This window comes from Dermacentor albipictus, chromosome 3, assembly GCF_038994185.2.
Source record: "Dermacentor albipictus isolate Rhodes 1998 colony chromosome 3, USDA_Dalb.pri_finalv2, whole genome shotgun sequence".
Classification (NCBI taxonomy): domain Eukaryota; kingdom Metazoa; phylum Arthropoda; class Arachnida; order Ixodida; family Ixodidae; genus Dermacentor; species Dermacentor albipictus.
The window spans coordinates 12,609,646-12,898,003 of NC_091823.1; the positions used below are offsets into that span (position 1 = coordinate 12,609,646).

A 288,358-nucleotide genomic window follows, 5' to 3' on the forward strand; every position below is an offset into this window, starting at 1 on the left:
CAGCTCTAGGGCTCCAAAGTGCGGAAATGTGCCCGTTCACACGGATCCAAAGCAGAAGAAGTCATCTGGGCATCATTGCGTCGTGTTTGGATGCCAAAACAACCAGCGGAAAAGGAGCAGGTTGCTTAGCGCTGTTTGCGAAGAGCACAACACACGTAGGGAATCGTGCCGGTGCGGTGTTTTCATCCTGCGCCGATTTCCATCCGCAACGAAGAATGCCAAGCTGCGCCACCGGTGGATAGCTGCAGTGAATAGGAAGAACTACCAACCCAGTGAAAATGCACGAGTGAGTATTCGATCTGTGTATATTTTGGTGCCACGTTCAACTTTGCGCCCTACAAACGTAATACGTGTAACACGCAGGTTTGCTCCGAGCACTTTCTGGGCAACAAGCCACTAGAGCAGAATCCCGCGCCGGTGCTTCGCCTTGGCTATAACAAAAAGGCAAGCCTTTTCGTGTTTTCATTCAGGCAGAGCTCCCGACGGTTAAGCGGAACAGTTGAGTTTGCGGTTAGCGATACTTGCAGCTGGTGCACGGAATGACCATTAAGCGTGAACGACAAGTTGTAGGCCTTGCTGGTGAGCGTTATTGCTAATGAAAGTAAACCGAAGTCTGCTCGTCACGTAGCATGCGTCCACAAAAACGTAAACGACGACTACTCGTCGCCGAAGGTGTTCTTGCAGCGCACTTACCTTTACGAGCTGGTGTTGCAGGTGTCATTCGTAACGAATTCATTTGAGCCTCCTGAGCTCTAAACTGCGTGCGGGCTGTTATGCGGGGCAAAGCGCAAAATATTTCCGTTCATATGGCGAGGAAAATAAGGTGCTTAATTATTCTTGTATTTTGTAACAAAATTTTGATCGTTCTCACTAGTTTTTTTTTTACTGTTTTCTTTTCTAAGGGAGCGCCAACAATCCGATGGCCTCGCACAAGCGAAACATGTCTGGTACCAGGTAGCTGCAGTTGGTGGGGCTAATTTCTTGGAATGCAGGTGCGGTTGTTGTCTTGTACCAAAGGGGTCCTGATGATGCAGCTTTAAGTAGGGATGGTAATTTTACGTGCCCTGTCATAATTTGTGCAACTGTACAACACCTGCATCTGTCATGCTCGCCCTGTTATACGGGCTTTGACTGCACATGTAGTTGAACATTATAGCTACTGTAGTACCTCATTTTCCAATGAGTGCAGGTTTAGCATCACATGCTGCTTGTTCGAGTGCTGTAGGCTTTTGTTCTGAATGTTGTACTCTTAAGTGGTTGCACGATACAATTGGCCTGGTGTATTTTCTCTTTCACTTTGAGAGGACTTTATATCTTCGCAACAGTGATGGCATGGGAAAGAACTACAGCCCTTCTTACTATAACATCTATTTTGTTTTCAATGTGCAGGTGGTGAAGGACAGGCGTCTGCTAACCAGGCAGTCAAACGACCTCGCCAGTTGGTTGCCAAACGCGGCCAACCCAGTAGAGACCATGACAAACAAGACCAAACTGAAAGTGCAGATGACAGTGTTCTGCGTGCTTTAATAATATATGGCACCACCACAGTGCTGTAAATTCCTTCACAGGTTACGTGCCAAAAAGCTCACACGTGTTCTAGCATATAGCGCGCGGTTTGTACAAACGTAATAGCGTACCTACCCGATGTATTCGCTTCTGCAGTCTGCACACCACTCAGTGTGGCCATTGCGGACTTGCATGAGGTCTTGAAGTTTGATTGAATCCAGACAGCGAAAATGACAGGTTAGAAAAGACGCGAAACACGCCTTCCGCCCAGCTAAAAAGCCCAAGTTTCGCTTTCGCGCCGGGTCGCATCTCCCGGCGTGGCAGCCCAGGCCTGCTACTTCGCGGCGCTTGGGATAGATGGCGCGACCGGCGCTCATCAATATGGCGGCGCCCTTTGAATTCACGGTGTTCTGGTGTATAGGGAGGTTCAAAGAACAGTAGTTAAACGCTTCGACGACGTCTGTGATTCCTTGTAGCTTCGTAACAGTCAACTGCGGTTTCATAGCTACTAGTACCACATGCAATAACGTTTTTATATTGTATAACGGCAATTATCAGTTTTACGATTCTTTGTGACAGGTACTGGCATAGGTAGGCGCAAGCAGCTTTTTCTCTGCGCTAAACCCATTGCTGCTTTATTAATTATGGGTATTTTCCCGAAGCAAGAGAAGGTATGTTCGCACACATTAGGTGCTGACAACTTTGCCCTCTGAGCAAGTTAGCTGACGCGGGATTAAACCTTAACAAAAATAAAAGCAATAAACGAGTATCCTCAGAAGAAACCTCACCATATGGCCTGTAACACGGGACGTCTCACGAGCCAAGACCTCAGTCCGCACGCAAGAGTCAAGAAAACGATTTCAATATCTTCGCCTAATGGCGAGTGTATGAAGCCGGAAACACAGAAAAGGGAGTGATCAGTATAAATTCAGGACTCAATGGAAAACTGAAAGGTTGTGTCAGCCGTTCTTTGCAACTCGAAGACACCAGCATAACTGAAAGCGTCATATTTTATGGAGAAAGTAAGGCGACAATCAAAATTATTGTTATCACTAACAGCGCTGCAAAAGTGACGCTTTCGATGAAAGACTCCAACTATCGAAAGTTCTGAGTACCTCCAGCGATCGTCCTAACAAGGACGTGTATGTGGCATAGAACGGCTACCTTTGCAACGATTGCGTCCTAGCAAAGGTCAAAGTATCGGATAGCGCAGCCAAGGATTCAGAAGTACCTTAGTTAGGAGACGAGAACTACACCGAGAGGAAATCAGTGAAGATTGAAAGTGCAGCGCAGAGAAAGAAACACGTGGAAAACATGAAGCACAAGGCAGGCCACCATAAAAAATTGGACACCAAGAATATGACTGTTTCAAAAAATTTCCAGAGGGAATCTGTAAACGACATAGCGCAGTGGAATTTACCCATGAGAAACACCAACTCGATGCCCGTATGGTATGCAACTCCTAGAAGAAGCAAGAACGAAACGCTTATTCCAACTAATGGTTCGAGCCACCCCAAGTCACTGGTCTAGAGCTATGGAAAAGAAACACCCTGATTCTATAAAACTGACGGGTCCTAGTCGGGTAGGAGCATGGCGTTGCGTAAACCGAAGCGGCGCGCGATCTGCGCAGGGCGCAAGCAACAGGGCGGCCGGTCTGCTGATTAGAACCGCATGGACGAGGCCTTGCTGGGTCGACCGGGCCCAATGGCTCCGACGTCGTACGGCATCGGGATCAGAGGGTACCTGGATGGACACAACATGGCGACCAGAGTGCAGCCACCGCCACCGCCAGGAGCCACCTCCGACCGCTGTAGGTTTCCTTGCATTTCCTGCACGGCGCCTTCGACGGCAGTGTAACCATGACAAGGAGAGTCGGAAACCAAGCTGTAGTTTGTTCCAGTACGCTCTTTAAAGACAAGGGTGTGCTAGCAGATCGTTTGCGCGAAAGTTAGTGCTTCTACGTTTAGCTCCGCTTTTGGAGCTCTCGTATTCTCCGGTGAGCTGTACATTTACTCCGCTTCCGCACAATCACAGCGAACGTGATTCAGTGGGTCGCACGAAAGCTTTAACAAATGGAATAAATATGAGACAATCAGTTAAGCCCGCAGAAGGGGTCACCATCACTTCCTTATTTTTCTTTTTCGTGTAAAAGAAATATTTGGGCAAGTGGTTTACAGTACAGTTGTGGGGCGGCTGAATAACAAATCTAAAGGGAAACACTTTTCTGACACATCCAAGAGAAGCACCTTACTTTTCAAAGCTATACAGCGCGGCATTTATTTATTTATTTATTTATTTATTTATTTATTTATTTATTTATTTATTTATTTATTTATTTATTTATTTATTTATTTGTTTGTTTGTTTGTTTGTTTGTTTGTTTGTTTGTTTGTTTGTTTATTTATTTATTTATTTATTTATTTATTTATTTGTTTGTTTATTTATTTATTTATTTGTTTGTTTAAATATACCTTACAGGCCCCTAGAGGCATCGTGTAAGGGGGGAGCGTACACTCAAAGGTTATACAATTACTAGAATACATATGTGAATACATATACAAAAAATACAATGTAAGAAATGCGCTAACATGCAGTAATGTAGTGTTAAAAATTGTGTAAAAGACAAACCGAATGCTTTAGAACCCTAGAGGTAAGTGAACAAGAAATTTTCACAAAGTAAAATATAAACAATAGAATTACAGAGCGAGCGAGAAAATATCTGGCTATAATAAACAGTATTTAAGGGGTAGTAGCACAATAATAACAGGAAACTAAAAAAAAAATAACACGTTAGGTTATGTAGAGTTTGAAAAATGCGTTTCTAGAAGATGCCGGACTATTTCCTGGTCGCTTTCATGAGCGATGGCATTAGGAAGATTGTTTCAAAGGCGAATGGCTCTTGATAAAGGAAATTATGGCAAAATTTAGAAATGCTGACTTTTTTTCTGCTGCATTCAAGGCAGCGCAGACGTAAATATTTTTGTTTTTCCTAGCTCATAACAGAAGAACTTTCAGTCCCATATAGAAGAACAAAGCATGTAAACATGTAGAGGCTTGGCTTTCGAGAACACGCAGGAGTAAAAATATGCGGATCTCACACACTATATATGGCAATCGATGTAAGCGAAGCTTTCTATGCTGTTTGTTTTGATTGGCGATAATTAGCGGTGATGTTGACGGCGAATGTTTAACTTCTTCAATGTTTAGTCCAGCACGAGAATGGTGAGTTGATGTTAAACGTTACCGCGCGTGCACCGCTGCTTGTCTGCGTAGTATGCACAGGGAGAGGCGTTTGCTTGCGGCGTTGATGTGCGTCATACTTCATAACCTTCGCTAGGGTTGAACATATTCGTTGCCTTCTACATGACACACCGCATCGTGGCCAGACGCATTAAAGATTAATTAAATTCTGGATCTGTACATGCCAAAACCACAACCGAATTATGAGGTACGCCGTAGTGGCGGACTCCGGATTAATTTTGACGGCGTTGCTTCCTTTACCGCGTCCCTAAATGTAAGTGCACGAACGTGCTTTTACTTCGCCCCCGTCGAAATGCGGCTGCCGAGGTCGGGACCGAACCCGCGACCTCGAGCAATGCCATCCCCAATGCTACCACGGCGGGCACAGAAAGGTCAATTGATTTGACGTGTGACCACTTACGTAGCGCAAAACGAGAAGACAAGTCCACTCGTCGAAATGTTCGCTCCTCCTATCACCGTGTTCTCGTTTTGCTCATCGTCTTGAATTTCCATCTCCCGCCTTCCCCTTGTTTTCCCTCGTTTACGTAGCGTCGCCTACACCCTGCGGTGCGCTTTAATGCGGCTCTGCTTCTGCACGCCCTGCGTAAGTTGTCCGCTCGACCAATTTTCATGGTGTTTATTTTTCACAAATAGCAGAAACGTACCGTACCGTGCATTGAACTTAAATTGAACATGTTTGCCCGTAACCGCTGTCGTGTCCTCACGCCACCTTTTCCTTAGCCAACCCCCCTGTATAGGAATTGCGAGTGAAGAGTGGCAAAGCTGTTATGGACTCGTTTCGCGAGTGCGTCGGTTCTACCCATTCTCTGTCTCCTCTCTCCCATTATATCTTCTTTCTGGACTTGCACGTTAGTAGATAGGTAAGCGCTTCAATTTCCGCAATGCTTTTGCGGGTGGTCACGGATAATTACAGCTGTCAAAAGGCTGATGTGGCGATGCCAGGGAGCTCCACAGGGCTTTATGCACATTCTACGTGGTGCAAAAGTCCAAACGAGTTTCTCGCGTCGCCTTTCCTCTTTGCCGCGCTCCTGTCATGTATACACACGCTCTGAACCACCCCCGACGCGGTGTGCCAGATAGCAACAGCTGCAGCAGCAGTGGGAAAGCTGAAGCAAGAGGGAAACAAAATTTCGCTTTAATATTGGAAAGCAGAAACGATTAAGAAAAGACTAGAGGGACGGTGGCGGAGGATGCGAAATATTAGTTGGTGGACAATAAAGTAGCCTGGGGATTCGACGAAGATGATGAGCTCGCTTGATAGCCGACAGCCGCCGACGACATACTTGAATACGCAATCCGTTATCAGCCATCTGTTCATCCATGAACCTTTTAATTTAAAGCAAAATCACACACGCTTTATATTGTTGGCTCACCCGCAGCTCAGCGAAGTTCAGACACATCTCCGTCATATTCTCCATGGTGCACAGATTGATTTTACATAAACGAAGATTCATTTCCCATCTTTGGACATGGCCAACGAGCAACGCCATGACGCTATAATTGAGGACCCTCATTGACCGAATAGAATCTGCTCCTACTGATCCATCGTTACAGTGGTTCGTTCTCAACGACGGGACATTGTACCGACGCAGCTTTCATCCTGATGGTCCTGCCCTTCTCCTTTTCGTTCCTTAACACCTCCACTCAACCATCCGTCAGGAACTTCATGACGGCCCAACTGCCGGACACTTTGGGTTTGCTCGCACTTAAGACCGCGTGCGCCACCGCTTCTACTGGTCCGGCCTCGCACACTCCGTGCGGCGCCATGTAGCTGCTTGCAAGCCCTGTCAAAATCGCAATAAGCCTGCAACGCTTCCTGCCGGGTACACACAGCCGATCGACATTCCACCTGACCCATTCTTTCGCGTGGGTTTGGGCCTCCTTGGCCCTTTCCCCGAGTCCAGCTCCGACAACAGCTGGATCGCTGTCGCTACTGATTACGCGACGCGTTATGCCATCACTCTGGCACTTCCCACGAGCTGCGCAACCGACATCGCAGATTTCCTACTCCGGGATATCATTTTAGTACATGGCGCCCCGCTACAGCTCCTTACTGACCGCGGCCGGCCACACTTTCCTCTCCCAAGTCATCGTCGATATCCTAGGCTCATGTTCTACCAAGCACAAACTGGCTACCTTCTATAAGCCCCGGACCAACGGCCTCACTGAGCGACTTAATCCGACCGTTACTGACATGATATCGATATACGTTTCACCCGACCACAAGGACTGGGATGTGGCGCTCCCTTATGTCACGTTCGCCTATAATTCATCACGCCGCAATACTGCTGGGTATTCCCCCTTTTACTTATACCCTAGTTACACGGGCAGCGTAACCGCGTTTAAACTTAACCGGTTTTAACTCGCTCAAGCATGGTTAACGCGAACCGTAGTCCGCCAGAGTTACACGGGCTATCCCGATCACGGTTAATGGTCTGATGACGTGTCACGTGATCTGAAGTTGAAGTTCAAGTTTCATGCTTCATTTTGAATAATTTTTCTTCGACATTTGATTACAGTGGCATAAATATATTATTTTTCAGCACAACAATTGTCACAACAGAGTTTTAACGTGTAATGCAGCGTTTTGCACGTGTAGGTTATTTGTTTTCGATACTCCTGCTTTCAGTTCTGAGCATGCCTGGTGGGCATACAACTATATAAAAAGCCATAATTAAGGTCAACAGACGGGTAAATATGAAATAAAATTAAGTCCACTGAACGAAAAGGTAAAAACACTTCTTAATGAACAAATGAATGCTTCAACTAACAAACATTAGTTACATAATTAAAGGAAGTACAACATTACGCGAATGCACTTTGAAACAATACGCTTGCATTTACAAAAAAAAGAAGAATAAAAAAAGAAGAAAAGGCAGTGCTTTCAGGTGTTAATGTATGTACACTGCGAGTTCACATTGCGCAAATTATCACAAAAGCCACATGTTAAAAATACTGAAGTTATAAGTTTAAAAGCAGCGCCATCAAACTGGACAAGAAAGAGAGACGCACACAAACATTTTGTGTGTCTCACTTGTCCAGTTTCATTGCGCTGTTCTCAAATTTTGAAATCTGTGCGTAGCCATCATGTCTGTGTAGAGGCGCACGTTTCGACTTCTTGAGCGCGGAGTGGCCAGATTATCTTCCCAAATGCGCATCAGTGCCTCAGTTGTCGCGTCAGGCCAAATGATACGCTTTTTGGAAGATATCTGGGAAGCGCCAGCGTTGCACTCGGGAGAAGTAGCGTCCGCCATTCTGCCCGTTTCCGAAACGTCGCTTACACTAAACCGAGGTCGCCAAGCTCAAGTGGCGGTCAACCGCGGTTAGCGGCCTAACCGCAGTTTCGCCTGCCATGTAACCGCGCTAACCGCGTTTAGCGATAACCGCGGCTACGTTCGCGGTTAAGGTCACCCGTGTAACAGCGATATTACTCTTCGGTCATGACTCTGTGTTATCATTCGACACTTCACTCCCCTTGATACAGGATTCGGGGACCGAATATGCCCGCGACGCCATCGCCAACGCTGACCATGCGCGTCACCTTGCCCGTACTCGTCTGTTGGCATCGCAAGAATCTCAACGGCACCGCTTACAATCGCCGCCATAGTGACACATATTTTTCACCAGGCTCTCTCGTGCTATTTTGGTCCTCTTGCCGCCAAGTGGGGCTCTCCGAGAAACTCCTTCCGTGCTACAAAGACCCTTACCGTGTTCTACGTCAAGTGACCATTGTCACTTACGAGATAATCCTCGAGACCTCCATCATGCCACCCGGTTCTTCATCACCTGACGTCGTACACGTCTCTCGGCTTAAGCCTTACTGTGCCCTTACCGACAGCCCCGTCTGAAGTTGCTTTCTTCTGCCGGGGGTCGTGTTACGGTGGGAAAAGAGAACAAGGTCGTCGACGGTGAAGACGACGAAGTGGCAACAGCCTATCGGGATTCACGGCTCCTGTTTATATAGGCCTTGTAAATACACCGTGTAAATAGTTTAATACCCGTGACAATATATGTTGCTGCCGAAGAAAGAACACAAGGTGACAACGGCATCCCAACCATATCTCCAAAGGGGTTTGAGATGAGCAGTGTGTGTCAGTGGGAGTTTGACCAACGGCAGTCAGCAGCTGAAGTGTTAACTCCTTTGCAGTGAGGTACGCTCACAATAACAATGAATTATTTAAGCCTTAGACGGCTCAGGGGACGGAAATTCGACCATCCGACATTATGGCACCAAAGTTCATTGGCACCAAAATTGGCGTTCGAACCCTACCTTTGGTGGGAGTCGGACCCACGACCTCTGATGTTAATTACGGCAAAGTGAATTAAGGCACAGTTCGTTAAGATGGAGTTAATTAAGGGACTCGAACCCGTGACCTATGGTGGGCGTAGAAACCACGATCTCTTGTGGTAATTAACGCGAACTTAGTAAGGGAAAGTAAATTGAGAGAGAGTTAATATAGGCGCTCGTACCTACGACCTTTAATGGGAGTCGAACCCACTTGGAGATATGGGCGAGCCGGCCATATCTCAAAGCTGGATTCGAATTGACATCGTGGAGGTCGAGAGTCGAACCCACTACCTTTCGCATTAATTGAGGCGAAGTGAATGAAGGCACGGTGGATTAATATAGAGCTAATTAAGGCACCCGAACCAGAGACCTATGGTGGGAGTCAAAACCACGACCTTTCGTGGGAGTCGAACCCACTTGGAGATATGAGCTAACTGCACATATATATGAGCGAACTGCACATATATCTAAGTTGGATTTGAATTTACATCCTGAAGGTTGGGAGTCGAACTCACCACCTTTCGTATTAATTGAGGCGAAGTGAATTAAGGCGCGGTTGATATATATAGAGTTAATTAAGGCACTCGCACCTACGACCTTTAGCTTGAGTCGCACCCGCGACCTTCGGTGTTAACTAGGGTGAACTTAATTAAGGTACAATTAAGGCATATTTAATTAATGCACTCGAGCCAACGACATTTGGTGGGAAAAAAGAAGCAATAGAAAGTAACAACACATTAAAATGAACATGTAACGTAATGATTGTCTCGTGAGCGGGCACGCTTCCACCTTCATCCACTTTAGCTATGCTAAAGTTCCTGTCATTTTTACGTTATTTATTTATTTATTTATTTATTTATTTATTTATTTATTTATTTATTTATTTATTTGAATACCTTCAGAGCCCGTAGGGCGTTACAGAAGTAAGTGGTAACAATAAATAGATAAAAATACGCAAAGCAAATGTTAGGTAACACATTCAAGCGCATTTTTAATATCACCGGGGTCCGTAATAGATACGATGGAGGTGGCCAAGTAGTTCCAGTCATTAAAAGTTTGAGGAATTAAAGAATGAGTGTTGAGGTTAGTGTGAGAATGCCGAACGAACACTTTATAACGATGGTCATTACGAGATTATATTAATGAAGGGTGGGAAAGTAATTCTTGCTTAAGACGAGGGTTATGGTAGTAAATCTTATGAAATAAGAAGAGACATGCTATTTTCCTGCGTTAGGAAAGGGACGGAAGCCGTAACGCTGTTTTCGTAGTTGAAACACTGGAAAAGCGGCAGTAGTTTGTAAAAACGAAGCGTTCGCTACGATTCTGTACAGCTTCAAGGTGACTAATAAAGCTTTTAGTAAATGTATCCCACACAGCTGATACATATTCTAGTTTGGAGCGAACAAACGTGTTATAAAGAAAAATTTTAAGAGAAGAAGCGGCCTTTTAAAAATTACGGCGCAGGTACCCAAGCATGCGGTTAGCATGACTGACAGTTAACGTGTGGTTGCCAAGACAGGTTAGAATTAATGTGGACCCCTAAGTATTTGAATGTGGTTATTTCTTCAAGGGGGGAACCATTTATGTTATATTTACAAGCGTTAGTGGAATGTTTTCGAGAAATTGTCATTAGTTTGCATTTCGTCGCGTTGAGTTTCATTTTCCAAGTGTGTATCAATCAGAAATATTGTCGAGGTCAGTCTGTAGTGGTGATGTGTCATTATCAGAGGAAATCAGGCGATATACAACACAGTCGTTTGCAAAAAGCATAATAGAAGAGTTAATACAATCAGGTAAATCGTTTATGTGAATTAGAAAAAGAAGGGGCCTAAGGACAGAACCTTGGGCACTTCTGAAAGGACAGGACAAAGAGAAGAATCGTAACCATTAGCAGTCACAAATTGCTGTCGGTTCAACAAAAAGATTTTTATCCAAGCAAGAATGTTAGGGTCAAGATTTTGTTTACTGAGCTTAAGATAAAGTAGTTCAAGGCAGACAAGCTCAAAAGCTTTAGGGAAATCTAAAAATACACGATCAATAAAACATCCCAAGTCTACAACTACTAATAATTCATTAGTAAATGAAATTAACTGCGTTTCACAGGAGAATGTCTTCCTGAAACCATGCTGACGAAATGTGAAAAAAAGAATTAGCTTCAAGAAAGTTAACCAGGAATAAATGAAATGTTAAAAGATCTTACGAGGGACACTGGTCAATGATAGTGGCCTATAATTTAACGCAGAATGAGTGTCACCAGATTTAAACAACGGCACCACTTTGCCCTCCCTCCAGTCACAAGGCAGCACACCAGAATTTAAAGTCTGAGCGAAAAGTTCCTGCAAAAAATAGACGAGTAAACAACCGCACCTTTCTAAAATTTTGCGTTTACAATTCCGACGCCGCATGATGACGAAACCTTTAAATTGTTAATAAGGCCAACGATACGATCCTAATCAATTACTACAGGAACCTTGTAGCAAACTTCGCGTCACACAATTCCGGCAGGCACTCAGCACGCTCATCTAAAAATGCTTTTGAAAATACTTCGTTCAATATGGAACAACATTGCGAACGAGCAACGGTAACGCCATTGTCATCAGTTATTGACAATACGTTTTCGCGTGCACCCTTAACACATCAGAACTTTTCGCGGTGGTCTTTTAACAAAGCAGGTAAAGTAGCGCCAAAGAAAGTGTGCTTGGCGTCCTTAATCGCATTTTTATATTTCTGGGCGATCTGTTGATATGCGGTTTAGTCACCGTGGCCATTCCTGAAGTTTATTTTAGGGAAAAAACTTTTTTTTTCTGATTCTGATGGAGATTTAAGGACACATTAAACTAAAGTGACATTTGCCAGCGACGCATGACCCACAGAGGTACATATTTGCTTGTTAAACAGTTAACTTTCTTTTCAAACATTGACCAAATTTTCTCAACAGTGCGCCCACAAAAGCTGGGCATGCAGCCTTCCAAGAAGGCTGCTAGTTCACTATAATTAACTGAAAAATCAGGGTTCTTATTATCTCTGGTGGATTTTGGTTCACTGATGTGGCGTCTAACAGTTGCTTTAATTGAAAAGTTAATAACACCATGGGGGCTCAGTCCTGGCAAAAAAGAACAAGTGAATGCACGAGATCATAAGCTGTTGTTAGAATAAGATCAAGTACGTTAGCGCTGGAGGAAGTAGTTCTCGTTAGAGTAGGGACGAAATGAGTGAAGTTGAAATCACAGCATGACTTCACGAAGGCGGCAATTTCCCTTGAGGACTCTTTGAGAACAAGAAAAGGACCGGACCAACCAGTATTCGGGAAATTAAAGTCGCTTAAGAATGAGTGCACGAGGGAACCTAACAATTAGACATTTCGAAGCATAATCTAAATCAGAAGAAAAATTATGCCCAGCGTTAGGTGGCCGATAGCAAAATCAAAAAATTATATCGCAGTGGTTAATGCGCATGTATGCGTAAACAATTTCTAAAGGTGACTCAGTTGGAACACGATAAGAGACTATGTGATCGGAAACAGCTATCAGAACGCCTCCTCCTGATCTAGAGCCACGATCAGAGCATTAAAACTTGAACACCTTTTTACACTCAAGTATTTCGCTATCACGCACTTTGGAGGATAACAATGTCTCCATGAGTACGACGACGTCACTACTACACTTGTCAATTAGATCAGAGAGGTCATCACGCTTGTTAACAACACCGTGAGCATTGGAAAAAAAGGAAAATTAATATCACTGGATGAAACTATTTGGCCTAGGTGATAGCTATGACAAACGAGTGTTATTTGAAGCAAGTGTGAAAATGTCACTGCTCTGCGTCACAGGTGAACCACCATTCGAGGATATCTCACACACGCTATCGGTTGACGCAACATACACATACAGCCCTCGTTCTTCAAAAAACAACCTATTGCGGCGAATTGAACACGGTTCTCCGGCATTTTTTCCAAATTCCAACACCCTTTTGCGGGATTCGCGTGTAGCAAGGTAGAAATCTTCATTAATACTAATACCGGTTTGTTTTAATTTCTTGCGTGATTAAAAAAATGGCCTCTTTGATCTTAACGCTTAAAAACTTCACAGTGATCGAGCCTCATTTATTTGGCATGTATTTACCCAACCTATGTGAACGAACAATTGCTTCATCAGACAGCTGAAAGTTAAGGGTGGACCATAGGAGCTCACGTACGCTTTTTTCTGCATCTGGCCATGACTCGGACGGTTTGTGAGAAAAAACGTGAATTTTAGCAAGTACTGACCGATATAGCGCAGCTTTCACACAGGATGTTCACACCTTAAATGTTCGCCTGACTGTACATGCACGTTGGTGCTCACGCCGCTGGAGATGCCACACATATGACGAATCGGCTTATACGTATGCATGACCACCTACACTACCGCTACAGATGGGCTAGATAACGGCTCTGTCGTCTACATAATTATGGAATGAAGCGACAAACGGTGACAAAATATCCTCGCTGTAACAAATATGCGCCTTCAGGTGCGTCATTCCTTTATTAAAGCGAATAAGTTTCCAGAGTCGTTCGGCTATTCGCTTACATTAACAATCATCGCCGATGGTTTCTGCACAATTACTTTCTTCTTGTTATATGCGAAACATTTTTTAGTATTTAGGCCCTGCCGTTTTTGGCAGATAGGCCATTACGTGGGCAAGTGTACATTAGCTGCAAAAAAAAATATCGAAGGATAATTAAGCCTTCTCAATCGGCTGCACTTGTCAGTGCAAAATTAAAACCGAGGAGTAGTGTAGTCACGCTTAGCATAGATCATAAAACTAGCAAAATTTCAGAGACATCCGTCCCCAAAATCTGCTTAAGAATTGCTCGACGTTTCCCTAAACCGGTGTTGGTGGCGCTGGGTTGCAGCAACAGGTGGACTTAGCCTGGCGATCGAGGCCAGCCATTGCTCCACCTGACCGTTTCCTGCAGTGTAACTGCGGGGAAATTGTCCCTGTCGTTCCTAGACGCAAGCTTTTGGGATATTGTTGACGGCAACGTCAATTTATTCCATGCCACATTTTAGGGCAGCACATCTCAAAAGTTGTGCTTGTCTTTGGATTTCTGCTAAGCAGAAATCACTTCACTAAGCTGTCCTTCAATATCTAAATTGCAACTTGCAGCGTAAAGTTAGTAAATAAAAAATAATTAGCCCATTTCGGTAACTGGCGAACTTAATGTTAATTTTTTTCTTGCTTTTAATGTCCTCCTAGCCACATAGCCTACTGCAAGGATGGAAGGAGCTAGATATGGCAGTGTTCTTGATTTTAAGTATACCACATAAAAAACAAGAACACATGGTGTATAAATGATGCATAATTGGTAGGCGCAATCAGTAGATTATGGGGTCATGAGGAGCAGGTAAGCAGTGTCAGTATGTCGAGATCTTACGGGGTTAGTAGGGGAACACCAATACGATACTGTCGTAATACTTACCGAATTACCACGGAAAGGGGGGGGGGGGAGAAAGGTCGTATAGGTGTACATAGATCAGACTGGCACGTAACTAATTACACGTACTCAGTTACTTGTATTTAATTACGTCTTTTGACAGTTTAGTAATTTATCGATTGCTTTTGATGCTCGGTAATGCTCACTGCAATTCAGTTACATTCTTCAGTGACTAATTACACGCAACCAATTACTTTCCTGGCGAAATAATGTGCAACGTAACAGGCGACGCAGCTTCGAGCAATTGAATATGGCGGGAAATAAAGTAGGACAGCCCCGACCGTTCCACACAACATACTCACGCATGCGCATGGATGGGCAAACCCGCGTACTGAGTTGGCTCATCTTAAAGCTTAGCAAACACTGGTCGACGAATTGAACCGGCCCCTGCTATGACTCAGTAGTGATGTCTACTTCAGACGTTGAAGTCAGGAAATCACTTACCGGCCGACTTTTTCAGCTTTTCATTATCCCTACCGAGAGCGCCTCCTCCAAGCCCAAGCAACAGTGAAGCGCTGGTCTTCATAGAGAACCCAGGCAAACGAACATCACGGCATTGGGAAGCCACAATCTCGCGCGCAAGATGTACGTAAGTTACAGCACCACTACTTCCTCAAGCGTGCACATAGAACGAGTTTTCAATGTCAGTGCCGACGTCTTCACAGGAAAACGGGGAAACGTGACTGACGAAAACTTTCAAAAGCAAGGATTTGTGAAGAAAAGCAACCTGTGAAGGGCTGCAGAGGACGCACAGAAAGCGCCAGGCCAGCTTGTACTATTTACTGTATTTGTGCGATGTTAACAAAACTTGGGAGGAAAGCAACGCCGAAGTACGTGATTATTTTCTTGGCAATTCCTCAATTGCATTCGCAGGACAGTAAATGGTCACTGTAATCAATCGAAATTTGGAATTAACTACTTTTAAGCAATTACTTTCTTTTTCCGTAATGTGTACAAGTCTGCCTCGGTATAGCCATCACATAATGGGATGCCCTAATGATATCGAATGCTCTAGCATAAAGACCTTCTTCGATCAACTTAAATTAACTATAGCGTCCGGAGCTGACAAGCCTTACAGTCTTCCACGGGCTAACAAGAGGAAGTGTGCAAGCATACGATTCCGAATTGCGTCTGCCTATACCCGAAGCAATAAGATGTTTACGTGCTCACATCGACGCGCACGTTATATGGGGTTCCAGAAAATGAAAATTTATGTAATCGCTTGTGAATATGCCAGCGCGCAATGTAATTTCAGTTCGTTCTTAAGCTGGCAAACGAACACCGCCGAATATTTCGCCGCGATAGCTTCCCTCGTTAGCCACTGGACCGAAAATCATTAGACAAATGTCTGGTTACCTCAACGACTGACAAACGACTAGTCATAATATAGGCATATATATCTTAAAGGCGCTTGACCTCCGGCGCACAGACGAGAACTGTTGTTGCGATTGCGACCATGACTCTAATACGCGGTCGCGATGCGAACTTTTAATGTCCTGCGTCATATAAGATCGGATCGAATGCCGCGGTGCGACGTAGGCGAAAGAATGCGGTATTGGCTTACCCGCGAAGACTTTCAAAATAGCGTTTGTAATAAAACCTCCGTTTGAAATCAACACTCGAAAGAACCAAACAAAACGCTCTTCATCTGAAATTTATACAATCGGAACCGAATATTCGCTGTTAAACAATGTTTGAAAACAGAAGATAAAATACAAAGACAACTGCAAAAGCAAACAAAGCTATGCGTTTTTTCCAAGACACGTGAGGATATGCGGTAGTGATGGTCGTTATTTTACTTTCTAAAAATCTTTGAAAATTGACACCATAGACCTGAAATTTAGCTTAAACTTCCGCCTTTGTTCCCTGACATGGCGAGACGCTTGTGTTATAGAAGCATGGATCGTTATACAATTGTCCAAGTTAAGACGAAGCTTGGCTTGAGATTGTTATGGCTTGTAACGTAAACTGTTCTTTAGTAAAGTGTTGTTTATAGCTCAAAGTTGCAAAGTAAGTTAGCGTGTAGCGTAGCGCTTGTGCACCAAGGAGGAAGCAAACAGCCAGCGCGGTCGTCAGCCACGGCTAACTCCAACACAAACCTGAGTGCCGCTAGTAGCCGTCCATGCACAATAGGTTCCTTTTTTAGAACTCTTGTCACTCCCAAAGCTCAACAGACAAGGCGCAACAAGCAATTGACAAGAGCTTCAGCGAAGTCGAGGTAAAAGCCACAAGTGTTAAGGACTTTGAGCACTTCTGCAAGGTACACAACCGTATATTCGATTGGCAAGCAGTATTAGTAAATGTTCTGTAACCATCTTGCAAGTATTCTTTACAGCTGAAACCCACAAAAAGAACGTTCCCTTCCATTCTGTTATGAGCGAGAATAGCACGTAGCAGCACTGCGTTGGTATGTTTTATTAAAACATGTGACACAATTTTTTTGAATATGGGGTTTTACGTGCCAAAACCACGATCTGGTTATGAGGCATGCCATAGTGGGGGACTCAGGAAATTTGGACCACCTGGGGTTCTTTAACGTGCACCTTAATCTAAGTGCCACCGGTTTTTTCTCATTTCGGCCCCATCGGAATGCGGCCGCCGTGGCCGGAATTCGATCCCGCGACATCGTGCTCAGCAACCCGACACCGTAGCCTCAGCAACCACGGCGTGTTTTATGAAATAATTGAAAGTTTTATATCCCTTTAGTGTGCGCAAATCTCATAGGCTGGTCCAATTTTTCAAAGGAAAACCGGATCTCGGGTACGCCTTTTCCTTTGATGCCGAAGACTGGTTTTATGCTTTACCCCAGCATGAGTTGTTAGCCTCTTTAAAAGCATGTATTGTTGAGAATATGGAGGTGTCCTTCCAGAACTCAGCGGTAATTAGTTCAACTAACATTTCAACTTTCATCGTCATTATCGGCCTACTTTTATGTCCACTGCAGGACGAAGACGTCTCCCTGTGATCTTCAATCGCCCCTGTCTTGCACTAGCTGGTTCCAACTTGCGCTTGCAAATTTCCTGTTTTCATAGCCCCACCTAGTTTCCTGACGTCCTCGACTGCACTTCCTTTCCCTTGACAGGCATTCTGTAACCCTAAGGATTCACCGGTTATATCTACCCTGTGCATCAAATTATCTGCCCAACTCCATTTTTTTCCTCTTAATGTCAACTAGAATATCAGCGAACTCCGTTTGCTATCCACACCGCTCTCTTTCTGTCTCCTAACGTTACGCCTAACATTCTTCGTTCCATTGCTATTTACGCGGTCCTTAACTTGTTCTCGAGTTTCTTTGTTAACCGTCAAGTATCTGCCTCATACGTTGGCACCAATTGAACGCAATGATTGTAGAATTTTCTTTCCAACTCTTTAAGTTTGTTAGAGACTGACCTATACTCTACATTTATATCTTTTCAAGAGAACCTTTTCTTTTTTTGCAGAAAGAGGGGATTTGCATTGGCTTTTATGTAGCGCTAATTTAATGATATTTTGCTTTCCGAAGTTGACCGCAAAGTAGACCGTATATTTAAAGAGGTTGGAAAGGTTTTACACGTTTTCATATATGTTGATTATTGTTTGGTACTATTTAAAGCCACAGGCAGGGGGCCTTTACCGTGGCTGGGCTGATGCGATAATAGACCTTCTTAGCCTGCATGGGAAGGGACTGTCCTTAACACGTGAACCAAGGTACATATATTTGGTAACGAAGCTTTCATAGTAGCCCATAGGTTCAAAACATGGCGGTTCATCGGTGGTTCATGGATCATAGCATCATCTATGCGACGAAGAAAAACTTCCGACGGAAGAAAAAGTAGAAAAAGTAATGTGACGCCACATCCGTTAAAAAGCAAGAGTGGCGCCATTTTTGTTCTCAAATTTGTTTTCGTGACCAGCCATTAGATATGTACTTTCAAGTGTCACGCAATTTGTCTAGATGGGCATTTCGCGCTTTCAGCGCAGAAAGCAATACAGCAAGAACGTCAGTCGTACAGGTGTTGAAATCTCACGCCTGTACGAACATCATTTCTTTGCAGGCGGACGAATGCTTTGGGTGTACAGTGCTCGTCGCGTTGTCGGACGCCAAGCCCGTCGGCCAGCGCAGCCGCACGAAAACAGCTATTAGCTAAGAAACAATTATCTGGCTGTCACAGCTCACTACTTCTGACTGAACAGGTTACAAGCGATGAAACTATCCGTGCCTCCAGAATTCAGGCAAACGTTGAGAAGCAAAGCATAACAACGTGTGTAGGGGGGGGGGGGGGGGGGGTATAGTTGCAGATGAACTTTACTTCACTCCAGTTCTTAGATATTATTTTAGCGTTTCTGAGGAACATGTGTGCTGGTCCCATAGACCTAGAAGAAAATAAGACGATATTACCTTTTGATTCGCCTCATTCAAAGACAGTAAAAAAAGCCACTGCGCCTCTTTGCCTCGAGTCTACGTTGACGAAATCGTACCACCACAAGATGGAAAAGAGCTTTGATGTGCCCGTTTCAAAGCTGTTGGCGGCAGGCTTCACGCCCATAGCGATCTCGGCAGTTGCAAAAACCCTCCTGCGAAGGATTAAGCAAGGGCCCAGCACGGACGGTGACAGATTCCACGAGAAAGAAGCTAGGCTCTAAGTCGATCTTGCCTCGTAAGCACAAAGTCTCGCACAATCTCAGAAAGGTGGCTAGTAGGCACGACACAAATGCACAGGTTATGTACCGCTTTCAATTAACTGTTTTCACGCCAATGCTTGAGCGAGCTCCGCGGTGAATACACTGAATACATGGCATCAACCTTTCGCCCACTTGGGACACTAAGTATGCGCCACTGAATGTGCGGTAAGCAAGGAAACATTTCTCAGCGTTCGCAGGCACCGGCGCGCCACGCCTTTCTTCTCGAACGCCACGCGCCCAGTTCTCGGCAGTGCCACCAGATGGCGCAGCGTGTCAAGAAAGGAGCCCGGATGCCGCGTGACGCGTTTCTCAGCATTCACACGCAAGCAAAGATAAATGGTGAAAGTGAACGTTGGTTGTCAGAAATACGTGAGAAAAAGAAGGCCGCACCCAGAATATTCTGTAACCAGATAAAATTATTAGGCGGGAAACCTGGAACAATACAACGTATCCTCGACGAAGGTGGAAACAAACTGTAAGAGGCCGCGGCATAAATTGCATCCGAAAGATAACAGCCGAGTCTTGCCAAGTCAATGACGTGGTTGTAGTTGAAGAAAAAAGGGGCGTAACAGAGAACCAGATGAAAAAGGAGCTGGTGCTGATAAATTTCAACTGAAAGAAAGCTGAAGAGAAAATTCCGAGTCGCACAGCCACAGGGCTAGACGAGGTTTCCATTAGGCTGATTAATGAACTAGGAACAAAAAGTAAGGAAGCTCTGTTGAAATCTGTAGAAAAAAGTTTTAAAAATATAGGGATACCAGGCAGTTGGCGGTAAAGTAGAATGAATTTAATTTATAAAGGTAAGGGGGAGGAAGAAATAACTCGATCGCTCGTCGACCATTACATCGGTAATATACAGGTTAGTAATGCAGGCAATTAAGTTAAAGCTGCAAGCATGGACAGTGAATAATGACATCTTGGGAGACCTTCAGAATGGCTTCAGGATAGCTAGGCGTTGGAATGATAGCTTATTTGTCCTTACTCATTGTATTGAAATATCAAAAGTAGGAAGGAGACCGTTAGATGTGGCATATTTAGATATTATAGCAGCGTATGACAACGTAGACCGCAACATTTTGTGGGATATCTTGGAAAGGGAAATCTTAGGCGACGATTGTTTACAGCTTTTGAGAGAGATTTACGTGGCAAACACCATTTGCGTTTAATGGGAAGGGATGAGGAGCGATGAGAAAGTTGTTATCAACAAGGGAATGAGGCGTGGGTGTCTGCCTCATAATCAGATCGTGATTATGCGTGGCACGTAAAACCCCAGAGTTTAACCGGCGTCTTTCTCTGTCGGATTGAGCAAGACAGCGACAAGGGATCTCATTAGCGGAAACTGAACAAGATTGCATGACTGAAAAACTGGCATGCTACTCCAGGTGTAAAAGATTCAAGGACGCAAAAAACAACCACAAAACACAGCCATCATTAACATAACCATATTAAAATTTATTCACCAGGCCTCAAAAGACCGGATTCTTGCTAAAAGAATCAAACGCGCTTTCGACGCTACTAGCGACGCACAAGCGGCACTTTTTGACGGACCGATAATTTGGACTCGTACATCGAGGTCTCATACAATTATATGTATCGGGAGCTTTGTTGAAAGCGAAGCTTTCTTGGGGAGCCCTCCCGGAATTTGCTCACTAAGGCTGTTGCTCTTCTGCCGTACAGCTAGCTCACACACAGGACAGCATTCATATAACGAATCAGCTTACATTCTTACTACACTTAAATATGTACCAGTGGCCGGCTCTGTTCTCTAAGGAATTGCGCAATGAAAAGATAACTAAATGCCGTCAGCGTGACAAATATTCTTCTTCAAGCCTATGATTCCATTATCACCTTTATCTGCCTTTTTTTCCCGGGTCTGGGACGTCTGCCTGGTCTGTTTGGTTTTGGCTTGGTTTGGTGCCTGTAGTTATAGCACAACCCACTACGGGGGATTGGCCATTATTCGGGTGGCAGTGGGTTGAAAAAGAATAAATAGGTTTCTCGCCAAGTATAGATAACGAAGACGAAGTAGCTCCTGTGTGGAACCCAGAGTGCGCTCCACAGGGTTTTCATGAAATTCACGGAAATTCGCAAGGCACCACTGAAACTTCTACCACAATGAACATTGGAAGCTCCCAGGACCACGTGGCGCCAACATTTGGCAAGTGGACCTGTATTCTTACCAACAATTTGCAATCTTATCTGCGGCGTACACGTCTATGTCTATTTAGGCTTAGCACGACCTCTGACCCCGTCGCCGGAATCTGCGATCGCGGAGACCATCGAGGCGAGCCCCGGTGAGGCTACCCTCCCGTGCCCCAACGGCAGCTCGATATGGATTTCGTAGTGGTGGAGGGCGAGGAAACTGCCCCCGAAGTAATGCAAGATCCGGGCTGGATCGTGGCCCACGAGAAGAGACGCAGGAGCGGGGAGGCGAACAATGACCAAGGCGAGACACAAGCGGAAACATCGGCCATTGCGGCGCGAAACAACAAGAGCGATATGCACATACGCCGATCACCTACTACGCCGAAGCAACCGCAGCTGCCGCGCGACGACTCAAGATTGTCATCCGCCCGCGCGGCGGCTTCAATGCGGCGCTACTGCACGCCGTCCTCGTGAAGGACGGTGTGCTCCGCGTAGCCGGCTTGACTCACGAAGCAGCGAGAGACGATACGCACAGAATCAACGCTCTACAGAATACACTCACGATGAGCACCCCAGTCAAGCAGAACGCCATCATGTACAGTAAACTACAAGCGTGGGTCCAAAACCAGACCTACGCCGCAGCAGCGTACATGACGGCTCCAGAGGATACCTCGAAAGCAGTTATTCGCGGAGCAAACGAGAATGAAACCCAAGAAGTTATCGAGGAGAGCTTGGTCACCTAACGAAGCCCCACGATACTCCACGCGAGGAGAATGGGCCGTACAAACTCCATCGTTATAGTATTCGAAGGCGCACACGTCTCACACTGCATGTACTACCGAGGCGCTGAATACCGCTGCCTACTGCACAAGAAGAAACACTAAGTGTGCCAACAATGCGTACGCATCTGCCACAGGGGGGACGTGTGCCCCAATCCCAACAACAAGAAATGCGGCGGATGGGGAGAACACCGACGTGCACCAAGCTGCCAATTATGCGGCAAGTTACATATCACGGGAGGCAAAATGTGCACGGAGATCTTCAGGACCCCACACATGCTAAAGAAACCACAGTAGGAGAAAACGTGGCAACAAGGACTCAGCGCCGAGGGCAGGACGAGCCGCCCGAGAGAGTGGTCGAACAACAACAATACCGACGCCCGGGCGGCTACAACAACCAAGGAGGCAACCAAGCGTACTGCGGAGGCGGCGGCGGCGGCGGCGGCAAGAGCCGCTCCCGCTCCTACCCGAGGCTGCCCTAGGGTGGCGGAGGCGGCGGTAAGCGATCGAGATCCAGGACCCGATCCAAGTCGGGGCCTAGTCAGGGTGTTCGGCGGCAACGCCACCGCGGAGGCAGCAGCAAGGACCTGGCCAGCAGCATCAAGACCAAAGCAAGGTTAGCTGGGCAGACAGGGTCTCCCCGCCCGCCCAACAACAACTGTGGCAGATCCACCCTAGAGCAACAATTAGCTAAAATTCAGGCAACTCTAGCTCAGGTACTGCAGAAAAATATAAGCCTCAGAGCCAAAATAGCACAGCTAGAAGCAGCAAAGACACGAGATCGTAGCCGCACTCTATCCTTCTAGGGTAGAGCAGTAACGCCCAACCCCACACTTATGCAGGTCAGTGCACCGGCGCCGGCGCCACCGCAGTAGCGGAAGGCGGAGGAAAGCTACAGAGTAAGGAGGAACCAAACTCGATCCTAGCAGATCTAATGCAGAAGCAATTTGAAATGTTCAATACGCAGATCGAAAGACTAGGGCAACGCATGAAAGCAATCAAAAACAGAATGGAAAGATTCGAAACCAGAACTACTGCAATAAAGAACACCCTTGCAGATAATTAACCCGCGCCGGTGGGACCTATAAAGAATATGAAACCATATCAGACCCACCGTAGCGGAAAGCATCATGGCCACCGTGGATCATCAATTAGCAACAAACGTGGTCCGGAATAACAATAGCACTGAATATCTGATCTGGCAATGGAACTGCCGAGGGTTTCGACGGAAACGAGGAAACCTGCAGCAGTTCCTCCTAGGAAAAGGAGCCCCGGATGTCATAGCCCTGCAGGTGACTATGGGACCGGCAAAATTATTGGAGTACAAATCCTATGGAGCCTCTGACGAGAAAGCACTAGTTGTAACACTATAGTCAAAAGAAACCTGGCAGTGCTGCAGCACGAGACCGCGGTAGCAAACGTAGAGCATGTCCTCTTATAAATCATGTCGACATGCAAGAACGACGGCAGCCTCTTTGTCCTAAATATCTGCAGTTCTCCAAGACACAAGAGTAGGTTCGGACCCCTGTTCCGCAATACCCTAAACATAGCCAAGCGAAACACGGTAGTGGTAGTTGCGGACTTTAACCCACCCGCACCCCGCGTGGGGCTATCGCAGAGGAACTGTCAAAGGACGGCATCTCTTGATAGACGCGCAAAAGGAGGGGCTCACACTCATTACGCATCCTCGACAACCTACGCGCACACGTAACAGCGTGAGTGTGGACATCACAGCCTACCTCACGTGTGCAAAGAATACACAGGACCCCAAGTGGGCGAACACACAAGACGATCTGGGCAGCGACCGTTTCATTATACTCACAAAATGAAAGGTAGTAAATTGACGATGGTTGATTGGGATATATTCAGACAGGCTAAGGTACACAACAATACATTGTCGGAGATTGATAGCCTAGAAATTATCACAGACACTGGTAAATCTACACAACAGATACACAAGGCAGCAAAGCAAGCTACACGAGAAATTCCCGTAGAAGCAGGGCTCGAAGCAACCGACAGCAAGCTCCTCCACCTTTGGGAGGCGCGTAGCAGCCTACAGCGACGTTGGAGGTGTCAGAGCCTGAATTGGGCCTTGCAGCGGCGAATAGCACGCTTAGACAGGGAGGTTGGGGGTCACGCTAACCGCTTAGCCCGACAGCAATGGTAGTCCACATGTAACAGCATGGAGAGCCAGCTAGAGCTGGGCAAAACGTGGAACAGACTCCGATGTTTCTTAGACCCCAAGGGCAGCAAAACGACACAGAGGCAGAACCTCAACAAGATCACCCACACTTACGCGGGATTCGATGACGAGCTTATTCGCGACATACAGAACAAATACATAGGAAGCATTACGCTAGAACCGCAGAACGCGTACATCCATGGGCAGGGAAAACCCCGCGTTGGACTATGAAATCACGGAGGCCAAGGTGAGGCCCGAGATACTCAGACTACGCACAAAGTCGGCGCCAGGCCCGGATGGAATCACGAATAAAATTATCCGAAACCTATAAGTGACGAATCCATCGCGGTAATCACAAACTACATGAACGAGCGCTGGGAGCTGGGCGCATTACCGCGGCAGTGGAAAACTGCACACGTGGGGATGATCCCTAAACCCGGCAAGAAATTACTGATTGAGAACATCAGGCCCATCTCCCAGACCTCGTGCTTGGGGAAGCTGATAGAGCACGTCGTTCTTACTAGATTAAGCAACTACATGGAGGACAGAGGCCTGTATCCACTCACGATGATTGGGTTCAGGCTGAAACTGTCCGCGCAGGGCGTCCTACTCCAAATCAAACATCAAACCCTCGACGTGCGGGGCAGAGGAGCGGGATTAAAAGCCAGCTTAGGGCTGGACCTCACCAAGGCATTTGATAATATTACGCAGAAGGCGGTCCTAGGGAAGCTCCGGTACATGGGGTAGGTCGCAAGGCCTACAACTACGTCCGGGATTTTCTCTCGAACTACACGGCTCAAATCATGATAGGAGAAATCAAGTCGTACGACATAGAACTAGGTAGTAGGGGAACGCCGCAGGGTTCGGTATTGTCGCCCTTTCTCTTCAACGTGGCCATGATCGGTGTGCCGAAAATCTTGAGCAAGATACGTGGCCTCAACCACGGCCTGTACGCCGACGACATAACGTTGTGGGTGACAGGCGGCAGCGAGGGCCAAATCGAGGAAACCCACCAGCAGGTCACGGGGGCCGTCGAACGCTAAGTGGCAGAGATGGGGCTCAGTATCTCCTCGCAAAAGTCTGAACCCCTGCTGGTGTACCCTGCAACCAGGAAACAATACAGAGGAACAAACGGAGGCCCAATACCTATCGTAAATCAGATCGAAGTCTTAGGACTCCGGCTGCATGCGGAAGGCAGAAACCGCGATAAAATCAATGCGCTAGAGAACAACACACAGCAAACACTAAGACTAATAGACACTACGACATGAGGGAGGCCGACCTAATTCATTTAGTGCGGGCCTTCGTTATCAGCCGCGATGTCTAAGTGACACCGTACCTAACATTTGGCGCGGCAGAAAAAAACAAGATGGAATGCATCATCAGACGAGCGTTCAACCAGGCGATTGGCATCCCAGTCACAACACCCAACGACAAACTCTTAGAATTGGGGCTACATAACACGCTTGACGAACTAATCGAGGCGCACACCACCACCCAATGCAAAAGACTCACACAGAGCCCACGGGGCGACACATTCTGCGTAAACTAAACATTCGCTACGAAGCACAACACGGTATGAAACTCAGCATTCCTTTACAGACGAGGAGGAACTAAAATTATTCCACCGCCAAAGAACATGCACCCGGAGCACCACAAGGAGCGACGAGAGACAATGGCGCGCCACATTGAGCGCAAATACTATGATGCAGCGGGCGTGGCCTACGTAGACGTCACGGAATATAGAGAACACAAAGGTATGGCCGTCGTAGCGATAGACGTGGACGAAGAACCCCTAGCGAGCGGAACCCTGAAAACGGACAACCCCGAAGTAGCGCAGGAATCAGCAATAGCATTTGCGGTGGCCTCGGCCAAAGCTAGAATTATCATAAGCGACCCAAAGATCACAGTTCATGATTTCGCAAAAGGACGCATCTCGCCAGAGGTGCTCAAAATTCTAAATAACAACAGCGACCATCATCGCATGACGATCCAAATTATTTGGGTGCCCGCGTACACCTCTCTCCCCGGCAACAAGGCTGCTCAAGACGCACAGCTCGAGGACTCACTTGCCGAGCAAGTGAGCCAGCCCAACCGGGAACGAGAGGAGACCGCATGTCAGCTACAAAGAAATCACCGATTACTATCGGCTGGAAAAGACCCGGTAGCCACCACCTCATCCAGAGCTAACCAAGAAACAAGCGGTAGCCTGGCGCCTCCTGCAAACAAACATGTATCCTAACCCGGTGGCCTGCAGCAGGTTTTATCCAGGGCACTATAATGATCAATGTAAAATTATGTATGGGTAGGGCGGATCTGCCACACATTCTGTGGGCATGCTCGAAGGCGGCTCCTTTCGAGAGCTGCAAAATTCAAAATCGGCAGCAGTGGGAGACCCTACTGCTCAGCTCATACCAGCGAGACCAGGTCTGGGCCGCCCAGCTAGCCGAAGCAGCCGCTGAGGCCCAGGGGATCTCGGCCGTCTGCCAGGCGAAGGGAGGCTGCGTCCGCCCTCGTGATTGCTGACAATAATAAATGTTGACTCTCTTTCCCTCTCGCCAAGTCTATGCGTTGTTACGGTTCACTTTGTGCGGTCATGAATGGAACGGATGGCAAATGCTTGAGACATGACGTGCCTAATCGTCACGCTCGTCAACATGAAGACTTGTGCGTCGGATGTTTGCGACGGAATTGTGCACCAGTGCAAATCCTACTCTCCTCTGTCCTATGTACACCACCTCTACGCCAGGGAGTGGTTTCTCTCCGGATTTCTCTGTGTGGGCTTAGCCGACGTGACCTACGTTCACGCCGTCTACGCCAGGGAGTGGTTTCTCTTCGTATTCCTCTTTGTGGATTGACACGACGTGTCCTTACAGGGCTCGCTACCCAAGAGAGAATGAGGTTTCCCGGATGGTGGACAGTATAAGAAGGCCAGCGAGACGCCACGGAGACACATCTTCTCTGCCATTGCGTGCAGGTGCACGCACGCTGAACGTTTCTGTATTTTTTTGTCCTGGAGCACATCGCTCACCCATAATGATGCACTAAACTTCTGTTATTTGTTTTTACATCACTTCGTCTTCCCTGTCGAACCATCTCCGATGGTCAACCTGGTTAGAGCTCCAAGCAAACGCTGTTGAAGGTCGCCGAAACCCCATCCCGTAATAATTGGCGGCAGCCTATCCTCGTATTGGGCAACGTGTATATAGTAGCTCATTCTACCATAACCTAACCACCAGCCACCTACCTTTCCCTGTATTTCCCACTTCCCGTTTCCCCAGTAGGAGTAGCAGGCTAGAGACACGCTCTCAAGGCCAACCTCTCCTCCTTTCTCTTCATTAAAATATCCTCCTCCTTATCAGTGTATCAGGCTGATCTTACAGATTGTTCAACATTCAATCGTGCAGATCCCGGAGACAGTGTAATCCCCGGTGCGTTTGTCACTTGGTAGTGGTCCGTGCGTCTTGCTGGGCAGGCACTTAATCGCTATGCTGCAAAAGGTTAACAGTGTTCTAGCATTTAGTTAACTGCTCCACGAAAGCGTCATGCCACATAGATTCCAACATGTGCTTTGGATCTCTGCAAAGTGTTCCAATGTGAGGTCTTGCAGGGAACTCCGCCGACAGGAAGGAGAAGCTCGACTCCAAAGATCCGACGGCGTACGACACCGGCGCGGCTGCGGCCGGCTCTGGTGGCGGAGCCATGTTGTGGGACCGCACGCTGAGCGAGCTCAAGCTCGAATACATGGACCTGGACGAATTCCTAAGCGAGAACGGCGTGGCCGGCAAGGGCAGCGCCGCGCTGTCACCGCGCCGCAACCCATTCCGGCATTCTACGGGCTCTCTGGTGGACCCAAATCGGCTCGCCCAGGATCCCGGAGGCCTGCAACAGCAGTCCGACGAGCCGGCCCTTGCGGGACCACCGCCACTACCCAACGGAGAGCCTCCAGGGTGCCCGCAGCAGAGGCTGGCCCACAACGCCTGTAAGTGCACTTCTTGCGCAGTTTTTCGTGCACTGCTGTCCCTGTTCTGTTCATCCCCCTCTTTAAAGGTTCCATCGCTTGCGATTCATTCGGCTTCCATGTATTGGCTGGCCTTTGATGACCTGACCAATTTTTGAATCCTTCATTTCTTTACTTTTATGTGCCTCCATACGGCGGTCATATAGGTTTTGATTTTTCATTCTCAATTTATTTAAGCTTTATTGGATATCTGACCTTTCACGAGTGCTCAAGGACGTTTTGATGCCCTCGTTGTTAATCCATTCATATCCGTCGAACTCCTAATTTATGACGTAAGCCTCAGTGCTCTTGATGCCACTGCCGTCTTCTCTCATTATTTATTTATTTATTTATTTATTGTGTCCGTGCACTTCTTACGTCTTGTGTAAAATATCCATGCAAGATCAAACCAGCATTATTTAGGGTAACCTCAGCGGGAGAAAGAGTATAAGAGAGAGAAAAACTAATCACTTCTCGCCGCAAATACGAAAACGCGACCGATGATAGGTTCGCCATCGTATTGTTGCCAGCCTTTTCGAGTTTTTGAACTTGCAGCTACTGTCATTGCGGGGTAATATTTTTAGCTCTTTTCTATTGCTTTTCTTGATAAAGCACATGGCGTGCGTACTCTTTCGCGTCCGGCGTTGATCTCCTGTTTCAAGACGGCCACTTTCCGATCTTCATGTGTTTCTGTAGTGAGTTTTCTACGCATCCGCACCAACTGCTACGCATACCCTGTTCTTGCCTCCCCCTATCACCGCTCCTTTCACCGTCCTTCACACACATCTGCCTTGGGATCAAGTGCAACATGTGAACGCGGAATGTCGGAAATTTGTACCTATTGTTGTTTATTTATCTGCCGCGCCATATTGGAAATGTTTATACTTCATGCTATACTGTGTATCCTTTTTTTAAATTGTGTTTGTTTTATGTCTTCGCCAAAGAAAGCCGCTACTAAGCCCGTGAGTGTGCTTCAGATGGCTATCAACAGCGAAACGAATCAAACCGATGCGAATCGGTGCCTTTGCACCCCGGCTCGCTAGCTTTGCTGCATCTCAACTGTACGTTTAGGGTATCAAATTGGACTCAGTCTGGTTAACCTCCCTGCCTTCCCTTCTCTCTCTCTCTCTCTCTCTCTCTCTCTCTCTCTCTCTCTCTCTCTCTCTCTCCACTGTACGTTGCGTTGAAACTAATAATGTGCCGGCGCTGCAGACAGATGCGTAAGTGTCACCACCGTCTTTCCCGTATATATTTGTAAAGCACGGGTCCAGTGGAGATTCACGGTGATAATGTGGTTACTGGACTCATGTGCTTGACTGCGTAACTATGGAAAGAGAGAGAGAGAGAGATTATATGATATTTCAGAGCGATACGTCGTAGTAGAATATGCTGCAAGGTGTTGCAAACCGTAGTCGTCAGAAATTTTGAGGCAGACATGCAAAGATACAAGGCATATGTTCACGTGTTGCAAAAGCTGTTAACGGGCCGGAGTTCGAAGCCAAACGACGCCGAGAGCTCACGACACCAGGGTCCGTTACGCCGAGGTTCTAAGACAAGACAGTTATACACCACTTATATTCGATATTAGTATACAAGGGACCTCATCTGCTGTTTTATTTATGTGTTTTTTTTTCGGAAGGCCGCGTGATCTCGGCACCGCAGCCATTGAGTCGCAATGCTAGCTGTCCTTTGGCCTTTCCTCGTCATCGTCGTGACCGTTCTTTTTGCCGGCCTCGACGCAGCGGAAGGCGCCTGCTACTCCATGCAGTCGCTGGCCGAGCACTTCCGAGGCGACGAGGCGACCGCCAGGAGGCCCGCTCGCGACACCATGGCGACTGGGCGGCGGTCGGGCTCGCCCACCGCCACCGTGGTGCCGATCGACTGCGCCTTCACCAAGACCGACCTGGCGCTGGCCAACCTGCCTGGCCACGACGATTTCGACCCGAGCCACCACCCGTTCTCCGAGGACGAGCTCAAGCCGCAGCCAATCGTCAAGAAGTCACGCAAGCAGTTCGTACCCAACGAGCTGAAGGACGACAAGTACTGGGCGCGCCGCCAGAAGAACAACATCGCGGCCAAGCGGTCGCGCGAGGTTCGCCGCGTCAAGGAGAACCAGATCGTGCTGAGGGCCTCGTACCTCGAGAAGGAGAACATCGCGCTGCGCGAGGAGGTGCACAAGCTGCAGCAGGAGAACGACATGCTCAGGAAGCGCCTGCACGAGTACGAGCCCTGACTTCCGGCGCTGCCGGCCGCTCGGAGCCAACAGACGCTGCTGTGGGCTCAGCGCGGCGACGTCACCGCGGCTGCGTGGGTCCACTGGCAGCAGCAGCCTGCGGCGCTGCTGCCTGCCTACGGATCTCGGCTGTCACCCGTGGCACCTTCGGGGGGCCGATGCGCCCCCGGCTGCGCCTGAAGTGATCGCGCTTCGCCCCGCCGACCACGGAAGCTAATTGCAGTGCGTTTATCTAATGAACAGCAGCGCGTGCGTCCGAGCTTTACATGTCGCACCGAATGTTCCCTGCGCACGCACAGCGGAATACCAGCGCTGCATCGAAACTTGCATTGAACAAATGAAACGTACTTACAGGCAACCCAGTCGGTTTATAGCCGCGTTTTAGAAGCGCGTATCAATCGTCGAGGTGACATTGCCGTGCTCACATTGTTGCAGCGTAGGTGTTCAACGTGCTCCGTTCATGTCGTTTGCACCGTAGGTTCTATAACGGACGTCTACATGAAAGGAAAGGTACTCGCGAATTACTTAACAAACGCTTCGGGGCGTCACAGGTGAAGCGCCCCCAACAGGTGCACAGTAGAGTCTTCTGTGGCGGCAACGACGGCGAAATGTAAGTAGGCAGATAGCAATCTTGAGGAAATTATTTGTGGGTGCTGCATGCAACCGTCTCCGCTCTCCACCTCGTCCCTAATTTTGCTTATGCCTTTATAGTGATACTGTGAGTAAGCGTACATAAACCCAACCTAGTCTCGCTTGTGGCGCGCGAAAAAATCTTCCACGAGTAGTTTCTACCGACGCCTTCCTGCATTCTGGCTTCCTCCCTTTTTGCATTCTTGGATCAGTATTAAACAACCTGGGGTTTTAGGTACGAAATCCATGACGTGATTAAGAGGCACACCGTAGTGGGGGGATACGGATTCATTTTGACCACCTGATGTTCCTTAACGTGCACCTAAGCGTTCTTGCATTTCGTCCCCATACCAATGTGGCCGACGCGGCCCGGATCGAACTCGCGACCTCGAGCTTAGCAGCGAAACGTTGTAGCTATACCAAGCTACTGTGGCGGGTTGACCGATATTTGTTCCGAAGTTTTCTCAGCGGTAATGACCATGACATTAACAATCTTCGTACACATTATGCCTCAGAGGTTTGCAAAATCACTTGTCTAAGCTAGCTTTCAGTCGGCGTTGAAAAACCTAAGGTGCTCAAAATTAATCCGAAGCCTTTTACCATACGGCGTCTCTCGTAGCCTCTGTGTTCCATGGAACGTCAAGGCCAGTCAGTCAAACCACGCCGCGGTATCTACCGCAGCATACCGCAGTATATAATTTCTAAGTTCTAAAGGATTTTTTCTTCAATCGCCTCTGGCAGATAGTTTAATTCTAGTCCTTGAGCTTGGTTATTCAAAGAGGCGAACATTACTTGCATGAGAAATCGTAATACATAAGCAGTTATAGACAAAATATCACTAATTAGCTTCTTAATTAATCACTTCACGGCACATATGGCATTTTACGCATTATAGCCGCTGAGCTCGCACGGCATATCCACTTAAAGGACGTTTTGAGGATGGCAAGGGTTTCGAGATATGCGCCATCAAACTAGCGGTGAGAATGCACAATTGTTGAACATATTTTTTCAAGAGAACACTCTTATATGTATCGATGCACAAAAGTAACTGAAACGCTCATGCATTTCATTTCACACGTTGGCAATGAATATCTCGAAACTCGTGTCATCCTGAAACTTAATTGCAAGCGAATATGTCTTGCAAACTCTACAGCAACAATTCGTAAATCGCAAAATGTGCCGCAACGTTATTAATTAGATGTTCATTAGTGCACCGAATATGTGCTTCGATTTCTCGTGGAAGTAATGTCCGCCTCATTGAATAATCCAGCTCAAGGACTAGCTTTATGCTATCTGCCACAGGCGATATTTTTAAAATTCTGTAATGCTTAAACAAGATCACTTCGTATAGCAGCATTGTTCCTATGCTTGCGCGTTCAGCCCATCCTGAAGGTCATGTAACCGCACTATAACAAAAATCACGCGTTCTACGTAACCCACAAATCTGATAATTTCGTACCGTCTCACATAAATTTGCATATGGTATTACATGATCACACGAGATCATTGAATTCTTAGGCACAGAGAACACAGGAAGGCAAGAAAAAAACGGTGTCAGGCTGCTTGAACCAAATGAAGGTGCAGTGGTTTATTGAATGACGACCTTCGCGGTGTTTTAGGACAGGTGCAGAAAAAAAAGAAATGACTTACTGATAGCAGTTTATGACGGAACAATGTATATATACTCAAAGGAATCACCGTAGTTCTGTCTCCGCTGTATATATGTACTACACCGCTGGAACTTGAAACTGCAACAACACAATCACGCTTCGCTTCATCTTCGTTACAACGATGTTTTATTGTACATTAGCAGCGGGTGTTACCATCTGCAGCGTTTCTCTCTTTCTCCCGTCACCGTCATCGGTAAATATGTACGGGAGCCACAACCATCAACAGTGAAATAGTGCCAACGTAAGATTTGCGCCGACATGCATTTTCTTCGACCAAGACAACCGGCGAACACCTCATTCCCATCTAACGCAATCCAATGCGGTGTCGCACACAATCATGATATGTAGTAGGTGGCATTTGACGTGTGCAGTACTGTTACGTAGAGAAATGCTGTGCCAAAGGGTCGATGTGATTTATATAGAGCGAGAAACTTGGCGGTATAAAGAAAAAAAAATACATTAATGGAAAATGACGACGCGGGAAGGGAGGAGGAGGAGGAGGAGGGGGATTTTCTTTTTGCGGACGATGTATCATTTAAATCAGACATAGGGGCCAGTTGCACGAAAAATCTTATACCTGTGCTAATCAACCCGTTATTAAAGAGCTCCGCGCAAGGGACGTAATTAGGCGCAAAGTAAGCTATATCCCAGGGGACGACGCAGTGACTCATTCTCAAAACTTTCTTCTTCTTCTTTCTTGCTTTAGTGACTTGCCAACTCACTTTCGGCAACTTATTGTTACGTGTGCAGAGCATTTTTGCAGTGAAATAATTTATACACGAAATTGCTTCGTACACTAAGCGGCTCCCTAACCATTCAGCAGCAGAATGGAATCATCCGGCGTGCCCATGTAGTCAACCCTCCCTCCCTCCTTCACCTTCACCTACCCACCCGATATTGACCAAGCCAAAAGCTGCTTAAAGGGTCACGCGACAACATTAAAGCAGTTTAAAATGGCAAATTTTCCTTTCGAGGCTAAATCGTCATTCTTTTGGCGGAAAAATGTTGATTATCCATGCAGGAAACGAAAGCCAACTATAGCCTCTTTTTTTTCTGTTTCTGCGTCAGTTTCTGCATGAGTACGTCATGACGTCAGTAAGGTGTCACGGATTTCAAAGTGTTTTCTCGCATAGGGCTAGTTTTAGTGGAGGAAAGGTTCTCGAAACTTTTTGGGTGGAGCCTGGTTCCTCTAGAATGCAAACTAATCCTTGTTAATCGATAGTCTCGAGTTCGAGCTGTTAAAAGATGTGAAGTCATGACGAGCTGGTTTGGGAACTTCCGGGTGAATTCTCCACCTCCGTCCTTCAAGTGCAAGCTTTCTTGTTTATCAAGCCACCTCTCGTGGCAAAAGAGACCGCTCATATATGCTGCAAAAACTCAACACTCTGCCGTCCGGCTGGTTTAGCGCGGCACCAAAGATTGTCTTTCATTTTTAAAAGAAGGGCAGTAGATAAAAATATGTACTACGGTCTCGTCGCAGTCACAATATACTCTCAGCCGCAAGTGACGAAGCTGCGTCGCATCGCTGTAGGCAGCATTCGAAGGCGCAGTGAAAGGTCAGTGGAGTGCGGTCGCGAGTTGGCACGTTCCGCTGAATTTCAACGTCCCACTGTATTGCGACGAACAAGTAGGCGAAATTTCCGCCTTGCCTCGGGCCTTGACAACGGCACAGGCACCTGCTCTGCTTGGTGGCTGCCGCACACGCTGCTTCGTCGGCACTATCGTTGCCGATTATGTTGCACTGGCCTGATAGCCAATGAAATTTGAATTTTTATTTATTTATTTATTTATTTATTTATTTATTTATTTATTTATTTACAGAATACTGTAGGCCAACTTGTGACCCAGGCAGGAGGGAATACGTTCATACAGTAATGTAATTAAATGCGTTCAAAGAAAAGAAGTGCATATGAAATATGAAATACATTGAATCATATGAGGTACATTGAAGGATGATATAAATACATAAAAACACTTTCTACAAGCATACAATGCAAGGGATTGAATTGAAAGGAAAGAAATATTTACAGTAACAGTTTACACAGTTTACACAGGTTGTTGTTTTTTTCATGCTAACACGCATGAAAGTACTCATGCGGTCACACATTTATTTGAAATGCAGTTTTTCAATGGCATGTAATATGTTATTGGACAGGAATACATCGGTCGGCAGAGAGTTCCAATCATTTATTGTTCTAGGAAAGAAAGAATATTTAAAGCAATTTGTACGCGCGAAAATAGGGGTTATCTTGTCAGGGTGATAATTTCTGGTAGCTCTAGCTTGTAGCGGCTGGAGACAGGGTGTATGACCATCTGTGTTTATTACCAACAGCGCGGTGGTAAGATTATCTGATTTGGGATAATATAACCAACATTTTTCCACAAAATAAGCGCAAGTAGTGTCTCGCAAAAACGCTTCACCAACCTGAACTCGCTTAGTGTTTTTAGTTAGTTGTCCTTTTTATGTTGAACCCCCACGTTGGAACGAGCACCGATTCATTCCGCGGGGTGGGTCACGTCAAACCCTGTCAGCAGAATGAATCAGCATTTCCTGCAAAAGAATTGAGAGCTCGGCAAGTTGTATCATGAACAGCTTTTCCTGCTCGTCTTGTGAATCTACCTTAGGCTTTGCTGATGAGGGTAGAGCCGGCGCGTTCAGCACTTCACGTGTCAATGGACAAACGAGGGTTGGGAAGCTTTTAGCCCTCCTTGGCACGAGCACAAATGTAGCGTGATCGGCCTAGGGGGAACGTTGAAATACATAAGTATTTTTACCCTCAGTGCTACATGTTCTCTACGGAAAAGTCCTGCACAAGTTCGATAGGTGCAATATGCCACTCCTCGTGCAGTACTATTGCGGGGTGCTGTAAAGCGTAACATCCAACTACTACTAGGCCCCATTAATGCCTTAGCAAGCATCTACAGTACACCATATGGCCTAACTGAAGGTGAACAATCTTGGTAAAGTTTAGTGCAAGCCAGGGCTATTGACCGTTACCGTGGCAAGCGCATGCGCCACTGACCAGTTTGTCGTTTCATACCAAGTAATCCAGTGCTTTTAGCTACCACCATATATCCACGCGGAGCGCGGAGCGTGCTGTTGGTGATATCACGATCCCTCTGTTTTCATCATGTTGATGACATCACGATCTGTCCATAAAATGAATCAGGCAATTCCGTACACAGGGTGATAATTCTTTAATGTTACGGAATTTTAAAAATCGCCTGTTGCATATAACATAATTTCACTCCATGAGATGGATGGAGAATTCATAGAGACTGGTATTACTTGCATTAGAAATCACAACACATTTTCAACTAATTAACAAAAGTTCCCTAATTAACTTCCTCGGTAATTACTTTATGGCACATATGCAATTTACGTATTGTAGCCGGTTAGTTTGCAAGGCGCATCTACTTGGAATGAATTTCCAGAATGATACCAATTTGGAGATATGTGCCATCAAACTCGCCTTAAAATTACACTGTTGTTCCAGTTACTTTTTTAACAAAATGCTCTTTTGCACTGAAGCACAAAAGTAACTGGAATGTCCATGTATTTCGTTCCACACTTTGGGAAATAATACCTCGACACTGACGCAATGCTGGAAATTCATTTCAAGTAGGTACGTCTTGCAAGCTCAACGGCTACAATTCGTAAATTGCAATGTGTGCCGTAACGTAATTAAGAAGTTACTTGATGAATTTTCGTTAATTAGTTGACTGTGTGTTCAGGTTTCTTGTGCTAGTAATGTCCGCCTCTTTGAATAATACAGCCCAAGGACAAGAATTATGCTATTTGCCACAGGCGATATTGATTTCCGTAAAACTTGAAAATTATCACCCCGTATAGTGTGAATAAAGCACAGCGCCAGCGTCTTTTATGCGTAGGTTTGTTGCAGTTGAATGCTGGTCTCACATTATCAAGTCAACGTTATTCCACACATGAAGACGCATTGTACCAGTGTACCATGTGGACTTGTGAATACGTGTTCAAAAGTGAAAAAGGCATTACGCGAGGTGCAGCGCCATCCGGGCACACAATACGTCGGATTGTCCAGACTTGCTTTTCTTGCGAGGCCAGGGGATACAATGAAACATTATCTGCGGTATGCTGCACCTCACGTAATGCAATATCAACCAGCCCAACAGCAGTATGGGCCGAGGTGCAAGAAAGGCAAACGCACCTCCATTCTTCCTCGAGACAGTCCTATCTGCCCACCTAATTTCTTGCCAGGCAAAGAAAAGTAAATGGATCATCAAGCGTGAAGTGACCCAGGGTGGTGTTCTCACATTCGGGCAAACTTATACCTTCGCGAGATTTCGCGTGACCGTAGCACCGTACAAGGCGGCGTCAACGGACAAGGGCTTTTTTCCTGGCACAGTGATAAGACAGTGTGCTTGGCACTCTGCGAGGAATCCTGCCACCCGTAGACGCCCGTGCATTCGCTGCTATTCGCCGGAAATCTCGCGAAAGTGAAAGTATGCCTGAAAGTGGTCGTTCAGTAGTACGGCCCCAGTTCTTACAGAAACATCGTAGTTGCGCCGAACGCACAGAAAACGTCGCCTACCTCATGAGCACCGCAGCTGAAGTGCATGGACGCCTTCCTCCTTGCCGTTATCAAGAAGTTTACCGGTTCCTCCAGATTACTTGTTATGCTGTCTAAGTGCGTGTCAATTCGGTGTCTTGTAAATTGAAGCGAAACTTACTGTGCCTATCGTGTATAGTACGTGCACCGGTAAGAGTATGTGTTCATATAAAAAGGTATTACATACCGGAATGCCTCCTTTGTCATATGATGCAACTGTGTTACCGCGGACGCTTGTTTGCTGTCCGGATTCGCCGATTGTTCTATTAAACTGTATTAAACAGATTTGAGTCGTCATCACTCTGTGGGACTGAAGGGGCAAGATGTTCGCATGAACCGGACTGCAAGGACCCCAAGTTTAGGTTTGGTCCAGAGACGCCTTTAAGGATGGCGGCACACGCCAGTCAAAAAGTGTGACAGCTTGTTAAACTATGCACTATAGTTGACGATCGAACAACATAGAAAGCAAAACGGACGCAGCTTGAAGCAGGAAATTGCGCTCAAATTCACTTTACTTCACTTAAAGTCATTCCTGTCGCTTGGCAGCGAAAATAGAAGCACCTGTTCCGGCTACGCAGTCGTGCGCTTCCATGAACCGCTATGTATTTTCCATGCTTCCTATGAACCGCCAGAGAGAGAGGGGGGGGGCAAATTATTTCAATTGACCATCACAAAAACTAAACTGCTGCGGTCAAACATACTAATCAGGTGCACTTCGCCCAGTGGGGACATCGACGGCGGACGACAGCCGGGATTAGCATATTTTGAAACTCCATAAGCTGGGTGCAAATTATTTTGGACACATGTAAATATAGGTGCAAGCATCCAGGCCGGGCTGGTTCTGGTGAAAGTATTTCGCTCATCGGCTCATCACACGGGAACCTGTCCGACAACGATCGGCAGTCTCTTCAGTGGCGTCGTCGTCGGCACTGAGGCTGTCAAACTGCGACTCCTTCCTCTAGTCGGGAATGTCGGCCTCGTTGGAGCACGAGAAACAGGTATTTCTGACGAGTTCGACGATCGTTCGCACAAGCGTCGTGTAGATCCGGCATTCGCCCCACGCACTCGTTGGTGCAGCCGAGAAAATTTAATTATGCTACTGATGGCAGTTTAGGTACCGTGTCAGTAGCTCATCGTAACCTGGAATTCCATACGACACACCGGTGAGCCACGGTTTGTTACGTCATGATACAGTATAGCGATCGCTGTCGGTGGGGGAGCATGAAAGGGTTCCAATAGCGATCAGAGTCACTGACTTCAATCACACCGCCGCAAAGCACCGAAACTTCTGTAATATGGTATAAGTTCACTGCAACGTACAATTCTAATAAGTCGGCCAAACATGCCATCCATGAAAGGTTCGTGTGGATAACACTCCGAAGTAATTCTCCTCGGTTGTCATTTTCCCATCGAGTACATTGGCTGATACGTTCACTGATATCAAAACGTTTTCGTTTTAATGCAATCACACGAAGACATTGCTACAGATAAAGTATCTCATGATCAGCATCTCAGAAAAAGAAAAGTGGGAGGGGAGGATAAATGTGAAAAACATCTTTTATGCGAAGCATATTACGAGGGCTCAACCCAGCTCCTCAGGCGCGGCGGTGACCATGAAATCACGTGACACCGTGACGTCACGACAGAGGAGAAGTGGCTTTGGCTCAACTCTTGCAAGACGGGCTGGGTGGGAATCGAACCAGGGTCTCCGGAGTGTGGGACGGAGACGCTACCACTGAGCCACGAGTACAACGCTTCAAAGCGGTACAAAAGCGCCTCTAGTGAATGCGGTGTTGCCTTAGAAACGCGCTGTTTCTAAGGCGTGCGTCTCTTGCTCAGGCGCACATTTCGTTGCCGCGCCGAACGCTGCTTTGCTCGACGCTCACCGCGTCCAATGCGGGGCGCGTAGTCGCTGCCCTGTAGCCCATTGTCTTACACCCCTTGGCGGGTCGACGGGAACGCTGTCGCGTTCCACTCTTGAAGGCGAAGAAGTAATGCATGAGTTGTTTCTTCGTCTAGCCGAACCAAATATAGCCAAGCAACAGCAGTTCACCAGGCTAAACAGTGGTTCAACAACTAAAATAAAGGCTAGTATGCTTCGCATCCTGGGCTTAACCTTACCTAAGCCACAGCCATTTTTTTGTTCCTGCTTCCTGCCTTGCGGTAAATCCTCCCTAATATAAAAAAAAGGGTAAGTCTACATTTTATTTAACCTAATGAGGCGCGCTAGGTACATCATAAGAAACTGGCATTGACACCATTATTTGAGTATAAACATGCATGCCACTTGCCATTTCATTCAGTTTGAGTGATTTTTTTGGCGTGACGTGGCGCGTAATATTTCCAAAGTTGGTCTGATCAAAAAGCTTAATATGTCTAACTCAATACATATATGACACAGCATTTTACAAAAAATGCAGGAAGGACACTCTTCGCAATGCTCCCACAAGCTAGCCACACAAAAGCAGATGCGGGGAATCGTGGGAAATGAGCACATCACGCTTTGAATCCTAGGAACATCACGCCGTACTTGGTTCGGTTCGTGGCAAGTCTGAGTGCCGCGCTTTTTCTAGCCTGTTCCGCTCGCTTTGCAATACTCGCCGTATTTGATGCCATTGTGGGAAGGCTGGGTTTGGTCGTCCGGGTCACCAAATCTTGGGACGCGACGCGAAGAGGTAGCCGCCGTATAGCCACGGTTTATTTAGGCCGGCCCGCCATGGTGCAGCGGAATCTCGCAAGAGATTCAAGGCAACATCTGTTATTTTTGTAATATGTTGCATCGACAGACGAATTAGCGTTTAGAGAAATAATAAAACGCACAAACCAAATGTCTGCGTGCATTTGTTTTACTTCGCACCGCATCGAGAAATGTACTTCCGTTTCGTCTGCTTGTTCCCACGTCGTGCAGTCGCGCGCGCCGACGCCGAAACTACGCCATTTTCTACCGTGTTCCAGCGCGCGACAATGCTCTGTGATCCGCTTGTGTCTGCATCAGTGTTCGTGTAGCACCGACTTATATCGCTAGTCAGGTATTGTCGTGCACAGCGTAAACAAACGTGCGCTGCGCGAAACGAGACAAACACAAAAGCTCGCGCGCGACGCCGTCAGCGGAAGTGCGCCGTGCAGCAAGAAAGCAGCAAAAAAGCGAGGGGAAAAAAATGAAGACGGGGCTCGTGGCGTATGAGTCACGCAATCGTCGAGGTCCGCTATGGGAGAACGCAGGGAAGGAATTTCGCTTGCGGAGGCGAGACGGGGCAAGCGGAGCGAGTCTCTCTTGGCGGTGGCGCTCGCCTCCCGAGATCACGGGTTCGCGGCACTGAAATATTTCTATCTCGGCTATTAATGAGCCAATTAGAAAAATTCTTGCGGCTGAACGCTCCTTAGAGGGCACGTAGCAACTTCCCGCGCATAACCAAAATTTGCTAGGGGCCTGGTGAGGGGCTGGTTGCAATCGCTTATACCCGAAAAAAGCAGCGCTACCTGGTCTAGCCCAGTGAGTCAAAGAACACCCTCATCAGGAATGGCTCATACTCGCGCAAGAAAGCGAAGATGCAATTTCTGAATATGAACGAAGAAATAGCGCATTTAAATAGCACATTAGGTGCTCGCATGCGTAGTTGGAGAGGTCGACCTGCAGCGCCATACGTTTACTGCGCACTGTGGCTCGTTACGTCTTGCAGGAAGTCTGACCCTTCCGATCATGCATTACATGTGCAGCAGGCTTTCGCCTTCACGTGTTACGGGAGTGTAACATGCTGCAGAACCTTCTTGTGAATAGCAACTAGTGGGTTTTCCTCACCACACATGTATCCAAGATTATCTACGACAAAGTCCACACTTACCAACCTGCGGACTTCAAACTTCATAAAATACCGGCAGTAAGACACCGAGCTGAGCGGGACAACATGCATTTTTTTTAAAGCTTGCCCCGAGCACACACCTTTTCCAAGGATATACCAGGTGTTTATTCCAACATTAACTGAATTTTTATAAATCGCCTATAGAATTTAGCACAAATATACTTATTGAGCAGGAATACTCGAAAAGGTATGCACTACTTGCACTGGAAACCAATATGCATAATTTTAGGAACCACCAAATTCTCACTAACTTTTTAGCTAATTATCTTAGTGCACATATTGCAATACACAAACTGAAGCCAGTGATTTCAGAAGGCACTCCCACTTGGAAAGAATTTTGAAACTAGCACTAGTTTCCAGCTCAAAATTACTGTAAAAATGCATTTCTACTTACATTTCTGACAAAACGCTTATTTATGCACAGTTCAAAATTTACTGGAACACTAATGCATTTTGTTGCCAACTTTCACAATGCATATATTGAAACTGGTGTCATCCTCAGAATTAGTTCCAAGTGGAAGTTACTGGCTACAATTAGTAAATTGTAGCCAGTAACTTACAGTAAATTACTTAGGTAAAAGTTAATCAAAGCCTTTAGTCAAATATTCACTTTTGCTGCAAATAATGTAGTTGAATTGTACACATTACGAGCGATTTCTAAAAATTCTGTTAATAAACCCCCCCGTACGATTTACTTTATACAAGTATATTTATACCATTTGCATTTTAAAATGGCACACAAGCAGCAATATACTAAATGCAACACAGTTTTGAGAGCACAGTGACCTTTTTCAATGAACGAGAAGGGGCACCATCGGGCCCGTTTTCAGTTATGTCGGCCGTCTTTTGGCTTCGTATAGTAGCGAGTTTGATTCAGACTGGCGTTGCCGATATTGCCCACTTCGGGAACTTATCGGCATAAATTTGCTTGAAGCAAATACCCATCTTTCACCATCAAAACTTCTAAGGAACCTTCGGGCATAGACGCGGCAAACTTTTTCGCAAACAATATATTTTTCATACATCTTGACACTACACTCGCAAAACGAGTCTAAATCTGTTAAGGTTAAGAAAAATTCAGGAGCTGGCATGTATGCAAGTACTACAGTTCATTACTAATGAGCTATATTCAAAGAACATTGTGAATATCAAGTATTTATAGAACATATGCACGCTGCCAAGATTTGTATTAACACACAAAAAACGCTCTCCGTCAAAATTTTTTTTAAAGCCCATTCTGTCACAACCAAGTGTAAAGCCAAACATCACGCACATTTCCGTTAGATGCTTCGAAGCTATTAAGCAGAGCTGCACTTGTTGCATCATCTTTTTTCCTTTGGACTTCAAGAACAGTCCGAAAGAAAACCAGGACACAGGTAAGCTTTTATCAATTATAGTACGTGCTTCCACAAGACCCCACTGTAACAAACCAGATGCTTGTCTACCTCCCTGCCTTACCTCTCTGCGATCTCTCTTCCACGACACAAATGACTTAGCGGGCAACAACCACCGAAGAATGCGTGCTAGACACCGTCAAAGTACATTTACTGGCCCACCTTTGACCATTACCTGTCAGACATTGTTAACTAAAGTCATTTATGAACATTACTTCCTGGTGGCCAACTTAGAATACTTGTCAAGAAAACATTTACAGAAGCGGTCATTGAAAGGAATTAAACTCCATGCATCTCTATGTTACACGCTAGCTACGGCAACGCCATGTACTGGCCATAAACACATGTCCATCACATTACATTCAGTGAATTTCTGAAATTCAGGCTTTCGCCCCTTATCTAACAGTATGCCTCCTGAAAGGTAGCCATTCAAATTACAGCAATATCCAGCATTTCGCAGACAGCCTAATAGTTAATGTCTTAGTTAAAGAACCAAGTTCGAATTTATGCAGTTTGCATAAAGCAATCACAACCTTACAATGCTACATTTCCTTTCCAAAGAAAAGCTGCCGAAAATGTTTATTAATTCTTTGCCTATCGTTGGGAAAATGGCCGTTCTTCGTAGGTTACACAATCTTTTTCCATAAAAAAAGCTATTGCACTCATAATTTTGCATAACACATGAAGCTTTTCAGGCATACGACTTTTATTACTGAAACTGAAGTTGCAAAAAAATAGACATGAATTGTCAAAAACAATATTGTAAAATAAAACTGAACTTATGCTTGTACCTAAAAACAATAAATGCTAAGAATTTTCTGGAATGTATAAAATGTTCTACTACTTCATACCCACTCTGCAAGGAAGTCATAACTTCCCTTGAAAACTACTTACACTACGAAATGTTCACTGGAAGCCCTACAATTGGGCGTACCATGCAGCTCCTCAATGTGAGACATTGAGACATAAAGAGGTACTTGGCAAGTTTTGCAGAAAACTCCTGTTTTCTGCTGCACTTTGCTGTCATAACATTTCTTGCAGTTTCAGTACACCTCCCCGTTAGCTGGATAGAGTTGAACGACTTCAGTTAGTGGAGCAGCACGAATTAGCAGTGTATCCTCAAGTTCCAGGTTGACTTCTGTCGTCATCGCTCTCATAATCAAGGTCAGATGAAAAGGCAGCATGAAAGGACTCTGCTATTCAAGCCATCAATAAATTTAGCTGCAGATGCAGCGCAATCACGAGATCTGCAATGTTTCGGAAGGCACATGCTGCTTCTGGAGGCGACTTGTCACTTTGAACAGCAGCACGCATCTTTAGAGCCCATTCAAAAATCACCGCCAAGTAGGAAAAAGACAATCTCCATAAGAAACGAAACTTCAGTTTTTTCTACTATACTTTAAGTAGCACAGTGTGTCCACGAGCGGTGCAAAAGGCCTCAAAGCCATTGTTAGTGGGCTAACAATGCTTAACCGGTGTGGTAGGGAAATAAGATATATGCTTAGTGAAGCATATATAAGTCACTTTACTACAGTTGCGCTATCACCAAAAAAATTATGCCCAATTTTCTTACTAATGTCTCATACACATACAGTGCAGAGGAATGTAAGGTCAGCAGTCTTATTTTCTAGGTCGCTTGCCTCGACTTGCCCTAAACAAAGTTCATGTTAAAGGGACACTCAAATTATTTCTTCTGCATCAGTAAATTACTTTTCTACAACACCAAAAACACCACTCTTACCACGATAAGATGCTTGGTAAGCCAAAAAAAGAGCACAAACGAAAGACAGGTGGCAACGCCTCCAAGTTTCCGCACCTGGTTGCTGTGACGTCATGGATTATGATGGCATCTTCTAGGGCCCACTAATTATATAGCAGTACAGTCTACATTGTGTTCTCAAGGAACCAAATATTCAACATGACAAGTTTTGGGAACCTTTACTCAGCCAACACGGCCCAAATGCAAAAGCATACCTTGAAATCCTTGATGTCACACTGACATACCGGTGTCGGGGTTTCGGCACGAAATTCAAATACTGATGCTTCGACCTTCATTTCCTCATCTAATTACCAAACTATTATTTTGATATGATTGCCTGCAGGTTTCTCTAATGCTTTATTAGTTTAAACTGATTTATTATTTTACTTTAGTGTCCCTTCAAGTTTCAGTAAACCAGTGGCCATTATAGTGACGGGATGTTTTTTTATTCGCTGGCAGAGGAGCCGATGCTTAGGCAGGGGCTGACAGGGCAGCGGCCTTTTCCCCAGCTGCCTTTTCAGCATAGTCAAGGCCCGAGGCGTCCTTCTTGGGCTCCTTCTTGGGCTCCATAATGGAGACGTGGTCAGGCAGTGGCTTCTTGGGGCCAAGTTTGCCATTGGGATCGCATGGCAGCATGATTTTCACCTTGATTCCCAACACACCTGCACAATGAATAAACAATGTTAGCATAACCTCAGACCTTTCTATATTTATTTATATGATGTTTTCTATGATGAATCTCAAATTTAATTCCAATCCTCAGTTGCCCTAATATGCTATGCAAGAAAGCAAAAACAGTGCCAGCATCCAGCCAGAAAATAGGAGCGGAGCCTATATTAATCAGCATATTAATACCATATTAATCAGCAAGGACGCCAGAACACGAACATGATAGGGCAGGAACACTTCATGCTTTGAGTCTACTCGTCTACTCTTGCATTTACCACCGGGCAATGCACAATTTTGGCTGTGCTGTTAGAACTACAGGGACACCATTCGTGATGGCATCAATAGCAGCCACAAATACCTCAGCAATGGTTGCAGCAAGCAGTAGTTCCTTTTTGATTTGGTGCAAGGCACATGTGATTCACAAACACGGCGCAAGCCGTCAAGGAAGGAGAGTGATTCTAACACAACCCACATGCTGGTGTCAAGCCTGCAGGCTACATCGCCTACGGACGTTCAGTTGCTAATAAGCTCATTGGCAAATAAATAATTGAGAGCACATAGTAGTTTTTCAAAAGCCTGTCCACTCAGATGAAGATGTGGCTCTCCTGCTGCAAAAGACCCTATCATTGCGAGCATTTATCAGTCACAAAATGAAAATTGCAGCTTTCACAATGACATTGTGCAGATTAAAAATGGCAGTTGCAGATTTCTTTAGTAAATAAAGGAGTCTTGATGTAAGCATCTGTTTATTTTCTTAGTCCATTTGATATACAACATGCCTATTTTATTCTATATAAGGCTAGGTTTTTTAATATTCTTTGCCTAAAAGTAACCCCTTTCTTACACTCAACATTAATCAACTCAGTTACTGTTTAACTAAGGCAGCAGAAGTGCCATATTTCTGGCGATCCACTTTTTAGATGGCAACACAAATTGTGGCAACTAATAAACATTAGCACGTGCAACATTATTTGCCATCACACCAATTCAAATGGAATGCCTTCGATCATCGACATCAAGATAATATAGCAATGCCTTAATACCTTATGGCAAGCAGTTGCGAACATACTAGGCTTATTGTCATGCCTTTATTTTATGAAGTGCTTCTTTTTCTAAGTTCCAAGTCAGTTGCAACTGATTTCTCTGACATAAAAAATTAAGACATGCTCAATCACTCAGCATCACTGCATGACCGCCTACTAGCCCCCACAAACGTTCAACACCCCAAAGACACTGCAATGTGCACCATTCAGTGTTTCGAACTATTTGTACATGGTGGCATTATGGTCTCTAGAACATTTGGCCAGTCTGCAGTATTCATGTGTTTCTCCAGCAAAGCAGTGTCCACATTGTTCATTCCTGAGCAGGGAATGCTTTGAGCTATCAGAGCATCCATCGTCCACAATGTTACAGCCTAGATAAACTGCAAATATATTTGCAACTGTCAAGCGATCAGTCAACCTGCTGCCCAATTTTTCATCACTTTAAATGCACTTGCAGTTTACAACCTTGCAAGGTTGCCAAGGTCAGAAAATTGCTCACCTCAGCTAATCCGTTCGTATTTATCTGCGGGAACATCTGGCACTATAACACAACCAAAGACACAGTGCACAATTGACAAAATCGATAGCCCTATTGGGAGCAACAACTTAATGCTGAGGCAGCACTTGCATCTTGCACATCTACAGATCAGGAGCTTATTCCACAAAGGAGAGGAAAGAAGCAGTAGACAGTAATCAAGCTTAAAATTTCACTATCCGATTTGACAACAGCAGCGTGGTCTATTCGTCAGGGCCACACAGCACAGAGATAGCATTCCTTAGAAACAGCTTTCCTGCTCATTTCAGTATCAACAAGCTTCATGAAAAAAGCACTCTTCTCAGCCCTCATGGGGAAGACAAATTTGCCCCTCCTAAGCTGAAAGTGCATGCTGAGTATCATGAAAATCCTCATGAAATTTTACTTTCTACTTAGAGTGCATTACTTTGCACTGTTGCTTAACTTAACAGCACCACAGTCTTAGCTGACTTGTTTTCTGTAACAAATTTGTGTCACTCACAATCATTAGCAAGCTCCACCATTGCTGTCTGAAGCAAGAGAAATGCCACACAATCAAAGTTGCAACCCCACGATCATTGGCGCTAGCAGAAAGTGGTCTACCACTGTTCCAAGTAGTAGGCGATGTAGATTTGGTGCAAGCTCTAACTGCACTTTCCCCTGCCTAATAACGGCCTTTTTAAACATTCTGATGCAACTGCACGCAAACATGTCCCTACAACACTACATTCAGAAGCCTTTCAGGCCCCTTTCCAAAAAAAACAAAATGATTTTGTTTTTTGGTGAACTCCTCATTCAGTCTTCTGAGCAATCCCACTAAACTTAGATGTGTGATGGCCGAGTTTGTTTTTTTCTTCAACCCCCCATTACCATTTTTAATCAATCCAAACAAATGCCTGTCTTCCCCAAAACGATTGGTCCAAAACTTGCCTGCCAGCTATAACAGAACATGAAGCTGCATTTGCAGCATTGGCAACGGTCTCTACCATGAAACCAGCATCCCTGCTACTCTCACCTGATAATGGTAGAACAAGTTTTTCATGTAGAATAGTGATAATGTGCTGCTTTCAGGCTTCAATTTGGAGGCTTATTCAAAAGGCAAGTTATTTCACATGCCAAGTTGATGGCAACAGTAGTGCTGCACGTTTTCGACAATCCGGAAATTTGCTTGCCACAGGATCAACTGGCAAAGTGGTTAGTCTAGGCTTGGGCCACCATTCAGCTTTCAATTTGAGCGAAGTGTTTGTGCAATGCAGTGTACAGCAAGGCGGGCACGTTGTCCAGAGAAAGCAATGAAGATAAATGTAAATAAATTTCCATTCTGTAAGCTCTGCAGCATTCATCTTATTTCTGACTGCTACAATTGAAGGTATGCTAATTTTTTTTTAGTTGTAAAATTGAGTGCATGTTAGATAAGGGTGCTCATTTCAACTATGAACCCACAAGGACTCTGCATGTTAGAAGTAGGTAAATATTGAAGCAGCAGTACGTCTCTAGATTTATTTCTCCTACTTTCTTCTATTTGACCTGCCACAAATTTCAGCTACATTGGTCCCACAAGGGTTGAAGGGAATTTGGCTGCATACAAGGCAATAGATATACAGGAGGAAATCTCTGCTGTGCAATTCCATTCCTACCATTCTGCATTTAATGCTTTGCATGCTCACTTTCTACAAAAGTCTGTTCCCTTTCCGACTCACTCCACTAGGTCCTAAGCAAGCACAAGCGTGCATCTTCCTTTCGTAGCTGTATGTTTGATTTCAGTTTGATGAGACAGAGTTAGTATACAGGACAAAGTATGCTGAACAATGTCTGGCACTGTGCCTGGCCACAATGAAGTGCACTTCAACTGGGCACCGCAGACACGAGAGCCGCCACACAAGCGTGCTGTCCCTCCTGTCGTGGCTCTGCATCCCATAAGTGGGGGATGCAGAGTCGTAAAGGGAGGTTTACCGTGGTGCCTGGAAAACAAGACGTGCTCACCAATGGTTTCATTACAAGAGATTTGATGGCAGGTAGTGTGCACATAATTCACATCTGTTTAACTAAAGCTCCACTGATTTTATCAGTAATATACTAAAGTGACTGAAGTTTATCAGGCGTTATTATTTAGAGTGGGTACCAAGGACATAAGCACTGTGAGCTGCATGCACATCAGGCGCACTTGTGGTGTGGCTTAAGGAGCACCTGCGAAAGTGGCACGTGGCTGAGGTCGCCAATGCAACCCAAAAGGTTTCATTCAATAGCAGGAGTTGATGCTAGTGCTTCTAGTTTTCCTTCAGCTTTGTGAATACGCTGCAAATAACTACTGATAAAATGTGGCCGCTATGGGAGCGCTTTTAGGAGCTAGGCCTAATGTGCAGTTTGTGACTTCGGTGTTCGACTCAGGGAGCAGGACATTCTCAATGTCGCCAGGAGGTAACAGTGTTGAGCGTTTTTCAATGTTGTGCGCCGCCTTCCTCATAGTTTTGTCCCTGCAAATTTGCACCATGTAGTGAACTTCAGAGATGAAATCAAGATGGTCGTCGGTATGTATGCAGCGTACAATGTCTATGCAGCAGCCACGGAGAGATGCAGATGACAGCATGGCGAACTGCTAGTCACGTGTCTTGGTTAACAAAATCACGCGTTGGGACTTCTTTTCGAGGCAGAATTTGTAAACAGCCAGTATGCAGACGGTGCCACTTTAGGCGGCAAAAAAGAGAAGGTGCTGTTTCAAACGATATACAAGTCAATGTGATCAAATGAGTGTAATGGCCACTGCATGTTGTGGGAAAAGCACTCTTCTTTTGCACAAACCTTCTCTCATATTTAGCTGACACTGGTGCTGAAAATTCAAATTATCATTAAAATATTTATATTAGATGCACAAAATTTGGCAATGTGGTAGAATAATGGTTCAAGATACCAAAAATACTATTTTCAAAAAACTGACTTTTTCGTGATTTTTTTCGGTCTGCAAAACTTGTGTTCTCCCTAACGGGACACTTAAAGGGAATCTGAAGGTCTTTGTGAAAAAAAAAAAAGTGAGCTCTCAGCAAATTTAGTTTTTCAACCGCTGATAACAAAAACAAGTTTAACAGGTCCCAACTCACTACAAGTCGCTTGAATTTAGCTAGAACAAATAGCAGCGTCTGCAGGAGATGCCGTGTGTCTTCGATATGACGAAGACGATTGTGACGTCAACGTGTATATCGACAAGGTGAGCATTCAGATAGAATGCTCACATGACCCGTGTTGACATCATCGTTGTGCCCAGCTTTTCGCCCCTACACTCAGTGCATGGAGCAAAGGGGGGGGGGGAGCTTTGATCATAATGTAAATGGCAATTGCACCGCTGCTATGTGCACAATTACAAACATGACTTCGGGAGTTGAATTATACTGTGGCTGCCTTTCAAACCACCCTGAATCTTCTCATTCTAGAGCCACTTCAGCATTTCCTTTTAATAGAAAAATAGTGTGACCTTTAATAGAAAATTACCTATCCACAATACCAAAAGGCCACTTTTACAGTCTGAATAGGCTTGGTAGGCCAGAAAAGAATGAAAAATGTGCACCGACACCAGATTGAATCTCTCACACCAGCTTGCTGCAATATGTATTTCACAGCATCCGCTGAGGCATGGTTAATTTCTTATCGGTAAAGGTGGACTACATTGCATTTTAATGAAGTCTAAAACAGTGAAAGCTCCAAGAAGCTTTAATGTGCCACAATAACCCAGATACAAAATGTATTTTAAGTTCATGATGTCACACTAACACATGGACGCTGCAATATCAGCGTGAAATTTGAAAAATGAAACTTTTTTCTCTTCTGATAATAAGCCTATTACATATTACAATCTAACCCACTTAAGATGATCCCACATAGAACAATCGAACAGTTATAACACCCACTTTTCAGTGCATTAATGATTTTCTAACTACAGCCTATTGAACCTGCTTCCACATGTAATGAGCATTTATTACACCGTTGTACTGGTACAGTAAACGCTTCAAACCCGGTCGAGGTAAAAACAGGGTGCTTGTGAAGTATCAATGCACAGAAGCAACAAAACTGGGCTTAGGCAGTGCATGCCAACCTCCATTCCAACCACAACAATGACACGGCCTTTGAGATGTAAGGGGGTCAACCTACATTCCGCCTCGACCTATATTCCGCATTATACGGTACAGTCGCCGACCGATTTTCCAGACTCCGAAAATTCGGACATGCCCGATTATTCGGTCAGCTTCGCGGCACCGCCATTCTCCCCTTAGACCATAATGTATAACAACTGCCGAAAGTTCGGACACCTTGCAACCTCTCATCTGATTTTTCGGACTCTCCTTGAGCCAACTCGGTCGAGAGCACCGTGCACAGACTCTGACCGGTGCACGGTTCGACTTGCTGAATGCCATTTTTGTTTTGAACGAAGCTTCGTTGCTGCCCCACGAAGTGGCGCTACTGGAAATCCCCGCTCATCATCATCGTTTCCTGGCTCGATAGAGTGGCTCTGCAGCAGTTCCGGTTTCAGCTTAGTAAGCCATGTCAAGACAATCCACTGCGAGCTGGCCACATTTTTTCGTTTGTGTGACTGGTGCCTGCACGGCGGTGTTTGCTTTGTGTGCTGTGTCGAGGTTTCGGTGATCCAACACGGCATACGGAAACATCGTGTCAAGTATCTAATGGCGCCGACAGTGCCCCTGCAGACTGCGCTGCGGAATGCCGGCAAGCGGGTGCCGGGAGGCCTAAGATTTGTCGCCTTCCGATGTGCTCCCTACCGACGCGGAAAATGTTCTGCCGAGACTTGCGCAGTGGTTGCATTGCGATTCCGGACACCATCTCATTGACAGTTTCACAGGTGGTGACACTGCTGTACTGACATGCGCAGAACTCCACGACGGCGAGATCATTCGTCAGGTTTCTGCTGCACCGCTGGACGATGACCGAGTCAGAAGTTGACGCACCATGTGCTACGCTGCCGTCGCATGCGGATCGTGTACAAGCAGTGACTGTGCTTTCAGCCGCCTATAGTGACCGTACGCCCCTCTCCGAGGTTCAGGCTTATCTGATTGCGCGTAAACGGAACAGCGTGCAACGGCGCATTCACGATTTCGTCAAGCCTACTGCCGAGCCCGAATAAGTGCGTGGAAATAAAGGATTTCATTTTTTTTTTCTTAATCTGCTTTTTCGGACACCTGTTTATTCGGAAATTTCCGCAGTCCCCTTGAGGTCCGAATAAACGGTCGGTGACTGTATTCTAGTGGCTCAATTGGCTGCCCAGAAGTGTCATTGATAATTTTTTCAACTTTATGGCGACAAATGTTCATGATAGTTGGAATGTTAGTAAATTTGTTTCTATAAAAAAGAAAATAAAGAGAATGCACAAGGACAATTTATTGCTACTCTCAAGACTTCTGGCACATAGCAAGTATCTGCTTGTGTTACAACATTCAGGCCTCACTATCTCAACACCAAGGACAGAACAATTTTTTTTTTTTTTGCAGAATGGAGCCTAATGTGTAATCTATGAATATAGCAAGGAGAATTTTTGTTTTCATTTCAGAAATTAATTACATTGCTAGATTTTCTGCCCCACAGTTGCCACATTGTGTGGTCTTATATTCAATGAGCTCTGAATTTTATATTAATAATCAGATTAAAAAAAGTACTTGCTATACTTTGTTCCTTACTCTTTATGCTATCTAACCATGCCTTACAAATGTTTTATTGTGCTATTTATTTTCCATTGTGGCCGGAAACAACGGAAATGAAATGTTAATTCTTATGAATTAATTGACCTACAGCAAATCTAATTACATATTTGAAATTTGCACAATTTTAATGAGGCTGCCAAGTTTCATTAATACAGTAAAACCTCATTAAACCATACCCACTTAAACAGTAGGTTCATTTTAAAAGCAAAGTAAGATCCCCGACTCAGCGGCCACTGAGCGTAATGTGTTTTGTACCCGCATAAACAGTACCAGCTTATTGCGTACATATTGGTTAACACGTAATGTTCCCACTTTTCATTGCGCAAAAATGGCGGTGCATCGTTTTTATCAGGTCGCCTTGGCAGAACAAGCCTCAAAGATTGGAACCATAGATCAGAACGGCCTCCAAACGCCCTGTGCATTTGCGCCACATCAATATCAACATCATTTCGGCGCCGTGCCAGAGAGCGTTGTGCAAACAAAGACTCGCGTCATGCCAAAGCTCGGATAAAAAAGACGCCGCACGCTCAGCATAGAAGAAAAATTAGACATCGTTCGTGCTATCGAACGTGACACGAAGAAGTCAGCGCTTACATGTGACAGGGATCTACTGTGGACTAAAGTGTGCGGCATTTGGAATGCAAAGCAGTTCCTCAGTAGTGCTGCTGTGACCACGAAGAGATGTTGGCTACGAGTTTTGACTTTTCGCCATCATTGTCTCTGTTGTTGCCAAAGTGTCGCCTAGCAAAAGTGATGAGAACAAGGAAAGCAACAGCATGGGCGATTCAGACCCGTAAGTGGCAGAAGCTGCGCGTTGCATTAGCCTCATGAATGCAATCTTCGTGACGAGAGCAGCACCCTGCAATGAAAAAGGTGCCCCGTGAATTCTGCAGCGCTACCGCACCCGTGCACGGAGAATATGCAACGGCAACGAGTAATCTGCCATGCGACTGTTTGCCGAAGAGAGGGGGCTGGCTGAAAAGCTGGCTGGCACCTTCAATAAGTTTGAGGCCGCAGTCATCGCTGTTAGGCCGCGGCGGCATCAAATGAAAACGCTTTTGTCGCACGAAGTGAATAAATATCGCACGTTTTCCCCCCCTTTTCATTGCACTCTCTCCGAGTTCCTTCTTTGGCAGGTAAGTAAGTGGGCGATCTCATGCAATATCGGTTAAGCAATACTACTGTTTAGTACATACTTTTCCAGAGCTCTGGCCAACTGCAGTTTAACCAGGTTTCACTGCATTCATGAAAGAAATGGTGAACACTATTTCAACAGCGATGTCCCCCCTTGACAAGCACGAAATGAATGAGTGACTTGATCAATAACGCCACACTTTGCGTGAACAGTGGGGTTGGTGTCAAAGTCAGGCCACCGTTATTCAAGGTCGCATCTGCCACTGCTGTCGTTGCCTTTGTCACACGACTAAAGTGTACTAGCACAACGCCGCCATTTGTCTCGACAGCTTCCAGCGTTCCGTGATCTTTCGTCAATCTTGGAGGCTTTGCCTGAATAGTGAGGTCACATCAACCAGCGATCATCATATCCTATTTTGGTGCCCCCACACATGACTTGCTATCGCCACTGCTTGTTGAGTTTGCCTTCCGGACAGGGTTATGTCATGCTGTGCTTGTTTATTTAGTTTGTGCTCCAGGTAACGCTCTGCAGGCTCCAAGAAGTCTTTCTCGTGAAGTTATAGACGGGCTGTGTCAAATGGCACCAACAGTGCCCTCGCAGTCCGGATGAGCCAAACTCCACAATTAAGAGCCTGAACTGCAGCCTACCACAATGAGCACAAATGCGGACATCATGACCTGGTAGGCTGCGGTGTGCAGATTCCTGCGACCGTTACATTTGAAGACTGAAAACGACAGACATCATGCGCCGAACTGAACGATGACGAAATAATTTAGCAATTTTGCCCGCCGTCAAACACCAACATTGACTCAGATGATGATGCGTTGTGTGCTCCGAAGCCTTCACATGCGGATCTGATTCAAGCTTTTCAGTCCTTGCATCGGCGTAGAGCGCAACTCAAAACTGGTAGAAATATAGGCAGACTTGGTTGCAGCAATATATCGATCACTTGTTCCTTGCACAGGGGCCTTAAAACGTAAATAAAGTGATCTCTTTTGAAAACATTAGTTTTTTCTGACATTCTATAGTTCGGGCTTCTTTACGTTCCCTGTGGAGACTGAATTATCATCCGTCAACTGTACTAAAAATCTGTTCATATTCAACATTACTGCGAGAAATTGACAAGATCCCCAGCATTATCACTGCCGTGATCCTGCGGAACACGTGCAATCCATCAACACCTCAACTGTTTACTTTTGTCCACTGCATGACGCATCTTGGTTTGTTCATACGTCCAATGAAAGTTCTGAGTTTGCAAGAAGACAAACTCCAGTTTTGTAAAACTTAACCCAATGCTCGCATAATTATACGATGAGGCTAAATTCAAGAACTTCACGGAAAATTCAGGAGAGCTGTCATGTATGCAAATGGCACAGGCTATAGTAATCAGAGATGCACTACATACCTTGCCGCAGCAGCACGTGACGCACTGCGGTCTCAACATAGTCGTTGGTCGGCTCGCCACTGTGGATCATGAGGCCATCCACGAATTTCATGGACTTGGCTCGCTGGCCACGCAGCTTGCCAGAGACGACTACCTCGCAGCCCTTGGCGCCGCTCTCCATGATGAAGCGAAGCACACCATAGCACGCCCGACGCACAGCCAAGCCTCCAATCAGCTTGTAGCGTAGAGACTCGCACTGAGCTATGGCACACAGGCCTCGGGATGCTACCTTTTCAGCATACAGCTGCATAGAAAAAAGGAAATTACCTAAGCTAACTGCCAGGCACCTAAGAAAGGCTGTATCGCTTGAGCATTAAACACAGAACATACCAGCAAGTACTTTTACAGGGAGAACCAATAACAGACAACAGCACCATCATACTGAGAGACCAAGCTACCCAGATGAAGTGGGACACATGAGACAGAGGGAGAAGGCATGTTCCTCAAAGAAGAGAGGAAGAAATACAAGGTGACCATTTTTAGAAAATTTTTAAATATAGCTTGCTGCAGATAACAATTTTAGTCCCTGAGCTGGTTTATTCAGAGGCAGACACTACTTGCACAAGAAATCAAAACACATTCAACTAATTAACAAAAATCCTCTAATTGTCTTAAGTGATTACTGCCCATATTGCAATTTACGAATTGTAGCCCAAGAGTTTGCAAGGCCTGACCACTTGGAGTGCATTTCCAGAATGACGCCAGTTTGAAGATGTGTGCCATTAAACTTCAACCATCAAGGCTCTTCCTCTTTGGCTTGGGGTCGGCCAGCTGCGTGGTCATTTTGCGTTCACGCCCGCCGTTTGCGAGACCTTCCTGCAAAAGGCTTCGGAGCACGACACCAGAATGGATGAACCCAATCGTTCAAATGTGCCACTGTTTGAGTGACCATGCACGCAAACAATTAGGCATTGCTGTCCAGCATGGGAGCAACCATTCGCTCGCGACTAAGTCGTGGTCAGTCGAACTTAGATTTGTCGCCTGCTCATCGGCATATTCTATGGGTAGTGATTCGGCTAGCAGACATTCGTCTATTCAAGGTAGAATAAATGCCCTTTTAATTTTTTTTCACCACTGTGTTGTCATTCCTCTGTCCCAAGAGCATGTGTAAGACCCCACAAGTTTCACCAGAGTTTGCCCTATGGTAGTCAGTAAATAAACACACTGTGGAGCATGCAGATAAATCAGTTCCTAGAGTCCAACCTAACGGTCCCTACACACTGGCCTTTTGTCCATTGTAAACCGGGAGCACAGCCCATTCTAACGCAAAAGCAGCAGTTGGCATGGGCAAATGCAGCTGAGCAACACGAGTGTCCCACTACCTGCTAACTTGGCACAATTTGCTGCTCCTATAAACCAATTAGCTACCAAATATAACACGTGCGGCGTAGCCCTCCGCCCTAATTAATCTTGCCCCGCATGCACACTACACAAACATCTGCTGTTGTACTTGTTATATAATGCTGTATGGGAATAAATGCAAGAACAATTTAAACAAATAAGTTTTTTTTTTAACAACATGTAGCAGCACTTTATCGTTCAGAACCCTAGCTGCGAGTTGGATAATCATTTTTGAGTGAAAGAGCTTGAAAGGCTCTGGCACGTGAACTGCAGCATCGCACTTTTCACATTTCCACCTGCTGCACTTTCTCTTTGCTTTTTGCACTGCACATTTTCCCCTGCCATGATGGACTTTCGGGAAAATCTGATGTCATAAATGTGTCCAGTGCAACAAGATTCAAGGCACGTGTCAGAAAGAGAGCACAAGCATGCCATATAAACCAGAATAAAGGCAGAGTTGTTTCTCGGGAAAAGGAGAAAAAAAATAAACAAAAAATACAGCAGCTAAAGTCTGCATTTGTCGTTTGCAGCGGTATTTATAACACACTGTGAGTCATCTGGCGAAGTCATGGTGAAGGCAAGGAGTGCATGCTTTGCCCTCTCACGCAAACCCTTTCATCTCATTAGAAAGTGTTAAAACATGACTGTTACGATTGTCAAGAATTTCTGGAATAAAATGTATCCTTTCACTTCTCAATAAAGTGCACAGTGATGGTGCTGCTCCAACCCATTTTATTTCAGAGCATCTTTTGCCACAGCCAGAAATGCATTTCAGAGCAGGTTTGCGAGTGCGATTGCTAGCTATACTATATAGAGCTTTTACAGTGGGCAATGCTTGTGAAAGCAGTAAGTGGTCACTGGTTCATAAATTCAAACACTAAAATTGATCTCCCAAGTAAGATCAAAGTAAGATCTAAAACATCTCGAAATCGTTTCGCAGCACGCGACAGCAATACTTTCAAGCAGCGCCGCGCCGGATCGCCCAAGCCAGAAAGGAGGAAAGGCTCTCCGCGCGCCCTAGCCTCCTCGCCTGATGAAACGGTCTATACATGTATCCTTTAAAGGGACACTAAACACAAATACCAAGTCGACTTGGACTGTTTAAATACCATTCCAGAAACCTCGCAACGCTCGTTATGCGCAAGGAGGACTTAGTTTACGAGAAAATTGCCCCTGAAGGGTCCGAATGCCTTCTTCAAAATTCAAATCTCCTGAGGGTTGCAATGTGGGCTTGTTGGTACCGCGCTACCGTACACCCCTTCAAGTCTCCCACCAGCCAACCAGGGGAGTGGTGACATTGTATACGCCATCACCACCCTTTGCTGCCGTCAGTACAGTGAACCGTCAGTGAGTGAAACCCCGCCAGACAGCGCTACCAAGCCAAGACAGAGTGGTGGATTCATCGCTGCAGCTGCTTTTTGGTCAAGTTGGGGTAGACCGTTCGGGCATCCCGCGACATCACCTCGAAGTTTAATTTTCTGCTACTTGCACTTCGTTCGAGTTTTGCGAGCCAGCAAAGTCAGCGCAGTAATACGCAGTAATGAAACTAGTGAAACATGAAGGCATGGGCGATCCCTCAAATGAACGTCTCGTGGGCAGCGCGAAGTTGACCGAAAATGAAACCTTTTGACCGCCCGCGTCATTGTCAAGGGTAAATTCAACAAGTTCCTTTTTCTAAAAAAGTAAATAGAATTGGACAAGTATAATTTTATTTCGCCTTATAATACAATAAAAAGATGTTTTCTGCAATGAGTGGTTGAGTACTAACGACAGAATTTACCTTAGGAGTGCTTTCATCAAAGGGCAAGAGCTTTAATGTCCCGAGGATAACCATGTCCTGCATTTACCTTGATTTCTCTATTATTAAAGCTCTGTTCGTGATAATATTGAGATTCTCCAGCACTTATCTATAACTTCAGCTTCACTTAATATTTGCCTTTAATGTCCCTTTAAGATGGAGCCCTCTTTTGAAAAATGGTACCAGCCAGCAGTATGAAATATTTACTTATTTGCTGTGCTGTTATTCACTGACAACCATCCACAGTGGACCATGGAAATTGGTTCCGTTTATCAGGATTTCCATTTATTGAGAGGCAAAGCTGAATACAATTGCATGAATACAAAACCAACCAACCATGAGGATGCTGTTCCGTTTAATGAGATTCCACTGTACTTGAAATACTGCGATGGTCAACACTGCCACAGCGGTTCACTTTCGCTTGTCATGCAGCTCAATGTGCATTGCGCACCGTCACAAAGTGACACGCCTGACCTTTGTGAACACGTAACACTGTCAGGCTGGGCTGTGATCAGCAGTTTAGAGCTCTCTGCCAGCACGCGAGTTTCGCCATTTCGTCCAGTAAGTGCAAAGACAAACTTCCCTGATAGTGTTCGTGGCAGTTGCCAGCATGTCACCCGCAGACTTAACCTGAGCTTCCGGCCACCAATCTAGCCCGTGATCTTGGGCCCAATCAACAAGGCAGTTTCCTGGCTCGAGCACGTTGGAAGCCATCTTGCCGTGGTGACCTGCCCACCACTGCATCAGCTGGCAGCGAATCTTTGGCAGGGCCATATACGATACAGCAAGGCTTCACCAGCAGCGCTTCGTCAGTATACAGCAGCGAAAGTTGAGTCGACCAAAATAATGGTAGCGACCGTAGGCCATTCTTATGCTGTGAAATTCCCAAACCAAGAAAAGTGGGGGACAGGGGACAAACTGAATAACAGAAAAGTTGTTCCTGGCTGCAATATATGCTCCAATGTGCACTCCATGGTAAAACACTCGAGCGAGACACCATGCAGCATGCGAAAGTGGTCCATTTTACATTGGTCATACAGAAGTGCGGGATCTGGCTTGGCACCAGCACGTTTGCTCGCTGCCGCCAGAAAATCGAAGTTGTCCTATTGCCTAAGCAACCTGCCCACGTCGGGATAGAAGGTAATGAATATAGACAGCAACCCATGGAAGGAACATCAGTACGATCCCTTGACTCAGCTCACCACATAGCTAATGCAGCCGCTGGTCCACACCATGCCACTTTAAATGGTGCGGTAAAACGGCACTTGAGAGCATAATTCCGTTTATTTATTTTTTTTTAACTGCAAAGCAACCCTTTCGGCGCAGAGTGGGTGCAGATTTCTCATACTTTGCTGAACTGTAGCAGGATGTAGCTGAGTTTGCCTCTCGGTGCCGCTCAATGCAGTGGTAGCATCACTGAGTGCAGCTCTGCCGAAATTTCTGTACAGCTGACCAAACCGTTGGCATTTCTTGTTGCAAGTAGCAGCAGTGCAATGAGTGTCGCAGCAACGTCTGTAAGTGTACTTGTTTTTGTGTGTGCACGACATGACTTCAATGCAGCATGGTATGCACTTCGATGTTGGCATTTAATGTTTGAAAAGCAGTGAAACCTTTAAAGCACTATTTTTTGTTTAAAAAGGGTCATGTGAGAAAACAGCACTGACCATTCATTGCATAGCAAGACATACCTCAAGATGCTGTTACACCACTTTTACTCCTGGACCAGGGATAAAATTATAATGTTAGAATTTTATCCCAATGCTATTCGTTTTTGTGCTTTATCAGTGGACTGAGCCCTCTGCCCTCATTATGATTAAGACCAGTCAATCATGACCAATGAATTATAATAGAAACGAACCAAAGGAATCCTTATATTATACCAGACCTCGTACCTGCCCATTCTAACATCATAATTGGCGTTGCGACCAAGCAGCTCTCTTAATCACCCTATCTAGTTTCCGTCTCAATGTGTTCTAAGCTTATCAGATGATTTCTTATACAAGCTAATTCATCCTGTAAATGGCATGCATGCCCATTGATGTAGAAACTGCCTTGCACTATGGCAAATGTGAAACATGACCAAATGCTGATCACACAGACCAACCCCAGAACCTGCAATAGTCACAGAGGCTTAATTCTGTTACCACAAGATTAAACTGCAACACAACAGGCTATAGGAGGTATGCACATGACGTCATCCGCTAGGAGCGCTAGCGGCATCCGCGGAGGCCGCCATAACTGCGGTCGCAAGTTCGCGCTCCCTACGTGAGCAGGCCTGCGTAAGTGGCCCACCGATACGCACGAACCGTCAAACGACCTTTTCAATGTGCCTTTCTGACTTGGCTATCGATTAGTACGTCTTAAGTGAACGATGGGACTAAGCACGTACGTGCGTGGGTTGAGTGAACCAGAAAAATCGTGTTATGAAAACGAAGTGCGCTCGTGCGACTGTGTCGACCAGCTCGAACTCAAAGATCATCAGCTTCGGCGCGACGTCGGACTACTGTCTCGCGTGAACGTCGCAGACATCAAGGATTACACTGCGAATGCAACGATCTCCGCGACCCGCGAGCAATCAAAATCCTACAAGTCGATGGAAGGCCACGATGATCTGGCGAGCGGCTGGGTGCAGCAGCCGCGCGTCAAAGTGCTCGCGTAACATGATCGCCTTCATTGCGGAATTTACTCCGCGTTGTCCACTTGCGTCGTCAAAGGATAGAGTTAAATTTGCTTCAATGAAAAAAAAAGACCCCCCCCCCCCCGATAACTAAACACTGATTTTACACAGCCTTCGTAATTTTTATCACGCCAATTATTCTGGTCAATTCATTATTCGTCAATTATTACGTCAATTATTTTTTTTTTGCCCTCCCAGGTTTGTCAATCACAATCATTCGATGAAAAGCCACTCGCACCATGGCTTCTCGCAAAATAAAACGGCGAGGTGCTGGCGGCACACTGCGCCTGCAAGGCAGGCCTGGCAGAGGCGTGCTCGCACATAGCTGCTGTGCTCTTTTACATTAAGGTTGCAGTTAAGAAGAGAAATAGCCACGTGTCGAGAGGAACCCAATCTGGACAACATATTCCTATCACCGAGTTTTTCTTGTGCGACTGCTGCATCCGAACATAGCACAGTTTACCGCGACACCGAAGCTCAGTTGACGCACGGCCACGCCGGAGCGTAGTCCGGATACGTAAACATTGTACGTAGACCTGTTCGTAGACGTAGAACAGCACTGTGCAAGAGACACTGAAACATCCTGCTTATATATCAGCAACTGGATAAGAAAACAAGGCGAACGACGGGCCAAAAGATAGGGATCAGATGTTCGCGCGAGTAAGACCGCTGCCGTTTTTTTCGACGCTCCCCGACCGTCAACATGGCGCGGCTGCACCAGCGACACTGCCGCCGCCTCGCGGGTCGAGCTCAGTGCATACCTCCTATTAGGTGTACTCAGCAATACATGGATGGCATGCATACTTATGCATGAACATTATATGCACACACATTAAAGCTTGCCAACATTGACAGCCGTTCTAGAGGTACCAAGTAGCCACTTAGCAAGGTTTAGTGTGTGTGGGTTCAAACCAATTCCAGAAGACAAAAAAAAAAAGAAAAATCTCTTTGCAGGGTCTTAACAACAAAGACATTTCTTAATGTGCAGTCAGTGCTTTTATGTGAAGAATAATAAACGTAAAGAACTTGTCAAGGGGCAAGAGCCTTTTCCGCACATCATGTATCAGAACATTTGACATTATGACTATAAAAATGGCTTGTGTAGATGTATAAGACAAGGCACGGGTTCACTTCAGCTGTCGCCAGCACACCTAATTTGCTTTCAAAAGCGAAAAGTACCGCGGTAACTTCGCAAATAAAATCCTGACATGTGCACATTATGCGTAGGCAGCAGAGCTAATGCGCTATTAATGACAAATTGTGCGTGCACAAGACGGAATTGCGGGCTATAAACTTTTGCCCATGTCAACAGCCTCAGCAGCATTGGACTTTTTCAAGCATTCAAGTCAATAATACCATTTCTCGTTTGTGACACGATGAATTCATCGAACCATTTTGAAAGCAAGATGTGCTCACCTCAACAGTGCCTTCAGGGAAGTTGAACCTCTTTTGCACGACTGAGGTAAGTTCACGAATCCTGCGTCCCTTCTCGCCAAGCACTGACTGGGTCCGGGTCGCAAGGATGATGATTTCTGTGTTTTGCGGCGTGACACGGACTTCCACGCCAGAATAGCCATCTTCGGCCAGTTCTCTCCTCAGGAACTCATTGAGTTCGGCCTTAAAGACTCCGTCCGCGACGAACTGCAACCGAATTATTAAAATGCATATATACACATTTCAGTGCCATAAGAGCCTTTCACATTTTCATACGAAGCGTCCATCAACACGAACAGCTGCGCCTTTATTCTACACGAACACACACAGAAGCAACGATAGCACGCGCTGGGCAAGTGCCTCGCTACATTCGATGTAAGTACTAGAAAACCAAGACACCAACCACGCGAGGGAATGCGCCTGGCTAACTTGGGCAGATCGAAGCCGGCATTTTGATAGTGGGCTGTTTAACACTCCCACGGACACACAAGTGAAATTAAAAACGCTGCAGGAAACAGGGAGCCTTACGTGAACGCTGAGATAAAGGCGTCAGTAAAAACACGCTGAACATTACACTATCAAGGTGAAGCTGTCTCTAACGAAACGCGACAGCACTACATGACCATTCGCAATCAGTTTTTATCACGTAATCTAAACATTTCGACAACACAACATTGTTCAGGAACCAAAAAGTAGGCATTAGTGTTGCTCCCTGCATAGGTATTTTTCCATGTAACTTAATGATTCTACAATTAAATAGCATTACTTACCTTCCTCTTCTTGCTAATCGGATTCGCCATGTCTGCTGAGAGACCGGAAAAGAACGCTCGCCCTGCTATGTTCCACTTCCTCTCTGGTGCAGGCCTGCTCTTGCGGTAGTTAGGTTAGAGCGTTAAAACATGCGACAATGTTGGCGGCGCTAGCTGCTGCCTCACTGCAAAATCATTTGCTTAGTAGCGCACTCTTCTGAGCGAGTTAAAAATACTTGTGCGTGCGGTTACTCTCTTGTTCCCAAGAGGGCAGCACACACACCATCATCTTTTTGTCCGCTGTGTACCAACAAGGGCGCGACATTTAAACCAATGACGTCGTTGGTTACAACACTTTATCGAAGTTATAGTGATTTTCTTTGTTTTCGTTTGGCTGCCTTTATTACACAGCGAAGCATCACGCACCCGTATAAATACATCTGTGTACTGTACGAGCCACCTCCTATACTTGATGCTACGAAACGCCCTGCGTGAATGTCGTACCAATATTTCTTCCTCCGTGGTCGTACTACGCGGCGAGCGGTTGCACGAAGCTTTTTTCGTCATTTGCGCTCGACTCGGCGGTGATATTATTTGAAAGTCGGAAGGAATGGATCCCTGAGAATACAGCCGGTCGGAGGTGTTCGTGTCACGCCGCGTAACAAAGGTGGTCCGTAGTCGGAGGTTGGACTTATAATAATATATGGGGTTTTACGTGCCAAAACCACTTTCTGATTATGAGGCATGCCGTAGTGGGGGACTCCGGAAATTTTGACCACCTGGGGTTCTTTAAACGTGCACCTAAATCTAAGTACACGGGTGTTTTCGCACTTCGCCCCCATCGAAATGCGGCCGCCGTGGCCGGGATTCGATCCCGCGACCTCGTGCTCAGCAGTCTAACACCATAGCCACTGAGCAACCGCGTCGGGTAAGGTTGGACTTGCACCGCAGATACCATGGCCACTACAAAAAAAAAGGCACTGAGGCAAAGAGTGCGCGCGCAGCTGGGGGGCGCGTGCAAACCATTATGGGTATTTGAGATGCACGTGCTGCCTACATATATACTACCAGTACAGATGTGCTCGTCACGTAATGAAACAACAAATGTTAGTAGTAAATATCCTCACTGCAACAAATACGTGCCTTCAAGCGCACCATTCCTTTAAAGCAGTGAATAACTTCCTTTGAAGGGTTCGGCTATTCGCTTACATTGGCACTCATCGTCGATGGATCCTGCACAATTTCTTTTATTATTATAATTATTGAAACAAAAGTAGAAGAAAGAGGTTTAGTCAACTTAATATTTTAATTATATGTCTACCCCTTTAGTGATAAAAACAAATAAAATGAGAACAAGAAACGTCACAGTTCAGAAAATCAAGCAGGAAGCTTATGTAAAAAATGTAAAAATAAATTGATTAATTAAATTCTAGGGTTTTACTTGCCACCGCCATGATCTGACTATGAGGCACGCCGTTATGGGGGCTCCTGATCGAGTTTGATCACATGGCGTTCTTTAACGTGCACGCAATGCACGGTACACGGGCGTACTTGCACTTCGCCTCCATCGAAATGCGGCCGGGATTTGATCCCGCGACCTCGTGCTTAGCAGCGCGACGCCAAGCCAAGTACTAAGCAACCACGGCGGATTAAGGGCATGCAAATATTCGAAACTTTCAAATGACGCAATGAATATTTGCTCTGTTTGATTCGGTCTTCAAATCATTTCTTTTTTCGCCTAATTGAGTTTTTTTATAAACAATACTTCACAACCAGTGCAATCACAGAAGCTTGCTAACGTTGTCAATAAACTAGGATGTGGATATCGATGGTGAAACCCAGCTGTTCATTAGTAAGAAACTATTCTAAAGGTATTCGATTCGATTCGCTTGTGGCGCTATTCGATTCGTATTCGTGAGCGAGCTGTACGTTATAAGTAAGTTCCCAAGAGCTCAAGACGTGTGCGAGATGGTCGCGATGTGGCCCAAGTTTAACAAGTGCACAGATAAGATAGTCACGTATAACAGACGTGAATGGTGAAGCAGGGCTGTGCTCACATAACGCTATCCAGTGTTCCGCGGACTGTCACAGAGCACTTTTAGAAACTTCACAGTACATTTGTATAATGATGGTATAATGAATGGTGGCGGAACGGATGTTGAGTATGTATGTGCCTCTAATAAATGTTCAAACACAAGGATTCGCCATGTCAATGCTTCCCGTTGTGCCGCTTTTGATAGCCATGGGGCCCAAGAGTTTGGCAAGTGACAAAGTTCGACGCGAATCAATTTCGTGAAGTTCTTGCTCTAACTGCAATGTAGGTGCATAGCGTGTTCGGGCACTCAAGAACCTGAGAGCGAATGTAGGGGTGTAGCCACATATAGGACGGCACACCGGGCACGAGCCCCCACAGAAATTTCTGTGTGCCAGGGATACGCGGCAAAAAACGACGTTAGACAACAACCCCCCGCCCCTATCCTTATCCGGCAAAGTGCGAGCCTTTCCCCTTTTGAGAAAAATTCCTGGCTACGCCACTGGGCGAATGCCCAAAACTACACGGCTACAGGAGCAAGCGGAAGATGACATACGCTTGATGCGGAAATATTTTGTACGTATGCGCTGTACCAACGCGCAGTCGATGCAACAGTGTTTCGGTATGCCTTGAAAGAAGAAGGTAGACTTCGTAAATTATGGATTTCAAGGTACTTTTCGTGAAACAAGTGGACAAACGCAATGCCTTCTTTAGCCTTTTTCAGGCGTATTGCATACCCAGTGGCGCTAATGGAATAAGGGGAAATTCTTTATCAATATGAGGAGTTTCAGCCAAAGAGTCCGCTAATTTGTCGTCTGCATTACAGGTCCCGGGACCCACCCCAATATGACTTCTAGCTTTCTTTCAAGAGCCCGAGCTATAAGCCATTTAATATGGCATAGGTTATAGGTGCATGCGATCGGCTTTAATATTTTTAAGACATGATAACCAGCTAAGTAATCAGTACGGCTCACGACAGCCTTTTAAAGCCAACAGCTTACCAGCTGACTCTGGCTCTTTTGGTCGTTTTCATGGTGGTCAGAAGGGCGCGTGCTATCATGCAACCGAGTTTTAGGGCGTAGTCGTCGCCGACAGCCAATTAGCGATAAACTAGAAAAGGTTTGGGGCGCAAAATAAGACACGGACTAAGAATAGACACGGCAGCAGACGTTAAGGTATCTTTGCACAGTGGGCCTTCTTTTTTGTAGTCATGTATGCCAACCAGCCCGACTAGCAGACGTTGCTAACTTATATTTCTTGCACAGCGGGCCCAATTTTTTTTGTAGCCATGCAATAAATTGCCCGACAGCCGACGTCACTTAGCTATACACCATTTTCACGGTGATCCCGCGGACGCCGCCAAGCTTGATCACGTGGTGATGCGCCCATTGCACGCCTCAGCTGCCTGCGTTGCCTCCGTGCTTACAGTGCATGAGCATGACGGCCCCCGGTGCGGTTAAACAAACCTTGCTTCGGCGGTTGTCGCAGACGGTGGCTGGGTGGACGACACAAAACTTTGGCCACAGCTTCGGGGGACATGTAAGCTCTTTTGTAACTCATTACACCTTGTCCAAACGGTGCGAGCATCAGCAGCGGCTTGTCACGCTTCTGACACAGTAGGTTCCTCGGTGCCGTCACTATCTCATTCTTTATTCCCTGCCTAAGCGCTTGCGAATGTGCTCACTTGAGGTAGAATTGTTCTTGCAGCGCACCAGATTTGGAACGTAGATGTTCTGCACTCTGTAATAGCTTGTAACCAAAGACGTCCCTAAGATGTCATCGCTATAGTCACTGGCTTACTCTGCAGACCGTCCCCAAACGTTCAGCTTCGAACATTTGTGTGCTATCGGTGTAGTCCATCACCCATGCTTCCGCACATTGATTCAACAGTGCTCCCACTCACTTATTCTCGAAACGTGAGCAACAGAGGGAGCGAAAGTTTGAGCGTGGGCATATAGGGGTGTCTGTGTGCGTAGATAACGTGCGAGATACTTGCTATGCCAGGAAGCGGCGATATTCCCTTCGTCACCGTATAACGAGCGGTACCCACTCTTGCCGACGTTCCGGGGTAGAAGTCTTTTCTTTGGAATAGCGATGCAACGCTGGCAGATGAGTGAATTTTTTGTTCCTCGAGGAAAGCCGGGCATCGCGATGGTCGGCCAACACAGGCAGCCCTTGTGCAGCTGCCAGCGGTCCGCGAACTTGGTCACGCAGATTCGTCCCACTCATTAATATTCCAGTCACTATTTTCGCAGCCAACTACTGCACACGTCTTCCCTCTACCGTTCCACATTTTGCAGCATGAACTAAGCACAGTGCGTTAACGGCCTTGCATTTCCGACAGCTGATCGCATAGTTGCAGCGTCGAAGCGGTAATAGTTTCGCATTCGCCGATAGCGCAGTCTCGTGTTTCGAGAGCAACCTGCCCGCGAAAAGGTTCTTATTTTTGAAACGCACGTACTGTCGCGCAAGAGCTTTGTATCACCTCAACGTTACATGCTGTGGTGGAGCGCTCGGGGTGGACAGCCCTCCTCTTCTCCAGCCGCCTTCTCTCCCTGCGGGGCCAGCGGGAGATCGCCCTGCATGCCTGCGCTCGTGCCGCTGGAAACAAAACATATATGGCGAATGGGCTTTTATATTTAGTCGCCTGTGCTGCCGCTACATATGCGCTGGTTAACGGCCGGCTCTGCTCTCTACTGAATTACACAATGTAACAACGAATGTTACTATTAAGTAGCTTCACTGCAACAAATGTACGCCTTCAAGCGCACCATTCCTTTAATAATGTGAATATATTTCCAGAAGCGTTCGGCTTCTTGCTTATACACTGACAATATTCTCCGATGGTTTCTGCACAATTTTAGCTTATGCATACTTTACTCAATTGTGTTAAAGAACTTTTGAACTCTATGCGTGTATTGCACCAAACGCTCACGTTCAGCTACGTTCAGCTTAGGCTCCTTGCGCTGATGGGAAGGAGTAATCGAGTCCACCTTGGAGTAGGGTGTAAACCTGAGCGTGTTGGTTGATGTCCATTGTAACGGCAGTGCACATGGGACGGCGACACAGACAGCAGCAACACACAGGACAAGCGCTGACAATGTATATAACCAGCCCGTAATTTTCTCTAACCGCTGTGGAAGAGCAAAAAAGATAACGCTAAGATAAAAAAAAAAAAACTCCCGCGACATTTGAATAACTGTAATATACTTTGGCGCATCACTACCATTCGATAGACGGACAATCACACATGATAATCTTCGATTGGTTGTACACAGCGTATCAGCCATGAAGCACACGGAACCACCACACGCCACGTAGAAGCTGAGCACTTCTCTACTTCCTCGCGAGACTCGGTTAAGACGGAGCGCGCCACGGCTCACCGGTCCTCGGGAACGGGGGATTCAGCACCCCCCGCCCCCTTCAGGCTCTACAAAGGTTTTAAGCCCCTTACCCCTCCCTTGGAGAGCCCTTCCGAAGCCTCTGCATGGTTCACGCGATCAGCTGGTGAAAACCTGCATCTGTAAGTGTAGTTCCAATATAACCCACTTGTAACTAGCTCTGTCCTCACCTCACACATCTTCACGCACGTTGGAGACTGCAATGCTATAGCGTTATGGTGTGCTATCGCCCCATCATTATCGATCGAAATCGCTTCATTAGAACGACGTGCATATACAGCAGTGTGCTAGAGAACTAAGACACCTTAGAATTTTGTGCAATGCAGACCACCCGCCGCTAACATGCGCAACCACCTATCCCGTGCCAGTGTACGTCACAGTACCGAAGGGGGGCGGGGGGGGGCTGGACCTCCTCTCCCCCCCGAATTTAAAACGTATACCCTCCCCCCCCTCTCCCAGCCCACGCCACCACTTATCACACACATTCCTAAAGCACCGCCAAATCAATGTTGAAACTTGACAGCTTTTCGGCGGTCAACATTTTGCTGCTTTTTTCACTCATTTTGGATGGCGGTAGTCATCGGCATCTCCTCGGGTGTGAAGGCCAGTTTCCTCATCGATTCTGTGCCCACGCGATGAACTCGAGATGCATTCAGTTGTCACCGCCTTTTCGACGGTCACGCGCATCGCTGTTGCTTCGTTGGTTCAACCTTCTTTATTCAGACTTATCCAGGGACTAGGAAAGCGATTCGGTTCGTGGTCAGCTGGTCTCTATGCAGGTGGAATGAGTTGCGGTCAGAGAAAACGCCAATTGCGTTTAACTTTTCCTTTTGCATCATTATTTTCTCGAGTAACGGCTCGCCGCGACGCTGACAGATTCTCGGAACCATATGCCCGCGATATGAGTTAGGTAAGTTGGAAAATAAAATAATACGAGACAGCGTCCATCATCCAACCCTGCAATAACACTTAGACTCATAGGCAATATGACTGTCACCCGTTAACTCGTCTGGTTTTTTCCTAATTGTAGAGCACTTTTCGTGCAAAATTGCCAACTGGAAACAAGAGTCGCAAGGAGTTGAGAAATGAGGTGATCTACTAAGGGAGAGAGCTAAGGCAGCAGTCAAACAGGATGGAAAAGCGAAAATTAACAAATAAAACCGTTGTTTATGAAAATATTTATGGATCAATATCTTTTTATTTAAAGAATAAATAGAACAGACACAGGAAGTCGATAATAGTTCCGTGTCTTCTGGATGATGTTTCTACAGTTATCACTCGAGCCTCCTGACATAGCCACTTCCCTGCTGTGCTTATATAGGTGTTTTTCTAACCTTCCACAGTGGGCGTAGTACGTCTAGAATCGCAGCGTCCTGCACCCTATACGCGGTTTTACGGGACTGGCCAAATAACTATACGAGTCGGTTGTGGCACTTAACTTGATAGAGCATAAACGAAAGAACCCAAAGGATTGCAAGTGTTCCGAAAACATATATTTCTCTGTAATTCTTCCAGAGATAATTAAAAACGCTGCTATAGTCGGGTACAAATTAAGTCTGCAGTGAAGTTCCAGCCACGCCCTCATAACCTCCAGCCACTGTTCCTCTGCGAGGCTGCAAATAATTCGTACTTCAAACTTTTCCTGTTCCCCAAATAAGGCGGTAACGACAAAAATAAAATTAGCGCGTAGTTTTATACCTTTTGCCTCGCCTATTATAGTGTAATGGCCAAAGCCTAATTCTTTATTCAACTGAAATAACATGCTTGCTTTGCTGCAACTATTTATTGTCAAGTTTTATTTCAGTTGGCAGTGAAGTTTCATGAGTAAAACGGGTTAAGCCGTGAAATGAACGGCACCGCAGACTTTTGAAGAGTGAAATGCTCAGACTCCATACACGTTGTCCATGTCTGTTGCACACCTCATTGCTTCCGCCGATGAAAAGACTCTTCAAGAACAGGAGACGCTGCGGTGGTATCAAGTACGATGCAATTTTGAAAAGGCCGCATGACGACGATTTTGTTTGCTTCTGTGATTGGCTGGCGAAGTAACACAACTCCGCGTGGTTTGTGTGCCTTTATTGCCAACTGCTGCTTTTTTAAAATTTGTATTCTACGAAAGTAATCTTTATATTTCACTTTGGCTTCTTACTTGTTCTTGGCAGTGTTTTTCCTGCGCTTCTTTCCTGCGCAAGTCTATTTGACGTAGTTGCTTGTTTTCCAAGTAAAGGAGAGGTGTATCGCACAGGGCGTACCTGTAAAATAACACTTTATTTCATTTCTCTTTTGTGGGTTTACACGTTTTTCTGGCGAATGGTGGTCGTTATTCACATTTGTGCTAGTAAAGTACCCCTCCCCTCCTCATTTGCATAGAAGTTACCTTGGGTTGCCCCCCTCCACCCCCCCCCCTCGAAAAAAAGAAATCCTGAGTAAGTGCCTGGCAGTGCCACTCCACTCCATCGCTCTCACGCGCCAGTTGCTACGCTGAGGACATACCTCGCTTGTTGCACGACACATATTGTGCACCGATACCGCTACATGTTTCCACCGCGCCTTTGTTTACACGGCGCCCGAGATTGGCCCGCGTTACTAATCGCATCAAAACTACAGGGATGTGCGAATATTCGAAACTTTCGGATTAACAAATTGAATATAGTAACTATTCATAAATACGAATAATTTTTGAATATTTCAAAACGTCCATTGTGCGCAAATGAACATAGAATTGGAGCAAAAATACGATAAATTTCATCCCCGCGGGCATGGTATAGGCTATAAAACATAAGAGCTTGCGTAGTGGAGCAGGCTGCATCGCATTCGTCTCCCAAGAATCCCATGCATGCAGACAATCTGCTTAATTGTTCCTAGAGCTAGTATTCTTATTAAAAAATAACATTTCATAACGTGCGATGTAATGACAGAAACTTGCTAGCGTGATGATTACTCAGTTTGCGAATGTCGTTTTTATTGATTGTGAGAACGGCCGTTAATTCAGCTGTCAAGTCAAGCTATCAATGTCAAGCTGCCGTTTGTTCATGCAGCTTCTACCTGCAGTCTCCTCCTTCTTTCTTGATGGGAAATAAACATTATTATTATTATTATTATTATTATTATTATTATTATTATTATTATTATTATTATTATTATTATTATTATTATTATTATTATTATTATATTAGAAAGCTGTGCGAAAAGTATTTGATGATTCGCGCAGTCTTAATTAAAAGCCCTGCGAGTACACGTATCGTGCACTGGCTACAGGATCGGCCTAGGCACGGCTTAGACGCTCTGACTTTAGGATGGGCCAGTTTCATATCGAACGCACGGCGACGACTTGCCTTTGGAACCTGTCGAGTGACATGTGCAACGTTAAAGCATTAAAGCACAAACACTGTAAAATCCTTAAACACTCCCACTACCGTTGTCACACGGTGTACGTTTCCAGCAGGTGAGTGACTGACACGTAATAACGGATGAACCTTCCATGAATAATTTTAGTTCAAGCAAATTGAAAAGATTGATTCACTCAGGACGATTCAGGCAAGCTTCTATTTTAATTCATAAATCTTAATCAAAACGACTGCCGGGTACATATCATATAAGTGGGCCCCATACATTACCTTGCGATTGCACAGTGAACCACCACAAGTGGTTCACTGTGCAATCCGATAGGCACATCGCGGTCTTTCTTATGGTGGAAAATCGTAGAACTTTCTTCGACGCAAGCATCGTCTTCCATCCAAGACACCCTACGGGCCCTCGTCTAGAAAGCGCCAACGGCCTGACCCAGAGGCAACAACACCTGGTCAACGCTCGCAGGCGGACCCGTTCCCTTTTCTTGTACCGGTGCCGTATGCTATATACCGGTGCTGCCGGAGAGAGATCTCCTAATCGGATCTGGGGTCCCAGAGAATTCCCATGACCTGTGGCCACCTCTCCCGCTCGCATCGAACGGTGCAATGCTGGACCCCCGCAGGGGCCGTCAATGGCGGCGCACTGTGTTCGAGGGGGAGGAGGCGACCGGCTCTGACCCCTTCCGTGAGGGTCCACAAACAATCCGCGGGGGCCTCGGTTGCGTTTGTTGTGCGTGGGCCCTCTTTTTAAGGGGTAGAGGAGTACCGAAGGTAGCCTCCACAAACGCCCAGCCCCCAACTTTTTCGCCTTTTGTTGCCCGCTATGCGACTCGCACAGACATTCGATTTCCCGGTGGGGCTACAGTGGCCGACGCCCCGACGACGTTCTCGTCCTTTCTACCTTAGAGTGTCGTTCTCAGACGCGAAAGCGAGTTCTTCTTTTCTTTCCTTTTTTGCAGAGGGAAGGGCTCGGGTTAGTTCTTTCGGCGTACCGTTGCAATCCACTCTGACCTCGCCCGACCAGAGTCCGTCACACCGGAGAGAATTTCCTTGCGCGTAGAGCGGCAGTGATGCTTGCGCGAGGGGGCAAGCAGTGCGTACCGCGTGCATGGTTAGGAACCCAAGGGGAGACCCAGTACGAAAAGAAAGAAAGAGAAAAAGAAGGAAAGCAAGAATTCTTTAAATAAATAAATAAATAAATAAATAAATAAAGAAAGAAAGAAAGAAAGAAAGAAAGAAAGAAAGAAAGAAAGAAAGAAAGAAAGAAAGAAAGAAAGAAAGAAAGAAAGAAAGAAAGAAAGAAAGAAAGAAAGAAAGAAAGAAAGAAAGAAAGAAAGAAAGAAAGAAAGAAAGAAAGAAAGAAAGAAAGAAAGAAAGAAAGAAAGGGAATCGGGCAGTGGCCTTTGCGGAAACCTTTGCAAGTTCAAAGAAAAGAACACGACGAGCAAATCTGCAACCAGTTTTTGTGTAAAGAGTTGGAGAAGAGCAAAGAGTTTCATGCTATGGAAGAGTCGCTGTGTTACCTTTCTGTTCTTTGCTTTCAGGACATTTCATGTCCAGATAGCTCTTTTCTCAATCTATATTACATCATGAGAGCGCCATTTCATCAGGTTTTGCTCCGGCCAAATTAACGAGCGTACCAGCATAGCAGGGGCGTAGCCAGGAAGGGGCGGGGGGGGGGGGTGAGGGGCTTATGGGGCCTTACCTCCACCCCTTCCGAAATTTTTTCGGGCTATCATGCACCGCCGACAAAAACAACCATATTTAAAACAGCGCCACAAAGCACGGACAAGGAAGGACACAGGACGAGCGCTGGCGCCGTCCCCTGCAACCCCTAGTGCCGGAAACCATTTCGGATTTTGTCTAGTATGTGCTTTTCACACTCGAAAAGACGTTTCAGCGCGAACATTGCAAACTCGGGCTGGATTTCGCGAAAACGCCCATGCACCCGGAGTCATACAACGCAAAAAGCCCCATCGGAGCACAAAGATTCAAGGCCGCTTGGCTGGCGAGCGGGCTCGTCGCGACATCTCGTGGAGGCCGCGGTATCTACGAAGCGCATGGATCTACGAAGCGCAGTGCGTAGCGTTCAAAAATTTGTTTGCAGCATCTTTGGCAATTGCAATGCAGTTATTATTCATGCATTTAAGCCCTCGACAAATTCTATAAAGAGGAGGCCGAACTACAACGTGAATCCCCCCCCCCCCCCCTATAGAAATTTCTGGCTACGCCACTGCAGCATAGGTCTTTGTCAAGACCTGTGGTGCACCGCCATATATTCCGGGAGTAACTAAAATTAACGAATACCCTCACGTGGCCTTAGGCAATTTGACCTATGATGCCATATTTCTACAGAATATGTCGCTTCTCTCTCTCTCTCTCTCTCTCTCTCTCTCTCTCTCTCTCTCTCTCTATATATATATATATATATATATATATATATATATATATATATATATATATATATATATATATATATATATATATATATATATGTGTGTGTGTGTTGACACGTTTAATTGCTTATCCCGGGTGACCGCCTAACAAATGTAATCGCAATCGCACAGCGCAGGAAGCGCCTGCATGTATCGGATGTTTCTGGAATGTTATCCATCGTTCTTTCAGCTTTCAGTCACCGAACCTTGTGTAACCTGATTGCATGTATGCGCGACGCGAATAGTGTAGAACTTTGTGGAAGACACGCGGGTCCCAGCGATTACTCTGGAACATTCCACGACTGATGTGTAAAAGCCGACGCGCCCGACCCGCTGATCAGATTTTGGCCATAGAGAAAGAAGTTGAAATTTCTTTCTCTATGTTTTGACGATCGCCGACTGTGTTCGCCGCTGTCGCCGTTCTATAAGTGTAGCCTGTTTTTGTGGGCACAGGTTCGCCCAATAAAAGTTAGTTTTGTCTTTCACAGTATTGTTACTGTGTTCTTTATACGTCACTACTACGTGACAATACATACACTGACGGATCAGTGTCTCCAACAACTTCAACAATGACATTCGAGTACTAGCGAACTTGACGTTCTGTAAGCGCTTCCGACTCGACCATAAGACTATGCATCAACGGCCACAGAGATTGTAGCCATCCGTGAAGCAGTCCGTTTCAGTATCGAATCAACCTCCTTTAGTCTGTACTATATTTTGTGACGCCAAACCAGCGCTGCAAGTGATTGATTCTGCCCTTCAAGGGCCCCTCACAAGGTCTGCCATATTGAGCTGACAAGCGCAGAGCATACAATGCGCGCCAACGATCGTGTTTGCAAAGAATTACATCGCTATGCGCCGCAGAAAAGTGTGAAATTTCAATACGAACGCCGTTTTCCCTTTCCCTCGCGGCAACCGCGCTCCAAGCCGGACGGTGACGTACTCGTGTCCGCAGTATGACGCCGCTCGTGGTGACTAGTGACTTCGAGAAATATTGAAGGCAACATCTGTTATTTGTGTGATCTGTTGCTTGAATTGACAAATTGAAGTTTAGAGAAATAATAAAACACACAAACGGAATGTCTGCGTGTTTTTTTGTTTTAATTCGCACCGAAGCAAGAGAGATGTACTTCCGCTTCGTCTGCTTGTTCGCACGGTCGTGCAGTCACGTGCGTAGGTACCGAAACTATTCCATTTCCTACCGTGTTCCAGCGCGCGATCATGCTCTGCGATCCGCTTCTTCTGCCTCAGTATTCGTGTAGCACTGAATTTACCGCTAGTCATGTGTCCTTGTGCACAGCGCGCAATATAATGCGCTGCGCGAAAGCAGACAATCACAACTCGTGTGCAGCGCAAAAAAAAAGAAAAAAAAAACAGGAGAAAAAAATATGCGGGCGGGGCCCATGACGTATGCATCGCACTGAAATGCACTGAAATATTTCTATCTCGGCTATTAATGAGCCGATTTGAAAAATGTTTACGGCGGAACACTCCCTATAGGACACGTAACAACTTTCAGCGTATGAGCAAAATTTGCTAGGAGGCTTGGTGAGGGCCCCTTTAAAAGAGGCCCTTACTATCTCCTTCCTAAAGATGTGGCAGAGCTACGCGATTTCAGCCTGAGAACTGGCTATTGTATAGCATTTCAATGGATTCCTGGACACTCTGGCTCATATGGAAATGAGTATACGCACGTGTCCATCCCGTTTTCTCGACCAAACACTAATGCGCTATAGTGTGTATACACTATTGTACGAAAACACTCGAACAAACTGGGCGCTGCCGACTCACTGTCATCGACGGCCTTCACGGACTCAACCCAAACAAACAAGTGAAATTACCGCCCCCGATCAAAATCAATTATGCAAGCTCGCTTCGGCGGTTTCAACTATAGGGGTGGTGTTCGCTCGGTGATACTTACACTTTATTGGCCTTGCAGACGGTATGGAGTGAGAGGAGTGCGAGGTATACCCGGAGACAACAGGGCACGTCTTGTGCGTCAGCACGCGATACGTTTTGCAAAGGCAATCATTGGTACAACATTTGTTCAAATTTAAGAACGAACCTTTGTCCGAAAATGTTCTAGTGGGACCTTGGCCGATTCTTGTCGGCGTGATATCGTAAAGGCTCTCATCGAATTCTTGCACGAGAGCGGTCTAGATTTGAGACCTTGAAGAGTCTTTGCTGTTCAAGTTCCCTCGCCACCATCCTCACCCTCACCATCAACACATGTCCCTTCTCCCTCTTTTTACGCCCGTCTCCCTACCTCAATGCTGAGTAGCAGGCCAGAACTTTGATTCAGGAAGACCTAGCTCTCATCTCTTCTTCCATAATAAACCTCTCTTTCTCTGCTCAAACCAAAGTTTGTAGTCGCCATCCGGAACGCGATATTAAATTCGTGTTGAACACAACGCCAAATTTTGCTTTTATTACAGGAAAAGTACATCAGGCAGTCAGATTCTACTGTCATGATCGCTGCAGAAGCAAAATAATAACGAAATCCCAATGATTGTGTTGAAGTGATGTATCTTTGCATTTTTTTTATATATTCGCGTTAGACATGCAAATTTATTGTTCCCTGTCGAAAAAGACGAATAGAAGGAAAACCGCTTCCCCTTCACCCTCGCCGTATATATGCGTGTGGCCGCTCAGGCCGTTCGGCCTGTTGTTATGGGAACGGCGCAATTGAGTTATTGCACACTCCATAGCACTTTATTTATGAATTTCAACGTCTCGAGGACATATGCGCTTTGCAGCAGCTAAATTGATTTTACGTAGTGCATGACCCCACTTAAAAATTGCGGTCAGCAAACATATTGCCCACCTTCAGGAAGCATGTACCACTGAAAAGGAGCAAGGTGGTAGACGATTCTTTAGAGGAAGGATTAGTAGCTTATCACGATCCTGGTCATGATCGAAGCCATGTGGAGAAGCCTTGACTGTGCTATAAAGACACACCATGGTGGGACAGTACTCTCACAAAGAGCGAGATCCACAGAAAAAAATAATTAAATTATGGGGTTTTACGTTCCAAAACCACTTTCTGATTATGAGGCACGCCGTAGTGGAAGACTCCGGAAATTTTGACCACCTGCAGTTCTTTAATGTGCACCTAAATCTAAGTACACGGGTGTTTTTGCATTTCGTCCCCATCGAAATGCGGCCGCCGGCCGGGATTCGATCCCGCGAACTCGTGCTCAGCAGCCCAACACCATAGCCACTGAGCAACCACGGCGGGTGAGATCCACGAAAGGAAGGCATGGATCGATTAACAGTGGTAGAACAAGGAATGCCGCTGAAGCTAACGTTTATTTCAGCAACATTCCCTGTTCTACCACTATTAATTACTCTTGAAAACAGTACTGCAAGGCTGGTTAACTAACACACACAAACGCCCGCTCGAGCGAACGCACGCTCACGAACACGCTCTCTCTCTCTTTCTTTGTAAGCCTGTTCTCGTTCATATAGGATTTCGTATATAATTGCTTGCTCCTGTTTTTTTTTTATTCGTTTTTGGCGCCACATGTACCAAGCACCACATATCGCTCATCTTCTATTGGCAGCCCGATAATAGCGTGCGCAATTGCTGCCGACGTCATCTTACTTCCTTCCACGACAAACGCACCAGCCGAGGTCTGTCCCCTACGCCGTATACTTCGGAGATTGCGCATCGCTTTTAAACACTACGGGAACCAGACTGCAAGCGAAGATGGGCAAGGCCGATACAGAGGCGCCATCCGATGCAAGCTCTTAGATATAGGCGCATCTTCTGTGCCTGTCTCGCCTCTAACTGAGCGTCCTTCTACTTCGAGAGTCCTTACGAGGTCAAAGTCCGCCAGCCGCAGGAAAAGTGAACGAGTTTTGATACGCTTTCGCGGCGAAGGGGTTAGAGGGGGGAGGCGGGTACGCGGCCGGGGCTCACCCTGCCTGATGACGTCTCTGACTGGCACTGATACTGATCGCTGTCATATAACTTTCAACACGCAGCTCGATAGTGGATACAATGTCGATAGTGTATTGCTGATAATGTCGACCGTGTAGTTCAAAAAACGAGGGGCAGATGTTTAAATGGAAGACGCTGAACGATTTATTTCTTGTCGCACTACTAGTGAGTAAGAATAAAGCGGTTGCCATGTGCAATTAGTAGATAAGCTGTAAAGATAGTTTGTTTGCCTCAGAAATCATATAAAAAGGAAGCCGGCTGACCGGACAAAAGGTGTCCGATAGTGTTATTCCGTATATGGAACGCCAGTCAACGAGCGATAAACATAAAATGGCGTGATCAATGACGCTTAAAAGTTTCCTCTGACTTGGTCTTCTGTATTATGGCGCTGTGTGGGAATATTATTCAGTGCGTTGGCTCGACAGAAGCAGGAGCGTGTAATGTTTTAAATAAGCACGGCCCCTCCATTAAACCCTTTGTTAAAACCCAAAGCTCTAGTGAAATAGCTTCTCTAATGTCTTTTTTGCATCGATTCGGTAATTTGTCAATTCTCACTATTTGTCTTGTTTTATCGTGTACTTGTATCTACATCTGTGTTTGACATCAAGCACTGGTTTCAGGGGCTGCGGGCCTCGCCAAGCTGCCAAGAAGCAGCTTCTTCCCGCAGTCCTATCCATATATGTACGAGTGTATACAATATGACAAATAAAACGACCTAAATACCAACACGAGATCACTGAAGAATAAGCCTTGTGGACATTCCAGCTCGGCTGCGTGGTTACTGAATGTCATGCTATAGCACACGAGATGCAGAACCGGACGTCACGAATGCGGCGAAGCTGTAGCTTCCGTCGGTGTTCGTGTAACATATTGTAGCGCAGAATTTCTAAAGCTTAATGCGCAGGTATGTGAGGGTAGGTAAGGTGAGTGTCTATGTTCTATGTTTCTATAGAGATGGAAGGCTTTTGGCAGAATCGATGTTTAAATATCTATGTGAACTTCTTTTGCACATTTTCGAGAAGCTCACAATGTTTTTTTTTTTTCATTTATTCAACCTTAAGGGCCCGAAGGCATTAAATAAGGGGTGGCGTACATCGAAGATGTACAGCTTAAATTTGACTTATACATGTGCCACCCCACACGACGGAGGCGTACTCAAGAACTCGAAGGCATGCCCTCTTATATAAAGTTACAAATAGCCCAGGTTGTTTGAAGTATCTCGTCATCCGACATGCCGTCCCGAGCGTACGAAGCGCACGCTGCCTCGTCTGTTGAGCGTGGGGCGAGAAACTCAGAAAGATATCGAAGTACACTCCAAGGTCATTTGTTACCTGAGCTCTTGGCAGGAGAACGTATTTAACGATCATCATCGTCATCATCATCTTGATGTCCACTGCAGTACGAAGGCCTCTGCCTGCGATCTCCAATTAGCCCTGTCCTGCGCCAACGGATTTCAACTAGCACCCGCAAATTTCCTAATTTTGTCGCACCACCTAGTCTTCTGCCGTCCTCTATACTGCGCATCCCTTCTCTTGGTACCCATTCCGTCAACCTAATGGTCCAACGGTTATCTAATCAGCGCATTACATGACCTGCTCAGCGCCATTTTTTTTTTCTCTTGATGTCCATTAGAATATCGTCTATACCCGTTTGCTCCGTGATCCAAACCACTCTTTTTCTATCTCTTAAAGTTATGTCTAGCATTACCCGCCGTGGTTGCTCAGTGGCTATGGTGTTGGGCTGCTGAGCACGAGGTCGCGGGATCGAATCCCGGCCACGGCGGCCGCATTTCGATGAGGGCGAAAACACCCGTGTACTTAGATTTAGGTGCACGTTAAAGAACCTCAGGTGGTCGAAATTTCCGGAGTCCTCCACTACGGCGTGCCTCATAATCAGAAAGTGGTTTTGGCACGTAAAACCCCATAATTTAATTTTTTTAATGTCTAGCATTCTTCGTTCCATCGCTCTTTGCGCGGTCCTTAACTTGTATAGGGAAATAAATGCCTGTTAGCCTTACGCGGGAAGCATACAATTTTCGTTTTTGGTGCATTTATGACCAGTTTGTTACCGGCGCACCACGACGCAAAATTTGCAATGTCCTTCTGAAGAGCGGCGCAAGCATGAATATTTTTTTACCGCTTTGAAAATTTCGCGTCATCAGCATATATGACAAAATTGAAGAGTTTTGAATGAATGCCGAAACGTCGTTAATAAACAGTGAGAATAGAATAGGGCCCAGGACAGACCCTTGAGGAACTCCACTTGTAACCGCATAAAGTTCTGACGACTGACCATTTATGCTAACGTACCAGTACCGGTCGCGTATAGGAAGCTTTTTACCAGCGCTGTGGCAGAGTGGCGCAGATCAAGTTGTTTCAACTTTGGAAGGGGTATTTTACGGCATACAACATCAAGCGCCTTACTGAGGTAAAAATGAGTGACATCCAGCTGTCCTTTCTTATATACTGCTTGAGAGGCATGCATCATGAAGCTAACGAGGCTGGTAGTTGTGGAGGGTCCCGATACGAAACCAAGCTGCAGAGGAATTACAGTATTTTAATAGAGAATGAAATTATTGAGTGCAGAGTTGACTCGAATAATTCAAATGCTGCGCATAATAATAATAATAATAATAATAATAATAATAATAATAATAATAATAATAATAATAATAATAATAATAATAATAATAATAATAATAATAATAATAATAATAATAATAATAATAATAATAATATCTTAAAAACAATCCCTCTAAAGTAATTATGAATGTCATGTATGAATATAAATTTGAACAAGAGGGCTTTCCCCTGTCTTGGCAAATCCCTCTTAGTGGATACGCACCACTGCCTTCGAGGTCAACTTCATCATCAGTTCACAAAATTGACAAAGCGCACGAATTCAGTGGACAACCCGGACAGTCGCATTTCGAAGTTCTCTGCAGGTTTCATCGCGTGCTCCCGCCTTGCCAATCGAGCTTATACCCCTGGGCCGAAGAAGCAGTGGGGTCGGGGAAGGATGGATGCAGGCGCAGGTGGTCGGCTTGAGCGCCGCAAGGGTTCTTAGCCCCGCGGTCACAAGTGAACGACCTTAGCGAGAGGACAGTCACTTTCGCCCCCTTTGCCCGGTGGGCAACACAGCTATAGCGCAGGGGTACGGAAACGATCTTCGGCGTTAGTTCGTTGCGACACGGCCCACACGACTGACGGCATTCGCGTGATGAGCGCAGGTGTTCGAAGGGATCGGGGGGGAGCGAGGTAGGCACGACATCTGCGCGGAAGCCTCGATCCACTTCGCATGGCCGCGGTCCCCGACTGTTTGTTTATGTCGGCGCTTCTTGCAGCATCAGTGACGAAGGTCTTTGCAACGAAGAAGAAACAAAAGGGGGAGCAAATAATCAGCCAGAAAATTTTTTCCCAATATTTGTAAGCGTGTAAGTGATTGAGAGGTGCTTACGAAGTTGGGAGAAGCAGGAGTCAAAGGTTGGCATCGTTGACGAAATGTGAAGGGATACGATAATACATATCGTTGCTGGTATTTCATCTGTTGGGAAATCGGTGTAGCGTTTCCGCCCCAACAAACTTTTTTCGCTTTCCTGGATAAGTCAGACACTTTCTATCCAAACTGGTGAGCGCGTGCGTGTGTGTGTCTGTCACACAAAAGTGAACGACGTCGAGCTGTTCAATGACCATGACATGTTCAAATATGGCCGAATTCACAAAAGGTTGTCTTCCTAAGAACCGTTTTCCGTTTGGCGGCTTGAGTGGCTTTTGCCACTATGGTTCTTCGCCTCTATCTTGCGAGCCACCTTTGCTTACACGGACTGCCGTTGAGTGCGGCTCGTGTCTTTCTTGTTCGTCACCATCCATGTACCTCTTCAGCATTGCGCACCTATCGGCTACCAGCAGCACGACAAATTCTCACGATGTTTTCCTCGTCGTGCCAGCTGCTCAGTGTAATCATTCAGCATCAAAGTATATCGCGCGGGCGGTGATTCAGACAGACTTGCGACGATCGCGATAAGCGTCATTAAAGATCGCGTCCGGGGCGCGCGTTCTCGCTCCCCACCTGCCCGCGGTCAGAGCAGCGCGGCTATTTGGCTTCCGACGCGGAACTCGAAGACGGCCAGCGCGGGGTGACCTCATTCGGAATTCCTCTTTGATGCCGGGAAACAAAAGCAGGTTGTTTGGGACTGCGTCGATTGGATGACAGCAGCTGCCGCTTCCAGCGTCGCCATTGCGCTAGAGGTAATTGCGAGGTGCGCCCGGCGAGGTCACTCAACCAAACGCGCATGGCGATATGAATTCGCGGCTTCCAAAGTGCTCTCGGCGAATTCGCTTTCGGATTCCAGATCGGAGGCGCTGATTTGCTGGGCCGCATGCTGTAGCTGCCCCCATCGCTGTCCTGTTCCGTATGCGCGAATCTCTCGAGACATTTGACTGGCAGCTGCAGGCATCGCGCGTTTGTATACGAACCAGGACGTTGATGCCAGCTTGCCTCAGTGCATGAGGCACCAAGAGGCGCTACGGGCGCCGGATGTTTCCTCACTTTTTGTCGACAAAATCCTTCCGTGTTTTTAAGAGGATGCTGCAGATCTATTTGCGACCAGTGAAATGCGAGCCGGTTCCGGGACTTCCACAGATTACTCTCGGCATACCTACTGACCATTACCTTTCTGGCGCATAATCTGCACGTGCGTGCGTGCGTGCGTGCGTGTGCAGCCTTAGTGCGAAAAACAATGCTCACTAGACTGAGAACAAGTTCAATTGATGACCAATTCTGGCACGTGCATTCGCCCACGGGCACCCCACACGCTAAAGACATATATTTTGGGGTTTACGAGCCAAAACCACGATATGATCATGAAGGCCGCCGTACTTTACCGTTCATTTGAGTTCAGGTACACTATTTTGCATTGCGGCACTGTCGGAATGCGGCGGCGCAGCGGCCGGCAATGGAACCCGCGACCTCGGGCGTATACCAGCGCAACGCGACGCCACAGCCGCTGAGCCACCGGGGCGGGTGACTCCACGTGTACCTATTTGCTTGGCCCGCACGTCGTGACGGGGGAACTGATTCACTCAAAGCCGCACGCGAGCCAGTCCGCTGTGCGCGCACGCTTCAAAATGAAATTAACTTTACGCGCACTGCGCCCTCGCTGCTGTGTCACACGGCTCATTGCACCGACAAATAAATCCGAGGCCGCACCCAGCTGGGTCCCTCCTCGCTCACCCCTTTTCTGCACCCCGACGCGGAGAAGGGCCGAACACAGTGGTCGCCGACTCCGGGAGCCCTAGGGGCGCACGCTCGGGGGCCCAGCGCTTGTCAGAAGAGCCGCCGAGACCGGGGAACAAGGGCGGCCCGTGTATACAAACGGCGGCGACCATTGAGAATCGGCCAGCCGCGCGCGTCTGCGAGTGGGCCGCGCTCGACTATGTGCAGTGTACGCGATCAGAGACGTGGACCGTATATTTGCCCAGCTTGCCAAGGACGCGAGCCGCTCCAGCGGGCACGCGTCAGCCGAACCCCGCGATGCGTGGACACCTCGGCGAAAGGGTTAAGGCCCCGTCCACAATGCTCCGCGTCAAAATCTGTTATCGCCGGCCAGGTTGGACAAGGGCCACAAGGGGGTGGGTGGGGGGGGGGGGGGCATTGTTGGAGCACTGGGGCTCGGCGAATACGTAGCCCAGCGGGCAGTGGAAACCAAAGCAGCGCCGCCTCCTAGCAAGCAGGACCGATACCTCGGGCGCGTCGAGTCACTGGCGAAAGGAGTCGCGCTGGAGCACGCGGTTAGTAGAGCGGCGCCCACGGTGGGTGCAGGCACCGGTCGGACCGCTCGAAAGAGGAACAATGCGCTTTTGGGCGAGCCCTCGGTCCTTTCTCGAAGCCCTACATCTGAGCCCCGCACGCAGCGGGATTTAAAGTAGAACGGGTTTTGGAAAGTGAAAGGGCCAAAACGGCCAGCCGTCGCTGTCCTTCGTGCAACTCGAAGACATCTTCACGCCCACGCCCGATGAATTGGAAATGGGAGCCTTCGTCTTCCGAAGAGGGTCGGAGACAACTGTTCGGGTTCGGCCTTGACAGTGTGCGCGCCCTTAGCCTTTGGTGATCGAGAAAGCGGGGCAAGGCGCGAGCGCTTTCAAGCGAGAAATGGGAGATGCTAATGCCGACGCACGGTCAACCTTTCTTGCTGGTGGCCCTGACCGCGGGGCGTAAACCAAACAAGAGCGCCGTTGACGCGTGCGTGATGCCAGCTGGCGCCGCGTGGCACCTTGGGATCCGCATATATGCACAGATACACGCGGTCCTGAGCACGCAGGTCCAGTTCGTATTGGAAGCGTTGCGGAAGCGTTATGTTTCCCATCTTTCTCAACTAATGTCGCGACCTGTGGGAATGCGTTCATAAAAACACCATATCCACAGGTCACGAAACAGATGCGTTGCAACCTTCATGGAAGCACGCGATAACGGCGTATATTTCCCACACTTGAAACTCACACATCGGCTGGTGGTGTGGGAAAGCACATTTTTAATGCTGTATTTGGACGAATGTAATGTGCGTTCTTTTTATTTCTTTTTCGAAATTTCTGACTTCAGAACGCGCCTCGCGTTATATATTTGAGTTCGCCACACGAACATAACGTGTCTTATTTCTTTCTCTTGTCTTTTCTCCGGCACTTCAAACTGCAGCGACCTAACCTAACAGACACCACCGAGATCGCTGCTGGCTCGTAACGCAAACCTGCGCACGCTCGCGCTGCACGCGCCGTCCCGATCGACGCCCGCTGCAGATCGTGCGTGCCGGATTGCGCCGCCGAGGGAACGGAATGGGCAGTTCGCAGCGAGATGAGTAAAGCCCTGCAGGCATCTGCTTTTATGCGTCGTTTATTGTTTATCCGCGTTATACATTCGTGCATATGATATGGTTAAGCGCTTTCGAAAAAAGTGAGTCGAATCGTTGTTACTTTTGTTTGTTTGCTAATTACGAGTGAACATGCTTGTGTTACGAACGCCCAACTGTTTATGGGGCAAAAGCCTTTGTCGGCCAATTGCGTATATTTAGTCCTTGCCTCCTTTCGGTTGTAGGCGGAATCAATAAATGAAAATAAATAAAATCAAGATAATTGTAACACATATTGTTTTCTTTATCCAAGAGACCAAAAGTTCCCCTCGCGTTATGTTCGGGGTCGCGTTGTTTACGCGCAAATACCGTAAACAACCGTTTCTTTAAGCGAAGTATTAGAATTAGCATAATAAAAGACAAAGTCACGCAGGGAATATAAATAAGGTTATCATTATCCAGATACTGAAGGCATTTTCTTTATTTTTACGATGCTGTATATTGCAAACGAACAACTTTCTTTTGACGAACCTTGCTGTTACCCCCATGACTAGATGACAAGCTCCAACGTTCAAGTACGTACGTGTTATATGAGAATATAAAAGATTTTCTCTCTCTCTCTCTCTCTCTCTCTCTCTCTCTCTCTCTCTCACACACACACACACACACACACACACACACACACACACACACACACACATGCACACACACACACACACACACACACACACACACACACACACACACACACACACAATAGTGATGGAGAACAATACTCACGAAAAAGCTTTACGTATGGACCGTTTCCGTTGCTCTGTATGTTGGTATAATAAGGACTTTTACTCTCTTTGGCTACCAATTACGGTCTCACTAATTCTTACTATAAGGCGCCAAGTAGTCAAGGGCCCGCTTTGTTTGTTGAAAACGGTGCCCTACACGTAGCTATGTCAAAAAGAAAAAAAGCAGTTTTTTTTTTCGCGCTTCCTATGGCAAATAAAAAAAAATTAAGTGGTCGCCTTTGCGCGCATTCGCGCCACATGCAGCCTACATAAGGAACAAATTAGTTGCTTTATAAAAAAGCCGGCAGGTGCCACACCTTGTGGGAATCGATTTGATGCGAAGCAGTGTGCGGGGAACCATAGGAGCACCAATACGTAGGTGGCTGTTTCATTACCTACATAACACGCATGTCTTGACCTATTATTTATGTTCGTCATACACTCTTGTCATACTATGGCAATTTCGGTACATACCAAGTTAACGAAACGACTATGACAGCACCAAGTTGTAGCCGGCTAGACAGATACAGTTGAAATCCGATTTAACAAAGCGATTATCACGCTCGAATTATTTCTTTAGATCGGGAAGTTCGTAAAATCGAGACAAGCATTTTTAGGTTCTTCGAAGTCAAAAATTTTAGCGCGACGACACGCAAAAGCTACGGCAGCAATGTATTTGCCGCTAATCCAGCCATCTGTGGCATAAACAATGAAATAACGAAAGCAACCGCTGCCGCTCCTATCGGGGCGATGTTGATCCGCTGTTCCGTGCATGGGCGCGGGGTGCAGCTTCGTTAGAAATAAAGCTATGGCCTTGAATAGGGCGCCTAGATGTTTTAACGCGACAGCTTCGTAACGCACGCTCGAAGAAAAACCCGTCTGTGTCAAAATTAGAAAGAAATCGCCGCTTTTTATTCACTTATTTCAGGAAAAACTTCGTTAAATCGAGTTCGGACAAGTTAGTTTCGTAAATTCGGTTTGATGACAACATTGAACCCTATGGGTACCTGCCGGGGAATGGAAATTTCTTCGTTAGAAAGGGAACTTGGTAAAATCGGGTTTCGTTAGATCGAGCTTTAACTGCAGATAGATACTCTTAAAGTGGCGAATGTTCACCAAGAAATGATTCGCATTTCATAAAGCGATGTGAGAAGTAACCGTCATTATCTCATCAGTCATCGCCGTGGACACAACGTACTATGTCGACCAAGTGCCACCTCTGCGGATAGGAGTTCGTCCTTTGTGACCCACTGATCCTTCCGTGGACGTTACCCCTTGAATTTGAATATCAAGTATGCATTTGCGTCTCACAGTAGCGACCGAGGCTTGGAGACACGGCGCAATCATAAGAGAATATTGCCGTAAAATCGATTTAACGGATGATCGGCATTTGCTATCCCGGAGCTCAGAGGTAATGTTTTCTTCTGTAACAACACGAAGGCGTCCGTTGGCAAGGTCGTTTGATCCCGACTATCTACACTTCCCTTAGCGGTATGCATGCGTATAAGCCGAAGATAATTCGCTCGAAGAAAACGGAAGAGCACTGGTTCATCACACCCTTATTTGCGATTGAGAGACGCATCCCAAGCTTTGCTATCGAATCATCACCGCAGTGTGCGTATAGCTGCAGCATCTCGAGCGTGACGAAATTCAAATGGGCGTCGGTCCGGCAGCCGAGCCCGGCTCCACCGCAGACGATCCCGTCCGTTCGGTTGCATCGCGTGGTTTGCGATAATTGGTGCGCGCGCGCTCTCAGCAGCCGAACGAAGGAGCCCCTCTCGCCCCCCCCCCCCCCCTCCCTCTCTCCGGGTGTTCTGGAACGGGTCGTCGCAAGAGAGGCGCCCCACAGCGCTCGCGCCATTAGAGCAACGCTCGCGCGCCCCGGGTGTTTTGCATGGTGCTCGAAATTCGGGGGCGCAGTGAACTTCGTCCATCGAACCAGCGAGAGGCCACAGCCCTCTCGCCTCCTCGCTTGTTTTGAAGACGGCGAAAAGGGCGGCGCCGCTGAGGCCCTCCTGCGTGCGCGCTTCGGAGCACCTGTCCCACCCTTACTGCGGGAGGGAGGCCTCCCCCTCGCGTATACAGTACACATGCGTGGCGCGCATCTTCCACCTGAACCACGTCGCAATCAACGCGCCGCGGCGCCCAGTGCGCGGAGAGGAAGCGAGCAGAAATTCTCGATACGCTTCGATGAGACGCCGCTGCTGGGAAGTGCCTTCCCGCCGGCGATGGCCTGGCAGTGTGCCCTGTCTTGCTAAAAGCAATGGAGAGGGAGAAGAAAAAAAGTGCGGTCACCAGAAATGTCCACCCGCGTAGCCTATCTGCAATAACGACAGGGTCCTAGATGTGACTGTTCTTTCTTTTTCTTCTAAGAAAGTGCTTCACATAAGGAAAAAAAAATGTGCAGAAACCATGACGGTGGTTGTCAGCGTAAGCGGATAGCCGAACGCTTTTAAAGGAAGGGTGCGCTTGAAGCCATTGCTACAGTGAGATTATTTAAGTACCGTTCGTTGTTTCATTGCGCCACTCCGTAGACACGAGAGACGACCGTTACGCAGCACATCTGTAGCGGTAGGCGGCGATACGTATGAGCCGCTTCACCGCGTGTGCGTTGTCTCCAGCGGCGCGAGCACCAGCGTGGAAGGCGACTGCGATCCTGCCCTCCCGCTATCCCAAAAGGGGGAGAGGGCGGCGGGAGAAGAGGAGGGCAGTCCTTCCCCGAGCGCTCCATCACAGCACACGAACGTTCGGACGCCACAAGGCTCTTGCGCAACTGCTCGGGCGTCTCAAACCTACAGCCGGTTGACATTCGGCGACGAGTACGGCACGCAGCTCGGTTGCGTGAGGGTACACGCCTTTTGCATCGGCACTTTTGTGTCTGGTGCGAAAGTCCGACCACCGCAGAACAGATGGAGGAGCCAGAGAAAGATATTCGCTCTAAAAGGCGAACAAAAAAGGATATGTCGAACGAACTGCTTTGTGAATTCGGGTATAAAAGACATAGACAGACCAAAACATCAATTCTGGTTAGTTGGTGTCATGGCGCATTTGAGGTTCCCCAGTATAAAAGATACAGGCTCGCGAGAACGCCAACTAAAATCGTGATGGATCAATAAATAATACGGAAGGTGGCCGGCAAATGACAAATGGCTCTTAGAAGCCAGCGCTCTCGGCAAATGTTATACGATCTCGCCGTGGCGGAAGACGCATAGTTTCGGTTTAAAAAAAAACCTTGCTCAATTTAATCATTTTTCCTGGACATGTACAACGAAAATTGCGGAGCCTTCAGTTATTCAGATCCAACACACCAAGGGCCGAATTCACAAAGCTTTTCCTTCGTAAGTGCTCTTTGCCTTTATTTGCCTCCGCTAATAATATGTCCAGCGTCAGCGTAACAACCTTTTGTGAATAACGGCCCGGTACTGATATAACGCAGGGATTTGTATCGCTCGGTTCTTTTCTTTCATACACCACCGTCACGAGCTTATGATAGAGAACAATGCATATAAAATCATATTATCCCGGTATACAGAATGGCTCTTTGGACGAATCTTTCAATATGGAGACTTCGGACACCCAGCGAAATGTATATGTTTACCCCTCTCTCTCTTGCCGCACGCAATGGCCAAATGCTTCGCCGCAAGACCCATTGAATCGAAAATGGCCGCTGTGAGCAGCGATCAAGTTTCACTCTCAGTCGAGGCTTGCACGGGGGCCCCAGCACGGGAGGCGGCAGGTGGAGCGATGGCCTCCCAGCGTGCGCGAAGGGCCGCTCCCGTTCCAAAGAGTGCACACGACAACGACGACGCTTGGCTGCGCTGCGCTTGCCCTCCACGTCGCCCTCCACCTCATCAGTCAGTCGGCATCGCCATCCGTCAACAAATACGGCGTTTGTTTTGCCTCGCGAGCAAAAGGCGACGGCGCCGACAGCCGCCCCTGCTCCTTCACCATTCCAGCTTGCTTCCAGATAACGTGCAACCACAATCTCGCAAGAGGAAAGATGAAGCACGACATCTTGTGATATCATGCACCTGGGGAACTCTCGCTTTCCGTCACCCTCTTCTGGCTCTATTTTTTACCCTTTGTTTGCGGATAGTTCGCCCGTAAAGCTTGCGCACGTGCCTAGAATGAACACGGAGAAGTAGGATCGATGTATGCTACGGCATATGTTGCCATCATTTCGCTTTTGTTCTTCTTTTCTTTCGCTCGGGCGCAGAGAACAGACTGGTCTCACGACGCAAGATATGCAAGACGTTGCGGGCATAGTAATAAGGTGTGAACTTGAGTGAATTGGTCGATGTTCATTATGACAGTAGTGCAAACTTTTAGTCGCTAGGTCAGTACTTTGTCCTGTGCGTGCCTCTTTTTCTGTGCGTCGTCATCACTTTTGCACCGGCGTAGTAATGGACATATATGTAACAACGCTATTTTGGCTGTCGACAGCTTTGTAAGCCCACACAAACAAGCCTTCACCTCAGTAAAAAATAGAGAAAGGCTTAACTCCAGCGGCCCTTCGCCCATGTCGTACGCCGCCGAGTATAGGCCATTGGCTGTGCAGGCGAGTTCATTTACGCCCACGAAGGCGTGCTGATAAAAAAGAACAAAAAACAGCTATAGGGTAGCATTTACGCGATAAGTGGTAACTATATTTATTAATAAATAGCCAGCGGTTGTCAGCTCTATTTGACTTATATGTGACACCTAGAAATATGTCCCTTATTTGACATCAGTTGCTCCTCTCCCTCTCTCTCCCCCCATAAAAAAGAAGGCGTACTTTTCGAAAAATGCGTGAGAAACACTAAATGATATAACATGATATGATATAACACTAAATGATATAACATGATATAACAATACTCTCCGTGCGAGTATATTTACAATTCCGGCTCCCACTGCAAGAGCTGCAACCAATAATTGTTTAAATTAACCTGTTGCTCGCAATATATATGGGAGGCTGCTTCTAGAAGTTTCTGGCACTGCTGCCTGAAATTCTACACCTAGGAACAAAAAAAGCTCGCACATTTTTTGCAACCTCTGAGAAATCTATTGCTACATTTTTTAAAATCTTCCGTTTTAAAGACAAACAATAAGTATTGTTTCCTAGTTGTTGTCTAATGTTATCTAACGTTAACTAAGTATATTATCTAATAGAATTTATAGATACGCTGCTACATGCTGTTATTTTGAATGTCCATATTGCTGTTGAACCCCATGCTAGTCTTTTTGGCTATGGGCCTAGACAAAGTTTCTTTTTTTTTATTCTTTGTACTTTCGATTAATGTTAGTAAAATAACTGAATTAAAGAACAACAACATTGGCTACGACAACAACACAACATAATCGTCACCGTCATCATTATCATCCCATTCATAATAATTCAGCGTAATAATCGTCAACAAGAAACGTCCTCAGCCGTTAGGGAAGGGCATTTGCGATTTGCAAAGTTTGCTTCAAAATTACAGGAAAGAACCGCTGAGGAAACAAGCGGCTGCCCTTCGGTCAATTTTCGTAGAAAACCAGGCCGTTACGCCGGGAGTAGCGGTTGAAAAAAATATACGCCCACTACGCACACACACACACACACAAAGTTCAGTAGTTGCGTCTACGCTGTGGCGCCCCATTGACGGGGGGACGAGCCTTTAGAGAGCCAAGGACGGAAGGAAGGAAGGGAGGGAGCACAGCCCGTTATAGCCCGCCGCGTGTTGCTCGTGACCTACACTGTACCCATGTACTACGTTGCGCAGTATTCTGCCTGTAATAAGCACCACTGCTCTCAACTACCGACACCACTGACCCGACCCACGGACAGCGTGGGGCCCTTCGCTGTCCATCTGTCCTCGCAGCCACCTTCTCAAGGCGAGGTGCGCCTCGAAGCCATTTCCGGAGGTGGACACCCTCAACGCCACCCATGCCTGAGCATTACTGCAGTCCTAAAGCGTGGTGCTCTCTTCGCTTCGACTCAACGTATATGTTTCCGCACTTCCTCGCCGCCGCTGATCGCTACTTGCCTAAACGACCCGGTTTGCAACCGTGTGATCACCGGGTTGCGAAGCGTCGCGATGCTTAGCAGCCATGGTGTGGTCGTGAACTATAGGGCTTCTATTTCGTTTCGCCAGTGGGCGCCTGCCCTTCTTGCCTCTCCTTTCCTCACTGTAAATTTATCAGCGTCTGTTTCCGTAAAACAGTGCGAACAATCGATAGCAGATTTCTGGTGCTGGGATTGTAAACAACCCGTCACGCATATTCCGAAGTGCGACTGCACTCGTCCGTGCCGTGAAACGCCAGTGCACTGGACAGGGAAAAGACAGAGCTAAACAAGCGACAACGTGCACCTGCGAACTTCGACGAGTTTTCCAACGTGTCTGCACGTACGTAGGAGACTCACTGAAGGATGGCTTCTCCACGGTAAGAGGCTTTGTGGGGAGAAGCCCACTTCTCTAGTTCCATTCGTTTCACACGCAATGACGATGCGATGGGCAGGATGTATATGAGGAAGTACCTGACAACCACGTCATTGTCTGTCACTTTCTCGCGTGCACTGCGCTGTTGTCTTGCTGAAGTTATGAATCATGAAAGTCACTAACCATGAGGTCACGACGAGTTCCTGACACGCTTTCAAGCTGACTGTCGTAGTTTTTTGTTTGTGAGCCCGTTCCTTGTAATCCAATGGGATTAATATCCATTTCAGATAGGTTGAATCAGAAATATTGTTGAAGAAATGGCAAGTTCCTTTGAAATAAACAGACAAATGAATACACATGCCACTGAGAACCGGACATGAACTTTCTCGATTATGAGAAGGGTGTGCAAACGCTCGCACTGTGAGGTCATCTGGTGGCCGCATGCGCTATATAATAATAATAATAATAATAATAATAATAATAATAATAATAATAATAATAATAATAATAATAATAATAATAATAATAATAATAATAATAATAATAATAATAATAATAATAATAATAATAATACCTGTGTTGCCAATAATGAAATCAGTACGTTCATACAGGCCTGCCAAAGCCTTTGAAGGCTTGAGTGGCAGAGCCTGGCAGGCAGCAAAACCGTGCACGGTACATTAATATATAATTTTAAGCAGCGAACTCGAGTATAGCATACCAGAAAAACGTTATTGAAAAGAAATTTCATTGAGAATAATGAAACAAAGAAACACAGCAATGCATGTGAACAAAATGACCATGAGATAACAGATAACCATAAAACTAATCTGACCGTCATGGTGCAAAGGCACATGCAGGAACACAAGTAATAACGGTAAACAAAAGGAACAAATTCGCCTTTACAAACAGATGCGCCTTAGCAGCCTCTTTAACTTGAATTTAGTTTCTGCACAGAGGATGCTGGGGGGTAATTTATTGAAGTAGGTTGGAACACGATGGGCGCGAGCTCTAATGCCGTACCTTGTGGAACAACGTGGCCTCCAAAAGGAGTCCCTGGGCCTTAAGCAACGGGAAGAAGTTTACGGAACTAGGAATTCACTGGAACAGAAGTGTTTTAAAACAGCCCTTTGCATTAAAAGATCTTTCAACTTCGGTATCGAAAGTATTTTGAAACGGTCTGTGCCAGCATTCAGGCTCAGATTATAAGATATGTTTTTTTAAGAGGGAGTGCCAGCGAACAGCACAGTGCCCGTAAATTGTTATTCCATACCGCAGCATACTGTAGCCTAAAGCTTGTGTTATTGTTTTCCTTACCGATAAGGGCATGTATTATATTATATTGTACAGTAGGCATTATACGGCGCGAAGTTTTTTGCTAGTGTAAGCAAGGTGGCTGTTCCAAGAAAGGTCGCTGTCAAGATATAAACAAATATACTTTACAACAGATGAGTACTGTAACGGTCTACAAGAACAAGATGAGCAATCTGAACAATGCAAAACAAGAGGATAGTCAAGGGCTACCTTCCTCAAATTATTATGTAAGCATATTAATTGCGTCTTAGATACATTTATATTAATTAGATTATTTCGAAACCAGTCCATAGCTCTTGTGGCAGCAGACTGTAAAGATGGCCAGGCTTAGCTTGGTTAAGCCAAGAATGCATTGCATATTGCGCGAGTTGGGGCCCAGCTTTTCCTCCGGCTGTCGTGACATATATATATATATATATATATATATATATATATATATATATATATATATATATATATATATATATATATATATATATATATATAGAGAGAGAGAGAGAGAGAGAGAGAGAGAACGGCGCATCGGGAGACGGCCCAGTGCTCGGAAGAGGCGAGTTTCTCGAGCCACCATCGAACAACGTCGTAATGGCAGCAGTGGAGCCAAGCCAGACAGTTTCGTTCCAGAGACTATGTTCGTACCTTCCCAACCCCTTCCCGCCCAGCCCACCGGTAAAAACCCATTGACTGCTACCACTGCTCGGAGCACACTGACCAGGCGGGAAAGGGGTTCGGCGACGCGGCGGGAGAGGCACACGTAGCGGTCAGTTCACCCAGAGCCTCCCAGCGGAGCCAGTTCCCCCTGTCGTTTCCCTTGCTCCATTTTCGTGCAGCCAAGTTCGTGCGTGCGGGAGGCGTGGGAGCCGATGGCGGCGCATGCGCGTTGCACGCTGAGCGAAAGCGCGCGGGCTCTACTAAGTCACAATAATTAAGGTTGTCCACCGGCAAAAGAAGCGCTTCTTCTCGTGGCAGAAGTCGCTGGGCAGCTTTACCACTGCACGCTAACATGTTCGAAACTGCGTTTTGTTGTTGTCAGCCTTATGTTATTCGATATAGGTGCTTGCGCAGTTTGAAGGGTTCCATATAAGGCTAGCTAGATACAATCGAGCATTTTATGCGGTTTATTCTCTCTGTGATCGCAAGTTTACGCAGTCGTTATAAATCCTTGGTATTTTCTTTTGTTTCGTGTGCATGCCACAGCTGCAAAGCAGGACAGGTGGTGTGTCGCCTTTACCTTGATTGCTTCGGCCCAGATATGCCACTGACGACGCCGCACCTACTATATTCCCCATTTCGAGATTCCACGGAACTACCTTTGATGGGACAAACTCACCGCACACTGGACGGATATCTTCAGTACACCCGCCGAGTGGTCCAACAATACGCATTAGCGAAATACCTGTGCGCAATAACTTTTATATTACAGAAATAATTAACCAGCGGTCACCTGATTCAGTGCATTCGTTGGAAGCGGGAACTGAAAGTGTGACGGCATGCTTTCGTGGTTTACCATCAAAACGGAGCCCTCTCAAGCTAGCACCTTACAGTCCGGAAGCTTTCACTGATGCTGCAACGCATGTTGCAGGTAGTAACATATTCATGAATATTAAGGGAGGCTAGAGATAGAGTGGCAGAATATAGGTTCTCTGTATTTCGCCTCAGGCCTACCTTACAGTTAAAGCGTTGACAAAACGATGATTTGCAGGCTGCCTACCGTGGCGTGAAGCTCATCCTAAGGCCCGGGAATTGCAGAAATTGCTGTTGGGAGATTTGGTGTGACGTTTACCTCTCGTCCTTTCCGTGAGCGAGACACGAACTCGCTCACGGAAACTAAAGTGCGGCAGAAAATGATCTATGTGCACTAGGCGTTCCCAGGTGGTCTTTTTTTCCTGACGAAGCACAGTGTTGCTTATAATTTCACTGTGACTGACGAGAAATGGCGTATTCTGCTGATAGTTGTCGAGAATTGGTTTTGCAAGGAATACTGAAGTGATGACAAATTTGACCTCGCCTATTGAGACGTTGATGCTGTTATGCCGGATTAAATTATTTATTCCCTGAGACCGTGTTCTTTCGGTGCACTTTGGTGTGACCAGGGAAGCATAACGGAACATTAGCCCAGTCCTAGTCTTTTTCTGCAGTTGCCATAACTTTTAGGTTTAATAATATGCAGTTGTTTACTTTAGATCCACACGACTGGCGCACATTTGGAGGCCAAAACCAAGCTTGCCCGTCGCTCACGTCACAGGGACGGTGGTATGAGGGAGAGAGAGAAGGAGAGACGCTGCCGTAATAGGAGGCGGAGTGGATGTTGCGCTGCCTTATCCGAGGCGGCGTCGACCGGCCGGACCGTGGGGCCGCAGGCGATCCGTGGCGCGGTCGTCGGCGCCGTGAGGGAAGGGGGGCCGTGCCGATGCAAGAGCGGAGGGCGGCCCGCCACGCAGCGGTGCAGGGCCCGGCGGGGCATAGCGCCGCTGCCGTTGACCCGCTTCTCTCCGCTGTGGAGCGGGGCAAAGAAAGGGGGGCCACCTCCCCAACATCCGGTGACCCCCCCCCCCCCCTGCCGGCACAAGTGCACCCCCCTCCCCCCTGCTTTCCGACTCGGTGGAGGCAGCCCGAGCACGGAGTTGCCGCGCCGCCTTCCCAGATCGACGCCCCGCAGGAACGCGGCTGCGGAGGCTGAAACAGGTGGCTCGAAGCACGCGCTTGTACACAGCCGGTGACGACACCTTGCGCACCGGTGCAATACACCACTGCGCACCTATGCGAAAGGGTGGGCTCGGGCTTGCGCGCCGAGTGGAATGGCTGACACGGTGTCGTTGGCGTGCGGCGTCATAGCACAGCTTTGCTTCTGTTTATTTATCTTCCTTTTTTCTTACCAGTTAGGGGCTAGTTGCTGCTGTTAAGGTTAATGGTTCGTACAGATTCCAAGCGGAGAAACAACTCATCGCAGTTGAGGCCTTCGTAGAGCGCTGTGCTACACACTGCCTCCCATGATGCCAACGCTCCTCCTTTATCGAGGATCAGGAGTGGCCAGAATTTGCCTTATTCGGTGTGAATTCAATGCACTGTGTCATGTCCTCTCAATGGGTGTCTACCCCGCTGCCATTTAACAGACGACAATACTCAGCTTAACAACTTACAAAGCAAGCTGTCAACGGGAAAATATTGTTGACGTAATCATACAAAACGAGATGTAAATTAACAATAGGATAATGAAGACTGTTAGGGGGAAATTGCGCGGGATTAGCGCAAGGACAGGCGACAGCGAAAGTGAACTTACGAAGCTAAGCCACGGAGACGTTTAAAGAGCCCAGTTATGGTTCTCAGATATGACACTGACACCGCGCGACAGAAGCGAGGTTTGCTAGGGCCACTTGCACCGAATTATCTTGGCCAGCTTGTATGGGCACGCGCGCATTTCGGCTAGGGACATGAGCCACCTTTTCAGCACAGGACAGCTTCTCACAAGCTCAGGGAATAGTTAAAAAATATTAGGACGATGTGAGTAATCGAATTGAGAACAGCAACTCTACAGAAAGCCGCTGTTAACAGAACAACTACCGAATTTAACAGCTGTGTGCAATAGTGAAAATCGGTTTCACTGAAAACGTGCACGAGCATAGTAGAGGCAATTTGATCTCTGGACTGCAGAGCGACGATGCCGAGGCCTGCACTATAGGAGTGTCATTCCACAGGACCACCCCCGTTGCGAAAACCAGCGGGTACAAGAAACCGCTACTCAAATTGTGGCCGCGATTGCTGCAGATGGCCTGCAGTGATCTTTCTGGTCTCGACGAGCTTCGGGGAAGTAACTACAGGATTTCCCAGGCGTTCCACGTTGATCGCTTCACCCTCGCTCAAGGTTAGGTTGGACAGTGCTCATCACCAAGGACCCCACAGGTGCTCGCCCCATCACCGACGTTCTCCTGCCCGGCCGGCTTGATCTGCGCCTTGAATTACCAGTAGGTTATTCACTCACACCCACCACGGTCAACGAAAGTAGGAGGACGGAGTGACAAGAGATATATTCGTACAGAATGGAGAAGACATTCCGAAACAATGCAGTCCCTGCCCGATCGGAATACCTCCGGAATAACTGCGGCGCCATTCGTGTTTTAGCTGTTAACACGGAGCTGACGTAGTCAGGCAAAGCTAGAATGTTGTCGATATTATGCAGTCACAATTCAGTGCGCATAGTGTTTTCTGTCTTCACCGTCTAGTGGCTTCAGCCAGAACGCAGTAACACTCTTGATTGTAAAGGCAAGAAGCGCTGCGCTCAACCCGTAGTTTAGGAGAGAGAGAAGCGATAACGAAGGAAAGCGAGAGGGAGGTTGATCAGGCTGAGTCCGGTTAGCTACCCTGAGGATATACGAGGAAAACGTATATATTTCGTTGACGCGGTTTGCCTTCTACTCACAGGAAATATAACGAGGGTCGTGCGTGTGGTCTTATTCATGTTTCCTTTTATACCTTCTACACCTGTGCGCAGAATCAGAATATACCTCATAGATCTTCTATTTCCCATATTCATATATATATATATATATATATATATATATATATATATATATATATATATATATATATATATATATATATATATATATATATATATATATATATATATATATATATATATATATATATATGAATATGGGAAATAGAAGATCTATGAGGTATATTCTGATATATCACGTTTGTCACGTGGTCACGTGCGTGATAGTTAAAGCAGAACCAGCGGTTCAGACGCTTTCGCATGCCTTTCCTTTGGCAAGCCTTAAAGACATTTTCATTTCTCCACTGCTCGCGCAGTCTACGATGAACTTCGATCGCTGCTCCACTTGAACAGCGACTGAGGCGAACGGTGTTACAGGTTCGGCAACACCGTTGCTGGTGCTACAACCGGGCGAACTGCTGGCGCAGCGGAATGGGCAGAAATGAGGAGAGAGATGCTGCGGGGAAAACAGCGCCCCCTTCCCACCTCAGCATCGCCGGTGCGGATCGGCGTGGTCGACGGCCGCTCTCCGGCGCAACGCGCGCTATCAACCCCCCTCGCCGCCGCCGCCGTCGGTGACCAACCTGTCGCCGATGCCAGTGACCCAGAGCTCTTCTTGCGGAACCACTTTTTTTTTTTTTTCGGCTGCCGGCAGCATCAGCGCCGGCACTATAGCGCTAGCAGCGGGACGGGTTTTTTTTTTCTTCATCTCTTCGCACGCGCTGCGAGGATGCATTCACCTCCGCGGCAGGCAGCAAGAGAAAAGCACAGTGCCGCCCCTGCCGCTGATGCTGCTGCTTTTAAAGCGGCGTCGGGGCTCACGGCCCAGCGGAGCCTGTCAGTTACTCTGCCGGTCCGGTTGGCTTCGCCGGAGCAGTGGGTTTTGGGGGCCCCCCCTCCAGGTATGCGGAGGGGCCCCCGCGCGTGCGACCGGACCGAACGAAGAAGCCATCGCCCCTGCAGGCCACGCCAAATTGCATCACTTTCTCTCCCGCTGGCGCGCGCGCAAGAGTCTGCGCGCACGCATAGACAGCTCCTCGCCCCGAGGGGCTGCCAGAGGAGTCTGCACGATTCTGGTCCGCTGGGGACCGACGGCCGCTGGAACCAACGGACGAGCCAGTCACCGGGCCACTCGCATACCAGGACCAAGGAGCCAGTGGAGCGCCTCGTCTCTCCCCTTTGCCTTCTATTCCAGAGACGGCTCTCTTTCCAACGACATTCGTACAACGTGACCTAAGGGGGATCACGGGACGGCCAGGCTGCATCGTTTCACTGCGCGGTCAAGCCTGCGCCAAATACCAAAAAAATCTGAGACCGTATCTGTTAATAAATCAATAATTTGTTGTCTGTATAATACCTAATGCGATTCACTTCACACAGGTACCTCTGAATGGCAGTTGAGTAGTAGTCATACTGCGCTCACTGAAGAAGAAAGAATGCTTCACGATCTCTTGAAGGTACTCGAGGCTGTATGGTATGAAAAACTTTATTCAGGTCCTTCAGGTCCCGCTAGATTCCTAGCCCGAAGCGGGCCGCTCCCACGTAGGGACCGAAAGGCCTAGCCTCTCGGCCGCATCGCGGGCCCGATGGACTGCCCATGTCTCTGTTCTTCCAGTTCGGGGCTACGGAGAGCTGCGTCCCAACGCTCTTTGGTGTTGTCCTTTCGTTGCGTAACGCGAAGCACCGCCGGAGCATGTGTTCTAAGTCTGCCACGCTACCGCATTGAGGGCCAGTGTGTGAAGCCAAGGCTTCGGGAAATATTTTGCTTATTATTAGGGGATTGGGATAGGTTCCCATCTGCAACAGCCTCAGGGTGAGAGCGTGGGGTCTGTTTAACTCTTATGTGCAGAGGCAGGTATGATCTGCGTGCCAAGCAAAAGTGTTTCGTGAGTTCGTTGTATGACAGAAGATGGTCCCAGCAGTACGTAACCTCCAAGCGTGGCTGTCGTAGCGCCACGCGGTCTGTAAGCCCTCGCGCAGCGTCGTGAGCCAACTCGTAGAGATTAGTCCGGGCTCCGTCCATTTCTCCCATGTGTGCGGGAAACCAAATGATCATGTGCGGGTTGACGTCTTTGCCACGGAAGATCGCCAGGGCCTGTCTGGAAACGGTGCCTTTGGTAAAGTCTCTCACTGCCGCCCTCGAGCCACTGTGTGTTGTGGTTCTCTTGCCATCCAGGAGTACAAAGGCGATGGCTACCTGTTCGGCCGCCTCTGGATCCGTTGTATATAGAGGCGCGGAATTCGTGACATTTCCTCTACCATTCAGGCAGACCGCGGTGAAGGCTCGCGTGCTGGGTTCCAACGCCGCATCGACGAAAGTACTTTCTTCTGCTCGTTGCCTGGCTTTCTCGTGCAGGGCTTTGGCTCTAGCTCGCCTTCCACCCACGTTGTGTACTGGGTGTACGTTCCTCGGAACGGGCATGACCGTGATGCAGTCTCTCCTCAGCTTCCTCTGCACCTCACAGTACTTATCTTCCACCGTCGAGGGCGAGATGCCTACGCTCTTCAAGATTTGTCTTCCGGACTGAATGCTGAAGAGTCTGATGTATTGAGTTCTCTCTCTTGCCCCTCGGCAATCTCTTCTACAGTGGTGCCCATGCCTAACTGCATGAGCCTCTCGGTCTTCGTAGATATGGGTAATCCTAGGGCTCTCTTAATCACCTTCCTCAGGAGCGCGTTGAGTCTGTCCCTCTCCACCCTCTGCCATTCGTGCATTGCAGCGACATAGGCAAAGTGACAGAGACGGAAGGCGCGCACTAACCGGACGACGGTATCTTCGCGTAGGTCTTGCTGTCGGTTGGTGACTCTCTTGATGAGTCTGATGGTGTTGTCCACCTTCTTGGTGAGACGGACGATCGTTTGGTTGTTGCAACCGTTGGCTTCGATTGTCATCCCGAGGACCCGGATAGAATCCAACTTCGAGATGATTTTGCCGTCTCTCGTACGCAGGGCGATGTCGGTTTCCTCCAGGGGTTTCCAGCCCTTGTATTCGGGTTCCCTTCTCTTTGGTCTGTACAGTAAGAGTTCTGATTTCTTACACTCTAAGAAGAATTCCGGGGAAAACGGGAGTAACTGGGCAGTTAGTCCTAAAAAGGGCGCTTTCGTCCCTCAAGGGAGTAACTGCATGGATGTGCGTGCCGTATGCAAATTTTGGAGAGTAAGCGTTCAGTCCCTGGTCGGAAAGAGAGCAACGGGAGGACGAACGGCAACAGTTACTCCCCATGCGCTCCGCTGTTTTCGACCGTGTCGTGCAGTGATGCGGCAAAAACTGTATTGTCCATAAATCTTGAATAGTTCGAAGTTCGTGCACTGTCTATTGAACCACATGCAAAGCAGCACTTTGCCTCTTCGTGAGAAAATTGCGTGAAATTTAAAGTTGGAATGTGAAGAGCCATGCCCTTCGTGGGCACACCATAAGGGGGCGATACACATTTAAACGGGCAAGTCATTGATAGGCTGCCAGATTGTACTGGTCAATAGTACCTAAGTCCATTCCATTCCAAGGAGATTACGAACTTAACTGAAGTGATGTGTAGCTCAAACGGGACACACTAAGCGACAGAGCAATTGTCCGTCTCTGTCGCCTTAGGTGCCCCGTTTGATCTCGCATATACACGTTTACATCGCGTAGTGCCTCAGTTTAAAGCACCCTAAGAATACTCGGGCAGATTTCTTTTCGCACTTGCTTATGGTTGCAAACACACTCAACGTTACACTCTCCCCGCACAGCATACACAAAATGCCGAGTCGCTTTTTCATTGCCGCACCTTCGTGCCAATGCTTAACCTGTCTCAATTTCCTACCCGGTCAACCAATTTTGTTCATAGTACTTGGTTTGCATAGCCTATGGAGAAGTAGACTGTGTGACCGCCATGCCGAAAGCCCGCAATCTACAAAGTCCTTCTTTCGCGAAAGTGCTGCTTATGTAAGAAGTGTCTACGCTGCGCAGGAACCTCCGCCCGACTGGTTGCACTTGTTGGATGCATGTGTGTGTTTGCCTGAGTTTTAAGTGTGTAGTTGTGTCCACTTTGTAATACACCTTCAGTTTTCTTTTCCATGTAATGAAGAAAAAAAATTTGCCGTGGTGCAGTGGTTAGAGTAGCTGACTTGGGAGCGCGAGGACGTGAGTTCGAATCCTCCTTTCGGGCACCTTTTTTATTTTGTTTTTTCAACTCAGTAATCTTTTTTATTAGTGTATAAATGCCTAATTTTATTCATTCCACCTTTGCGGAGCATCGGAAATAATGACCGTTACTCCCTTGAGGAGCATCAGAAAAGAGCAACTGTTAGTCGTCGGAGGAGTAACGGCATGAGGAGTAACAGTTCATCCCCTCGCACTTATCCCCTAAAGGGAGAAATGGTTGTGGCAGATCAGTTGCTCCCCTAAAGGAGTAACCTCGATACACCATTTCCTTCTTTTCTACTAAGAGTGTAGGTGAGCACCTGAGTGCCATGGGGACGAGATACTCCTCCGCTACGTCGATCGCCTCCTGCAGTTCCTGCTCTATGTCCCCTTCGCTGCGGCCTGTGTACCAGATCATGACATCGCCCGCATATATCGTGTGCTCAATGCCGTCAATTTCGGCGAGCCTCTTGGAGAGCCCTATCATCGAGAGGCTGAAGAGGGTCGGCGAGATGACCGCTCCCTGCGGCGTGCCCCTCTTGCCAAGCTTCGCCGTTTCGGCCGTCAGACTACCGGCCTTAAGCGTGGCCGTTCTGCCGATCAGGAAAGATTTGACCTAGTAGTAAAAGTGCTTTCCCATATTGGAGGCCCGATATTGTTTTCAGCACGAAAGAGTGCAGGATGTTGCCGAAAGCCTTTTCCATGTCCAGGCCCAAGACTGTCCTCGTGCCTCTCGCCTTGCAGTCGATTATGTGGTGTTTTAGGAGCATCATGGAGTCTTGTGTAGATAAGCCTTGCCTAAATCTGATCATCGCAGGAGGGTACATTTCGTGCTCTTCCGGGTAACGGGAGAGGCGATTCAATATGGCATGCTCTGCGACCATTCCCACATACGAGGTAAGCAAAATTGGGCGTAGGTTCTCGAGATCTGGTGTCTTGCCCGGTTTTGGGATGAGTATGGTGTTGGCCGTCTTCCACCCGTCTGGGACGTTGCCGCTTCTCCAAGTGTCGTTTACAATTCGAGTCAAGTACTCGATCGAGTCGTCGTCCAGGTTTCGGAGTGTCCTGTTAGTGATACTGTCTGGCCCAGGGGCCAATTTGGGTTGAGGTCGAGCAGCGCAATTCTGATCACTCCGGTCCCAAAGTCGGAGTCCAGGGTGGGATTCTCCGACCCGCTGTACTCGGGTGGAGAGGTTGGGGGGGGGGGGGGGAGCTCACTGTCCGCTCTCCACCGGCAGGTACTTCTAGACCAGTCTGGCCATCATCTCCTCTTTGGAGGACTCTTTTTGGGCAGTGTGTAAAATTTTCTCTAGCGTGCTACGCTGCTTCGACTTAGAGTTTGTTTTATCTAACAGGTGCTTGAGGAGCTTCTAGGTGCCCCCTCTTCGCATTCGGCCATCTATCGCGTTGCAGACCTCGTCCCACTGTTGTTTGGTGAGTGTCGTGCTGTGCTCCTCGATGGCACGGTTGACTTCCGCGATCTTACTTTTCAGTCGGCGGTTCAATCTTTAACCCTTACACCTCTCTAGGAGAGATTGTTTCGCTTCTATAAGATGCGCCAAGCGGCTGTCCATCTTTTCGACGAAAAGGTCCGTTAGCACCTCTTTGGTAACGGCGCCGACGTCCTTCCTCAACTGCACAGTACATTGTTCCAGACTCTGTTAGCATGACTCGTGTGCTATATCGGGTTGTAAGAACAGGTGGTAAATAACCGTGATAGCGAAACAAATTATCAGTGAAGGTCGTGGGCCAATTAAGAACATTGTTTGCGCGAAAGAAAAAAATTGTGAGTTCGGCTCCCGACACCTCTCAAATTGGATCACGTGTCTTCCAGATGTTGGTTCTATAGTGCAGCGGGCCAGACCAAGCTAGCTGTAGGCCAACATCTGTCTTGGTAACACAGTCTCCCTCTCAGAGGTTGGAAAGAAACACAGCTTATAATGCCTAAGTCAAGCGATAGAAGGCCTAACTACATATACTGTATTTAATGGGAAATCAAACTAGGGCGTGAAATGTTTACACTTCGGCTAAGATTGCAAGGTGGCTAGGTTAATATAGTGAGCATAGGTAGTACTTGTGCGTCGACAACACTAGACTTTAAACTTTGAGCTTTATTCGCGTCAGCTCGTACTTTTCATGATGAGCGAGGCTCAACAGAAAAAAACTTTAACGGAATGTTGAATACTAGCTGTCAAAGCATGACACGAACAAAGCTGGTGACAGAATGCAACTATGCAGAGAATTATTGCTACGTTTATAGTCTTGAGGTCGAGAAATTAAACAAAGTGTCGTATATTTAAAGCATGCGACAACAAAAACAACGACGAAAACAACGACAGCGACAACATATCTGAGAGTGTGTTTTGAATCTGGTTGTGCACTTGGTTAGTTTACCTTAAAGTTGCATTTCTACCTTTCCATTGTTAGATATGGCGCCGTTTCCTGAGGCTACTTCGAGTTCCCCAAACCACTTCGAAACGCAGCACAACTAATTGAGGAATGCAGAAGCAGCAAAGCACATTCCAGAGGAGCGGCCGAGCAAACAAGTTTAAGGCAACAAGTTCACGTGCCAACAAGTTCGTGCGCCGCCGGGATTAGCAGGTGGGCCTCCGACAATGGAGCATGAGCAGCCCTCCCCTTCTCCTCGTTAGAAGTGCATTGCCAGTCTGCGAGGCAAGACCGCAGAAAGCCGCCAGGTGTGACACCGCGACACGGGCGCCTACCATTGGCTTAAAGTGGCGTCATCGGAGCGGACTCTCCCATTGGTCAAACATGACGTGACTTACAGTGCTCGAAGGGTTTATAAGAAGCCTTCCATAGAGACCTGAGCATGCTGGGACATGCCCTGATTCCCTGATTCACCTCTCTCGAACTTCTTGCCGCGGGCCGCAGCGTCCGAGTTGCTGCTGGCCCGTAATGTCTGTATGACTGTTAATTGACGCTTACCTCCTTGTACATAATGTAAAATAAATCCTCCCAAGTTTGGGTTCTCATCCCGACGTCCGTCCCTCAACCCCAACACCATGCAGAGGGAAAGTACTGCTGCGCTTTCTTCCCACACATTAAGTGCAGCGTCCAGCCCATCCATCTGTAGCGTTTTTTCATAACTCACGATGTCCGTAAAAAAAAAAAAAGGCTACAAAGCGCGGCTGTAGGTGAGCGCGCATGTTCGAATCATTGACCTGATTTCTCATCGCGCGTGCCGAGTAGTTTCGCCGAACATCTCTCATCTTTCCAACATGCTTCGCTTGTGTAGGAAACAGGTGGCCGGGACTTTCTGACGTAACAAGCAAAACAGAGACGTCGGCGGGGCAACGAACGCCCACCGACATGCCAATCTCCGATCTACAGAGGCATGTCGTGTCAAGGCGGCATTCGATATACGCGAAGGATGTCGGGAGAGGACGCAGCTCCGCGTGCTTGCGAGGCGCGTGTCCCAAGAGCGCGCGGCCGTCATTAGGTTTGCTCCCGACGCTATAGCTATGGCCGCCTTCGGGCACTTTCTGCGGCTGGCGGGCTGCAAATATCAACTGCTCCCAAAAGGCCCCAACTGCTCCCGAAATGGACTGATTTCGTAAGCGCATCTCGGCAGCTGGGTCTTGCCTCGATGGCGTGCCGGGCCACCGCTGGTGCGTGCCCTCAGAAGCCGCGGACGCGAGCACGCGCGCGTCGCGCCCATTGCCACGGAAATACGCGTCGCGGCACGCGATACGAAGTGCCTTCCCTGCGGACCAACGAGGCCCTCTGAACGGCGGGTGAAGAAGAGCCACAGTGCAAGACCACAAGGGCGACAGCGAGGCCGTGGGCGCTTGTTGCACCATCGAACCGCGAGACTGCACCAGTCTGTCCTCTAGAGGTCAATGTCGACAGAGCGTGTGTCGTCGCTTGGAAGCCATCCTTCGCTGGGCATCTCCAACGCGCTTGGAAACGGACATTAGCGCCGGCGAGCGCAAGCCAGATTAGCTTTTAACGCGCTTGAGTTTCTCCCAACACTCCTACGCGACGCTCTTTCATCGTCTTTGCGGCCGTCTGTATATATATATGTATGATCGCTTGAGTATACGGATGCTGCGCGCTGGCCAGCGGTGAAGAGTGCCCTCGCGTAGCGTGCCGTTCTCAGCTGCGTCAGGGAGCAGAGGAATGAAAGAAGAGGCACAGAGACGCAGAGGTGAAGAATAAGATAGAATACTCGCGGCTGTACAGCGATAGCCGCTAAAGAGTCTTCCTTTGTGGCCAGTGTATGTGGCTGAAAGCCTTGGTGATCATGTCATGGTATAACAACTCGGAGGCGACATCACTTCTATACTGCGGATGCTGATACGTTGCGGCAGTTCAGCGTGGGCACCTCGAAGACGCTTCAGGAAGAAAGCGAACGTCGTGCCACCGTCGCAGCCATAACCATCCCGCCGTCACGAAGGAGGAAGCGGTCGCAGAGATTGGCTTCATTGATTTGTACTGAAATGTCCCAGCAGCTTCGCTGTGGGTCGCCCATGGTATTCGACAAGAGAGCGCGCCAGCGTCATGCCGTCGATGCGCTCGTTGGACTCGCAATCACAGTTTTTTATTGGCTCACATTTAGGGTCTTCTTTTGAGTTGCCCACTGCAGCGTTCATTCCGAAGAATTCCTTGCCTCATACCAGACATTTTCTGTAGGTATAGGCAACAATCACGCGCATATTTTTCTCGTGCCAACTCCAACTATACTCTATCTCACAAATAATAACTTGCAGCACTGCCGAGTGTACGAGTTGTATACGCGGGCAATATCCCTGCGCGCCGGAATATGATTCCGGGCTTAGGTGTCTGATTATTGTCGGATTTAGAGAGGTGTATTTTAGATGTTATAGTGCGAATTACTGTGGTGGTTACCGGCGGTAACGTTAATAGCCGCCCTACCCTTATTACAGCAACATGGCCGCGCTTCTGCATACAGCCCAGACCATATGCAGTTGCCCGCTTCGATCCGAGTTCGCGCTTGTTAGCGAGTAACCCTCCCTGCTCCCCCCCTCCCCTTTGACAGCAAGAAATATATCAAAATCCATCATCGCTTAGTTTCATCCCATGCTGATGGCAAATAATTAGGTCTTTTTTGTCGTTATAGTTGGGATCAGCCGTTTGTTTTGAAGCTGCTATACGAATGAGGCCAGACAGCCGCGAAACGTCGAACGTATAGCCAGTATGGTGCCAAACTGCCTTGGATTTTCTTCTACAAACTGCGCTCCCAGGTTTCATTGATGAAGGCTGCTTCCTGGGTCCCGGTGCACACATCAGCCAAATAATCCAGACTCCTGCAACCTCTTTTTATCCTTTCGTCAGAGTGCTATGTACGGAATATAAAGGCTGACCAACACACATTCTACCGATGCATTCCAAAGATGTGCCACAGCAGAAAAAGAAACGATTACATTCTACTTCGTTAATCCTTCGTGAGTCGAGTACGTGGTTCAGTTCCTAAATATACGGTTCTGGCAAACTCGAGCAGCCTTTAGCTTTTCTATGCTCGAATATGTCGAGTATCGAGGTATGTAACAGTGTACGTCCGTATCATATATGAACGCTAGCCTATCATATATGCAAGATGGCCCAAGTTTTTCATGCTAATGAGATATATATCAGGCTTTAGTGCCCTTCAACCCCCTCCTCCATCTTTTTTCCTTTCTCTTTGTCTCTCGCTTTCCTGCCTTGGCGTGAAAAAAACAAATGAGCGAAGCGATTTCTCCACCACCATTCTATTGATCTTAACGGCGTACATTATTACACCACTATTTTCTTTTGCTTGCTTTTTTTTGTCACGTGAACAGCTGAACATACATAATTTACGCACATACATCAGACATTCGTTCCATGCTATTTCTGCGAGCTCAGAAAGCGCACAATACAAGAGCACTGCTGCGCTCTTATAGCACAACTATTGTAAAAACGGTTGGGTTGACGCCAGCAAGGCTATTGTGGGAGTATAAGCATGCAGCTTAACCTTGCCGAAACGGTAATTTTGACCCAACTAAGACATATATGTAAAATTTGCAGGAAACACCCCTAAATATATATAGCTTTACATGCCCACGTTTCACTTTTGTCACAGGCCTGACGTCACGCCAGAGAGACACCATATTGTTTGTAGTGTGTTCTTTTACTCATTATTTGGAATGGTTAAACCCCGCGAAGAAAAAAAAAACGAAAGTGTAATAAAACAGGAACACAGAGTGTGACAAAAGGTATTGTCCAGTGCTACGACCTTTAGTTTTGTCGGGAAGCCCATCCACTTATAGCCAAAAGTATCCGAAACGGCACGCTGCAGAGAGCCAGCGATTGGCCGATCGGGTGACCTCTGAGGTGACCGCAACCCACACGCATGGATACACGCCTTACGCGACAAGGCCGCCGGCAAACCCGTAATTGGCTCGGAACGAAGCAGCTTTTTCTTTTTTCCTCAGCCGCTATATAAGGAGGCTTAATCATGCTTACAAAACTGTGTAGTACAAAAGCCGTGGACGAGGTTTCCGGATATCTTTGTTGACGTAAAATGAAACGCAGTTCGAGAGATTATTTCCTAGAAAAAAAAAAAAAGAACACGGTGTTTATTAAACACACACGACCTCAGCCTTGGTCTGCTGAGAGGAACAAGTACTTAACCGTTGCCGCGCAGTTACACGAGCCGAGAAACTGCGCACATTCAAAACAATGGAGATGCCTTGTAATTCCGTTTCGAGTTTCTTTTGCGGATTATGTAAATCGCGGAAAAAACGAGACCTAAGCTGCGGGTCGTTTACAGCAGTAATTATATTCTTATTTCTCAGCCTGGCTTCACCGCGCTCTCCTTTCTTTATTTTATTCGGTTTATTATTATTTTTTCTTCTTTTTTCCCTTATGACACTGTCCTGCGTCAACACACTGTCCGAGCATGCATGTACATGCTTCAGATTGCCATAAACACAAACAATATTGGAGCTGCTTTAGAACCAGTGTCTGTGTAATAACGCTTGGAATCAGTGGCAATGATTCCGCCGATAACGCTGCTCGCACAGCACATCAAGAAGAGCACAGCGTTCCAATTCCGCTTTCGAGGACAGACGCCGCAAGGCAGCTTCGACATCTGGCACGCAGTCTCACAATGACCGATTGGAACTCGCCAAACTTACGACTTACACGACTGTATCGACTAAACCTCTCCCTGCAACTCCGACCTCCACTCGGACTTCCTCGACGGGAAGCTACGCTTCTCTGTCACCTTTGGTTAGGATTTGCCTTCACAAAGGCATATATATATATATATATATATATATATATATACATTAATTGGAGTGACTGACAGTGCAGCATGCGAGGTCTGTGGCACCGAATTAAACATCGACCACCTGCTGTGCCACTGTCCACGATACACCCCTGAGAGACAAGAACTTGCCAAAGCTTTCCAAAAACTGGACAATCGGCCGCTTTCTGTGCAGGTGCTGCTGGAACACCGCCCCCATCGCCCGTCGGACCATAAAGCGGTGAAGGCGTTCTTGTGCTTCTTAAGGACGACGGGCTTGTGCGACCATCTGTGACTACTAATGTAATTTCTGTAAGACCACACACGTCAGCGAACTCACCGCAATTTCCTTCTTTCCTTCCCTTCTCTCTCTCCCTGTTATCTTTGTTTACCCACTTTCCCATTCCCCCAGTGTAAAGTAGCCAACCGGGCGTTATTCTGATTAACCTCCCTGCCTTCTATTTATCTCTTTCCCTCCTTCCTTCTGATGCAGGTAGAACAGGTTACCCTTGTTTGCCAAAGAAACCTGGTCAGCGAAACAAACAACAGCCGTTGTACAACGTGAAAACAATCGTCATGTGAACTGAAGTACAAGGAAAAAAAAGAAAAAAATGGTAGGCGACTATAATCTTTGCTCACTTCGGCGTTGGTGTTCTTTAAGTTAACTTTAAGCGAAAGCAATGCACGAACCGAACTCGGCGGCAACTGTCTTCCAATAATTAGCCCATTAAATATCATGCCACCTTCTTGTGTGTGACGTCATTAGTGACGTCATTACTTCCACTTTATACTGACGGGTTTACAGAAATTTCGCCAAAGTGGTGCTCATGTGACGGGTCTCTAAAGCCTACGATTTTGTGCTTTGGTGTGCGGCAATCAGTGATATTTAATAATTTTATAATTATTCCAGACACTTCAGTAACTCAACTTGTAACTTATGCTCTGATATCATATCTATAATGAAACCCTTGAATATTGTGTTGTACTATTTCTTCTATTTTTCTTATTTATTTCAGTCGTCTCAGGAGGTGAACCAGAAGCGCAGCGCAAGAAACAAGTGCCTCACTCGATGCTGGTGCCACAAAAAACGCAAGGCTCGATATGACTTCAAACTATATATTTACTTACAGGGAAAAAAACTATCAACCACCCAACTGTCTCAGGAAGCTGCAAAGGAAACCTCATGCAGGTTTCTCAGAAAGAAGTCAAAAGCTTCGCAAAAAAAAAAATGGCTGTGGCTTAGCTAAGGCTAAGCCCAGGATGCAAAGCATACTAGCCTTTATTTTAGTTGTTGAACCACTGTTTAGCCTGGTGAACTGCTGTTGCTTGGCTATATTTGGTTCGGCTAGACGAAGAAACAACTCATGCCCACCAAGGGGTGTAAAACAATGGGCTACGGCGCAGCGACTACGCGCCCCGCATTGGACGCGGTGAGCGTCGAGCAACGCAGCGTTCGGCGCGGCAACGAAATGTGCGCCTGAGCAAACGACGCACGCTTGAGCCTTAGAAACAGCTCGTTTCTAAGGCAACACCGCATTCACTAGAGGCGCTTTTGTACCGCTTTGAAGCATCGTACTCGTGGCTCAGTGGTAGCGTCTCCGTCTCACACTCCGGAGACCCTGGTTCGATTCCCACCCAGCCCATCTTGCAAGAGTTGAGCCAAAGCCACCTAGAAAATCAGTCTCTGTAGCACGCCGCAACCTTCGCTTCTCATTCCAACGAGCAGCTCTGTCTCCCGGAGGCATCTCACCTCGTGAGTGTCTAGCAGAGGCAAGCGCAGCTGCTTATATACCGCCGCGACGCCGCGACGCCGCGAGCGACGGCGCGAGTTGGAGCCCCGTTTTTCCTCTGTCGTGACGTCACGGTGTCACGTGGTATTGAAGGCGACACCGCCGCGCCTGAGGAGCTGGGTTGAGCTCTCGTAATATGCTTCGCATAAAAGAAAGATTCGTCCCGGTGCGGGGATCGAACCGGGACCCGGACTTTCCGCCGTTGCCGGGGCGGTAGCTCTACCATCTGAGCTAACCGGGAGTACTACTTTTTCTCGCCTCTCTATCCCTCTCTAGAGACATTCATGGTATTTATTAACGTGCGTAAAGTCTCGTGAACAAGTAGCGTCCCCTTATACACAAATTACCGACACTCATAATCACAGACCCTGTGACGCAAAGATGCAATCATCACGCCACCAGGAGGATAGCAGATTGTAGCCCGAGGCCGAAGAGACACTGAACAGGACAAAAGCAATGGGACACTGAATATGAATAGGCAAATATACACTGAATATGGCAGATCAGTTCTGCGAAAGCCTGTAAGGTGAAAGAAGGTTCACGAAAAAGGAAATTGTCCTACACCCGACTGTAGCAAGAAACTGCAAAAGAAACTCATGCGGGTTTCTCAGAAAGAAAGCTTCGCAGTTGAAGAACTCGTCTTACGCACTATGACCAACGTGATTGGATTGGATTGGATTGGAGCAAACTTTATTTGTGCCTGCAGTTGGGCGCTCACGCGCCCCGACGAGGGCCTACGTCATCTACGAGGTTGCCGTTACGCGGCGCGGGTCTCGAAAGGCAGGGACCCAGCGAGCAGGCAACGGCTCGCTGTCGTCGAGCGCCCCGAGGACCTGCTCGACGGCCCAGAGCTGTTGGTCTTGGTCGTATCTCTTCGCGGCTGCATCGAGCCGCGGTGGAATCGTTCTTGATCTTGCTTCTTCTGGATTTTTAACGCAGTCCCACAAGATGTGCGTGTAATCTGCCGTCTCCCACCGGCAGACCCTGCACTTATCGGTCGGATATGTCTCGGGGTACATGCGATGCATCAGTCCCGAGCTCGGTATAGCTGTCCGGTCCGGAGCTGTCTCAGTAGTACCGCCTCCGCTCGACTCAGCCGCGGGTGCGGGGGTGGGAAAGTCCTGCGAGCCAGGCGATATGCCTTCGGGATGTCGTTGTAGTCCGTCATGCGGCTCTTGGCTCCGAACCACATCGTACGGTCTGTCGCCGGAGCGTGGTTGGTTAGCGCTCGCGCCGCTGCTTGTGCCGTCTCATTGTGGTTCTCATCGCGTTCTGACGCGTCGCCCGCATGCGCCGGGAACCACTTGAGTGTTACTTTTCTGTCTTGCAGTTTGGCCGCTCGCAGTATACGCGCTCGGCCTCCCAGCAGATTTGGCCTTTGGCGAAGTTTCGCACCGCCTATCTCGAGTCACTCAGAACCATGTGGCAGTCTGCGTCGGCGATGGCCAAGGCGATGGCAACCTCCTCCGCTTGTTCCGCTCCGGTGCTTCTCACGCTCGCTGCCGTCCTCGTGGCGCCGGTTGACGCCTCTATGACGACCGCTACGAAGGCGTTCCGTTGGTATTCGGCCGCGTCCACGTACCGCGCGTGCTCGTCGTTGGCGTGCAGGTCGATGAGAAGGATACAGGGATTCGAGGGGCTGCGTTTTTTTTTTTGTTAGTTGCAGTTATGTGATGAAAAAAGGAAAAGGCAATGAAGCCAGATAAAGCTTTATTGAAATATAGAGAGCATTATAGAGAGCATAAGAGATGTGCATGAATGTGGACAAAACGACGACTTACCACAGGTCAAATCCAAACCCATATTTTTCGCATTACGCCTGTGGTGGACTGGTTTACCATGCAAGCTGTACCGCAGCGGCGATCCTCCATTCTACTATCTTAGTAGGTAGAATAACCGGGTATAACATAACGCACATGCGAAATTGTTAACAGAGCGCACTTTAAGAAGCCGGGAGACGAACAACACGAGGACAGGCAAAGAATTACGCGGCTTTAACTAAAATGACGAGCAACAAAGTAGTCCATTAGTACTTGCTAAGCATGTTAACACGTGTGATGAGCGCATTTTATCGGGTGTTAGCAATGTTTCGATGTCGAAACATTGGTCTCTGCTTAAACCATGCATGCCTTGTTCGACCGCTGCTGATCACTTAGTCTCCATCTTCCTGTGTTGCTCTGTCCTGTTCAATACGCACAGAAGCGTTATATATATATATATATATATATATATATATATATATATATATATATATATATATATATATATATATATATATATATATATATATATATATCTGTACAGCATGTGTCAGCGTGTCTGCGCATGCGTCAAAGATCCGAACAAGAAACTATATGTGCGGAGTACAGATAATTGACACATGCTCAGACATAAAAAGGGGCAGCAAAGAGTTAGCAGCGGCAAATTAAGTTGGCCTAGCGATAGAGAGCTCTCTTTTCCTTCGATATAAGCTATTCGATATGACTGTCATAAAATTGTCCATTCTTTGTAATACGGTTTACATCGGTGTTGGGATGCGAACAAAAGAGAGAAAGAAACAACTAGACAAAAAGCGGAAAGGGGGGGGGGCGGATTGCATGCATTTTCTTCCTTCTGCGTTACCAAAGACCCCAAATGTTAATTCCGCTCCAGGTCATGTTACTTGGTGTTTTCTGACACACAATAAGTAGACATATATCATCCAGCTGCAAATGTTAACACATAATAAAATGTGCTGATCCAGAATGTGAACATGCCTAACATATGTGAGCACTAATGAGCTACTTAGTTGCTCAATATTTTAGTTAAACCATCGCAGTTCTTCGTCTTTGCTAAATCTATGCATTTGTACTTTATCCTACCTGGTCATTCTACCGACTAAGAATGTGGACTGGGGGATCGCCGCCGCGGTAGCTTGATTGGTAAACCGCCACATGCCTAATGCGGAAGTATGCGCGCGTCCAATTGGACACTGAACACAGACACCACGATCAGAAAGTCAAGCGGCGGATTTAATTTGCTCACTGTTAGCTTCTCTTTGCTCGTTCATTAAGCTGGTTTCACTGGAAAATAAGAACAAATACATAAACTATAAGGAAGCTATTTAAATTTCCAAAGGGAGCCACATGAACCCGACTCCAGCTGCCAAAGTCGCACTGGATTGCACGATGAAGGCTTTTGCTGTTCGATACTCCGAAAGAACGCTCACGTGTGGGCGGTGATTTTTTTTTCTTCCCTGGAAATATGGGAGGCCGGAAATGGAACTAGAAAAACACGAGTGACCCGCACATTCTGTGAGCGCACGCATACTGTCCGCCACGGGACTTGCGCAGCGGGAATCACGGAAGTGGCTCAAGGGCCAGTGGCACGAAACTAAGAAGCGAGAAAGGAGAGAGATGAAAGGGGAAAAAAATGAATCTCGGTCACGGACGGAAGCACCCGACGGAAAAGAGTTGACCATTCCGTGTCAGTGAGCCGGACGTATCGCTGGCAATGGACTCCATTGTTGACAAACCGCTTAGGAACGTAAACACGATCGCCTGGCCATCACAGCTTGCGCTCCACAAACCTTTTTTCGTCTTCTCCTTCCTTCTTTCCCCAGCGGTTCCCAACGGTGGTGCCCAGACAGCGAAGGTGCCTCATATGTAGCGAGCAGAACAATCTCGGCCAGATTGAAAGAGCCGAAGAGCCGTCTGCGCAGCTTCCTCCTCCAGAAGGGCGTCCAGTTCACTCTGCGTGCGCGGGGAAACCCGATCCCTTCATTTCAGTCCAAACATGCCGTCAGACTACAAAGCCATGCCGGAAAAGGGTTGACCGGCGTATCGAAACAGCATCGATCTCCATAGGCAAGACAGACGGTTTCTTTCGCGACTAGATCGACGCGCCAGGACAACACGGTCTCCCGAGCAGCCGCCGGTCAGAAGGCTACTTTGGTAGCCGGACAGACACAAAGTGCTTTTGTAGGCTATTCACTCTGAGTTTTTTTACCCCGTCTCACCCCTTTGTCCACACGTGCTTCTATCGGTCCAGTGATGCGCGGGGGAGAAGTCCTTGTTCTGAGTGACACAGTTTGTCCAGTTCTGGAATAAAAATAAGAAAAAGCTACTTTCAGCCCTTCGTTCAAGCCTTTGACGAGGCGCACGCTGCCGCAGCACCAGAAAGGGGTTAAAACAGAAATTGGCAAAAGTTTGGTGCAAGCAGATCGCCCAGAAGCTTCTCATTTTCTCTTGTAGATCTTACCATCCTTCCGCTTTCGTAAAGCACTTTTTTTTTCTCCCTCCCTTCACGGACGAAACAGGAGATAGGGGAAACACGTCTGTCATGGCCACCATTGGACCCAGAGGTCGTGAACCCTTGTCACGGGGGTGTGTTTGGGAGACGCGACCCAAGCGGTGAGCCGGCAGAACACTGAAGGCGCCGGGCAAGGAGGCTGAGCAATGGGCGAGATTCTGCAGCTTTTCTTTTCTTTTTCCTTTCTTTAAACGTTGTGTTTTGGAGGTTATATACGCGCATTCGCAACGGGACTGCGCCAGCATAGGCGACTCTTTTTCCTCCCTGACGTCACGAGAAAGTGCGCGACGCTCGGGAAATGGGAAGCGGCACAGACTGCCATGTTCTCCCCCAGCCCTTTCTCACCCTTCCAGAACCGCGCGATCCTTACTGACTTTTTCTTTCTTTCTTTCTTTTTCTTTTTTTGAACATAGCTAGGATGTGAACCCTCGGTTTCTTAAACTCGGACAGGCCGGCCACGACGGGGACGGAGGAGACAGGAGAGGTCAAGCTGGAACCAGGGACGGGCGTTCCTCCTCGCTGTAAACTGTGGGACCGCAGCCGACCCTGCACCCTTCCTTGCTTCAAGCGCCGCTCCGCGCTCCTCCCACCACTCTTCTCTTTCTTGTTTTTCTTCTTCTTCGGCGTTGACGCCTCAAAACTAACACTGAAAGATGCAGAAGGCCGACGACACTCATCGTTCGCCTCTCTCTCTTGCTCCTTCTCCCTCTCTACTTCTTACTTTTTGCTTTCCCTTCGGTCTGCCGGAGCTGCTTACTTTGCAAAGCGGTAAAAGAATCCGTTGCTGCGCAGTCTGGGCTAACGTGGCCGAGAAAAATGGGAGGTCACTTCGCAGAGTCGGAGAGGAAGGGTATGTGTTTGCTGTTGCTTAGTCGCTCAGAGTTCAGGGAATACTTGGAGCAGCGGGGTGAAGTCTGGGGTATACGGGAACGGGGGGGGGGGGGGGGGAGGGGGGAGCGGCTTCGTGGACTTCAGGCTTCCGTGACAGTATGGCAACCGAGCTTAGCTGATAGAGGCAGATCAGAGAAAAGTGACCCACTTCGTGTCGGAGTGACGAGTTGTCCGACGTGAGCATGAAGACACCACCTGCGGGTTGCAGTGGTCGCCACATGGAGTTTCTAAATAAATACCCTAGAGCGAAATGCGGTGCTAGTGCCTACAGGACCTCTCCTGAGCGTTGCCTCAACTAGAGTCTACACTCTACCTCAACCTACATGCGAATGATGGGGAATACACGCTTCGGATTGACTTCGATCTTTAGACGAAGTCAATCCGAAGCGTTTGCTTCGGATTGCTTCGGATTGTTTGCTTGCGGCACAGTAAACGAAGCTACACTCAAATTTTATCACGTAAAATCTAATTTTATTTCTGCAGTATCTTATATAATGCACAACACATTATATAAGATTTGTATGACTTTGAGAGTGAAACATGCTTTGCCACGAGGGCACACCAGTGTATGCATTCTTTTGCAATTCTGTTCCCGATTTAGCGCCAGAGAATATTTATTTATTTATTTATTTATTTATTTATTTATTTATTTATTTATTTATTTATTTATTTATTTATTTATTTATTTATTTATTTATTTATTTATTTATTTATACAACAGCAATAACAACCATGCATGTACTTATATAAATATACTCATCAAGTATTTATTGAAATAAAAATTTTGTATGGTGAGAAAGTGTTGCACCTATGAGAGGAATGCTACAAACGTCGTCTTCTACGACGCCAGCTCGCTGCGAACGCGAGACTTTTCTCGCAGATGACAGGCATTGCGAACTCTCTAGCTATTTCGCAAGGCTGCGTCGGCTGTCACGATTGCTGAAAGTCTTCAAGCACTTTTAAGCACATCTGCTGCAGTGCTAGCTAGGACGCTTGTGGGCTCCTAAGAGTATGCTTCATTATATTTTATATTGACGCACCGCTTCCGAAGCGTTATGGCATGGCTTTGCACTTACCCATTTTGAGATACTAGACTGCAGCCAGGAAGTAGCAACCTTTCATACCACAAGTAAGTTTGTGTTCTCAAAGTCCTAAAACACGCATTTCAATGAGCACATAAACGAGCAATGCATAATGAAGCTCTCAATAAAATTTCATTGTCAAGCCACTGGAAGTACAACTGTTTATGTCTTATATTAGTAGTGCCTTCCTTTAGCTCTTCTGAAGTTTCATAAAGCACGCAGCGCTACAGCGCCAACCTAACACACTTAACAAACCAAGGTCAAAACGGTCAAAACACGTTCTTTCAACGTTTAGGATGCCGTCGCTTTCTCGTCAGGGCTTCGACACCACACCGCGACACAAACATCGTCCCAGCCGCTGGCCCAGGGCGCTATCGCCACTTCGAGCAACAGAACAAAGGCAGAGAGCTTTGCGTCGCGCCGTCCCACTGCGGGTTGTAGCAATCGCGCTTGGAGCGAAATGAAAACTGCTAAAAAATACCTGTAGACTAGTTCGACAGTCAACAGCATACCAATCCGCAGCCTGTACTTTCAATCATTCACATGATAGTTGAATGATCGCAGTGCCAGATTTCCCTCTAGCTATAGTAATATGAAACTCTATGGGTTGCCAAGAAAAGGGGGCGTTGTCGCGAACCCATTCGTGGCAGCGCCGCAGTAACATGCGCTCTGCTGCAATCTTCAAGCAGCTGCAGGAACAGCTCAGCTGAATTTAATATGCAAATAACAACCTAAAATATTTGCAGAGACTTGGGAACATATGTGACGACATTATCTGTTAACCTTGCAAGCTGGCGCAGAAAATTTTTAGTAGAACAGCGTGGAAGTTTGCGAATGTACCTAATAATGCAGAAAACTAGAAATATTCAGTGCACGGTTTCAGAATACTCGCACTGAACGCGAGCGCAGCTGTTGCGACTCTTGGGAAATCTATATCGTCATAATATCTTTTTTATGTTATTTCTTCGCTGTAATATTGAAAACTTGACTCGTTTCCAACTTATCCACATCGCAGAATGTAACGCTGTGAAACTGCAGGACCGACTCTGAGATGTAATACTTTGGTACAATTCATGTAATCGCTAAAGCCTATATGCGCATGACAAGACAACCAGAGAAGCAACAAACAAATTATCTTTGGCTACAGCTTCAGGAAGCGTCAGTAGTGGCCGCAGCCCAGCTTCAGGCACGTTCAGCAAATATAGGTGTAATCTGTGCAGAGCTTCAGGAGAAAGCAACAATGAATGACAATTGAATTACAAAAAATGCACTGCTATTGTGCAATGCACGTCATAAGAAAACAATGTACACTACAATACATTGCAATACGACAACAAAACAGTACAACGCATGCATTGGACCCTTTAGAAAACTGTAAAGCTGGCTTTGCCGCTAATAAACGCTACCCAAGATATGGCGGCCAACGCAAGAGGTGATTAAATATGTCCAACTGGAGCATTTCTTCTGCTTTTTCTTGCTAAATATAATCTATACAGGAATCCATAACAGCAGAAAACAGTACAAAAACTGCCCACTAATGGTCATACTTCAAGGACGTGATGGCCGCCTCATTTTCGAGGTTGATGTATTGCGGAAAAGCTGGTTTCGCAGGTTTCAAACGAGTGTATTCTCTTACACCGATGTGGATGAAAGTTACCGACCATACAGCAGACTGCTGTCACACAGGCAGGCAACATTTCCATCAACCTACAGTGGGCTTTTCTGTAAACACAGTCATTGCACAACCGCGTGTACTTCGGGCTGGTTTCACAAACTCAAAAAACTGTTCATCAGTACGGCTTCGATATCCAACAAAATACAGTTATTGCAGAGAAAAAGCCTCATTAACTCACTCTCCGCAAACAGCAGCTATTGATGTTGATAAGCAACAGTGGTAGTGGGGCAGTAGTGACGTGCTTCAATTTTCGGAAATGCGGAACCATCTAAACGCACGCGTTCTATATACCATGTATCGACGATAGCAATCACTCGTGGTACAAAACAAATTAAAGTTTTGTGACCGGAACTTGATATCGGTTTAATCTCCCTTGGATTTAACGTGTACAAAGAGCTCAGGCTCTTCTTATGCTAGGTGTAGTAGATTGCAACGCAGTCGTTGAGGTGTCTGAGCCATTTAGCAGACTGTGAATAAATTGCCTGCTATACATATACGTAGAATATATCAAGACTCTCTTTGTAACACATGACAGACTATCGTTGTTTATTACCGCATAAAGCGATCAGGGAAGTGACGGCGTTATATGAGTATATACCAGACCTCATAGCAGGAGACATTTAAATTTCACAGCCCGAGTCTTCTCGGTGGTGTAATCTTCCTTCGTATAATTGTCGCATACTTGGCTATCACTAATACTGATTCCCCTTCCCGGCTAAACTGCAGCCTCTATCTCTCCTTACTTTTCTTTTTCTGTGAGTCCGAGTATAAGCACTGCTGCCCATGACTGCTGTTGATTATGATTTCGAGTGAATCCGGCTTGGCCTCGTTTCGGATACTGAGTGTTCCCCGATTATCATGCACCAAGACTTAAAAGAAGAGCAGTTGCGTTACTCGAAGAAAACCTAGTCCATATTGTTTCCAGTACAGTGAAGTAGCCGCCAGTAATTCTTTCGTTACTGAGATTTAATTCGGTAACTGCAATTCATTATCTAAGTCGAGAAGTGCTGTTCTCATTTTCAAAGTGTCAATGAGGCATTTGTAGGTGCACCAAAATGACTTCTAACTGCGGTGTTTTGAGCGACGTACTAATTGCGTGCAGCTTTTTCCGACTGGTGAAGAAACCTCACGAAGTATGAAAAATACCACGTGACTGCGTTCCCACCCGCATCATAAAGCAGTGCCCTCAAATAAGCTGATTGAAAGCAACTGCATTACCAATCGCAAACCCGAAGAAACAGCGCATCACCTCGATAATGGTACGGAAGGAGCAACAACAGCAGGTTTCGCGGCTTCGCATCTATTCCTTCCTCTCATTTCTACGTCACACTTATTATCCGTCTCTCAAGGCTGGCTGATCACATTGATAACAAAAGCCCCTTGATAACTCGGCCGAAGCGCCGCTCTGACCATGCACTAAATGCGAAAAGCAATGTAATAGGCATAGAATGTTCCAAAATCTCGGCTTCGCTGACACCGCATCGAAAAAGTGCGCGCGAACCTATATTTCGGTCGAGAAGCTTGCTGCGGCCAAAGCCAAATTAAGGTGACCGTTTTATTTTTTCTGAAAGTGTATACGTGCTGCAAAAATAGCTTCGTGTCAAAAAATAAAAACGAAATAAACCGACCGGGAAGCGACCCACGTGTAGAGAAAAGGCAAAACCGATGTATTCATGAAAGTAAATATACCACTCCTAAATGAACCGAATTGCCAATCAGGATGTCTGCACACACACACACACACAAAAAAAACTCAGATTTCAATGTGCCCTTATTATCTATGAATTCGTAAGCTCCGTTGAACCTCAGCCGAGGTCTCCTTTTGTAGCTACGCTGTACTGTGTCCGTTTTGTCACATCTTCAGTGGCTTTCTTGATGACTGAAGCCAGAATTCTACGGCAGACATCCGTTATCCTTGCCTTGAACTAACCTGACGTCCGTCTCGATCATGTAAGCACGATCTTTCACATCACCTCAAAGAAATAAATCGAGTGGAGAGAGCTCAGGTGACCCAGCCAGACAATTTACAGGTCCGTGCCTTCCAATATACTGCGCATGAAAAGTCGCATCGAGCTAGTTTCGTGCTAAACTGCTGCTGTGTGCTGGCGCCCCATCTTGCTGATACCAGAGAAGTGGAAGACGTGGCAGTGGGACTTCGCTGAGAAACTCATCCACCACTCCTTCAAGGACTTCGTTCACTTAACGCTGTGCAGTCAGTGTCTGATCGAAGAAGAGGGGACCGATTATAGCACTGGCGTAAATTTCGAACCACGCATTGAGCGACCACTGGTACTGACCATTGCGCTTTATCCAGTGTGGATTGGAGTCCTTCTAATAGATTGCATTATGCAAATTTACCTAGGCGTTTCTGCGAAAATTGGCTTCATCTGTGCACATGACGTTGCTCAAAAAGTCCGGTGACTCAGCGGCTTTAGTGACGGCCCAATTCGAAAAATCTAGACGATTTTACAGGTCCCTATCTTCTAAGCATTGGTGCTGGTTAAGGTAGCACGGGTGAAAGGCCGTCATTTAGAATCCTCCAAACTGATAATTTCGAAATTGGTATCTGGCGCACACTAGCATGGGGGTTTGATGCTATAATTGCTACGACATCCGTGCGTAGGCTAAGACTCAAAGATGGAGTCCTCCGCAGCTGTTTCTTGGAGTTGCCGGTTTGTCTCAGGTTTTCATAATTTCTGATCATAGTCGATGCGTTTGGTCTACCGCCACACTTCCATGACTGATATATATTTGCGGCCTTCCTCTTGTTGCCATTTGCAGCTCCCAGGGCCAGTGGCTTAGCCAGAAATTTCGTTCGGCGAAGGGGGGCCTCTCGTTACAGTTCGGCCTCCTCCTTATAGAATTTGTCGATGGATCAAATACATGAATAAGGGTATTGTCATTGCCAAAGATACTGCAAACGAATTCTTGAACCCTACTCACTGTCAAGACAAGAAATATATGTACTTTCTTATAAGAGAATATACTCGTATGTCCCAAAAATTGGGCCCGAAATAACTGATATCAACGCTTCCATGTTTTTGTCAATTTAACAAGTAAAGGAAATATCACATGAACTTGTGACATATATCAGTTCGAAACCAGCAAAGCAGTGCATGCTGCTGACATGAAAAATTTTAAGGCCATGAAATGAACAAGTTGAGGACAAATATATTAGTGCAACTCTGTCATTCAAGAACTTTGTTCACATATTTTGTACATATGAAATCGCCAGGGATAAATCTCAATGACGCTGTCCTTTGTTCCAGTGTATTGCGCAGGAGCAGCTGTCACCGGTCGTGTATTGTGAGTAATTGCACCGAAATTATAGTCTCAACAGAGGGAATACATAAAAAGGAGAAGTTCTGCAAAATATAGGAGCGCGAGGCAAATGAAAGTGAGTCAATGCGAATATATGACAAACGGGTTACTTTATTTAAAGGTAGCCTACATGAGCATCTAGACATTTGTCCCACTGAATAAAGAGTCGCGTAATTCCCGTCTCATAAAACTCCTTGTGTTGCTGCTTCTGGCGAAAGAGAACGGCGACGTGGCGAAGGCGACAGGCGCGGATTGAAGATTCGGTGTATCGAAGAGAAGGAGCTCACAGGTGGGCCAGATGTAGCATTCTGTGTGTCTTCCTAGTTGTTGTGCTTGCTTACCCGGTCCTATGACACAGTTCAGTCGTCGACGTCCAGGTCGTCGATACCGCTGAAGAAAACAGGGTCGCGTTGCCGAAGGGTGCCGGCACAGACCGCAGTCGAAGGTTGGGAAACAACCTAGCTGCTGCCCTTCGTCCGTGGCCATGGTAGAAGCTGGAGGCAATGTGCGGCTGCGGAGTTCCAGGTTTGAACCGATCCAGCAAGCTCCACCAAATATAATGCAGCGTTTGGCATCAGCACTCTTCTTTATTAAAACGTGCAGACGCAGCAGGTTAACCGGAAATGACGGAACCAGCGCAAGGCTTGTTGTTTCCTGCCAAGTACGTGGCTCCTACCAACTATGGGAGATGACTATCCTAAACATGGATGGAATATTCCCGTTTATAATGAAGAATAAATTTCCGAATATCTATGGACTTAGCTTGTCTTGCCTTGTTTGCCAAGTCAGGCACATCGCAGGATATTTTCTTCAAGGGGGGGGGGGGGGGCAGGGGCAACCCAAGGTAACTTGTCTAATGCAAATGAGGGGGAGGATACTTTTACTAGTACAAATGTGCCTAATGCCCATCATTTGCCATAAAGGCGCGTAAGCCCGCGAAAGAGAATTGAAATAACGCGTACGTACGTATCACAGGTATTCCTGTGAGATACACGTCTTCTTTACTTGGCAAACAAAGAACCCCATCAAACGGACTCTCGCATGAAAGATGCGTAGGAAGAACCTTGCCAAGAACAAGTTAGTTAACCAGCGAAAGTGCAAAATAAAGATTTCTGGTAGCGTTTTTTGAATTAGCTCTGGAAGAATTCTAGAGAAATGTATATTTGCGGAACAATCACAGTTCTTTTAGTTCCCTTCTTTACTGCTCTACCAAGTGCCAAAACCGACTCGTGTTGTTATTTGGATTTGGGACTTTGCGTAACGATGCGCGGTCACCAGTTCCGTACAACCGCATAGAGCCCAGAACGCTGCGGTTCTATATATAGACGTACTGCGCCCACCGCAAACGGTTAGAAAAACAACCCCATTAGCACAGCAGGGAAGTAGCTACGTCAGGCGGCTCGATTGATAACTGTAGAAGAGTCATTCAAAACACACGGAATTATTCTCCACTTCGCGCAGCGTTTTCTCTACTTCCTTTTTCAATAAAAAGATGTTGATCCATAAATATTTTAGCAAACAGTTTTCGCTTTTCCTCCCTGTTTGGCTGTTGCCTTGGCTTTCTCCCTTAGTAAATCGCTTAATTTCTAATCTCCTTGCGTCTGTTGTTTCCAGTTGCCAATTTCGCACGAAAAGTGCTGTACAATGAGAGACCAGACGAGGTAAGGGGTGACAGTCATATTGCTTATGGGTTGAACTGTTATTGCAGGGTCTGATGATGGACGCTCTTTCACAATATGTTATTTTCCCTCTTATCTAAACCATATCGCGGATATATGGTTCCGAGGATCTGCTAGCGTTGCGGCGAGCCGTCACTCGACGAAATAATGAAGCAAAAAGAAAAGTTAAACGCAACTGGCGTTTTCTCCGGCCACAACACGTTCCACTAGCGTACAGACCAGCTGACTATATGAACCACTATGAACCGAGTTCCTTTCCCAGCCCCTGGATCAGTCTAAACAAAGAAGGTTGAACTAACGTAGCAACATCGATGCGCGTGATCGTTGAATGGATGGTGACATAAAAATTGTGTTGGACATAATTGTCTTAATATAAATAAAATAAAATATAATTAAAACAATCAACTACGCCCTGCCTGCTGCAATAGATGGTGAGAACTGAATTCATCTTGAGTTAATCCCGCGGGCACCGAATCAAAGAGAAACCTGGCCTCCACACCCCAGGAGATGCCGATAACTACCGCCACCCAAAAGGAGCGAAAAACTTGACAACCATTCAACTCTGTGAAGACAGAATGGCAGCGAAAGCTCACGACAGTCAAAGATCTCAAACGAAAAGCAAAGTGTTTCACCTCCGTTGCGGGTCGGCCTGAAGATAGTGTAATATTGGGCGAAACCGTGGCGGAGGTGAAGCAGGCATTAAGAACTACCCATACGTAGGCCGATCCCGAAGATATTGAAATGCCGGGCCCACCCGCGGCGGAGGTGAAGCAGGCGTTAAGCGCTCCCCTTACGTGGGCCCATCCCGAAGATTCTGAAGGGTGCGTTATAGGTTCCCGAGTCCACAGGGGTATGTGCGATTGATCTTGGACCCTTTTTGCACTATCACCAGGATCGGCCCTCATGATTATTTTTTCTGTTAACGGACGCCGAAAAAAACTACGGAAGTTAGTCATACATTGCTTTCGCTGTAAAAGGCAGCAAAATGTTGACCGCCGAGTAGATTGATTTGTCGGTGCTTTAGGAATGTGTGTGAGGCATGGTGGCGTGGGGGGGGGGGGAGGGAGGGGGCTAAGCGTCAGTACCTATTATGTTCTCAGTAGAAATCTGGCTTAGGCGGTCTTGTAATATGAATTACATGTCTGCTAGGCAAAAGTTTAGCATGATTTGGAAACATGTACTCAAATTCAATGTTTCTGTAGAACGCAAAATTAAACGTCGTTTTCTTTCCGCGTGCGCAATGCACTCTGCTTCTACAAGTAGCGCCGGTCTTCTTCATGACAATCAGTCAGTCAGTCAGTCAGTCAGTCAGTCAGTCAGTCAGTCAGTCAGTCAGTCAGTCAGTCAGTCAGCCAATCAATCAATCAATCAATCAATCAATCAATCAATCAATCAATCAATCGTGTTTATTTAACTTATCAGGAGCAACCCTAAAGTCTGAATGCTGGCGCACGCATACATTACAATCCAAAAACAAACAAGAACACTGCAAGGGAATAGAGTTTTTACAAAAGCTATTATTATTATTATTATTATTATTATTATTATTATTATTATTATTATTATTATTATTAATAATAATAATAATAATTGCCACTTCGCAGAGGATGCAGAGAGGTTTCAGCCCATCAAAGCCAACAGGACGCTTGAGGGACTGGGCGCGGCAGTTCCGGCAGACGTAACAAAATGGCAACAACAAACAGAACAGTGACTGAAATGAACAATAGCTTCATCTGAAGAAGTAGAAAAACAAAGCAATAAAAAAACCAGTACCAAGGACATCAATGCTAACTCTGAAGAATAAAGAAGCAACACTTAATATATCTAATCTCATACTTTTAAGCACAACTATAAAAGAATACAACAATCAACACAGTGTTCTCAAATGCATCTTTAGGTTACGCATAGAGTTACAGCAAAAAGTTCTGGTAACCCACTAAAAATGACGGGCACATAAGCACACTGTCTCGCCTTTCCGTACCTTGTTGAGCTGCACGGTACATAATATTGAGTGGTTTTTCGCAACTTCCTATTAGCATTATATTTCACTAAAAAGCCTGAATTCCAAAAGTGGCGATGAGCAACAGTTTGTACGAATAGAGAATGGAACGAGGGAAGACGTAAGAACCGGAAAATAACCACCCCGGATGGCATGTGACAATTATACGCAATGCTCTTTAACATGTTTTTTTTTTTTTAAGATGCTATCAATTCGGCAATGCCAACGAGAAGGACATGACGCAAACAAGGTGATTCCATATCTAAGAACACTATACGCAAGTGCATAAATTATAGTTTTTTTCACGGACATTGGAGCCAAAGATCTGATATTAAAGATTAACCATGAAACCTTCCGTAGCCTGGCACAAACGTAAGCCAAGTGGTCATGCTGCTGATAGATATACATGACAGACTGCTATCGAAAACCACTCCGAGATATTTGAACGAATTTACATATTCAACGGTTTCGCAACGACAAGAGAGTGAATAATAATCATGTAAAATACTTGTGTGTCTATAAGGGCTGTCTTTAAAAGATTTCTGAAACAAATTATTTTGATTTTCTGTGTTCACTTAAATTCCATTCGCAGCGAACCATTTCATTACATGATTTATGTTTTCCTACAACACAATAACTGATGTCTCGTAGTTTGTATACATGTCTTGTGAGCAAAACAATGTCGCCCTCATACTGAAATATTAAACACTTAGACGTTATTGAGCTCAAGTCATTTGTAAATATATTAAAGAGTGATGGAGATAAAATGGATCCATGTGGTACATCAGCCTTCACAGGCAGCTTAACGTACTATATTCTGATTGGCTGTTTAAACTAACAATTTCAGAACGACCACTCAAAAATTTCTTGATAATGGCATAAAAGGGACCTCCAAAGCCTAGTAAGTACAGTTCTTGTAAAAGGATACTATGGTCAACCGTATCAAACGCTTTCTTAACATCTAAATAGAAAGCACAGCTAAATGAGTATTCCTCAAATGCTGCGTACACCTCGCCTGCAAATTCCTCCAGAAAACGTATGGTGCCCCTTTCTGGAATAAAACCATTTTTTTTTTATTGATATGATATAAGGAGATGTTGGCGCGCAATTTAAGGCGCCGGCTACTCCTTATCTCTTGGGTGGTTCCGTCATACATCATTCAGGGTTCACGGTTACATATCAAATAATAATTTCACACAAGCACCAGGACTTATAAAGCAACGTTTCCACAGGAATACTATGGCAAATGTCTCCACACCTATGTAGTCGAAAGTCTCAAAAGTAGAAACGATACTGTCGCCTAATAACACATTTTCTAGTCAGCGGATCAGCGGGTACATACAGTATACATGGCAAATGTCTCCACACTTATGTAGTCGAAAGTATCAAAAGTACAAACGATACTGTTGCCTAATAGCACATTGTCTAGTCAGCGGGTGGTATATACATCGTGTAAACAATCATTCACAGTCACAACAAAGCAGTCAACATAACATAATTCCCAAACAGATGGATATATAGAGTCACATTGAAATGAACAGAGCAATGAAAGCACTAATAGCGTCCAGCGATGCCGCTGTCTTCAAAGAAAGTCTTTAGTGCTTTTAAAGCGCTCTTCTGCAAGGCCGTTGTTGGCCAAGGGCCCAAAAGTTTCCTTAAACTGAAAGGTCTGCGGTCTAATTTACTTAGCGCTGATTTAAGTCGGCATCTTGGTGTGTCGTGATGTGGGCAATCTAGAAGGAGGTGATATATATCTTCATCTACAAATCCGCAATCACATTCGGGGGTTTCCGCTCGGCCAATTCTGTGTAAGAAATGCTTTGTGTAGGCAGTGCCTAACCTTAATCGATGAATAAGCGTTTCCATAGTTCTATCTAATGACAATGAAAATTTGAATTCAATAAATGGATCAATATGATATAAGTCAGAGCTCTTAGAATTCTGGTCAAACCAAGTGTTTCTAGACATGTTGAAAGACGTTGTCCTTATAATGCAGCGTAATTCATTCTTTGATATTGGGAGCGGAGCCGTATCATCTTTCAGGTGCGCTTGTCGTGCTGCTGCATCAGCTGCTGTGTTGCCAGGAATGTTGCAATGCCCTGGTATCCACTGGAATGCTATTGCATGTTTTGCTTCGCTTGCCTTTGTGAGGTATTTAAGTGTTTCATATATTACACTGTCGCTGAATGTTTTCCCCTTTGTGCTGCAGAGTGATGTTAGTGTCGCCTGTGAATCGCTCAAAATTACCCATTTTTGCGCTTCTGCTACTGACAATATAAATTTTACCGCACATAGGATTGCGAACAGTTCAGCCGTCGTGGACGAAGTCGCACGAGATAACTTAAATGATTCTTGTTTGTTGAGGTGCGGTATAATGAATGATGAAGTTGAAGAGGTTGCTGTACTGGAGCCGTCTGTATAGACGTGTGTGTATCCTGAATACCGCATATATATCTGGTATAGTGCTAGTTGTTGAGCAGCTTGAATGAACATGTCTCTTTTGCTGAATATCCCTTCTACTGATAATTCAATTTTTGGAACTGCAAGCAGCCATGGAGGATATTCGATGTCTGAGTTCCAAAATTCATTTTCTGGCAATATGTGAAGATTTTCTTGAATTTCTATATGAACATAACTTCTATCTCGATTCATTATGTCTAAAGCCAATGGGTGGTTTTTATGCTGGGTTTGAAGGCGGAAATAATGCCGGCATGTTTCTGTAGTTCGCATAACTGGAAATGGTGATTGGCGAGCCTCAGCTATTACAAGAGAACTCGAAGTCGCTCGTGGAACTCCTAGACACAGGCGTAGTCCTCTAGCTAAAAGTCTTTGAAGTCTCTCTTCTGACGTGTGGGAAAGTCCGTGTAAGATGGGCGCGGAATATGCAATTTTTTGTCGTATTAATGCATTGTAAACTGTCAGCATGGACGATACTGATCCGCCCCATGATGTGCCTGCAAGTCTGCGAAGTACAGTCACTATGGCATTGACCTCGTTTTCGAGTTTTTTTAAGTGGGGTGCCCAGGATAGCTGCCTATCAAGTATTATGCCAAGAAATCGATGCTGTGTGACAATCGTTAGAGGGTGTCCTTCCAGATTAAGAGTGAAATTTTTTAACACCTTCCGAGTGAAGGGCAATACAGCAGTCTTTGCACGTGATAGTACCATTCCTCTTTCTCTCAAAAATTGGTTGATGATATTTATGCCGTCTTGCAATGCCATCTGGAGTAGTTGAGCTTTAGACCCAGATGTCCAAATACACACATCATCTGCATACAGTGAAAACTTTAACTGTGATGGCAGTCTTCGCGTTAAATCAGCCATGACGCAGTTAAAAAGGAAGGGGCTGAGTACGCTTCCCTGTGGTACTCCCTGTTTGACAATATGTTCAGAACTCTTTCCTTCACCCGTCTGAACAAATATTTTGCGACCTGATAAAAATTCAGAAATCCATCGCAAGGACCGGCCAGACAGACCAAGTTCCAACATGCTTAGCAGAACATGAACGTGACTAACGGTGTCAAATGCCCTCTTGATGTCTAGGAATACTGCTATCGTCATCTTTCCACGTGCACGCTCGTGCTCCACACAGGTTACTATATCTAATATTGCATCCATTGTGCATCTATGTTTTCTAAAACCTACTAAGTAGTTGGACAACACCTTCGTTTCATTACACCACCATTGAAGTCGCGCGTCAATCATTTTCTCCATTACTTTGCATAAACAACTTGTCAAACTAACGGCGCGGAAGGATTCAAGGCACAATGGCGTCTTACCAGGTTTTAAAATTGGTATGATTCGAGCGACTTTCCAAGAGTCAGGTACAGTTTCCTCTATCCATAAGTTATTATAGATGTCTAAGAGCGCATTTGTACCTGTCGGTCCGAGGTTTCTTAGCATATTGTACGTAATGCCGTCCGGCCCAGCAGCGGACTTTTGGCGACATGATGCAATTGCACATTGGAGCTCGTTTAATGTGAAAGTGTGATCTAACTGAGGATGTTGGGCCCAGTAGCAAGCAGTAATTTTTCCCTTAGCCAACTCTACTGAAATATCAAATTCTGCACATTGTGATGAAAAGGCAGATCTGGAAATTAGCTCACAAAATTCATCTGCAACTAATATTTCACACGTGTCCCTGGCTACAGCGAGAGCACGAAATGGGAAGCTTTGTGTTACAGGTCCGCTTAAAGAACGAATTACTAGAAAAATTCGTGGGACAGCCGTGTGAGGAGACAGCGTGCCGCAGAAATCGCGCCAGCGCCGTTTGCCTAAGCTTTCCATTCGTCTGCGCATTACATTGTGTATTTTCTGAGCGTTTCTGTATGCTTCTAAACTTCCGCTCCGTCGGTAAGCTCTTTCGGATCGGCGTCGGATGGCTCTTAGGTGTTCATATTCTCCGTCAACTGTAGCATAGTCTTTTGGTATTGGGACCTTCTTTGTGCATATGTTCATATTATCCTGCAAAAATTCTGTAAATTTTTCCACTGTTGCATGTTGGTTAATTTGATCCGTTAGGCGGTATCGAAAAGCTTGCCAGTTGGTTAGTCTGCTGTAACGCCTGATATCATAGCGCATGCTAGGGTGGTTAACAAGAATGGGAAAATGATCACTTCCGCGCGTTTCCATATCTGTTGTCCATCCCACACCATTCACTAGATCATGTGAACACAGGGTAACATCTATGCAGCTTGAGTAATTATATCCACGAAGGAATGTTGGCGACCCATCGTTTAAAACAGTCAAGTTGCATTTATCTATGGCGCATTCAATAACATTACCCCGTGCATCACAGTGATCACTGCCCCAGATGATGTTGTGTGCGTTGAAGTCGCCACATATAAATACATTAGAATGAGCTATTTTGAATATATCCACTAGCGCTTCTACTGAAATCCGGTTTGAAGGTTGTAGATATAGATTAATCACTGTTATACAGAGCTTGCCAAAGGATACTTTACATGCGATGAATTCCGGGAAGTCTGAATCACTGGACTGAATTTGCTAAGATGGTAGGTCCTTTCTGACGCACAGGAGCACTCTGCTAACAGCACCTTGACGAGAAGTCTTATATATCACATAATTCGAGAGGCGAAAGTCGTCAGTGATTCCCGCCTCTTGAATGCAAAGTATTGGGAAGTTGTATTGCACAAGCAGTTTACGAAAGTCAGCGCACTTTCTTCGAAGACTGTTGGCATTCCACTGAAATATGGAGACATTTTTGTAGCGGTTATTCATGTAGTGCCTGCCGCAGTTTCGGCCCGGATTGTTGACACAACAGTGCTTCTAGAGGCAACAAGGCTTTTACTTCTGGTAGGTTGTTTGCTTCCGGCAAAGCAGATAGGATTGCCTTAAGAGCTGCGAAAAGCATTGGCAAAATCAGTTGTGTCACCGATGCTGTAGTATGTTCGCTATTAGCTGGTGTCACTTCTGCAGTGGATGCGTAAGGTCGCTGAGAGAAATGTGTGGGAGTACAGGAGCTTTCTTGTGTATTACTTTCTGCCTGTTGTCCTCTGGGTTTCCGTAGTATTGATGCATAGGACCGGGCTCTTGACTGTGATCCTCTTGATTGGTCGCTTGATTGCACTGTTGGTTGTTCTCTAGAGGAGGGATATCTTGTTGGTGCTCTTGGCTGTGGTGGTTCCGGTGCCCGCTGAGGTGGGTGATCTGGCACTGGATGAACAATCTCGAGGTTTGGTGCGGGTTCATTGCGTCGCGGTTGTCTTCCATGAATTAGTTCATGTCTACGCATTTGCGCCGCTGCTTTGTTCTGTGGGCAGCCTGAGAAGGAGGCGGCATGGTTCCCCGCACAGTTCGCACATTTAGGTTGAAGAAGTGACTTGCACTGCTTGTGGTCATGGTCTTCTGAGCATATTTTGCATCTACGTGTGCTACGGCAGGTTTTCGCCATGTGCCCGAATCTCTGGCAATTATAGCAGCGAAGTGCGGGTCCTAGGTATTCCTCGACAGGGTGGCTGGTGAAACCCAAGTAAATTCTTCCAGGAATAGGGCGGTCGTCTCTGAAAGTCAAGATTACCGTGTGAAGTGGATATGACTTCACTGCTCCATCTTCTTGGCGGGAATACCTTATCTGTCTGCGTGCCGATATAACTCCTGCGTCTTTCAAGAAGTCTAGGAGTTGATCGTCTGTGTACTGCAGAGGCACATGTTTTATTTTCCCAACGTTTCGCGTGTACGACTCTGGGATGAATGGCTTGACTTTCAGGCCACCTACACTTGAGAGCATCAAAAGGCGTTTCGCCGATGCTAAGGAAGCAACGCTAACACTGAAACTTCCATCTCTGGTCGTCCTGAAAGACTGTACTTTCTCTTTGGCAGCAGAAACTATTTCGGCAGACACTCGGTTTGGATTTACTTGCCAAAAAGTAGTACCTTCATTTGTTGGGCGAAAGACAACCGGAATGCCTTCGGCTCGCTTTTTCTTATACGTGACCACAGTAAATGGCGCATCTTCACCCATATCTTCATCATCACTTAGCTCATAAGTCGATGTTCTATCATCGTCCTTGCCGTCTTCTAGGCGAGGTTTCTTGGTCTCGGCTTCACCATCAGCCATCATTCCTGAGTTCGCTGAAGTTGATTCTGAGTTGGGGAGAACCAAACGTGCCGGCTTTATGAAGTTTTGTGACGCTTGCAAGGCTCCAGGCTTTTCATTACGGCCCGTAGCGTCATTCATATGGCTTGTTAGGTTTGGACGAGCATAAGGCTCGTGACGATGTTCTCGGCTTCCGACCACCGTAGCGGCGGGGTAATAGACAGGTCTTCAAAAAAGAAATGTCGTACCTGTAAGGCGCCTGGCTCGTCGAATCTTCACCCGAACTTCACCCGATCTTCAATCGTCGTCAAAGGTAACCGTAACTATCCAAAAAACCAGAAAACTCAGAGCACCACATAAAAACAGCGACCGAACAGATACACTTCTTCTTCCTTCTCCCAATAAAACCATATTGATGGTTTGAAACGACAGCGAATTGGTTTAAGAAGGACATCATGCATTCAAACAGAAATTTCTCCAACATTTGGGATAGGATCGGCAAAACAGAGATCGGTCGATAGTTCTCAACAGCGTTCTTCTCACCTCCCTTGAACAGTGGCCTTACTATAGCGGTCAATAATAATAATAATAATAATAATAATAATAATAATAATAATAATAATAATAATAATAATAATAATAATAATAACGTCTATCTTGCATTCTTTTGTACATTAGGTAGGTCTGTGTAGGCATTCCGACATCCCTTGTTTTCGCTTACTTAGCCTGCAGTAACAGCTGACCTGACGACCAAAAGCTAATCTCCTGGATGCTCTCAGGTGCTCGACAAGTCTTCGACATCTCTGTTTCAGCAAGAGCGGCCATCTCACAAGAAAGCTGCGGCAGTAAGCGGCGCACACGTGAAGTATTGGGCGAAACAATGGCCAGCGGAGTGGGTCCGAACAGTTTCATACGAAGAGGCACCGGACCGGGGATGCCTGGATAACTCTTTTGTTTCGGGCTTTGTTTACCTGGACGCGCCCCAGCGCACGCTCACGTGTGACTCAAGGAGTGCGCTGACAGAGAAATTCGGAGCTTCAAGAAGGACAACTGTTGGTTAGCAGAGTTGGCCTCCCGACTAAGAGTCAGAAGCGCTAATAGACCTACACAAGGCTTTTTTTTAAAGCAACAGTTGCTATAGGTTCAAAAAGACCGTTTCTCAAATGGGCGGACGTTTTCACATTTTCAAAGCAACTAGCGATCCTTTTCTTAAATAAAAATAATATCTGACCTTCGAAAGTTTCGATTGTTTTATTTAAGGCAGAATTTATACCATTTTGATGTTAAAGTTACAGGACCTGTAGGAGCTTGTTCCAATATTACTCCCCTCCCTCAACGCCAATGGACTAGCTCACCGGTGCGTAACACGAAGAAGTGCAGCTCTCGGTAACAGATGCGTGGCCTAATTCGTCCCCTTGGCCTCACCACCATGTATATGTGGGTCGAGAACTGCTCATCCCATATAGTAACCAACAGTGGTATAGTCCCGGCGATAGCGACAGTCGTCGCTCAATCTAGTTCACGCGTATGTCGCTCGCTCGGGGTGGCCACTGCGCATCGAGCGTTCAAGCGTCTCCGAAGAGGGCTCCACCTACAGCCATATGGTCGTTGTGGTTGCCGGTCAGTTGGGGCCATCGCGCAAGTCTGGGATAACCGTGCAAAGAACTAACGAATGAGGACCGCTCCCCGCGGAATCCCGCTTCTTCGCAGCGTACTTGCAGCAATAGCAGCGGTAGCGTGGACAATGCAAACGGGCTCACCACTGTGGACCAACCTTTGGAGAAAAAAAGTTGGGGGTGGGGGTGCAGCGTCTAGACAGCCCCGTAACCATGCGCCACCCGGTTGCGCCGCAAACAGCACAATCCCTGCACTCCTCCGTCGCCGTCTTGCGCGGAAGCCGACCATGAAACGGGAAAGAGACGCACGTTTCGAGAGAAGCCGCGTCCTGGAAACTGGGTCATGAGGAAGCGGCGCCGGACCACGGACGGGATCCTTTCTTCTTCCGCTCCACCATTCTATAACTTTTTTTTCTTCCGTTCCAAAGCGGTCAAAAGAGGTTTGTAAAAAAAAACAGGCCCGCGCAAGAAAGACTGGCCAAGGTCCCTCTTCTTTCTTTCTACTCGTTTCTCATCGGCCCTCCGTCCCGACCACCGCTTGTTGTCCAGGGGAGGAGGTACCGTCCGACCGGACAATGGTGCTTCCGTGATGTTTACGCCCGAACTTTCTAGGGATCCCCTTCGGATCGAAGCTTTCCTGCCGTCCGCCCCCGAGCCCGTGGGCGATGCACCTTCTCACCCTCTTCTCTCCCTTTCCCTCCGCGCCTTTCTTCCTTGTTGTCTCCTGAGAGGAGGAATAGCTTTAGAGAGCGAGACGCAATATCGCCGCGCGCGCAGCCAAGCCGAGCCCGCAGGCGACGGGGCGGCCTAACCTTGGCCTTGGGTGCCGCCGCCATTCTTATTCAAGAATGGCGCAACGCGGGAAAGCGGGCCTCAGCCTTGACCCAATCGAAGCCAACCAAAGCCGCGCGCGCGCTCAGACACGCACCGTTTTCCGGGAGCGGCCGCTGCGCGGACCGGGAAGCGTCCGTCGTCGCCGCTTTCTCCCCCGCACGCGCGCAACAGCCCGTTGTGCTTGACCGCTTGCTTGTTTTCTTTGCCACCTTCATTCATTTTGTCAGTGTGCGCGGTAGCGAGCTATACGCCATGCATCTACGAAGCCTCCCGACGAGTGCTGGAAGAAAGCGAAGGTTCCGCATTGTACACAGCTATGCTTCCTGGATGCGCGCGTACATATTCCATCTGCGAAGAGACCGAACCGGGAAGCCGCGCGGGCGCGTCCTGGACGACGCTCGAGCGACGAGCGTACGTCGACAATTACTACCCTGGGGCCAAATTCAGAAAGCTTTTCTTTCCTAAGTGATCTTTTCCATTGGCCAGCCGCCTTCGTTGATGATATGTGCGGCATAAAGATTGGCTGGAATTTGCTCTTACGAACAAATATAGCGTAAGAGGTCTTTTGTGAATGTGGGCCGCGCACTTTACTGCCAGCAAAGAGACGTACACGCGAACAGCATTGGCAACACTCAGCTCTGCGTGTACTTGCGTACTCCAGGTAGCATTTGCCATAGAGATTCCTATAGATCTATAAATTGAGAACTATTGTCCATGTAAGCCAGCATGGGAATTATAGGCAGCACACGGATTTGCTTAAACTTCGTCCTTCTGGCTTCAGGCGGTTCTGTGACTGTCGCAAATGAATCATTTGCGAGAAGATCTTGCCGCAATTATTATACATGTGCGCGGAAAGTTATTGCCTTCATGAGTTTAGAAAGGCGCAAAGGCTTCAAAATTTAGCAAAATAAACCATAATAAATATAAAGTATTATATAAACAGAAAAGTATCTAAGGTATCAAAGATGATAAGAAAAGTATCAAAGATACTTGGTCCGCGTCCATATCCACCGCTGGCTCAAAAAGCTATCAGTGAACTGGTGCAGTTCTTTAATTAAGTGCACTTGCCTGAGGGAACTTTCATAGTGCTCCTGTGCGTCCTCCCGCGTGCACGCAGTGTTCACTCTCTCCATCTTTCCTATTTCCTTTACCCCAGCGTAGGGCACCAAACCGGGCGCTCGCCTGGTTGACCTCCATACCTTTTCTCTCTTTGCCTTTTCTCTCTCTCACATTATTAGCATCTCCCACTTTCTCTGGGAAGTGTGCGCAACTTGACCGGCGTTTGCTCACAAACTGTGAGCGGTTGGCCCACACCGCTCCGCAACAGTGAATAACATACGCTGAAATGTTGCCCGCAATCGGAAATGAGTTCAAGATAGCACACCTTTGATGAACACCCCATGGTACAACACAGGTATAGAATTTCGAGAACATATCTGAATATAAGTACATTCGGCAGTAAGCAAGAGAAAGTGTTGAAAGCAGATTATGCAACTTGCGCTCTATTTATTCCAGGAGACGCGCTCCTCACGCCTTCATTTGGTCACTCCATTGTGTATGTGACGTATCTAGGCTCGAATATGTCCAAAAGAAAGCAGTGAATTTAATTTTCAATCGACATGGTCGCAACATCTAGCTCAGAGCACATGCATGCCGCTATCTTATTACTTCAAACGTTGGCTCACAGACGCAAATGCGAACGACTGATCACGCTGCATTCGATTCGCAGTGACTTTCCTTCCGCGTTTGTCCGCCCGTCTACGCGTTCTACACGTATATGACCGACGAGCTCAACATTCTACCGTTTAGATGGCACCTGGATTGCTTCAGGTTCTCATTTCTTGCATTCCCAATTGAAATATGGAACAACCTAGATGGTTCGCTGCGGAAGTTATCACCTCATGAGTTTGGGAATAAATCGCCTGACCCTGCTATTTTGTTGATACATTTAACCATTTGCTTCCCTTTTCTGTACCCACTCTTTCTTGTAATGCCTTAACCTTGCGACAGCGGCATATGTAAATATGTAACGTTTATCCGTAGAGACAAGATCTCATAACCTGCACTCTACATCTATACACTTCCTGCAGATTCCAGTTCTCCACAAATATTCAGGCACCTCTCTGAGCGCACATACACAAGTCGTCAGACTTGCAACTTAATCGTAAGCACTCTCACAGGGTAACCACCCAGTTATGTCGAAAGCAGGAGCGTCCAAGTATTGCAATTTCGCAGAGATATTAAATAAATCATTTTAAAGCATCCTTTTCACTACTTTTTGTAAGTACATTGAACACAAAACTCGCGGGGCTCGGGATTTGCTATAAAGCTCAATTGCCGTGAGGTCTGGGTATGCAGTCTCAAATTCAAAGCTTCAGCTTATACTCGCGACCTGTACAGTGACCTGTTAGTTACAATCGTCACGCCGTTAATTAATAGAGCATAAATTCACATTTGTCATGGTATAGCCGAGTTCGGTAAGCTTTTGCGGCCAACTGTAATCAATCAACGCACAACACATCATGCGTCAGCGCAGCAATAAGCTATACGCGATCAAGGAAGTGATTTCTGTTGAGGCAAGCAATCAAGATACCATATAGGTGCCTGGGCACCGCAGCTCATGCATGCTGCAACGTTCTCGGGCGTGCACGTGTGAACAGGTCGCATTAAGTGATGATGTGACTAACTAAATGCGCAATCCGAGCCACCGCGGTGCAGCTCAGTGGATACGGCGTTGCGCTGCTGAGATGTCGCGGGTTCGATTCCGGCCACGGCAGCCGCGTTTCGATGGGGGCGGAATTAACCCTGCAGAATTTAGAAATTAATCCGGGGCTCTCCCAACTGCGGCGTCCTTCACAACCCATTGTGAGGTTTCGGCACGTTAAACCTCACAGTTTATCTTTAATTTGCGCCATCCTGCCACTGCAGCTTCATCACGTAAATAAGACCGCACAGCGACCAGTTTAGGGCGCGCACCCGAGTTGTGAGGGATAGTGTAGTGCAGATAAACAGAAGGCTCCGAATTAATTCCAGCCACTTGGAGTTGTTTGAACTGCATCTAAATTCTGACACAGATTTTCACGAGTCCGTGCCTATCGGTATGCGGCTGCCCCGACAGTCAGTATAGCACTCGTGACCCCATCTTCCCAGCTGCAGCATGTCATGAAGTCGCGCTAAAGCAGGACTCGTCCACCAGCGCTTGCACGCACTTAACTCCCTGTTTTTCTTGTCATGTTTCGTGAATTATATAAGGGTAAAGGTCAAACAGCAATTTCAAAGTTTCTCGCTTTTCTTTCTTTTTTTCTGTTTTTGCCTCTCCTAAATTACAAGTTCACTGCTTCTCTTTCTTTATTTTTTCGTATAAAAAAATGTCGTCCAATTTCACTACAGCCCTACAGACTTCAGTCACACAGGCAAGGCTCCAGATTCCTTTTTCTTTTTGTCCCCGCAATGGGCAAAATAAGTATTTCCATTACCCACCCTAACAGGGCTTACTGGGCCGTGGGAAAGAAAAACCAGTAACACTGTTTGATTACAATTTTAAAGAACAGTGGAGCTGTCGGCAGATGGCTTCGAGCAGCGGCAGATTAACAGACGGCGATCAAAGGGTGCGCTTCTGCAAAGACGATGTATCTTTTAAAAGGAACACAAACATACGCCCTTCTGAGTTTGTTTTGTTTTCTTCTGGCTTGGCCATGCCCAGGTCACGAGGGTATACAGCCTTGGATAGCGCGAACGTTGTGTGCATTTCCCCGCACAGCAAATACACCCGCACAAAGCAAAGAACGCGACGACAAGACCGGCCCGCTTTTCATTTTTCCCAAGCGGGAGCCTGTAAATAAGTGATGAGCCTTGGATATAATCGGCACACTCAGACCAAAAAGAATGCGGGCACAGGCGAACTCGTCCTTGCCGCTTTGTCTTTCGGAACTATAGGTCTTGGCAGCGGAAAATTTTAGCCTTGTCTGCCATGTTGTCTTAAAGGGACACCTGAGAGAAAGGGCAAGTCACTTTAGACTGATAGAGCGTTCTCTCAAACCTCTATCTTTGGCGAATTTCTCGCTTCATTACTGGAAGAGAAAAACTGGAGGTGTCGTGGCGAAGCACTGCCAGCAACAGCAAAGTTTAGCGTGGCTTTTGAACTCCTCGGACAGTGTTCTAACTCTACGCGGATGCGACGTATGTAGGTGCATCTACCGGGGGGCAGTGGGGCACTTGCGCCCTCAATGTTAGAAGTGGGGGCGCGAAGTACGTCGTTTGCCTCCCCCCCCCCTCCTCATCACACACACATACACACTTTTGAAAGCGGTACTTTCGACTTCACGCTAGAAAGTCCATTAAAACTACAGCTCAAGCTAAATTTATTTCTTAGTAGAGTGACCATATAAGTAATGCTTTCCTTTACTGCGCATATCCCTGCTTGTACAACGACGATTGTCTTTTGCGGCCTTAATTCTCGGCACGCCCTGTAGAGGATGGCGCGCGAAATTCGCCATACACGCTCGCGGTGCGGATAACGCCTGGCGCTGGGCAGTTCTCGTCCTGGCAAACTGTCAACTTGCGCACCTTGCATCATGCGTGCAGTTTCTTGGGACCGCTATATCTGTATTCGAAAACACAATCAGCTTGCTACATTTAACCTGCGGGCGAAGGGGAAGTCCGGACAAAGTATTATATTCTGCCGCGCCCAACGACAGGTGTGCCTTACGGCATGAAATCGTTGGATTATCAAATGCTGAAACTATTTAATCTCTGTCCAGAGATAGTCTACATAGCGTTGCAGTCTCAGTATCTTATCACCATCAAAAATCCAATCAAGCCTCTTACAAGTATAACTCGAATATCATTTATGATTTCATAACTACCTATAATTTCAGCAGTGAGCGGGTAATCCTTAGTTAACATTATACCTAGATTCAACGACAAGTTGCATATCACCATTCCATTCGTACATCAGTTAGTTAACAAGTGAAGCGATTTCAGAAGTGAACGAGGAACAAACAACAGCTAAGACAGCTTAATTGACTATGCTTCAATAAGTTATCTGCATACGAAAGTAACGATTGCGTCTATTTTGTTATTTCTTATTTTTGATGTATTTGTCATTGTTTTACTTTAGTCTTTGAGATTCGCCACCTTGTTCCTTCTTCCTATATATATTCCTGTACTCTTCTTCCTGAAGACTATGGGCAGGCGTTGTGCCCATTCCGGCGGCAGTTGCCAGCCTGCTTCTCAATTGTTTCCTTTCATTCTCTACCATCTCTATATTTTTTCAAACCAAATAATAACAATATTTTTAGATGTGATAAACCAATGCGCGCTATGCAATGCCACGGAACTGCGGACGCCACAGATATTTAGGAGGGGGGAAAAACGAATAGAAAGCCCGTCGAAAGTGGCCTTGAACAAGGAGGGGCCGCCCGTCGGGCTTCCGGTGTCGGAGATTCTGTACACTTCCGGGATGGAGGCTCAATAAAGAACAGGGATTGATTTCGTTCTTTCTTTCTTTTTTTTTCTGCGTCTCTCTTCTTCTCCTGCGGCATGTTCACTGTCAGATGTTAGCATTAAAGAAATGATTGTAAACAAGTTAATCATGTATCGCACTGCTTATGCCTTGAAAGTTCGTAATAGTATTTACGGATCTGGTCAAACTGCGCTCGTGTTCCTTTTTGTTGTCTCATATAGATCTTCGCCGCGATCATTTGTATCGCGCTATTCGTAATACTTAGCATATTTACGCCGTAACTATAGTCGTTTCTTTAATGCTTGAGCATAACACGAAAATTATAGACTTTATTAAAGAAGAGAGGCTAGACGCATCCACAGTCATGGAGAGCGGCTGACACAACTATAAAGCGTGAAACTGCTGCGCAGTTTCAAACGGTGTTTGCACGGAGCGCCATCGTGGCAATAGACACGAAACCTGCATTTCGACAACTCCCATGGCGATGCTCCTAACAAATTTTGTTGGAAGTCACTGGCCTTACTCAAATATTTTACAAGCTAATGGTATAAGATAGTCTTTCAGTTGATACCGTTGCTTGTTCGTATCCCCAGAAGGAATGAAAGAGCTGAAGCTCTTGCAAGAGAAGCGTGCTCTCAAGGCCAACAGCATGCAGTCAGGGCACCGATCAGCCAGCCAGTTCCCGAAAGACGCAGTTCGCTGCAATTTTCGATTACTTTGGCCCACACCAAATGAACCATGTGTAGAGAAGGGGAATTAACCAATGGGAAGCCACTCTCACTCATGGAATCAAACGAGATCGGCATGCACTTTAGCATGGGTGCTAAAAATTTGACAAGCGTCTTTTTCATTCGGCACAGAATGTCAACAAATTGGCGATGTGGAACGCTTAATTTGGGTCCTGTCGGCGCTTCAAACTCCAAAGGAAAACTATGCTTCACAACCGGTAAACAAGAAACTTTCCGCTCACGTGTGTTAAACAGATAATGTTCCACAAAAGACCGAGGATAGTGACTAAGAACGTCTCGAGCACATTAATTCATGGTCACGTGATAACACGTTTCTCAACAGCTGAGTATAGATGCAGATTAAGCGTTAAACACCTCTAAAACCAACCAACCTGTTCAACAAATCGCTGTCCAATAATAACTTATTTCTATGCATGACATGCATATGTTTATCCTATAGACAGCAAGAAAACATTACTTAAATGGCTCCTCACCAGGCCACATAGCAAATTTCGGTTATTCGCTGGAAGTTGTTACGTGCCCGCTAAACAGTGTTCTAGCGCAAGAATTCTTTTTAATCAGTTAATTAATATCAAAGGCAGAAATATCTAAGAGCGCCGCGAACCCATGATCTTAGCAGGCGAGCGTCCCTGCCAAGGGAGACACTCTCCCCACTTATAGCCTCGGCAAGCGAAATTACTTCCCTGAGTTCTCTCATATCATAGCCGGTAGGATTGCGTGACGAGTACGTCACGGGCCCCGCCTTCATTCTTGTTTTCTCTCTCTCTCTCTCTCTCTCTCTCTCTCTCTCTCTCTCTCTCTCTCAATTTTGCTGGGTGGCGCGCACTCCCGGTGATGGTCTCGCGCGCGAGCTATTGCGTTTGCCTCGTTTCGTGCAGCGGACGATTTTGCGCGCTCTGCACGAGAACACCTGATTAGCGGTGTAAGTCAGTGCCGCAATCACTAGCACTGAGGCAGGCGCGTGAGGATGAAAGAGCATGATCGCGGCGCCGTAACGCGGTAGAAAATTGCATAGTTTCGTTCTCTGCGAGGGCGACTGCACGACGTGGGAACAAGCAGACGGAACGGAAGCACATCCCACTAGCTACGGAACGAAGTAAAACAAGAACGCGCAGGCATTCAGTTTGCATGTTTTATTATTTCTCTAAACTTTAATTCGTATGTTGGAGCAAAGGCTTAAACAGATAACTGATGTTGCCTTGAATAAATCTCGAAGTCAGGTGTCGCTATAAGTGACGTCACAGCACTGCCATGAATGTATAAGCGCACCGGCTGGGATCGCGGCACCCGCGAGGAGAAGGGCAAACAGCGTTTGGTTTGAAATTTAAGCTCTTTCCGCGGCTCGTAGGTATGTGTAATACTTAGCAGACACAGTCGTTAGCGCGCATTGTATGCACTGCGTTTGTCAGCTCAAAATGGCCCGACCTGCTGGTGAGGGCCCTTTTAAGCTACAAAATAAACACCACAAAAGAATATGTCTGGTTCATGATTATATTGCGCTTAGTGTTACACTGATGATTTGAGTGAAGGACAGGACGCGGACAAGACAGGACAGGCGCTACGTACGTCCGCGTCCTGTCCTTCACTCAAATCGTCCGTGTAACACTAAGCGCAATATAATCATGAACGTCCACCAACTAGCCCCCTCCATTGCTTTACTAAACGTGTGGTTCGTTGGCTAATTTTCTGAGGTCATACCATATCGTTGCCGGAAAGTGTGATGGAACCGGGGATCTTCGCTACGTAGCATGCTGCGATATTTTCTGCACTGAAAAATAAATGTCAGAAACAAGTATATTCATGGTTACGTGAGATTCACCCCTGAGACATTGTAGTTCTGTCCTCGCTTTATGGCTATGACAACAACGCGAGTTCAGGGCCTGCATTCACAAAAGTGTTATTACGTTAAAATGGTTCTCAAGAGCACATTGCAGCCAGTCATGATCCTATCATAAATGAAGGCGGCCGCAGAATAGGAGACAACACGTATGAACTAAAAGCTTTGTGATTGGCCCCAGAAGAGCCGAGAACGGGGCAAGTTGGTATAGGTTTGTTGTTGGGACAGCGCAAGGAACGGAGACGAAGAAAGAGAGACGACCGATTTCACGATTTCAATTGCTATATAGTTCAGCGCCGTTTCTGTCGTCTTGCTTTTTCATCTCCGGCCCTTGCGCTGCCCCCAACCATGACACTATGATGTTGACTGCGTTGTTTAAGTAAGTTTAATGCGCCAACTAAAATTAGCGTATACTCACTCGTGTCACTGCCCTGTCTTCTTTGTCAGACGACCAACGAGAATAACAAGAACACATAAGGAATTGCGCAATATATACGGCCGTTGTAGAAACACCCCGCTTCATCGATTGCTCGCATCGCACGCGACCTTGACGCCGTACTTTTCGTTTCTTCTTTAAGTAAGGCCCAGCCCGTCTCACGAGGCCTACGTCAGTCCGCTGCGCGAAGTGTAAGAAGTACGGGACAAACTCACGTCTTACTAGGTCGTGCTGCACTTAGGCGAGAAGGCAAAAAGGTGCAGCTGCTGTACAAGAAAATGTGACGCCGTGCTTGTCGCGGACAGTAGCAATACAGTATACCGCAACTCGCATAGCGAAAGCTGCAGTACTCAAACACGAACAGCGAAATGTTAACAGAAAACTGAATGAAAAACGAATACGCGAAGAAGACCAAAAAAAAAAGAAGAAGAAAGAAAGAAAGCGCCGGCCAGACACGCCTCAAGATCCCGAATCCGCTGCTGTCCTTCTCTCACCGTACAAATCTTTCTTCGCGCTGAAGAAAGAGAGAAGAAATCTCGAGGTATGGCTATGTCCACGGCCGAGACTCGCGAAGTGGGTCAAGCCGCTATATACCTCCGGCGCCGGCCGCCAAAATCGGTGCCCAAGAAGTTCGACCCAGTTTCCACGAGGGGCTTTAGTTTCCACGGGTCCGTCCACCAACGCTTTCGGCTTCGAGTACACATAGCGCAACGGAAAGGGAAGCTGGGGGAGTAGGGAGGGGGGGGGGGGAGCGAAGTCGCACCACATAAATGTCCACCGGGGCCCACCGGTGCCCGCCGGTGCCCACCTGTCTCCGCCACCCCATGCACTTCCCTGGACAGCGGCGCAACACCGCGATGCGCCTTCTCGCAGCGTACGTCGCGAGCATGCAGAAGGAGCCTGTGCCAAGCAGTGAAAGTGAACGAGCAGCCTGAGACGGCGGGACGTAAGGACGTGACGCGTGTTCCAATGGCATCTGACTTGGCTCGCGGTCGACCTTGCGCATGCATTGCATACGACTACGCTCAGGGAGCGGGCGCTCTCTCTTGACGGCGTGCAAACCTGATGCTCCGCGGTGCGGTACATTAAAAGCGAAAGCGTTTTGGAAAGGAGGACGGGGGAGCATCGCTGAGGCCGAGATAACGCACCCTCGTGGTCTGTAAGGTGATCCTCCGACCTCCCGCCGTCATACAGACGTACATCATCAGACGGCACTGGAAGTTTACAATGGACAGGACGCACTAAAGCGAAATGAGTAATTTGAAGGAACCTACAAAGAAAAATGGATAAAAAAACACCGGCTCCATGCTAGCAAAACAATTATGACGGTATACATATCGACTATTTAGTTAAATTTGTGAGCATTTAGATAAGAAGAATTGAGGGGAGGTTCCAATAACTGCTCGTCGCAAATTGTGACAGTGATATTTATCACACTGAATTTGAAACAGCGATGCGATGCTGAAATCAGTCATCAGACGGCGTGCTTTGCATATAACTCCCCACGGACCACAGTGTGATATGTTCGAAAGTGCGGGGTGATGATATTGTGAGGCCGAGGTAAACTAGTGTCTCTGTGCGTATGTGTGTGGTTGGAGGCGGGGCGGTTGTGTAGAGAGAGAAAGAGGGAGAAAATAGTTAAATTATGGGGTTTTACGTGCCAAAACCACTTTCTGATTATGAGGCACGCCGTAGTGGAGGACTCCGGAAATTTGGACCACCTGGGGTTCTTTAACGTGCACCTAAATCTAAATATACACGGGTGTTTTCGCATTTCGCCCCCATCGAAATGCGGCCGCCGTGGCCGGGATTCGATCCCGCGACCTCGTGCTCAGCAGCCTAACACCATAGCCACTGAGCAACCACGGCGGGTAGGGAGAAAATAGTGCAGATGCCACACACTGCGGAAATCAATGTTAAGAAAAGCATTTTCCAGGTACCTGGCTATACAGCATTGTTTGGGGTTACGCAAAGCGTTACCAAGTGAAGCAACGCGTTCGTTTAACTCAAGTAGTTGTGGGCACGACGACGACGACGACCACGTTTCTAACGATCGTTTCTACTGCAGCCGTCGGACGCGCATCTATACATGCCGATTGTTGGGCACTACATAGGTACCCAACGGGAGCTAGCGAGAGAGAGAGAGATAAAACTTTATTGTGTCCTCGATGGGGTTAAGGGGTGGCGGGGGTCGGGAGACTAACCCCCAATCCCCCCTTCCTCAGACGGCGGCCAGTTCTTGCTTTCTGGCGGCGTCTTCGGCCATCCGGACGGCCCAGAGTCCCTCTGGGTCCAAGCTGAGCAGCAATGTCTCCCACTGCTCGGCCGTAGTTATGATGCGTGTGTTAGTGCGGGAGGTGTTGGTGGGTGAGGCTCTGGGGCATTGCCAAATAATATGATTGAGGTCGGCGCGGGCTTTGCAGGCTTTGCAGAGTGGTGAGTATGCGAGAGAAACACGGACTGTGACGTGATATGCGACTAAGTGTGATACAGTCATACACACCGGTTCTTGTGGCGTGTGGTCATGGTAAAACCGCGATGTCATTTGTACTCCGGCAAGCAAATGTTAAAACATGATTAACGTGTTGCTGGTCATGAAGTCGTTACAATTTCGCGCAGTTTCTACGTAGCCTTAGCCGCTGCGAGGAAAGTACTGCGGAATGTGGGCCGATCCCGGAGTTAGTGCAATCTAGCACAGAGCCCCAAAGCGCGAGCTGTGACGATGAAAGAAAACAAGAAAGTGGCACGGGACGCACGCGCCAAATGTTTGAAAGAGCTGGCTGGCTTCGGAACGAGATAATTCGTGTGCGGGTGATCGTGGCCTATAGTCTTTCTTTATTATCCGTTGAATGCCAAACAAGGGCGCTTTTAAGGTCAAACACAAATCCAAGAAAGAGAATGTACAACTGTTACGTTTTAAGAACATCAACTATACTGCTCGGCTGACGTCACGAAATCAAAATTACTTCACGATGATCAATTCCTCGACGCGAGGTAACCATCCCAGTATGCACTCCCGTGTCTTTCGCTCTTCGACATAGTTCGACATGATCGATCTGAAATACTTCCGTGCTGCAGGCGAACATCAATGTCTGCATGCCTAAAGGCCATTCTGCATTTCCATATACGCTATGCAGGGCAAGTAAAAAACAAAGGTTGAGAAACATGCCATCGCCTGTTTCGACATACAGAAAACTAACGGTTAGAACACTGGGCTGCTGTGCTCAACGGCAGAGGTTCGATCCCACCGTCGGTCACACGTTAATTTCCTTTTTTAAAGAGACAAGGCGAGAAGGGAACCTATGTCTACCCATGTACCTCAAAGTGCCTATATAGAATGAGGCAAGAAGTGCTTCCATGGCATTAAATGTACATCAACAGCTGGTGAGCTCGCTCACGCCGCGTGTTTTAGAGTTAGAAACCTAGAGGAACAAACCTTAAAAAAGATTGACCTCCATCTCCTCTTGACCGTTTACGAAAGCGGAGACTCCTGAGCAGCGATTGAAGGACCTTCCGCTCCAACTGACCTACGACGCCCACTGCCCAACTTTTCCTGGCGTGCCAAAAAGATCACGTTGAGACTTTCCAGGTGGCTTTCGCTTTTAATGCCAACGCTTGCAACGTGCTTGGAGCTTTCGGTGACGCCGCAAGCTACAGTGCCCAAAATCAAGGACTTGCCCCCCATTTGGCATCGTGGCGTTCCTCCTATCTCCGCGCTTTAAGAGGTATCGCTTACTATGCGCCGTGGCCTACTTTTCCTTTCTTTTTTTCCTCTTTCGAACTCTAAGGATAGATGAATTTACGACCACGAACCACCGGCAGCTGCGAGGCTGTCGCTCGATCGACGTGCCACAAAAACGCGCGCGAGCGCCTTTCTAGCGAAGATTACGGAAAATGCGCGCGCAGATGTGTGTTCAGATAAGGCGGCACGCAGCGGCCGCTACTAAAGCCGCTACACCTGTACACCTGCAACACGTGTCTGGACTCGCCGCCTGAGGTGGCGGGCAGCTCGCGCGAGCCGCGGGCGTGATTGACAGCAAAGCAGATAGCGCGGCATCATCAAGGTGGAGCTCGAGAAAGAAAGAAAGTAAGTAAGAAATGAGGACGGCACGGCGCTTTAAAATCGCAGGTTAGGCGCCCCCCCCCCCCCCCCTTCCCCACAAGAAGCCCGTACATCAATAAACAACCGTATCGGGGACCACATTTTCTTCGTACCTCTCTGGTCAGTTCGGCCAATCTACTATACAGTCACAGGCACAAGTACTATGCAGAATTTTCATTCGTGCGTGGTTTTTCTTTTCATGCGAAACTTTTGCGATTAAGACGATTTCAAGTGTTCGCGGGGTCTCGGTCGGACCTGATTGAAAGGAAGAGTAAACGCTGCTTTCGGATAGTATTCGAATCAACGGGCAATAAACCCATTCTATACGCGTCACCAAACCTAAATACAGATCACTAATTTTTATCGCTGGTGAGGTTAAAAAATCTAACTCCGTGAAATAATACATGCTTTCCTTCTTTATCGCGTCCCCCTTGCTGCATTACATTCCTTCTGTCTAGATTTTCTACATGTCTGCGCAATAGCTTACAATAATAATAATAATATTAATAATAATAAGAAGAAGAAGAAGAAGAAGAAGAAGAAGTAGACAGAGATGGTGGCGAACCAAATATTCTTCAGGTTTTCGTTCGTCGATCCCATCAAAAAAGACATTAGCAGTCAGCCTACTTCCACGTGGCGTGTTGAGCGCACCGGGTGAATGCTTCCAGGAACAATCGTTCGGGAAAGCGACTTCACATCGCACGCGACGCTATACAGCAAAGATGGTTGCCGCTCCGTCGCGCAGAAATCAGGCGCGCGCGGTGGCAGCATGCGCAAGGCGGTATTGCGACGACGTTCTTCAACAGGTTACGCAAGGCAGTGCGCGTGTAGAAGACAATAGGAGGGCAAGCGCATCCTTCATTCAGGACCTCCGGGTGCCGTTGCGATCCACAGTTATAGGAACGGCTCCTCTCAACTTGTTCTATAGCCCGCGCGCGCGCCGAAGCTAAGTAATGTAACGCGAAGGGAGAAACTGACGCAAGAGCGGTGGAGTATAGGAAGAAGAAGAAAAAAAAAGAAGGTTCAGAAAGGAAACGTCCAGGCAGCGGCACATGCCTCCCTACGCGAGACGTGTTCCTGCCTGCGGTGCCGCCGCATGAGCCAACGGCAAACGAGGAATTCTTTCCACACGCTGGAGCCGCAAACCGCGCTGCCGAGTTCCTGCACAACAATGGATGTAAAAGCGCGCCGACGGCACGCCGTATAGTCGGTGCGCGCGCTCAGCGCTTGTCTTCCCAACGTTCCCCATTCACGACACCGAGCGCGAGGACTTGAATCGCCACCGAAGCTTTCATCGTTCGGCTCCTCTTTCTTTTCTTTTTTTCTTTCCCCGTCCCTCTCTCTCTCTCTTCGTTTCACAATCTTCCTTTTTCTTTCCCGCCTCGGCTCCTTGGTCCTCCCCAACTGAAGCTCGTAGGCCTAGCAAGGACAAAAAGGAGGCTCTCTCGCTCTGGTACCACACCGGCCCGCTGCGGCGCGAGGCCGGTGTCCCGGCGTCTCTTCATCGCGTGACGCACCTTCCTACACGTCGCTGCCGTTGCAGGTAGCGGCAGGGATTCGCCGCGTTGTGGAACACCACCGTAGTGGAACAGCGCCGCATACAAAGAGACCTCCTCTCGGGGTTCGCATGTCTGTCTGTCCTCGGCGCTGCCAAACGGATCCGATCAGCACTCTATACGCTTATGTTGTGCCTCTGCACACGAGAAGTGAATTGGGTGTAACGGCGTATAGGATTAACCGACAGGAGACGAAAGGCTGGTTTTCCACTCTGTTTAACGGCTCGCTTATCGCACAGATAGCGCGAAATCGTGAAGAAGCGCAGAGATTCTCCAGTGTGGCCCAGTCGATGTATCATCGGGAAACAATATGATACGTGGATAGTTTTATACACGTCTTGTTAACATACGTAAAAGCGCCTAATCTTTTCGTGAGGATAAACGTAGCGGGTACAAGTCAGAGGATTACAGTACGGTTGATAGAGAAACGTGAGACAGCTAAAACTGCCTAATGAAGAGGGATCGGGACAAGTCAAACTTATATGTGAGAAACGCAGCGTGTGTAAAACGGCCCTGTATACTCTGCACTCAGTGCACATGCGCAAAACGCTTTCCTGCATTACGCTTTCGACCTACCGCAAAGTTACGTTTGCGAGCACATTTCGTACGCAGTAGTAATTATTTCTATTGCGCGACCTTCGGCACAAAATTAGGTTTGTTTTACTTTCCTTTCTTTGTTTTTCTTCTTTTTTTACAACGTGGCACGTAGGCCATGAAGAATTCATCGATGTGCCGTTCCTTTAGAATGAGCTGAAAGGGTATGGACTCGGGGGAGAAAAACGAAGAAATGAGTGTGGGCGAGAGTGGCAAGCGGGGTTTACTGTTAACAGGAGAGTTAGACTATTCATAATACAATTGCCTTGGCCTGCTACTTGTGCAGGTAGCATATGTGATGAGAGATGTAAGAGAAAGAGTGAAAAAGAAAGAAGACACTTAGATATACAGTCGTACCTGGATATAACGAACCTGGATAAAGCGACATATCAATTAAACAAAATATCAAATAAATATAATAAATAAATATCAAATAAATATCGAACACGCAAAACTTGCTGGCCGATACTCGTGCAAGATAACTCCCACATAATGGACTGTGCATTAGACATCGAAGTCGAGGCGTCCGCTGCCAGCGGCAAAAAGTCGCTTGCATATATGTGACGCCATGCGCAGCATGCAGGGGGTTATTTTCATCGGCGGGTCAGCTGCGCCGGCATACTGCTTCGACATTGTGGGAAGTATATTGGAGCCTATCTACATCTACATCGAGAACGTCATTATCAGGGACGCTGAGAAGCAGTTCAAGGCAAAGACAGAAATCACTGCCCACTATACGCGCATAGTTTCGAACTCAGATTCTCGCTTAATTGCGTCTTCTCTACACTGGAGAAACAGCTCCGTGTGTAACGAAGTTGGTTATAGATGATTTTGAGGATATCGAATTATCTGATTTAGCGAGACATTTTTTAGCGCATAAGCGTGTTCGCTATAATAGGATTTGACTGCACACAAACACGTGAAACGCGCAAACATGCGAACTCGGGGTAAATGCTAAAACCTTCTCGATGTCTGCACCTCGCACAAAGACTAACAAACGTCACTGTGAAGCTCAAAACAGAGGCGCAACACGTCACCGCTTTTCAAGGGCCATCCCGCAGCTCATTTATGTATGACCAAAGCGTTTAATTTCTTTATAAGACAGTACTTGAAGTTGAAAAGTGCATCATGTCACACGCTCCAAGTTCTCGTCAAGATTTCCAACGCTCTGTAAGCGCGCTCACGCGTAGTGCTCTCTGGGTGGGTACGGTGTCATAAGACGCGGTTCAGCGGGAGCCGTTCTCCGCAGCGGCCTCACAGATTGAACGTTGAACGCGCGGAAGTACGAGCAAGGCGTTCGTGACTCGGAAGCCAAGCGCAGCCGCCGGCCGCACGAAAGCCGCCCTTTTAGTCATCGCCGAAGAGCGCTGACCCTGTGCACAACAGCAACGGACGGCGCACGCCAACCTGCGCGAGGGCAGACAATATCCGGAGTTGCATACCTCTCTCTCGTAACGTGAAAATAAAGTGAAAATCAATCAAACAAACAGAAGCAAAGAAAAGCTTCGATCGGCTAATAGGGGGTGAAGTGTTCGCGAGCTCGTTCATACACGGTGCAGGTGAATGGGGAAGTCCCTCCGCTGGGGAGGGATTGCGAGTCGCGTTGGCGACGACGGTGAGCTGCTGCCGGTGGTTGTGCAAACTGCGAAAGGCTGCTCCCGACATGTGGCCCGGTGACGTCGACGGCGCGGGTGCCCCGGTACTTACTTATGCAATTCTTTTTTTTCTTTTTTTCATCGCTCCTTCCCTTCGCACCGGTGCTCGCGCCCGTCGCTCGAGAAGATCGTTGCGCCTTCTCAAACCGGTCACCTTACTAGAAGCTACGCTTACAATTCTTTCTTCTTCTGTTTTTTAATGGATCGAGAAGTGCGATGTGTCGAGCCGCTAGTAGAAACTGAGCCGCTCTGCCTTCTTCTGAAACGAGCGAGCGACCAAAATGTTGAATAAGCTTAAAGGATGAAAGATAGGCTTCCTGCTAAGCTTGCCGTACGCGCAAGACACATTCGCTCGATCCTGTCGAGAGTCCGAAGAAAGAGTCGAACGCGTCACGCTTGAATTTCGATACGACGTTGTGTCGCACTTGACGTGTAGCACGTTAATTCTTGATGTACACATGTCGTTTTTCCTCTTGCTAAAAAAAAATCTATATTCTTGCTCTGCTCTTGCGCTTGTCCACCTGCGACAATTTAAACGGACCGTATGTCTCTTCAAGCCGTTTTGGAGCTTTTGGTCCACGGCTCTCAACATCTCTACTCTTCGAATCGGGATTGTGAAAGTGAATTTATTTGATGATACCTCGAGTTCGAGAGGGCCTTGCAGCATTTCAAGGGGAAGTGATTTTACTAACTCGCCTTGCCTTATAACCGCGGCGACCGCCCGGCGTCACCAAATGAGAAAATGATCAGATTTAGAACGGGCCGTTCAAATTATTGTTCTCTTAGCGCTGCGTGCACGCTTATCTGCACAAGCAGCACGTAAAGAACGATGACAAGGACCCACAAGAGAGATAGAGAGAGAAATAAAAGACAGGAAAGGCAGGGAGGTTAACCAGACGCACGTTCGGTTTGCTACCCTGCACTAGGGAAGGAGGTATGGGGATGAAGAGAGAGAGGGCAGTTTCGCTCACAGTGGAAGGTTCGCACCAAGTCTACACACGGTTCCCAAGACCTGCCGACTTGAGGTATTTCAAGAGCGCTTTCGTGGCCTCCTGTACCATGGACGCGAACGGCCAGGGTCCAAGGATCTTCATTACGGAAAATGGTCTAGAGTCGAGCTGGTTCAGTGCCGTCCGGAGAACTTCGCGCTCGGCGTCGTATTAAGGACAGGTGCATAGGATGTGATCATTCGTTTCCGTGATTCCGCAAGAGTCAAGGACTCACAAAGTGCAGAGCTAGTGTGCGACGTGATTATAGAATAAAAAGCACAAAGAAATGCAGTGCGAAATCAAGTTCCACTTTCTTCAAAAGCCTGTTTTATACGTGTGATACGATATCCAATATATCCAAAACTTATGCTTTGGAGTTGAGAGACAAGGGGTCTTTAATTATGACTTTGGAAAGCTGCCTAGCCATGTACGCATCACGCTATACCATATAATGATAGAGAAAAGGGGCAGTCTAACATGTAGCCCTGTAATTTCCAGGAAAGGGCTTCATCAGGGCAGTATGAATGGTCCATAACACTGCATGTACGGAGTAAGTGTAACTCAAGTTATGGCGCTGCTACATTATGTAGTAGTAGTAGTAGTAGTAGTAGTAGTAGTAGTAGTATAAAACTTTGTTTGTTATTTTGCAATGAAGTCCCATAGGGTGGAGCCTTCACTCCCGAGCCGCATTTGTGTTGCGCTGCTAAGCACGAGGTCGCGCGATCAAATGATAGTAGTAGTCAAATGGTAGTAGTAGTAGTATAAAACTTTGTTTGTTATTTTGCAATGAAGTCCCATAGGGTGGAGCCTTCACTCCCGAGCCGCATTTGTGTTGCGCTGCTAAGCACGAGGTCGCGCGATCAAATCCCGGCCCCGGCGGCCGCATTTCGATGGGAGTGAAATGTAAAAACGCCCGTGTCTCTTGCATTGAGGGCACGTTGAAGATTCCCTGGTGGTCAAAATTAATACGGAATCCCCCACTACGGCTTGCCTCATAATCAAATCGCGATTTTGGCACGTAAAAACACGGAATTTGTCCAAGGTTGCTACATAATTCTTACATAGTCTTATCCAATGGAGCTGACGGGTTGTACACAATGGTAAGTTACAACGTCCAGGGCCTTTCTCTTCAGAGAACTTTAGACTGACTGGATTCAAGGCCAAAGTCTGGAATAGTGAAACCGTGCAGCAACATCCGTCACTAGCAAATAAAAAAAAAATGTTTTTCATGAACTAGGGCAAACCTTGAAGTGCATAGGCCTGGGCGACCGTTTATATACAACCACTGTGTATTCTCCCGACTGCCCGCAGTGTTCACTATCTCCCTCTTTCTTTAGCCCCTTTCATTTATTCCCTGCGTAGGGTAGCGAACCGGACGCTCGTCTGTTTGACCTCCCTGCCTTTCTTATCACTTTCTCTCTCTATATATATAGCGCTTTCTTTCTCTGTTCTAATACTGCTTGTTCCAGCGTTTGAGGAACACTAACCACTGATAATATCGTCACAACTAAGGACTGTATTTAGCTAAATTACGACGAAAAATTTCGTGTGCCAGCTGATAAAGTTATAGAGAACAATTGAGGAGCATGGTCAGTCTTCTGTGATTCCAAGGCAGCCCTACAGACTGTACTCTCAGCACTGCGCCATGGATCACATGAACAGCTCGTCGCAGAGATCAGAGAAGTACACCATCGCATAGTTGACGAAGGACACGATATCATATATCAGTTGTTGCCTAGTCACTGTGGCATACACGGCAATGATCGAGCAGACGCAGCTGCCCGATCTGCCCATGACGGCGTCAGGTGCGTTGCCATTCCTCTTTCGAGAGCCGACGCAGCGAAAAAACTTGCCGTACTGGCAAACGACCTGACATTAGCTCAGTGGAATTCATCCGATTTCACAAGTGCACGACTTCATACCCTGGACCCTACTTTACAACTCCGTATTCCGCCCGAACTTCCACGACGCGACTGTACCCTTCTAGTTCGTCTATGGCTTGGAGTAGCATTTTCAAATGCGTACTCCTTTCTTATCGGAATGTCCGACAACCCACTTTGTGACTTCTGCGGGTGCAATGAAACAATCGCGCACCTTCTTTGTGAGTGCTCTCGTTTCAACCCGCAAAGAGCAGTCCTCACAGCCACCCTAGACAAACTGGACAAGCGCCCACTGTCAGAAAACAAGATCCTTGGACACTGGCCTACGCGAACATCAGCGCGATCGGCTATGAAGGCGCTGCTGCGGTATTTAAAAGACACTGGACTTTCTGACAGATTGTGACTTCACTGTGTGCCTCAGGATTGTACGGTGCACTGCATCACAGTAGGAACGCCTTTGCAGGCTGTGTGACAGTGCCCACAGAAACAGTTTGTGTGTACGTGCGTGTGTGTGTAGTTTCCTTTTTTTTATCCTTCTCCCTCTCACCTATCGCTTCCCCTTTCTCCTCCCCCAGTACAGGGTAGCCAACCGGAGATAATCTCTGGTTAACCTCCCTGTCTTTCCTTTGCCTTTCTCTCTCTCTCTCTCTCTCTCTTGAGGAGCTTGATAGTAGACCGTTTTGGCAATGCTGCACACGCTAACCTCCCAAAATTCGCAAAGTTCGCGCAGCTTTCTATGCGTCATGCAGTTACTCTGAGCCCTCAACAGTTCACACAGGAGTATAGAGCTGGCAGCTGCACGTATCTAGACGCATCAAGTAACGCCACGGCGAAACGAAAGTTTTGTGGTCGCTTACAAAGGCGATAAAATTCCGTAGAAAGCAAATAGGTGAACATCCTGTAACATTTCCTGCGCTTTGTTAGTTTGACATAGAATGCGCTGACCACGACGCTGAAGACCGAAGCGACTCGTGTCCCTGAGCGCTGCACGCTTGACAGCAACCACGAATCAAACTCCTTTTGCCTGTGCGTGCGGAGGGGCACGATTGCACGAGCCGCACACACTCGAGCTCACTCATCTGTGCGTAAGCCGGGTGTGGAGCGAAAGGATTAACGGCTCACTGTGCTCGACGCGCTGACCGCCCAGCCGTTCGTTCCCGTGACCCTCTGGCCGTCGATACAAGGGCGCACATCGGTAGAGGCCGTCCGTTTCGTATTATATCGAAAGACAGCCGCATATGTCTTGCATAGAGGTGTCGCACTTGCGGATAAATCATAGCCGCGGTCCTCGGAAGCTATAACAGGGGAAGACGCGGCAAGGGTTGAAAACGATGTTCGCCGCGTGAGGGTCGCTTCTTCTGGTGTACTTCCCCTGCCAACTTGAGGGCCCAGCAACAACAACAACAACGGCAGCGGCGGTTCTTCTTCGTGGATGGTGGCTCATTAGCAAGCGGTCGCGGAGACGCTCTGAATGGCCGCAAAAGGGCGGCAAATAAATCAGGTCGCCACTGCGCCGTCCGTCCAGATGGCACGCCGCACAGTGCTCCCCCTGTGTGTCGGCCGATCCGGTAACCCCGTGACCGCCGCCGCCCGGCAAGGGGCGTCGTCGCGCCATTCACATTGGAGGAGAAGAACTAGAAAGCTTACCAGCAAGTATGCGGCCTGTATGGTGAGCAACACAGCAGCACAGAACGTCAAGCGGAAAGTCGGAAAGGCTGAAATAATCTCGTGGGTGGCGGCAATGGAAAAGAAACCTGCCATGAGTAACTACTTAAGGGGAAAAGAAAATCAGGAAAGAAACAATTTATGATAACTCAAAGGGAAGCTCATTACTGTTTGGAACGAGTTCAGGATGTCTTAGAAGACGCACTTATAAAGCGAGATATAAGAATGAAGAAGAAGCATGTGCTGCTGCGGTAAAGCTAGGGAAACTATGGAGCATGTTTTATTAGAATGGGAAGAAGCCCAGCGGTCGATTTAGGCACAACTTGCCTCCTTGAAGCCCTTGGGTTCAGCGTGAGCAGGGAGGAAAGTAAACATGTTCGCAGTAGAGATTAGTAAGAGGCAATTGGAAGATTGGAGTGAGAAAAGTGGGGAAAGGACAAAAACAGAGACGTACAAAAACAAAGTTCACATAGGGGGTCAGAAAATTTAGTTATGGGAATTCATCGTGCGTTTCTTTTCCTTTACTTCTTTAACCTAGGTAAAACATTGGGCAGTATAATAGCAAGAGCTTGGTGGCGCAACCCACCGCCCCGTTCCAAAAGGGAATATAACATGCATACATACATGAATGCATACATACATACATACATACATACATACATACATACATACATACATACATACATACATACATACATACATACATACATACATACATACATACATACATACATACATACATACATACATACATACATACATACATACATACATACATACATACATACATACATACATACATACATACATACATACATACATACATACATACATACATACATACATACATACATACATACATACATACATACATACATACATACATACATACATACATACATACATACATACATACATACATACATACATACATACATACATACATACATACATACATACATACATACATACATACATACATACATACATACATACATACATACATACATACATACATACATACATACATACATACATACATACATACATACATACATACATACATACATACATACATAGCGATTAGCGACATACATACATACATACATGAAAAATCCACACAGTGCACAGTCACAATTTGTGCAGGGATTATGCAGGGAGGGACAGCTTTATGCTGTGTCGCTGTAAGCTTAGAGGAAACTGGAGACCGTTGGCATAACACACATGGGAAACCTCATATAAAGCGCACGTGAGTTACGCTTTTAATTGCACAGGTCAAACACATGCCGTTGCGCCCAGCGCGACCATGGTCCCCGTCAGGAGGTTGATAACCTCCTTTTGTCCTGACCCGCGGGCTATGCTAGCTATTGTCCAAGAAATGAATGAATTAAATGAAAATGATATATGCCAACGACACATTGCAAATCAGTAAGCACAATGCTTTAGGCGCTAGCGACTTGTTCGTTACCTCGCAAGTTGTTCGCTGCTCATTCCGTCGCTGACGGAAGAGACGGCGCGGGCAGCGGTCGCCTAGACAATAATGCAAGCGCCGAGTTACAAACCCGGAGGCTTAAAATTATGGAGGTGGAAAAACCGAGGAAGGATGGCGACAGTTTAATATCTGGAAAACTTTCATACGCGATAATAACGGGAACACACAAAGCCGATCACACAGATGCGTACGCGTGGATGCGACAGTGCTGTATAGAAGCTTGTCAGAGCTAGTGTCAAAGTACTGGCAGATATGCGCACAGCTTTAGCCTATCCTCCGATGAAAGCAGGAGAATATTACTGCAGCTAACTCGGTGTATAACTTTCATTTCCCCTTACCCTTCTTCCACTGCAGGGTAGCAAACCAGAATCTTATCCGGTTCACTTCCCTGCCTTTGTGACTGCTGTTGGCACGACTTGCTGTTGGCCATTAAGGTGAGCGTTCACGTTGAAAGATTAGGTTAAAAAAAGAAAACGATCACAGACTGACACATGAAGCAACAACAACAACAACAAAAATCTAACGTCGCGTTTATTAAGCTCATGAGTGCAAAAACTAACCTAGCAACTCTGTAGCATTCGCCCTTTACAACAGCACGCCCGAATGCGGCGTATTCGTCCAAGCTAGCCTGCACAGCTGAGGAAGCGCACATCAGACGAGCACACAAGGCAGCGCGCCCGTTTTCGAAACACCACTTTTCCACGTGGCTCTTCCTGTCCGCAACGTCCTCGATGGAGGAGTCCGTTTACAGGACAAGGCCGAACAAACGACGCAGCAAAAGAGTCCACTCAGGGGCGGTCTCTCCGACGTTGTGCCCGTAGCGGGCAACACGGACCGCTGACCGGATGCCCTGGAAGCCGCTTGCGTGATTTATGCCACCTCTTCGGTGACGCTGCTGCCCACGACGAAAGGACGGTGGGTCTCAGGGTCACTCTGAAATGGGGAAGGACGATGGGAAGGGGTTCTGCAGACGCATTGCGCGCCAGGCTGAAATCAGCTTCACCGCGAGTATTTACGGCCGATCGCGCGGTCTGACCAATGAGACGACCCTTCCGCTGCACACCTTTGAAGCCACCTCCAGCGCAGACCCAACGTGCAAACAGCACCTACTGCACTCGATGGGCGACCACAAATCGGCCTCTTCTCAGACACCAAAGGGCGAGATTTGCTAAAGGGTGCCTTTAGAAGCGAAAGAAGAGGAAGCACACGAGGACGGGAGGGAAGATCCTCTTCCGCTTTGAACATATGGTCCGCGGCGTCGGAGTGGACCGGAGGTGGACGAGAGCGGCGGCCGCCGGACAATGGAAACGCGAGAGGCGAGAATTGGACAACTGGGCGGGAAAGGCGCGGGCCGACCGGGGTTCCTTGGCGCGGGACGAATGCGATAAGCGGTCGGACACGAGAGAAGGCGTGGGCCTACAGCTTTTAACATTGAGCAATGATACTAACTCGCAAGTAACCGTATAGTTACGAGCGCTTACGCGCTCCTCCGTTCGGACCAGCGTATTGACGTGATGAAAAGTAAAAATTTTATTTGAAAAGGAAAACGTTTTTTTTTTCCTTTTTTTATGTGCTAGTGACAGCTTTCAATGGCGATTTCATATCACTCTCGCAAAGCTACAAAAGTGGTAGCCGGACACAGCAACGCAGGGGTATTGCGAGAATTAACTAGCTAATTCACAGCGTATTCTATAAAAGTGCGTTCTAATAGCGCTTCGTAATCGAAGTAGCCGACCACTTATTCTAATGAAATGTAGCCTGCCGGAGTGCTCCATAACGACGAGTCAATGATAAAAAAGGAAGGAGTCCACAAGAGAAGTACGTGCCGAATCCGACGTTCGCTTCGACAATATTTAGATGAGAAAATATTAAGGACATGCCAGACACTAATATTAGCTTAAGCTGTATTAGTGAATTACTCTTCTGCAATAGCAAAACCGGCCGCTCCTAGCGACCGGCGGATACAGAGGGCCATTCCTCCCCTAACGCTAGGTATGAGCCCTTCCTGCGTCTTTCCCTCTTCTTCTTTTACTCCTTGTCTTGTGCCATAGGTGGTCGGATATTCGCCGCTGATACGAAGGAGCAGTTGCAAAGGGCGCGTGCTCACACGCAACCGAGTTGCGGTTGCTATCGCATTCAGTGCTTCGCCTTCTGGCGAGAACTGTCATTTCGTTAATGCTATCAGCATTCTCTGGGAGTTTCCCACAGTTTGTGGTATGTCGCTATGCATCTAAGTGCCTAGGTCCACGCCTAACCTCTTTCCTGCCACCATGGGTCACTGCGTATGGTCAAGTGGAGCATCGAGCTGCTGTGCTGAGGAAAGCGGGCTAAATCAGTCGTCGAACGAACACTAGGTAGATCAGCACAATGCGTTGGCGGGCTGGTTGGTGGGAATCCATGATTACTTCGTTTAGCGCAAAACAACGGACATAAGAAAGACAAGGCGCTATGTCGATTCTTCATGCAGAACGTAAGCATCCTTGCATGTTCCTGTCGTCTTTCTTGTGTCCGTTGTTTTGCGCTAAACAAAGTAATTATGCAACACTAAGTACGTGCCGCTCTTCAATAAACCTCTTCGACGCCAACTTGCGTCACTGGATATGCGTCACTTGGTACGTCCCGCCTTTCATAATAATCGTTATCTAAAACTCATCGTCAGCAATTACCTGTCAACCATAAGATAAATTGCTAATAGCATTCAAGTCGCCAATAATGTTCCAAAGGATGGTTGCATGCCGGCAATTTCTTCTGCGTTATTAACTCGAAAAATTCGAGGACACCTAAACGCTTCTTACGAGTTGCAAGTACGAATGCATTAATGTCCAATTGAATGCCGCTAAGCGATGCTTCGAGTTTTGCGCTGCGAGTAATGTTAACAAGTTTTTCAGATCCGCTGCTGTCTCATCTGCACGCATCTGCACTTCTCGTTCCTGCGCTAAGTATCCACTACGTTCATCGGGGCTCGTCGCCACCGCCTCTCCGCTTCGCGTTTTCGAGGCAACCGACGCTCGCGTTCTGAGCCCCACTTTGCCGCCTATCGAAGACGTTCTTCGTCGCGTCGCCGTATCTGCTTCGTCGAGGCGCGGTGGTCACGTGCGTCGCGGCGATGCCCTCTCCCCTCAAGCAACACCTGGCGCTCTAGCGTGTCCCTCCTTTAGATCACTATCATCGGGCAGTAGGTGCTCTGAATCGCCCCGCTCTGCTCCATCGAGGTGCTCTCGTGACGCGGTGTCGCAGCCGATGGGAATTCAGGTGCCGTTTTGCTGCTACAGACGACACTGGCTTTTCCGCTCAATTGGCCATTTGATGCTTTCGCATCAATAGCTCAAGGAAGGAGCTAGTGCATCCAGACGCTCTTGACTTTGGGATTTGTCCAAATTTTCAGGACTTCGTTGTCTGCCGAGTATACGATGTGCGTTTTAGAGCAAGTGGAATATACGTCGCACCAGTTCCTATGCACCTCTCGGACTGGAACTGTTCATGCGAGCAGGAACGACAACATGTACCCTCGCATTTTATACAAATTTGAGGAGGACGTACAGCGGGCAAGCGTACAGTTAAGCGCTAATAAATGTCCGTTGCAACAACTACGGCAATTTGACTCTCCTACAGGTGAACACGAGGCGTACACCCATGAGCATTGTGAGAGGGAACACCTAGCATGTTTTAGTTCGGACCTTACGGTCAATTCGTCTTGTGGAACACTTGTATGTCCGACATTGGGCTTTGAGAAGCACTATGGTGGTCTCTTGGATGCAAATTTAAGCGTACCACGCCATCATCGCTATAGCTGGACATTTAGTTTTTTTCGTGACATAACCATAACAATAAAAAATCGCGTTATTTATTTTATTTATTTATTTATTTATTAGTTACCTGCATCGCCCCGTAGGGCATTACAGCAGGGAGGTTACAAACTTTAATCAATACATCAACAAATTAGTTCAATGCGTGGTAAAAAGCATCATTTTCTGTAATATATACAATGGTCGATGGCAAACTGTTCCAATCTCGAACAGTTCTAACAAAAAAAGAATAACGGAAGACGTCACCCCTACAAGAAAATTCCCTGACCTTCAAACAGTGGTCAAGTCGCCTAGATATATAATGTGGTGCCTGGATATATTTATCGCGGATTATGCCTGTTTTAGAATAATAAATATCGTGGAAAAATTTTAATCTAATATGCCTTCTACGATCCTTCAGCTCTTGCCATTTAAGTTTAAGTTTGCTTTCTGTCATGCTAAGCTGCCGGCTATAATTACCAAGAACAAATCTAACTGCCCTATTCTGGATTTTTTCTAATTTGTTTATAAGCTCAGATGTGTGTGGGTCCCAACAAACACATCCATATTCAAGTATTGAACGTACATGACTAAAGTACAACTGCGTCTTCAAGTTACTCGGTAAATGACTAAAATTGCGCCGCAAGAACCCCAAGACTGATGCTGCCTTATTTCCAATATAGTTAACATGCTTGTTCCATCGTAAATCAGAAGTGAAAAACACACCTAGATATTTAAATTCCTTGCTTACTTTTAGAGTTGAATCATGAATTCTATACCTATAGGGATGATTAGCTCGTTTTCTTGTAAAGGTGACGTGAACAGTCTTATTTATATTTAACGACATATCCCAACTCACACACCAGTCTGCGATAGTGTTTAGGTCAACTTGCAGGATTTGTGAATCGGAAATGGCATTTATGACTCTATAAACAACACAATCATCGGCAAACATCCTGAATGAAGACTGTATACCAGCTGAAATATCATTGATATACAACAAAAACAATAGTGGCCCCAACACTGAGCCTTGGGGAACTCCCGACGTAACTGATGCATATTGCGAAGATATACCGTTCAGAACCACAGCCTGTTTCCGCAATGACAAATATTCGGCAATCCACGCTATTATTTTACCATCCAAGTTATAAGCTTTTAATTTGGAGAGTAGGAGACTGTGTGCGACTACATCAAACGCTTTACTGAAATCCAAAAAAACGCAGTCTACAACTTGTTGCTTATCAACTGCCGTGGCTAAATCATGAATAAACTCTACCAACTGTGTATTGCACGATAAACCACGCCTGAAACCGTGTTGGCAGGGACTTAGGAGATTATGCTTAGTTAAGTGGTCCATAACACAACTATATATTAAAACAAATTTTGCCGGAAAACGCCGTTAGCTTCGCGATAACTGAAAAAGCTTGGAGGACGCTTAAGCTTCGCCTTTAAGAGTGGAACGCCACAGATTTCAACGATCCCTGACTGCTTGTCACGCTTCCCGGCAACCGCAGCTTTCGCGGGGATGCGTGGAGGCGAGCACGATGGTGGTGTTGCAAGGAACCGAGCGGGCCGCGCCCCTCGCAAGAGGGGTTTGTGTATGAGTTTCCGCGTAACAGAATTACGTTTTCTAGTATATTCAAATTAAACTCCGACATTATCATATCTCTAGGTTGTGCTCAAGTGGTGCGTTACGATTTTTTATGCATTTTACCTCGAGGGATTCAGTCAGTTCAGTAACGCCTTTGCGCCACGCGGAGGGGTTGTATAGTTGTGGTTCGGAATACTTTTTTGCCGAGCGACGTCCGACGCCGACACCGGATATTTTGCGACACGGGACCCTTAACGCTAGCGCACTAAAATAGCAATAAAAATTACCTAATGAAACAGAATACTTAACGATACTTTATAAAATCTATTGCTAACCTCCCCGCCTTTCTTTCTTTCCTTCCTTCCCTTCCTTCCTTCCTTCCTTATGTATATATATCCTTCGAGTAAACTAAGCAAACGTTTCCCTTCTATCATTTACTATGCTAACCTCAGTCGTTCTTTTAGTAAAAGTAATATAGTGATAAAAGAAAATGGATGCAAAAGGAGGTAATTCACTCTTTAATACGTCACGCGGACTGAAACATTTTGCAACCAACGTGGTGCCCTGCTGTACTTTGTGCAGCAAAACAAAAGAAGAAAAAGAAAGCCGGCAAATCCCACGCCCTGTGGGAATCGATGTTATGCGAAGCAGTGTGCGAGGAGCCTACCAAGTTAACGAAACGACCATGACACCACCAAAACGTAGGCGGCTGTTTGATGACCTACATGACACGCATGCCCTGACATTCATGTCATGACCTATCATTTGTGTTCGTCATACACTCTTGTCATATTATGCAAATTTTGGAACATACCAAGACGTAAGTGGCTGTTTCAAGACTTACATGACACGTTAGTCATGACATTCATGTCATGACCTACTATTTATGTTCGTCATACACTCTCGTGATACTACGCCAATTGTGGTACAAACCAAATTCACGAAACGACCAAGACAGCGCCAAGACGTAGGCGGCTGTTTCGTGACCTACATGGCACACACATGTCATGATAATTATGTCATGACCCACCGTGTATGTTGTCATGACCCATCATTTAGGTCCGGCAGTAAAACTTCACCCATTAATTACCGCCCCATTTCACTCACTAGTGCATGCCGCAAACTACTTGAGCATGTGATATTTAACTCATTAGTTAGTTTTCTTGAAGATAATGCATTCTTCACACCTGCACAACATGCCTTTCGTAAAACATACTCATGTGAAACTAAGCTCTGGTCATTCACTCATAAATTGCACCATACTCTTGATGAATCATCCAGCGCGGACTGCATATTCCTGGATTTCTCCAAGGCATTCGACAAAGTGTGTCATCAGCTGCTACTGCACAAACTAAGGTTTCTTAACCTCGACCCTCACCTGTTTAAGTGGATTGAATCCTTCCTTCTTAACCGATTACAGTTAGTTAGTGCTAATAGCCATAACTCATCTTTTACTAACGTACATTCCGGCGTTCCACAAGGGTCCGTCCCTGGACCCCTTCTACTCTTAAACTACATTAATGATCTGGCTTCCGTTGTTGCCTCTAACATCCTTCTTTTCGCTGACGACTGTGTAATCTTTCGTGAAATCAATACCGATAGGGATACTAACACTTTCCCATCTGACGTAGTTGCTGTATCCAAATGGTGTAATATATGGCGAATGGAAGTAAACGTAAAAAAAAGAAAGGTTGTGCGTGTCGCCCAAAACACTAGCAGTCCTATTTATCTTTTGAACAGCGTTCCGCCAGAATTTGTCACATCTTATACATACTTAAGTGTTCTTATATCATGTAATCTAAATGGGACAGTGCACACAGAAAGCATCACTAACAATGCTAAGCGTATGCTAGGACACCTAGGTCGCAACATTTCCACCGTTCCTCCTTCAGTTAAACTAACAATTAACAAAACCTTAATACGACCAAAGCTTGAATACGCTGCTTCTGTCCGGGATCCTATGTGTGTAAAACTAATCACTGCCCTGGAACTTGTCCAGAATAACTCGACTCGTTTCATTCTCTCTAACTACAATCGCACTGCTAGCATAACAACCGTGAGAGCCAATCTTTCCCTTCCGTCTCTAGCCGCGTGTCGAAAACTTGGCTGCTTGAATTTATTTAATAACATGTACTATCATACCGTTCTTCACGACAAACTTATTCTATCATCGCAATACGTGTCCTATCGCATTGATAATTGTCATAAGGTAGGTATTCCATTTTGCGAAACAACAACATTTCCCAAGTCTTTCCTTTCGCGCACAGCACTCGAGGGCCACCTTCCTGCTGACATTGCATCAATCATTGATAACCAATGTTTTAGCAAGGCACTAACCACCACTGTTCAAGCAAAATACATGCCTCTTTGAAATTGTTATTATCACTCCCTGTATCTTGTTGTTCTCTTTATGTCTGTATTTTTTCCACTCCCCTTTGTAATGCCATTGCCCTGAGCGTAAATAAATAAATAATCAAGCACAATTCGTCTCCCCGCTCTCCGGGGCAGCGTAAACAAGGGTTACTTACTGATCGTAAACAACGGGAAGGTTGAAGGTCAGAGCCATCTATACTTGGACCTGTGACGTATTTCTATAGGAGAGCGTGATTTATACGAACGTGGGAGAAGACCGCACGGTTTACTTCCACTGCATCCGCATTTGGATTTCTGAGTTTGAAAGTGGGGCCATGACGTTCCGTCAACTCGGACCGACGCATGCAGGAGGGGGGATCAGATTCGGACCAGCGATAAGCGGCGCGGAGTCCGTGCGTCGCAGTGCACGGGCACGACTGTCCGCGACTCCGGTTCGCAGATAAGCGCGAATGACGTCAGGCGTTCCTGCATTATAATGAGGCTGTGCGGGGAGAACTGTTGTGGTGGCGATGACGGTGCTGGCCTGCCTGCGACCGACTGTTATGTACAGATCTTATGGAAATTAATTTATATAGTCTACTATAGTTTGCCTTTAGGCTAGACGTAGACTGCTTTCTTATACACTTGTCTTTTGGCTATAGAAAGTATATGTCTAGCTGAAAGAATGTGTAAGGCCATAAGTCCTCAGGTTGTCTATAGATTCTTTATTGAAACATTTGCAGAATTCCTATAAACGGCTTAAACAAATGTTCGTTAGAAATGGCAGTCATTAGCGGTCTAAAATCGAAGAGAACGTCGAGTAGGCATTGAAGCAATGATTACTGGCAGCGAAGAAGCACTTAAAACTCATATCACTAATATTTTTGAAAAATTATCCAGCCGAAAAAGAAAAAAAAGGAAAAGAAAGAGAAATGCTATGCTTTTTCAGATCTGAGCGTATAACAGCAAGGGTTTTAAATGCTCTTGATCGCACACGAGGTACTCCTTGCTGTACTGGTCTCGCCGTACTCACACGAAACACACATATTAAAGCAAAATCCTTGAAGCCCGGCTTCAGCCGACGTCAGCTTGAGCTGCTGGTGTGATTTGCACAGAGCACTGGCATGAATTCAAAGAGCACATGGTGTGATTTTCAAAAGCATTGGAACTCTATAAAATGCTTTAATGTTGTGTCTTTATCGTGTTTGTACGGAAAGATTATTTCTAGGGCCGGGCGAATAGAAATCGAATATTACGCACTAATTATTTGTATTATTATTCGAAAAGGAACTATTCGATATTTTTGAATATTTCAAATAATCAAACATTTCGCAACAACCAAATATTAAAGTCTGGTTTGTTTTTTGTCTGCTGAACAAAGTAGCGCAAATTATCAGACAAGTCAGATAAGACAAAAGTCAGAGAGTCAGACAATGACAAAAGTTTTCGAAGCAACACAGAAATAAAATCGGTAATGTAAGCTTTGTTTTCGGTTTCGCGGCTGAAGCCTACATGACAACCTATGATTTTTGCTTGTAGTCTCTCATTTAGTGATTCTGGCAGTCTATTCATGTAGCAGTTTTCTTTTACGCTACAACTTGTGATGTTTCGCTTGCGATGGGTCATCTTACATGTGTCCACGGCACACAGGTCCTTTAGTGGCTCCTTTTCCTTTTCCACAACTTCTCATTTTCTGGCAGCTATTTATTTAGCGTTTTTGGAATATTATTATACAGCTGCCATTCTTTATTGCAAAGCTTGCTTGCAACCAGGCTCTGAAGGTGTTGAGGGGCTATTCGAGCAGTTCTTTAAGGACGATTATTGATATCGTGTTTACTACTGCTAAGTTGTCCCTGATAGTAGGTTTTTCTTCTTTCTTTTCTTTCGCTATAGTACAAGCGTGGTACCCAACAGTACCGAAATAAATACTCCCGCTGTAAACATATCGTCTGGGAATGACTATTCGATATTCGATTAGGCATTCGATTCGAAATTCGGTACTTACTATTCGTATTCGATTCGTATTCGACAAAGCTTATGTTCGTCCAGCTCTAATTATTTCATATCTTCTTTTCTACCCTTTCGTCTAAGCCTCAGTGAAGGGTATCCAACAGGTCACTCTGTTTATTCTCTCCGGCTTTCACCTCTCACTTTCTCTCTCTCTCTGTCTCTCTCTGCGCGAAGTACTCCGTTTAAATTTAGGACCTTAATGACTCCCCTGTCAACATAATAAGCTATTGAAGGACTATGATAATGATAAATCTCTTTTATTTTTTAGAAACGTATCAATAACCGGACTGCGTTAAATTTTGAAATGGGTTTTTATTAATGCTTTCTCTGAACCCAGTTCCTTCCTAGCTAAGTCGCCTCATTCTAGTTTTATTCCTCCTAATTCACGGAAAGCGTGGAACGTGCGTGGCTCTTATTTTCGCGGTCGACCTTGTTGACGGCCGCAACCACAGGAGAGATACATATCAAAGCTCACACACGATGTGAAAGACTCGAAGCGCCTAAGCGCACAGCCTTGAACTGTGTTGTGGAAGGAAGCGGCGGGCCTGACCGGAGGCCGTGTCCTCAACAACATCCGATTCCGAGATTAAAAATAAATAAATAAAAATAATTAAAAAAATGAAGTTGGCGAGGGAGTTGCGAGTGAGACGAGTCGAATAGGCACTAAACGTTATTTTGTCTTGTGCCGCAGTGATAATCAATTTGCTCAGTAAATGCGTCATGCCTTGTTTATTGTTTACTCATACTGCGTTTCCAAACGCGCCCCCTCGCTTAGCAGGTTCGCGTTTTTCACCCTGAATTCGCGTATGTATAACCCATACGAGCTTCGACAACACAGAAACTATATCAACCTCGGCCTTATCTGTGACGGTCGAATTCGGGCGTCTTGGCATCACCTCCGCGTGGAAACTTCCTTTCTCCTGCGGCGCAATTATTTGATAATATCTGTGGTCACTGAACCGCGCAATCGGTAAGGATCGAACGCAGCAGGCAATGCGCTTCGGAGACGTCAGCACACGTCAGGAGCCGAGATTTGAGAGATATAAGCAGCGTCTTCGCGCCCCTTGACGACACTACTAGTCACTTTATAAAGTACAGAAGCAGATCAATTCATTCGCATCATATCTCATCTAAAGATATAGATAAAACTCTGTCAACAATGTCTAAACGCGGGGCGACGAAAGTTCGTGCAACACCATTAGCGTTCTATAAGAACTACTTTCATTGTTCCCACGGTATTACGGCAAGTACCAACTCAGAATACAATAAAAGACACAGTTGAGAGCCTGCTTGCGACGCATGTAAACATGTAACGCTATTAGGTACACTGTATTGTATCTCAGTGGTTCTTAAGAAAAACTTCTCAGAAGTAAGTCATCAAGAGGGCGGCTGGATATTTTGGCGCTCACTGAAGTCTGATTGCTCGCTGATTGCTGGCTCGTGCTTCTATGAAGAACCTAACTGTAGTTGTAGAGATAAACCAGATTGATACATTATACATAAAATCTCAAATATGTGAGTTTCATCTCTCTTTGTTTTTACTTCATTTCTCCTTTTTCGAACACGAAGCCCAGAAGCGAAGAATAAAGGCAATGCCAAAAAAGTGACCTTTCGCCCGAGTGCACATTCACACATACTCGTACCTCTCGTTAGGAAAGTATTTGCCAGGGTATCACATGTTTTCTAGGGACCGTTTTCGACATACCTTTGTGTGCCAAACTTGGCTTACCCCCAACGTAGAGCTTGGGGCGAGTGGTAATACCGACTAGCCCATAGCTACACTTTATGTCAAATTCTTCACGGCGCTAAAAGCACCATTCTTCTTTGTTTGCTTGCTTTATCTCTCTCTTTCTTTCTTTTCTTTCTTTTCTTTCTTCCTTGCCAGAGCAGGAAGGAAGCAAGGAAGAAGCAAGCAAGCTTTATTTTTTCTTCCTTCCTTTCTTTGCTTGCTTGCTTTCTTCCTTGATTCCTTCCTTATTTCCTTCCTTCCGACCGTCCGTCTGTGGCATGCCCAAAGGGAAGTTAGAGACAAAAAAAAAGGTGGGGAGATGCACATACAGTGCTCTTGTGTCCCTGCCTGTTTTGCACTTAGATTACCAGTGCACAGCGCAGGGCAGCGATGCAGCTTGGCCACCGGCCTGTAACCAAAGCTAACGATTCTAGATGAGAACTGCACAGCGAAAGGATGTCACCGTTTCCCATTGTCTCTAAAGATGCTAAGCGCAGCGATGAGCAAAGAGCAAGAAAAAGAAACGCCCCCAAAGTGCCTAATCCTACAATGTCCTAACGCATACATTGTAAAAAAGAAATCTCGAAAAGGCTGCGAAAGGCACATTGTGATTTTAATTAACAGTAAACTCTGAAGGCGATAAATTATACTAAGTAGCAATTTCTCTCCCCGTGAGAAAGATATAGAGAGAAACAGAGAGGAGAAGGATTGAAGTAGTAATTTAATTATATAGTGGGAGATAGATGGGGGCTCCTTAATGAAAACTGGAAAGGCTTGCCTTGTGGCTTGCGTAGCATGCTGCTGCAAGTGAATGCGAAGATCAAATGAATTATACACACGTACAACAGATACAGAACACACAGCATACAGATTGAGACCACCTCGCTGCAACCAATATCTCGCAAAAAAGGTGGGAAGCGTATTCGCGGCGCGTGACACACAACAGGTATACTGGTTCTACAGTGTGACGCTATATACGGTGTCGCTTTAAATTTGCATTTTCCCTTTTTATTAGAGAGACAGAGAGAAGCAGCGTGCAAAGATAGATTAGGAGTGTGTGAAAGAGATCGCCTATCTTTCTCACGTGCCCGCTCGTTGACACAGATTCTTCCTATCCAATGCCGTGTGTGTGCGTGTGCGTGTGCGTGTGTGCGTGTGCGTGTGCGTGCGTGTGCGTGCGTGTGCGTGTGCTTGCGTGCGTGCGTGTGTGTGTGCGTGTGTGTGCGTGTGCGTGCGTGTGTGTGTGTGCGTGTGCGTGCGTGTGTGCGTGTGCGTGTGTGTGTGTGTGCGTGTGTGTGTGCGTGCGTGTGTGTGTGTGTGTGTGTGTGTGTGTGTGTGTGTGTGTGCGCGTGCGTGTTAAACTTTACATTCCCTATAAACAAACGGCACACAATGTACAGCAATTATAGCGACTGCATGCATCGCAGAGGGGTAAATTTGAGAACTTACGGGCACTGCGGGCGTCGGCAACGTGTCAAGCTGAAACTGTGTCAGATTACCGACGCCAAGCAATGCCGATGCGCCCATGCGAGAAAGAGGCCAGCAGGGGACGCTGAGAATGCAGATTTGAATAAGAACACAGCCAGGTGAATATCGACTACGTTGTGTTCTCGCTATAGGTCTTCGTTCTAAGTGCACATTTATTGAATCCATCGAACATGAACCAACTTATCCCAGCTACATGTTCTATATACTACTGCATACTTGAGGCATAGTGCGCTGTGGGGTGTCTCGTCTTCAGCGAGACACTTAAGATATCTCTCGCGGGGTTTCCAAATCTTGCGCCCAACTCCTTCTTTTCCCTGTTCGCTCGTTTACCGAACACGCATACACAAGTGCTGCCGCTTTTTATGATCTTGGCGATTTGTTTTGACAGCTTTACAATACAGGTAGAAGCCAACAATACTTCAAGTAAACTCCGTTTCTTGAGCAGAAAAGAAAATACAAAAATAATGAGGTCACAGATTTCTCGCGAAAGCACGTGCATGCCTGCAGTCTACAGTAAAATCTATTTAAACAGATTTCCATGATCAGGGCAGTTTTTTTTCTGTTATGACTTGCTTTGCTGACGGATAAAAATGTGTTGAATGTGCCGTGGCCGTATAGCGATCCCTGAGACCCCAAGAAACTTCCGGTCGCTTGTCCTGTCTGTACACTAAACCGGGAGAAAAAGCGTGGTATCAAGTTTGTTCAACGTCTGAAACGACGTCTCCTATTACGTTTTCAAATAAAATAAATGCGCATCATGCCTCATGCGCTGTAACTACGGCAAAATTGATTCGTGAAATGGTGATTAGCTGCAGAGTAAATTCGCTGAAAATCGGCGCACTTACTTAGTTCGGCATTGCCTCACACGCCCGCTAAATTTAGCGGACAATGTCCATGGGCAAAACCAAGACGCTCGCAGGGCCTCTTTTTGTGAACAGCAAAAGGGTTTGCAATAGAGGTGGCCGAATATAAACGTTCCCGAATATCGAATAGAATACAAAGAGTACGTATGGAACAACGAATCGAATATCGAATAGTCAGACGCAGACGCATATATTAACAGCAGGATCATTTATGTCGGTATGGTTTCATACCACGCCTGTACTGACTAGTGCAAAAAAGACAGCCAACTGTCCAGGACAAAGGAACAGTTTTATACACGAACTGTGCGATTAGCCTCTCAACGTATATCTACAGCTTGGTTACAAACAAACTTTCCAGAAATTAATGACTGCTGCACGACTACGTTTTAAAAAAAAATGTTAAACAAATGGTTGCCGAAGAAACACCAGAATTTGAGGTGAGGGGGGGGGGGGGGTTGCTCCTCAAGGATTTAAGCACACGTGTGCCGTAAACACATGTAGATGGGCCCGTTTCAAGGAAAACATCGCTGGTTGCAGCGTAAAAGATAAAACTGCAGCATGACTAGACTTCCATAAACACTGAATTAAAGACTGCACAAGAAAATTGCATTTGTCTTGAAGCCCAAAAGAAGGTTTCCGTTAACCATTCTATAAGTTTGCTTCAAATGGTTTAGTCGTTGTTACAATTCTGGTAATTGGTGATACTTTCTTTAGCAGACAAAGAACAGAAGCAAGACTTTAACAGTAGGTTGCTGCGAGACATTTGCTTGCATTCGAGTATCCAAAAATACCTAATTTCTTTCCGAATAGGAATAGCTGTGTGTGCAATATTCGATTCGTATTCGAAACTTCCAATACTCGGCCACCCCTAATTTGAACTAAAGTGGCACACAAATGTCTTAGGAGTAAACAGTTCTTATACGTGAAGTGCAATTTAAAGTCGCAAAGACTTTATTATTCTCGATTAGCTATTTTTTAATGTCTTAATCCAATTGCCAACCAAACCAGCCATAAAGGTGTTGTTCCACATAAAGCTTTAGTTTTCCCGCGTTTCTGCTATATTTTATCAATTCACTCAACCTTTCAAAAACTAAGTAAGCCGAACTACTCCGTTAGAGTAGCTGAAAAGTCGATAATGAAAAAATTTAAAAAATAAAATGGCCACGAGACTTCAACAACGCAATGAACAATCTACGCGGCCATTGATTTAGTCTCGGTCCTCTGTCCCGGTTTCCAGCAAAGCTAACCGTTCCGATTTTTTCCCACGGGAGACTGCGCGGGATGCCCGCGAGAGCGAACGGGTTACATGTAACCGAAACTTTCGTTCTGGACCAAGAAAACGGGTCGTCGTCTTTCTCTCCGCAGTTCGCAATAGTGTGCGCAGTTTTTTTCTAAAAATCCGTGATAAACAGGCAAACAAAAAAAAAAGTTAACTTTGCTCAATGTAGGAAGAAGGGGGCCACGGGAGGCGTGTTAGGACCGAGGAGCGACGTATGTTCCGCACTGGCTTCGATGACACAGGAAAGGGAAGATGGTAGGGAGTACGAGGGCGCGAGACAAGGGGCGGAAGCGGGATCGTTCACAATGGAAAAAAAAGCTGAGCGCGAGAGATTTTCTTGTCTGCCGCGGCAAGTTTGTGCAACGGAACGAGGGGCTCAATGGACGCCATTAACCGTCCCGTGGCTTTCATGCGATCTCTTACGTCTCAACTTCATTGGCCACTTGTTCAAACAAGAGTGGATAAGTGGGGAGGCGGCGCGGATGGGTATACGTGTGACAAGGTTGTGCAACCTGCCCCCGACTTCGCCTCCACAACGGGCGTCCGCAGCGGGGAGGCCGCGCTTTTCCGGAAACAGAGGCGAAAGCTAAAAGGTTCGCGTTGAGCGCCCTGTGGTAAAAGAGCGTTAAATGCGGTGGCTTTAGGTAACCTGTCTTGAAAGCGTGCTCTAATCTTTCTTTTTTATTACTTTTCGCGCTCATTTTTTGATCTACAGTTCTGATACGTCTGCAGGGACATTTGCAGTAATGATTTTGAATGTTCCGAGTGTATGTTTGAATGGTGGGGGCTCTCGTAATATAGATGCCTGCGGTCTGGGGCACGTAGGCAACAAGTAAACGCCAAAACTCTTCTCTTTTTTTTTTTTAATAAATGTTCTTCTATTTCTCTCGTAATGTATAGATGGTGAAAGGCCAAAATTAATTTGCACTGAATGCCGTCCGTATAAACTAATTTACCGCTTGGACGTAGTTCATTGGGTCATAATGGATATGTTTGGTTAGGTTAGATTATCGACACCGTTACGCAGCGCGCGATGAAATTAGCGAAAATGATCTCAAAGTAGGTAACATGTCCGTGATAACACGAATATACTATACGTAAAAACCTATCCTGACGCAACAGGTACCACAAATTGTTTTTATGAAAGTAACTTATCGTGCAAAACCTTGCATGAGCCACTCTTATACTACGACGGACAAAGCAGCGAAGAGCTGCCGGTTACCTTCGACCATCTGGAATTGTCTAACAAGGGCCGAAATTTCACAGCATAGGCGTTTCTCTCTTCTGCCCTCAACGGAATGAGTCCTCCACGGTCAGTTATCAAACCCGCTATCTCGCTACTGGCATCAGAACATCATACCCCCTCAGCAACCAAGAGCAGGTGCCCATGCTTTCTTCGCTGAGAAAATTGGTTGCACTGGCCTTTGTTGCCCGAAAACACAACAAAAGGCATGCTTATGCAGCTATGTTCGTATATGTTCGCGTTACGTCAAAGATGATCTACTCCTCACAATGCATCGCAATTAGAATAAATCGCTCAGGTGCATTCGGTGATCACAACTGCCGCGCATATGCTCAAGACGTCACTTCGTACGTACTTTCTCGTTCAACCGGCAGTATCATCTGCAATACGCCCGTCTCATTTAATCTCACGCGGTTTCTGGGCTTGCTTAAGCCAAACGATCACTCATAAGTGGCGCCCACGTGGTAGAGAGAGAGAGCGATGTTCAGCGAGCAACAGCTGTAATTGCGCTGGCCGTTCCTCGATGTCGATCTCTGTTCTCGCTCCCCTTTCGGCGCAGAGCTGGTTCCGCTCGGCGACACAGATTCGTTGCACATCCCTTTACGTGTTTCAAAGACAAATGAAACAGAGGACACAGGCAGTCCCCGTGCCCAGTGAGTTCGTTTCTAGCTCTGCGAGAAAGGGAGTTTGAAACAAAATAAAGCGAGAGTGGTGCGGACATCCGCTGGCAGGTTGGCAGCGAGTTGCGCGGTATTCTTCGTGCTCTTCGCGTCGTCTTCGCCGGTGGGCGAGTGAGAGAGTGGTCGGAGCGGGGAGGGGTGGGCAGAGCATAGAAACGAACGGCAGTTCCAGGCGTGACGGGCCATAAGGGACGTTACGCGGGCGGGCGGGAACCAAGAGCAAGAAGAAGCCAACGGCGGCGGCCACAGCGGTGCTAGTGTATGCCTCCGGGAGAGAAGCGAAAAGGCAGCATGTCACGGTTGAGGCGGCAAGTTGAGGCGGTCAAGGTTCCTTTCTCCGCCGCTGGCCGCCGCCGTTCGTCGATTAAGGGCCTCGTATAGCTCGGCACTGCTGGGCAGCCGGGACAGCAGCAGTCTGGGGGGGCATCAGGTTGTTGCTGCTGCTGTTTGCCCGGGTCGGTGCGTACGCCGCCGTATCTGGGCCATGGAGAACGGAACGAAGCGGCATCACAACAGAGGCACATTTCGGGGGGAAGGGAGTTGGGTGGGGGAGGGGGTGCAGAGCTTACGCTGAGACGCGCACGCCCAATTAGGTCCCGAATGCCCGCCTGCGGCAGCTGCGCAAGCGTCTTCGACGTCCCGGAACGGAGAGACCTCGCAGGCGCGTGTTTCGTGCGTCGTGAGCGGGAGTACTCGTCGCGGCGACACCGCGCGAGCAGCGCCTGCACGTCCTGCGAGGCAGGTTTGTGAGAGTGCGCGTGAGACACGCCCTTCGCCGAGGCTTATGGCTGCTAACGACTCCCCAACCTGTCTCATTCACCCCCTGTACACCTTCACGAAGCGCGTCTCGTTCAGGCGCGCTTGTTGTGGGTGGAAGGTGCGCTCGAAACGCGACGCATATGGCGCGTCTTCGAGGCGCGATATGATCTCCTGTGCGCGCGCGTGTTCTCCTGTGCGCAAGCGCTGCGGCGGGCGGGAAGCCGATCGACGCCTTTTCCTTTCACGGGTTTTGTGGGTGCTAACGACTTCTCCGCTTTCGTGGGCTTCTTTCTTATATGTGAACTTTACCTACAGCGCATGATTAACGTAGGGTGTTGTCGTGTGATTAGTGTAAATGATTTTTATTTTCTTTTTGGAGCCGCGTATATGAAAATTATTGATCGCCGTTGGAAGCACCTTGAGGCAGAGTGTAGGTAGGTGACATGAGCCTGCAAAGCTTGTCTGCTTTGCTGCACGTGTAAATCATTTTGTATGACAGAAACAAAGAAATGGACATAGGTGGGGTTGTAAATAACTTTCACTGCAGCATAGACCAGCTGTTGAAAAAGGAGTACAAATTTGTGAAGCTGTTGACAGTTGACAGAAATGAAAGGCCCACTAATTTCCCCCTGTTTTCTAGGGATTGGTTATAGAGTGCAAGTGAACCGGTTCAATTTGTTTAAAAGAAAATGTCCCACTGGTTGTTTCTTGAAGAACTTCTGCGAACTCAGTACGACTTCACTGCTACCAGGTTTCCTCCGCAATCCGCAATACCAAAACAAGCACGGGTGTCAGACCGCGCACTTTCGGTAGCTATCGAACCCGCCCGGGATGAAATTTCTCGGTCGCGATTTGCTCCTTTGCGCAAGTTGCGGAATGGAACCAATTACGCTCGATTTTCGATCCGGATCGGACTTATGCGCAAGTTGCGAAATGGAACCAATTACGGTCGAGATTTTTTATCCGGATCGGACTCATGCGCAAGTTGCGGAATGGAACCAATTACGGTCGAGATTTTTTATCCGGATCGGACTCAATCGCGATCCAAAATGGCTGTGTTATACCGGTGTCACACGTACACTACTGATGACGATGTGGGCCGATCTGGATCGGATTACTTGATCGCGATTATTAACGGTCGCTGCTACACGGTCCAGTAATCTGAATCTAGTTATTGTTGCCGGCTGATCGTCGGCAACTCTCAGAACTGCACAATGCCTTGGCTGCAAATCCAGGCTTGCAAAATATGATTAAATTTGGACAATATTTCAATTTTACAGCTTACTATTGCTGATAAAAATCTTTTAAAACGCATTTTATTGAGCTGCCTTCACCTTTTGTCTTTAGAGTTTTCGGAATACTGCGAGATACAGAACGCAGACGTCAGCCTGCGATCGCGATCAAGAGGCCTGATCCCGATTAACGGATCGCAATTAAAGGACCGCGATTGTCCGCATCCTGATCCCGCAATATCACGATCGCAAATGGCCGTGTAGCAACACTCGATCGAGATCAAGCTCAATCCGGATCGGCCCCCATCGAGATCAGAAGTGTACGTGTGACGCCGATATTGCACCGGTATAAGGTGAGTTATTAAAAAAGTTAATTAACGAAACCTACCTGTTTACCTTACTGAATGTCGTTGTTCGGCAGTGAAAGCAATCTCCGCGTCCTCAAGTAGAGACGATTAAGGTGATTAAGGGGAAAATATGTATGATTTCGATCAAGGATAGGCGCGTCTGCGTGACACCGCGTTAATTTGTTCGCTTCGATGCATCTAATTCTCAAGCGACGAAAAGAAGCACTCAGCATGATCGACCAAATTAATGCAGTTGTAGCTTAATGCAAAGAAATGCAACTGTATAGCACCAAATTATTACACCTGTCTCGTTGGACACTCAGCCTCGTTGTACATTCTGTATCGTTGGGCATTCAGTCTCATTGGACATTTAGGCTCTGAATGCTATCAGGACATTGCTATTTGGCGCTCTTCAGTTGGCAGCTCGATCTTCGCGGTGGAAGAAAAATCATCACTGTGGCCTCTAAGCACATCAGTAACGCCGACTTGTACCTTTTGGATGCATTCAGGCGCACGCTGGAATGCCACCGACGGCGCATGGCGTCAGCGCGAGCCCGATGACTGCAGCCATAGGGGTGTTTCCGGCGCAGCAGACACAGCGCACGTGGTGCGCCCATGGTGTTCGGAGAGTCGCATGCCACCACGTGGCGCAGTTCGAGACGTCAGTGCCAACGCGATTTGTCCTGCTGCACACAAGGAACCAGCCATTTGCGACTTTTCGTGTTCAGTGACGCAGGTATAAGGCGGCGAGAGATTGCGAAGCAATCAGCAAAAGCCACAAGCAACAAAAGGACAAGCATTAGAGGAAGCAAACAGCGTAAAGGGCGAGCAAAACTAACTCCAAGCCGCTGCAAGCAACAGAAACAAAGGCACCTGACATTGACAGAGCCTTTGCAACTACGGAACGCTCTTCGACAAAACTTCAGCGAAATAAACACGGATTAAATGGCTAGGTCCACAGCACGAGATTTTATGCTTCTCAAGGACTCCAGCGGCATACGTTAGCTAGAGCCGCCGTGATTTATGAACGGTGCTGCCAAGAGCAGCGCGCAGGCCGACAGAGTCGTGCTTGTTGCCATTCGTTCGAGCAAACACATATACCCACTACCCGTGCTCCTACAGGACGAAGGGTGTGCGTAGCGCGGTGCACAGTAAATCGCGGCGGCAACAGGCGTCATCTGCCGCGCCTAATGACGGCTGGCGGTGTTCCGGTGCAGCGAGCACGGAGCCCCCGACCCGCCGGCGGGTCCCGCCTCTGCGCGCATAGGGGGGGGCGAGAGCTCTGCGAAGTCACGCCGGCCGGGCAAGCCGCCTCGAATGGGAGGCCACGTTTTACACCTGTCCTCTAGCCGAGGCACGGGCCTTTATTGCTTCGTTCACTCGAGACTTCGAGCGCAATGTGTCTGCACGAGAGAAAGTGTCCAAGGGCACTTTCATATTGCGCAACCATCGCGACCACCGTAGCGCATAAATGACCCGCACATCGAAGGCCGGACCGATCGCTTCTCGCCTAATTTGTCACTGGTCAAATCTCCTGGAGAACCACGTTCATTTTCTGTAGCGCTTATAAAAAACTTATAGTGCTCTTTTTTATACACGTTTTTCAGCTTTCGTCACATAGCTATGAGTTTATGTTGTTTTATGTGCTCTTCGTTACGCGTTTTGCGCACATTTATTGTAAATGTGCTAGATCAACATTCGTGTTATGCTGCCACAGCTTGTGTGCAACTGTCATCCAAGTTGGTCAAGCATCGACGCTTGACCACGGCAAAAAGGCAGCGATCGCTGTCTTTTGTCCTCCCTTTCTAAGTCTGAAAATGAGCGCTTGATTAAAGTCTTCAAATCAATCAAATCAAATTCACATCAACACCTGCTAGACGTCATGATGAATCTAAGACTGTACAGCAGCAGTTTATATGTGCTGATGAACAAAGAAAGTGATTTCGTATACTCTCCATGTAAAGTTTGAAATGAAATGCTTTTGGGGAGTATAACGCAAAGGCAGCACGCAGAGCTGAGACAGACGACGATGACAATAGCGCTGTGTATTTGTCGCTTCGGTCCGCCATGGGTGCTGCTTTACGCTAGTCGTTGCGCCGGTATGCATATGTAGTTACAAGCTGTCTCAGCAGTCAGTGCCTTTCGATTGTACGTAGTAATTGTGCGTAACTTCAGCTATATGCACGTGCGAGTTAGATGGAAGCATATGTGCCTTGCCTCAAGCTAAGTATCTTCAGCTGGACGTCCGACTTCTTTGACGCCTAGCGATACCACTCGCTCAGACGAGCTGTTGTGGGCAGTACAAATGCAGGCCCCGGCAAACGCTAGCGGGGAAAGACGAGAAAAGACAGAACGACAGCCATACGCGTAAGTCCGTAGAAATAATAGGAACTCACTCAGACTCACACACAAATTATATTTTTTGCTTAGGGCTCACTCGGACACAGACTCACCAAAATTCCACTGAGGGGGATTCACTCGGACTCAGACTCATCAACATTCTACTTAGTCGGGCTCACTCAGACTGAAACTCACGGATCGGTCTGGCTCTGAGAGTCGACTCATGAGCGTGTCTGCCGGCCTACGCCGACAGCAGACATCCTACACACAAACTGGTTTATCTTTCTCTGCGCTCGTCCGTATCCTTTATACCGCGCTAGCTAACGTTTAGCCTCAGCCAGAACTGACTATGGACCAACTTTTAGACAAATGCCCCTGGTGCCACGAAACACCCACGCTGTATCACATAACGTGGGCATGCCAGAAGATAGACGTGGTACCCGTTATACCAAACCCGAGTGCGGAGCAATGGGAGGGAGTGCTCTCCAGCGATCGCCAGGTCGACCAAGAAGGTCTGATTCGGCGAGCACAACTGGCAGCAGCATCCAGCGGAGCCCTGGACAACGGTCGGCGAGCAACCGACCGTTGCGCTAGAAGATGGACGATTCCATCTGAAGACCGCAGAAGACCAGCGAATCTAGAGCTGATAAAGTTTTTCACTCACTCACTCACTCTAGTACTCCGGCATACAGCAACAGCACTCTAGTTCATTCGAGACAATCATGCATGTGATTAATTAATTAATTGTTTTTATTGATTGATTGATTGATTGATTGATTGATTGATTGATTGATTGATTGATTGATTGATTGATTGATTGATTGATTGATTGATTGATTGATTGATTGATTGATTGATTGACAGCCCAGTGATAAAACAACACAGGGGCTATATAAGAGACCGTGAAAGTGTCATACGAGACCCAGATAATTAATTTAAGCCGCCAAAGGGTTAGTATAGTTATTCCATCGTAAACAAGATTTCTTTCACAAACGAAGGTGCCGGAAGCGTTTGGCGAGTGGTGGGATTCCCATGGGGAAGATCACATAATGAATGCACATTGTAGCATTTGCAGTGATCTATCTGTTAGTTTCCTATGCGCTCGGCAGCTAGCGCATATTCTTGATTACAGAAAAAGGTGCCTAATTAACAGTGGGTCGTGCTATGCATGGATATTGACTACATAAAGCGTCAAATCTTCGACTCATCGCTTTCCTATAGGTGACACAGCAGACCTTGGACAGGGATCTGCAGTTAATACGACTTTCGTCGGAAGCCGACATGTCTACGCCTTAACTGCCACCGTCGACAACGCATCAGCAGAATGACGCACTCAAAAGTACGTTTCCAGGAGTCATCATGCGGCAAGAAGCAAGAAGCAGTCGACAGAGAAAAAAATTTAAAAAGGGGGACTGGAAAGGATGGCGAGCGTATACAAACTGCCGAGCCCGTATAGTATAGATCGGAGCACGTCCCATTATAAGGGCAGCGTGTCGGGGAATGCCCAGGGCCGCCGCTAACAGCCTTCGGTGCGCGGAACAGGGAAGCCGCGCGCACATAGCCGGGATCGCTGCCTCCACGTCGAAGGACACGCTCGGCGGCGTCGACGACGCAGAGCGGTGGCGCTGGCATTGCGTGCGCAGCCAACGGAGCAGGTGCACACGACAGCAAGGTACTCCTCCCTAAAGTCTAGAGGAATGCAGCCTCCATGCGTCCAATCGTCGGGAACCTTTCTTTTCATTTTTTTCCCCCCATTTTCGTTTATACCCTCGTTCGGTGCGCCACGGCCAAGGACTGAGCGCGCGCAGTCGCGTGCTTGCGGTCTGCGGCGGAGGGCGCTAAGCGGCGACGCGCGCGCGATCGCGTGAGCTGCACTGTTCGGCTCGGGTGCGCTCGCGTTTTGCGGTAAAACGCTGGGTGTATGTGTGTGTGCGCGCGCGCCTGTGCGTGCCAGTGAGCACACTTCTTCTTATTATTATTGAAACTTCACGTCGCAACGTTTTACCGCGCGGGTCACCTGTTAGTCTTTACTTCGTTTACGACGCCCAATTATAAGGTGCTGTCCGTGCCGCGGGCAGCTTGACTGCTTTGTAGTTGGTCCAGGCTGACCACGGCGCGCCTTCGTGTGTGCTATACCTTAAACAAGTGCGAGGTCGAAATTCGGCTAGATTAAGAATACGCCAAGCGTCGGGAAAGCCGTGGTCCTCCGGGCGCACCGGTGACACCTGCTGGCCGGCCGTTTGACTTTCTTTTTGCGCGACTCCTCCTTCCTCTACACGCCTGCACTTTTTATTTTGATCTGAGCAGTCACCATCCTTACGCCAGCAGCGCTACGCATCAGTGATCTTAAATTGTTCGCACGTCACAAGCTCGGGGAAACGCACCTGCCTGCCGCAAGCTTCGCATTAAACTCTCTTTGGACGCTTTGCGATAATGGATATGCGGAATCTCACTAGCGCAAATATGTCACGATAGTATACTCAGTCATGGAAAGATCGAGGCCGTCTACGGTAATTCTTCTCAGCGAGGTAATTCTTTCTTGCTCACATAGCACAGGTTCCTGTACATTACGCGTACACCATATTATGCGTATATGATCAGAAGGTTTACCATATTTCGTGCGTGCTACCCAATTTGCTCCCGATATTGATATTGTTTCTTTCTTTCTTTATATTTAAAGGCTACACCTTCTTCCTCATAAGCAAACAAAAAGGAAATGAGCCTGTGCTAAACCTATGGCAAAGCACGACGTTATTAATTAAATTATGCGGTTTTACGCACCAAAACCTCGATCTGATTATGAGGCACGCCCTAGTGGGGGAATCCGGATTAATTTTGTCCACACGGGGTTCTTTAGCTCGCACCTAAACCTAAGTACTCGGGTGTGTTTGCATTTCGCCCCCATCGAAATGCGGCCGCGTGGCCGGGATTCGATCCCGCGACCTCGTGCTTAGTAGCGCAACACCACAGCCACTAAGCGACGACGGTGGGTCAAAGCACGACGCTGGGCTGCAGCGGTTTGCAGATGAACCCCGGTAAAGGTTTCTCCCAGACGCTGGCGACTTCAGTCGGAAAACACTAAAAAACTCCTCCTGGCTACGCGCGCAGCAGTTGGCATGCCTCGTGTACGCACCGTTGCACGCGCAATCAGTGCTCGAGCCCGAGTAATACCCGGTCCTCAGCGAGTCTTTATCAGACCGGTAGCATAAGCGAAGGGCGCCCAGTGACGAGTTCACGGGCGAGAGGTCACGTGGGAACAACAACCGCATCTTCTGCTGGCGTGTAGCTGCTTTCTTATGAACTCAAATAAACCGGTCGGAACGTTAAGGAGGGGAGATAAAATACAAGAGGGAAAAATATAGAAAGATGACTTTTGATGGTCTAACCACCTGTGGCCATAGCGATAAAGGAAAGCAAAACCGCGCGGAGGCGCCCCTCTCAACGCTCTCTCGCCACCCATCCCGCGCGTACCTCGCAAAATGGCCCAATTAATGAGATGCCCGCGGGCAACAGCCGGAGCGCTTGAAAGTAGCACTATTACAAGAGGCTCTGACCAGAATGAGCAAGTGCAGCGCGGGGTCAGCCTCGGCAGCAGATGCGGCCGTCGGTGGACTGCCGCGCGTCCGACGCCGGATGCGCGACCAGCTCCTTGTCTTGAGGAGGAGGACACACGCGGCCTCAAGTTTATGCTGAGTACCCCCCCCCCCCCGCCCCTTCTACCTAGCCCAAACCTCCGCACTTAAACTTTCCTTCTTCCGTCCACCTTGCTGCCGGTGTCGAGACGACCGGAAGGAATACAGCAGAAGCACACGACGCAACAGTGGACGACGAAAGCGTAGCCACTGCCTCCTAGAGCCTCACCCGCCGGATGTGTCAGTGGCTTCTAGCCACCAGCGTACGGAGGGAGCTTGTCCCTATTCCGCGCGCGCGATGCGGGGGTCTCAGCCCGGCCTCCTCCCCCGAGGTGGTGGCGAGAACAAAGCGATAAACTCGGCGAGTGAGAGAGTCCGCAGTCGCGTCTTTAATGGGACGAGATGTTACGGGGCGAGGGGTCATTTGGCTCCGTCGGCCGGTGCGCGCGGCCAGCGAGGCGTGACAGAAGCCCAGTGCGAGCGCGAGGAGGCGCGGCGGCAACACCGTTGCTTGGGAGCCTGACAACGGGCGCGCACGGCGTCTGCTGCAGGTCGCGGTTTCTCTGCGCGGTGCTTTATGCAGAAACCCGCGCGCGGAGGAGGTACGTCTGACCGGTCGCGGACGGCCGAGCACGTGCTGGCTAAATGTACCCTCGCCAGACGTCGGGCGATGCGTAATGAAATGCGTGATACGCATATGCCGCGAGAATACGGCGAAAAATCTAAAATAGATGCGCTTAAGGCTGGGGCCCCCTGCTGTTTATCATGAGTTTGCAGTGCTCGCAGAGCGGACGATTACGCGGGTGACTTTACTCGGCGCACGGTGCGAGACAGCTGCTGTGCGATCTCGGTGCCCACTCTGTCAACTTGAGAACGCTCGGGAACGCCTATATGGCGTTTTCTTTTTCGCGATATTTCTAGGAAAACCGCTGAGCTGCGCAAGCTCGGCTCGTTAGCGGAAGCCTGCTTCGCATAAGGAAAACCACTTATAATGCCTGTGACCAGTTTCTATACTTCGCGTGCGCTACCAACTGCATACCGCAGTTACGGTAGCATTGCTTTATTTATATTATACGTCAAATCGCCCTTCTCAGAATAGGAGTGAGATCCAGGAGGGCATTGTGACGCAGACCGCGTGTCGAGCTAATGTTGCGGCAACGAGGGGTAAGAAGCTCGGGCTTGTCCAGAACTGAGGCATGACAAAATGAACAGCAGTCGTAGGTCTTATTCTACAGCCCGGTTCGGCAGGGATAGCCGGTACAATATCGGCATTCACACGAATCCTAAGGGCTGATCCATGCCTCCTCTAGACGGCTGAACTGCGCCGGAGGAGAAGAAAAAGGTGATCACATGATGTACCAAGGGATATATTTGCGAGACACAAAAGTTTCAATTCCAGGAATCTCATGCTCCTACTTCTGTAGTTACGATGACTTCATGGGGCAATGTTGACAAAGCTCTCTGAAAGTATTCACAAACTTCTCTTTCGCAACTGTCCGGCATCTACGACTGGCCGTCATGGCAGATGACCCATTATCATGCCGATCGATATCATGAATGGCGGTCGCCCGAACGCCGGCCGATAAAGAAATGTTCTTGCGTAAGAGAGAGAGAGAGGGGGGGGTCACCAGGTTGGACTTTGTTTCTAGCTAGACAGTATATAAGAGAGGGGCAAGGAAATTTTAAAAAAGAAGAAACAAATACGAGCTGTTCGCACACACGCAGCTGCGTTCATTATGCATTCAAAGGCAGTCGCGAAGCTTAACCGTCTTTAAAGAGCGCAGCAGAGCTCTAGTGGTCGTGATTATTTCTTCTGCTCAATACAGAAGCGTGAAATAATTGCATGTGGCGTGCGGCAAACCGAAGAGATTGCGTGAACTCTAAAAAAAGTTTACACTCTTTGGGGCTTACCTTGTCCCGAAACAATAATCGCCATCTGCCTTGCTTGCGTTTCCTCTATTGAAAACTCGGCGCTCGCTACTTTCCTGTCGAGAATGCTGTGTCAAGCTGATAACGCGCAAACCGTTTGTGACTAGGAAGTATCGGGCTCGCAGCGTTCGAGAAAGGAAATGCGGGCAAGACAGATGACGATTATTGTTCGGGGACAAAATACAACTTAAAGGGTGTAAAGTTTTTTTAGAGTGTGTTATGTGGGCAAAGGGCGTAGCGTTTGTTGGTATAGCCATGCAGCTCGGATGTAGCCTACCTTCCCATTCACGTGCAGTTATTTATAAAGTGCGTAGTGCACTGTAGGAGAAACGCGTAAGTTCGGGCAATCTTTCTCTCGGGCTCGCAAATCTAGATTAACCGCGTCCCGCTGTAAATCACAGCGATGGGGCCCAGCTGTGAGTCGACCGCTGCCGTAAGGGCGCGCTGGGCCACCTGTGACTACCGACGACTCCTACGGGCTGCGCGGCCTCTGGCTAATGGCACCCGGGGCAGCCCCGTCCGTGCACTAGCGGCGGAAGCACGACCTGGCGGCGTCTCGGGGTCATCACCACCCCGCGTCGCAAATCTCCCGAGCCTCAAAACAGTTTGTGGCTGCAGAATGCTAGAGAGAGAGAGAGAGAGAGAGAGAGAGAGAGAGAGAGAGAGAGAGAGAGGTGATCGGGCGGGTAGCTACAGTATATATAGTTTGCCAAAGTATACCTATATGGAGTATCAAGCCGAGGTTTAACGGCCAGCCGAAATTAAAAATCACGGCCAACTGAGCGTTAGGCTCACGCAGCCTGAGCGCACGCTTGCGTCTCTTTCACGTTGTCTCCGAACACCATTGACCCAGATATGTTGGTGTTAAGCTAGTCAGCACACTCCGCTGACTGCGAGGAAGTGCTCCTATTAGTTCGACATGCTATAGACAAATGTAGGTTAACACTGACGGCGTGGCTATTGCAGGAGCTCTTATAAGGAGCCTTCAAACATTGAAAAAAGCATTGCTCTCATTCGATGACGTATAGACGAGACTATTTCGGAATGGCTTTTCCAACATTTCGCCTACATACGATACATATTCATCAACGTCAGGCTGAGAATTTCGGTAGGAGATTTAACATCAGGCCCGACTCTGTCTACGCTCTCGCTGGAAATCGGCCTACTGCTTAGTATCAATACGCGTGGTAACTTTTTGAGACATTTGTAGGATACGAGTAGGCTTGAACTGCAAGTAATGCATGCGCGGAAGCGTCGCTAGGGGCAGGAACAAAAATTGCAAACAGCTCAACAACAACAAAAAATTAACGAAAGAAAGTAGCAACGAGAGAAATGGTAAGATTGAGATGCGAAAGTTGGGAAGGTTATGGTGGTGGTGGTGGTGGTGAATTGTAGCAACAGGCGGGTTTAGCCTGGCGAACAAGGCCGGCAATTGCTCCGCCCGAGCGTCTCGCACAATACCGCTGAAGGGTTTCACCATGTGTCCTTCAAACCAGTCTCTCTTAAAAACTCGATGAGGAGACGTGAAGTTTCTTTTCGGGCTATAACTGATCCCGCGGGAAATATAAGGTGTTGCAGGCGCGCATGCGGAAGGTTCTTGCTTTGTAGATTCTTCAGGAGAGTGTCTCTTTCATCTTGGAATTGCTGGCAGGACCACAAAAAGTGCTCAATGTCTCCTGTCTCGTTGCATGCCGAACAGTTCGGAGAATTGATTCGCCCCGTTTTAAATAACCAGGCCTGTGTATTTGCAGATCCTGTCCTTATTCGATATAGAAGTGTGGCTTCCTCTCGGTGCAATCGCTTGGTTACGCAGGGCATATGCGGTGGAACCCAAAGCGACGCAAAGTGATTTCGAATGTCAGATTTTTGCACTTGATTACTCTTTCGGGCCTTGATTTTGGGAGGATGATAGAGCGCGGCGTATGCAAGCGCATCAGCTTTTTCGTTTCCTGAGATACCAATGTGGGAAGGAATCCATTGAAACTTTACTGTGAAGCCTTTGTTGTTGAGCTCTTTCACGATGGCTAGTGATTTGCGTGGGAACTTGAGGGATGGCAAACCACGGTATATTTGTTGTAATGCGGCCTTTGAGTCCGTAAGGACAACCACATTCTGCGGAGGCAAAGTCTTTAATTTGCGCAGAGCAGAAGCTATTGCTGCGCCTTCCACAACTGTCGACGAGGCTATACAGTCCAGACGGCCAGACCACGTATATCTTAGAGAGGGAATATAGAATGCAGCTGCACAGCGGTCTTCGTCTGCCTTGACAGAGCCATCTGTGTATACTTGCAGGTGACTCGGGTAAATCGTGTTCAGGTGTTCCAGGACTAATGACTTGGCTTCTGCAGATGGAATGCAGCTCTTTGATTGCAATCGTGGTACACTTAAGTTGCATATGATGTCCTCGAATGTCCAGGGTGGTTCTATCCTTTCCCTTTGTCTCGAGCAGCGCAATCCTAATACGCGAAGCGTGTTCAATGCTGCATAAAAATGTGAGCGCGGCCTGTTACCTATACGTCGTAAGAGCGCTCTACCGGGCGTAGACTCACTCAATCGTAGGAGCTGGATCATCAGAGCCTGGGAAGCCTGAAGTCGTAGAGGGCGTGACTCAGCTTCGTAGAGCACTTTCTTGTTTGACGCTGGCTGAGGGACTCCAAGGCAAAGTCGGATACCTTTTCTGTGGATGGCTTCTAAGCGCTCGTATTGGCTGTCTGAGGGTGACATCAGAGGTAGCTGATACAGGATTCGACTTGTAACCAACGCTGTATGTAGCCGTAGCATGGACGTCGGGTGGTTGCCCCAGCGTATGCCAGCGACTCGCTTGAGCACATGTAGCCTGGGTGACGATGATGCCACAACGTGGTCAACACCGCGGCGCCAGAGTAGCCTGTGGTCTAAGGTAACGCCCAGAAATCGGACGTTGGTGACTTGTCGAATCTGGTATCCGTCCAAATTCAGCGTCAAACGTGTAGATTTTCTTTTCACTCCAGGAAATAGTACGAATGATGATTTTTCTGCTGATAGTGATAATCCAATCGTTGCCAAGTGGCCCTGAATGGCTTTTACTGCTCCCTGGGCTATTCGTGCAAGGCGGCGGTGCTGGTAGCCGGAGACCCAAATGCAGATATCATCGGCATATATAGATATCTTCACTGGTGTTCGATGGTTTAGTACTGTTGGGAGGCTACTCATGGCAATGTTAAATAATAAGGGAGATAAAACACTCCCCTGTGGCACACCACGAAATATACGTATTTCATCGCTCAACGTGTCGCCAAGACGAACTCTGATGCGACGATCATTGAGGAACGTATGTATGAAGTGCAAGAGTTGACCCGTGACGCCTATAACTTGCAACTGGCTGATGATGGCTCTTTGAGACACGTAGTCGTAAGCCTTAGAAACATCCATGAAAACAGCAAGTGTCGACAGGCCATCCGCACTGTAATGCTCTATGTGGCTTAGAAGGTCCAGTACATTGTCTTGAGCGCTTAGACGCTGCCGAAACCCAGTCATGCACGATGGTAGTTTTCGACCCTCCTCGACATACCAAGTGAGTCTTGTGCACGCCATCTTCTCCATTAGCTTCGCTGCACACGAGGTCAGTGATACCGGTCTGTATGAGTCCAGAGCTGCAGGATTCTTTCCAGGCTTCAGAACCGGTACCACCCATGCTACCTTCCATAAATGTGGGATAGCCCCACTGGCCCAGACTTGGTTAAAAAATGCCAGCAAATCACGCCGTCTCTCAACCGGTAGGTTAGTCAGCATCTGATTACTGATGAGGTCAGGTCCCACCGCACAGCGACGTCGGAGGCTGCTCATAGCTAGTTCCAGCTCTCTGAGTGTGAAAGGAGCATCCATTATAGACGACGATAGCGGCGGTGGCGGGTTGGTTGTGCCAGCTGACCTTCCGGAAGAGTATATTGCAGCGAAGTCATTCGCAAGGCAAGCGAGTGTCTTGCCTAACTTCAATGCTAGGGCTTCAAATGGCTTGTTTGGTCGAAAGTTTCCAGCAAGGTTATTAACGACCCACCATATCCGTGGAACTGGCGTGAAGACCGATAGGCTTGCACAAAATGATGCCCATTGATCTCTTCTTAGTTTCCTTGTATAACGTCGAATTACTGCGTTAATCCTGTTATATATAGTCTTCATTGATGGGTTGCCTTTCGTCCTCATCAGCCTCCGTTCCGCTCTTCTACGGGCAGCGCATAGATTTTTGAGCTTTAGATCGGGAGCGGGGAAGTGGTCGGGTAGCTTCAGCTCAGCGGTAGCCAATCTCTTGCTACGTAGCATGTCCGCGAACAGGTTTCCAGATGATTCGCTTAGGCCGTCCCTGTATGTATCCCAATGCGTCACAGGACAGGATCTGCGGCCGTTGGTTCTATATCCAGCAATGTTAACGAAGACAGGAAAATGATCGTTGACGATGCGAGGATGTCCGTTGAGTGTAACGTCAAGTCAATGACACTGTAAGAGGCCGGTGGTCGAAAAAACGTTGGCTGTTTGTCATTTGCCACGCAGAGTCCCTCGGTGTTTAAAGCACTAACAATTTGCTTTCCACGTGCATCAGTCGCCTTGTCGCCCCAGAGAGTATGGTGCGCGTTGAAGTCGCCACATATAATCCTAGGAGCTGGGCAGCGGCTGCAGAGGTCTCTGATAATTTCTCCCATCGAGACCTTCAGGCGAGAGCTCACATACACAGAGGCCACGCTGAGGCTTCGATTTCCCAGCCGCACTTGTACAGCAGTGACTTCCAAAGCACTGCTGCAAAGGTCTTGAACTGGAAGAACGTAATGTGGTATTTCACGTCTCACATATAGCATGGCGCTTCCGTTCGGAAATGTTGGAATACTTTGGTTTCCATGTGCGACGTAACCAGCAATTGTTCTGGAACCTGGAAGACCAGCCTCGGACAGGGCCAATATTGGCACAGGCATGTTGCGTAAGAAAAGCGACAGTTCAGGTAAATGGCACGCAAGACCCGCACAGTTCCATTGCATAATAAGTGGCACCTGTGGACGAGATGGTGAACATTGTGTCCTGACCGCATCCATATTGTTAGGTGCTTTAAGAAGAGGTAGAGCTGAGAATCACTGACTCGAGAGCGAGGACTACTTCGAGCATTTCCTTCATCGAGCTAGCCGGCATCTTCTCTATGTGTGATCGCAAGGCCTTGAAGAGGGCACGTAGCACCTGCTGACAGTTCTCCTGTGGTGTGTTTTCATCGCAACGCGATTGGGGTCGCTGCAGTACAGACACATAACTTCGCTGTTCCGGTTGTTCAGCAGTCTTCTCTTCTACGGGGCCTCTGTTCATTGATTTGACTGTTTTAGCCTGTCCGCTGCGCGATGGCACCACTGTGTCCTGGATTCCTGGAGAAGGCTTCAGGCTTGGAAAATCAGTTTCACTCTTTGAGCTCAATTTCATTGCGTCTGACTCTCTGTGTCTTTCTGTCGTTTTCTTCGTCGTATTTTTCTCATCGTTCCCTGTTGGCCCCAAGATAAACGTTTTCTTACGCTTTATTGCTGCTGCCCGCGTAGGACACTTGCTATAACTAGCTGGATGACCACCACTACAGTTTGCACATAGAACGTTCTCTCTGCACGCGCATGTTTTGAAATCGTGCGGTCCTCCACATCTCTTACACCGCTGCTCACCACGGCAGTACTTGGCCACATGTCCATAGCGCTGACACTTGAAGCACCGAGGTGGTGTCTCAACGTAGTCAATGGTCTCGTGTCTTGTGAAGCCCAAGTTGATCTTCTCTGGACGGTCTGTATTTGGAGCGAACGTAAGAACCACGGAGCTGGTTCGCCTGGACTCCCAATCGGTTTCGGAAATTTGGACGCGTCGCATGACTCTCCTTGCATGGTAAACTCCTTGTGGTTTAAGGTATAGCAACAGTTCCTCGTCAGTGTACCACTTCGGTACTCCTCTAATAATGCACGTGTTTTGCAGGTACGAATTGGGCACGCGTGCTGAGATTGCAGTCCCTGAGATCGACTTGCAGCTGAGAAGGGAATTCACATGCTCTTCTGTCTGTACATCTAGAAGCAGGGCTCCTTGAGCAGTAAATCGGCTCCTAACTGGCGATGCGCCAAGAATTTTTTCAATATCCGTAGACAGAACAATGGGATTTACTTTTTTCAGGTCGGCTCCTTCTGTAGCAGGCGTAACAATCACTGGGATTCCGATGGTCCTCTTCTTGCGGTGACGCACAAGCCTGAAGCCTTCATCGTCCAGATCTGTGATGTCAGCTATGTCACAAGCGTCAATAAGCGTAGACTCGTCGTCTGTTTCTGTAGCCTTGTATCGCTTACAGTCACGGTTGCTCTCAGGGTCAGTCGGTGGCCTCTGCCCCGGTGTCAGGTCAGGCGTAGTCATGACGGGGCGCTCGCCGCTACCAGATCGGGCTCTTCTGCAGGCTCCTATCGAAGCGACGGGAGGCGAAGGCCCCCCCGGCCTCCGGTAGGGAAGGTACCTTGGCGAGTCGTCCGACGTCTTCGACAAATCTATTTGACAAAACGTCGAAAAAATTCAAAAACACTAGGGAGCGAGACAGCAGTGCGACTGTGCCGAACCAAACTTCTTCTTCTTCCTTCGCTGAAACACCCTCTTGGGAAGGTTAAACGGGAGCCAAACATCCCTTTTGCTGGGGAGGGTTAAGGGGAGACACGAGAAGCAACGCCAAAAATACCAGCATGCTTGAAGGATGATCTACAGCTAAGACAAAGCTAGACGCATCAAAGAAAATAAGGCGGAGTGTACTGACTAGTTTAACACCAACATATCTGGGTCAATGGTGTGCGGAGACAACGTAAGAGACGCAAGCGTGCACTCAGGCTGCATGAGCTTAACGCCCAGTTGGCCGTGATTTTAAATTTGGCTGGCCGTTAAACCTCGGCTTGATACTCCATATAGGTGTACGTTGGCAAACTACACAACAGTTGACTAGACTAATTGGCGTCAAGTTTCATCGTGCCATTTCTTTCTCCAAAAGTCCTCAAATGTTCAACATTCTTGTATGGCACTCGAATTTCGTGAGTGCGCTGGCACACAGCCCTATGCTCCAACCCCGCCCCCTTCCCCGCTATATCTCGGACAACCCCCCCCCCCCCCTTCCCCAGCTGCCCACGAAAAAAATCCCGGCTTCTATTCCCAAGGAAAGTTCTCACCTATATAGCATTTTAAATATGAGCAAGTACCAGCCAACCGTGATGTTGAACTTATTAGCAAGGCAGAACCTACGAACAAAAATCTGTGAATGTGGCCTCCTTTCTCATTGTGTATGTCACGCATAACCAGACCCATGCAGCACCTTCTCCAGTTTGACGTGCGCGCGTAACAAGAGGGGAGACAGCGACTGAGTGCCTGAAGTCCGTTATGCTATATAGCGAAGAAAAAAAGGAATAAAATAAATGAAAAAGCCTGAAGGAAAACCTTCGCTTTATTTCAAGGTCAATCCATAACGTTCGCGGTGGCACCGCTCCTTCCGAGGATGGCCGCATAAATCCTTCGTTCTCCCCACTCTCGGGTGAGCTCGGACGCTGTTGTTACCACACGGGGATCGCGCCATGTACGCGCAACGCGTGTTGCCGCCTCGGCACGGCGCCGTTGTTTCGAAGACGAGAAGCCGGGAGAGCTTTCGAAAGTGAAACCGCTATGCGCGGCTTCAAAGGGGTGGGGAGGATCTTGGAGAGACCGGTCGAGAAAGTTTCGCCACGCCTTCTCGGAAACAGCGAGCAGGGTGTAAACACAAGTCCCGGGACCGGCTCGCTCTCGGGCGCTTTCGCCACAGTCGACGGCGTGTCTGCAACGCTGGCCACGTATAAATAAGGCGAAGGGGGCACACCGAGACGCGAAGCGAAGGCGCGTGTGTGCGCGCGCGGCGCAACGGTTCTTTGCGGCTCATTCTACGCACGCGTCCCTCTTTTTTTTCGTGCGACACTGCCGTGCCGCGCCTACCTAAACGGACATCTTCGAATGAGGCGTCGCTGGACTGGGTATACCCCCGCGAGTCTGACGACCCTGCTGGTTCGAAACAGACGGCGCGCAGGGATTAGGCATTCCTGGTGCGATAAAATATGCAGGCTACTCCGCGGCGAATGGAACGCGACAATAAAAAATCGGCGTCTGAAGGAAGCAAACGCGCAGCGAACTGATTGGTCCATCTTGGTTTGCCGGAGCCCCTCGGCCTGCTCCGCATAGAGGGCAGTGACCGTGTATTTGCCAACCGCGCGCGGTTTATACAATTATGCCCAAATTTCATCGCGTTATACATATATATATATATATATATCGGTATATATATATATATATATATACCCATATCGACTTACAAGGAATTTCGAGGATGACAATGGTTTCGAGATACGCGCTCTCAACTTGCGGTGAAATGCACTGTTGGCTCCCTCACTTTTCTAAGAAAACGCTGTTTTATGCATTGAAACACAAAAATTAACGGGATCGCCAATGCATTTCGTCGAACACTCTCGAAATTAATCTCTGAAAACTGGCGTAGTCCTCAGAATTTGTTCTAATTAGGTCGATATGCCTTGCATACTGACCAGCTACAGTTGATAGATCGAAATATGTGCCGTAAAGTAAATAATTATGAAGTTAATTAGCGTAATAGTGTTAATTAGTCAATTCAGCATTTTCATTTCTCGTAGAAGTAATGCCCGCCTCACCGAGTAGTTTAGATCAATGGTTAGAATTGTGCTATCTGCGACGAGTAACTACTAAATATTTGGCGCAGCTAAAAAAAACAAAAAACAAAAAACGTGTATATATGCGTTAGCTTGCGTCGTCCTCTCCTGAAGAGTGTCGCTGTTTCTTTCTCTCCTCTTGTTGCAGCTTGTTTCTGCATAACAACGCTGAAGGACTGCATTAAGTGCTCTGACGGTATTACACATGGCCACGCCGAGGATTTCAGCGTACAACAAGCGAACACAAGCAAGGCGATAGAAGAACCGCCTAGCGGACCAACAGCGAATCACAACAAGAGTGTCATCACCTAAGAGAAAAGTACGAATATGCCTCATTTGTCGTCTTAACCGAGACCAAACCCCGCAGTCCAGAGGCTCGTCTTCTTTCCTAAGTTCTTTTCTTTGCATAGATTCGTTACTAGCCACTGTTGAAGGATCCAAGCACTACTGTCTGTATAATGCATATGTGTATAATAAAGAATGGCATCTTAAAAAAAAAAACAGAAAAGCTCAGAAAATGTATCGATCCCTTCATATTTGTTTGGTTAGACTACGACAGTTATACTGCGTCTAGTTTTGCATCGAAGTTATAGAAGACGGGTACATCGAAGAGTAAGATTCATAATGAACAGACGCTACTAAAGAATAAAAAAGTCATCAATTCCTGCTTCAATAGCTCATGATATTCTGTGGGGCGAAATACTATTCATTCATTCACACTGTTAGCCCAAAGACAGATACAGGGTGGAGCAATCGTAAAATAAGCTTCAAAGAACGCTACAGACACGAGCGCTACGCAAATCAAACAAGAAAAATGCAACGCATCTGCATAAGCAATGCCAATTTGACACAACAATAACCACAGATCTATTAACATGAGCATTGCACTAGACTCCGAACACCACAAGCAACAACAGCTGTACCATACAAGATCACATTTGCAACATCATACACAGGACTTCGTCAATATCACGTATAACAATTTCGAATCGTGTCATAATGCACATGCCGCCTACATCACTGTACAATGAAGCTAATAATGTTAAGCATGGCTATATAGAAGAACAGTAGGCCAGTACCGACTTTTGAACTGTTCTGGCGAATCAATTTTGGTTATGTTATGTGGCAACGTAAACCTATCATCAATTGTTTTTTTGAAAAAAGAGAGTACCTAAATGCGTCAACTTTGCAGGTATGGGCATAGATTGGTCCTCATGGCTAGATCTAACGGACCATGAAATCCGTGAGATTCTGATACATTTGCGTGTTAAAATTGAGGCAATTATGTTTCATTGAATAAATAAATTTTAGCCCAGCCAATTTCCGCCGCAATAAAATCTGGGGCAAATTTAGTTGAATTAGCATTTCAGTCACTGAATTATATCTTTTTACATAATAAACCTTGCTGCATTCCTCTGAATATCTTCGGGTGCATTTCCATCGTTCTTCCCATATGGGTCCCATATTATGCTGGCATATTCCAACGCGGGATGTACCAATGCCAGATATGCAGCAAATTTAACATGTCGGGGAGCAAGTTTAAGCCTACGTCTCAGTGACCGAAGTTTAACCTCTGCGGCGTTACACAAATTAGTGATGTGTGTTTTCCAAGATAAGTCACCTGATATCGCAACGCCCGTATACTCGAAGTGGCTCACTTGTTTTATTGGTTTACCAATAACTATACTGACGCTGCCATTAGTAGGACGTGTATAGCAGTTGCGCACTGGACCAGCGAAATACTGGCATGTTGCTTACTTGATATGGCCGTTATTAGATATGCGTCCTTTTTTCTTTTTTTCCTTGTATAAAGGGCGGCACTCGAACGCCCGACGTCGCTAATCTCCCGGCTGGCTCTCGCTTGGCCGTCGACTTGCTATGGGCTCTAGAAGTAAGCGTCTACTTGTATCGCCCCGGTAGCTCAGTGGCGCTGCGCTGCTGGGCACGAGGTCGCGAATTCGCGATCACGGCCGCTGCGGTCACATTCCGACGGGGCGGAATATCGCACATTGTGCGGCCGTTAAGTGGCCCCTGGTGGCCAAAGTTAATCCGGAATCCTCCACAACGGCGTGCCTCATAACCAGATTCTGATTTTATCAAGTCAAACCAGAGTATTTAATTTAATTTTTCAACTTCCACGTCGAGCTGCCCAGCCTATCCCTTTCTCTATTCCTCCCCTTTCTCGCACCATGACGCTGCAGGCTAGATGCGTGAGTTTGAGACGGACCGCTTTACCATTCCCTCTCTGTCCGTCTCACTCACTCGGCGCCCACGGGCGCATCACTGGGAAACCTGCTTCGCAGCTGGGGGCTGGCTACTCAGCGAGCCTCAGCTTCCTGACGGCTGAAACGACCACGCGTCAGGCGTGCAGAATAATCGCGTAGAGTGAATGTCGTAAACCATTGGGTTTAAGCAGGTGGCTAGACGTCGTGGAACCGCGCTACGGTTTTAAAAAACAAATAGAAAAAAGAATTGCTCGTTGTGTGCGTGCTAAACTAACTCGGCCCGCTCTCACTGCGCCCCGGACGCGTTCAAGGACGGGCACCAAAACGAGCGGCGCGCTCTGTCCGTACGCGCAAGCGCCACCGCCTCGCGCGTCCCCCCAAGCTAATCTCCAAGAACAAACGGAGGAAAGCCCTCCCCCCACACACAAGCCCATCCGCATGGGCTCGAAGCGGTCATCGCCGGTCGATGACGGTTCGGGCGCGCGGCACTGTTCTCGGAAGGCCCGATGAACGTGCGGGATGGCCCCGACGTCGGCTGCAGGCCCCAGTGTGGAGGAGCCCGAGGAAGACGCGCCGAGTGGGACCCCTGCTGAAGGCGTTGTTCCACCGCGCGAGTTCCTACCGAGCAGCTCTGCCGAACCTGGTCGTCGCACCGTTTGACTGCGAATAGGAGATTGGTGGAGGCGAAATGCAAGGACGTTGCCGAAAGCGCAGGGTGGCGCAGTTCTTCCAGTCCTCTATACATCGGCGTTCCTTACATAAGTAGGCTTGATAAATCAATCGATCGATCAAGTGGTAAATAAGACTGCAGTAGTAGTGAGGTGAACAGCAGACGTTGAATACGAGGGCGAACTCGCGCGAGGTCGCGGGTTCGGTTCCCAGACGCAGCGGTCGCATTCCGACGGTGGGAAGAATGCAAAAGCGCTCGTGCACCGTGCATTCGTTGCACAGCAACGAACGCCGGGTTGTCAAAGTTGATCGGGAGCCCTCCGCTCGCGTGCAGATGTTTGGGGATGTTAAGCCCCACAGTATAATATTTAGTACGAGAACCTTGCAGCGTCAGCGCGAGGACAGTGGCACGCCCGGTCCACCACGTTTGGTTGCATCTCATGCAAACAAACCGAGTTAATGGTAGACGATTCGCCACTGCAGCGTCTACTTGCAAGGAAGTGGGGACTAGAGAAATGTGTGAGAACTGCTCGGGAGCATGCGTATTCGTTGCCTAAAGGCATGAATAAAAGCGCGTTTGCAGCCGTGACACGCCAGCGTTTTACTGCACCGATTAGCTTCAGTTTCCTTAGGCGGAATGCACGTACGCCGCCGAATTTTAGGCCAAGCAGCGTGCCGATTAATGAAACTCGACACTCGCGAAAACTCGTGCTTCGTTGTACGGTTAACGGGTTGGTGTGGAAATGCTCGACGGAGACTGTCAGACGGCAAGCAAGCGCGCTTGTTAGCCCGCCCTCCGTACGTGCCACCCAATTGCCACCCCGACCGCGAATACACATACAGACATAACAGCCAGATGCGTCTAATTGATACGGTCTAGTGTCGCAAGAGGGTGGGTGTGCAGAGTGCCACGAAAAACAATCTTTTCCGTTTGTGCCACACGCTGGGAAGGTCGCGAGCGATCATCGCGGGCGGCCACGCGCGCATAGCTTGCGAAGTCCTCCTGCAGCGGCCTGAAGCTCCGCTTCCAAGGGCACGGTTCGTTGCACAGTCGAAAGTTCCTCGTGATTCCTCGTCCCGACTGCGGTGCGTAAGTCACAGTTGTTTACGCGGTATATTCATCTAGCGAACAGTTCCGCTGCTTTTGACCTTCTTTTCGGCGGTCTTTATCTATAGCTAATAGGACTAGGAGACTTTGCTAATACACTGAAACCCGTTCCCCGTGTGACGAGTTTTGTGAAATTGGCACACACAAGTCGCTTGTGTGCCCGCACACAAGCGACTTGCGCTTATGCGAGCACGATATGTGTAATAAGTTGTGAACTGCTGCAATAAACATGTATGTATGTATGTATGTATGTATGTATGTATGTATGGATGGATGGATGGATGGATGGATGGCGCATATATATATATATATATATATATATATAGTCTGACGAATGCTTATCTGCGAGTATATGAAATGATAACTCATGTCGCGCACATGCGCAGGTGGCAGCTTCCAGGCGCGGTAACTGATGGTGTAACGTTGATAGCAGTTGCGAAACAGAGGTTACAACACACTAAAAATCTGCCGGCTTTCTTCGCTCTGCTATGATGGGTTCACAGACAGGTTCGTCATTATCAATGTGGATGCTAAGGGAGAACCAGGAGAGAGAGAGAGACAAATGGGAAGGAAAGACAGGGAGGTTAGCCAGTGTAAGATAGATAGTTATAGGTGACCGGAGGGAGGAAAAAACAATGCTCCTGATTCTCTCACACCCTTAATTTCTCACTTCCACAAAAGAAATAACGCAAAAGGGAAGGAAGGGGGGTGCAATATTCCTCTGGTTTTGTTTTTATTCATGACAAATGAAAGTGGAGGGAAACGGAAAACATCACAGGTGGCGGTTGAGCGTCACTGGTACCGCGCACGTCTCATGCGTTGTTCTTGTACATGCGCTAATAATCATGATAAGCAATGGAAGTGACATCAATGTTTTGTGCGAACCAACTGGAAGATGATATATCGGAGGGGAAAAATAATATGCTCAGTTGGCGAAATGTTGCTTAGCCCCGCATGAGGGCACCCTCCTGAGAGGATAAGCAGCTAATTAGCAGGCTGGAAACACGCTCAGATATGCAGTGCAAGCTGAAGACTCCCCCACGCCTCCCCTCTCTGCAATAGCGCTATGATGCGCTACTGCACCCTTCTGCTCCCGCTTACAATAAAGTCCGACCGCCACGGGCTTATTTTTCAAGAGGTTTGACATGTACTTTGCTGCATGCAGAGGTATGCATACCACTCCGTTCGAGCACGCGCCGCTGACTCACTGAAGGAAAGGCGGTTCAAGTGCGATGAGTCAAGTAGCGGCTTTCCTCGAGACAACAGCGCAGCGACGGGGGCGGGCAGGCGCTTCGCTGGAATCGCCAGCCGGAGCCGTTAGGTGACGTTTCGGCGAAGCGCGCGCGCTGAGCATGCAGCCGACGCACTTCGGCGGCGCGTCAGGACGTCAGGACTACGCGGGGAAACGGGACGCGTTACTTCTGTTACTTGTAGGCTTGCCCCTGCGTTGCTGCTTTCCGACGCCGGTGGCCCACCCGTGTACCAGAATAGCATCGCTATAGCTATGTCGCGTGCGCGCGGACCAGGCGTTTATTACGAATAAAACTTGTGGAGTTGGTTGGTGCTTTGATGGCATGGTAGATCAGGCGTTGGTAAAGAGCGTAAACGTTAAAAACGCCAACCGTTCCCTGTTTCTCGTCAGGAGAGAGAGAGAGAGAAAGAGATAATTTAATTGAAAGAAGGCAGAGAGGTTGGCCTGAGAGCCTGCTACTCCTTGCGTCACAAGATATGTAGAAGTGCCTAGGCAACGACGCACAGTGCGATCTGCGGTGAAGCTGGGTGAATACCAAATTATGGGCTTATGCATTAAGGCGTGAAAAAGTGTCCCGTGGATGGCGATGGTCTGGCGTCGTTTGGTAAGGAACGCTTTCGCGTTGGCATCTTTCGACTGTAGAGCGATTGCCGGGAAGCCTCTCGGGGCTATAAATTCGCCTGCCACCAACAACATCCCGCCTCCTCCTTCGTGGATGTGGTCTGGCGTAGCAAAGGGAGAGAATACAAGGAAATGCAGGGAGTGTATAGCATCCTGTGACACGTGTTAGCATATCTGGGGCATACAGCCAGTATAATGCTATGAACATGTTCTCGGTTTGTCGAGTGAACGAGACGAAGGGGTACCGAATATTCCAATTTTGTTATAGTTACAATCATACGAAGCCAACAGACTATGAAACCAAGGAAAGCACAGCATAAATTATTTGTTTCAATTGAAATATAGAAATGAAAATAGGAAGGGATTAAAGGAAGCGCGAAAACGACTTGCCCATCTGCAGCTAGTCGTTTTTTCACACACTTTCATTTCTCTTTACTTTATCATATATATACTTCGCGTAAAACAAGTAATTTAGCCTATGCTCTTATAGTCTGTTAGCCTCGGATGATTGCATCCATTCAAGGCGGAGTCGTTTGCGTCCACGTTAATCTTATGTGCGAAAACATCCTGCAATAACTGCCGCTGCCTCTGTAAATGCAATGCACACGACTGGCTTGCGAAAGAGCTCAGGCTGGCCATGGCAGACGGAAGACCATGAGCAAAGCTCTCAGTAAGACGTAACCTTTCAGCTCGCGTCAAACGTGATTCTTCCCTCGCATGCTCATGCAAACAAGCTAATGACGCAAAGGCGCCCGTCATCCATCTCGTTATCGCCGACGGGAGGCGGCTGTCCCGTCCCGTCGCTCGCCTGTAGCGCGATTGGAAAACAGACCTCCACACGGACTTCCCCGACGTGAAGCTACGCTTCTCTGTCGCCTTTGGTTAGGAGTTGCCTTCACAAAGGCATCCTCTACATTAATTGGAGTGACTGACAGGGCAGCATGCGAGGTCTGTGGCACCGAAGAAAACATCGACCACCTGCTTTGCCACTGTCCAAGATATGCCCTAGAGAGACAAGAACTTGCCAAAGCTTTCCAAAAACTGGACAATCGGCCGCTTTCTGTGCAGGTGCTGCTGGAACACCGCCCCCATCGCCCGTATGCCCATAAAGCGGTGAAGGCGCTTTTGTGTTTCTTAAGGACGACGGGTTTGTGCGACCACCTGTGACTATTAAGGCAATTACTGTAAAACCACACGCGTCAGCGAACTTGCCGCAATTTCCTTCTTTCCTTCCCTCCTCTCTCTCCCTGTGATCTTTGCTTTCCCCTTTCCCATTCCCCCAGTGTAGGGTAGCCAACCGGACGTTATTCTGGTTAACCTCCCTGCCTTCTTCTTTTCTCTTTCCTCCTCCTCCAAAATTCGACCGGACGAGAAACTACTGGACCGGCGTTGCAGTGGCGCTGTGCAGAATCGAACCAAGGCGCTTCAAGGAACCAGCATCACTGCATCCGAGATTGCCCAATTCACGTCTGCAGTCGCGTTTACCATGAGCAGAATAACGATGCGAACCATAAGGATAGCGTTAGTTGCACCTGTACCAGCCGTGCCAGAGACTTGACAGTGACTGTTCTGCCCAAGCGCCGCCTCCCGAATGTGTCTAATGCTGTGTCACGGTTCAACTGTTCAAGTGAGTCGAGTGATGTCTTCACCACCAACTATAGCTAGGCACGCTAGCTGCGGCACCTGACGTGTGGCATCTGAAGCAGTAGGGATGACTTCTTTCTCTTTATTGACGCGATGTAATGGAGAGGCCAGCGCCTTTAGGTGGCCCCGGCTTCTCCTCGTCGCTTGGCAAAGAAAAACATCGTTCTCAATATTAGTAACAAAATGTGGCACAAGAGTATCTCAAAAAACAGTCAGTCAGCAACATCACAAAGTTCTGTACATGAGTCCAGGGACCCACAGAAGGTGAACATGTTCACTTGCAGTCGCATATGCAAACATATGTGCTTCGTATATATAGTGCCAGAGCACGTAAAGAAATTCAGCTTCACTGACAAGTGCACAGACCGCGCATAAGTATACCCATACACACCAATATCGCATAAACTTTTGACAAACTAGCACGCATAGATTGACATCATACATGCGTCTTTCAGCGGACACTAAAATTTAATATAGACCTCAGATACTGGAGTTTGCTAAGAAACCTTTAAAACCGACGAACGGTCTACTCTCTTGGGGGACCCTTTCTACGCTGCCACAGTGTAATGTAGGTTATCTTGTAGTGAGTGCGTTATTACGCTGGGAGAGCAAGCCGAGGGAGTCGCATATGAGGCTAACGCAGGAACAGCGGTTACGGCAGGCGTGCAAGGTGACAGCTTGGCACCCACAAAGCCCACCCGGCATAACCATTCGGCCCCTCCTCTAAACTAAGGCTTTAAAACAAGGAGGACCACGACGACGACGATGATGATCAACTCTATGTTTCGCAACTTAAATAGAAACTTATAGGGCAGCCGGGTCAACTGGCTCCCTCGTAAACATATATGCAAGCATTCTGGAGAGAGCATGACATCACTTGCGCTGGCGCACAGTACGGCGCTGGCCTTAACGCCATCCTCACCCTCTGCGGCAAGTCGCATCCTTCTCGAAACTGTGTGTGCTCAAGGGTATTCACCTGTGCGCTGCATGACGGCATTCGGTTTTTTTACCGCGCGGACTACAGCGTCAACTATCTTCGCGCGCAACAGGAAACCAGACGGCTTCTGTAGCGGGACGACCTCCTCTTGCACGTGCTGCATGGGCCGGACGTGCAACGTTTCTTTTTTTCTTTTTGTGTTCTTCAGTCTTGAGTCCTGTGCCGTTTCTTGGGAACGCGCACTGGTGGTTGCTCTGGTGTGAACACACAATCCCTGCACGTCTCATTTTCCTCCACTGCGTACTTATGGACAGTTTATTCTTTCTTTACCTCCATCCCTTTGCCTACGAGCCAGTGGTGCCCGAAATGATATCCAGCAATCGCGAGGCAAGGGTTAAGGCTCCTCCACTTGCAAGCCTGAAACGGCTGTTGCAGCGGTTATATGTCTCGCCTGGTTTCGACACGTGTATATGTTAGTCGCACGTCGCAGTTGCAGCTTGCTTTTTCAATGAAAGCCGCTAGCTGTCTTGCTTTACGTTATGTTTCCAGGCCTTTTTCATTACACACATATTATTAACTGTACTTAAGTTGGCGCCTTGTGATGGCGTGGTTACTACTCTTCTATTAGTCAATAAATGTGCATCGAAATGCAAAATATTCTGGAAAATAAGAGAGAGAGAGAGAGAGATGAGCACAAACAAACCGCGTACACTATAGAACGGTAGGGGGGAGCGTCCTTAAAGTATGTCGTGAAGGCCAGCATAGACCGCCAGAACCTTAATAACGCGAGTAAAGCCCCAACCAGACGCACGCGCTGGTTGGGGCGCGTACGTCCATTACGCACGCGCAGCACCGTGTCTGAACGCGTACGGCGTCAGGCGCGGAGCTGCATGCGTCGCATGTCGACGCGCGGCGGCGTGAAGACCTTGCACTGCTATGATTTTTGCGCCCGCGCCGGAAGCTGCCGCTCGCGTCACCCGCCCGACGCGCCTCACGTGACTACGGCGAACTAACGTGACTTCCGGAACGCGGCGCCCAGGCAAGCCCGGGCAAACTGCGTGCATTGTGATCGGAGTTCCGCGCGGGTTTTGCTATTTTATGATGGCAGCCGCTGAAGTCTTCAGCCGTAACGGGTGCAGTATTAACGAAATGTTCATCACCGAAGTTCGGGACCTGACACAGCGTGCAGCACAAGTGTGCTGCGAGTATGCAAGAGCATGCGAGTGACGCTATGCCGACGCTGCTGCAGGTTTCACCGAGTTCACAATACTCGGTATTAAGTCGCAGTTGAGCTGACTGAAGCACTAAGAGTCCTGCAATATCTTTTTATTAATATAAAAACTAATTTTAAGGTAAGATTTATTGTGTTTTATTGGGATCTTCAGCACACTGTTTAACGTGACCGTTAAGCGAAGGCTGGGATGCCTTGAACACAGGCACCTAGCAACACTGCACCACCGCGACAAAACGCGCGGCGACGCGCGCGGCAACTCGTGCATCGTTTGGGTGCGCGCCCTCTTCCACCGCCGGGCGGCGTATTTGGAATATCCAGAAGGTACAACGCATGGCAACCGCAGCACCACGCTATTGGCTTACGAGCCTGCGGGACGCCGTGATGTCACTCCTAGCAACGGCGCCAAGCGATAACTCTCGTTCCCGGTGCTCTCAATGGCCCGTACAAAAATCCCTCACGTGACCTGATAATAGGTGCCTAGGGACAGGATTGTTTACGGTTTTTGAGAAGGCATGATGGTGGCGCCGAGCGACGCCGTGGCGTGTTCGTTCTCGGCATGTTCGTTCTCCGGCTCGCGCGGACCGTGCGTTGTTCGACGTTGCTTATGTGATCGTGCTTGCGTTGCTTGTGTGTTGGTGGTAGGTTCTGTGTTACTTGGCGGAAAGCCGCGAGTAGTGGTGGTGCGGCAGTGCGACTTTCGCCTCGGTGAGCTCTGGCAGTACAGAATCTGCGTTGTGACCCGTGCTTCTAGCGCCTCGGCAGCGAAGTTCTGCGAACCGCGATGTGGCGTCGCCGTGTCCGACTTTGCTTAACGGACATTGAGGGATGTGCTGCTCGCTACAAGTCATGTAAATGCGACTGCGTCGATCGCCCATGCACTGTTCAGCGCTGATTGTGTACACAATTAAGTGTGCTGTGCTTGAAACGAGTGGTGCAGCCGTGCAGCGGGGGGTGGTGGAGGAGCAGAGTGGCTTAGGGGTCTCCATTTGCACGTTCACAGATATGTGCTCCCGTTTTGGTCTCATTAGCGGCTGTCGCGGGATTGTGGTGTGCTCCTTGCCTAGTATGAAGTTTACGATGCTAACACACAGCATGTTCGCGTTTTTCCGTGCTATGTGTCATTTGCATGATGACCGAGTTGAAAACAAGGCATATGTCTGTGTTGTTTGCATTTGTGTGTTGTAAATTACTTCCTATTGTGGAAGTTCTGGCAGTCTTAAACATAAACGTAAACATATAAACATATTTCTGTGTGACTGAAATTTTGAATTTCCCATAATAGCCTTTACGACTGATAAGCGGGCTACACAGCCTGTGTGAATCAGCTACCTTTTGTTGCGACCCTCTTCCATGTGGTAGACTGATGCATGGTGCGCGTTTATTTCTGTACTGTTGTAAAAACCATTTGTTTATTCACCCATGGAGTACAAATGTACTGCTTCTTCGCCGCAGTACATTTTAGTTGCGCGCTGAAGGATACTAAAAGTGGGAGGGGACCGCTATCACCCAGCATAGTATGTCCACTCAGGCGACCTGAGAGGCGGCGGTTGCGCGAGTGTATAATTAAAGAACTCTTTTTATGTCCAGTGACAATGGCCCCTTTCCCCTTTAGTATGCTTCACCGCAGTACATAGGAGTATTGCGAAAAAGGTAATCTTAAAAAGCTCAATTATGCAACGTTTCTTTCGTAGCTTGCTACACCGCAATACAGGGGTGTAGCATCGTGCAGTAAAGCATAATAAGAGTGGAAAGGGCACATAGGTTTACTCATTATTTTCAATTGTGATATAATTTGCAAGTGCATCTGTGCTCTTGGTAAGCTTTATTGACAATTCTTTGTACATTACAAATTCATATTGCCAGGAAGCTTACTAAGGCACATTCGCCATATTGTAATGCATTATTCACCTTCAATGCAGGAGCACAATGCGGATTCATGCCTATGCTTCTGGCTGGACTGCACGTGCTCTTTGAGAACTGATTCGTTGTTCATAAGTGCACTGGTACTTACTCTAAACTGGAGGGCTGAAGTTGATACGGAAGCACAATCTTTATTAAGAGGACAAGATGTTGCCAAGGTGGTTGTAGCACAGTTTTTTTTTCTTCGAGGTACCTTTTCTACTAGAAGCTTCCATTGCAGTGTTTCGAGCCTCTTTGAGCCAGCACATAGTCTATATAAACATCGGACACCGATTGGGAACATCACCTATGCTCTCTGCAGTAAGCTGCGCACAGGATAAGTTCATGCCTATCTATAGAAAAAAATGTAGCATGACCAGACTAAAAGGGGGTGGGCTGCAGCAATACTAAGTGTTAAATGTTGCCTTATCCTTTCTGTTGAGTTTTCTGTTTTGTGCTTTTTATTATGGATCCTCCACAATAACCATTAGAGTGCCGAACGTGAGCTTGTTGGTCTCAGATCTCATGGTTGTTACTAACAAAACAGTGTGATAAACAAACAAGGGCTTGGAGGCATCCTGTCACCTTGCTTATCTCATGGTGTTGCTTCATGAGCACCGTAGGCCTCCAGACCAACTAGGAAGGGAAATTTGTTGCAATCACTTCAGAACTGTATTGCAACCAAACGAACAGTGCTCTCAATGACAACATTTGGACAGTAGAGTGCTTGCACCCAGCAAAGTCTAAGAAGGAAGCATTCAGGATGTGCAAGTGGGCCTTTTGAAGCTGGCATCATTGTTGAAGGGGCTTTGCCTGCTACCCTCTTTATGGATACACAAAGATGATTTCCTCTTTGAGAGGGATTGTTTCAGATGTCGTTACATGGCAACAATGCTGGGTGTATAGTAGCAGAGAAGCTTGTCTTTGCCCACTGTCAATAATATGTTCCTTTTCCAGTTCCTGTGGAAGTGCCTACTTTTTGTACACAAAGTGCTCTCCATGCATGCATGCATCTTTAGCTTGTAAAGATGTCTATTACCCTTTGCCTCAAGCTGGTCCTTGTTGATGTCACCCAAGAAGGCATTGTGGAGTATGGCGATGCGCACTTACAAATCAGTGTTGATGCCAGTGAAACCAGATTAATGGAGCTGCCATTTATTTCTGTCCACTCCATCTTCATCCAGTTACAATGAGCAGTTCTTTGTCCAAACAGAAGGCATATGTAGTTGGTCATGCATAGCCTACGCACTAAGATTTGTTGGCGTGCCTGAGAACCTTAGCAGTGTCTATATGCAAAAAACATTCTGATGTGTTGATGACTTCCTTCTCTTTATCACCCTTTGCCTGATGAAGCCAGCAACTTGGTCACCCGCCGTGGTTGCTCAGTGGCATGGTGTTGGGCTGCTGAGCACGAGGTCACGGGATCGAATCCCAGCCACGGTGGCCGCATTTCGATGGGGGCGAAATGCGAAAACACCCGTGTACTTAGATTTAGGTGCACGTTAAAGAACCCCAGGTGGTGGAAATTTCCGGAGTCCTCTATTACGGCGTGCCTCATAATCAGAAAGTGGTTTTGGCATGTAAAACCCCATAATTCAGCAACTTGGTCAATTAGATGTACAACAGGCTTCCCATTAGTTTTCTCAGCGTCTCCTTTACCAGGGTGCTGCTCATAGATATCTGTTTTCTTGACCTTGCACTGCACTTAAACCATGGCCACACCTGCTGAACCTATAGTATGCGATCAGAAAAGTGCTATACATCACGTTGCTCCAAACTCATGACATGCGCTACAAGGCCTTGTGGAACACCCTCATTAATTTCCGCCCTCATCATACTGTATGAAGTTTCACATGACAAGTGCGACAATTAACATCTGCTGGTTTTTCAGTGCTATTCCTGTCCAGCTTGCTGAAAGCTGTCCCGAGTGTTTCGAAAGCAAGACTGCTGTCGGACAAGAAGTGCATAAAGCAAGGGTAGCAATAACCATATATGTCACACAAAATGAAGGTCACTGAGTGTACAGGCGATTTAATTCTTATCCAACAAGCTTGGTTCTCCCTTTGCAAGTGAGTAAACCCAACTTGCCCCAAAGACATGGCCTGTGACAAACTATGTGCCAGATGCTGTGTCCCCTGCAAAGCCGAAGATGTGTACAACATCCTGACACCCATAGTGGCTTCTACACTGGGCAAACAGGCTACTACAAGAATGACCGCCTCTAATAATATGCTAATAACATGAAAACGTGCAGAGATTTGGCTATTCATTGGGTCCAACTGCAGGTGCAAGCCACTCTTCCACCAGATTTGTGTTGTTCACAGGAATTGGAGCTATACAAATGCAGACAAAAACAGTGATGTTTGAAAGTAGTTGAGTTCAACTATATTCTGCACAAACAGTGCTACTTACAGCGCCGGTACCTTGTAGCTACATTTCATGGCTGTCCCGCCATTCAAAGGCACCATTCTTGAATTATTAACTTCTATTTATACTTATGGTGGCCACATATTGCAAGTACATATCTACATTTGTGCAATATGGTTAAATGATGTCAACTATGATAGCCATTCCTAATCTGAGATGCAACAAAAGAACTAATATAGACAACAAATTGCAATTCAAGAAGACAACCCGTGCACAGGATAAGTGATAGACTTCCTTTTATTGAACAAAAGTCACATGTGTCGCACGTCACCAGCAGTGGGTAGCAAACTTGCAAGCTTGGGTGACAGAGGCAAAACTTAGCAAAATGCTACACTCATACTCAAATGTATAATGGCCTATGACACAATAAACTACATTATATTGTACTGAATGAAAGGGCAAGACTCCATCCAAGAACACATTACGGCACAACATAATTGACATGGTGTAAAAGATGTTAACACGCCTTCCCCATAAAAAAAGAAACACTGAAAACATGCCTTAAAGGGCAATGTGCAGTGTCTGAAAGCAAGGAAAAACAACCCAAAAAAGGTTTCGCTAAGTCTTTCAATGATTAAAATTGTCAAACTGTCTTGTCACTTCTTAATGGATCTGCATTGTGTACTAGGGTGTTCTGATAAGGCAGTTTCAGCAAGTGTATTGGAAAGCAGTGTTCCCAGTCTGTGCCCAATATTTCGAATTTAAAGAGGGTCAGGCTGCCTTTCAAAGATGTACATTTTAATTTATAAAACAGAAAAAGGCAAGCAAAATTGCTGTGCTTTAGAAATTCACTTAAAGCAGTGCTAGTAAATTAAAGTATTAGTTTTCACTTATACAGCTTTCCACCTCTAACATTGTTTATCCCAGTTGTAAAAAGATGGGAATTCCTTTTTGAACAGAACTTTTTAAACTATATTTAACAGGCGAACCAAATACATCATAAAAGTGGCATTTCGCATCTGCAACAACTTCAATGTACTTGAAATTCAGCATATTGGGACATGGAGGAAGCCATAAAAATGCAATAACGGCCCGAGAGAGTTCTCTGCAATTAGGTGAAGAAATTGGCACATACCTGCAACATTTATTGATATCTAGGGTGAACTTTAACATCCAATGCAATATAGGCTCTTTCGGGACTGTTTATAACGTTTTGTGCCAGCGCACATACGTTAAAACACTATTCAGTGCTTGCACGCCGTGTCGATGTATGCCGAATTGCATTAACAGGACGTGAGCAGCACAGTAATCGCAAGGGCGTTTTGTTTCCTCTTGAGGGCATCGCGCTGCGTATCATTAGTAGTAGTGGTGGAATACGACTCCATCTCACAGGTTCCGATCTTGTCAGCATGGTTTTCGCCCAGCGATCCTCGCAGCGTAAACTGTCGCACCGGCGTAGATCCCGATTCCTATCAATCGGTTGTCGGCATGGGTTTCGCCCAGCGATCCTCGCAGCGTAAATTGTCGCACCAGCGTAGATCGCGATTCCTATCAATCGGCAGGGCGGAGACGGCGCTTCGATGGATGGGACGGAAAGTCGCGTCACCCTCGGCTCGCGACCGCGCCAGCACACAGTTACGCCAGTTTCACGTAGCCGCGTCTGCGTGCCAGCCACGACAAAACGTTGGCCGCGGCGTTGGCCACGACACGCAACAAGCTACGCGAAACCGCTGGTGATGAGAGTACGTTGTTAGGCATGACGCCACGGCGCGTCCCCGCAGGCGGCAGCCAATAGCGTGGCGCTGCGGTTGCCATGCGTTGTCCCTTCTGGATTTTCCAAATACGCCGCCGGGCGCGACGCGACGTCGAGTGAGCGCGGCGCGTGCGGACGCGTTCCAACGCGTTCGTCTGGTTCGGGCTTAAGGCCTTCCGCGCGGAAATTCTTTGGGAGCACTGACCTAAAACTTTCAGTTTTGATAGCAGACGATTGGCCAACTGGTCCAGCACTCTGCACATCACTTGTCTGTGGGCGCTATATCGCGGGCAGACACAGATAACGTGTGCGAGCGTCTCATCGTTGCTGCATGTGTCACACGTGGGGCTGTTGGCCATTCCAATAAGGAAGGCATATGAGAAAGGAATAAAGAAAGCGATATATAGTGACATCAGTTATAAAGTCCACATGCGCACTTTCTTACTAAATCATTAGCTACACTGGCGTACCTCGAGGGCGCCACAAAACTTATTTTCTTTTCCCTGAAGACTTGTTAGTGATCAACCCATATGGTTCTCGTTGGTTGGCAAAGTAACCTTGTACATGCATGTCTTGTCCTCTAGTTTCACATATCTGGTAATAGCTTAGTGACATCTACACGTTGACAACGTTTTACGGGTACTAATGCGCCTCTGAACAGCGACAGACGCTGAACAATCACTCCTTCAGGAACGAGCGCACACTTCGGGTAATTGCAATACGTGCAAGTGGTCAGTCCCTAGGGTTTTCTTTTTCTTTTTTTTCTACGCTGTCGAGGTGTTAGTGAGGGAGGATTACGTGATCGTAAGCTTCAAGTTGGCACACAATCGTACATGCGAGCAAATGTATTGTGTGACCACGCTCCATCTGTCGCATCTTTCTTCGTGTTTTGCTTATTTATGTATTTATTTATTTATTTATTTATTTACTTATTTATTACTACGCAAGAAATGAGATCACGCGTTCTTGTGTGCCACTTTTGTGTATCACGTATTGAGCAACAAGAATCTGCATCGGGAGTTTTTAATGTTGCCGTACAATTTTCTCATTGGCCCTTTTCATCTAATTATATGTGATAAATTGATTAATTAATGAAGACTGATTATCTAATTAGGTGGAATGCAAAAAACAATCCGAGTATCTCAAGGTCGACGGCAAACAACATTACATTGGCTCTGTCCAGCTACGTGACATATGCATATTTTTAAATCTTGGTGCATTGATAGTTGGGGCACCCTGTATGTTTAGACATGCGTCGTATTTTTCAAGCCATCCAGGCCTTACTTAACCTTTCAAGAAAGTAGGAGCCTGTACTCTAGGCTTTGAACAGACTACCCCTGGATGTGCTTTGCACCTTCCTTCTGTCGTCATTGTCACCCATCATGCTCCGACTTCTTTCTCTCTTCCCCCTTTTGCTAGAGGCATGTGCCTCAGGCCGACCTCTCTGCTTTTCGTATCGTTAAGCCTGTCTTTCCCCCTTCCCCCGTGCACCTCTCATCAGCACTCTTCCCTCGACACGCATGGCCTTCCTCCTCGTGACACAGACAGCTAACAGCTACAGGCGACGAGGCCATGCATGTGCTTGCCGCGCACTATACCGCTGCCACTTCGCTAACTCAAACAAGCTTTGCGTCGTTTCAACATTGCGTTGGATCTGCAGGAATTTTTTTTTTTCTTTCAGTCGATCAGGTCAAGGTGTGCGGTAAACGAGCATTAAAAGGAGGTAAACTTGAGCAAGTGGCCACGGAGTAATAAAAGTATAATCGCACGACTTGCGTCGCTGCTCCAGTAATTTGCTGGTTCCCCATGGTCAAGGCTGCCGTCTAGGTCGCGGAGGCGCGCCTCGGCATTGCACGCGGCCATCGTGGGTGAAACAGCATGCCACACGATACGGCACGACACGCGTGTCCTTGTCCTGGGCGCATGTCGACGACTGAGCGTGAAAAATCGACTGCACGTGCTTGTGCAAGCGGGCAAGCGCTTTGTGCGCAACAAGCACGTGCCGAGAGTGGCTTCGCGCGTACATGTACGCAAAAAGAGAAAGGCCACGGCCGAATGGTTACAAAACGTGACTTTTATCCTTGAAGGATATTTTTTTGCGTCACACCGACGAACTAGCTTGTTTACGATCTGCGCTAGGCCATCTGTATATGCAATCACGTACACACGTCCTCTTCGCTGCGGGCTCGTTCTCCACAACGGAGTGCACCGCCCCCGGCGCTGTTACGAAGGAACGAACGGTTGTTGCGAGTGGCTCGCCCGCGCAGAGAGATGCGAGACGGCATTAAGCATTCTGTAAGCAAGCGAACGAGCGCCTGTAGCTCTTTTCCTCAAACGCGCGTCGTTTATTCTTGTGCGCCATCGCTGCGCGGTTGACTAGTATTCTGAGCCGTGTCATTAATTTCACGCTATTCTGGCTCGGTGCTAGAATATACAATTCTTTGGAATACCGTTAAGCTGAATCCAGCGACAACCGAGCTTTCTGAGATAAAGCGAATTATCGGGGAATGAGGAGAAAGTGGCATCTTGCTTGGTTTCTCTCGCGGACAACAAGCACGAAGCAGTCGCTTAACAAAACGACTTTCAGTCATAGACTCAGCTAAACCACCTATAGTTAGCTCGAGCTCTCTTATGAAATGGTAGATGACTGACTTGTTAAGAGCAGAGATTAACACGCCATCATCATGGGAACTCGGGAGAGTATTGACTGCAGCATTTTTAATTGGTGGGGCAAGCTGCGTTCCTGCGTCTTACGTTTTCCTTGAAGTTATTTGAGAAAAAGGAACTGTATACGAACAGCAGCGGTCAGATCGAGTTACTGGCAGACGCCAAAATAAAGCCTATCATCACCACCACCACCACCATCATCATCATCATCATCATCATCATCATGTTTTATGTCCACTGCAGGATGAAAACCTCTTCCTGCGATCCCCAATTACTCATTTCCTGCGCCAACCGATTCCAACTATAGCGCCTGCGAATTTCCTAATTTCATCGCTCCACCTTGTCGTCAGCCGTCCTCGACGGCGTTTCCCTTCTCTTGGTACCAATTCTGTAACCTTAATGGTCCAATACCTGCCGTGGTTGCTCAGTGGCTATGGTGTTTGGCTGCTGAGCACGAGGTCGCGGGATCGAATCCCGGCCACAGCGGCCGCATTTCGATGGGGGCGAAATGCGAAAACACCCGTGTACTTAAATTTAGGTGCACGTTAATGAACCCCAGGTGGTCGAAATTTCCGGAGTCCTCCACTACGGCGTGCCTCATAATCAGAAAGTGGTTTTGGCACGTAAAACCCCATAATTCAATTCAAATGAATAGTCCAACGGTTATCTAACAGGCGCATTACATGACCTGCCCAGCTCCATTTTTTTTTCTCGATGTCAATTAGAATATCATCTATATCCGTTTGCTCTCTGATCCAAACCACTCTCTTTCTGTCTCTTAACCTTATGCCTAGCAATCTTCATTCCATCGTTCTTCGTGCGATCCGTAACTTGTTCTCAAATTTCTTTGTCAGTCTCCAAGTCTCTGCCCCATATGTCAGCACTGGCAAAATGCACCGATTGTACACCTTCCTTTTCAATGATAATGGTAATGCCATATGCGATCCAACCCAATTTATTCTTCTATGAATTTCCGCCTCATCATTAGGGTTCGCTGTGAATAGTTGACCTAGGTAAACGCACTCTGCAGACTTTAGAGGCTAAGTGGCGATCCTGAACGCTTGTTCCTTTGCCCGGCTATTTATCATTCTCTTTGTCTTCTCTTACATTTTCTCTGTTAAGGTCCTCAATCATTTGTTGCAACTCGTCTGCATTGTTACTGAATAGAACAATGTCATCGGCAAACCAAAGTTTGCAGAGATATTGACAAAGTTTGCTGAGTCAAATGACTTCTCGCAATTTATGAAAGCCATGTAGAGATGCTTATTGTACTCTGCGGATTTCTCGATGACTTGATTATTGACATGGATGTGATCCAATGTAGAGTATCCCTTCCTGAAGCCAGCCTGTTCCCTTGGTTGACTCAAGTCCAGTGTTGCTCTTATTCTATTGGAGATAATTTCGGTAAATATTTTATATAATACTGGGACTAAGCTATATTGGGCCTTTATTTTTTTTCAGTTCTTTAACGTCTCCCTTTTTGTGGATTAGTATAATGTTTGCGTTCTTCCAGTTTTCTGGGACCCTTGCAGTCGATAGACCCTTCGCATAAAGCGCCGCCCCTTTTCCAAGCATTATGTCTTCTCCATCTTTGATTAAATCGACTGTTATTCCATTGTCTCCTTCCGCTCTTCCTCGTTTCTTGTTAAGGCCCTTCTATCCTCATCGGTAGTTATAGGAGGAGTTTCTGTATCCTGTTCATTACTCTTTCTAATTGAAGTATCCTGACTCCTCTGGGTACTGTACAGGTCAGTATAGAATCATTCCGCTGCTTTCACTATATTTTCGAGATTGCTGATGATATTACCCTGCTTATCTTTCAGAGCATATATCTTGGTTTGTACGATGCCAAGTTTCCTTCTCACTGATTTAAGGCTGCGTCCATTTTTTACGGCTTCTTCAGACTTTCTCACGCCTGCAGTCTTTCTCACGCCTATAGTGCACAAGAAAATTATGGTGCTTTGAATCGCAACTGCAGCTTTATGGAACGTTGCATAGTTACATGTGCTCCACTGCGCAGAAGCGAAGTAACACTTGCTTGTCTGTTCACAAAATGCTACTCTGCAGTGAAGAGGCCCTGACGCATATGCTAAATGACAGTAATCAGTTTTTACCGTGTAGAGTGATCGCGCAAAAGAACGCCTGACCACATGCGATAAATTCTGCCATCCGGTAAAATGGGCAAAAGATCACTGCGTTGTACAGGACTGATGCGAAAAAGCGGTACCGATACAAATCTCTGAAAACAGTCTACTACTGTAGTCGACAATATGCACGGACACAATAGTATGCGATTTCAAGGAGAAAATAATATATATGGGGAAGGGGGTGGAATGGAGTTTATGCACATGTAGAATAGCATCATTGTGGAGAAAAAGGCGCCTTACATTTCAAAAAATGTGTTCCCTAAGTATGTGCATTTGTCTTGTTTTATTAGCAAAGTAAATATGTATCAGTATTTGCACTAAAGAGACGTTATAAAAATAATCGCAAGCATTAGGTGTGTAAATTGATTATACGCTCGCAGTCTATTAAAGAAAAACGCAAGGCGATTCAATGACCCACGTGCGCCTCTAGAAAGTTTTTACTTAGCCTCAAAGCGTGAACAATGTGTTTAACTCGCTGTCAACCCAAGGTAATAATCATACCTCGCCCGAGTGCCTAGTCGTGCTGTAGGGAAAACACGGGGAATGCGGTAGTTGCAAATTAATGACTACGAGCAAAGCGAGAACAACGTGAAAGCAGGAGCCAACGTTTCTAAAAGTGGACTTGCCTTTTTCAAGGCGACATATGATGCACATGTCGCCTTGAAGAGGGCAAGTCCACTTGTGGAAACGTTGGCTCTTGCTTTCACCTTGTTCTCATTTTTGCTCGTCGTCGAGCTGTGTGTCTCAAAAGACTGCGCAGGACAAAAGACACAACGCAGACACAACACTCGCGCAGCTCGCCTGCGCTCAATGAATGCAAAGTGCAGGAGCTCTTCGCAATGCTGCGCGAAAGTGCGTCGCCCCATAGCGGACGCTCGAGCCGCCTCTGAAGAAAAACCCGCGACTCGCTTACAGCGCGACGGCTCTATGACGCGCGTCGACTCTCTGATGAAGATGCCGTTGATCGGCGGCACATCTGTACGTCCGAACGGGTAAAAAAGTAGCCGCTGTTTAATTGCCGGGCTACAGGGAGGAAACGTTCCCAACACGAGTGATGTCAATTTTTTTTTTCAGTGAGTGAGTGAGAGAGAGAGAGCAATGAAAGAAACATTAAAGGAACATTAAAGGAACATTAAAGGAACACTAAAGAGAAAACTGTTTTCGAGCTGTATTAGTAAAGTATCGTTACACAATACCATTAAAAGCGGCGCCTGCCCTGACAGGATGAATTGATAAGCCAGAAAAGGCGCAAGAACGAAACGCGGGTGGCGACGCCGCCGTGAAGTTCCCGCACCAGCTTTCCGTGACGTCATCGAATTTGACGGCGTCTACTCGGTCATAGTTTTTTTTTTATCAGTAAAGGAGCCAAATACTGAACATTACAAGTTTCGAGAACGTTTACTGCTCTTTATTGGCCAAAATACGATAAAATACCTTGAAAGTTGTGACGTCACACTTGTATATACCGACGCTGGGTTTCGGCGCGAAACTCTAAAAACGGTAGTTTGGCCATGGTTTTATCTTCTGCCAATCAACCACTTATCGCGAAATTAACGAAAATGGAGTTCTCCAAGAATATCAGTCTAAACTGATTAGCACGTACTTCCTTACTGTCAGTGCAAAGTGAGTATAGTGCGGAGAGGCTAGCCGCGGCGCAAGGAGCTTGCTCCACCGCACAGTGAAGTGGAAATGAAGCGTAAGACGGTTGGCAAGCTGGGCAACGCCGGTGGCCGTTTCACAAATGCTAGTAGGTACAGCGGGGCGTGGCGTTTCTCTCGGCGCTCGACGTTTCTGCCCATGCACGAGTCAGAACGGGTGCGGGAGAGAAAATGTGGGGACATTTGCTCCTTGAATACGTGACTCTGCCTAGGCACTACGGAGGAGGTTTCTTGGTGCGTGTTGTATGCGTTTGTCCCCTATAGACATGCCGGCATTGCGGAGTGCGGTCGAGCTTGTTTGCGCTCCGCTGCTGGCTGCCCGCGCGGTGAGGCAGTGGGCACGGACGCCCCATTTGGTGATACTTGTGTCTGACGGCGCAATATTCTTACTGGTGTTGTATTGTATAAGTAGCGGGTCGCTTTTTTGGTCGCGACGATCGATTGCATTTTTGACAAGCACTGCTCCAGGAGGGAACATGTAACCAGCAAAAGGAGGCCGCATGAGGGCACCTGAGGTTATATTAAAGCAGGCGGCGCAGGATTTCCGGGGCAACCAAGGGGTAGTGGGGGGATCAAAGCTGGGAGCAGGGCAGCCCGTGGGTTGGGGCAGCGGAGGCCGAAGCGTGCGAAGGCCACGGCGAGCCCCAAGCCACGGACCAGTCCAGGTTCTAGCTTTGGTGACCCGGTTGCCACTCTGGTGTCCTCGAATAATGCGAAACAATGACACGTTGTTTCGATTAGTAAAAAAACGCGATTGAATAAATATAATTACGTTCAGCCGCCAACTTGCGACGCTAAGTTCAGCACTACCGCGCCCTGCGACTTCTGCCGGCATGCCTAGGGACAAATGCATACAACACGCTCTAAGAAACTACTCCGTAGCCTTAGCAGAGTCATATATTCAAGGAGCAAAAGTCTTCACATTTCCTTTTCTCGCACCTACTCTTACGCGCGCATGCACGCAAACGTCCGGCGTCTCCGCAAGTGCTACGCCCCGCTGTACCTACTAGCAATTGTAAATACGCAACCCGGTGTGTTTGCATCGTAGGGAACCAGCACACGAACAACACAGACCGGGAGAAGACACGAAGTGTCATGCCTTTTTCTCTTTGTCTGTGTTGTCAGTGCGCTGGTTCCCTGCGAAGAACAGGTAACAGAGAGTGCATGATGCAATTCACCCATACATCTCGCAAAGCTGTGCTGGAACCTGGAGTTGTGGCTCTTTGTCAGAAATGTCAACAGCGCTGAAGTTGCATGCAGCGCAGTTTGAGCATGTTTTATGCCCGCAGAATTGCTAGCTCCGAGATAGGTCACTCGTCTAACTGAGACAATATGCGCCAACCATCTGGTGTTCTGTGCCACAATCGGGGCACTTGCAGATGACGTGTGAAATTTTCTCGTGACAGATGGGGGTAGACATATATTTTTTCAGCTGGGCGACGCCTAAAAGCCCGACCAGGTCCCTTTTTCTTTCTTAAAACGAAGCTTTCTTTGCCTCTTCCTTCGACTTTCCCTCTGCTGCTGTTGCTGCTGCTGTATGACACACTGCGTCGGGTATTCAAACCCTGGGTGGTTCAAAGCGTGTGTATACATGACAGAAGCGCGGCAGAGAGGAAATGCAACGCGAGAAACTCGTTTGGACCTTTGCACCATGTCGAATGTGCGCAATACTTTCTGGAGCTCCCTCGGCATTCCCAGGTTAAGAGAATTAATAAGAGAATCGCCTCATTGCGCCATGTTCGCCCCCTTTTGCTGACTGGAAATCACGAACGGTGCTGCCTCTGATGACGGCAGAAAGGTCCGCGTCCTCGTGCATAGGAGTGGGGGATCATATAGGAACGATTGGTGTGTATGACATCAAATTGTCCATCGGCACGAGGTTGCTTTGGCAAGATCGATATCGACATCGGTGGGCCTATACATATGATTTAGTTGAATCGCGTGTAAATGATCAAAAAGTCACGGACACACGTGAGAACGACCAAGACTTAGAAGCAGTTCCTGAGGCACACCCAATACGGTGAACGGATTTAGAAGAAGCACACTGCGCAGTTTGTTACGTATTGCTCGTTAAAACTTATCACGCTGAAGTTTACACATGATAAGCTGGAGTTAGTTCGCTTTGTTACACGTTGTAAGTCACGATGCTAGACTCTAAATGCGTTAAACGTAGTTGCGGAGTCATCCGTGCATTACACCAGACTTGTCATTACAGAAAAAGAAAGTTGCCGTTTACAGCACAATTACTTCATTCGAAAACTCAATGGGTTACAGTTACCAGTTACTGCCTCACGAAAGTAAGTGAGGAATTATTCAAATGTAAGCGATTACTTCTATGGTACTTTCCTCCGAACTTTTAATAACATTGCAGAGGTATGCCGTAAATAAAACGAGATTGCCTGGCGCATTCAGTGCGACGTCTGCAGACCTTTATACATTGCTTATCTTTACAAACAATTGCTTTAAAAATAAAAAAAAAGGTATGCAGATCCCGCACACTGTGGGAATCGATGTAAGCGAAGCTTTCCGTGCTGGATGCTTTGACTGACGATAATTAGCGGTGATCTTGACGGCTAAAGCTTAATTTCTTCAACGTTTAGTCTAACACGAGAGTGATGAGTTGATGTTAAACGTCATCTTGCGTTCGCCACTGCTGTTTGTCTGCGTAGTACACGGAACACACAGTGAGAGGTGTTTGCTTGAGGCGTTGTTGTGCGCCTATTTTCACAACCCCTGAGAACGTTGAGCATTGTCATTGACTTATATGGCATATCGCATCGTGGCAGTAGTCTGTCCACTTGATATATTTGCGTGGTGTTTATTTTTCAGAAATAACAGCGACATGCTGTACCGTACCTTCAGCTTAAGCTTATCCAGTTTAGCCGCTACCGCTGTCGTATAGTAGTGGGTTTTTCTTGCCTTCTCGCGTCAACCCATCTCACAGGTGACTGTCGACGGTAATGCGCGAGCATTTAATCAATATACCGACACAACATATTGCCACCCACCGTAGAAACGTAGTTATGCGAACGCTGATAATTGTTTCCTCGCTTCCCGCACACTCAGTGGCACATACTCAGTGTACCCAAGTTGACGGGAGGCTCATTGAAGAGCGGCACATACCCAGAACATTCATGGCGCAGCTCGCTAGAGAGACTGCGCCATGTTAATTTTGTCGTTTTATGTGCTTTAATATGAAAGCAAGAGGATTCCCTTAAATATGAAAATAATATAGCCCGAAAATTGATATTAACGATTGGTATTGATTTAATATCTAATTCTTAAATTACAATATTCTATTTAAGTATACTTCTCTTTTTACCTACTGCCGCCGCCCCATTCATGGCCGATTCCCCGTAATGGGTTGAGCCATGTCCATAGGCACCAAACCAAACTAAAGCGTATAGACGTGAAAGGTGTTCACATCAGCAGCGACACCGAAAACTCGCTCGGTGTGCGGGCTGACAGTGAGGGCGGTGTTGTAACCTAAGGACAAAGTGGCCTTTGCTATGGAGATATACCTACACTAGTTCAATAGGTCGGCCAGCATCTGGTGGAGCGCTAACATGAGAAAACAAATACTGAGCCCATCCGAACATGCGCGCACGTGAGGCTGTTGCGTGGCACCATCTCAGGGCAGTTGTCACCAAATTAAGGTTCCTAAAGTTGCGCCACCTGTTACAGATTGTCTCACCAATAAAGTAACTAATTACATGTAATTGGTTACTGAAAGAAGTAACTGAAGCACAGTGAGCGTTATCGAGTAAAAAATGTAATCGACAAGTTAGAAAATTACTCAAAAATTCAGAAAATTACAAGTAATTAATTACATGTAATTCATTAGATTATGGGGTTTTACGTGCCAAAACCACTTTCTGATTATGAGGCACGCCGTAGTGGAGGACTCCGAAAATTTTGACCACCCTGGTCAAAATTTCCGTAGTGCACCTAAATATTTAGATTTACTAAAGATTTTAGGTGCACCTAAATCTAAGTACACGGGTGTTTTCGCATTTCGCCCCCATCGATATGCGGCCGCCGTGGCCGGTATTCGACCCCGCGACCTCGTGCTCAGCAGCCCAACACCATAGCCACTGAGTAACCACGGTGGGTGTGTAATTCATTACGTACAAGTCTGAGCGTAAACCATCATGCCCCTCTTTATTTCCCTCTTCCTTTCCTTCTTACCCTTCCCACAGCGTAGAATAGCTGGTTATAGAAGATATCTCAGGCAGATATCTTTGTATTTCGCATCACCAACATTTTCTCTCTCTCTTCACGAGAAGTCATTGTGACATGATAGTCGCTTCACGGTTTTCGCCAAGCGGATCAGGCGTCTTTGTGCTACAGCTTTTGGGATCATGCTCCAACGACGTGCCAAGTTTAATGCAATTCTACGACATCAAATTAACATTCGGCCAAGTGTATTATCTTAGCCATATGCAACAACATTTTATTCTATAATTATTCTAGGATTTACACTACGGGAGCAAAAACACTTCAGCTCGTAAGCGGACTCCAGCTGGCGCGGCCGTCTTTCAGATATCAAGTAAAGGCAAGCGCTGGTTAGACATTCACCGACAAGAAGCTGAGGAGGCTGTCACTGCAGATTTATTTCCCTTAAAAACCGCCATACCAACCAAAGCACCCTAAAAATTACTAGAGGGCATGCTCTGGAGCCGCAATCGTTCAGCTACACCATGCGAATGGTGGCTATAGTCCATGGATTTGCCTACTATTCGTGATTGTGACTTCATGTGTTCTTGTGCCTAAACTAATTAAGCCTAATCGTTGCAATTTCCAAGCAGCCAATTCTTTTGTATACGCATAAAGACAATACGTTCCTGTGCGAAAGCATAAGCGTCTCGAATTGTTGCATTTGAAAACGATAAATATGCAAAGCCGCAATGACGTTTCAAGCCTGAAGGATGAAATTTAAGCAAATCCATGTTCTCATACCCGACGAAACGCCACACTTGCATTTCAGACGTGCTAGCGCCATAGTTTCCTATAGTAATCTTTGTAAAAAAAACTCAGCAGCTGCACATTGGCTCTTTCACGATGCCCCTGTCTAGCTCTAGAAGCTGGCGCCACCACGCCATCTTGAGTTGGACATTTCTTGCGAGTCCGTCCACACCTGATGATCGAATTGAGTTTGCAGTACACGTAGCTTGTCTCTTATGCATTTCGCCCCCGCTAAACGCGACAGGCGCCACTAATGGGGTGGTTGAACCCGTTAGTGCATACATCGCCGTGCGAATAACACCAACTATGCAATGTCGCTTCTGTTACGCTGCTCGAAGCCCCCTACGCACAGAGACGTCTACTCCAAGGCCGATTTCGAGCCACGAGGCGCAAGCGCGAAGCTTCGAACGAGCGTAACGGCGAACAGTGCGTCGCACCGGAAAAATTAAATAAAACGAAAATAGGAAAGCAGACAGGAAAAACTGTCCGGCGGGCGTACACGCACTGCATTCCACGCAACGCTCATCTTTCTTTCAGGCTGTTATGTTTGTGCCTTGGGATTTGCCTGACGGGAGGCCAGTGCTGTGGTGTGTCGACCGTGGAGGCAGCGTTAATCCCCACATGGTGCCCGCTTCGGGCACGTGACGACGTGGGTGTCCTCGCGGCTGCACGGCGTCAACGACGGAAGCGGCCGTCGGCCCACCGACTGCTTTTCGGCCCCTCCTCGTGCGGACAGCAGTGCACCCCACCCCTTCCTTCGTGCGGCGGCGCCAGGGGCAACCCTTTTACCGACCACCCAAGGACTATGTTTCGACACCTTGCCTTGCAGGTCGTTCGTTCCCTTTGTCGTATGCCGGGCCACTGAACTTGCCCGGCGCCCCATACCGACCGACCGCCAGATTAGCCTGACGGCGCAGCGCAGTGCCCGGAGGCGCCGGCCACTGAAAGCGGCGTTGGGACCACGGAGGCTGCCCGGACCCTCTCTCTCTCGAACTTGTTCGTCCTTAGGGACTATCTGGGGAATCTGGGGACGGGAAGTGTTATTTAAGCAGCTTGGAGCTGCTCGGTTGCTCTCTCCTCATAACCACGCAAACTTGTACATACTGTATAAAGAATTCTTCGCCGAGAAAGCTCTCCTCGTCTCTGACTCTGCGTGAAGTGGGGTCCTGACCTCCTGCCGGCCACGCATACCTCAGCACACGCAACAGCTGGATGGCGAGCGGTGGGATCGAGCCTGAAGTATGACGGACGACAGCACACCGAGATCACGGGGACGGACAGCCTAGGGCTGGTGAGTGTTGGCTTTGCTCTTTTGAGTGACCAGGCTGACGGGATAGAGGTGTAATCCTAGTCGCTGGTAGGGACCTGCCGCAGAAGCGTGTGTTTTGGTACTTCTGGGTAGAGGTCGAGGTATTGTCACACCAGTGTTCCGTGATGGATCTCAAACGGTTGCTTAGAACTCAGCTCATATCCCTTTGCGAGGAGCTAGGCGTTGAAGTTCAGCTTCAAATGACGAAAGCAAGTATCATTGAAGCGATTGAGAGCACGGATCTTGCGAAAGAGGAAATCGTAGAAATGTGGAACGAAATCCTAAGGCGCAAGGCGGACGAGCAGAAGCTAACAGAGCTTCAGATAGAGAAACTTCGACTTGAAGTCGAGTTGAGAAAGACAAGTGTGGTTCCGGAATCGGAGGGAGCAGGTAGACATGACCTATATGATCTATCTAAACTTATGCAGCCCTTCAAGGTTGGACAAGATATAGGCCTGTATCTAGTAAATTTCGAGAGAACTTGCGAAAAGTCAAAATTTGTTCGCAGCACTTGGGCGCGGCGCTTGCTTAGTTTGTTGCCCTGCGAGGTAGCAGATGTGCTTGCGAGGTTGCCTGCGGATGATTCTGATGACTATGATCAGGTGAAAGAGAGCCTATTGAAGCGGTTTCATTTGTCAGCAGAGGCATTCAGGCAGAGATTTCGAAGTCTGAACAAAAGGCAGGGCGCCACTTTTGCTGAGTTTGCTTATGAGTTAAAGGTAAATTTGGCCGAGTGGTTAAAGGGCGCCAAAGCTTTTGGCAGCTTCGAAAAGGCGTTAGAAGTGTTTGCCTTGGAGCAGTTTTATTCAAAGGTGCCGGAGGCAATGAAACTTTGGATCCAAGACAGAGATCGTGTCGAGTCGGTGCAGTCAGCCGCTGACCTGGCGGATCAGTATGCCTCACGCATAGGAATTAAAGAGGAGGCTACGATCGCCGGTGCGGTGGAAAAGAGAGGCTGGGAGGGTACAGCTAGGCCCAGTAATGGGAAAGATGCTGCGAAAGAAGTGGAGCCGAGGGTTCACGAGCAGCCGATAGGGGAACAAGAGAGAGAGATTCGTGAGAAACGGTCACAGAAGAGCTTGTTCGAAAAACGGGGGCCGGTGACGTGATTTAACTGCAACGAAACCGGTCACATAGCTGTCGGCTGCCGCAAACCAAAAGTTGTGTTCGCGTACGTTTCTGACACGCAGACTAATGATGAGCTGCTCAAACCACACCTGTCTAAACTGCAGGTGAATGGGAAAAGCTGTAACGTGTTGCGGGACAGTGGAGCAACCATTGACTTGGTGCACCCAGATTATGTGAAGCAGGAGCAGTACAATGGCAAATGCGCTTGGATAAAGCCTGTGTTAGAGGACACGAGTGTCTGCCTTCCGGTCGCAGATGTGGTGCTCAGCGGGCCGTTCGGTGAAGTGTGTACTGAGGTGGCTGTTTCTAACAAGCTGCCGCCGCAGTACACTTACTTGTTCTCTAATCGCACCGATCGCCTACTGAGGGACCAGGGTAAAGATTGGGTAGAGGGTAGCGTTCCGACTCTAACGACATCTAAAGCGCGTGCCTTGGCTGCTAAGCTGGAAATGAAAGAACGGGATACCGACGTGGAAGTAAGCAATCCACTCGGCGATGAGTGCGAAATTGAGCCAGAGAACCCTTCAGTATCTGTGAGTAGTGAGGGAGAGACTGTTAAGCATGAGAGAGAGATTGCAGAAAATGCAGCGGTGAAGGCTCTTGGGCAATCAGGCGGACAAACCAAGTTCGAGAGCGCATTGATGAAGGACGTCGAATGTGTCGACGGGTTGTTTGTCCTGCCGTGCTCTATTTCACTAGATAGCATGCTAGCAAAAGTGACGAGAGAGGTTCTCATGAAGGAGCAAACAGTTAATTTGGCTCTCAACATGACGGAGGAAGTGGCGACAGAAATTCCGCGTCTAAGCGAAATGAAGGAAATTACGGGTGCGAAAGATGTGATGAGGGTCGCTGCGTCTCGGGAAGCTTTGACAGACCTGCTATTGGCTGATCCAAATAACTTGGTAGAAGAGAACATGGATTTGTTTTCTCAAAATCTAGGAAAGACGGAACTGATGGCTCACGACATAGAACACGCATCCGAGACTCCAGTGAAGTCACGAGCTTACAGGACGGCACCGAGACAGCAGGAAATGTTAAAAAGAGAAGTTGAGCGGATGCTGGAACTTAGAATAATCGAGCCTTGCGAGAGCTTCTATGCTTCTCCGCTCATTCTTGTAGAGATCCCGGGTAAAGACCCACCGCCTAGCATTGAAGATAGGAAGCTGAATGCGACAACCAAAGATCAGATGTGTCCCATTCCCCAATATTCAGAACAAGCGGCTCCACTGACCGATGTCCTAAGAAAATCGGCTCTTGAAAGAGTATAATTTGGGATGACGCCAAGGCGGACGCGTTTCAGGGGCTAAAAGCGGCTCTCTCGGCTTCTCCCGTGCTGCGTGCACCGAACTACGACCGACCCTCCATTGTACAGTGCGATGCAGGCAATCGTGGGTTGGGGGTTGTGTTGTGTCAGGAGGGTGACAATGGTGAAGAGCACCCAGTGTTATGCGCCAGCCGAAAGCTCACGGTACGAGAGGAGGCCTATAGCTCATCGGAAAAAGAAGGTGCATGCCTTGTTTGGGCATCTCAAAACCTAGCCTGCTACCTTTACGGAACGACATTTGTCTTTGTGACTGATCATTGCCCGCTAAAGTGGTTGGCTCAAATGTCAGGCAAGAATCCCCGATTGTTAAGGTGGAGTCTAGCACTTCAGGAGCTGAATTTCAGCGTGCGCTATCGAAAGGGAGCGGCCAACGCCAATGCTGATGGTTTAAGCCGCGCCTTTCAGTTTATCTTGCCAACTTGTACTAGATTTCTTTTGACTGCAACTGTATAGTTTTGTTTATTTGCATTGTGAAGAAGCGAGAACACTTGTGTGACTGCCAGAAGTTAACGAAGTACATGTACAGGAGTTTTCACTGTCAATGTCAGCTTGGTCGCTTGGCGAGTACGGCTTGCACTGCCGAGCCAGTGGTTTCGTCCTACGTGATTTAGGAGAAAATCAAGAGACAGGAGGCGAAGCAGATCTCTCCCGTCGAGCAGCTGAGACTTCTCACCGGACGAGATCTTCCCCGTCGGCGGAGGAGCTGTTATGTTTGTGCCTTGGGATTTGCCTGACGGGAGGCCAGTGCTGTGGTGTGTCGACCGTGGAGGCAGCGTTAATCCCCACATGGTGCCCGCTTCGGGCACGTGACGACGTGGGTGTCCTCGCGGCTGCACGGCGTCAACGACGGAAGCGGCCGTCGGCCCACCGACTGCTTTTCGGCCCCTCCTCGTGCGGACAGCAGTGCACCCCACCCCTTCCTTCGTGCGGCGGCGCCAGGGGCAACCCTTTTACCGACCACCCAAGGACTATGTTTCGACACCTTGCCTTGCAGGTCGTTCGTTCCCTTTGTCGTATGCCGGGCCACTGAACTTGCCCGGCGCCCCATACCGACCGACCGCCAGATTAGCCTGACGGCGCAGCGCAGTGCCCGGAGGCGCCGGCCACTGAAAGCGGCGTTGGGACCACGGAGGCTGCCCGGACCCTCTCTCTCTCGAACTTGTTCGTCCTTAGGGACTATCTGGGGAATCTGGGGACGGGAAGTGTTATTTAAGCAGCTTGGAGCTGCTCGGTTGCTCTCTCCTCATAACCACGCAAACTTGTACATACTGTATAAAGAATTCTTCGCCGAGAAAGCTCTCCTCGTCTCTGACTCTGCGTGAAGTGGGGTCCTGACCTCCTGCCGGCCACGCATACCTCGGCACACGCAACAAGGCCGCGTTTTCGCAACTACGCGTTTTCTCCAACAGCTGTGTGTACACAACACCGCAGTGAAGGAGGGCAGCATTCCTACGCGACCGCGCATGAAAGCTCACACACATACACGTCTGCGTATGTGGGTGGCTTACGCTGCGGTATATACACTATCCTCGGACTGCGCGTTTCATTGACACGTTGAACAGCCTTGAGTGTGGAGCCTTGACAGCCTTGATGCGAAGCCGAATGCACTTTGCGGTCAATCACGTTAAGGAAAGACAAGACACATCGAGGAAAGGAAAAGCGAAAACAAGGGCAGGAGGCGCGCCCGTTAGCGGTTATGTAGCGCCACTGGGTGATATAAAAAAAAGAAGAAACGGTAAGCTGAAAGCGTAGAGGGCGGGTAACAAGGAAAGCTATAAGTTGAGTTCAGACACGCAGGACACATTTTACAGTCTACCTACATGGGATCCCTTTCTTTTTTTTCGCATAAGCGACCTCGCCAAGCAGCTTGGTTGCAATGATCAGCCTCCCTTCACAAACACACGGGCAAAATTAATTACGAGACAGGGGAAGACGATGCTTAAGCAAGATAACACTTATTATTTTTCGAAGCTGCTAATGTTTTGTTTCAGCACGAAATAAAAAACGAAAGAAACGGCGTTTACGCATAACGCGCACATGCACATACATACATACATACATACATACATACATACATACATACATACATACATACATACATACATACATACATACATACATACATACATACATACATACATACATACATACATACATACATACATACATACATACATACATACATACATACATACATACATACATACATACATAGGCACACACGCACCGCACACAGAGAGAAGCCCGAGGCTCGAATTTCACGAGGCACAAAGTTTCGCGCTCTCCGAACAGAGAACTTATCGCTTCTTTTGCTTTTCTCCCATTTCTGTGTAGTAGCTCGAAAACGTCAACTACAAACCACGTCGAAACCCGCGATCTGCGCACCCTTCTAACAGCCGATTTCGAGGAAAACACGGGATGGCGCGAGCACTCCAGCTCGAGAGACCGCGGACCCGTGACGACGACCAGTTAACGTGCACCTGCCAAGGCGCCCGCATTGTCGTTGTCGTCGGCTCAACCGTTCGTCTCCGCTTCTCTTCCGAGAAGACAGACGCCGTACGACCCGCTCCATCGACTGTCCACTTCGCACGTGCGACGCCCGGGGCATCGCGAATTTTTTTTTTTCCTGCATTAGTGGGCACGCGGAATACCCTAGAGCATGAAACGGGGCTCTTCTTCTTTTTTTTTTTTAAGCAAAGCTTTCTTTGCCTCTTCCTTCAACTTTTTTTTTTACTCTGGTGTCCCCGAATCCCGGAGCGACGGCTTGTTTAAAAAGGGCGCCCCGACAACCGGGCATCGGTAATTGCTCCGGCGAGTCTTTTCCCGAGAAAAGATACGCCTGAGGCACGCGGCAGCTAAAGCGTCACGGAGTAACAGTCAAACACGCGCCCAAGTGTCGGTCAATGTGTAACCCCCCCCCCCCCCCCGATCCCCCGTTCCCTGACCTGCGGGCTCCTGACAGCTTTCTAAAGGCACCGTTCAGAGTATCCCCGTCGCCCAGGAAGTCCGTGAAGACCCGCGACGCGCCGTAGTGTCGCCGGCCGCTACCTCTGCGACGCTGTGGTGCTCGTGCTTTGGGTTGGGAAGGGCAGAAGAAAAAAAGGCGGGGAAACGCCCGCACCGCAAACGGCTGCTTGTAGCTGCCGTGCCTCTTTCGTGGAAGCCCTTGGTATCTCGTATCCTTTCTTGATTGGAGTTGCGTGGCCGGAGAGTCAGAAGCGTATCTAAAGGAATGCGACAGAAACCGGAAACGCGCTTTACCCCGACGAATGAAAAGGTAGCGATAATGTCAAGGCCGTGACAGCTCTTTACACCCTGCAGTCAAGCGATAAGTGACAACTCACTTAAGGCAGCTTGAGCAACGTGACATCGGCTAAATCGACGCTCTTGACCCGCCCTTGACTAGGCTAGCCACCCTAACGAAGCCTAATAGCCCGAGAACAGCTTGGAGCGTTTTGGGTGATAAAAAATGGCTGTGGCTTAGCTAAGGTTAAGCCCAGAATGCGAAGCATACTAGCCTTTATTTTAGTTGTTGAACCACTGTTTAGCCTGGTGAACTGCTGTTGCTTGGCTATATTTGGTTCGGCTAGACGAAGAAACAACTCATGCAGGCGAGCGCACGAGCTGAGACCCGGCTATGCAGCTACGCGGCCGCAAGCGAGCGCACGAGTTGAGCCTCCGCTTTTGCAGCTGTTATGACGTCATATGGTAGCTACGCGGCCGCGCGCGGCGCAGCAAGGAAGAGCGTGGTTGTGCGGCTAGTATGCTTCGCATAAAAAGGGCTTGCATGCGTTAGCGAACCGTCAATCCCACTATAGGCCATCGAACCATCCTCATCGCAATAAAAGGGGTTCTATTATTCAGTACTCTGCGGACGAAGACTTCTTCGATAGCTACACTCGAAGAACATATGATATGCAACACAACAACGCTCATGCGCCCAGCTATAGGTGCCCGTATTTAATCCGTAGTGTGCCACCGGGATATCTATAATAAATAGTAGTTGGGTCGCATCGCGACGTCAAGCATAGTCGATAAATAAGTGAACCAATCACCAAAGAGAAAGAAATAAAACAATGGTAGCGACGAGTAAATTCTGTCCTTTATTGACAGCTTCGCGCCGTAATATTTAATACACAGCGCTTTGCCCTAACTTGCCGAGCAACAAGTTCCTTTCATCCACTATGTTGGCGGCGCTGCCCCACGGACATATGTCACCTAAAGACGCTTAAGATTAGAGATTTTCTTTTCTACGCGACATTGCAAGAAGGATACGATTGGTATCCGGATGAGTGGACAATATTATTTAAAAGAAATACAAAGAGCGTCTGATGAATGATTTGCTTTATATTAAAGAAAGTTTGAATCAGCTTGGGAAATGTGCTGCTAGAAAGAAATCACAATTAGCTTCGAACACACACTTGTGGCTAAAACCTGATGCTGAGGCCATAAGGAAGAGTGAGAACACAGCACTTAAATTCAAACCATGTTTACGAAGCAGCGCTTCAGTAAGCCGAAGCACAAGAATGATAGCCAAAAGGCCGGATTAGAAACTGTAGTGAAATCTGAAAGTCGTAATAAAGAAGACCAGTCACGGACTCGTCGTCTTTCTAACCGGTATCATTTTAGTCGTTATCAACGCAGGTATTGCATGCTTCAAGTGACAGTTAAAAAAGGTTTTCCTCCGAGTGGCCCTCTAGAACATTCTTTTTCGATTCGTTCTTATCTGCACCATCGTGATAAAAGCGCGCATGCGCGATCGGCGCCACGCAGGAGCTGAGGACGGCTGCGCAGAATTGCGCCAGCAAAAGCTCGCACGAACCAACTGCGCTGCCCGCGGCGCCCACGGCCAAGGTTGACGTGGCTACGCCAGCGAAGCTCTTGGCGGTCAAGGCCGGCTCGAGAGGCGGACCCGTTACTCGCCGTCGAAGAAAAAACCATTGCAGCGACATGGCCGACAAGCTCATCGTCTAGGCTTAAGCCTCTCTTAATGGCCTCCGCTGGCAACGCCCAGTCATTGCTGACGCGCACAAGCGTTAGCTCCATCCGGCTATACGCCATTTCTACACGCGACTCTGGATCCGCTGACCACCGGACGAGTGCCACAAGGGTCGCTTTGCAGCGAAAAGAAGCCAAGTACAAGACCACTATGTACGTGACTACACAGACATACTCCAAGAGCAGCAAGAGTATTCGCCATAATGTTCAAGAGCGCGCACTTTCGAATCTTCGTGTCACGGCAGTTTAAGATACGTCTGAACTCTAGCTGCAGCTGCCTTTTGATTGCTTTTCCTGTCTGCTAAAAACACGGGTCAAGTTTCTCAAAACTGCGGCGGCACGCGTTCATAAGAATTTCTCGTTGCAGCGAGGGAAAAGGAAATGCTTATGTACCACCAGAAGAGGCCTGCCTGAAGGTGATTCCTCTAGCCTGCCACTCATTTAGGCAAAGGCTATGTCGGAGCGGGGACTGACTCCCTGACCGACTAGCCGCTTCAAGTTTGACCACTCCTGTTCTTGCCTTTGAAAGGCTGCCCATGTTTGACACGCAGTCTAAATGGGATAGCGGGGAGCAAATGCTTGCGACGACCCCACCCAAAAACCCACTTTTCCCTGCACGCGCCCTCTAAACGAATCTTTCCAGATACTATAATAATAATAATAATTGGGGTTTTACGTGCCAAAACCACTTTCTGATTATGAGGCACGCCGTAGTGGAGGACTCCGGAAATTTTTACCACCTGGGGTTCTTTAACGTGCGCCTAAATCTAAGCACACGGGTGTTTTCGCATTTCGCCCCCATCGAAATGCGGGCGCCGTGGCCGGGATTCGATCCCGCGACCTCGTGCTCAGCAGCCCAACACCATAGCCACTGAGCAACCACAGTGGGTAGATACTATAACAGATCGTTTCACGAAGTTCTCGCCAGCTTGTGATTGCACGGTACTCAAACACTGGCTTATCGCGACAACCAGTAGCGGCGCTCACTCAACTTTAGATTGTGTGGTACAGCGCGAAGCAGGCACAAAGAACACAAGAAAAACGAGGACAAGCGCTTGTCCTCGTTTTTCTTGCGTCCCTTGTCTCTGCTTCACGCTGTACCACGCACCTTAAAGTGGAAAACCAACTAGCCCAAACCATCAGCCTTCTAAGTTCACTCAACACCCGCCCTCGCGCAGTAGCCGCCTTTTGACCTCGGCTCGCCGTCACCTAACGCCACTTTTAATTTCCACCACCACGAAAGATTTTAGCAAGAGGAAACGCCAGCAGTTGACAAATATAACCATGGAATGGCTAAAAAAGTAAAGCCCACTTAGGTATCCCTGCGTGGATGAATGCGAAAACATTGCGACGTTTTCCCGATGACGACTCGTTTTACGAAACGTAATGGTATTTATTGTTTTCACTTTGCCTTGTATTATTTCTCGCATCACGTGCCTTCGCAGAGGGATGGGCAGTATATACGCCGGAACACTGGCACGGTGAGCTGCATCAACGACGAAGAACGCGCGAGCAGTGGCATGAGCTCGTCTCTGTGACCACGTGTCTTTTTGGATCACTTGAGGCCACGCCGCCGGATTTCCCGCTTCATGAGCCATATAACGCTTTCGCATTAATAAGCCTTGTCGCTCAGTTTCTCTGCTCGGAGTAAGCTGCGGCCAGATTAACAAATTTCGACGTGTAAGAAATGTTAGACATAGGCTGGCGCCTTGCACAGGTTAAGGTTGGCACCTTTAACAAAGTCATAATTGGCCTCGAAGCTGCAGTTTCGGTAGTGACGTTCAGTTATATGTACATATAGAAGTGATATACGGCTTTGTTTAATTAATATAATTTACGGCTTTGTTTTGTTCCGTATAGATGAGGTTATTCGTTTGTCTGCTGTGTCATACGCCTATTACCCACGGCGGTGGTCTAGTGGCTATAGTGTTTTAATCTTAATCACGGGTTTGTGGGCTTGCTTCCTTGTCGCTCCAGTGAGCTCCAGTGTGTCAGAGTGTAACGACGGCCTTGCACTAAGCATAACCGAGGCCTCATTTCATCCTCAGCCCTCATGATGCAGTTCTGGGCTTAAAGCTGCACTCACGATTATTATTATTGCTACTTAACTAATCATAACGAATTTCTTCCCATTAAGCATTAGGACTTGCTTCTAACCCGCGGCATGCAGTTTGGTGGCAGCGGGAATTTCGTCAAGCTGCTTTTTTCTTTCGGAGAAAGAAAAAGAAAGCATTGACATGAATTGCATTTAACTGAAACGTGGAGACACCGATCGGTTCTACCTCGGACGAGTCCAGTTCCTTCGAAGCATTGCACTTGTCAAATAGAAAATAGTTTCCTTTTTTGTTGTTTGTTTGTTTACTAAACCACAGCAGAGAGTTAGGATTGGTAAGCTAAGCATTACCTCCGTGATTGGCGTTGCCTATAGAATCAGAGGCTACGAATGTCGGAACGAGTTAACAGTGAGGAATGGGCCGCAGCCTCTCCTTTGAATTTGCGCATTAAATCCCTGCGACGTCATAGACACCGGCGGTGACAGATCGAGAATAGTTCAATGTTGGTTAGTCAAAAACGTTAAGCATTGTCAGAAACTCGAGGCAAAATATGCTCAAGCTTTATAGGCTTTTCTACACAAAAAATGAACAAGAAGAAAGAAAGCAAAGGCTGCAATCTTCCAAAGCTGCAGGAAATATTTGACGTTGCCGCCAAGTGGCAATATCGCGATTAAGTTAACCTTGCCGACAAAATTTTCTTTGACTTAATTTACGGTTTATTAAAAAATAACGTCGAAATATTGCATCTGCCAAATTTTACGGGGTTTCTCACATTAAAAAGGACACAAGTCGTCGATTACAACGCGAAATTTGTGACGTCATCTCTTTCATCACCAGTAAGTTGGGCCTGCACTTGGATTATTATCCGCTAGAACCTCGTCTTCACTCCCGGAAATCGTTGCGAGAGTAGCAAGGGTTGCCTGAGTCATGCGTTCATGGATTTTTAACCATTGTTCTGACAAATCAACTTTGCAGAAGCCTGCAGTGTGGAGGAAGGTTCATGAAAGAAACAAAAAATGCCCTCCACGTGATTGTAGCACGAAACTACCAAGAAAACACACGTGTTTCTCAAAAAGAAAGCTTCGCAGTTGAAGAAAAAAAATTCTTCATCGGGACAACCTAGTCCCCCTGGTCTGGGGCATAAATATGTCTCGGACCAGGACAAATTTTTCTTCAACTGCGAAGCTTTCTCTCCGAGTAGCCGGCACGGGTTTCCTTGGCAGCTTCGTGCTACACTCGGGTGGAGGATAATTTTTCTATTTCATAACCACTGTCCACTATTATCCACCCTGTCCGCTATTGGGCATTCAAGTGCACTGAACATTCAGGCCACCGGCAATCGGTCGCGCCCTAAGGAAGACGACGCTGTCATCACGACACGCCCGTGGCGGTAATGAACATGACAGCGAAGCCGGGCGTAGTCATGGCACGTGCTTGGCGTGCCATGCTAGCACGCGCCGGCCGCCGCATGATGGGCTGTCCTGCCCGGCGCGATTGCGCAAGGACCGTTGCTGCTGCCGTTCACGGAAGTTGCGGGCGATAAAAACACGCGGCGAGCAGAAGAAAACAACCAGAGGAAGGGCCGCGCTTTCAAAGCCACAATGACGAGCCGAGAAGAGAGAAAGAGGCGAACGGGATGCGGCCGCGCTACACTTACATGGCCATATTAAGTGGAACTTGCCAAGTGCGCTTTTTTGTTGGCACCGGTCTGTGCAAGGTAGGTGCGCGAGTCCCCATACTTTAACACACACACACACGGGCACCCCACTTCCTCAAGTGGCGTGTGCGCATCATGGTGCATGCATGGTTGCGGCCAAATGCGCATGCGCAGGGTGACGCAATGTGTCCGGCAATTCACTACCGCCCTTCGTTCTCCTCTGCCTTACCTATCTCAATGCGCAATGGTGACAACATTGCACTCCACTTCGGTGCCGGTGCATTTATTCGGGCGCTATGAACGATCACCGGTTCCAAAAGACGAGCGTTTATGAAGAAACCCCCGTGGCCACACAGAGTTTCCTACATAAATTACAAGCGGCAACTCTGAGGCTATAGCGTCTACAGAAGTTGCATGTATGATGGCCCAGTCATCATAGGAAGGACTGCTAAAACGGTTCGTGGATATGCCAGAAAACTTTGTCCTTCCGGCTTCGGACGGCTTTGTGACTTTGCAAGTTTAACATTTTCAAGAAAATATGCGTTATTAAATGCTGATGAAAATTATTATGCTTGTGCGCAGATACTTCTTGCCTCACCGTGCTTAGAAAACTACGATTACTTGGAAATTCAGGAATACGAAGCGCAATAAATAAGACCACGACATCGTCTGAATCTACAAAAATCATTCTCATGGTTACAGAAAAAAGGCAGCGCCAGAGTTATTTCTCTCAAGTAATTTCTCTAAATGTACTCAATGTCCGTGAGGGGCTGTTTGCAGCGCAAAAAGAGCAAGAACATTTCTTTTTTTTTTATCGTGATGGTCCCGTGCGTAACGTTACAGTGTATTGTGAGCGCAAGCAGAAGGGCGCAAGTTTATTTTACGCATGTTACGCGTCGCTGGTATGGTTTCAAAAATTTTCCGATTAGAATTTCGGTCCTTGTTTCATTTTGTCGCCGTAGATATAGGGCGGCAATGGTTCCTTTGTATTTTCGGGAGGAAGGTTGCTGAGCGGAGTCGAATACGAAGAATGCTTGTAAGCAAAAGTGCATATATCCTAGACGTATTTACATCGCGTTTCTTACATTGCGTGTAAACAAGAAAAACAAAGTCGAAATCATGCCGTACAGTATAGCCGTTACATTCATAAGCTAGTGGAGCCAGTGATCAAACGCTCCAGGCTGTCCGCTGTAAGCAAGCAGAAACCAACCTTTTGTGGATTGATGGATTATACTGCACTGCAAAGCAAGGGTATGTACAAGGATGTGACAGACTGATATTTTAGACACAAATGAAGCGAAGGCACCCATCTTCGCCGCAGGTGTGTCCAATATCTCATTTCATCGTTCATAGTCTTGTTTCGCAGCGCAGTGTTCCACAATGTGTGAGAACCAACTGGCCCACTAAAACACGCACTATATAATTGCTCTTTGCGGATCTTCCATAGGGCGAGTTCCTCTGATAAAGAAATACGCGTCAAGGCAACGACTTCTCCTTATAATGGAGGCTAGGACAGCAAGGTACTGTACCCCCATTAGGGGTACAGATCTTAGCCAGCCGTCCAGGAAGGAAGGAAGGAAGCAGGGATAGAGGGAAAGACAGGGAGGTTAGCCAGTTCTTAGAACGGCTGGCTACCCTGTGCTGGGGAAAAGGTGCAAGGGGAATAAAATATAATAGAAAAGAGATACTACAAAAAGGAAAGCATGGTCCAGGGTTGTCTGCACACCAACTCAAAGCGGCAACACAGGCGGTCGTTGACCTTGGCCATGACCTCCGGCAGGCCCAGATGCATGCTTGGTCGAGAAGCCAATATTGATTTTCGCTGGTCACGCTTCGCAGTCGCATGTGCGAGGAGAAAAACAAAATGTAAGGGTGTGAGGGCGTGGTGTTCGATACGATGTCGTCGGATCGCACTGGTGAAAGACGGTGCAATCTCGAAGGCCACGGGTTTGGCAATTGAATTTTGCAGAAATCCGCTAAGTTGAAAATATTCGTGCAAGGGAATATTCCTCTACATTTAATCAAGTAACGAGTAATGAATTGGCGTCAACTCAAAAGAAAGTCATGCCTCAAGCAACCACCAAAAACAGGTGAGCATGAAAAGAAAACGGAACGTGGCTATAATGAACCATATGAGCACTTTGGGGCTACAATAAATATGGAGTGGTACGAGAAAGTCGGAAAACAGTAATGGTGCCAGCACGAATGTTTGCAAATGTCGTGCTTTGCTTTAAATCAGTGATTTAGTCGTGGTTCGTAGCTAACCAAATGGCGATGAGAGCTCACTGACATTAGGTCCCCTCGGTAAAACCACAAATGAGGCAGCGTAGGGTTAGATGGACTGCACCCCTTTCGAAGTTTAGTTAACTCAAATGGTATGGTCCGGAGTTCAATTCTAGGGTTAGGAGAAAATTGTCTTCAACTGCGAAGGTTTATTTCTGAAAAACCCAGATGGGTTTCCACTGTAACCGCGCTATACTATCGGGTTGGTGACAAATTTTCCCTTTCGTATTCCTACCATTCGTAAACAGCAATACACAATAAATACATCCGCCCTCACATGCATTTACGAATAAAGTTCAAGTTGTCTAGCTGATTATTCTATGAATAATGGACAACCAATGAATTATTTCCGCGGCAGACACGGATTTCACGCTGGTTGCCGTGCATGAAGGGCATGACACATATTCGGGGCATGGCACGTATTCGTCAAAATCATCCCCACTTCCACCTCACATACTATGGATTTGAAGTGAATTGAGTTGTCAGCTAAGCTCAAGCTGTTACGTCATTTACACAAGGTTGGCAGAAAGTCGTATTCACAAATTAGCGGATAATATCAGAGCAGACGTACAACTCATAAACTATCGATCGTTTTCGAAATCATAATATAATTGATGTGCGTCACGGTAAAGCGAAGTCTGTTTTCACTGCGCAATTAAGAGTAAGAGGGTTTGATACCTTAATTTATTTTCGCAATCTTGCGTTCTTCGGCAATCTCTGTTTTTTTTTTTATCTGATGACCTAAAGTATACTCGCAATGCTCGTTAAATTTCAAATCTTTAGCAACAAACATCGTCAAAATTGGTTCTCCAAAGACCGAGCACAGCAATTTAACCGTTCATGTGTATTCATATGGTAGCTCCCGATGGAAAGCGTTGTTCTGTACATGCCAGTAGCTGAGAGCGTCACCAATCTTCCTGGCTTGGGACCCAAGTTTCAGCCATGTGACGGCCCTAGCTTACGAGTGAGTCCGTCATGAAAGGTATTTTAAAAACATCGGCAAACAAATATGAGCAACATCACAAGTTTTCGAGCTTATGAGAACACCCTAAACGTAATGATGTGAGTAAAGGCTGAGGTTGATGACTCAGAGTGACGCCAACCGGTTTTGACCTCTATCTCATGCGTGACTACGTGAGCTTGAGAGGGTTAGTTGGAATGTTCAGCAGGTTCCACTTGTAAAGTGCAAGTTTTCAGCAGATGCTTAGGTGGAGTTAGAATGCGAGAAGAAATTCTTTTTCTCGCGTGTTCGCTGCTCAGCCTAAAATTCAGGGTGCAGCTGGATGATAATCGGCAAACTTCGCTTCTGGAGAGCGTACATTATTAGTAGCATTATTCTGTTTTTCTTTCTTTCTTTCTTTCTTTTTTGTTTGTTTAAAGATTGCGCGTTGGGAAAATGTTTGCTGTCGGACTGCCGGGTGGATGTCGCCCATCCATCCACGCGCCACCGCGGTTGAGTAATGGCATATCATCACGGAATACCGTGAGGCGCATATAGACGAAGGCAATAGAAGGCACATGAACACACAGACGCTGCGCTACTATCTGCGTGTCCATGCGTATTCCACTGCCCTCGTCTGTATGCGCTACACAGTATTCCAAGATTGCAAACGACGCCAGAAACACGAAGGACACAAGGGAATGGAGACCGCAGAACCATCACAAAGCGTCTTGCGGTGCCATTTTTGGGCTTCTTGACCTATTGCGCCGTGTGCAAATCCTGAAAAACCAGGCTATCCAAAAAATTGCCGTTTTGGCGTAAAATACGACCCATCCTCGAGACCATTCTTGCAACATCGCCGCGCTGTTCTTACAATCATTATTTCTGTTCATCACAAAACTGACGTAAAATTTTTGGACCTCTGCTTGGGTAGAATTTTCAGGTTTTTGTCGAGTCACACGCGGACCTTGCGCGACGAGTAGCGATTTCTCGCAAACCGCGACGAAGGGAGTGGCCCTCGTTTTCCATTGCGCCGATAATCGACGCCGCCTGCCCCAAACCGGTGAAAATTAGATAATGGGCTGCTGCAGGGCACGTGCTAATCCAACATGGAGCGAAATGCTATGTGATCAGGGGCGAATCCACGCGGAGTCCGGAAGGGAGGTGTTCGGGGAACTGTGAAAACGGGAGGGTGGCATAGAATTCGTCCAAGCCACCAGGGCTGCTCATTGCACGGCACGCGAGCACATTTCTGGCGGCTCACATCAAGCGCATGGCCACACGACGAGCAAACTACAATTTTATCGCCGAACACGATACATGCAATAAATGACTGGGTGGCTTGAAACATATTAGAGAGTCTTAGCTGCGTCACGTTTCCGTATTAGCCGATTACAGTATTGCGCGTTAAGCCTTTATCTTGCATCTGCTCCGCTTTGTCGGAAGAAAAGTCTTGCCGTAAGGCAATACGGCATAGCTAAAACTCTGCTAAAACAAACGAAATGAAACATAGGAAAGGCGTACGTCTATATCGAATGCATACCTACCCCAACGTGAAGGTCGCACTATCCGAGGAGTGATATTTAAATCGAACACGTGTTTCACCACTGCATGTTTCGATCGAATGTCGACCGCCAACGGTGTCGTATGTAAATTCAAACTACTTTTCCAGATTCACAGATGTGTGCTTGCACAGCAGCAAGTCTGAAGTAAGCGTCAATCGAAGTTAATTGAAACTACTTACACTGGCGGAGGGCCAACATCGTCATTCGAGGCTTTCTACTACATGCCGATACAAGTAACAATGCATTCTTCACCGGCACATTTTAAAGAGCTCGTGATAGTTACCAAGCCTTAACGAACCAATTTCTCGACATGCTGCTAGCATGACTCAGAATATTGGTATTCGAATGCAGACATATGCATAGCTCATGCATAACCACATCTCATACAGAGGCGAAATATGCAGCGTGTTTGTCTCGTGCTTAGACTTGAATAACATTTTGCTTCAATAATTTCTAGCATGAGATAACGTTTTTCAATTCGAGGAGATACATTAATGCATGCGGAGAATAAAGCGCAACGCGTTTCTTCAGCCTTGAACGCGTCGAGAACCTTTTGGCACAGTTCCAACGTTCGTTCGAAGATGAGCAGAGCGATCATCGGTTCCGCGACCTTTTCTCGGTGACGCCGGAAGACTGCGACACCCCAGTGGAATTAGAGCTCACCCGCCGTGGTTGCACAGTGGCTATGGTGCTGGGCTGCTGAGCACGAGGTCGCGGGATCGAATCCCGGCCACGGCGGCCGCATTTCGATGGGGGCGAAATGCGAAAACACCCGTGTAATTAGATTTAAGAGCGCGTTAAAGAACTCCAGTGGGTCGAAATCTCCGGAGTCCTCCTCTACGGCGTGCCTCATAATCAGAAAGTGGTTTTGGCACGTAAAACCCCAACATTCAATTCAATTAGAGCTCATCGAGCTGCAGATCTTAGCGGAAGCACCGGGAGCTGCACCTCATTCGGTTGTATAAGAACCTCGGTGAGACCAAATACCAGCCAAGAATGCCGTGACACTGGCGTCTCTCTTAAGAAGCACTTACGTCTGAGGGCAGACGCAAACGTTTTATGACTCTGAGCGAAAATCGCCTTCTCTGTTCAATGAGCAACGTGAAATAAGAAACGCTGAGGACGGCAACGAGCGCGATGACGCTAGACGTAGACTTAGACTCAAGCAAACCATGCGACGTTGCTCACTAAAGGGCAGCCGCTGTATGGCTCTCGGAGAAGCTGCTTTTGGCGGTCTAGTTTAAGCCCTCGGTTGCTTTGAGTTCCAAGCCATAAGGCGTCCAAACACAGCAGCACGACCGAGGAGAATAAAACCAACAGAATAGCTAGATTATTTGTCAGTCACAACCTCATGAAGCCAAGGTAAGCGCAGGGAAGATAGCCGTGTTCATAAATCAAATGTAGAAATAGCAAGGAAATTATATAGGAAGAAAGGACAACTTGCCGCCGGTGGGAGTGGAATCCGCACCCGGTTGGTCTCATGAGGTTGTTACTAACAAATAATCGACCCCTTGAGTTCTGCTGATTACTTTCATAGAGAGGGTCTCGATTCTTGCAGCTTTGAAATAGCATACGATAGTTTATTGGCAAGAAAGTTCGAGTCAGTTGCGGTTGAAGAAGCGACTGTGGCGCGTGCTCACCAAAGCAAGGTGGTTAGCCTGATTCGTTAGATTGTTTAGCGTGTCATCACTGACGATGACGGGGGAGGTGATGATGGTTGCAGCACGATGGTGCAGCCACCACCATTGGGCGGCGAAAAAGTACATGGCAACAAAGAGAATAATCTTTAAAGCGGTACTAAAGAAAAGGGAAGCCAAAACGCTTTCTAAAGATCGTTTAAACACTGCCACTTCCGTCCACATTTCCTAGCTTTCCTAGCATCCAAGGTTCTAGGTGCTCCACTGCATTTTCACCTGTCAACGCGGCCAGTGTTTTCTGTCGCCCCAGCTACCAATATTTTCTGCCCACCATTGGACAGCCCCAGTGTCATTGCATGCCAGCAGTTTATGATGACTTTGGTATCATAAAGTTTACTGCAATGACAACTAGACAAAACTCAGGCACTGCAGTCGTTCAGCTATACCATAGGTACGAGTATATAGAGTTGCCTAAGCTTCGTGCTTGTGTCTTCAGACATTCTCGCGCTATTTGTTATACGCTTTACTAGCCTAAATTTTCAAGAAATCATACTTTTCTAAACTCATGCAGGCAGTGACGTCTCTTCGCAAAGTGCATAACCATACAGCGCAATACATGGTCAGAAATTAAAAATTTTCAGTCGTTAAAGCCGCTTTGAAGCCAGCCGGACCACGTTTAGGCAAATGTGTGTAATAACCATCATTCCGGTGCTGGCTGAACTGCCGCTCTTGTAGCTACCGTGGACAGTACCACCAGAGCTGCCTCTAGTAATTTTTATAAGAAGCTATTGTTGGTACCGAGCGTACCGACCCGTTGCCGGAGGTTGTGCATGTTGCCAACCAAAAAGGCGATCGTAACTACGGGTACATTAGATTCCCGCGTTGTTTACGGAACCGGTGGCGGAAAAGTTTCGACGGTGCCGGGTGCAGCACGAAAGCTGTGTCGCGGGAAGTGGTGCAGCACGTTGCACGCACTTTTGAATCGAGCGCTGAGATGTAGGTCATTTGCTTGATCGAATCGCTCAATGGCCTGCAGTGCATCCGGCCGCTTTTTCGGTTCAGAGCTATAGCTTCCCGTACTTTCACTGACGACTTAAAACATATCCGCGGCGCTGTGATAAATGAACGACGCCGTTCGCTCGTATTGACGGCGTGCATAATCAAGCACATCCGACGGGAGGTTGAGAAAACATCGCTGCAGTATCGTCGAAGGGGGTGAAAACAGCGCGAAGCACAGGACGCACATTTGTCGTCCTGTCCTTCGCGCTGGTTTTACCCCCTTCGTCATGAACCAACCGGCCCAATTCAGCACACGGCTGTAGTAGCGTCACTCTTCCGGATGTGTTGTGGAAGAGGTTACGGAAAGCTACCGCGTTCGATGAGAACGCCCGCTGTGACCGCAAACATCACCTCTGCGAGCGTCGTCCGCGTGGCGGCATGCTATTCGGCGGCGATACCTCGCGAGCCGGTGAAAAAAGGTTCCCTGCACCGGGGCAGCACCTTGCCCCAAACGAGAGCGGCGCACTTTTGCACCGGAGTATAGAGGGCTCTGCTGCAGCGGCATCGTGCCCCTGGTGCACGCCGCGTAGTGAACCACGCATGAATCGAGTGGACCCTACGTTTACATGAACTCTGCAGAGTCGGTTCGAGTCTGCTTTTCGGGCCGAAAACCTGTCGTGAGTTGGTGTAAGCGCCAGCGGATGCGGCCAGGTCGGACCGAGCAACGTCGATGCGAGTTCAGTGAACCCGCTTGTAAGGGGTGGGTCGACTCGCCCAACCCGCTTGGCAAAATGCACGTAAATGCACTGTCCACGCGAGCGGTCTGACTGGGTCAGTTTGATTTCCGACTCGACCCGCTCGCGTCTATTCATGAAGTCTCGTGGCCAAAAGAAGACTGTTAGCACCATACACAAAGCTGTTTAACGCGTTCCCTTTTTCTCCAGGAGGGTGAACATCTTTCTTTTTCATGATTTCTGGCACGTGTGCCACAGGTGCGCATCCTCCCACGTGAACGCCATTTTCCAGTCTCTCCCTCTTTTCAACTTCTACGTTTTCCATACCTCCTGTGTAGGGTAGCAAACCGGGTGGTCGTCTCCATCACCTTCTTGCCTTTCCAGTCCTTGCTTTCTCTCTCTCTCCCTCTCTTATGCTTTCTGGTCAATGATTCGTGCTCCTGCCCGAACTGGCATGAACGGCGGCGAAGTGCAGAGACCAGAAACGGGGTATTTTTGCAGTAAGGGGACGGTAATGACAAAAGGCTTTCGTAACGTACGCAGCTACGAAGCAAAGCCTCCGGGAGAAATATGTGGGTGATGGTGGGGGCCGGTAAGGGCGAAGCGACGGGGTAGGATTTCGGGGAGGGGGGCAGCCCCGCGTATTTTACGTGCGGCGGCGGCGGCGGCGGCGTTCGAGTCATGCGCGTCGGTGCGGAATGCCAGCCGAGAATCCGTTTGAGGGTGTGCTGTTGCGCGGCATGGCAACGCGCGAGCCGCCAGCGTCGCCTTGCCCCACAAGCGGCGGAGAATGATGCGTTTCACACCGCGAGGGAGCAGCCGCGCCAGCGAGGGGCCTTCAGGCGAGACCCCCGAGCGGGATCCTGCCGTGGGTCGCTAATTGCATGCAACGGGGGGCAAAGGAGAACTCGTACACGACAATGCATGTCTGCGATGGCTGCGTCAGTCGTCCAACAGGCGCCTCTTCTTCGCTTCGTGTTAATGCAGGAAATTAATAATGAATAAAAGAAAAAGTGCATCGATGATAGATTAGAGAACAGGGCAGTTTTCATCGCATGCTACCCGTGTAGCGTTACTCAAGGCAAGCAAAGCTATAAACGTAGACCAAGATGGAGATAGGATACCACACTCGAGCTTGTCTGCGGGAAGTGTTACACTAATCTATCAGTACAGTGATATGCAACAACTAAGCCAACCTATAAAGTCTGCCTCGGTCCTCTGGACCCCTTCCCGACGTTACCGTTTGTGTTATCATCAGTTGGTTCGAAGGTCGGGGAAAGCCTGCGAGCGTTCTCTGCGAAACTACGTCAACCCGATTGAACCGGAATCGAGCTTGACACATGACGACGGGCGACCAACACGGAACCATAACAGCGTCCCGCCGTTCCCAAGTGGCGCTGGGTCAAATTTCCGTTCCCTTCGCGCGCGTAACAGGTGTATTCGCGAACCACCTGTTCGATGGGATCCCACCACGGCCGCGCTCTCGTTTTCATTTTTTGGCGCGCTGCACCGAATTACGGGGCCAGCAGCCTCACGCGCTCAGTTCCTCGCTCGGTCGACGGGCCACGAAGAAGAGAAAAGATCTGAGCGTCGGCGTCGTTCCTCGGCTGTCGACCGGCGGCGGCGGCGGCAGCATCGCCGAGGAGCGCGAACTGGGAGAGCAGCAAGGCAGCGCGTCCTTGAGCCTCTCCGGCCATGCCCGTTATTCGCTGTTGGCCGAGTGAACGACCTGTGCTGGTGGCCGGCGAATCGGGCAGGTTTATCAAGGACGGGGAGGGACGCCCGGCTCCCCGCACTTGGGGCCTCCCGCTTTCGCGAGATCTCTCTTGCTGCAGCCGCATCCCGCGTCGCCCGTGAGCCCATAAATAATGCACCGCGTTCCTGGATAACTCTGTCAGTAGAGATCCTAAAAGTTAGCTACTAGTCAGCGTCTGCCGCAGCTTGCGAGCGAGTTTCTTGTTTGTTTGTACTTTTACGACAGCGTGTCCGCGTATGAATACAAAAGGTTACAACGAAGGAACTCGCTTACTGCACCGAACGCTACAAGCGCATGGATTCAGCGATCTAATTTTTTCGAGCTTCTCGTAATTGTTGTAGGCTGATTGCAGATAACCTTGTTCTATTCGGGTGAACCTCTCAGCAACATCACTTTTGGATGGTCGGCTCCTCCGTGGCCTGTTCTTCTAGGTTTCCATCCCTTGATAAGCAAAAAGAACAGCGGCGGTTTCGGTGTTCTCATGCTTCTCTTGCCCCGATTTGTTCTTATACGGTGCAAAATGTGCAAAAATTTAGCCGAGGTACTCAACAACACCTACTGCTCCACAGCCGTGGAAGAAGCTATTTCACCATTCCCGCAAAGGACAATGAGCAGCAGTACACCAGACTTGGGTTAGAAGCCTGCGTGAGAATAGAAAATTAAATTGTGGGGTTTTACGTGCCAAAACCACTTTCTGATTTTGAGGCACGCCGTAGTGGAGGACTCCGGAAATTTCGACCACCTGGGGATCTTTGACGTGCACCTAAATCTAAGTACACGGGTGTTTTCGCATTTCGCCCCCATCGAAATGCGGCCGCCGTGGCCGAGAATAGAAAATGAAGCCCACATTGTGTGTTGGGAGCCGTTCGAAGCTTTTTCGCTTATTGAAGAGTTTTAGCAATGGGGTGACCAAGGTTAGGGGACGCTATCGACCAGGCGTATAAGCAAAATAACGCCAATAGAGCCCACAAAAAAGAAAAAAAAAGACGAAGAAGAAAGTGCGAAAAGCGTACAAAGGAGTTCGGCTTCTTGCATACGCAAATCCGCTAGGTGACGCTAACGACTATAAGCGCTTCGTTTTGCCTTCCCGCTCGCTCTGTGCTTCCATTTCGAACTCGTCCGAGTCTTCATGCGTGTTAGCTTTTGTCTCCCGAAACTGAGAGAAAGAAAGATGGGCCGACGCCTCTGTTCCACTGCTCCTGCTACCTCGCGAGTAATAAAAACACCGACAGAAAGCCGCGCGCGGGAAGCCCGATAAGGCATCAACCGCGTTCCTCCTGTAAGCAAACGAGCAAAAAGAAAGAAGCGATCGTCGCGTTTTTTTTTCGCGGAACTGAGGGGAAAGGCGGCTCAAGAAGGAGAAGACGCCGAAGTGGTTTGCCCTCTCTCTCTCTAACCCGAGCGTGAGTTTCGTACCGGGTTAACCCGCCATTTATATAGAAACGACGCTGCGGGAGGCGCGAGCAGCCCGGTCACTGCACTGAACTGGTGCATTCAAAACACGTGCCTACCCAATGACTCGACCATCAGAACTGTGGCCTGTGGTCTCCGCGACGCCACATCTTGATTCCCTCAGTCAATGCCCTTCTCTAAGGCAGTTACTATCTTCGTGAAAACCTTTACCAGCCCTGTCATGGGCACTGTTCCCCATAGCAACGTCTGGCGCTCCTAAGCTGAGACGGTGCGGGAGGGGACATGACGTCTCAAGCTCCGAAGAATTTGAGCACGGAAAGTTCTACAGGGTGCCCGTAGCGAGTCCCAAGAATATGTTCGGTGTTCACGCCCATAGTGGCTTTGAAAATTTATAGAGAATCCGCGCTTACGAAGCGGCTTTATTATTATTTTATTTTTTTATAGAAAGAGAACCCAAGCGTCCCTGCTGCCACTTGGCCCATGAACGGTGGAAGATGGCGCCTCGGTGTTGCTGCCGCAGTGAACAAATCTGCGTCCCAAGTCACCCGTATCGCCGCAGCCGTCTGCAGCAAATGCACGATGCAGTAAAAGGCGGGAAGTGCCCGCTGTATCATTTCGTGTGAACAGCGGTCTGTCACCAGCGCCGGTAGCACCCGCCATTGTTTCTCCGAGTGACATGAGTCGAAGTCGTTGAGTGGATTTGTAGGTATTGCTAAGCTGGAACGTTATTTATTTTCTGCGAACAGTTATTCACCTCCCACGTGAAGCGACTAAGGCGGTCGTGGCTTACTTAAACTGCAGCTGTTGCGTGAAAGTTACCAGACAAGGCGTTCTCGAGTAAACGTGAAAATTGTTCATGTTGTAATCATTTATACTATCAAATACATTAGTAACGAAAAGAAAGGGGATTAACCGAGGGGCCCGATTTTTATTAATCATGTCATGAGAAGCCAACAAACAATGACACCAAGGAAAACAGGGAAATTACTTGTAGTCACTAATTGAATTAAAGAAATGATAAATTAATGGAAAATGAAAGTGGGTGAAAAAAACAACTTGCCGCAGGTGGAGAACGATCCCATGTCTTCGTATTACGCGTGCGATGCTCTGTGAAATACTAATGCATTTCACAGTGCAAAGAACACGGTGACGCGAAGAGTCGCAGTGTTGTGTGCCCTTTAATGACACGAGTATAAAGTTGTTAACAGTGACAGCATAGAAACAGCCATGGTGAGATGACACCTTTGCCTTCGGGGTTGCAAAAAGCGAGGCAGTGCTCAAAGAAGACCAGCTGGTTGTGCCAGTACTTCGACATGGAAACAAAGGCATTTTATGGGTCTTCCACACGCGAGGTTGTAGGACGTCGTTCACTGCAGGACCCCGGAGTAATCATGGAATTATTTATAAGTCTAGCTCTTTGCGAGACATTAGATAGATTTAGATTGGAAAACGCAAGTCTCTTGCGTGTCCTAATCTAAAACTCTCTGCAGAGTAGATCAACGTTTGGTGACACACCCCTGTTAACAACTATGAGAAGCTCAATTGGAACAAATGCCTGCCAATCATGCCAGGCTAATCCCGCCTGCTGCAACATCACCGTAACCACAACAAAGACCTGCTGTCCCGTCTGATCACACTTTTGTTTTGCAAACGACAGTGGTTAGAGAGAGAGAGAGAGAGAGAGGATAAATGAAAGGCATTGAGCTTAACCAGCACTGATCCCGTCTGGCTACGTTGCACAAGGGAAAAGGGAAGAGAAATATTAAGAGAAGAAGAGAAAGCCCACTGTGTTTATCGCCGACGTAGTAACGGCAAGGTACCTCCGATAATCTGGTTTTTTTCTAGTTAGCGAAACTGTTTCACAGAAATTAAATTGAGCAGCCCCTAAAAGCTTCCACGTACACCATCCTGCAACTGTGACTCACAGATGCGGTTTACCTTTTGTCTGTCGCTCGGTCGGAATATCATACTTCTGCTCTGTCTGAAGCGGCGTCGTCTGCCGCACTTGGCTAACGGAGAGGCTATGTAAAAAAAAGTCAAGGCAGGCGGTAGTGGTTGGCGGGAGTGCGCACGATTTAACGTTACGGAGAAGCCAACGACGTACTGCACTTGTTGCCAGCATTTTCAAATAAATAAATAAATAACCGGTTACCTGTGTGCGCTCCTACGCCGTGCGGCGGAAGCATTCACTGAGTTGAAAAATTGATGTTTGAGTCTGTCACCGTATGCTGGCAACGGCTGCTGCTCTCCACGTATATAGAGTCAATAAACGACGAAGGGGTAAAAAAGCGCCTGGAACGGTCCGTAGCGCGGCAGTTTTGCGTGTATTCGCGGGCTTCTTTCACGCTCCGAAAAACACTTTTATCTAGTACGTACTGAGGAACAGAAAGCCGTATTGGAGTTTTTCATGTTGATCTACAATTTTCTTGTTGACACTTTTAGTCTAATTATAATAGTTGAGAAGGTGATTAGTTAAGACTAATTATTTCATTAGGCGGAATGCAAAAGAATGCTCTGAGTAACTCCAAGCGACGGCAAACAGCAGTACTTGGTTCTGTCCAGCTACGGGGAATTTGCTTGTTTCTGAATCTTGTTGCATGATAGTCGGGACACCCTGTATACCTGTGCCGCTACTGCGGAGTGCCGGACACTGTGCGCCACAAGGCAGTGGAATGTCCCCGCGCCACCCAACGACCACCAGGCAGACGGCGCAGAAAACCAGAACGAAGCAGAAGAGCACCAATCGTGGGAGGCTTCGCTCGGAGACCTGCAAGATGAGAGTGGTGAACCATGCGCGGGAAGCCGCGATCGCCAGCGGCTTTCTGGACTCCGTGGACGGGGAAAGAACTATATTTAACGCTGATTCTCGAGATAAATGTTTACTCTCTAGCTTTCTCTCTCTCTCTCTGCTACGTCCTCGCAAATGCGAAAATCAGTGAAGCGAAATCTCCAGGGTTGAATACAAATACCTAGGAATATGGATTAGAGAGGGGAAGGATTACGTGGAAGAGCAAAGTCAATATAAATGCAGCCATAACAACAACAAAAAAAAAAGCTGACAAAACTTAGAGCGCTATGGGGGCACTAAAATATGCGGCACGTAGTACGAGGCGTGTGGGAAGGAGTTAGTGGATGTGGGCACTCGGAGTTGTGCTTAGGATCCGAAGTACAAAGTGGATTAGCGATTAATGAGATTAGCCGTTGGTGAAGTGCGCACGGGAAAACAACACACGAGGCAGTGCAGGGAGACAGCGACTGGACGTTCTGCGAAAGGCCCAAGCGAATTTGCCACAAGAAACGAATGAGAAATATGAAGGAAAATAAATGGGCGATTAAAGTTTTCAGTTACCTATAAAAGAAAAACGTCGAATCACAGTGCAGCAAAAAGAACAAGGAAACTAACCAGTAAAAAAGTACGTTACCGGTGGGGGCAGTGACAAGGAAGAAGAGACCAAACGCAAGGTTGGAGAGGTAGCACCAGCGCACGGCAGCCGGTGATGAAAATATATATCGAGCAGTGAAGCATCGACATTCAAAGGGCAGCGCACTACTGTTCGAAGAGAACAAGGTGTCGTTGGAGAAAACTAGTCTATGACGACAATAATTGCGAACAGCGCGTGCTGCCATATTAGCGATTTTGTTACTCGATCTAACGACTTTTGTGTCCGTCTAGCAACAAATTTTTCAATTTAACCACCGTCGACTTTTCTTTTTTTTTTTTCGACGTGGCAGAACAATTGGCGATGGTTTAGCGACTTCGAAGCTAGGAGAGTTGCTTCGAAAATGGTTTCCTAGAGTGCAGTTTATTGTTCAAGAGCTACATGTGAGCGGCGGCAATAGGCTGTGTGATGCTTAAGATCTGTGGCCATGATGACGCGACGGTTGTTTTCATAGGATTCACAGTGTGCTCCCAAAGTGCATATTATTATTATTATGATTATTGTTGTTGTTGTTGACGAAATTGATTTGGATATGTCGTAACGCTTGTGGTTCCGAACTTTCACTAATTACGTTGTAGTGGTCGATATTTACAACTTTTATCATGAGATTTAGAAAGTGAACACTAAGTCATATCGACTGTAGAGAGGCCTATAAATAAGAACGACTCGGCTCGTTCACCTGAGCCTGAACACACTACTTCCTTATCGCTTCGGTTTTGGGCAAGTCTGTACTGCAAGGAGCCTTTAGGCAGGCCAGGGGGTGGAGGCATATCATTTGACCTGAATGAAGGTCCCGTGATTGTCGTCGCCCTGTTCACGTGCTAATTTGCGCCTTTTGCATAATTTTGCTATTCTTTCAGGAGCGCCGAGAAATATTATATTTTCAGTGATAATTGCACAAAGTGCCTTTGCGTGCTGGGAAAGTCAGATTGCTTGAGTTCTTTTAAATCGTGCTGCCAGAGCGCTGTTTTCGTCCAGAAAAATAACAGAGCCACGTGGTGGCAGGACCCCTCCCCATCCAGTGACCGGTATACTTGCGCTCCCTCGATGCCGCGCACGGCGAGGCACGCTTTGTTGCCGGCAACTGTTCACACCTCCGCCCAAGCAGACACGGAAACAAGCGCGACGAAAGAATCGCTTAGTGCTTCCCGACAGGTTTCCCGGTAGGGGGCCAGACGGCATCTTATTGATCGCTCGCCCCTCCGTGACACACGACAGAGTCTCGAGAATTCCTAGAATTGGTGAGCAACTAGGCAAAAGCCTGCGAACCTTGCTTCTTCAGAAAAGGCATTCCCTCGAACCATACGTAGCTGAGCATTCGAGTTTAGTTTAAGAGGCCGTAGCCGCACGAAGCTGTTCAAAGAAAGCTACACTTGTCCCACATAATCGTCGCAGATTCGAATGCACGTGTCACAGTTAATCGCTGCTACTCGAAAATAAATTTGTTACTTTCTCACGTTTTGTTCACGTCTGTATGCATACTTCCGGGAGTTTACTCCAGCCTTCGCATCACGTGAAAACTGTTCACGTGCGTGCTATCCCCTGCTGCGCGGACACTCGCAAATACCTCGATCCGACAGAGATGATGTCACAATTGAGAACGCGAAGTATTTAATAAACACACAGCAATAACACGACTAACGTATATATAAACATATATATATATATATATATATATATATATATATATATATATATATATATATATATATATATATATATATATATATATATATATATATATACCGCTGTTAGGGGCCAAGAAGACATACCTAGTGCTGAAAAGTGTTTTAGTAGCCTCGCGTCCCTCTAAATTTAGCAGCGCCTGATTGTACAGAATAAAGAGCTTCCTCGCTCGCTCTTCGTTGTGGAATTGATTTAGTCTGCTTAACGTCCGCGAGCAACATTGCGGCCCTATATGAGAGTCGCATATCATATTGACCGCAAATAAAGACGGGGACAGCGGAAGAGAATACAAGAACAACACGGGCGGTAACTTTTACCGCCCGTGTCGCCGTCTTCATACGACGTGGTAGCACACACGTATAGGGGAAGAAAAGTGCGTCTCTCTATAGCAAAACAGCGGACGCGCCTACATGAAATGCATGTGAGGTCATACATCTCTTGACCTAACGTGCGCAACGGAAAGTGCTCTTCATTGTGATAACCGCAACGGAAAGATGGAAGGAACTTAAAAAGAGAACAGTCCGCAATCGGGAGCATGACCCCAAGCACCTTGTATACCCGTTCACTGATCTATGGGGCTCCGCGTTCCAAGGCAGGTAGGCATACGCGCACACACGCTCCCCAAACACCTGTGCCATCATCACGTAGGGAGAGGTTCCTACGCCGTGAGTGCGGGAGCTTCCTTGAGGGTCGAGGGGATTCAGTTATGCCTGCTCGCTGCACCCCCATCTCCCACCCCTCCCGTGCTAAGCTTCTTTATCTCGCTGTTTTTTAAACATTCACCTATCTGTATTGTTCGCTTGATGTTCGCGCGTAAGTCTTCTTTATTATCTTTTTTCTTAGCCTCTTTCACCGGCGTCGTCTGCTCGCGATCCCTACCCGGGTGCGGCTTCGAGCGACCTTCTTGGTCGTGCACCTGAATGGATTGCGTAACCGGGCGCAGGTAAACTGTAGCCCATTCGCGGCAGTTTTTCTGCGCACACCTAGCGCGGCGGGCGGGGAGGTCGCGATCCGCACTCTCGCCGAGGGCGCAACGGGCCCGGCTCGGGCGCCTTGACACCCAGGGAATTCGCGGAAGGTCACGGCGCGCGCCGGGGTTCACGGGTTATGCTAAGGCCGAGGGCACGGTCTGGCACTCCGCTCGAGGAGAAGAAACAAGTGGAAACGCCTGCAGCAGCAGTTAAAGGTTTCCTCACTAACGGCTTCCTCAATTTTATGCGCTTATCGAGCTGCAACTATAGCTATTCAGAACTCTTAGTGGGCTACGTATCAAAACAGCGCCAAATTAGACCGAACCACTGAACAGAATCGTCGGTCTTAACGTCCGGTAACTTCATATTGGGTTATGAGAGACGCCGTAGCGGAGGGATCTAGTTTCAGTTCGACCACCCGGGGTTTCTTTAACGTGTACACGAGCGTTCGATCTTGCATTTCTCAGCCATCCAAATGCAGACGCCGCGGTCGGAAATTGAACCCGCCGCCTCGTGGTCAGCAGCGGCCGACTGCCACGTCCACTGAGGCATTGCGGCTATAGTGAGACCGAACTCCTGAAAGTCAGCAAGGACTCTTAGATGCAATCTCTGACTGGTGCTGGAGCATTCATGGCGGTCACTCAAGTGTCGGGAAGCTTACGTGGAGCTTACAGGTTGAAACACTGGGAAGGGCTCTTCGCCGGCTGTCGGCACGCTTTACGAAGTCTCACTGCAATTATGACAATTAATTGCGTGCGTCATTACTTTATACCACATACCCGCCGGCATGTACACGAGGTCTACCCTGTCCCTGCAATGTTTCACCCCAGTGCGCTTTCTCGCTTGCCTGTGGCGATCGTTTGAAAATCACCTGTGAACACCACTTGACAGAACCGGTGTATACGCGCACGACGGTGAATGAGATAACAGATCGACGCAGCTTTCTTTTTAATTTTATTTTTAACATACATTTAAAGGAGAGGTTGGCGCCTTTAGGTGGCACTAGCTACCTCTCGCCGCAGGACAAACAAAATTTAAAGCGAAAATAGCACCGAAGACCCTCTGAACGAGAACACACGCGAAGTTCCGCAAACGAGTCAAGGTAATTCGAACCCACATGAGTAACCGCAACAGCTTCCGCATATGACTCCGCATGGCTGTAGTGATAAACTTTATGCAGTCGTATAAACTAATGACGTCTGAATTCAGCAACTATAGTTCGTGTACGCATCTTACACAATGCTCCAGACGCCATCGAACGATCGGAGCTGCATCCATCTGTGAGCACGTGTGGCATGCGTGAGCATGGGCGACGCGCCATTTACGCGACTGCATGCAAAGCGGATGCAACCGAACGTATCATCTGTCCTGTACATTTCGCTTCATCGACGTTCACTCTTCCCGCCGTGGTTGCTTAATTAGTGGCTATGGTGTGGGGCTGCTAAGCAGGAGGTCGCGGGATTGAATCTCGGCCACGGCGGCAGCATTTAAATGGGAGCGAAAGGCGAAAACACTCGCGTACTTAGATTTAGGTGCGCGTTGAAAAACCCCAGGTGGTCCAAGTTTCCGGAGTCCCCCACTACGGCGTGCCTCAAAATTAGATCGTGGTATTGGCTCGTAAAACCCCAAAATTTAATTTTCAACTTAACGTTCACTCTTGCCGTCAACAACTGCTAAGAAAAGACACGCAGATCAAACGCAGTGTTGGGATTTAAATGACACGAAGCATCTTCGAGCTAGCGCGGCACCAGCTGCAGCAACTGATGACACAAGCGCAGCCTCATGGCAAGTAGCTGTCTGTCAGTGTTACGAGGACGAATTCGACATGTATACCGCTTGCCGAAGAGAGAATGCTGTTGAGAGGCATATAAACAAAAAGTACGACACACATATATAAGTAAATTTAAAGCGCATGTCACGGTGGTACATGCTCATTCCGGGGAACTTGCCAAGAAGCTGCACATACCTGCAGTGACAAAGTTGCACATATCCATTGACCTAAATTGTTACTTGCGTACTTATGAACACGAAACCCTGCGAACGCAGGCGAAAAAATCTTCGCTTTAAAAACTCAGTGCCCTTCCACTCTATGAAGAAGGATGACCAGCGAAGCTGTGTATATACGGGCCCCTTAATGGCGAACTGCACCTCCGCCGCGGGTCGGCCCGGCATTGCACTATCTTCGGGATCGGCGCACGTATGGGGAGTGCTTAACGCCTGCTTCACCTCCACCGCGGGTGGACCCGGCATTTCACTACCTTTGGGATCGGCCCACGTAAGTACGTTTCATTCTAGTAGAGCAGCGTCAATCGTGGCGCGTACTCGACAGCACGAACGCAGGTGGCGTCTGACGCGGACGCCCGGAGGAGAAGGCTCGAGTTCTGCGTCGACACACGGGCACGATCCTGGGGGGACTAGCCCTTAACAGTTTCGCTGTAAAACGCCATAACTCGCCTTCGAGATCACACGCGCGATCTCGCAGGCTATAGCGTTTAGTTTTAAACACTTTCTACTTCGCTTCACGTGGCCACTTTTCATCCGGGATCCATGCGTGATAATCGCCGCTCGTATACATGCAAATATCGTATGCATGCATATTTTCAAGCCGCACCGCGAGAGGCGCAGTATAAACAGTTATGTATTCTGCAGACACTAATTTGTGGACATGGCATGATGCCGGCGGGCGGGACGAACACGTGATTATACGGGACGACGCGCGGTTCGCCGTGTTGCGTCCGCTTCACGGTTCTGCTGCGAGTTTGACGCAAGTGAGCGCTGAGAACCGTTCGTGCGTCGAACGCTTCGAGGAAAATCCTCGCAATACCCTCGCAGACTTCCGTGTATGTCTCTTGCTTGTTTGTTTTCTTATTTAAGTTCTGCCAGGGAACCTAATCGTAGGCGTATATCCAGTGCAGCCAGAGAGAACCGAAGAAGTGCAAGATGCAGTGATCCCAAGGCTGAATTCCGTGGCGCATTTATGCAAGGGTTCCCAGCCGTGATAACATATTAGAAACGAAGATGGGCAGCAAGTGACACTTCTTAAGAGCCATCGTCATGTGATACAACTGACACGCGGGTCGGCGCGCTAGTCAACACCTCACCATGATTGCCTTGTCGAAAAATAGCATAGTAGGGGTAGAGAAGGTGAGAGAGGCATGGCTTGGTCCGAGATATTGCACCTGTGCAAGGACACTAAATGTATAAGGGACTAGTGTGCCTCCCTTCGGGAGCCATATACAGGTACATGAGTACCTGTATATGGCTCCTGTCAGAGAAAAGGCATAGGTATACAGTAGTCCGAGAAAAACGACAGCAGACGACCAAGCCTGCCTCGCGTCGAGTGGGCCCGAACAACGCACAGTGAAAGAGGACAGAATCGTGAAGAAGCGCTCCTCCACCAGGCCGAGTGACGGGACCAGTATAACCGCTAATTTTCGTGTTACAGCGAGAGGTCTTCGTCAGCACATCCTGGCCACAAGCTGCGCTTCTTTTGGGACGCATTTTATTGTCCGTCCGAGAAACTGAGGCACCATACTGGGGTTAAGGGGTCGGCAACTTATCTCGTAATAAATTATAAAAAAGCGAGATGCAGAAGTGTGCCAGACTGTAGTGCCGTATTTGGCGCAGTGGGTAAGTGTTAAATAAACAAACAAACACATAAATAAATAACTAAATGTTAGCACAGCGCCCTGCACACGCGACGGTTAGAAAAGAAATCCAAAGAGACATGGGACAAGAAATCCAGTCCCCTGTTATAGATACATAGTCCACGGACCACCTCAACCAATATGAACTCGTGTGGGCTCGCCTACTGTCATATAGCCTCTTATGATACTGCACGCGGCCCGGTGTACCGCATAGCATAAACGGCAACTGCATGCGAAGCGCTGATTCAGCCAGACATTTCCAACATTCATCGCACGATCCCTCGACCCATGGGATTGTGCTACGCGACAGCCCGGACCGTTCACAGGTGGGGCACCTCCGGCGCAGACCGCCCGCGGAGATCTTTTCTTTAAAAACCCGGCCGCGCGGTGTCTGTCAGCGCGTGTGGCACGCGTCCGTTGCGCGCGTGCGCGGCCCAAAAGAAGCCCACCGCCCCGAGAGTGCCCCTTCCACCTGAGGATTTGCGCGGCGGCAGATGGGCGCCCTCCGAGGCGAACGTCCCCAAGAGCGCGAACCGTTGCGCCATGCAACAGGCAGTCGGGAGAACCGTGGTGCGTGCGTGCGCCAGAGTGTGTGTGTGAGTGTGTGAGGTGTGTGTGTGTGTGTGTGTGTGTGCGTGTGTGCGTGTGTGCGTGTGTGTGTGTGTGTGCGTGTGTGCGTGCGCGTGTGTGTGTGTGTGTGTGTGTGTGTGTGTGTGTGTGTGTGTGTGTGTTGTGTGTGTGTGTGTGTGTGTGTGTGTGTGTGTGTGTGTGTGTGTGTGTGTTGTGCGGGGTGTGCGAGAGAGTGAGCGCGCGCTCTCGTGTCTGCGTAAGTATGTACCCGAGCGCGTTTGCGTAAACGAGAAAGGAACGGAGGAGTAGTGAAGGGAGCGGTCAGGGTTGGGCACCGCGGTGTTCAGACAGTTTCGGAGCCAGCGAAATTTCTAAAGTGGCTCTCCTAACTGTGCCGTTGTTTAAAGCGACTTACTTGCGATATAAGGAGCTGGAAAGAGGGCCAATTAATTCCGTTAATACCAGCTGTTCGGCGTAATTTAATGGACTGAAGAAGTTTACGTTGTGCGCAATGTCTACAGATCAATGCATTTTGTGTAATTCAAGAGACAGACAGACAAAGAACTTTAATATGTGTAATTCAAGAGATTGCAAAATTGTGGGGGCGTTTCTGAGACAGAGTACTCCTTTGGCCGTAGTGGGCGTCGGTGAGTTGACTTCCCAGAGTCTATTTATTTCTTCCCTCCTTCCTTCCCGCACCCGTTGCAGAAGGCACTCCAAAGAATGTTCGTTCCTTGGGGCGAAATCAAGCCACGAATTCACAGGCCTCGCCAGAACGCGTGACTGCGCGATTACTTCTCATGAGCGCTTTAAAGCGAAATCACTTGCTTTCAGAAAACGCAACGTCCGTATCCCATGGCGAGCACAACGGTGGAGCAATACTACATGTTCCACCACTGCCAGGAAGAGAACTCACGTACGCGATAAAAATCGGCGATCTATATTAGGCAATATTTTGGGTGTCGGCGAGAACGGTTGCTGGAATTGGAGTTAGCATGCGGAACTTCCGGGCTGTTCAAACCTCTGAGATTGGAACTGAAGTGCGTATATAGTTATGTAAGGCGTGACGCATAATGTGAACTTGTAGGCCCTCAGATATACCAAAGCGCGCAGAAGCCAGGCTCTCTCGGTGGGCAGGTTAGTGAGTCATCCGTAGGACTCTTCTTCTTTAAAAAGGAAAAAAACGGAAAGAAAAACGAATAAATATTCGTTTTTCTTTCCCCCGAAAGTTAGGTTACCCAAGTGGCCGCCTCGAGCGCACGTCACGTTCGAAATGAAGACCATTTCAGCCGTTCCTGCGTGTTTTCACCTTTTCTACTTTTCTCGGCGGTGATGCCCGAAGCCACAATGCCGCCGCTCTCTCACCATTATTTTTTCTATGCGGCGTACGTGCGTAATCGCACAAAAGCATCTCGAGTAAAAACTTTAAAAAGAAAAATAAGCTACATCTCAGGGCACGGAGAGTGGGAGAGACAGTCGCCGGCGAGTGGCGTAACCCACGCGCGCGCTCTCATCCCGGCAGCGCGGCTCTCTCGGACGGGACGGAATGGCGCCGTTGCCGCAGCGTTAGCAGCGTCGAGCCAGCGAGCGAGTCGTCGCGTGTGTTATGAAATGGCGCGCGCGCGCTGTTATTTTCTTCCTGGTCCACGAGCGGCAGGCGAGGGGGGACCACGTCACCAACCGGTGCCCTTCTTCTCGCGTCGACCAGAAGAAGAGCGCAGCAGAGGAGTAGAGAGAGAGAGCGGGCCGAGGAAAGCGAAAACCACAAGGAGGTGCAACGACTCGCGAGCGGCCCTCACCCTCAGAGTCGGCGGCGGGCGGTAGCGTCGTCGGACCAGGCGCTCGCAAGGTAGCGATCGCTCCGCACTGCCGTCGGACCCGCTCGGCTTCTTCTTCTTCATCCTCGCGCAGAGGCGAGTTCAATGGCACGCCGGCGAAGAAGCGACGGAACAGGCATCGAGCGGCAGCGGGAGAACCGCGCGGTCGTTTACCGCCGGCCGTTTCCTGCGAAGTCACCTTGCGAGCCACCCCCAAGGAGAACCCGTTCACTGGCCCTTGTGCGCCCCCCCCCCCGGTCCCCTTCCCAACTATACATACCCCCTTGGAAGCCTCCCCACCGCCGGATCGCCCTTCTTGCCGCCGAAAAACGACGGGGGAGGGGGACATGGCGAGGTGGCTTCGCGACCGCTTGCGATGCCGCTTACCGCACGCTGTTCCCCCACTGACTTGATCCACATCAACCTGTACACCCCCCCCCCTCCCTCCCATCTTTTTCCTTCCAGTCCGCACATCCAGTCCTGGACCAACGAGGTGCCTACGGCTCCTCAAGCGAGGCGCCCGCGGAGATAAGAAAGACGGAGGGGGGGGGGGGGGGCATGAAAGCCGTGCAGGATGCATGCGTGCCCACTGGCCTGCTGAAGAAGACCGCTACGGGACCAGGCTTTGAAAGAGGGCTGAGAAAGAGATTGCACGTAAACAAGACGGCCGGTGGCTGCCCGAAAAGTAGAGACACATACCTTGAAAAGGCAGATCCACGTTGGCTTTAAATTCCTTTTGGATGTCACGTACACACTTGCCTGGCGATCGAAGACGTAGGAGGCGCCTAAATATGTGTTTGCATCGGTGACTTCGGCACAGAGACGACTGTAAAGAAAGTAGCAGAGAATTTACCGTGACCCTTCATGTAGATATATAATGCTTATCAGGATAGCATCGCATTGGAGCAGGATTGCGTCCCCGCAAAACCAAATTTCCGTTGGCAGAGAGAAACAGCCATATTAAAAAAAAAAAGCTGATTTACTAAGAACGTACAGTCCTTAAGCTAATCGGGTGTGTGCGTTAAACCGAAACTACATGGTTCGGCTGTGCGAAAGGGCACGTCTCTACTAGACGCAGCCTTGTACTAATACTCATTAATGTGATAGTGTCACGCATGTGCTGGTACCATAAATTTCTGCTCGACAGAGATCAGCCACTGCATCTACGACGTAATACTCATTGCATTAGTTGGATTCCAGTCAAAGGCGGTCAGGGAGGTCAGGCGCTCAATGCGAAGGTGAAAAAAGAGCGCGAACGGCGTGGGCCAGAGATGAGGCGAACGCTTACGAAACGTCTCGTCTTCCACACTACGCTATTGCTATGTTGTGCTTGAAGAAATGTGACAGTGCAGCATGAAAGGTACGGCTGGCGTCAGCCAACGAGCAGCGCCGAGTAGCGTTGACTGCTCGGTTAGTTGGTGATCAGCTGGCGATAGCGCAATAACAGCACAAGACAAAAAGAGAACTTGTTGATTCACGTGGCCTGTACCTCCGCGTCACAGCGAAACGTGCCAGGCTGTACGACCCGCTTTGTGCTCACTACAACAAAGATAAATGTCTCGCCTTACGTATTCTTCCTTTCTTGTTTTGGATATCGAGACGTTCGGATATGGCTCGGCGGTGAGCGACACTCGTTGGTCCATCTGATATCTCGGACTCGAGATCGCATGTTTCACCGGTGGATGTACGAAAGCTGCTCGTTTAAATCATCCGATATAAAGTACGACAATCTCGGAGCGTTTTGATCAGTGGCACGCGCCCACAAGAAAAGTAAAAAAAAAAAAACGCAAGCTCCCCAAATTGACCAACGGATCTGGCCGAAACGTCGCAGTTAAAAGGTGCGGGCGGCACTATATGCTGGTGTATGAGAGGCATTTATATTCGCCAGTCACGTACTGTTCGCTGTGGGCTCCTTAATCACGCAGTCTCGGCAGTTGGAGAAATTTGCCCCGTCCCCAACTTATACAAATAAATAAATAAACGCAGATAAGGCTGTCGACGACCTTCAGATAACAAATGCTATAATGTTAGCCTTTCTTTCTCGTTGTTCTTCTTTATTTAGTTTTTTTTTTTCCTCTAGTTTTGAGTGCAAAAATCAGGATCTGATTATGATACACGCCGTAGTACACGCCGTTGCCGCTCGACTGGCCACTCGAGACACTTTGCGTGTATTTGCGGGCTTCTTTCACGCTCGGAAAAACACTTTTATGTAGTACGTATTGAGGAACAGAAAGCTGTAGCGGGAGTTTTTCGTGTCGCTCTACAATTCTCTCATTGACGCTTTCCATCTAATTATAACATTTGAAAAGTTGATTAATTGATTAAAACTATTTATCTGATTATGCGGAGTGCAGTAAATAATCCATCTCCAAGCGACGGCAAATAACATTATCTTTGTTCTGTCCATCTACGTGGCATTTGCATATCTTTATACTCTGGCTACAGTTAGCTGGAACACCCTGCTTAAGGTGGTCTCTTTATATGCAATTGCCGTTAACCCTCTCCTTCCGTTGTTGTCTGCAGGTGTTTGTCTCGCTCTCTCTCTCTCTCTGTCCGTGTTGTTCTACATCCAAGCAAGCTTCGTAGCGTTCTGTACACGAATGAGTGTTTCGTATCTAAACCTGTCTCGTAATGAATCGTGAGTTTACGAGCCAGCCACTGCGTCCACTTACGTAGACAGCGGCGCGGCTCCTTTATCTGATCAACACTTTATCCCACGGAGGCGCGCTCGATTCATTCGCATGAGCCCTCAGCAAACAAGCCGTCCCGCGTCACTCTCCGCAGGGCAACTGAGGTCAGAGCACGGGGCGAGCGGTGCAATCGCGCGCGGGAGCTCTACGACGGCAGGGCAGCCAGGCGCGTTGCTCAGACCGGTGGAGTAGGGCGAAGCCCGTTGCCGAGACAACGCAGAAGACGAAACGAGCAAAACTCGGAACAACACTTGGCAAAAAAAACCGAACGAGAGAGCTGCGGACGTATAGCACATCTTCGGAATGTAGCGCGAACTGACACACAGACAGACTAGGAGAAGACCAGAAGAAGCGCTACATTCCAGAAATGTGTTACCGCACCAACTCGCCCAACTTTCTACAGGTATCCTTTTGTATAGCATACCTGTTCCTACTAAAATTGCCAGCAGAACCTCTGATGCGCTGCGATTGTGCAGCTTCCATGGGAATGATTGTAGTGCATGAGAGAGAGAGAGAGAGAGAGAGAGAGAGAGAGAGAGAGAGTAGCAGAGTGGTTAACCAGGCGGATGTCCTGTTTGATACCCTCCCTGCACGGGGGAGGCGGGATGGTGGATTAAAGAAAAAAAGAAGAGAAGGGTAGATGGGTGGATGGAGAAGGACAGTTGCATGGATTTGTCCAATCTTCGTGCCTGTGGCTTCAGACGTTGTCGCGGTTGCATCTACTACGCTCCATTTACCTTTATTTGTCCTGAATTTTGATACAGTCCTACTTGTCGAAACGCAGGACGCAATGTGACTCCGTGCATATGCGTAATCACTGCGACTTTTTGCATTTATAACCGATATTCTGGTTGAAGACGATCAGATTACAAAGCCGTTGGAAGACAGAAGGAGGAAAGTTAGGTAAATTCTTGTACTAGCCATATTTTGAAGAGTCGTGGTGTACAGTGTCTACATGGCTCGACCAATAGGTTTACCCAATAATTTTTACCGGTAGAAAGTAATTGAAGAATGGAATAATCTAACAGAAGCGATCGTCAACGAAAGAAACCCCCGAAAATTCAAGGAAATGCTGACAAATCATATCAGAAACAACTCAGTTTTTATAGCCACATATTATGTTCCTCTTTGTGTTTTGCAAGTGTCCTACGAAATGTCTAGTTGTTTTACATGTTATGTAACCATGCTTCAATGTATGTATCAGTTCTTCTTTGCATGCCCCCTCCACCCATACTACAATTTATGGGGTTTTAGGCGCGAAGAACTATCTGACTATGAGGCATGCCGTAGTGGGGGACTCCGGAAATTTGGCCCTTATGTAATAGCCCGAAAGCTATTACCCTATAAGGAAAATGAATGAATGAATGAATGAATGAATGGATGATGATGGTGATGATGATGATGATGGTGATGAGGATGATGATGATTCCCTTGCTTGTTGGACCGCCATGCTTGCACCTCCCGCGGATCCTCGCTAGCGCCTCAGATTTCATTGGTAATTTTTGTCAGAACAAAGCCTTGGCAAAAAGAGAAGCGGTAGAAGAGACTTAGCGTGAGCAAGAGAGAGAGAGAGACGAAGCGAAAGAGTGGGCCGCAGGTGTGTCAGAGGCGCCGCCGCTTGTTTCGGGGACCTGGCAGAACGCGCAGGCGCCGTGCACAAGCAGCGTCGCTCTGCTAGTACAACGCCGGCGTGACGTTATAGCGCGGAAACGCGACACGTCCCTGGGAACGGCGGCGGCGTCTTGTCGGTGCATCGCCGAACTACAGCGATGCGCCGCGGTTTTCGGTTACGTGCCAAGGGACGCTGGCTGCGGTGGCGTGGGCGGCGGAACGTGCTCGCTGCGCTCGGATAAAACCGTGCAAAACGGCGAACGCTAGAACACGACGTCGGTCATATAAAAAGAACGAAGGAGTGCGCCAAACAGTTTCCTACAAGTCTTGAGGCTTGACGCGCAAGTCGTCAATACGAGTGACGCCGCAAGTCGACCACGCTGTCGAAAAACTGTGATTAGGATCAGTGTATAGTGTGCAGTATTGTGTTCCGCGCTCTACACAAAGAAATCTGTCTATGCGTTGGTGTCAACCTCAGAATGCAGTGGCGAATATACCACTGTCCAACTGGAATATAACTTGTACAGATGCGCTGGCCAATTACGTTCAATAATTTCCATGACGTCGCAACGGATACATTGTTTCAATATATCGGCCCCTCTCGCGAACTATATTTGAAGCGCCTAGGTATAGGAGGCAGGTGAGGTGTGGTTTTATAGGAGGAGGCCACACTGAATTATTAGGTCGTCACCGAATATAATTCGGGCACAGTCAGTAAATTGAAACGCCGCACACGCACCATATGGAAAATAAAGAAGGGCTCAGCGAAGTGTTCTTTCGTGCTCTGTTCGTTTTCGCTGTAGTGGCAGAAACTGCTTGCTTGCCCGGCGGTGGAATGTAATGCCGAATTATTGCAAGATCAGGTGCCCTTGTCGTTAATGGCACGTAGGCTGTACAATTACGCACCGCGCACTTTACACTCCTCAACGCGAAAGGACGACATAGTGGATGACGACGTGCGGTGGCTCCTCCAATGATCATGTAGTAATCGCTGCGCGAGCGCTGACCTAATTAACTTTTTTCATCTATTATGGCATTATGGACCGAATTAGCTCGCAGTAATAGCAATGCGAGAGCCGTAGCGCTACTCTGCGCTCAAATGGTGATCACGTGAGGGCTCCTCGCACACAGTGCGCGAAATGCAATGCACGCAATTGGCGGAGGCGACGCGAGTCACATGACGGGCTCGTTGTTCGCGGTTGAACTGTTGTCGGCGCGCGAAAAATACCGAGGCAAAAGCAAACCGAGGGCAACGAGGAGAGAAGGTAGACAAGCAGGCAATGAACCGTGCTCTGGCACGGGTCCCTTCCAGGCGCTCTTCAGCCTACGCTAAACAGCCGTAAGACGAAGCCAGCCGGGCTGCGCATTGGAGTCGTCCCCTCTATCTGCCAACCGTTAGGAGACGTAAACAAGGGTCACGTGTCCGGGCCCGACGAGCGGTTCTTACGCGTTTTCCGTTTCCTTTTGTCTGTCGACTGACGCGGCCAATGATCCGGCGCTATGTCACCGAGCAGAGCGCTCGCCAATCACCACCGCGCGCGGCACGGACCCAGAGGCGCGTCTTGTCTTACCCCTCGGGGCAACTAGTGCCGCAGGCCGTACTAATGACGAAAATCAACGAGCGTCAAATCGTAGCAGTTGTGGAACTATGCCCCCGGTATATGTGAGGCGGTGGCACGTACCACTCTGGGGCATGCGTTGAATCTGGATTGAATGAACGAAGACAGAACCGAGTATAGACCAATATAATAAATGTAAAAGAAGTAAAACAAAAGTTGAGAATCGGTAGGTTAGAATCAAAGGAAATAGACTGGAGAGCATGCATTTACGAAAACTAATAAAGGAATAAATAAAAAACGCAATACAAGTATAATTAGTTTTGGTATACAGTGATTGGTGACATGCATGCTGACTTACTGACAGTCGCGTCATCCACGGACAGCAATGACTAGCTATTATTTTTTTCTGTATTTGTCAGCAGATGTTATAATGACCATGTTAATGCCCCCTTACACTATGCTCCGACAAGAAGCCTGTAAGGTACTGCAGCGAACAGTAAATGCTACTGCGACGTGTTCCGAACTGATGCGGAGCGCAGCGCGTGGTGGCATTTGTCCTTCTTGTCGTACCCAGTGACCCAAGTTGGCGTCAAAGAGATAATTTGAAGAGTGGCACCCACGAGATTGCCCCATATTGTTAGACCTCACTACCTTGGGGATCGGCCCCTATTTTTACACTGTACTACACCTCCGGGATCGGTCCGCGAAAATGACCAGATAGTCGTCACAGAAAACAGGGTTGAACGCGCCAAGAATACTTCGCATTAAACCTACAGGCCAGAACTTAGCGCCGCTAGCTCTTCAAGTATGCATCATACTTATACATTGTAACGTCTCGACAGCTGCGCATGTGTGCTTCACGTGCAACCTTGTAAGGCACAGAACCGACATGGAAGTGACGTTTCTGTACCTTTAATCTCTTACAAACTTGAGATTTTGGGCGCACTGTGACAACGCTCGCGTACGCTCAACACACCTCGAGACTTCTGTTCAGTACCTCCAAAGTGGGTGAAGTCCGACTGAAATGCTATTAAGAAATACGTGACAGGTTGTGCGATCGAACCTCTGTCGTCCAGCACAGCAGTCCAATGACCTAATCGTCAGGCCACCATCTTACGCATGCTTCTCCCGTGCCAGAGTCGCACTTTAGCAAGACCGGCAAGTGCACCACGTGACAGTTTCTCGCATTGTTACCTCGTGACAGCTTCGAGATGCTGCGTCGTATTTCTGTTAAGGTGCCTCCAAAGTAGGTGAATCCTGCCTGTACTGTTGTCGCGTTAAAATAGAGAGAGGAGAAAGATCGCGCAATGCACTGTAATTTCTACGAAGACGGATGGCCTCACGGCCATCCCACCACCTCGCGCTTCCTGATCCGCCACTACTTCACTTCCATCTCTGCGACCATCTACCTTTCTCCCTCCTACCCTCTCTCTCTTTTATTCCCATCTCCTCCACCCTGCTGGCGCTGAGCCGTGCTCCCACAGGGGTTGCAGAAAAATAGTGTTAGCATTTCCTCCTTCCCCATAAGAATCACTTCTCTAAGCAAAGAAAAACAATCTCTGCCTAGGGTTGCTCGAAGTCAACACTGAGTACGGAGAAGCGTGGTATCGAGGCACCCTACTCCCTCACCCTCTCTCCCTCTTTATATATAGATATTTTTTTTGTCAGATTAGTTATTTCGAGCGTTTTTCTAGATGACGACGGTAGATGAAGAGTTTCATCTTGTCGTTTCAGCATGTTAGAATTTTCGAACTCGTTGTATGATGGAGGAACTCCGTGGAAAATTTCGACATCCGCTCGCAATGGAATGGAGTGACGACACTTTCTACAAGTTTCTCAAGCACAACCATGCAGTTGTGCTTTATATATACTTCTACGGAGAAATATGTGAAGTCATCATCATTTGCCTGTTAACAAGCTCCGATTGCAGGTAACGGCTTGTATAGTCATATGAAGCGTGGTGTCAAAGGGAAACTGTGGTATTTCTTCCGCCACAGGCTTCCCGGAAAACAAGAGCTTGTTTGACTTTCGTTATTTTATTTTTTTGTAACTTTGAAAGGGCACACTCTTTTTAGTAAAACAAACTGTGCCGTTCACGATAGCAGCCTAGAATTCTGTTGTCGCGCAGGCGATAGCGTATAACAGCAGACGGCTGGCAGTGCTGTTGTAGGCACACGACCGAAAGATGAAACTGTCCGAACAAGCTCAGTTGACTTGGCACCATGCGACTTTTAACAGGATATCAGCAAGATCAGAAAAGTCACTCGTTTGCCTTTGGAACAAATCTGTGTTGAGAGATCGGACCGAATTCCTAGCTACTGACACGAGACGCTTGAGTGCCGTTGACGACTCTTGCCAGCATATTGAGCATATACCACTGAACTGTCCCATTCTCGCTGAAAAATCTGGCATGCCATATCGGCAACGACGCTAATACGGGCGACAAGTGCAGGTGTAGTCGCACTCTGGGCCGCGATTTTGTAGCGATGCCTTCCGCTCCGATTATATACCACTTTCTTCGCGTTCATGGCAGGCTGATCCCGTGGGCGGAGCGTCGCTCTGACCACTGATTAAGCTCGAAAAGGAATTGCATCGAAAAGTACATCGCTACAAAATCGGAGCCGTGCTCTGCTTTTGTGCCGACAACGCCAATTATTGCCGGGATCTGAAAGTTTCACAAGAAATAACTCGGCCTATGTACCCCAGAACTTGCAACTACATTACAGATGCCATGGTTTCCGAACTTTTGCTCGTGACTTGACATATTTTTGCACACTTGCGTCAATGACATTATTATTATTATTATTATTATTATTATTATTATTATTATTATTATTATTATTATTATTATTATTATTATTATTATTATTATTATTATTATTATTATTATTATTATTTATTTATTTTCCTTTTTTTACCTTGTGAGGAGCACACGCAGAAGTTCTTCCCTCGTTCCTTGTCTTTTTCCCATCTTTCAATGCCTTCCTTCCTGAATGTGCCCCTGACCAAGCACCGTCTGAATTTTTGGTTATACATGAGGCGTCGTATACGGCCATCTAGGAAGCACTTTTGTTCTAAGGGTTTAGTAGCGGCAGAGGCAGGATGTAATGAAATTCAAAAAGCGAATGCGTTGAAAGCGAGACAGTCGTCTCAACCAACGCTTCCACATACCGGAGACCATAGCCAACCTCTTTATGTTTTATTGGGGCCTCCTCCGCTGCTCCCGTCCCCTACCGCCCCAACTTGAATTCCCCTTCGACTTTTTTCTTTGTCTTCTTTGTGGTGCGGTGCGGAGCATTTGCCGAGGCGGTTCTGCGTTTCACTGGAATCCGCCTTTTTTCACAGCGTGACGGCGCATACGCTCTGCTTTAGCGGACTAGTCGCGAAACGTTTTGGAAGGGTCGCGCGCACGCTCGCGCGGCCCGATTGGAGTGTACTGAGTACAATCTGGCCGGATCGCGGTGAAAAGTTCTTCGAAACAAAAAAAAATGAAGAAGCGCTCCGACGCGCGCTGCTGCAAACAGTCGTGTCGTGTACCGCGTTAAAACTCCACTGGTAGCTCTACGTCGGTGCACTGCCGAAAACACGTGTAGCGTAATGACTCATTCACACCTGCGACTTGAGGAGGTCGCGCGACCATCTGCGGCTCGCGATCAAAAAGCGACCGAAGGCGACTGATGTTCACACCGACAAGCCCGGCTGAGCGCGATCCGCAAGTCGCAATCCCGGAGATTATCGTTCTCAGCGAGAACTCTCCGAATATACGCGGAATTTGCCGCGACGCGGGAGGAGGTCGGATGTAGACACATGAAAGATCACTTCCGGTGCGCCGCTGATTGGTTTGTCAGTTTTGCGACCACGGTCGCGCGACTGAAAAATCGCGCAGAGAGCGACTGGCCCGAAATGGTCGCTTTTCGAGAAAAGCGACCGTTTGCGATTATTTGCGACTGGTCGCTTTGCAACCAACTTGGTCGCGCGTCCACTGTCAGTCGTCGGTGAGAATGAGCCCTAAGACTACAACTCAACTCTAAAGCAGAAAGCATCCAGGGCCCCGGCCGGACTACTGAGTGGTCCAGGGTGTAGCTTGAGCCACGTAGTTACATTTTATTGATGGCTAGCAAATTTAACGAAAACCTTCTGTGTTACACTGCACACGTTGCTGACGAAATCTCGTTGCAGCGCGGGCGCTCACTTGCTGGCGGTGACAGCGCGTGCCTGGCTTCACGCACTCGTTTAAGGCGCGCTAACACTGGGTGCATGCGAGACCGACAAGGCGTTCACGCCCCGCGACTGGCCGACTGCCCGGCACAGTGCGTCGCGGAGACCATTTTATCGCACCAAGCCGAAAACCGCCGAGCGCGAGTCGTCGCACTGCGACGGACATTCTTTCGACGGCACCGATAAAATCATCGTGCTGACCATCGTTCGACCGAACCCCGCACGAACGGCCGTCGAACAGACAGCGCGCCTTCGCTTGTATATATAATTAATCGTGCTCAAAATGAGTCAAGCCAGGCCTACGAAGTTTCAGCCCTCCCAAGACGTGCACATGAAGTGCCAGCCAATGCTGATCCTGCTCAGCGAAGGTTAGGCCTGGCGCCGTTGAGTTAGTGCACCCGCTACCGGAGGAGCTGAACTGAAAAGTAAGCAAGTAAGGACAAAGGAAACTGCTTTCATATTTCCGTTCTGGCTTTAGCGATTTGAAATCAACTACTCGTCACTTCGCACGGCGCGCCACCTTAAGTGGCAAGCGTGAGAGCGCTGTGCCAATATCTGTACGTCACCGTACCCGTAGAGGCTGCCGGTCGCGTTCGCTGCGTAGATGGATGGGTCTGTACGTGTTGTTATGCTCACACATTAATTCCAGAGATGCACTGTTCACCACTCCGTCAAACGGGAAACGAGAGACGGTGCGTTCGGCTGAAGCAGCGTAAACAACCGCCTCGCTCAGTTACACATACTGTGTCAGCGAAGGCATTCGCGTTTTCGCCAGAGAATAACACTTTTCTCTTATAACGCTTTTTGGCACGTGCAAAAGCGAGAAACACTAATCAATAAAATAAGAGCGAAAATTACTAATAAATAACCAGTCCGCAATATATGTATCTGGATCACAGTTGCCGTCGTTCAAGTGACTCGGCCGCTCATATTGACTGGGCTAAATTTGGAACAACGCGGCTCATATGCACAGATATATATGTTCTGCTACGTTTCAACATTACTTGATATCAGTGATGCACCTTTTCCCCAATATTTGACGCTAACAACGATCCGTGGCTGTAGATGTGGATGTAAACAAGTGTACTACTTTGGTAAATCCGACGCGGAAGGATGCGCTTGAAGACTTATTGAATTTCATAAGGAACCGAATTTTATAAAAGAATTCTAAAAAAAAAAGAAATTGTCTGAGCCCTTATTACTGCTATATATGCTTTCAAAGCACGAGTGATCAGGGTATAGTTTTATTGTCGCTGTATATATGTACGTTGCGACTACTACGTCCTGGATTAAAATGTTAAAACAAAATAGCGCCAAAATAGAGCACAGTTCTAGCGGTAACGAAATCGCTAATCTCCTTCACAGCACTGACTGCTACACGGCGCGATGATAAAAGCGAGAACGCGGGCTCCTCCAAGCAAAAATTAACGCCTGGCCTACGCAATCGCGCCGTAGTTCTAAATCACAGAAATTAAATCCCAAATCTACAGTGCCAGCGGCACAAAACTGGCTGAGGCTGGGAGGCCGCGCTTAGGGAAGGTTTCTTTGCGGCGTCCGATTGCGTAGACGCTGCGGCGTGTAGTCAGTGTAGATGTACTAATGCGATTAGCAAAGCTTATTTCCCCCACTATACATATTGTAAAACGGCGTGGTCCTATAGATTGTTTTCACGTCAATCGCTATAACGACGACAGCCATCATGAGATGGGTTCTGCCGTGATGTTCTTTTACTCCCGGCGTACAGGAATACACGACGATGCACCTCACAATGCAGAGACGCCTACAGAGGTGACGGCCGCTACAGCTCCCACAGCCAGTGCAACGGCTACGGGCTGGGGCGGTTCGTTGCGCAACATACCGACGCGCTATCGCGCACACACGGATTTGAGGCCGCGCTTGAGGTTCAAGGCTGCACGTTCCTGTTTGGTGACTGCGGTATACGGAGAGTAAGAGAAAAAGGAAGCCGTGAAAGATGTTAGAGAGATACAGACAGCGAAAAGGTGCTTGAAGTATCCAAATAATGCTAACCACATTGACAGGACGAAGACACCCTGGCAAGTCCACTCACTCTACTTCAAGCGTGTGAGAGTCTGAATAAACCGGAGGTTTTTAAACTGTATACGGCTATAGAGTTCCGTGCATTTTTGTTCTCCGTGAACAAAAACTATCATCGTCAGTGGCTCATAACGCCGTAAGCATTCACGCTCCCGTAAGTAAGGAAAAAATGAAATTGCGCACAGCCCCGTAAGGCAGAGGCTACAAGGACTCAGTAAAGTGAAGCGAATAGTTCTTAAATTCTTTCTAATCACGCATACAACACACAGAACAGCATGTCGAAAACTGTCATCATGAATGGCTCATACCCCCGTGAGCAATGGCTTATACCCCTGTAAGCAAGCAAAATATGCGGACTCATAGTCCCGTAAGGTTCATGGCTACTCACTTTGCGTGAATTAGCTGCGATGACACTACCCCTGCTGTCGGTGATTTCAATGTGGATGTGTCGGTACCGAAAAGGGAGCAGTTTACGCGTTCCGTGTTGCAGACATATCCCTTGCGTTGCCACACCGATGCGGCCCAACCGACCACCCAGCGACGTACGTGCACCGATTTGACATTATAAAAGAAAGTGATTGCATTTGCGAGTAAAATAATGACCAAAGACAATAAATGAGTGTGCGCGCCTTTCGTCACGATGACCACCCATCAAGACAATAAACGAGTTCGTACCTTTGTTAAAAATTATGTGTCACCTCCGTGTCATGGGCTAAACAGCTTTGCAGGTCAACCACCTTCACAGATTTGAATGACATCTTTTTTTCTTTTTGTTCTCCAGCGCCTTCAATAAAAAATTGGCGCGATCCCTTTTCATTATTTCTTAATTATTTAAATATAGGCGATATAGACAATTAACTTCACGGGAAGGAAGACATTCCGTTATGTTTCCATTGCGTACCTTGCCCCCCCCCCCCCCCCTTTCTTTTTATGGGTACGTGCCACACAGTGCAGGCAACAACCTTTTTGGTTTTGACGCTCGAGTCAGCCATCCCTAGCCGGCGTCGTCAAACTTGCGCAGCACAGGAATAAGAGAAAAATGAAGCGGACATCCTGACATTGTTCACGCTCCATCTCACGAAACTGTATGTAAACAGAGTCGAGTGAGTCGGCAGGTCAACGCCCGAACGCTGGGCACGGTTCCTGCTGCCAAGTGCTTCTTTACGCTGGAATCTGACGCGCCGCCGCGTCTGCCGATGTCAAGTGAAACGGCAGCTTGCCAGTGCGCACCGTAGCATGCACTCTGCCAAGTCTCGGCCTATGCCAGCGCTCGGTCTAGGAACGGCTTTATTAGCGGCCAGAGATTAGCCGGCGTAGTAGACGAAAAAGAAGACATCGACTGCCAGGCCTTATTGCCAAGGTAAGGATGGGGATGCGTAATTGGGGCTGCGTCCGGCATGGTTCGCACCAGGGAGGAAGGAAAATGATAGGAGGGAGCATACCGCAACGCGATTGAAGCCAACCTGGTGGCCCAACACGTGATCGCATGTGTTCGCGGTTGGTTTTAGTGTTCCCGCTTTGCACGCAGAGTCATGACAGGGCAGCTGAATAAGCGCACACCGAATAAAAACTACTGGCATCGCTACTGGGAACCAGATGTCTCAGCAAATCTCCATTCTGCCTCTGTGATCTCGACGCAAGAGGTCTCGTGCTGGGCCATCACTGTGGCTTCACAGAGCGGCAGCTTGCCAAGGCTGGCTGCGAATGCTCCCTCCTATATTTTTCCTTCCTCTAAGGTTCGCGCCACGTCGTGGTTCGCTCATACACCAGCAGTTATTTGCGCGGGGGAACGCGGCCTCGTGTTTGCGTCACGTGGGTTCCGAAAGACGCACTACTGGGCAGTGCTTGGAGAAGATAGCAGAGGTGAACAGCATTTGAGCGATGGACGTTGTTTCCCTGGAAGGCGAGCTTCGCGCCTCTGCGGCACTCGTCAACGTGACCACCACCGCGTTTCCGTCCGACGTGCGTCATCAACGGTGATGAGCACCTCCCGACTTTGACAAATCTTAAGATGCCCCAGATACCAGTGAACGCGGAGAATTAGTAATGCGGGTGGAAGGGAACGCATCGTCCGTCTGCAAAGACCGCTTAAAAGAACGACGCCTTCACTCGCAGTTGCAGTGGAAAGACGCCCGAGTCCGTGAGAAGTTGGTCGTCTGGATTCCGTTGGCACATAGGCCAGTCTGGAGGACCTCCGAAAGAATCTCCCCCATCTTTCGTTCAGCCCGGAAAGAAGGGAAACGTGTCACTGACCGACTAGTGACAAGCTACACAAAAAGAGCACATGCGCCAAGTTTGCCCCCACCCCTTTCTCTCTCTCTCCCTTTCCTCCTCGATTTTTCTGTTGTGCCGGTATGAACAGCCATTAGGAAGCGAAGAAGGGTCTTCTGCGCCAGTCGTCCACCCCTTCGCCCTTTCTCTCCGCTGCTGAGCATTTTTCTCTCCCTCCAACGGCGGTGCCGGAAAAAAAAAAAGTTGCCCTCGGCGGCGGGGCAAGTGGGCAAGTGCCTACAGACACCTCCTCACCCGCTCGCTCACCCTCGCCACCCGGGCCGTGACGTAGCTGCCGCTTTCGCTTACCTTGCTAGCCGACTCCAGTAGCCCACATTCGCAGAGAGTGGTTGGACGTTGTAGGTTCCGGCCGTGTGTCCGTTTGCCCCCTCCGTGCGCACTTGGCGTAGTCTCGCCGCGGAACTACATAGAGCAGCGCCGTACTAGTGTGTTACGTTGCTGCACTTCGCGCTGGGATTTTACGCACGCTCTGCGCTTTTCTACCACAAACCTGGATTACTAACCAACAGCGGCGTTCAGCATGCCCAAAGTATTCTTGGTGCGAAAGCCTCGGAGCCACCGGCGGCGCGCATTGTCGACTTCATCTACGGTGACACCCCCGCCGAGCCCACAGGAACCGACGCAGTCACGGACCACCTCGACATGTCCGCCGTACCAAGGGAACCTCGTCATCGGTGAGTGTTTGCACTAACTTCAAACGATCGCAATCTCCGGACTTTGCGATAAGCACGTTTCGCGGAAGCTACCAAAGACCACAAGCGTGATCTCGCTAGCAGTGCTCTGCCACACTTTATGCACCTGCACGCATCTGCATAAAGGATAACTAAGCATGCTAAAGACTCTGGGTGATTGCGCAGCGTAATGCAAATTCACCCACGTCTGTTTGTGATTCCTTCCTTCGTCTGCTGTTGGAAGACTAGCCATCTAGCGGAAAGAGTGGCTTTTGTTTCCAGAGCGCGTTCCTCATAATCGGCGATTTCGCTGGAATGCAAAGCGGTCGCTCGTGAAGTACAGGCATCGCAAAAAATTACGCGGTCGCGCTGCCACTGTGTTCCATATTCAGGTCATGTTCTTCGTAGGAGCGCGTGGAATAGGCGATGCGCTGGGGGACCGCCGGCGTAGCCCGGAAACAAGAATCCTTTGGGTGCGTCGCGCGGCGCATAGGAGAAGCGGATCGGCGTAGATAGGACCTTGAGGACCGCGCGCGGCGTTTTCCTTGAACTAGGAAGCGAGCTGCCCTTGCCCTTGGTGCCGCCGGCGCGGCACCGGAAAAACACGCGGCGGTAAACACGTGACGCAACCGCGATGCCCGGGCACTTCTCTTTACCACTTCTCTTTACCGAGTGCTGTTGAGTGTGTGAGTAGACTGGGGCAATCACGTAGTCTCGGAATCAAACGCGAGGCTAGGCCCTATCTTCGCCAACGGTCGAGGCGCGTGTCATCGTGCAGCAGCAGCTATCGTACTGATTCGCCCTCCCCCATTTCTTCTAACGGTTCTTGGCCCGCATCTGGTGTTTCTTTGCTGGGCGCGCACCAGATGTCCGTGCGTCTTGCGAAACCGCTGTCCGTTACGAGCTCCGCTATACATATGTACGAGAGGGTCAGTTTCCTCCGTGTGGTTGTGCCCGCTTACCACCGGTTGCGTCTTCGCGTCGTGCATGCTAACGACTCACGTGGGGGAGGCATTGGTGAAGCGGTCCGCAGCGAATCTGTTTCTGAGAGGAGGATCCGTTTTCTTGAAATTCATGTTGTGGACCGCTCGTAGTATGTGACTGCGTACTGACGTGTAAACATTCCCAAGCCTTAAGCTTTTGGGTGAGACGTTTCGCGCGCGCAATAGTACTACTTTATCAGCCGAACCGTTTCTTTAGCGCCTTGCTCGCCGTTGGTGTACTTTAAACGCGGCGGCGTGTTTCTGTAGTCGGCAAAAAAAGCGCCTCCGGTTGGGTTGTTCGCTAAAACGGTTCCTGCCATGTCCTCATTCGCATCCGCTTCGCAGGCGTAATCGACCGTTTCAAATGCGCGTGTAGAATCGTTTCATCAGTTCACAGCAAGGGGAGTGAGGTGTAACGAGGTGGAAGAAATCGGTTGCGACACTGGCAGAGTCATAGCTGCCGTGGCAGGCAATCTGTCTGCCCCGGGCAGCGAAGAAGGCACGCAGCGTCGCGTCCAAGTACGGGCGTTTGATTCGCGAGCTCCGCGCACCTACACGCGGCCAACGGGTCATGTATGGATATCGGCGGCGGGGCGCGGAAAAGAAAGCGCCGTCGTCCACTATGCTCGGCTGCTGCGGCAAACCGGTTGGCGCTGGCGCAACGCAAAACGGCTTGCCCGGCCCTTTCGCCGCCGGAGGAAGGTGAAAGTGTAGCCGTTCATTGCCAAGGCCGGACTCACTCTCACCGACCGTTCACTCGGCGCGCGCTCTTGCGAGGCATTCCGAGTGGAGGGGAACCTGTCTGCATTCGAGCGGCGTGACAGGTTGCGTTCGTCGCGCCGCTCGGCGCAGTTTCCGTTAGTTTTTTGTCGTTGCGCTGGGGGAGGAGGAACGCTGACGTAAGATGCGCTAACGACTTTCTCCTCGTGTAGGTCCTTCCTCTCCTAGGGCCTCTTGTTGTTCTCGATGCGCGACACAAAGGGAATGGTCGTTATGGCCGAGAGACCGAAACCCCGGCGGGGCTAGAGTTGTATAATTGCGGATCCGCGCGGCGGGACCGTATACTAAATTTGAAACTGGAAGCAGCCATGGGTCGTTCGTTCGCTGCGTGGCTTGTAAACTTGAACTTATGGTACGTCGTTGCTGCACTGGTCGAAAGTTCCTATATTCGCCCGGCTGTGCAGGTGCAAGTAGTGTGGCGCAAGCGCGTAGTCTAAAATATCGCTATTTCACTATCACGTAATTATCTTTTATACAGAGGTGCCTAAGCATCTTCCAGTCAAATGTCATAGTGGCAACGTGTGATTGATTGTAGTCGATGATCGAATACAAGACCGGATAGTATTGTACGCGGAAGGCAGACAGAACACTAACTAGCAACTTTTCAACATGTTCCTCTGCTACATGCGCAGAAGTACCGTGAAGTTCGTGACGTCACACCGTCTTCACTCCTTCTACTCGTGCGCGGAGCTGACATTACGTAGGAGTAATCAAAATGTCACATATGGCATGGCAAATGTTTGTCGTTGGTGTGCAAATATCGCGAGAAACTAGATATTGGAGACGTGATAGCCTAGACGGGCCCGGAAGGAGCTGCGCCAGTGGCGCCACCTCGCGGTGGTTTGATCAACCACAGCCGGATATAAAAATGGCGGTGTTGCACGACTACTCAGTTTGATGAACGCATGTACAAAAATCCCTGATTATGATGAAGCTGCTAACAAGTCTTCGTCAGCCTACGTGAGAAAACGGTCCGTTGGGACATTGTAAAAGAAACTGCATGCTTGTGGAAACGTTACAAGATGTTTCAAACAATTAGCGTGGCGGTTCACGACACTTGGTTAGGGTAAAGTAACTTGGCTGTGAACATGGTTGATGGATGCAATTTCATTATGTCTTTCTTTCTTCTTTGGCTAGGACATTTTAAATATGAAAGCAACATTTTTGATTGCTCACAAACAGACCGTGGTTCAATAACTCCGAAGGTTTATTTTATGGCACAAATACGAAAAATGGGGTTACCAAACGACCACTGACCATGGTGTTAATGCACAACCACGAAAGTAATCCCCAACTAAATAGCTTACCAGCTTAGCTTAGACCCCCCCTCCGAAGAAAGAAAAAAACGGTGATTTCTAAATAGTTCGTGGAATTTAGGGGCCTTCGAGGCCTTACATTTTTGCATTCTAGGTTTCTTGTTTAAGTTAGCCGCTAGAGCACTGAAAGAATTCATTTGAGTACCAAAATACTGTTCGTGCGCTGTGTAAGCAAAGAAAGCATTGCCATGACTTGTTTTTCACTGCGAAGACCGACGTCCGGCTATCTTTAGTTTATTTGATAACACGGACAGCCATACAGGGTCTTGTTCCAGGAAGAGGTCAGTGTTCTGGAACAGATAACAATCGCTCCGCAGGCGCGTGTAACATACGGTTTTTCTTATCAAATATGCAAGGTCACTGCTGCTTGCTCGCGAATTCCGTTGAGCCGACGTGAACAGTCGCCCCAATCTTTTTTTTTTTCTTTCCGTAATCTGTTGAACCGCGTAAACCAGAAATGGTAAGATAGAGATGCCATTGTGGATCTCTGCTAGACTACGGGCGGAGTACCAGCAGTGGGTGGAGGAGTACTAACCGGCATGACGTCTTCGACTATTCATTTAATGGGTTGAGTGAAGAACCTAAAACCTCGAAACCCTAGGAAATATGCTGACAAATCTGAGAGATTAAATAATTTACTATAATAGCTTTTCTGTGAACCAGTTTGTGTCAAAGGAGGTGTACGGGCCGTGACGTCATGACTCAGTAGATGGTCGCGTGGGAGCAGGACATCGTGACGTTGCATTCGCTCGGTCTTCCTCTGTGCTGCTGCTCATAGCGCGGCCCGATGTTAGAAGCGTAACAGACAAGCGAGTGTACGATGTCATGCTCCCACGTGACCATCTACTGAGCCATGACGTCACGACACGTACACTTCCTGTTAAACGAAACAAACTGGTCCGTTGAACATTTATTAGAGTAAATTATTTAGGTCGTTCCGAGGCCTGCCAGTATTTGTTTCTTGTGTTTTGAGGCCCAGGAGCTTCATTAACGCAAAAGAAAGACTGAGAAGCCATAAAAGTTATGTCAGTTACCCTTTAACATGAAATGGAGTCCACAAAGTGAAACTCTAAAAGAGGGAAGATTGGTATCAAGAAAGAAGTGCTCTACGGAGGTTCAATAGGGTATGTGCACAAATGTTCAGCCTAGGGCATACTCTAAGAAGACGAAGTCTTAGAAGGCGCTTTAACCAAGCTGAGCTGTGCGCTGTATGCAAAAATAATTGCATAGACAATTACCCATATTTTGTTACCTCGATTTGATTACGAAGCCATAAAACAGGACGCTTGAATTTGTCTCTTTTCTGTGTAACGTTTTCACATTCAGCACATTTAATTCCAATCAGTCAAGCAGTTTCAGGTGAAAGCATTCCTTCATTTCACGTGTGTTTGAATGGGCAAATCATTGTTGGCCCGGAAAAACTTGAGTTTCTTTAAGCGTAATCTTCCTCTTGGGCAAAACGACGTCTACTAGAACGCATTTGTTTCTCTTATTCTTCAATCCCGCAGTTTGCTGCACATTTGGCTGATTTGCCCTGCCATGTTGACTATTTATTTCCACAAACCATTCTGGCACATCCTCACTCTTTGCTGCTTGCGCAAAGGAACAAGACAGGCTATTTTTCAGGTCACGCTTGCAGATTACACTGTTCTAGGGCCACAGTATGGGCATTAAATATACGACGCCTAAGAAGCGCGATGCTCTCTGGCCAAGACATTGGTGCCCTGTGCTGGTCGAATCCACTACATATTGACGCATTTAGCCAGCGTACACAGCGAAAGTGACTTGAGCTCTTGTTGCCGAGGCGAAAATCTCCGTGTGTGTGTACGGAGCTGAAATCACAAAGCCTTCCTTTGCGTACAAAGTCGACATTACCCTGACCTCTGCGGCTCGGTTTTCTCGTCAGTCGGGCAAGGGAACCTTTCCTCCCTTTTTTTTACCTGACCGAAGAAAGGGCGGCGTGAAAGTGGCTGAGCAGCTCCGCGATACCCATCTTCGAGGCCCGACCCCCGAAAAAGGCCACCGTATCGAGCCCACCCTGGGCGCGCTCGGTAACTTACTGACCCACAGGAACGACAACAACAGCAGCAGCGGCACGCGCAGATGTCCGACCAACCGGTCAGCCCTTGAAATGCACCAGGAAGCAATTTGCTGAGGCGGGCACGCTCTCTCCGCGAGACGACCCCAGCTGCCAGCGCGCGTTACACCTCTGCGCTCCCCCACTGTTTCGAGAGGCACTGCCTGTGCCACCGTGGCCACGCAGTGTCGTTCTACAGCTGCCCGCCACCGAGGCAGCGGGCCGGCCTTGCCTCGTTCGCGGAAGCAGAGCGCCGTTTTGCGCTCTTCTTCCTCTCCAGGTGGAAGAAGGGTGGGCTGGAATGCCCCTCGGCCGGAGCGCGCGGGTGTGAGCAGCGGTTGAGGAAGGAAGCCCGCTGCTTGTTCTCTTTGGCCAAGCGGGTTACGATGCAGCACCCCCGGCGGTTCGCTTCTTCCGCCAGATCCTCCTCCTCCGCGGCCGTTTTCTTGCTCTTGGAGGCTCATTTCACTCTCGGCGTTGCCGCCTGCCTTCTTCAATGGGCCGTTGGTCCGCTTTACATTTTCTTTCTTTTCCTGCTCTTTATTGCCAGGTGCGCCGCCGCGCTTATTGGCACCCTCGTTAACAACTTGCGTCGTTTTATTTTTTATTTATTTTTTCCTTCGTTTTCGCCACCTAAACATTCTGTCTCACCTCTGCTGTGGCGATCGGTCGTGGATCGACCGTCACTCCTGGAGCGTCACGGCTGAGGCGTCTGTGATTTACGACTCGTGCCCGTCGCGTTAAGATTCCCAATAGATAATTATACTCTGCCCTTTCATTTTAACGTGTCATTTCTTTTTCCTATTTAACGCATAAACTTTTTTTTTTTCAATACGGCTCGCTCTTGTCACGCACCAAAAGATTTGCCTCTCCCGGTTGGTAGCCTGCTGTTTTCGTGGGTTTTCGGGAGAGACAGAGAGAGTGCCGCCGAGTCAGCGACATCTAAGAGCGTGGCGCAGTTCTCGAGCTCGGGCCTTGCTGCGTTTCCCTAAAACTGTGCCAAAAGAAAGTAAAACCGGTTAGCTTCTCTGTCGGCAACTATACAGAGGTGTGCTGTACGCGAGCCGGCAGGAACCGTTCTTGAGAAGCTTCGGGTTGGTACCGTTGTCCTTTATTTAACGACTTGCGGGGCTCGCTCGCGGGAGTCCTGTGGCACTCGCCTGCGCCCCTCCGTACCGCTCTCGTCTGCTGTTCGCAACCTCGTTGTCTCCATCGTGCGCGACGATCTCCACGAAACGGGCAGCGGGGACAAACAGAAAAGGAACGGTCGGTGTGTCACTTCCCTGGCGACGAAGCCGGTCCGGGGCTGCCCCCCTCTCCCTGTTCGGCGCACTTTCTTCAAGGGGGAAACAGCCAGACCGTTGAGTGCTTTCCTCGCTGCCTGCTTTCTTGGCTGTTGTCCACGCGCGCCTCGTCGCCCCGCTCGACGTATCCGGATTTTTTGCATTTTTCCCAGTGCGCCGGTGCATCGTTGAGCGCGTTCCGCGAACGGTCTCTGGCGCGCGCTTCGGGACCACGGGGTGGTTGCCACGCGATGCTTTTGTTTGCGTTCAATGGCCGCCAGGCTCTGAGCCCCCTCCCTCGTAGTGCGGTTCCACGTATAGGCTGTCCCATTAACAAAAAGCCTCTTAACTGTCGGCGGTCTCTTTGTGTCAGCGCGCAGTCGCGTTCGTGCCGATCGCCCCTGGCTTCTCGTGGCCCATTCCCGGAAACTGAAATACCTTCCTCAATATCGCCTGCATTTCCCGTCGTTGTTTATAAACGTCAGCGACGAAATCCGCGGGAGTCTGGCACCCACGAGCGATGCCAAGATCGTGTGCTGCTCCGCTTTGTGATTCGTCCTATAACCGCACTTTCCGGACAGAGTTCCGCACGGAATGGATGTGCAAAACCCTTATGTTTACGATGGAGTATTTTCGTACTAAAATCTGCGAAGTCCGCCTTCTCATAAACTTTGCACTGGAGTGAACCGTGAATGAGAGCCGTGGGTATCACGCAAGAGAGTAAAACAACGCCGGTTCACCAATCGTGCGCATTTGCTTTCTGTCTTCCCATGCAGTGTTTGCGCTGTGCCATTGTGCTCACGCGATCTTCCCATTCTCTTTCGCGCAGATTTGGGATCGCCAGCCTCCAGCTGCGGGCAGCGGAGCAGTCCTCCTATGAGTCACCGCAGCAGTCCGCCCGTGTCTCCGCCGACGCCCCCATCGTCGAGCGAAGGCGACAAGGGCTGCCAGCAGAGCAGTGATGAACCGTACCTGTCTTCGGAGGACTCCTCCTCGGAGGTGTCCTCCACGTCCATCGCGTACGCAAACTTCCTGAGTAGAGTGGCCATCCCGCGAGCCCATGCTGCGTCGCACTCCGTGCCGCTGCAGCAGGACCCGCGGCCCATGGCCCCGTGCCCTTTGCGTGTTCCTGTGATCCAGTCGCCCATCTCCCGCTACCCGTCTGCTCGGCCGCTGATCGCGCCTACGTCCGTGGACATGCCGCTGGACGCCCGCATCAATGTGCCTGCCGCCTCGCCCGAGGCGCACCCCCACTACCTGCCGCCCACGTCTCCCGTGGAGCTGACGCGGCGCCCCATGGAAGTCATGTCTGCAGCCGTTTCCGAGAAGGCGGTGTCCGATGACGAGGCTTCCCCCAGGCCTGCCGCTCAGCTGACGGCCAGGCTAAGCCTTCTGCAACAGCGGCTAGGTCTGAACGGGGACTTGCCCCTCGAGTTCGTCAATGGCGGCCACGGCATCAAAAACCCGCTCATCAACAAGACCGGCCGACGGAACAGCGGCCAGCAACCATCATCGGCAGTCGAGTCGCACGACTCGAGCAGCAACCAGAGCTCTGGGTCAGTGGAGCCTCTCAGTCCTCCTCAGAGGCCGCTGCAGCCGCCTGTGCCGCCACCACCGCAGCCGCAGCAGCGGCCGGTGCAGCAGCATCAGCAGCCAGCAGCGAGGCCTCAGATCAGCAAGTTAGTTGCGTTGTTGATTGTGCTTTGTGCCACTCTCACGCGGCGAACGCGCTAGCATTGTTCAAGCGACCTGTGATCGGTAGCACTCTTTAACGAAAAATCCAAGCTGAGCTATAACCATTATGCGGCGCATTAATGGTTTGGACGTGTCCGGCGATCTGGCCTCAATTGTAGAGCCTAATGACGTGTGCGAAACATTTGGGCGGTCCGTGTGACAGTGGCACTAGTGAACTACTTTGTTGCAGCAGTGTCAGCTTTTGCGTGCTTCGCGAAAGGCGGGCTTAAGCAGGCGTAACGTAGCTCGAGCTACATCTAAAGATCGTTGCTTCCTTTCTTTCGTAGGTTTTCATGCGGAGAGTGTGGCAAGACTTTCGGCCTGCAGCGGCTTCTTAATCGCCACATGAAGTGCCACAGCGACGTCAAGCGCTATCTGTGCACCTTCTGCGGCAAGGGATTCAACGACACCTTCGACCTCAAGCGCCACACAAGAACGCACACCGGTAAGAACTCGACTGCCATCTCTGGGCTAGCTTGATCTTACTTACAATGTCGCGTGGAATTATTATTACAAGGACTGGGCGTTGCCTTACACCTCAGGCTTAGCGCTGTTTCCTTCTCCAGATATTAATGGGCTTATAACTGCCTGTAGAAAAAACCTTGACTGTGGGTAGCAGCTAATTGTGCGACTTATAGTCTTGAGTAACCGTGTAACGCTGTAGCATGATTTATATCATTTTCTTTGGGGGAGAGTCTACTACAGAAACCATCTAGTGCAGTATAACTATCTGTAGACTGCTTTGCTAGGCTCCCCATCGCTAAACAACTTGCCTGTTCTTTGCCGCAGGCGTCCGCCCGTACAAGTGCGGCATGTGCGACAAGTCGTTCACACAGCGCTGCTCGCTCGAGTCGCACACGCTCAAGGTGCACGGCATCCAGCACCAGTACGCCTACAAGGAGCGCCGGGCCAAAGTCTACGTCTGCGAAGAGTGCGGCCACACGACGAACGAGCCCGAAGTGCACTTCCTGCACCTCAGGGATCGCCACCCTCTGAGTCCGGCTCTGCACAAGTTCTACGACAAGAGGCACTTCAAGTTCTCCGACGGCACTTTCCCCATGAACATACTGCGCGTGCCTCTTGCCTAAACTGCCTTTCTCGGGCGGTGAACGCGTTCAACGCCCCTTGCAAGGCGTCAGCCACATGGAGCGCATTTGGCGATAGCGGAGCACCTTCTGGTGCGCATTTACACTGAAGGATAACCTCTACAAGTCAGTTTATACCGCAAAGTGGATCCCCCCAAACTATTTTCATTGATTTCCCATGACATTCTCGAATATTTCATTTCTATTGCGATAAGAAAGCTGACTTGTTGCTTGAGCCAAGGCTCATTTCTTTAAAATTTTATTAATGCAACGAAATTGGAAGAAATGATAGTATAAACGTAAGAACATCAAAGCCAAGTATTTAAACAGGTACTGATAGCCTAGTTGCTAATCCATGGTTTGGTTGTGCAGCACACGTGGAAAATAAATATCCACCACGTTTAGAGAAACATGAATCCTCGTACTTATGTTTGTGTGAACGTGTGTTTTCAAGTGCACTGCTTACCAAATCATATCTCGACAAGAATTAACCAGAAAAAAAAACTACGCATAAAACTGACGCATAACAGCCCCGGAGGAACACGTGCATTCAAAACGCATGCGTTTCCGGCCGCGGCGGCCGCATTTTGCTGAGGCCGGAACGCAAACACCCTCGCGCAGTTACGTTCAGGTCCCCAAATAAGGAGTCTCACGTCCAGCATGTTCCCTAAAGAAGTGACACCTCAGAATTTTGAAAGCTTATTTTTAATGGGACGCTAGAGGGCAACAGCAAATTAGTAGATTATTTCTTCAAAAGTATTTGCGTTCATCCGACGGGAAAAATATGTGCCGAACTTCCTTCTTTTTTTTTTTAATCTTTATTCCACGCCGTCACCTCGGCGCCTGCACGACAGTGTGACGCCACAGGTTTTCGCATCTTATCTGGGCATTTAGCCGCAACAAGATTTGTCAAAAATGTCTGTTACCGCAGACCTTTCTAGAACTCGATGCAATGATCGTTTACCAAGATCAGACGCCATCAAAGCCCATGAAGTCGGAGCAAGCTTGCGCGCGAGCTTTCGTGATGCTGTTGCCACCCTGTTTTCTGACTTTGCAAGCCAGCTTATCTCGTAATGAGAACTACCACTTCACCTGTGCGTAAACTAAATTTGCGAACACAGCTTTATCTGATGTGCCTGTTTAGTTTTGTGCCTTCACGCTTCGACACCGACGCGGCTAATGCGTCGCGCAAACGGGACGTGCTGATACGTTGCATGTGGCTGTCGCTTAGGGCTACCTATGACTGTGATATCTGCACCTCACTTTTGTAAATACACAGCCTTCCGGGGCCTCGTCATTAATTTATGTTCCACCACTCATTCCCTCGCAATGTCTTTCCGTCATTGTTTTTCTTCGCAACAAGTCGATCCCTTATTGCCATGTGATCCGTGCCCTTCGTCTTTGGCGCACGTTTTCTTGTCCGGAAGACATGCCTCAGACGTTGAGGTGCAGTACAAACTTGTTTCTGTGGACGTCTTTTTGTTCGTTGTAAATAAGCTGTTCATCATAAGTCACTAGCCTCCCATTTGTTCTCGTAAGCACAAAGTTCTGTGCCCTTCCACGTTCATTCAGCTGGGGGCCATATTTTGCGGGGATTAATTCCGAGAATATGTCTGAGCCTGTGTGCGCACTGAAAAGTCCATTTATCGTCCGAAGAACAGAAAATGAGAAGAATCACTATAAAATACTGCTCTAGAGTGCCCGACCGCCTGGATGTTTTTAAAAAGTAAAAGCCGTTTGGAGCCCCAAGGAAAGCAATAAACAGAATTCTGTGTTCTTGGATTGAATTTTTACGTCCGACAACCACTCCAACCAAATTCTTATCTTGTTCATGTTCTTCATAAAATGGCAATAGTCATACATCGTCTTCCCATGGTCGTAGACGTACATTGTTCATGTTCAATAAACTGTCATAAACTGATTCACTGTCTGGAATGAATTATTTGCTGCGTCCGCAGAGACAAGAGCTCAAGCAATAGCTGGCTTTAGCCTGTTTTAGCCCCATGGGGCCTGGTATTACATTTACAACAGTATCTTGAATGAAACTGCATTCATTTTAAGCAGAGCTCCAGGATGAAACAAAAGTGTACTAATGTTCCCGAGGGTCTGCCATGTGCCCTTACCAATTTTAGGTCGCTGGTGATGCCAGTCACCGAACTAAGTCGTGTAGTGTGCGGTAAACGCACCTGAAAGCTTTAATTGTAGCTGGAAATGTTAGCCTGGTAGCAAGACCAATATGATGTATAACATGCCACAACACAGGCCAAACATGCCATAAATTGGAGTTCATGAACACAAACAAAGTACGAAAACACGCTCAAGTAAGCAATTGTTTACATCGGACTTTCTCCGTGATGTTCTGAATGCACTCTGACGTAAGTCAGTTGCCAGCTTTTAATTTAAGTTTTCACAGCGGAGCTGTATATGGCAGGGGTACCATAGAATTTTCGTTTCCGCACACAAGAACTATCATCGCCAATGGCTCATACTCCCGTAAGCCCGCAAAAAATGCAATGGCTCATAGATGCTACAAGCACTCAGCAAAGTGGACCGAACAGTGCGTATATCTGTGTCACACGGGCGTTTGCGAACTCCTTGGTAAGGGAGAACGAGACTTCCTTAGGGAATTTGACGTCAAGTAAGTTGTGGTCGTGTCACACGTCCAATAACAAGTTTTTAAAAGAAGCCGCCAGAGGCGCATTCAGCGGTGTTTGGTTTTTTGCAAAAGTAGAGAGAGAGAGAGAGGGCTCTTTATTAGAAAAACAGAATTTTGCCAGCACGTATATAACCGCTGGCATGCTACTCTGTATAGGGATGGGGAATGGGATTAAAAGATTCCAGAGGAGAGTGGGAAAAAAGAGAGGATAAAAATAAATATGAAATGTCCGAGTGGACCTGATACTAATATTTACAGGTGACATGGCGGGTAAACTTAAGGAAAAGTACAAAAATGTAACTTCTAATTACGCTCGATCGTACCTATAGTAATTATAATTAAAGCTTCCATAAAAAATATTCCATATATTTGACGCGAGAAACACATTAAAGATTGACGTGCCCTCGCTAAACATACCAGCGCTGATATCGATGCTAGCCACCCAGTACTTGCATGTGTTTTCCTTTGCAGCGTGGCGAGTAGGCTCTGCTACCCGAACTGCTGCAAACTATCCTCAAAGCGCAACATTGAGCGCGACTGGCCGCTCGAGGCACTTTGCGTGTAGTCGCGGGCTTCTTTCACGCTCGGAAATACACTTGTATGTATTGAGCAACAGAAAGCTGTATCGGTAGTTTTTCATGTCGCTCTACAATTTTCTCATCGACATTTTTCATCCAATGATAATGTTTGAGAAGTTGATTAATTAATCAAGCCTAATCATCTAATTAGGCGGGATGGAAAAAAATAATTTGGGTATCTCCAAGCGACGGCAAACAACCTTACCTTTGTTCTGTACAGCTACGTGACATTTGCATATTTTTAAACTCTGGATAAGTTTAGCTGGGACACCCTGTATATACGGTGCACTCCTAGTTTATCAACATTCGTAGTTGGCAGCGGCGGTGCCTATCAAAGGACTCAAGGCAGAACAATACCTCTCAACAAATGTCGAAGAGGTATCGAACAAATCGTAGGGAAGCCCGCCAAACTTCGACATCAACATGGAACTCTTTGCGTGCCTCGTCAACAATCGCGCCATGAAATACTTCACACAGAGGGTAACACATTTCACTCGCGTACATCGTTCTTACAGTGAACGGAAAGCGTCCGCTTTACACGCACTGCGACTTCCTTCCTTCTTTTTTTTTTCCCCCGTTTCCACACATTTATGGTAGCCAGATATGCGTTTACTTCTCTGCCTTTCCTTCTTACCTCTATCTAACGCTTTTTTTTTCTGGGAAATTGAACGCAAAAAATTCATCACTTCTTTTTTCTTTCTTTTGCTGAGTGGCCTGGAAGAGAAGCACGGAATTTTCGGCTCTAATGTGCACCACCTGTCTGCCCGTCTTTCCCGAGTGACAGAATTGTCACGTGAGGTCGCGTACTGCCATCTTTTCACACGTCTAATCGCAAGCTTTGAGTTATACGCTGTTATCGCTCCTCATTATTGCGCTGCGCCTCAATTTGAACCACCCGCGCCAACACACACCAGTTTACGTAATCACCACGTGAACTCCCACTATGGATCTACTTAACACAGACGAGGGACTATAACGACGCCCTCTGCAAAATTTGTAAGCAAAAAGCTACGCTAGACCATATAATATGGGAGTGTGCTGGCTCTCCAGGGGCCAAGGAAAACATTGTCAGTAGAGAAGCCTGGGAGGCCTTGCTCCAGAGCGAGGCTGTAGACGACCAGCGTCGAGCAATCCGCCTGGCCGTTGAGGCCGTGAAGACTCACCGTCCTCAACGCGCGGGGACTGCTTCGACCTTCTCCCCTACCTACGTGTAGGTTAAGAGGCGGGCACCCCAGCCAACACCTCCTAGAGGGAGTTCTCTAGAGGGTGTTGCCCCAGCTCGGTGGAACAACAAAGTTTTCAATCAATCAATGCCGCGCTCTGCGAATCAGCCATGCAGTCTTCAACAGGTGGCGCCACTCTGATTTCTTTTCATTTTCGTCGTTTCCTCACACACAAAAGCTCTGTTCTCGCTAAGAACCACGAATTAGTTGTTATAGATGCCTATTAATCTATAACAACTAATGTGTGTGTTAGTGTGTGTGTGTGTGTGTGTGTGTGTGTGTGTGTGTGTGTGTGTGTGTGTGTGTGTGTGTGTTGTGTTGTGTGTTGTGTGTTGTGTGTTGTGTGTTGTGTGTTGGCAGCGGGGCAGCGCACGGAGCAGGGTGTGATTTTCGTCAACTTGCATTTTACAGGCGAAAACGCTCGACTACTGACCAAGTGCCTGCGGTACAGCTGCATCAAGATACAGCGGCGTCGTCCTCATGCGCCGGTGAATTGACTGGTTTTGTGGACACGTGACACGCTTTGCCTGGCTTAAAAGGACGCCACGATCATCGCTGGAACCACTTGGCAGCGGGGCAGCGCACGGAGCAGGGTGTGATTTTCGTCAACTTGCATTTTACAGGCGAAAACGCTCGACTACTGACCAAGTGCCTGCGGTACAGCTGCATCAAGATACAGCGGCGTCGTCCTCATGCGCCGGTGAATTGACTGGTTTTGTGGACACGTGACACGCTTTGCCTGGCTTAAAAGGACGCCACGATCATCGCTGGAACCACTTGGCAGCGGGGCAGCGCACGGAGCAGGGTGTGATTTTCGTCAACTTGCATTTTACAGGTCTGAACTCTCATTACTTCTGCTAATTTTGTACGTACTGCCTCTGCTGCCTCTGCTGCCTTACAGTCAAATTTTTGCTGCGCGTCTGTCAAATTTTTGTACGCCTGTGTTTGAATCGTAACCTGTCCCAATGGGAACCGAGATAGCAGACCTAAAACGCGAATTCCGGAAGGAATTAAGGGAACTAAAGCAATCCTTGGAATTCATAAACAAACAGTATGAAGACATGAAACAGAAATGTGCTAGCGTCAAGGAGGAGAATGCGGCTTTAAAGGTGTCCAATGATCTTTTGGCTCAGGAGGTGGACAAATTGAAGGCTCAGGTCCGTGATAATTCTCTCAGGATAACAGCTCAGGATCAGTATTCAAGAAACAAGAACATCGAAGTGAAGGGAATTCCAGTTGCAAATAACGAGAACCTCGTGAACGTGCTTGGAAAAGTAGGTGAAGCGCTGGGCGAGCCTATAAATGAGCAGGACATTGAGGTTTGCCATCGTGTTCCTGTGCGGAACAGTGGGATGGATGGAACAGATGGGTCGAATCAGAACATTGTTGTGGTCTTTAACCGGCGGTCGAAAAGGGACGCAGTTGTTGAAAAAGCACGAAAGACGAGGTTCACTACAACTGAGCTAGGATTTGCCACTGAGCAACCCGTGTTTGTTAATGAGCACCTGGCCCCTCAACTAAAGAAGCTACTTGGAATGACTGTGGCGAAGAAAAAGGAAATGAAATGGCGCTATGCGTGGGTGAGGGGAGGCAAAATTTTTGCTCGTAAGACGGAAAGCTCCCGTATGCTACGTGTAGCATGTGAAGCCGACTTGGAAAAGATGATGTAGTTCTTTCCTACTTATTGGCGCGTTCATTCTCGTACTTTTTGTTCGGATGGTTATGCCACGTGACGTTGTCCGCCCATGTGGCGGTGCCTATATCTCATTCTTGCATTGCAATACGCAATCAGCTAGGCACAAACATGACGAACTAATGATGTTTCTTGCTGAGTTTGGTTTCAAATTTGACGTCATCATGTTCACAGAAACGTGGTACGAATCTGAAGGGGAAGTACTTTACCTGCCTGGTTTTAGAACTTTTTTTCTAAATCGATCACATCGCCGTGGTGGGGGTGTTTTGCAACTTGTATCCGAGCACATGCCATGCAGCTTACTTACCGAATTCTCGATAGAAACACCAGATTATGAAGCCTTATCCTTACAGTATCAGAAATCTGTATTTGTTGTGCTGTACCGCCCACCGAATGGTAAACTGGACGCATTTCTTTCTTTTCTAGTGAGCGTGCTCAGTTTTGTGTCATTAAATAGGCTGCACATTACAATTGGGGGTGACTGTAACATTAACCTTTTGCAAGATACATATCAGTCACGAGAATTGCAGGTAATTTTGGATTCATTTGGTTGCAAAAACGTTATAAATGAGCCAACACGCATCAGCCACTCTTCTGAAAGTCTTCTGGATTTATTCGTAACTAACAGCATTGAAGACACGATACAATCGGGTGTTGTCTCAGCAGCCGTGAGTGACCACTTACCTATTTATATGTTTTGTAAACACGGTGAAATTATGAAAAAAAGTGTGAATCATTCTGAGTCATTCATTGTTCAAGAGATAAATCCGAGAACATTAAACAACTTTAGGGAAGAAATCCAAAAAATAATTTGGAACCCTGTCTTTGAATGTGTAGACGCTAACAAAGCCTACAACATTCTCATTTCTATCCTTACTGAAGCCTACAGAACCTGCTTTAGATTCAAAATGGTAAAGAAATCCAAGAAGATACGTAAGCCCTGGCTCACAGATGAATGTCTCAGTATGATAAGAAAAAAATATGCGTTGTATTCCGTATTTCTGCAAACAAAAAATCGTGCAGACTTTCTTGCTTATAAAAAACACAGAAACCTGGTGACAAAGTTTTTACGGAATGCTAAAAACAGCTATTTTGAAAACCTCTTGGGGAAACCGGGCGCTCGTGGTAATGAAATCTGGCGCGAAATGAACAAACTATTACAAAGGGGAAGCCGCCAAAATGAAGGACTTGAAATAATAATTGATAATGAAGCATTTAAAGGGCAAAATTTGGCGAACAAGTTTAATGAATATTTCACAAATCTGGTTGATAGCGTCCATGATGACACTGCCACGAGCTTCCTGGACATGCAGATTACTAACAGTGCATTTTTTGAGCCGGTATCTCCGGAGGAAA

At 47.8% G+C, this 288,358-nt stretch overlaps 4 protein-coding genes and 1 long non-coding RNA gene across 10 annotated transcripts; 4 read left to right on the plus strand and 1 right to left on the minus strand.

The window, feature by feature from the left end:
- The first annotated feature begins 21,210 nt into the window (after nucleotides 1-21,210).
- On the plus strand, nucleotides 21,211-31,552 carry Pdp1 (PAR-domain protein 1). 3 transcript variants are annotated; one of them, XM_070536564.1, is made up of 3 exons: nucleotides 21,211-22,729; nucleotides 27,906-28,277; nucleotides 30,038-31,552. In XM_070536564.1, exons 2-3 carry the CDS (start codon nucleotides 27,998-28,000, stop codon nucleotides 30,526-30,528), a joined length of 771 nt encoding a protein of 256 aa, XP_070392665.1. In that variant the 5' UTR covers nucleotides 21,211-22,729; nucleotides 27,906-27,997; the 3' UTR covers nucleotides 30,529-31,552. The 3 variants fall into 3 exon arrangements, with proteins under 3 accessions (XP_070392665.1, XP_070392666.1, XP_070392664.1); XM_070536565.1 differs by having other exon boundaries at nucleotides 21,211-22,611; XM_070536563.1 differs by having other exon boundaries at nucleotides 21,211-21,347.
- A 13,302-nt stretch (nucleotides 31,553-44,854) lies between these two features.
- On the minus strand, nucleotides 44,855-63,114 carry RpS3 (ribosomal protein S3). The gene is made up of 4 exons (XM_070535097.1): nucleotides 62,958-63,114; nucleotides 62,170-62,394; nucleotides 54,899-55,181; nucleotides 44,855-45,092 (listed from the first exon to the last, which is right to left on the minus strand). The coding sequence occupies exons 1-4, from the start codon at nucleotides 62,985-62,987 to the stop codon at nucleotides 44,902-44,904; spliced, it is 729 nt and encodes a 242-aa protein (XP_070391198.1). The 5' UTR covers nucleotides 62,988-63,114; the 3' UTR covers nucleotides 44,855-44,901.
- A 3,212-nt stretch (nucleotides 63,115-66,326) lies between these two features.
- Nucleotides 66,327-193,889, plus strand: LOC139057811 (uncharacterized). Of its 2 annotated transcripts, XR_011513010.1 has the most exons (5): nucleotides 66,327-66,507; nucleotides 109,493-109,608; nucleotides 109,790-109,910; nucleotides 110,313-110,385; nucleotides 193,573-193,889. It is a non-coding gene; the product is annotated as an uncharacterized lncRNA (long non-coding RNA). The 2 variants fall into 2 exon arrangements; XR_011513009.1 differs by lacking the exon at nucleotides 109,493-109,608.
- Nucleotides 193,890-269,843: 75,954 nt separating this feature from the next.
- Nucleotides 269,844-282,773, plus strand: LOC135898856 (transcriptional regulator ovo-like). 3 transcript variants are annotated; one of them, XM_065428021.2, is made up of 5 exons: nucleotides 269,844-269,991; nucleotides 271,433-271,597; nucleotides 278,863-279,712; nucleotides 280,055-280,212; nucleotides 280,557-282,773. In XM_065428021.2, exons 2-5 carry the CDS (start codon nucleotides 271,444-271,446, stop codon nucleotides 280,853-280,855), a joined length of 1,461 nt encoding a protein of 486 aa, XP_065284093.2. In that variant the 5' UTR covers nucleotides 269,844-269,991; nucleotides 271,433-271,443; the 3' UTR covers nucleotides 280,856-282,773. The 3 variants fall into 3 exon arrangements, with proteins under 3 accessions (XP_065284093.2, XP_065284094.2, XP_065284095.2); XM_065428022.2 differs by having other exon boundaries at nucleotides 269,868-269,991; nucleotides 271,443-271,597; XM_065428023.2 differs by lacking the exon at nucleotides 269,844-269,991 and having other exon boundaries at nucleotides 270,439-271,597; nucleotides 278,863-279,589.
- A 3,597-nt stretch (nucleotides 282,774-286,370) lies between these two features.
- LOC139057124 (uncharacterized) lies at nucleotides 286,371-286,979 on the plus strand. Its single transcript, XM_070534898.1, has one exon. The coding sequence runs from the start codon at nucleotides 286,371-286,373 to the stop codon at nucleotides 286,977-286,979; it is 609 nt and encodes a 202-aa protein (XP_070390999.1).
- The last annotated feature ends 1,379 nt before the right edge of the window (nucleotides 286,980-288,358 follow it).

Coding starts and splice junctions, on each gene's coding strand:
- RpS3 (XM_070535097.1), bottom strand. CDS start 62,987: ATGGCGAATCCGATTAGCAAGAAGAGGAAG. Junction 55,182..62,169: donor TCCCTGAAGGCACTGTTGAG/GTGAGCACATCT, acceptor TTTTCTATGCAG/CTGTATGCTGAAAAGGTAGC. Junction 45,093..54,898: donor TCACGTGCTGCTGCGGCAAG/GTATGTAGTGCA, acceptor TTCATTGTGCAG/GTGTGTTGGGAATCAAGGTG.
- Pdp1 (XM_070536563.1), top strand. CDS start 21,305: ATGAACATTGGAAGCTCCCAGGACCACGTGGCGCCAACATTTG. Junction 21,348..27,905: donor CCACGTGGCGCCAACATTTG/GCAAGTGGACCT, acceptor GAGGTCTTGCAG/GGAACTCCGCCGACAGGAAG. Junction 28,278..30,037: donor GAGGCTGGCCCACAACGCCT/GTAAGTGCACTT, acceptor GCCTCGACGCAG/CGGAAGGCGCCTGCTACTCC.
- LOC139057124 (XM_070534898.1), top strand. CDS start 286,371: ATGAAACAGAAATGTGCTAGCGTCAAGGAGGAGAATGCGGCTTTAAAG.
- LOC135898856 (XM_065428021.2), top strand. CDS start 271,444: ATGCCCAAAGTATTCTTGGTGCGAAAGCCTCGGAGCCACCGGCGGCGC. Junction 279,713..280,054: donor GCGAGGCCTCAGATCAGCAA/GTTAGTTGCGTT, acceptor TTTCTTTCGTAG/GTTTTCATGCGGAGAGTGTG. Junction 280,213..280,556: donor CCACACAAGAACGCACACCG/GTAAGAACTCGA, acceptor TCTTTGCCGCAG/GCGTCCGCCCGTACAAGTGC.